The sequence below is a fragment of the Lissotriton helveticus genome, chromosome 6 (assembly GCF_964261635.1).
Source record: "Lissotriton helveticus chromosome 6, aLisHel1.1, whole genome shotgun sequence".
Classification (NCBI taxonomy): Eukaryota; Metazoa; Chordata; class Amphibia; order Caudata; family Salamandridae; genus Lissotriton; species Lissotriton helveticus.
In genome coordinates, this window is record NC_136067.1 from 2,112,274,997 (window position 1) to 2,112,563,354 (window position 288,358).

At 46.5% G+C, this 288,358-nt stretch overlaps 1 protein-coding gene across 1 annotated transcript; it reads left to right on the forward strand.

Annotated features, from left to right (window-relative positions):
* The first annotated feature begins 42,712 nt into the window (after nucleotides 1-42,712).
* LOC144763072 (uncharacterized) lies at nucleotides 42,713-203,438 on the forward strand. Its single transcript, XM_078648374.1, is given in 10 exon segments — nucleotides 42,713-43,162; nucleotides 59,706-59,761; nucleotides 59,763-59,826; nucleotides 64,679-64,805; nucleotides 86,629-86,742; nucleotides 91,684-91,797; nucleotides 97,753-97,869; nucleotides 105,982-106,095; nucleotides 195,563-195,676; nucleotides 199,860-203,438. Coding segments are annotated over 10 exon segments (2,220 nt in total). The 3' UTR covers nucleotides 200,810-203,438.
* The last annotated feature ends 84,920 nt before the right edge of the window (nucleotides 203,439-288,358 follow it).

Sequence of the window (288,358 nt, forward strand, 5' to 3'; positions counted from 1 at the left end):
GTCACCTGAGGACACACGGAGCAGAGTGGAGGGTCACCTGAGGGCACACAGGAGCAGAGAGGAGGGTCACCCGAGAGCACACGGGAGCAGAGAGGAGGGTCACCTGAGAGTACACGGGAGCAGAGAGGAGGGTCACCCGAGGGCACATGGGAGCAGAGAGGAGGGTCACCTGAGAGTACACGGGAGCAGAGAGGAGGGTCACCTGAGAGCACATGGGGGCAGAGAGGAGAGTCACCCGAGAGCACATGGGGGCAGAGTGGAGGGTCACCTGAGGGAACACGGGAGCAGAGTAGAGGGTCACCTGAGGGCACACGGGAGCATAGAGGAGGGTCACCTGAGGGCACATGGGAGCTGAGTGGAGGGTCACCTGAGAGCTCGTGGTAGCAGAGTGGAGGGTCACCTGAGGACACACGGGAGCAGAGTCGAGGGTCACCTGAGGACACACGGGAGCAGAGAGGAGGGTCACCCGAGAGCACAGGGGAGCAGAGCGGAGGGTCACCTGCGAGCACACAGGAGCAGAGAGGAGGGTCACCTGAGGGCACACAGGAGCAGAGTGGAGGGTCACCTGAGGACACACGGGAGCAGAGAGGAGGGTCACCTGAGGACACACGGGAGCAGAGTGGAGGGTCACCTGAGGACACATGGGAAGCAGAGTGGAGGGTCACCTGAGAGGACATGGGAGCAGAGAGGAGGGTCAACTGAGAGCACACAGGAGCAGAGTGGAGTCACCTGAGGGCACACGCGAACATTGAGGAGGGTCACCTGAGGGCACACGGGAGCAAAGTGGAGGGTCACCTGAGAGCACATGGGAGCAGGGTCACCTGAGGACACACGGGAGCAGAGAGGAGTGTCACCTAAGAGCACACGGGAGCAGAGAGGAGGGTCACCTGAAAGCACACAGGAGCAGAGAGGAGGGTCACCTGAGGGCACACGGGAGCAGAGAGGAGGGTCACCTGAGAGTACACGGGAGCAGAGAGGAGGGTCATTTGAGAGCACACAGGAGCAGAGAGGAGAGTCACCCGAGAGCACATGGGGGCAGAGTGGAGGGTCACCTGAGGGCACACGGGAGCAGAGTGGAGGGTCACCTGAGGGCACGCGGGAGCATAGAGGAGGGTCACCTAAGGGCACATGGGAGCTGAGTGGAGGGTCAACTGAGGGCTCGTGGGAGCAGAGTGGAGGGTCACCTGAGAGCAAACTGGGGCAGAGTGGAGGGTCACCTGAGGGCTCGAGAGAGCAGAGTGGAGGATCACCCGAGGGCACACAGGAGCAGAGTGGAGGGTCACCTGAGAGCACACGGGAGCAGGGAGGAGGGTCACCTGAGAGCACACGTGAGCAGAGTGGATGGTCACCTGAGGGCACATGGGAGCAGAGGGAGGATGGTCACCTGAGAGCACACGGAAGCAGAGAGGAGGGTCCCTGGATAGCACAGAGGAACAGAGAGGAGTTTCACCTGGGAGCACACGGGAGCAGAGAGGAGGGTCACTGGAGAGCACACGGGAACAGAGAGGAGGGTCACCCGAGGACACAAGGGAAGCAGAGCGGAGGGTCACCTGAGCACACGGGAGCAGGGAGGAGGGACACCTGAGAGCACACGGGAGCAGAGTGGAGGGTCACCTGAGGGCTCGCGGGAGCAGAGTGGAGGGTCGCCCGAGGACACAAGGGAAGCAGAGCGGAGGGTCACCTGAGCACACGGGAGCAGGGAGGAGGGACACCTGAGAGCACACAGGAGCAGAGTGGAGGGTCACCTGAGGGCTTGCGGGAGCAGAGTGGAGGGTCGCCCGAGGACACATGGGAAGCAGAGTGGAGGGTCACCTGAGGGCACACTGGAGCAGAGAGGAGGGTCACCTGAGAGCACACGGGAGCCGAGAGGAGGGTCACCTGAGGGCTCACGGGAGCAGAGAGGAGGCTCACCTGAGAGCACACGGGAGCAGAGAGGAAGGTTGTTAGAATTGGGGGTCTCTGGTTGGCGCAGGTATGTACTTGCGACAAGCAGGGACCCTCTCCTTTAAGTCAGGGCGAAGGATTACCCTCTAAAAATAACCCCTGCTTACCCTCTAGGTCGTGTGGCGCAAGCAGTCAAGGCTAATCTCCAGAGTACATAAGGTTAAACATTTGCAGTATCACACACAATAACCATCAACCCTCCACACAATGACACCAGACTGTATTCTTGTAAAAATATATCTCTTTATATAGATTCAAAGCAGGCTTGTAAATATGGTCTTTGTACAGTTCAAAATGGTTCCAGTTACTTATTCAGGTTGTACATATACTTTTCAAGTAGTGCCTTGTAAATACAGTTTTTCATATTGCAAGAAGCGGTTCCAGTTACTCTTTAAATATGCTTTGTAGATTTTCAAGTGGCCACAGTTCTTTAAAATGTGTTCTTAGGGGCCTTCTGCCCAGTTTCCACCCAGTGCAGGGCTCCATAGGGCTTTTGTGTGCTTCCCAGCGCCTCTGTGCACCTCCTGCGAGAAAATCGGGCCCGGCCTGCCAAAGCTCGCGCTTCTCGCGTGAGCGGCGAAGGGCACGACCGGGTCTGGCTCTCAGTATGAGTCACACTGCTGTGTGGGACTCGAGGTGGAGGGGCGCCGGCCACGGGGAGTGTTAGGAGGGGCCTCGGGGGGGCCAGGAGCGGTGCGAGCCTCTCTGGAGAGGGGGGCTCGTACCGAGGTGCAGACTGCAGCTGCGAGGCTCCCGGGGCACAGGAGGTCACACAGGGCGGTGCGAGCTTGGAAGGCAGGACTCTCGCACCGCGGGGGCACAACAGTACCTGTGGAGACTTGGCGAGGGTCGAGGCGGCAAGGTCAAGGTCGGCTCAGTGTCCCGCGTCGCGGTGTCTTAATCCCTGGGCTGGAGAGAGCAGCGGCTCGGCTCAGGCTTGAAGGTTGGCGTTGCGGCGCGGGCCGGGTCAGGGACACAAAGCGCCTCGGGGTCCTTCAAGAGGGGACACACGCTGGGGGCAGCGAACCTGCAGGGCACGTCAAGGGGGTCCAGACGGGCTTCTCTGCACAACGCGCCGCATCCCCTCACAGACAGCGGCAGGCGCTTTCCCGGGCACAGGTCAAAAAGGGCAAGCAGGCGCAGGGCGAGGACTCTCCTCACGATGCGAGCTACGGCCCGGTTGGGCGACAGTCACGGTGCTTGGGCCAGCGAGGCTGGTCTTTGCAGTGCTTCTGGGGCCTCAGCAGGCGGCAGTCACGGTGCTTGGAGGGAGGGTAGTGCCCTGGGCCTCTCAGGGGGCACGGTGGATGATCACGACGCGCTCCGCTGTTCCCAAGTAGCAGTGCAGGGGAAGGCAGCACTCACAGCAGTTCCTCTTTCAGGGGGTAGCGCCCAATGTTCCTGGGGCGCTGTTCAGGGGGCAAGTTCCACCACAAACCCTTGGAGATCTTTGTAGGAGTTTGGCACAAGTTCAAAATGAAGCAAAGTCTTTCAGTCTTTCTTCTCCTGCTCTCCTTCAGCAGCAAGGCACCCACCACAGGCCAGTCTCTTGGAGTCAGAGTCAGTGCTTCTCCATGCAGCTTCCAGGGTCCTTCTCTTCAGGCAGAGCTTCTTCTTTGCGCAAACAGGATCTAATTTACAAGGAGCAGGGCTCCTACTTTTATACACCAGTTTCTTTGTCTTTTCAGGCCAGGGGGGCCTCTGCATAATTCCTTTCAGTCTCTGAGCACTTGTTGGGTGTACTCTGGCTGTTGCTTTCAGTGTGAGGGCAGGCACATCAGACGCTCCACAGGGAAGCGGAGCCAGCATTGTGGGGATAGGGGCAGCCAGGAGTACCTTGTTGATGGTGCTTCACCCTTCCTGGGCCAGTTGCAGGCTGAGTCATCAGTCGCCCCCCAGGGGGGCGGAGCCAGCATTGTGGTGGCAGAGCACAGCCTGATTCAGAGTCCAGGGGCACTCCTACCTCCCACTAAGGTGTAATCCTTGCATTCACCACCTGTCATCCCCCAGCCCTGTCACTCACACATCCCAGACAGTCAGATACACATCCAAGCAGAGGCGGGCTGAAATGGTTAGGCAAGCAAATGCTAACTTTCTAAAAGTAGCATTTGCAAACACAGGATATTAAAATAAACTTTACTAAAAGAAGTATTTTATTATTCTGAGTTCAGGCGTACTTATTTTCTACCATGTTCCCTGAGCCTGCTGGGATTATAGAGTGTAATAATTCCAGCAGCCCATCTGGCCTAAAGAGAACAGGTAGCCTTACAATAGTGAAAAACGATTTTGGCTGTAATTCACTATTAGGACATGCCACACACATCAGAGCATGTCCTACCTTACACTTACAATGCACCCTGCCCTTGGGCCTATCAGAGGGGTGACTAATATGAAGTTAAGGGAAGGTTTAGGGGCTGGCAAGTGTGTGCACTTGCCCAGCCAGTATGACAGTACCAGACTGCACGCAGGTTCTGCAATGGCAGACCTAGACACATTTTACAAGGCTGCTTCTGTGGGTGGCGCAACCAGCGCTGCAGGCCCACTAGTAGTATTGGCATTCACAAGCCCTGGCACTCCTGGTGCACTTTACTGGGGACTGACAGTAAATCCAATGAACCAATCAGGACACCAATCAATGTAACAATTGACAACAGGGAGAGCATATGCACTTTAGCACGGGTCAGCAGTGGTAAAGTGCCCAGAGTCATTAAACCAACAAAAACAGGTCAGAGGAAATCTAGGAGGAAAAAAGCAAAATGTTTAGGGATGACCCAGCAGGAAGGGCCAAGTCCAACAGAGGTCATCTGAGAGCACATGGGAGCAGAGAGGAGGGTCACCTGAGAGCACACGGGGGCAGAGTGGAGGGTCACCTGAGGGCTCACGAGAGCAGAGTGGAGGGTCACCTGAGGGCACACAGGAGCGGAGTGGAGGGTCACCTTAGAGCACACGGGAGCAGGGGGAGGGTCACCTGAGAGCACACAGGAGCAGAGTGGATGGTCACCTGAGAGCACACGGGAACAGAGAGGAGGGTCAACTTAGGGCACACAGGAGCAGAGACAGGGTCAGCTGAGGGCACATGGGAGCAGAGAGAGGAGGGTCACCTGAGAGCACACGGAAGCAGAGAGGAGGGTCACTGGATAGCACAGAGGAACAGAGAGGAGGGTCACATGGGAGCACACAGGAGCAGAGAGAAGGGTCACCGTAGAGCACAGAGGAACAGAGAGGAGGGTCACCTGAGGGCACAGGGAAACAGAGAGGAGGGTCACCTGAGGGCACAGGAAAACAGAGAGGAGGGTCACCTGAGGGCACACAGGAGCAGAGTGGAGGGTCACCTGAGCACACAGGAGCAGGGAGGAGGGACACCTGAGAGCACACGGGAGCAGAGTGGAGGGTCACCTGAGAGCACACAGGAGCAGAGAGAGGAGGGTCACCTGAGAGCACACGAGAGCAGAGTGGAGGGTCACTTGAGAGCGCACAGGAGCAGACAGAGGAGGGTCACCTGAGAGCACACGGGAGCAGAGAGGAGGATCACCTGAGAGCACACGGGAGCAGAGAGGAGGGTCACCGTAGAGCACAGAGGAACAGAGAGGAGGGTCACCTGAGGGCACAGGGAAACAGAGAGGAGGGTCACCTGAGGGCACACAGGAGCAGAGTGGAGGGTCACCTGAGCACACGGGAGCAGGGAGGAGGGACACCTGAGAGCACATGGGAGCAGAGTGGAGGGTCACCTGAGAGCACACAGGAGCAGAGAGGAGTATCACCTGAGAGCACACAGGAGCAGAGAGAGGAGGGTCACCTGAGAGCACACGAGAGCAGAGTGGAGGGTCACTTGAGAGCGCACAGGAGCAGAGAGGAGAGTCACCCGAGAGCTCATGGGTGCAGAGTGGAAGGTCACCTGAGGGCACACGGTAGCAGAGTGGAAGGTCACCTGAGGCACACAGGAGCAGAGAGGAGGGTCACCCCAGAGCTCATGGGTGCAGAGTGGAAGGTCACCTGAGGGCACACGGTAGCAGAGTGGAAGGTCACCTGAGGACACACTGGAGCAGAGAGGAGGGTCACCTGAGGGCACATGGGAGCAGAGTGCAGGGTCACCTGAGGGCACACAGGAGCATAGAGGAGGGTCACCTGAGGCACATGGGAACTGAGTGGAGGGTCAACTGAGGGCTCGTGGGAGCAGAGTAGAGGGTCACCTGAGGACACACGGGAGCAGAGTGGAGGGTCACCTGACGGCACACTGGAGCAAAGAGGGTCACCTGAGGACACACGGGGCAGAGAGGAAGTTCACCTAAGGGCACACGGGCGCATAGAGGAGGGTCACCTGAGGGCACACTGGTGTAAAGAGGAGGGTCACCTGAGGGCACAAGGGGCAGAGAAGAAGTTCACCTAAGGGCACACGGGAGCAGAGTGGAGGGTCACCTGAGGGCCCACGGGAGCAGAGAGGAGGGTCACCTGAGGGCACACCGGAGCAGAGAGGAGGGTCACCTAAGATCACACGGGAACAGAGAGGAGGGTCACCCGAGAGTACACAGGAGCTGAGAGGAGGGTCACTCGAGAGCACATGGGGGCAGAGTGGAAGGTCACCTAAGGGCACACGGGAGCAGAGTCGAGGGTCACCTAAGGGCACACTGGAGCAGAGAGGAGGGTCACCTGAGGGCACACCAGAGCTGAGTGGAGGGTCACATGAGGGCTCGCGGGAGCAGAGTGGAGGGTTGCCCGAGGACACAAGGGAGCAGAGTGGAGGGTCACCTGAGATCACACAGGAACAGAGAGGAGGGTCACCCGAGAGTACACAGGAGCAGAGAGGAGGGTCACTCGAGAGCACATGGGGGCAGAGTGGAAGGTCACCTAAGGGCACACGGGAGCAGAGTCGAGGGTCACCTAAGGGCACACTGGAGCAGAGAGGAGGGTCACCTGAGGGCACACCAGAGCTGAGTGGAGGGTCACATGAGGGCTCGCGGGAGCAGAGTGGAGGGTTGCCCGAGGACACAAGAGAGCAGAGAGGAGGGTCACCCGAGAGCACATGGGGGCAGAGTGGAGGGTCACCTGAGGGCACACGGGAGCAGAGTCGAGGGTCACCTAAGGGCACACTGGAGCAGAGTGCAGGGTCACCTGAGGGCACACAGGAGCATAGAGGAGGGTCACCTGAGGGCACATGGGAACTGAGTGGAGGGTCAACTGAGGGCTCGTGGGAGCAGAGTAGAGGGTCACCTGAGGACACACGGGAGCAGAGTGGAGGGTCACCTGAGAGCACCCGGAGCAGAGTGGAGGGTCACCTGAAAGCACACAGGGGCAGAGAGGAGGGTCACCTGAGGGCACACCGGAGCAGAGAGGAGGGTCACCTGAGATCACACAGGAACAGAGAGGAGGGTCACCCGAGAGTACACAGGAGCAGAGAGGAGGGTCACTCGAGAGCGCATGGGAGCAGAGTCGAGGGTCACCTAAGGGCACACTGGAGCAGAGAGGAGGGTCACCTGAGGGCACACCAGAGCTGAGTGGAGGGTCACCTTAGGGTTCGCGGGAGCAGAGTGGAGGGTTGCCCGAGGACACAAGGGAGCAGAGTGAAGGGTCGCCCGAGGACACAAGGGAGCAGAGTGGAGGGTCACCTGAGGGCACACGGGAGCAGAGAGAAGGGTCACCTGAAGGCAGACGGGAGCAGAGTGAAGTGCCGTGTCTGCTCCTTTGTGTGATTAGGGAGGGTGACCCAGGTAGGGCAGTACCTTGTCTGCTCCTGTATTTTATCCGGTATGGTGAATCCAACCTCTGATTTCCAATACACAGGGACTGGCCTTTTGCTCATCCCCTTCACCCATTGGCTTGTCTGGGTTGCCTCCTCTCAACTGTTACTTTGAGAGAGTGTCAATCACATCTTGGATCAGTCCAGGGGAGTCCGTCTCCCCATCTTGCTGTTAGATGTTTGGTGAATTGTTGCTCATCCTGGGGGTTCTTCCATTGCAGTGCATGAGGTTCATTGTTATGAGGGTGGTTCGAAAGTACTTGGTAAACACAGAAGTCATCCTGAAAATTACGAATTCTCCTTTAAAAGTAGCACATGACCAAAATACTCACTTGAAGTATTATGTAAATACGTGCGTAAATGCTTTACAATGTTTGTCAGGTCTTAGTTGTAGAGATTTCTTTTGTGTGCAAAAAAGCATTTTTTTTAAAGTCTTTAAATAGAACACCTGATAAATATTATAAAGGTATTGCTGCCTTTCCTGCTCCACGTGATCACCTTAAAAGGGTTAGGATTGGCTGCCCAAGGACAGAGGCGCCTCCTACCTTTCCTTGGGTAAGTCCTGGGGCGTTAGTGTAAAGGTGCGCATCAAATGGGAATAGCCTTCTTTACACTGCCTCCTAGAAAGGCGCGAGCAAGACTTTGAAGTGGAAGCAGATATTTGTGCACAGAAGGATGCTGGAAATCTATTAAGAGAGGGCATTACCTCCTCGTTAGTCTTCCTCTCCACATGACTTACATAGTGAGCTTCAGCTCCACACCAGAACCCTCCAAAGCAAAAAGTTAGCCTCCAATGCCTCTCATCCCTTCCCAAGATGGCTGACCCATTACCACCTGACCTCTATAAGAGGCGGGCCGGCCCAACCCATCAGCCTGTTTTTTTCGTTCTGCGCGCCATTACTCTCCAGAGTTGTCTTCATGTAAGTGGTTCCTGCTGTTGCGGGAACATGGGTCCTTGGTTGGTGGTCCTGCGCTAGCGGACTCTGGGGCTTTTGGACCTCTTCCCTTCCTTCCCCCGGTCTCTTTGGGGCTGGTTAGGCTCTGCCTTAGTGGGCCAAGGGTCAATAGGGGGGGCGGGGGTGTTGGTCTCGGGCTCTGCTGTTTCTGAGCCCTTCTGGCCCCTCGCGCTGCCTGTAACTGATTGTTACTGCCGGCACCCGTATCTGCAGGGGACCCGTGTTTGTCCTCCTGGTTGTGGGTTCTATTCCCGGGTCCCCTTCCTTCCCATGTATCGGGCACATTTTTATGCACGGTATTTCCCCGCTTGGTTCGGGTGCGGCGGTATTTCTCCGTTTGTCCCTGCCATTTGGGGGGGGGGTTTGGGGGGCGGCCCGTTCCACGCTCATTGTGGCCGCTCCGCCTGATTCCTGCTTTGCTGCACTCCAGTAGAAGGTGGTGTAACGGTCTGTGGGGGCCTGGGTCGATTCACGGGGTCGACTCGACTTCCTGTGATTCTGTGCATGTCTATTATTCTCCCTGTGCCTGCCGACTGTGTCCTTGTATTTCATGACTGGTGCTCTTGTAAGCGCTCCAATGTCTTCCGGTCGAATTCGCTGCTTGCAGCGGGCAGCCTGCATCACTGTCGAACTCACCTTTGCCGTCCGGGCGGGTGCGGTCCTTGGACGGTCCTCTCTTCCGTGGCTGTGTTCGGTCCGGTCGGGGTCCTTTCTTCCCGCGTTTTCCAGCCTGGGTGGCTGTGGCGTTCTGCTCCTCCCCCGGGGCTCCGATTGTGGGCGGGTCCGGTTCCCTGGCTTCGCTCACGTGGTGCGGCAGGCGAGACGGGGTAGCTCAGTTCGGGGAGCGTTGGACTGCGGTTCTAGTGGTCCCTGGTTCAATCCCTGGTTTGGCATACAAATAATTTTAGATTGCGATGGAATTAGTATTCACATTTTTTTTTTTTTATTCGGCTTTTCTGACCACTGGTTCGGTGGCTTTGCCTGTGTACCATGGGCCCTGCTGATGCATGTTTGGGATGTCGCTCTCGGGTCTCAACCAAGGGGCTGTAGCTCGATGGTGTGTCTTGTGCCTTTGGTGGGGACAGCCCTCACGGACCAGGGTTCAAATCCTGCCGATGCTGGGGAAGTTTCCCTGGGTGGGATATTTTCATACAGTAATTGTTTTTTTAAAGTACGGGGGCTGTGGCTCGTTGGGCCGTGCCCCCCGGTGCTTGCTTTTCGGAGTTCGTGTATTTCATTTTTCATTCGCTGTGTGGCTGTTTTCCATTCCCGGTTCATGCGCTCATTTTCTGTGGCGGTGCCTCGCTCTTGGTTGAGGCTTTGGCTCTGCAGGTGGTTTACTTTTGTTGACGCCTGCTCTTGCAGGCCAGGGTTGGAGTCCTGCCTTGCTGGGGCCGTATCCTCGGGTGGTTCCTTGTCGTACGTTGTATTTCTTCTTGTTTTACGCGTATTGGTTGTCACTGGGTGGCTAGTTTTCCACGTTCCATGTCTCTGTGCTCTGTCATGCCCTCGGGTGTCGGGGTCAGTTCCGGCCGTTTGGGGTCTTTGTGCTCCTCTTATCGTCTGTTTTCAGTCGTTGGGCAAGGTCGGGGCTAGTGCCTGGGTGGGTCTCCTCCTGAGTTTGCCTGGTGCTGTCGACATGGTGGTTCTCAGTTCCTCTTGTGGGGCTGTGTTTTTTTTTGGGGGTCTTTTCTGTGCCCTCCGCAGTTGTTCCTGGTCCTGCTTGGTGTGGCCTTTGGGGTTTCCGGGGGCTGTTGCTCCTGTTCTTCTTCTCGGACTGACTCTGTGGTCTCCGGGTTGGCTTTTGGTTCGGACTTTTCCTCCGTGGACCTTGGCGGTGGTTTCTCCTCCTCCTGCTCCAGTGTTCCCTTGCACATGCTCTGCGGGTGCTCATGGGGCGTGTTCGCTTCGGTTGCCTCCTGCGGGCTCTGGGGTTGCCGGTTTGCCGGTGGTTGTCTCGCTTATTCATGAGGCGTTCCTTTGTCGCCTCTGCGTCTCCCAATGGGTTGCTCTCTCTGCTTTTTTCGCAGGGTTCCTTGCTTTGGCTTGAGTCCGTGGTGCTGTGGCTCACAGGTAAGTCTTGTCCCTTTGGTGGTGCCCACCAGTGTCAGGCCGGGGTTCTTTTCCGGCCGTTGTAATTGTATCCGTGTGTGGTGTATTTTGGGTTGATTGTTATACGGCGCCTGTGGCGTTGGGTTGTGGGGCCTCTGCTTCGTGATTCGCTGTGTTACCTTCCGGGCTTTGGGCCTGTGGTCCTTTTGTCCTGTGGGCTCCTATTCCCGCTGTTTTTGTGTGGGGTCGGTCCCGGTTGGTTCCTTGTTGGCCGTACTCCGGGGTTCCCGGGGGCTGTGGGCTACGGCTTGTCTGGGGTGGTCTTCCTGCTTTTGGGGTCTGTCTGTCCGTCTCTGGGCTGCGTGAGTATTTTCTTGCTGGCTGTTTCTGCTCCTGGAGGGCTCTCCTGGTCTTGTCGGGACTCGGCGGGCGGCTCTTGCTCCCCCTTTTTTTTCCTGTCGGCTTTCTGCTGTCACCGTGCTTCTCCTTGCCCCCTGGGGGTCAGGTCTTTGTTGCGATCCTTCTCTTCCGGGCCTACGTTGCCCTTGGGGCTATGGCCCTTTGGTGGCTCTGCTTCCTTTGGGTGGTGCCTGCCTGGTCGGGCGTGGAATTTAACGCCTGCCCCTGTTGGGGTGTGCGTTCTTCTTTTTTTTGTGCGGGGTCGCTTTTGACAGTTTCGCTGATCCTTTCTCTCCGGGTCCTGTTCGTGGGTTTTCCGGTTGGGGTTGTCTACCTTGGTGGGGCCTTCCTCTGGTCGTGGTTTGGAACTGGCGGTGTTTTCTCGCCCCTGTCTGTCCTTTGCGGATCCTCCCCTTCCTGTTGGTCTCGGTGCCTCTGGCCCTTTCCTTGGTTCTTTTTCCCCCGACTCTTCCCGCTCTGTCTCCTGGGTGAGCTGGGTTCCTCCTGCCCGTATGTTGGTGGTGCCTTCCTCTGGCCATGCTTGGGTTCCCGGTCTGTGCTGGGTCGGTGGATTCCCTGTGGTCGTTTTTCCCGTCTGGCTTCTGTTTTGCCGTTCCTTGGCTTCTCTGGGGTTTTCCCCTGCCTTGCTGGGGCTTGTTGGTCCCTGTGGTGAGTTTGTCCCCTGCCTCGTGCTCCGGGGTGTGTGCGGGGTTCACCCCTTTTTTTGTCTTTGGCGCATTGGTGCTGTCCTTGCCTGGGTCATTTTTGGCTGCGGCGGCCTTTCTGGCCCTGGGTGCTCATGTTCTCATCGCCTCTCCTTCGGTGGTTTGTGGGTCGGGCCTCTTTTGTGCCTGGTTCGGGAGTCTCCTGGGTCCGTCTGGCCCTGTCTGCTTCCTTTGATTCTCCGTTTTTTTTGGCTCTTCGGCCTTCTCGTTTGGGCTCCCGGCTTTGCGCTTCCTGGGGTCCCTTTGCCTGCTGGCTGTTTTTGTTTCCGGCGGTGCTATGGGATTTCCTGGCGGGGCCCTGCGCTTCCGGTGTGGGTGTGTCCTCGTTTCTTTCCCCTGGTTTTGGGGTCCCGGGTCCTGGTGGCTCCCTGGATATGTTGTCATGGCTCGGGCTCGTCTTCACCCTGCCCTTCTGTTCTTCACGCCTTTGGTGTGTTGCTGCCGCACTCCTATGCCTGTCGGTTCTTCTTTGTCTCGCTGGGCTGGGCCTGGTTGTGGGCTGGCTGTCTGTTTGCCCGCCTGGGTGCTCTCTTCGGAGGCTCGCTCCCTTCTTGTGTTTCTTCCTGGGCCGGTTGCTTGGTCCTTGTGCGGGTTTTCCTGTGCCTGGCCGTTTGGCTTCTTTCTGCCTCTTCTTCTTCCTTCTGGCCATGGGCGGGCCTGTGGGTTTTCAGTTTGTTCGCCTTTGCCTGGTTGGTTCTCCTCCGGGTCCCTTCGGTGTAGTTTCCGGCTCCTTTCCTGGGTTCATTTTCCCTGGTGCCTGCCTGGGTTCTCTCCTTGGAGTCGTGGTCCCTTCCGGGGGTCCTTTGTTTGACGGGGTTTGTCCCCCTTCTGTTTCTTTTCGGCTCCCTTTTCCATTTTTCCGGCTCTTGCCTGTCTGTTGGATGGCTCTGGTGCCGCTTCCCAGTTTTTCTGGTTCGGCTCCCTCGTGGGTTGTGGTCGCCCTTGCGGTGTTGCTGTGTTGGGCGGACTGGTTGTCTCTTTCCACTGGTGATTTTTTTATTTTTTGTTGTTAGGTCGCTGTGGTGGGGATGTCCTCTGTTCGTTCGGTTTCTCTCTTTGGATTTTTGCTCCCCTCTCGCTTTGTGCTGCCTGTTGGGCTGCCCTGGTGTGTTGTTCGGGCCTGCTCATTTCTGTTCTGGCCCTGGTTACTGTTGCCTTTTTGGCTCTGTGCGGTACGGTCCCATGCCTTTCTCTGCCTTCCTTCGGTTGGGGCGGTTTTCCTGGCGACTCTTGGTGTCTCTGGGGTCCGGTTTGTTTTTCGGCCTTCCCGGTGTCTTTGGTCCCGGGTTGGTTCTCCTACTCGTGGTTGCCTCTCTCCTGGGTGGTCCTTCCACTCGTACTGGTCTGTTGTGTTTGGCCTCCTTCGTGGTCATCTCCTGGTCTGTTGGTTTCTTGTGAGTTTCCATGAAGCCGCTTGGCTTTGGTATGTGCTCACTATGTAAGTCATGTGGCGAGGAAGACTAACGGGGAGGTAATGCCCCGGTTACTTACCGGTAATCTTCATTACTCCGAGTATAGTCTTCCTCGCCACATGAGTTCCCATCCCTCCCTCCCTGTCTGGCTATCGGCTTCATGTTTGTGCTTGGTGGTTTCAGGCTGATGGGTTGGGCCGGCCCGCCTCTTATAGAGGTCAGGTGGTAATGGGTCAGCCATCTTGGGAAGGGATGGGAGGCATGGGAGGCTAACTTTTTGCTTTGGAGTGTTCTGGTGTGGAGCTGAAGCTCACTATGTAAGTCATGTGGGGAGGAAGACTATACTCGTAGTAATGAAGATTACCGGTAAGTAACCGGGGCAATACTTAAGTGAACGTTTCCTTCCCGATATACAATTAAGGGAGTGTTCTCCTGGAAGCATCTCTGGGCTCCTTCATTTAAAACACTTGTGTCTGTGCTACAATAAAAGGCGCCAACAACCAGGGACCGGACATCATCCTTCTTTAACAGCATTCTGCAGAGTAAAAAGAAATGAGAGCTTCAATGAAAACATTTTTGTGCACCTGGTATTGTAATAATAAGAGCCACGCCCGTCATATTTACAGCTTCCACACACGAAGCAGCAAAGGGCCGCGACACTAATGCAGGTATTCTGTGGCAATCCTGTGTACTCTGCAGCCTTTGACACCGTGAACCATGAACTATTAGCCAGCAGGTTATTTGAGTTGGGAATCAGAGGTACCGCCCTTAAGCTGTTGTCATTATTCCTCTCCGATAGAGTCCAATCAGTAGAGTCCGGAGCGTTCTCGTCCGAGCAATTTATATTACCCTGTGGGGTCCCACAGGGCACGTCCCTGAGCCCCATGCTCTTCAATCTATATGTTACTCTGCTGGCTACAATCATCAGACAGTTTGGCGTCCCAGTGGTCTCATACGCTGATGACAACCAGTTAGTGGTGTCAGTTTCAAGCAATGTTGAAGAGAAAGCAGATCGATCTAATAGCTGCATGGCGCAGGTAAACCTGTGGATGAGCTCTAATTGCCTAAAATTGAACGGTGGAAAGAGGGATGTTCTTCTGTTAGGTACTGACACCTCCTCTGGTCACCCAGATGGTGTCACCCCCAGTTTTGCAGACTTTCCAGTTCGAGTGCAGAAGGTGAAAAACTTAGGTTTCATTTTTTATGGCAAACTGGCATTAAAAAATCAGATCAGTACCCTCACTTCGATTCTCTTTTTAATCTTAAAACCAACCAGGAAAGTTCGCCCTTTCATCCCGCCAGACTCCCTAAAAACTCTTGTAACAGCATTAGCTCGGTCCAGTATGGACTATGGTAATGCTTTGTACATAGGTATCCAATCACCGTATCTACAGAGGCTACAGCGTCTCCAAAATGTGGCATCTAGACAACTGCTGGATATCTGTAGGTCCCAGCCAATCTCCCACTGTGTAAGAACCCTGCACTGGCTCCCAGTGGACAACAGGATCAAATTTAAATCCCAATGCCTAGCTTTTAAGGCATTGCACAATGCCGGTCCTCAATTCCTGAAGAAACATCTGAACTGGTACATGCCTTCCAGAAATCCAAGATCAGCACATCGTAAACTCCTACAAACTCCCAGGTTCAAAAAAGCCAGATGGGGCGGAAGAAGCTTTGTTAGGGACGGTCAAAACATGGAACTCGCTCACGGCCTGCATAAAGAAGAGCCCTATGCTGCTATCTTTTAGGAAATTGCTAAAAACCTGGCTCTTTGCCAACTAACATGCTCACCTACAGCCTTATTGGTGACCTTACTGGACTCTCTGGCATCAGCGCCTAGACACCCCATGGCATTCGTGCACTATATAAATGCACAAATCAAATCAATACTATCCATGCAGTCCTGGGAACTCTGTGCCTTGGCACAGAAGAACAGCTGTGTCATTGCAGTCTTGTATACTCTGCACAGGGGCACACAAGAAAAGTTCTATCCGTGCAATATTTTGTACTCTACATTAGGGCACAGTAGAACAGTTATGTCCGGCAATCCTGTGTACTCGGCACCAAGGCACAGAACACTTATGTCCGTGCAATCCTGTGTACTTGGCACTGAGGCACCGAAGAACAGTTATGTCCGTGCAATCCTGAGTACTCAGCACTGGTACACAAGACAACAGTTATGTTCTCGCAGATGTGCCTTTGATGTGGGGGAAATTTCAAAGAGTGGTTTTGAAGTGCACCAATACACCTTTCATACCAGTCGTATCAGCCAGGCTGTCTGTGGGGGTCATCCGCCTTTTGTGTTGGGTCAGGCCATTACTCTTTGATGTGCCAGTGTAAGCCCCGTTCTCTCGTTTGCCCAGGCCGGGCCATCAGAATGCAGATGGATACAAATGAGTGCTCAGCTTCACCTGGCCATCCTGTGCTTGTGGCTGGTTGGTGGGATTGCACAAAAGGAAAGTATCACCCAGCCCAGATGTGTATTGGAGGCAGGCTGCTGGCCCACAGAGCAAAGTTAAGAGCAAAGAAATGTCCACTCTATAAAAGGGGCATTTCTACCATAGTAGTGTTAAATCTACCCAGATCAGCAAGACGGATTCATGACTACTATTCCAACCATACCAAACATGAAAAAGCTACTCCTCTGGGATCAGGAATTACCACCTCACAGCATATTGGGTGATTCCCAATGCTGGTCTATGAGAGCAGCAGGCCTTGCAGCAGTGAACAACAAAATAGGCCATTTGTCACTACCAGGACATGCAAAACAAGCAAGTGCATGTCCCACTGTTTATTTACACAGCACCTGCCCTTAGGATTCCCTTGGGCCTTCCTTTGCGGTGACCTGTATGTATTGAAGGGGAGTTTAAGGCTTGGCTAGTAGTTTTAATGGTAAGCCGAGGTGGCAGTAAACTGCACGCACAGGACCTGAAATGGCAGGCTTGAGACATGGTTAAAGGGCTACTCATGTGGGTGGCAAAAGTCTGTTCTGCAGGCCCTCTAGTAGCATTAAATTTACAGTGCACTTTCGTACGGACTTTTCAGTACATTAAATATGCCAATTTGGTTATGAGCCAATGTTGCCATGGTTTATAGGAGAGAGCACAAGCATGTTGGCACTAATAAGCAGTGGTAAAGACCACAGAGTTCTAAAACCAGCAAAAACAAGTGCAGAAAAATGAAGCGAGGCTGGCAAAAAGTTGTGGAGAAACCACACTACAGCTGTCAGGTCTAACATCATTCTAGTTCTTTTTGCTGCTTTCTCATTCTTAATGCTGCTCATCTCTTTTTCCTGTTGCCATCTCCTGTTTGTTATTGTTGGCCTATATTTCTTATTGCTGTCATTTGTTTTGTTTCTTATTGCTGCTCTTGCTTTCGGAGAAGTGTGGCTCAGGGGTTAGAGGCGGCAGACCCGGAAGCTGAGATCGGTCCTGGACCAGGGTTCAATTCCCCGCCTCGGCGGGTCTTGGGCTAAAAAATTCCAAGGACTTGATAATTCTCGTTCCGGTGCCTACTCGACTCACGGGTTCACACTCTGCGACTCTGGGCAATAGCTTGCTTAATCTCCACTATTGCCCCTCGCGGCGGGATGCCTGGCTTTCACCTTGTGGATACCCTGCTGGGGTTATCTCACAGGGGAATACCAGGACGGGTTCCCAAGGCAAGCGCCTTGATGCCTTCGGGTGATACGTGCGCTATATAAATCGCAATACATTTACATTTACATTCGTATTGCTTTTTTTTGTCTCTTAACAATTCTCTCTTTTCTTGTTGCCACTCTTTTTGTTCTCACTGCCCAGTGTTTTCGATTGATGCTGTCACCTTTATATTGCAGTCTCTTTGTTCTTGAGGCCCTGTGTTTCCGATTGCTGCTATCACCTTTATATTGCAGTCTCTTATTTCATACTGCCTTGTGCTTCCGATTGCTGCTGTCACTTTTTTATTGCAGTCTCTTTGTTTTTGCGGCCCTGTGTTTCCGATTGCTGCTATCACCTTTATATTGCAGTCTAATTGTTCTTACTTCCCTGTGTTTTCTGATTGCTGCAGTCACCTTTATATTGCTGTCTCTTTCTTCTCGCTGCCCAGTGATTACGATTGCTGCTATCGTCGTTATATTGCAGTCACTGTTCTCGCTGCCCAGCGTTTCCGATTGTTGCTATCACCTTTATATTGCAGTCCCTTTGTGCTCTCTGTCCAGTGTTCCCAAATATTGCGGTCACCTATATATTGCTGTCTCTTTCTTCTCTCTGCCCAGTGTTTCCGATTACTGCTATCGCCTTTATATTGCAGTCTTTGTTCTCGCTGCCGAGTGTGTCCGATTGCTGCTGTCACCTTTATATTACAGTCACTTTTTTCTCCCTGCCCTGTATTTTCTGATTGCTGATATCACCTTTTTATAGCAGTCTCTTTGGTCTTGCTGTCCTGTGTTTCCGATTGCTGCTGTCATCTTTTAAATTGCAGTCTCTTTGTTATCCCTTCTCAGTGTTTCCAAGTGCTGCGGTCACCTTTATATTGCAGTCTCTTTGCTCTCGCAGCCCAGTGTTTCTGATTTCTGCTATTGCCTTTATATTGCAGTCTTTTTGTTCTCGCTGCCCGGTGTTTATGATTGCTCTGTTCACCTTTATATAGCAGACTCTTTTTCCCCCCTTCCCAGCGTTTCCAATTGCTGCGGTCACCTTTCTATTGCAGTCTTTGTTCTCGCTGCCCAGCATTTCAGATTGTTGCTATCGCCTTTATATTGCAGTCTCTTTGTTCTCTCTGCCCAGTGTTCCCAATTATTGCGGTCACCTATATATTGCTGTCTCTTTGTCCTCGCTTCCCAGTGTTTCCGATTGCTGCTATCGCCTTTATATTGCAGTCGTTGTTTTCGCTGCCCAGTGTTTTCGATTGTTGCTATCACCTTTATATTGCTGTTATTTTGTTCTTGCTGCCCTGTGTTTCCGATTGTTGCTATCGCCTCATATTGCAGTGTCTTTGTTCTCGCTGCCCTGTGTTTCCGATTGCTGCTATCACCTTTATATTGCAGTCTCTTTGTTCTTGCGTCCCTGTGTTTTTGATTGCTGCAGTCACTTTTATATTGCTGTCTCTTTCTTCTCGCTGCCCAGTGTTTACGATTGCTGCCATCACCGTTATATTGCGGTCACTTTGTTCTCGCTGCCCAGTGTTTCCGATTGCTGCTGATCACCTTTAGACTGCAGTCTCTCTGTTCTCGCTGCTCAGTGATTATGATTGCTGCTATCGCCGTTATATTGCAGTCTTTGTTCTCGCTGCCTAGCGTTTCCGATTGTTGCTATCACCTTTATATTGCAGTCCCTTTGTGCTCTCTGTCCAGTGTTCCCAATTATTGCAGTCACCTATATATTGCTGTCTCTTTCTTCTCTCTGCCCAGTGTTTCCGATTACTGCTATCGCCTTTATATTGCAGTCTTTGTTCTCGCTGCTCAGCGTTTCTGATTGCTGCTGTCACCTTTATATTGCAATCTCCTTGTTCTCGGTGCCCAGGGTTTCCGATTGCTGCTATCACCTATATATTGCAGTCTTTGTTCTCCCTGCCCATCGTTTCTGATTGTTGCTATCTCCTCATATTGCAGTGTCTTTGTTCTCGCTGCCCAGTGTTTCCGATTGCTGCAATCACCTTTAAATCGCAGTCTTTGTTTTTGCTGCCGAGTGTTTCCGATTGCTGCTGTCACCTTTATATAGCAGTCTCTTTGTTTTCACTGCCCAGTGTTTCCGATTGCTGCTGTTACCTTTATATTGCAGTCACTTTGTTCTCTTTCTCTCTCCAGTAATTCTGATTGCTGCTGTCACCTTTACCCTCCAGTTTTTAGGTCTTGTAGAGAGACCTATAGTGGTGAAACCACAAAGTTAAACCATCCGGATTGCAATTCGGTTTTTTAACAGTTCACGTGAAATCACGTGACCACAAGCACAAGCATTTCCCCACCTCAAACCCATCAGCCTCCCTCCCACAGCTTGCCCCATCTCCCTTCTCCTCCCTCCTAATTGCTTTTTTTTTCACAGTCACCAGGCCGTGAGCTGCTTCAAAGCGATCCGCTCCGCCCCCTGCTGCACCCATCGCTGGCCTCACTTCTCCCCCCTAATTGCTTACCAGCCATGTCACACACCACCATTTGCTGTGCCTCGCATCGGAGCATCAGAACTTCTCTTTCCCCTCATTAACAGGCTTATCTCGCCTGCTTTCCTGCTGTCATTTCCGAAAACGCTATTGGGATTCCAAGAGGGCAGAAAGCATTTTTATTGGATTTACTGTGTGCTTGCATGGGTTCCTATGTTTTCCTACACTTATCTGTGAGACACCCCTTTCTTTGATGTCTGCCGCAAGTTCTTACAGGCTCCCCTGCGCCCCTTCTTTTAATGTCCCTCCCCCTTCCCCAGCACAGAGCGTGCATCGCTTGTTCCCAAAGCACTTATACCCCTCCTCTGGGTTACATCTCACTCTACTCTTCCCTCTCCTTCCCCCGTGCGCCGCCCCTCCCCAACACTCTCAGTTCACGCCCGTTTCCTTCTCTTCCATGTTAATGCCTTGTTTTTTTGGTTCTCCACGGTTTGTCGTCACACATCATGTAAAACATTGAAGTTGAATGATGGTTTTGAGTTTATATTTTCTTTGAAACAATTAGGTGTAATCAGAAGCATTCCAAGGGCGTCTCTTCCGTTCTGTGCACTATTCCCCCCCCCCCCCAACCCCTACTTGTATTTTTTGCTGCCTGCTGAAGGACACAGCTGTGCGGCCCTAAATGGTGTAATGGGACAGTCATGTTTGTGAAGACGCTGAAAGGCTCCAGATGAGGAAGGCCAAGCACCGATTGACTGCGATCTTTTTATTAGATTGAGTAGGCAGAAAATGACACAACTACTGTTTGGGTGAGCTATAAAAGGCAAGCGATGCGCCCCAGAGCTGTGTGCATTTTATACTAAGCATTTGATACCGAATAGAATTACATTCTGATATGATGCTTTGAGTATCAATGTATGTAGTCATACATTACATTCTGATGCATGCGTTTGACAGTGGAATAACTGCACAGCCATTGTGTGGGCATTTTGTTATACATTTTTATTTTGATGATTGTGGGCAGCATCTCAATGCTTTGCAGCCCACCAAAGGCAATTGGCAAAGCTAATACGTTCCAACGACCTGACATATTTGCTCTACCAATGCTTTTTTCCAGTTTACCCTTCTAGGGATTTTTATAATACGGATGCACAGACTCAGTCCGATTGTAGTGATCGGCTAGAAAATGTCTTAAAGACATTGTTTCTAGAAGTGTATATGTTCTTAATCTATTTATGTCACGGATTACGTTCTATGCCCTCACACCCCCTCACCCTCTCACACACCCTCACCCCTCTCACCCTCACCCCCTCACCCTCTCACCCTCACCCCCCTCACACCCCCTCAGCCTCACCCCCTCACACCCCCTCACCCCTCACCCTCACACCCCCTCACCCTCATACCCCCTCACCCCCCTCACCCTCACACCCCCTCACCCTCACCCTCACACCCCCTCACCCACCCTCACCCACCCTCACACCCCTCACCTTCACAACACTCTCACCCTCACACATCCTCTCACCCCCACACCCTCACCCACCCTCACACCCCCACACCAACCCTCACCCCCTCACCCTCACCCCCTCACCCTCACCCCCCTCACCCTCACACACCCTCACTCAACCTCACACCCTCACCCTCTCACACCCTTACCCTCACACCCTCACCCCCACAACCCCTCACCCACACCCACCCTCCCAACCCTCTCACCCTCCCAACCCTCTCACCCTCCCAACCCTCTCACCCACCATCACACCCTCACCCTCACTCACCCTCACTCACCCTCACTCACCCTCACTCACCCTCACTCACCCTCACTCACCCTCACTCACCCTCACTCACCCTCACTCACCCTCACTCACCCTCACTCACCCACTCACCCTCACTACCCTCACCAGCATAGCATAACAAACATAGTATAGCATAACAAAACATAGCATAGCATAACAAAAAAAAGCATAGGATACACACCCTCTCACCCTCACCCCCTCACTCACCCTCACCAGCATAGCATAACAAAACAAAACATAGCATAGCATAGCATAACAAAACAAAACATAGCGTAGCATAACAAAACAAAACATAGCATAACAAAACAAAACATAGGATAGGCAAACATAGCATAGCTTAACCTCTTAAGCGCTGCCGACGGCCAACGGTCGTCACGAGCGCTACCTCCCCAGTGCTGCGCACGACCATTGGACGTCCATTCAGCACTAGTTCCAATGGACAGCGCAGCACTGGGGAGGGCTATTTGCGAAGCAGCTAAGGTGATAACAAAACAAAACAAAACAAAACAAAATATAGGATAGGAAAACAAAGCATAGCAAAACAAAGCATAGCATAACTAAGCATAGCATAACAAAGCATAGCATAACAAAGCATAGCATAACAAAACATAGCAAAACACAAACCATAGCATAACAAACCATAGCATAACAAACCATAGCATAACAAACCATTGCATGACAAAACATAGCATACATAACAAAACATAGCATAGCATAGCAAAACATAGCATAGCATAACAAAACAAAGTTTAGCATAGCATAACAAAACATAGCATAACAAAGCATAGCATAATAAAGCATAGCATAATAAAGCATAGCATAATAAAACATAGCATAAAAAACAAAGCATAAAAAAGCAAAGCATAAAAAACAAAGCATAAAAAACAAAGCATAAAAAACAAAGCATAAAAAAACAAAGCATAAAAAACAAAGCATAAAAAAACAAAGCATATCATAATAAAACATAACAAAACATAGCATAACAAAACATAGCATACCATAACAAAGCATAGCAGATCAAAACCTAGCATAGCATAACAAAACATAGCATAGCATAACAAAGCATAGCATAGCAAAACATAGCATAGCATAACAAAACATAGCATAACAAAACATAGCATAGCATAACAAACCATTGCATAACAAAACACAACAAAACATAGCATAGCATAACTAAACAAAGCATAGCATAACAAAACAAAGCATAGGATAACATAACAAAACATAGCATAACAACACAACATAGCATAACAAAACAAAACATAGGATAGGAAAACATAGCATAGCATAACAAAACAAAACAAAATATAGGATAGGAAAACGAAGCATAGCAAACCAAAATAAAGCATAGCAAAACAAAACAAAACAAAGCATAGCAAAACAAAACAAAGCATAGCATAACAAAGCATAGCATAACAAAGCATAGCATAACAAAGCATAGCATAACAAAACATAGCAAAACACACACCATAGCAAAACACACACCATAGCAAAACACACCATAGCATAACAAACCATAGCATAACAAACCATAGCATAACAAACCATAGCATAAAAAACCATAGCATAACAAACCATAGCATAACAAAACACACCAAAACATAGCATACATAACAAAACCTAGCATAGCATAGCAAAACATAGCATAGCATAACAAAACACAACATAGCATAGCATAACAAAACACAACATAGCATAGCATAACAAAACAAAGTTTAGCATAGCATAACAAAACATAGCATAACAAAGCATAGCATAACAAAACATAGCATAAAAACAAAGCATAAAAAAACAAAGCATAGCATATTAAAACATAGCATAAAAAAACAAAGCATAAAAAACAAAGCATAGCATAGTAAAACATAGCATAAAAAAACAAAGCATAGCATAATAAAACATAACAAAACATAGCATAACAAAACATAGCATACCATAACAATGCATAGCAGATCAAAACCTAGCATAGCAGAACAAAACATAGCATAGCATAACAAAGCATAGCATAACAAAACATCGCATAACAAAACATAGCAAAACACAACAAACCATTGCATAACAAAACACAACAAAACATAGCATAGCATAACAAAACAAAGCATAGGATAACATAACAAAACATAGCAGAACAACACAACATAGCATAACAAAACACAACAACACATAGCATAACAAAACACAACAAAACAGCATAACTTAACAAAACACAACAAAACATAGCATAGCATAACAAAACATAGCATAGCATAACATAGCATAGCAAAACATAGCATAGCAAAACATAGCATAGCAAAACATAGCATAGCATAGCAAAACATTGCATAACAAAACATAGCAAAACACAACAAACCATTGCATAACAAAACACAACAAAACATAGCATAGCATAACTAAACAAAGCATAGGATAACATGACAAAACATAGCATAACAACACAACATAGCATAACAAAACACAACAACACATAGCATAACAAAACACAACAAAACAGCATAGCTTAACAAAACGCAACAAAACATAGCATAGCATAACAAAACATAGCATAGCATAACAAAACATAGCATAGCATAACATAGCATAGCAAAACATAGCATAGCAAAACATAGCATAGCAAAACATAGCATAGCAAAACATAGCATAGCAAAACATAGCATAGCACAACATAGCATAGCAAAACATAGCATAGCATAGCAAAGCATAGCATAGCAAAACATCACATAACAAAACATAGCAAAACACAACAAACCATTGCATAACAAAACATAGCATAGCATAACAAAACACAACATAGCATAGCATAACAAAACACAACATAGCATAGCATAACAAAACAAAGTTTAGCATAGCATAACAAAACATAGCATAACAAAGCATAGCATAACAAAACATAGCATAAAAAACAAAGCATAAAAAAAACAAAGCATAGCATAATAAAACATAGCATAAAAAACAAAGCATAGTATACTAAAACATAGCATAAAAAAACAAAGCATAGCATAATAAAACATAACAAAACATAGCATAACAAAACATAGCATACCATAACAAAGCATAGCAGATCAAAACCTAGCATAACAGAACAAAACATAGCATAACAAAGCATAGCATAACAAAACATCGCATAAGAAAACATAGCAAAACACAACAAACCATTGCATAACAAAACACAACAAAACATAGCATAGCATAACAAAACAAAGCATAGGATAGCATAACAAAACATAGCAGAACAACACAACATAGCATAACAAAACACAACAACACATAGCATAACAAAACACAACAAAACAGCATAGCTTAACAAAACACAACAAAACATAGCATAGCATAACAAAACATAGCATAGCATAACATAGCATAGCATAACATAGCATAGCAAAACATAGCATAGCAAAACATAGCATAGCATAGCAAAACATAGCATAGCATAGCAAAACATTGCATAAAAAAAATAGCAAAACACAACAAACCATTGCATAACAAAACACAACAAAACAGCATAGCTTAACAAAACACCACAAAACATAGCATAGCATAACAAAACATAGCATAGCATAACATAGCATAGCAAAACATAGCATAGCATAACATAGCATAGCAAAACATAGCATAGCAAAACATAGCATAGCAAAACATAGCATAGCAAAACATAGCATAGCATAGCAAAGCATAGCATAGCAAAACATCGCATAACAACATAGCAAAACACAACAAACGATTGCATAACAAAACATAGCATAGCATAACAAAACACAACAACACATAGCATAACAAAACACAACAAAACAGCATATCTTAACAAAACACAACAAAACATAGCATAGCATAACAAAACATAGCATAGCATAGCATAACATAGCATAGCAAAACATAGCATAGCAAAACATAGCATAGCATAACATAGCATAGCAAAACATAGCATAACAAAACAAAGCATAGCAAAACATAGCATAGCATAGCAAAACATAGCATAGCATAGCAAAACACAGCATAGCAAAACATAGCATAGCATAGCAAAACATAGAATAGCACAGCAAAACATAGCATAGCATAACAAAACAGCATAGCATAACAAATCAAAGCATAGGACAGCATAGCATAGCATAACAAAACAAAATATAGGATAGCAAAACAAAACATAGCATAGCATAGCATAGCATACAGCATCACTCAGCACCACCACAGCATCACTCAGTGGCACCACAACATCACTGAGCTCCACCACAGCATCAATCTGTGCAACCATTCAACAACAACTGGTTCAAATATGTTCTCTCAATGTTTCAAGCTTTATTACAAATGTAACAAAAAGATGTTAATATTTCACTTCTGTTCTTGAATTTTCGTCACAATAAAATACACTGAACATAATCTTCACAAATGTTATTTACAAAAGTTTAAGCTATTGCCATTATAAAGTACAATAACTTTTATTTAAGTATTAATTATTTAAAAAAAAAATAAAAACCATTGTTATTTGTAATATCAATACATGTAAGTCACGTAAATACAACACATATTGCATTACAAATGCTATAGATGTCACATTTGCGAAAGTTATAACTATTGGCATTGTAAATGGCAAAGCTATTAATTTAGCTATTTTCAAAAACAAAACATAAATAAAAAATGTGTCATTTACAATACCAATAGCTCAAACTTTCCTAATACGAGACCCATTGGCAACGCCAGTGCTTGTTGTTCTTGCTGCCCAGTGTTTCCTATTGCTGCGGTTACCTTTCTATTGCAGTCTTTGTCCTCGCTGCCCAGCATTTCAGATTGTTGCTATCACCTGTGGTAAATAAAATTACCGGACTATTTTTCTATACATTAAATGATAATAAGGATAGCTCAATCAAATGAGAGGCAGAGTCCGTGGTATCTGAGTCATACGGGCTTTAATTAAGTATCTTGAGATACTGGACATCGGGTTCCATCACCACTAAGGTTCAGGAAGGGATATTAAACATTTTATTAACATCACACATTATATATAGTAAAACCATATAATTGAAATGAATACAGTAGGCGTAACAAGTGAAAAGAGAGAGATAAGAACACATGTGCGTAACAGGAGGCGTGTAAGAAGGCGTACACGTAGGCGTGTACTTGACGAGTCAGAGAAACGTCACAAGTGGGTGGATGCTTAGAGAAAGTTTGCAGGGTCAGCAGAAACCTTTGCCACGTATGCGCGCGCAACTGAGCATGACGTGGTGTAGACGTGTAACTGGGGAGAGCTGGGGGCTTGACTTTAGCACTAGTAGAGGAGACTAATGTCTGGGATGTCAGAACGACCTGCACCTATAGCATATCTGGTATCTTGTGTTTAGAGGATGTATTATCTGAAGTAAAAGGTCTCTCGGGCAGAGGCCGTCCATCACTGAATGCTAGTGCGGGCATATGGTTCTTCATGCAATGTACGGGGGCCATGGGCCTACCATGGTAACGAGTGCAGTAAATTACTTGCATGGAGACAGGAAGGCAGGGCCCTTTGCTCTGCAGCCGGGAATATGTTTACCTATTTCACTAGACTGGAATGTGTTTTTGCGGAGGCTGAGCAGATAACTGTAGGCAAAATACCGTTTTGGCAGGCAGGCCAGGCCGAGCCGGGCACCGCTCGTCTGGGCAGGATGTAAGGTAGAGGTCAGGGATGCATACCTAAACTGCAGCTTTCAGAGACAGAAGAGACTCGGAGCCTCAATTAAGGGCCTGGCTCGGCTGAGCCAGAAAAACAAGGAGAACGTGTGCTTTATTCAAAAGTGCACCATGTAAAGACGTTGGCACCATAGGCCTAAAAGCCAAATTAACGTAGTTTTTGGGGAGGACTGAATAACTGACATGTTAACGTTGGACGCAAATGCATATGCGTCTTCCTGGCAGGCACGGAAAAGGAATTACAGGACATACATGGGGCACGTGTGCATGGATGGGGTGCGAGTGGGGGACACATTGACTACCTAAAAATTTCTATTTCCTCATTCCCTCCTTGGCCCCTACTTCACCCTTTAGGATATATCTATTCTCATGAGACCATCTATCTGTTCATATAACATCATTTGCTCATCTTTTTTCATTCGGGAACGGGAACGGGAACTTGGACGGGGAATACAAGCTGTGGCGCACAAGCCGCAAATCGCTGGCCCACATTGCAGACAGAGACAACAACTGAATAGAATAAGCAGTATTATTCCTAGGAATGATAACACTTTCCATCCCCAGGCAGATATCACACTCCAGAGCCAACCGGACCAAGTCCAGGTGCCAGGATTCTGGTGTATCAGGTGAGCAATTTCATGGAGCCTGGTTATGGCTTTATACACGGATGGCGCGTTATTAGGAATAAACACGCAGCAACTGGATCCGATCACTCTACAAGCCCCGCCCCTATCGGCCAGGATGACGTCAAGAACAAGGCGATTTTGAAGAACAACAAGTCTCATAGCAGACTGTTCTTCGGTCAGGTTACCTAAAGCAAAAGTAGTCTCATTCACTACTGCTTCCAAAGTTCTGGTTAACTTTCGTATCAGTTTACTGTTTTGGACAGGACCTACAAAGAAAAAGAATCCTTTATTGAAATCTGTATATTGTTCCCACGTTGTCTCAGTCTGATCGACAATTGGGGACTTGATCTGCCTTCTATGTCTTACATGCACAAGGCGTGAATTTCGATGATAATCAGGTGGGGCTAGAAAAACAGGTGGTAATAGGAACGCGATATAACACGTCCCATCCCAATCAAGAGGCAGGTGTACATAAGCTGTCTGACCACAAATAAAATAGGAATGGCGAGAGGCTTTGAAAGTAGACTTTCCTTTATCGCTGAATTCGACCACAGTATTACAATCACTGTGTCCTAGATGTACTGAACCATTCTTTCTAACGCATAATTCGCCTTTCACTGGTAAAACTGTTATAAACGGCGAGTCCGAATTAGTCTCGGACTGGACGTTCAGAATCATGAGATTGAGGGAAAAATTACCTAATTCATACACTTCATTTTCTAGATCGGTCCCTATCCTTTGGGGAAGACCGTCTGCGTCTGGGAAACATGCTTTATTCATGACTGTATTCAGATTCCCCCATATCCAATTGCCTGGGGAAACTTTGGACTTACTGTCTAAGGAGGACATTAAAGCAAACCATGCTCCGCACGAACCATTATGTGTAAACGGGTAGGGAAAGAGGGGCAGAGCTCCCTTGCATTTCTGATAAGGCGGGAGTCGGCCACATACCCAGCAATTCGTGGCATTGCTGGTCTGGTGAGTATGGTGTAACATACGAATGAAAGTGTTGTTGCGCATTGCTAGTCGATAGGACAGCTCGTGAGGGGGCAGGTCGCTGAAAGAGTGCTCTACGGTGTCATTAGAGAAAGTATGTACATGTGAACCAAGAGGAGGAAAGAAAACATGTAGCATTAAGCTTATGCATATAATCGAGATACTCAGAATAAACATAAAAATTAACGTAATGACGCATCTGCTGTGCAGGTTTTTGCAATATTTTTCTCTCTTTTCGATTCGCCTATCTTTCTGACTACTTGGGTCTATCTTATACATGTCAGAAACCTGTCTAACCGCTTCACCCGAGGGGGACTTAAACAATTAAACGCTGTCTGACTTACTAGACCTTAGCTTAGTTCTGTACTCCTTCTGCGGAGTTTTTTCTAACAGGGGGAGTTTAGAGTCAGTATCGGGGCAGTCCTTGGAAATAGTCTCTGGACACAGTCCATGAAAGCGTTTAATGTGGCTGGACTGGAGCCACCCTTTTCTTCCCTCCACCTTCACCGCGGTCCTCGTGGTCATCAACACCAGTTTCGGTTGCTTCCACCTGGGCTCCAGAGGGCTTGTGCGATCAAAATTGCGGACGTACACCAGGTCTCCTGGAACGATTTCATGCGGTTTCACTTGGGTGTTGTCCGGGAAGGCAGCCGCGACCTGTGAACGACAAGATAGTAGTGCAGACATCAAGGAAGCCAGGTAATCTGTCAGCATGTTACTATCGACATCAGTTATCTTACGAGGCATAGGCGTACCCCACATGTTTGGAGGTCTGCCGAAGACTACCTCATAGGGAGATAGTCCGGTTCTGGAATGAGCTACCATACGCATGTAAAAGAGGGCAACTGGCAGGGCTACTATCCAATCTACACCTTTTTCTGCACAGACCTTCGCTAATCGTGTTTTCAGAGTCTGATTATGTCTCTCGACCAGGCCAGCTGTTTCGGGGTGTCGTACACAGTGAAATTTCCACTGGTATCCTAACAGGAGTGATACCTGTTTCATGAGTTCAGACGAGAATGGCTGTCCATTATCTGAGTACACGACACGGGGCAAGCCGTATCGCGGGAAAAATTCACGGACCAACTGTTTGGCAGTGGTCACAGCAGTGTAATCTGGGACTGGATACGCTTCTGTCCATCTGGAAAGGGCACATACAACTACAAGGACATATTTGAATCCTCGACACCGGTCCATCTGGATATAATCCATCTGCAGGACTTCGAAAGGGTGGTCGGGAGGATGGAATCCACCTTGTTCCACGGGAATGCCTTTGCCTGGATTGAACTGACAACAGATCATGCAGGTACGCACTTTCTGTTTTGCTGCTGCACGTAAATGCTTGTTGGACCAAAGATTCTGTATGCTGTCTAACATGGCTTTTTCTCCTAAGTGTGCTGGACTATGTGCTGTATTTATGATAACTTGAACCATAGAGTCGGGGAGAAACCATGTAGCTCTTCCCTTCGTCATCCATCCCTGATCTGTCTGGATCCCTCCTTGTTCAGTCCATTTCTTGATTTCGTCTGGAGTGGCATGTGTCTGTATGTCGAGTACATCTAGAGTGGGATCCTTAACTGTCATACAATGTGTCTGTGATGATACTTCAGTCTTTGTCGGATCAGTCGGTATGTCTGTTTGAGTCTGAGCTGTGAGTTTAGCTGTTCGATCTGCCAGGTCGTTACCCTGGGAAATGATGTCAGTAACTTTCGTATGTGCTTTGCACTTCATGATAGCAATGGATGCAGGTAGATGTATGGCATCTAACAGAGCTTGAATGAGGGGACCATGCTGTATCTTGGCGCCGTGAGAAGTTAAAAAACCTCTTTCTTGCCAGAGAATACTGAAGTCGTGAACGACTCCGAATGCGTACTGTGAATCTGTGTAGATGTTTACTTTCAGGTTCTTGGCTCGTATGCAGGCTTGGGTCAGAGCAATGAGCTCTGCTGCTTGGGCAGACAATGTGTCAATACGATGTGTTTCTATGACTTCAGTTTCAGTGGTCACTGCATATGCGGCCACTAACTCTCCTGTGCTTGTTCTCATACATGAACCATCCACGTAAAGTGTCAGGTCTGAGTCGGGCAATGCAATGTCTGTCAAGTCTTGTCTGGGTTTTGTTACAGTATTAATGACTTCCACGCAGTCATGTGGTGTAGGGTCAATTGTACTCGAGGGTAACAATGTGGCAGGGTTTAAAGTGTTGCAACGTCTAATCTCTATGTGTGGCTGAAACAATGTCAATTCATATCCTGTCAGTCTTGCTATGGTCAGGTGCTGTGTCTGGGTTCGGTTCAGAAGAACTTCCACGGAGTGTGGAACTTGCACTGTCAGGGGATGTCCTAACACTATTGAGTCGCTTTGTCTGATTGCTAAAGCTGTTGCTGCAACTGATTTGAGGCACGCAGGCAAAGCCTGGGCCACTGGATCCAATGTACTAGAAAAATAAGCACAAGGCTTGTGTTTTCCTGCTTGATCTTGTGTAAGAACAGATAATGCTGTGCCATCGCGTTCAGTGACAAAAAGCGTAAAAGGTTTGCTGTAACATGGTGTCGCTAAAACAGGTGCTTGACATAAGGCTTTCTTCAATTCGTCAAAAGCTTGTATATGTTCCTGAGTCCAAGGGAGGACAGTCGAAGCCGCTGCCTCCTGTGTTGTCAACTGTATGAGTGGTTTGGCTAGGTATGCATACTGAGGAATCCATTGTCTGCAGTACGAAGTGAGGCCAATGAAGGCCCGTACTTCCTTTTGTGTCTTGGGTTGTGGCAGATGTGCAATTAACTGGATGCGGTCTGGTGTCAACTGTCTACCCCACTTGGACAGCAAGTGTCCAAGGTATACCACTTGCTGGGCACAGAATTGTAGCTTCGAAGGGGACACTTTATGCCCCTTTTCGGCCAAGAAATACAAGACCGTCAGTGACGCACGCTCGCAGTCACGTTCGGTCCGTGCTGTAATTAACAAATCATCAACATATTGGAGTAGGGCAGTGTCAGTAGGCATGTGAATACTGTCTAGTTGTCGTTTCAGGGCTTGGCTGTAAATACTAGGACTTTCCGTGAACCCTTGAGGAGCACGTGCAAATTTGAAGCTTCGGCCATTTAAACAGAATCCGAAGAGATACTGGCTTTCCGGATGAATGGGGACACTAAAGAAGGCGTTCTTGAGATCGATAACAGTGAAGAACGCTGCTTCGGAATCAATGGCAGTCAATAAGGAAGAAATGTCTGGGACCACTGGGTACTGGGGAATGATGCATTTATTTAATTCGCGAAGGTCAATCACCAATCTGTAGACCGGTGGTGCATTTGGGTCAGTTCGTTTAAGAATCGGAATGATTGGAGAATTACATACATTGGAGTCGGTTTCTACAACCACTCCTTGGGCAATCAGTTTGTCGATAATTTTCAGTAAGGCTGCTACAGCCTCAGGTGGCAAGGTGTATTGTCGGATTCGGGGTAGTACAACTCCTTGTTTTAGAGTAACACGATATGGTGTAATGTGCATACAACCTACATCAGTTGGACCTTGTGCCCATAAATGCTGTGGTACATTCTGCAATCTTGGATCAAAATCTCTCAACACATAATGTCCTTTAAAATCACGTAAAAACAATCTCACTCCTTCCGGAGAACAACATATTACTGCTCCTAGTGCTTTCAACGTTTTAATACCAAGCAGATTTTCTGGACATGCTTTCGTAAGTAACAAGTCTGTAGTACGGGACAATGGACCAACTTCTAGGGAAACTGGCTTTGACACTTCGTTAACAATAGGCTTTCCTGAAAAACCCAGGGAAACATTCTGTGAGCCTGAGAGGGGTGCCCCTGGAACCTCGTCATGACTGATGGTAGTTCTGCTCGCCCCTGTGTCAATCAAAATTTTTCTGTCTTTCCCTAATACCTGACTATGTACATAGGGACCCTCTTGATCTACAGGTACCTCAATAAGGGGCAAGCCAACCTCCCTCTCTAGGCTGTTTCATGAGTACTGCTGATAATCGGGGTAATCTGACTGTGCATACTGATACATTTGTTGCGTGACATGTTGTGTGGCAGCAATGGGTTGGGGTTGGGGTACAGCTACTGTCTGTTGTGCATTCGGTGGAGGTTGCGTGTTCTGTGGAATATGCTGTGGAACATGTTCTTGTCTAGGTGGACGCGGTCTTTCTTTCGTCCTGCCTGTAGCAATATTGTATTTTAGAACGGTACATTCGTTTATATAGTGACCTGGCTGCTTACAGTAATTGCAATTCCCTTTAACGGGAGCTGCGGAATGACCTGGCAGTGCCATACCCTTTTTCTGACCGTCTGCTGGGACAGACTGAGCAACTAGTACTTTCATTTTCGTGTCTTTAATACGTCTCTGTTCATGATCGTGTTCCTCTCTAATTCGGTTCTGGTGGTACTGCAACATTTGTAACATTTGAGAAGGACTATTTGCTTGCCATGTACTCTCGACTTTCAGTACTCTATTTTTAACTTGTGGTAAGGAATTCTCTACTAATTTGGTAACAAAAAGATGTGGGTATGATTCACTACTTGTTTTCAGGCCGCTATTAATAATGAAACATTTCTCGAATCTGGAATAAAAATCACCAGTGTCTTCGTCTTGTTTCTGTTTGCAGGCTGAGATTGCATCCCAGTCTTCCTTTTTCGTAGTTAGTAATCTTGGCAAAACCTGTATTAACAACTCGGGTAATGCTTTGGCTTTCTCCCCGAGACCAGTACCTGGGATTCGTGTATTGTCTTCGTGTTCTAATTCTGCCCAATCAATCTTTTTCTCTCCCACCTCCCACTCTTTTTCTTTCAGTTTTTCGTAAATGCCGGCTGGTAACAGTACTTTTTTTTTTTTTTTACATTTTTATTTTTGGTGCAAAACAAAGATAGCAATTACATCATCATCCGTCACATATTCATACACATTTGCAGGGTGTTTTAAGTCGCATAGTATACATAATATGATAAAAGGTGAACATCCCTCTTTGTCCCGGTGAGCATCCGGCCTTCTTGGTGACATGATGAAAAGGAACATACATGTGTCGCTAAAATACAGTTTGCAATTTTGTTTTTTGTTGTCTATTCATTTGTCCGAGTTTTGCCTTTTTTTTTAAGAAACCTTAAACAATAAAAAGAGCACACTTAGTTCGGCACGTATTTGAAGTAGTGTCATCCGCAACTCGCAGCACAGTCCATCTGTAAAGGGAGCAAACAGTTGCATCGAGGCCCCCTGTCCTTAACACCCCCCCCATACCACCTTCTTAAATTAGGTCCCGCCCGTATCCGTATATCACACCCAACATTCATTCACACACCCAATCAAGGTTCTTCGTCACTCTCAGATCCCTCGAGGTCATCCTCTTCTAGCGGTTCACATATATCCCCCCTATAGGAGTTCCAGGGTTTCCACACCCCATTCCATTTACGTGGATTATCTCTCAGTTTGTACACCGCCCTTTCAGTCAACATAAGCATGTCCATGTTGCGGATCCATTGGGCTAGTGTGGGGAGATCAGCCGACCCCCACTTCTGGGCTATGTCCCGCTTCGCTGTCACCATCCCCACTGTAACCCAGGTTCTTGCATAAAAGGTGAGGTCGGTCGGCTCCCAGATGTTCAGCAGGCATAATCGTGCGTCTAGAGTGAGGGAGGTGTGTAGTGCCTGAGCCATTGTGCGTACTACCCGTTGCCAGTAACTTACAATCAGTGGACATTCCCAAACCGTGTGTATGAAAGATCCTTCTGCTCCGCAGCCTCTAAGGCAGTATGGATGTTCAGCCCTGTGCAGTTTGTGAAGCATCGTGCGGGTGTAGTAAATCCTGTGTAGGATTTTTAGCTGCACTAGGCGAAATTTGGAAGATATGCCTGCTTCACGTGGGGACGCCATGGCTGCGTTCCAATCGGTTTCGTCTAGATCACCCACCTCCAGCATCCATTTGTCCTTCAGTTTCCCCAGTGGATCAGGCATATTGTTAACCAATTTACGGTATGTTAGTGATGTCGCCCCTTCCTGCAAGTAGTCAGTAAGTAGACGGTCCTCCAGAGGGGAGGATTCTGGTGGGGATGTGTCGGGCGGGATCGCCGCTTGTAGCGCGTGTCTGACCTGAATGTATCTGTACAGCTCTGTGTCCCCCAACTCATATTGTTCTTGCAGAGTTGTAAAGGAGATTACTCCATCCCTCGTCCACATGTCCCCCACCGTGGAGATGCCGATGTTGTCCCACTGTGTGAAGCCCTTGGAGCGCCGCAAATGGCCCAACGCCTTCGCGTCCCACAGAGGTGTTAGTTTCGTGACGATTCCATCCCATTTCAACTTTGCCTGTGCCTTGTACCATAATCGCACTGTGTGTTTCGTAGGCCCAGTGAGTTTTGCCGCCACTCCACGGTGGTACAGTGGGGCCAGTAGACTGTTAGTACCCAGTTGTGCCCTGTCTGCCTTGAACGCTGGGTCATCTTGTGGGGCATGTATCCACTGGTTAAGGATTTTGAGCTGAGCCGCCCAGTAGTACAGCTGTATATTGGGGAGCGCAATGCCCCCGTCATACCACCCCCTGTTTAATTTGGCGTGGGAGATTTGGGCTGGTTGATTGCCCCATAACAGGCCTGAGATCTGTGCTGTTATTTTCTGGAGGAAGCTATCCGGCACCAAGTATGGAGCGTTTTCCAGTACATATAAGAAGCGTGGCAGAGCCATCATTTTAAAAAGCGCTGCCCGTCCTAGTAGCGTTAGGGGGAGTTCCTTCCAGTGGCGTACATCCCCACGGAGTCGGACCAAGGGGGGCTGTAAGTTCAGTCGTGTGAACTCTGCCTCGTCCCGGGAGATATGAATCCCCAGATACTTGAAGGACGTACGTGCTAACTCTAATGGACAGGAGTCCGGGAGTGGCGGAAGTGGTCCCCGCAGTTCAAAGATGACGGACTTGGCCCAGTTAATGGTGTAGCCCGAGATTCGCCCATGTGCCGTACAGAGAGCCAGGAGGTTAGGGAGACTCTCTCCTAGGTCCGTAAGATAAATCAGCATATCGTCCGCGTACAGGGATACTCTGTCTTCCCATAGCGGGGTCCATTGTATTCCTTTCAGGAGTTGGGTGGTGCGTATCGTAACCGCCAGTGGTTCTAAAACTAAAGCGAAAAGAAGGGGTGAGAGCGGGCATCCCTGTCGCGTACCTCGGCCTAAGGGAATGGTTCTTGAAATGTGGCCATTGGCCGTCACTTTGGCTACTGGGTCTCTGTACAGCATGCGTATCCATGAAATGAACACCGGGCCAAAACCCATACGTGCGAGCACTGCAAAAAGATAGTTCCATTCCACCATGTCGAACGCCATCTTGGCGTCCAAGGAAAGGATAGCAGCCGGTTCCTGCAGTAGTGGAACTCGTGCCATCACTCCATGCACCCTGCGGAGATTTAAAGCAGTGCTGCGATGTGGCATGAAGCCAGATTGGTCCGGGTGGATCAAGTGAGATAAAGACGGTATGAGCCTGCTCGCCAACACCTTGGCAATAATTTTGGCCTCCGGGTTCAAAAGGGAAATTGGTCTATAGGACGAGCATTCGCTGGGGGGCTTACCAGGTTTCGGTATTGCTACGATAGTTGCCATCCGTTGATCCGGCGGCAGCGTACCCATCACTCTAGATTCCTCATACATGTTAAGTAGGGGTGTGCTCAGGGATTCCGTCATGATTTTCAGCCATTCAATGGGGATCCCGTTGGGGCCCATAGCCTTGCCTGGATGGAGGGCGCCGATAGCCAGCTGAATCTCCTCCACCGTAAGGGGTGCATCTATATCCTTTGACACCTCTGCTGTCAGCTCCGGTAGGGGAACGTGTGCGAGAGCAGTCCGGACCTCACCTTCTCCCACCACTGTCTCTGGGTTATATACTTCGGTAAAATAATCGGCGAGGACTTTCACTATCTCGTCGGGGCGGGTGTGATTGTTGCCACGTGAGTCTGTGAGTTTGTAAGATATTCTTCCCTCCCCCCTGCCTCCTGTCCAACCATGCCAACAATTTACTGGCCTTGTCCCCAATGTCATATACCCTATGTTGCGTTGCCGCAATGTCCGACACCGTGATTCTACGCATGTGATCAGTAAGACGGCGCTGATGGACTTGGAGATCATGGAGAGTGTCATCCGAGGGATTAGCCATATGGGCTGTGTTGGCCCTCTCGAGGCCTAGCTCTATATCCAGGGCCTCTTGTCTGTGCGCCTTTTTATGATTCGCGATCACGGCTATGGCCTGACCCCTGAACACTGTCTTGTACGCTTCCCATAACGTAGAGGGGGAGTCCACCGAGGACCGGTTTTCCTCGAAGTAGAGCCGCGTTGCCCTCTTCAGGTCTTTATTGATCTGAGGCACTTTAAGATAGCCAGGGAAGATCGGGAATAACCTGTGTCGTTTCGTGGCCGTGGTAGTAATTGTCAAAGTGAGTGGTGAGTGATCTGAGACCCCCCCGTGGCTGTATACTCGTCTCTGCTACAGTAAGATGACCATTGATCAAAGCGAAAAAATAATCTATTCTAGAAAGGCTGTTGTGTGTGGCCGAGTAATACGTGTACTGCTGCTGGTTAGGGTGTAGAGTGCGCCATATGTCCACCAACCCCTGTGCATTCAGAAATGTCTGGAGCCTGTTGGGCCCTTCTATGTGTGTGCGTGGGGGGAAACGGTCTACAGTGGTCGTGAGTGCCATGTTAAAATCCCCACCTATGAGCAGGTCTCCATCAGGGAGGGTCAGCAGGAATTTGCCCAGATCCGGCAAGGCCTCGGAGTGTAGGGCTGGTGGTATGTAAACAGAAACTACGTTTAACAGCCTCCCCTCCCACTGGCCATGAACTGCCGCAAATCTGCCATGAGCATCAGTTGCAGTAGATTTGACAATAAATTTGGATGATTTCTTCTGCAGGATGCCCGTGCCACGGGACCCCGAAGTGAACTCAGCATGCACTATCATGTGATAGCCTCTCCTATCTAGGGCCTTCGTGGCCGCTCCCGTCAAATGTGTCTCCTGTAGGAGAATGAGAGCCGGTCCCCGTCTCCTTATCCCCTGTAGCACCCGCCCTCGCTTAATCTTATCCCCTAGACCCCTGACGTTCCAGGACATGACAAGCAGCGGGTTCGTTGTGGTCTGTCTATCCGTTGCAGCCATATAGAAACCAGTGATTCGCCATGAGGCCCCCTCGCCGCAGGCGATGTGGCACGTTGTGCCAGGCGTAGGGCAAGCGTGGTTGTGACTCACAGTCCGACCCCCCTATGCCCGAGTTGACCAGATGTTCTCAGTTACGTAAAACATGCCTAGATACATAAGTGTGCTTAGAACATGAACCTGTAGGACCAAAAAGTCCCATAGTGCAAACTTACCCAACTCCCCCCCCCCTCCCTGCCCCCCTGCTGCACGGACTCAAAACTGCCCGCCCCCCCAACTGAGCAGAGTGCATACCCCATCCCCCAAACAGTGTACTTGCGCGTTGGGGTGAGGGACTCTCCGCAGCTGGCAGTCTCTCATTCACACCCTCGGAGGCCCTTCACCCAGTGTCCAATGGCGGGAAGCGCTTTGCAGCATTAAAGTCTCATCACAAAAGTAGATATGGACGTTGTCCAAATGGTCATTGTTCCTCGAACTCTTCCCGGCCGCCTTCTGCTCCCAAGGAGTCACTGTTGTCCGGTCCCCCTCCTGAAGCCTGGGAGTCCCGGCGTTGGCCTCCAGTCCGATCGTTCTTGGAGCGATGTGTCCGTCTGTGGTTCTGACCCGGTCTCCACCCCTCGAGCCACTCCTGTACGTTTTCCGGGTTGTCAAAGAACCAGGTTTTGTTCTCCGCCACCACCCGTAATCTCGCAGGGAATAGCATTGAATATGGCAGTTCTCTGAACCTCAGTTCTTTTTTCACCTCAAAAAATGTTCGCCGCCGACGGGCGACTTCCGCTGTGTAGTCGGGGAAAATGGCAACGGTGGCGTTCTGGATCTTGAGAGGAGGGGAGGATCTGGCCACCTGCAAGATTGCGTCCCGGTCACGGAAGTTAAACAAGCGTGCCACTATGGGTCGCGGGGCAGCCCCCGGTTTCGGTTGGCCACCCGGGACTCGATGGGCCCTTTCCACCGAAAAGAAGTTGGACAGTCCCTTCGGCTTTAGTTCATTCGTTATCAGGCTCTCTACGAAGAGATCCATAGCTTTCACGCCTTCCGATTCCGGCACCCCTATAATGCGGATGTTGTTGCGCCTAGAACGCCCCTCCTGCTCATCCAGCTTCTCCCGGAGCATTCTATTGTCCTGCTCCATCTTTCCCATTTCACTTTGAAGTTCTGCAACGTCCTCTACCAGAGATTTTGTGACCACCTCCATGTTCTTCACGTTCTCCGACATTTTGTGGTGGTCCGCTCTAAGTAGGGTGACATCTGTGGAGATTCCGCCAACGGTCGTTTGCAGCTGGGCCAGTGCGAGCATGACGTCGTCTAGTGTGGCCTTTTTTCCCCCTGGGGAGTCGGCCGCCTTGCCACCCTGCTCCTTCCCTGCCGGGGACCCGGTGGGTTTGTCGGAGGTGAATCGGTCTATACGGGTCTGTGTGACGCCGCCCTTAGGGCCTTTCCCCGCCATGCCGCCGAGTGTCGTGCTCCTCGTGCCCCTACGCTCCAGGATGTGAGGATCGGTGTGGACCCCCTGTCCAGTCCGGTTCAGCAAAGATCAGTTCTTAGCGACTTTCTCCAGGGGGCGAAATGCGTCGATTGTCACCAAATGCGCAGCGACTGTTCCGATCAAAAAGATGGCGGGCGCCCACTTCGTTTTCGTCACCCGGACTCTCGGTGCTGCTGGTGACGACCTCAGACACGGTCTGGACTCCAGGAACTACTCCGTCAATCACCACTGCCTCGATCCGCGCGGACCGCCGCCTCCGACTCTCCAAGATGTACTCGGTCTAGCGACTCCTCCGCCACACGGGCACTTCCGGTCTAAGTTCTCCGGTCAGAAAGCACTTCCTGCTGGGTTAACAGCTAGGGGAGGTCCCGGCTCAGGAGGATTGAGCAGGCCGGTTCGAGGCTTCGACGTATCTCTGGCAGCGTACGTCGGATCTTGTCGCTGCTTACTCCGCCCGGTCCTGGGATCCGGTACCTGCCTGTGGGGCTTGCAAATGTGACGGATTTTGTATCGGATCGACGAAGAGGCCGCTTCAGCCGCGGAGCTCGTCCCTTATGCTGCCGCCATGATCGGCGGCTAGCCACGCCCCTCTGGTAACAGTACTTTTAACATTTTAATAATATCGGGATACGTATACTCCCCCATGCGGAGCATGTCTTTTAATTCACGGTGAAACCCTGCTGGATCTTTATCGTGACAGGGCACTAATTTTTTTCATTTCCAATAGCTCTATTTTCGATAAAGGGGTGTAAACAAATACTCGTTCAAGCTCACCGTCTGTCTTCCGGACGGGATGAACTTCTCGTAAGGGATTCTGTCTGTCTATGTAAAAGGTTTTCCGTACTGGGGGTGGAACGGGAACAAAATGTGGAGTCAGGAAAGTTCTGTATTTGTGTCGTTGTTCTAGAATGGTATTAATCAAATCGGTACCTAGGCCTCTCCATCTACCTAGGAGTAACTCGTTCAATATATTATATAGGGGACCTGGATCAGAATGCTGACTCTCATATAGTGTAATGAGATGCTGGATCATGTACATACCAGCTAATCGCTGTTCGTCTGGGGAAAGATTCAAAAATGTTTGCGCTACTGAATCATCTTTATATACGCTAGTATTTCCAGCCCATTGAACTGCTGACCGTGCTAGTTCCTGTTCACGCATGGTACTAAGTTCACTGTAACCTATTCGTTGTTTCAGTACTTTATCAGTGGCTTGAAATAGATGCTCAAGAGAACATTGTTCTGGTATGGGAGTGTTAGACCTGGCACCTTGGCGTGAGTCTCCCTTCCACTTTTTGCTGATGTGCCTCCGATGTTTTGCTGGTTTTCCGATACTCAGGGCACTGCGCCACGGCTGATCCGTGCCGCAGTGCAAGTGCTCCCTACTGTAAATTGTACATACGATTGGTATCCATGATTGGTGCATTGGATTTACTGTTAGTCCCTAGTAACGTGCACGAGAGAGTGCCGGGGCTTGTAGATGCCAATACTGCTGGTGGGCCTGCAGCGCTGGTTGCGCCACCCACCGAAGCAGCCGTAAAGATGTGTCTGGGACTTGCGACCGCAGAACCCGCGTGCGGTCTCGTACTGTCACGCTAGCTGGGCAGGTGTCCCCACTTGCCAGCACCGACCCTTCCCTTGACTACATATTAGTCACCCCTATGGTAGGCCTGCGGGCAGGGTGCGTTGTAGGTGCAAGGTAGGACAAGCCTGATGAGCGTGGCATGTCCTAGTAGTGACTTACAACGAAGAGCGTATTTCACTATTGAAGGCTACCTGTTCCATTAGGCCAGACTGAGCTGCGAGGATTATTACACCCTATAATCCCCGCAGACTCAAGGAGCATGGTAGCGAGTCATGTTTAGTATGCCTGAACTCAGGATGATAAGATATTTCTTGTAGTCAAGTTTATTTTAATATCCTGGGTTTGCAAATGCTACTTTTAGAAAGGTAGCCTTTGCTTGCTTAACCATTTCAGCCGCCTCTGCTGGTATGTGTATCTGACTGTCTGGGATGTGTGAGTGACAGGGCTGGAGGGATGACAGGTGGTGAATGCGCAGATTACACCTTAGTGGGAGGTAGGAGTGCCTCTTGACTCGAACTGTCACTGTGCTCGGCCACCACAATGCTGGCTCCACCCTCCTGGGGAGCGGCGGATGACTCTGCCGGCACCTGGCCCAGGAAGGGCGAAGCCCCCATCAACAAGGTACTCTGGCCACCCCTGCCCAGACAATGCTGGCTCCACCTCCTGTGGGGCGTCTGATGCGCCTGCCCCTCACACTGAAAGCAGAAGCCGGAGTACACCCGCCGGGGTACTCCAGACCTGAGAGTGGCTATGCAAAGGCCCCCCTGGCCTGCGAGAACAAAAGAATTGGCCTATTAAAGAAGGAGCCCTGCTCCTTGAAAATTAGATCCGGTTTGGGCCACAGAAGGACTCTGCCCGACGAGAAGGACCGTGAGAGACAAGGAAGGGTGCTGACTCTTGCCTGTGTCTGGTGCCTTGCTGCTGAAGGAGAGGAAGACAAAAAGACTACGAAAAGACTTTTGCTCTACTTGTGCCAAACTCTGCTAAAGAGATCTCCAAGGGCTTGCAACTGAACTTGCCCCCTGACCAGCGTCCCAGGACCAGTGGACGCTACCCCCTTGGAAGAAAGCGACTGCGGGTGCTGACCATCGCCGCAGCACCGACGGAGGAATCTCCCCCAAGACAACGACCTCCCGACCACCGTGACCGGGGCCCAAAGCAACAGCGAAAGCAAAGTAAGGACCAGCCGCCGCTGGCCCGAACACCGTGACCACAACTGCACCGGGAGCCCGAGAGCAAAGCAAAGGAGGACCCGTCCGGTCCGAGCTCCCGAGGTGACTGCATAACGAGCAGCCACTCACCTGCAAAGACGGACAGTTGCCCTACGAGAATCCGCAAGGTCGGTAGTCTGCCCGACAGCCCGGCTGTGAGCCCACAGCTGCACCGGCATTTGGCTGGGTACGTCCTGCACTTGGGGACCGTACTGCCACTTGTCACCACCGCACAGCCGCCACCTCTAGGGTCGGAGCGGACGACGAGGAGAGGACCCTGCCGCCACAGAACACCGCTGCCCCGGATGACCCGTGACCTGCTCGGCTGAAGAGCCGCAACGATCAGCGACCCCGGGAAGGCAACGCGACGTGGGACAGATCCCCTGGAAGCCGCCGGCTCCACAAGAACTTTGAGTAACACCGGCCTACGGGCCTCAAGAGAACGGCATAAGAACTGTGGTAACCCGAATTGAGTAATCTGCAACCGTTTTCATAAAGTATTGACTGTATTCGCAAGCCTGCTTAAAATCTATATAAAGATATATATTTTTACAGAATACAGTCTGGTCTCGTTGTGTGGTGGGTTGGTTGTAAAGGTGTACTGTTGCAAGTGTTTAACCCTATGTGCCCCAAAGATTAGCCTACGACTGCTTAAGCCACACTACCTAGAGGGTAAGCAGAGGTTGTCTGGAAGGTAACCCTCAGCCCTGACGAGGAAGAGAGAGTCCCTGCTTGTCGCTAGTGTTGCACTGCGCCAACTAGAGCCTCCCCCTTCCTACGTTGGACGCAGCGGTGAGGATTTTCGAATTTACACTTGCGATAGCTATACCTGAGCTTCTGACCACTACACAAGGATTACGGTCCAGTCACTAGCCACAGACTTTGATTTGTGAATTTTGCTGAAAGAAGATTCCGAGTGCAGAAGCCATGCCGGGCACAAAGAGCCTGGATGGAGCAGAGTCCACGACCTCCGAGGTGTTGGAGGTGGAGTGGGACCCCGCCAAAGTGGATAAATATTCCAAAGACGAACTGAAGTTCTTTTGCAAAAAACTCAAAGTCCCGCACGCTGGCTGCAAAAACAAGACGCAGCTCTCCAAGGCCCTGAAAGCCTGGATAGAGTCCCGAAAGACCCCGGAGGAGCAAGACGTCCTCGCCGAGCAGAATGCAACGGAGGAGCAGAATGCGCTTGGGGATCTGATCGATCTCGAGAGGCAAGACAGCGAGCACAGCTTTGGAAAAGGCCTGTCGCCAGAGGAGCTGGCGGACAGGAAGGAAACCCGGAATCACGAAAGAAAGTTGGCAGAATTGAAAATCCAGCTGGAGCTTGAAATGAAAAGAATGGCGCTGGAAGAGCGAAAGCACCAGATGGATTATGAGGTGAAAATGAGGGAGATAAGTCTCAAGGAAAGAGACTTGGATCGGCCTCCCTCTGGTGGCAGCACATCGCCAGTGCAGGTAGAGTCAAGAGTGCACATCCCAAAGGACGTAGTTAAGGAGTTCTTTAAGGGGGATGACATAGGACAGTGGTTTAGGGCATACGAGGTAGCCATGTCCTCCCACCGGGTCCCTGACAAGGATTGGGGAGCGGGGTTGTGGGGAAGGTTCCTTAGCGAAGGGAGAGATACCTTGCTAGATTTGCCCGTTGAGAATCAGAGATCCTATGCCCACATGAAAGAAGCTTTATTAAACAGGTACGGGCTTACCCCTGAAATGTATAGACAGAAGTTTAGGGGATGTACTAAGCGGCCTGGGAATACGTATGTGGAGTATGTGACTTACTTTTGCAGAGCACTGGATGGTTGGGTGAAAGGTAACAAAGTTAATGATTTTCAAGGTCTCTTTGATTTAATCGCATGGGAGCACTTGTCTGATCACTGTTTTCCTGAGTTACGCCAGCACCTGATCGATAGCAAGCTGTCCAACCCGAGGAAGCTTGCTGAGGAGGCGGACCGCTGGCTCAGCACCAGGGTCCACAAGGGTCCCGTGGGAGACTCCGCCAAGAGTGGGCAGGGTCCCCAGCAGAAGAGTGGGGGGGACAAGGGAGGAAAACAGAAAGGGTTCCAAAAAGGCCCCCAAAGTAGTTCCCAAGGGAATCCGCAGCAGGGTTCTCAGCCTCCCCCACCCCCGAAGCAGAATGGGGCCCCGACAGGTAAACCTGTTCCAAAGGGGCCCTTCAATTGTTTCAAATGTGGCGAGCCTGGGCACATATCCAGTGACCCCAAGTGTCGCCTATTTGGAAAACCTGCACCCACTGGTGCTCCGCCCCGACAAGTGACTAGCGTTCACCTGGGAGAAGAAATGATGGTCCCGGGGGGTGGAGATCCCGTTCACATGACCCTGGTCTCGTTAGGAGATAGCGAGATGATCCCTACGAACTACCTGCCCTCTAACACTAAAAAATATGGGCAGGTGGTGATCATCAATGGTAAGGAAGCCGAGGCTCTTAGAGACACAGGAGCCAGTGTGACTGCAGTGAGGCAGCACCTGGTGTCTCAAGAGCAGGTTGTACCCCATGCCTACTGTAGGGTTATCAACGCTGATAATTCTGAGAGTCAGTGTCCGATGGCTCAAGTTCCCTTCGAGTGGGGGGGGTATCTGGTACTCTGCAGGTCTGTGTGAGAAAAACCATGCCTGTTGACTGTTTGCTAGGGAACGACTTGGAGCACTCCCCTTGGGAAAAGGTGGAGAAAACGACTCACCTGCGGATGGTGGGTCTGCCTGACTGGGCGTGCGTGACCACCCGGTCAATGGCAGCCAGTAGGGGTGATCGAGAGGTCCTGGGGCCTGAAGGAGAGGCCCAGGCACCGGCCTTAGGGAGAAGGCGCAGGGGGCGCGGGAAACCGGCCCCTGACGTTCCTACGGTCCAGGAGGAGGCAGACCTTGAGGGGGATGCCCTGGAGCCTACAGGGGAACAGATCGCCGAACTGGGGGACCTGCCTGAGCTGACCCATTGGCAGCAAGAAGGAGGACCCTCCAGGGAGGAATTCTGCAGGGAGCAGAAAGAATGCCCTTCTCTCATGGGTATGCGGCAGCAGGCTGCAGACCAGGCCAATGGTGTTCAGGCCAAAACACATTACGTGTACTGGGAGAACGACCTCCTGTATTCGGAGCCTAAGGCTGCTGAACCTGGGTCAGCCCGTGTGCTGGTGGTACCCCAGAAGTTCAGAGCCTTCCTACTGGGTCTGGCTCATGATGTGCCTTTAGCAGGACATTTGGGGATGGACAAGACCTATGACAGGCTTGTCACCCACTTCTACTGGCCCCAAATGCATAAAAGCTCAGACGCTTATTGCAGAACCTGTCCGACTTGCCAGGCAAGTGGGAAGACGGGAGGGAAGAACAAGGCTCCCCTCCAACCCTTCCCTGTGGTCGGTACGCCATTCCAGCGAGTGGGTATTGACATCGTTGGGCCTCTGGACCCCAAGACAGCCATGGGCAACAGGTTCATCCTGGTCTTGGTGGACCATGCCACCCGGTACCCTGAAGCCATCCCTCTGAGGACAGTGACGGCTCCCGTGGTGGGGCGTGCACTGATGGGAATTTTCTCACGAGTAGGATTCCCTCTAGAGGTGGTGAGCGACCGGGGGACCAATTTCATATCGAAATATATGAAGTCCCTTTGGCAGGAGTGTGGCGTAACGTACAAGTTCACCACACCCTACCATCCCCAAGGTAACGGGTTGGTTGAAAGATTCAACCGAACCCTCAAAGGCATGATCATGGGCCTAGAAGGTCCGATGAGGCGTAAGTGGGACGTCCTCTTGCCATGCCTGCTTTTTGCATATCGCGAGGTACCACAGAAGTCCCTAGGGTTCAGCCCCTTTGAACTGCTGTACGGCCACCCCGTGAGAGGACCACTGAGTTTGGTAAAGGAAGGCTGGGAGCAATCTCCCAGGAAACCTCCCCAGAATGTATATAGCTACATGCTGGCCTTCAGAAACCAAACCAGGCGCTTCAGACAACTTGCCGAGGCAAATCTGGAAGCGAGCCAGGAGGAAATGAAGCGGTGGTACGATCAGAATGCCACTCTGGTCGAGCTTCAGCCTGGACAGGAGGTGTATGTCTTGGCCCCAGTGGAGCCCTGTGCCCTTCAGGATAAGTGGACAGGACCATTTGAGGTTGTGGAGCGCAAGAGCCCCGTGACATACTTGGTGGACATGAAGACGCCCAGGAACCCTTTGCGGGTCCTACATGTCAACCGCCTCAAGCCCCACTTGCGAAGGTCCGAAGTGGGCATGCTGTTGGCAACCGATGACGGAATGGAGGAGGAGTCGGAGCCTCTTCCTGACCTCTTGGTGGCCTGTGAGAAGGACGGGTCAGTGGATGGAGTTAACCTCTCACCCACCCTGACTGCCGAACAACAGGAGGACTGCCGCCAGTTGCTGGGGCAGTTTCCAGACCTATTCTCCCTGGTTCCGAGTGTCACAGATTGGTGCGTCCATGATGTGGACACTGGAGACAGCTTACCGGTGAAGCATAAGGCTTACAGGGTAACTGACAGGGTACGGGCCTGCATCAAGGAGGAGGTCTCCAAGATGCTTGCCCTCGGGGTGGTTGAGTCTTCCAGCAGTCCTTGGTCCAGCCCCGTGGTCTTGGTTCCGAAGGCTGCTGCGCCGGGAGCCACACCCGAACTCCGGTTCTGTGTGGACTACAGAGGACTCAATTCAGTCACGAAGACTGACGCGCACCCCATCCCCAGAGCTGACGAGCTCATTGATCGGCTAGGGGCCGCCCGGTTTCTCAGCACGTTTGATTTAACGTCTGGGTACTGGCAGATCGCCTTGACCGATGGGGCAAAGGAGAGGTCGGCATTCTCAACACCAGATGGGCATTTCCAGTTCCGGGTTATGCCATTTGGAGTGAAGAATGCCCCTGCCACCTTTCAGAGATTGGTCAACCAGGTGTTGGCTGGACTGGACGAGTTCAGTGCCGCCTACCTGGATGACATCGCGGTGTTCAGCGGCACCTGGCCCGAACACCTGCGACACCTCTGGGAAGTGTTGATGGCCCTGCGCAGAGCAGGCCTCACAATCAAGGCAAGCAAGTGCCAGATTGGGCAGGGTTCAGTGGTGTACTTGAGACACCAAGTTGGGAGTGGCAAGGTAGCCCCCTTGCAGCCCAAAATCGAAACCATCCTGGCTTGGGAACCCCCCCAGACCCAGACTGCAGTGAGAGCCTTCCTGGGGCTCACTGGGTATTACAGGAGGTTTGTCAAGGGCTATGGCACGATCGTGACCCCCTTGACAGAGCTGACTTCGAAAAAGCAGCCCAGGAATGTGATTTGGACTGACACCTGTCAGAAGGCTTTCGACACCCTGAAGACTGCCATGTGCACGGCGCCCGTGCTCCTGGCCCCCGATTTCTCCAAGGAGTTCATTGTGCAAACAGACGCTTCAGAGCATGGTGTAGGGGCTGTTCTTTCACAGATGACTGAGGAGGGCTTTGACCAACCCGTAGCCTTCATAAGTCGGAGGTTACTTCCACGGGAAAGTAGGTGGAGTGCAATAGAGCGTGAAGCATTTGCTGTGGTCTGGGCGCTGAAGAAGCTAAGACCCTACTTGTTTGGGTCTCACTTCCGAGTTCAGACGGACCACAGGCCCCTCAGATGGTTGATGCAAATGAGGGGTGAGAACCCGAAACTGTTGAGGTGGTCCATTTCTCTACAGAGTATGGACTTTACGGTGGAACACCGCCCTGGCACCGATCACGCCAACGCTGACGGTCTGTCCAGATTTTTCCGCCTTAGTGATGTGGAACTCCCTGGGGAAGGGTAGTTCCCCCCACATTTCAGCTGGAGGGGACACATGTTAGACCTGGCACCTTGGCGTGAGTCTCCCTTCCACTTTTTGCTGATGTGCCTCCGATGTTTTGCTGGTTTTCCGATACTCAGGGCACTGCGCCACGGCTGATCCGTGCCGCAGTGCAAGTGCTCCCTACTGTAAATTGTACATACGATTGGTATCCATGATTGGTGCATTGGATTTACTGTTAGTCCCTAGTAACGTGCACGAGAGAGTGCCGGGGCTTGTAGATGCCAATACTGCTGGTGGGCCTGCAGCGCTGGTTGCGCCACCCACCGAAGCAGCCGTAAAGATGTGTCTGGGACTTGCGACCGCAGAACCCGCGTGCGGTCTCGTACTGTCACGCTAGCTGGGCAGGTGTCCCCACTTGCCAGCACCGACCCTTCCCTTGACTACATATTAGTCACCCCTATGGTAGGCCTGCGGGCAGGGTGCGTTGTAGGTGCAAGGTAGGACAAGCCTGATGAGCGTGGCATGTCTTAGTAGTGACTTACAACGAAGACCGTATTTCACTATTGAAGGCTACCTGTTCCATTAGGCCAGACTGAGCTGCGAGGATTATTACACCCTATAATCCCCGCAGGCTCAAGGAGCATGGTAGCGAGTCATGTTTAGTATGCCTGAACTCAGGATGATAAGATATTTCTTGTAGTCAAGTTTATTTTAATATCCTGGGTTTGCAAATGCTACTTTTAGAAAGGTAGCCTTTGCTTGCTTAACCATTTCAGCCGCCTCTGCTGGTATGTGTATCTGACTGTCTGGGATGTGTGAGTGACAGGGCTGGAGGGATGACAGGTGGTGAATGCGCAGATTACACCTTAGTGGGAGGTAGGAGTGCCTCTTGACTCGAACTGTCACTGTGCTCGGCCACCACAATGCTGGCTCCACCCTCCTGGGGAGCGGCGGATGACTCTGCCGGCACCTGGCCCAGGAAGGGCGAAGCCCCCATCAACAAGGTACTCTGGCCACCCCTGCCCAGACAATGCTGGCTCCACCTCCTGTGGGGCGTCTGATGCGCCTGCCCCTCACACTGAAAGCAGAAGCCGGAGTACACCCGCCGGGGTACTCCAGACCTGAGAGTGGCTATGCAAAGGCCCCCCTGGCCTGCGAGAACAAAAGAATTGGCCTATAAAAGAAGGAGCCCTGCTCCTTGAAAATTAGATCCGGTTTGGGCCACAGAAGGACTCTGCCCGACGAGAAGGACCGTGAGAGACAAGGAAGGGTGCTGACTCTTGCCTGTGTCTGGTGCCTTGCTGCTGAAGGAGAGGAAGACAAAAAGACTACGAAAAGACTTTTGCTCTACTTGTGCCAAACTCTGCTAAAGAGATCTCCAAGGGCTTGCAACTGAACTTGCCCCCTGACCAGCGTCCCAGGACCAGTGGACGCTACCCCCTTGGAAGAAAGCGACTGCGGGTGCTGACCATCGCCGCAGCACCGACGGAGGAATCTCCCCCAAGACAACGACCTCCCGACCACCGTGACCGGGGCCCAAAGCAACAGCGAAAGCAAAGTAAGGACCAGCCGCCGCTGGCCCGAACACCGTGACCGCAACTGCACCGGGAGCCCGAGAGCAAAGCAAAGGAGGACCCGTCCGGTCCGAGCTCCCGAGGTGACTGCATAACGAGCAGCCACTCACCTGCAAAGACGGACAGTTGCCCTACGAGAATCCGCAAGGTCGGTAGTCTGCCCGACAGCCCGGCTGTGAGCCCACAGCTGCACCGGCATTTGGCTGGGTACGTCCTGCACTTGGGGACCGTACTGCCACTTGTCACCACCGCACAGCTGCCACCTCCAGGGTCGGAGCGGACGACGAGGAGAGGACCCTGCCGCCACAGAACACCGCTGCCCCGGATGACCCGTGACCTGCTCGGCTGAAGAGCCGCAACGATCAGCGACCCCGGGAAGGCAACGCGACGTGGGACAGATCCCCTGGAAGCCGCCGGCTCCACAAGAACTTTGAGTAACACCGGCCTACGGGCCTCAAGAGAACGGCATAAGAACTGTGGTAACCCGAATTGAGTAATCTGCAACCGTTTTCATAAAGTATTGACTGTATTCGCAAGCCTGCTTAAAATCTATATAAAGATATATATTTTTACAGAATACAGTCTGGTCTCGTTGTGTGGTGGGTTGGTTGTAAAGGTGTACTGTTGCAAGTGTTTAACCCTATGTGCCCCAAAGATTAGCCTACGACTGCTTAAGCCACACTACCTAGAGGGTAAGCAGAGGTTGTCTGGAAGGTAACCCTCAGCCCTGACGAGGAAGAGAGAGTCCCTGCTTGTCGCTAGTGTTGCACTGCGCCAACTAGAGCCTCCCCCTTCCTACAGGGAGAAAGAAAACGTTTCTTGCATTCTGGGCGTATGGGTCTGTCAAACGGTCTTGCTCTACCTACGTACGCTATTCTATCTGGGTTTTCTGTATCTTCTATATCTTCGTCCTCTGAGATTTCTTCCTCCGCTTTCTCGGCTTCCCTAGCTGCTTTTTCCCTTGCGTGTATGTCTAGAATTTCTTTACGGATCTTTCTATACATGGATTCTATGCAACTTTGTTTACTATGTTTACCATCAGCTATGTTGTCACTCCATTTTATCAGGACTTGCATCTCTTCTTTGCTTTTACCTGGCCGATCTTGTGCCTTATCAAACAATTTATCAAAAACTGTAGGATCATATTTTGCGTCTCCACCTTGTTGTGTGCCATGGCCTCGTGAATACTTTCTGGTCTCTCCCCCGTTCTAATAAAGTGATATATGTTATCTAAATGTTCTCTCATATTTGGTAAAATAGTCAAATAGTTTGTAACCCGTCTTAAACGTATTGAATATAGTATCATCTGGTCTTCGCCTGGTACTGGATCATATCTGCAATCAGTTAGGTACTGTCTAAGGGCTGCGTATGTAGTTACTTTTGGTGTGCGTTGTAATGCTGCTTCTCTAAGTGTTATTCGTTTTACTTGAGGCGGGGTGATAGGGGGACCTCCTACTGCACCTCCTGAAGCGTGACCGTCAACTATTACTGGCTGTGCTGTCGCTGGTGGTGTCATAGCTGGTAGAGTAGGTGTAGGTAATGTAGGCAGACTCTGGGTTGCAGGTGGAGTGAAAGGATTGCCAGGACCAGTGGCAGGAGAGACGGTGGGGGAAGTGACAATGGGGGGAATCGTGTCTTGAACAGGGGGCTGAGCATTATTATTAGTAGGTGGTACGCGTGCATTGGCATACTCTGGGGCAACATCATCTAAATAGGAAGAAAGGAAAATGTCCGCTGCGGTCTGTTTATGACGGAGTTTAGTGGGGACCAATGGTGGCGGCAAGTTACGGGGTACTTCCGGGGTCGCCTTAGGCAGGCCCTCGGCGAGAACAGGATACAGACCTGTAATAAGGGCATTTCTTTGTCTGTCTAATTGTTCTATTCTGACTCGTTCACCTTCTTCTAGTAGCTCTCTTTCTTTAGCTTTTTCGGATTCTTCTCTACTTCTCTCTGCTTTCCTGATTTCTTTCTCTGTTCTTCTATGCGCTTCTTTACGCCATAATTCTATGGCATCTTTCTGAGATTGTCTGGCTTTCTTTTTCCATAATGCTTCTTCTACTCTCATGATGCATTCAGCATCCCATGTCCCTGAGACAGGCCATCTATACTTCTCATCCAGATCCTTGGTGTAGTCAACCCATAAGTCTAAATACAGTATGGCATCTAAGCCATGTTTCTGATACATAAAATGTCCGGGAGTGTCCCTAGGCGGGACGGGAACTGCCTCTTCGAGTATCCCTTTCCTGGTTCCTATCTGACGTAATTTCGAGAACAGTGGCATATTTGAACTGACTTGAACGAGAACACAATAAACACAGTAATGAATTGCAAACAATCATTCATACTACGACATTAAAACACATTAAAACATTTTCGGACAGATGCTACCTAGCACATAGAAACACAATTCTGAAAATCCCGAGATACAACACTAGAATACTGAATTACTAGATGCACTGCTAGAACAGTACAGACATACCGGTCCCATAAAGAGACACGTCATACCGTATCCACCTAGGTGAACACGTCTGGACCAGGTCTGTGTACCCAGACCCGTCTTGACCGGGCACAAATCAATGAACCCGTCTAGATGCGTTCCCAACAACGGTACTCACCGGGAAGCAGAAACTGAAGTCCTCGGAAACTCGATACTGGACTGGACTGGACTGCGTCGGGCTGCTACTACTCATGCGCTTCGGAACAGGTGGGCCTCCGGATACCTCGGACCTTGCTCTCTCGGCTTGGGGCTCTGGTCGGGATCCTCCGCATTCCTCACCGCCTCGTCTGGATGCCGGGTCGCAGTCTCCGTCTCCTCCGTGGGCCTGAGGGAGATAGCAGGAAAACCTGCAGGTGTGCACGGAATCCGTCACGGCTGTAGAAGGGGTCAGGGGCCTGCGTTACATCGCCGGCGAGTGGGGAAGGGGAGGGGTCCCTATTAGGGCGCCAGATTTATGTGGTAAATAAAATTACCGGACTATTTTTCTATACATTAAATGATAATAAGGATAGCTCAATCAAATGAGAGGCAGAGTCCGTGGTATCTGAGTCATACGGGCTTTAATTAAGTATCTCGAGATACTGGACATCGGGTTCCATCACCACTAAGGTTCAGGAAGGGATATTCAACATTTTATTAACATCACACATTATATATAGTAAAACCATATAATTGAAATGAATACAGTAGGCGTAACAAGTGAAAAGAGAGAGATAAGAACACATGTGCGTAACAGGAGGCGTGTAAGAAGGCGTACACGTAGGCGTGTACTTGACGAGTCAGAGAAACGTCACAAGTGGGTGGATGCTTAGAGAAAGTTTGCAGGGTCAGCAGAAACCTTTGCCACGTATGCGCGCGCAACTGAGCATGACGTGGTGTAGACGTGTAACTGGGGAGAGCTGGGGGCTTGACTTTAGCACTAGTAGAGGAGACTAATGTCTGGGATGTCAGAACGACCTGCACCTATAGCATATCTGGTATCTTGTGTTTAGAGGATGTATTATCTGAAGTAAAAGGTCTCTCGAGCAGAGGCCGTCCATCACTGAATGCTAGTGCGGGCATATGGTTCTTCATGCAATGTACGGGGGCCATGGGCCTACCATGGTAACGAGTGCAGTAAATTACTTGCATGGAGACAGGAAGGCAGGGCCCATTGCTCTGCAGCCGGGAATATGTTTACCTATTTCACTAGACTGGAATGTGTTTTTGCGGAGGCTGAGCAGATAACTGTAGGCAAAATACCGTTTTGGCAGGCAGGCCAGGCCGAGCCGGGCACCGCTCGTCTGGGCAGGATGTAAGGTAGAGGTCAGGGATGCATACCTAAACTGCAGCTTTCAGAGACAGAAGAGACTCGGAGCCTCAATTAAGGGCCTGGCTCTGCTGAGCCAGAAAAACATGGAGAACGTGTGCTTTATTCAAAAGTGCACCATGTAAAGACGTTGGCACCATAGGCCTAAAAGCCAAATTAACGTAGTTTTCGGGGAGGACTGAATAACTGACATGTTAACGTTGGACGCAAATGCATATGCGTCTTCCTGGCAGGCACGGAAAAGGAATTACAGGACATACATGAAGCACGTGTGCATGGATGGGGTGCGAGTGGGGGACACATTGACTACCTAAAAATTTCTATTTCCTCATTCCCTCCTTGGCCCCTACTTCACCCTTTAGGATATATCTATTCTCATGAGACCATCTATCTGTTCATATAACATCATTTGCTCATCTTTTTTCATTCGGGAACGGGAACGTGAACTTGGACGGGGAATACAAGCTGTGGCGCACAAGCCGCAAATCGCTGGCCCACATTGCAGACAGAGACAACAACTGAATAGAATAAGCAGTATTATTCCTAGGAATGATAACACTTTCCATTCCCAGGCAGATATCACACTCCAGAGCCAACCGCTTCCCAGTGTTTCCGATTGCTGCTATCGCCTTTATATTGCAGTCGTTGTTTTCGCTGCCCAGTGTTTTCGATTGTTGCTATCACCTTTATATTGCTGTTATTTTGTTCTTGCTGCCCTGTGTTTCCGATTGCTGCTATCACCTTTATATTGCAGTCTCTTTGTTCTTGCGTCCCTGTGTTTCCGATTGCTGCAGTCACTTTTATATTGCTGTCTCTTTCTTCTCGCTGCCCAGTGTTTACGATTGCTGCCATCACCGTTATATTGCGGTCACTTTGTTCTCGCTGCCCAGTGTTTCCGATTGCTGCTGATCACCTTTAGACTGCAGTCTCTCTGTTCTCGCTGCTCAGTGATTATGATTGCTGCTATCGCCGTTATATTGCAGTCTTTGTTCTCGCTGCCTAGCGTTTCCGATTGTTGCTATCACCTTTATATTGCAGTCCCTTTGTGCTCTCTGTCCAGTGTTCCCAATTATTGCAGTCACCTATATATTGCTGTCTCTTTCTTCTCTCTGCCCAGTGTTTCCGGTTGCTGCTATCGCCTTTATATTGCAGTCTTTGTTCTCGCTGCCTAGCGTTTCCGATTGTTGCTATCACCTTTATATTGCAGTCCCTTTGTGCTCTCTGTCCAGTGTTCCCAATTATTGCAGTCGCCTATATATTGCTGTCTCTTTCTTCTCGCTGCTCAGTGATTATGATTGCTGCTATCGCCTATATATTGCAGTCTTTGTTCTCGCTGCCCAACGTTTCTGATTGCTGCTGTCACCTTTATGTTGCAATCTCCTTGTTCTCGGTGCCCAGGGTTTCCGATTGCTGCTATCACCTATATATTGCAGTCTTTGTTCTACCTGCCCATAGTTTCTGATTGTTGCTATCTCCTCATATTGCAGTGTTTTTGTTCTCGCTGCCCAGTGTTTCCGATTGCTGCAATCACCTTTAAATCGCAGTCTTTGTTTTTGCTGCCCAGTGTTTCCGATTGCTGCTGTCACCTTTATATAGCAGTCTCTTTGTTTTCACTGCCCAGTGTTTCCGATTGCTGCTGTTACCTTTATATTGCAGTCACTTTGTTCTCCCTGCCCTGTATTTTCTGATTGCTGATATTACCTTTTTATAGCAGTCTCTTTGTTTTTGCTGCCCAGTGTTTCCGATTGCTGCTGTCACTTTTAAATTGCAGTCTCTTTGTCCTCGCTGCCCAGTGTTTCTGATTTTTGCGATCACCTTTATATAGTAGACTGTTACCCACTTGTGGGACACCCCCGCGCCGCACGGCCACCAGCTGCTGCGTGTGCCCCATCGCCTTGCCCTCTGCCTCGCTGCCTGCCTCGCTGCCGGTTCTCCCGGCTGTTGCTTGTTTTGGATTTGTTTTTCTTGTTTTGTTCGACACTTGTGCCTGTTTTTCCTGTCAGTTTCGGCCCGTGTTAACGCTGTTTATTTTCCCTTCTGTGCCTGGTTTTTAATCTTTTTTTCTTGCCCGTGATAGTGTTTTCCTTCCTGCTTGCCCGCCTACCTCGCCGCCCTCCACCTTCCCTCCCCGCTCCTCGCTCCCGCCACCACCGCTGACCCCGCCCCTTTTTTCTTTCTGTTCCCTCCCCGCTCCCGCCTCCCAGCTGCTCCGCCCACCCGCGCACTTCGCCTTAAATGGCGACCGTGCGAACGCGCAGCGGTCACGCACAGCGGGCGCGCCGATTGTGCGCCGAAGGCGCGCCAAAGGTAAGCCCGTCTACGCCCGTCCGCGCCTGGACCGCGCCCAGTCCAGGACCCCTGGCCCACGAGGACCCCGACCAACCCACCTGACGTACACCGCCACCACCCTCACCGCACTCAACACCGGCCGACTCCCAGAATGCCATCAAGCCACTCCACGACGCACCCACGGACCTTTCAGCTGCCACGCCTGCAAATTCACCTGCATCCGGACCTGCCTCGCACCAGCACCCGCCAAGTCGAACACCAGCAGCACCCACCTCAAGTGCATCCTGCTCAACACCCGCTCCGTCCACAGACACGCCATCGAACTCTGGAACCTTCTAGACGCCACAGCCCCTGACGTTGCCTTCCTCACGGAGACCTGGATGAACGCCTCTTCAGCTCCCGACATCGCCATCGCTATCCCAGAGGGCTACAAGATCGTCCGGAGGGACCGCAACGCCAACCAGATGGGAGGAGGCATCGCCATCATCCACAGGAACACCATCCGTCTCACGACCAGCACCGACAACACCCTGACCACCGCCGAACACCTGCATTTCCAGATCCACACCAGCCCGAACACCACCCTCAGAGGCACCCTTATCTACCGACCCCCTGGACCACGCACACAATTCAGCGAGGACATCGCCGACTTCGTCAGCCCGCATGCCCTCCCCTCCGCTGACTACATCCTCCTGGGGGACCTCAACTTCCATCTGGAGAACAACAACGACCGCAACACCAGCACCCTGCTCGACAACCTCGCCAATCTTGGACTCAAGCAACTGGTGTCCACCCCCACCCACCTCGCCGGACACACACTGGACGCAGTCTTCTCCTCCAGCCCAGACATCGACTTCAGCCACGCCACAGAGCTTCAATGGACGGACCACAGCTGCGTCCACTTCACCTTCAAGAGAACGACGACCCACCACCACCAGCAACAGGCCGCCCGCAGAAGCTGGAACAAGATCACAGCAGACCAGCTCGCCACCTCCCTGAGCCAGCACCCTCCTGCCAGCTCAGCGAACCCCAGCCAGGCCGCCGACAACCTCACGAAGTAGATCAGCAACTGCGCGGACGAGCTCGCCCCGCTGAGGACCCCGCCCAGCAGACCCGGCAGCAAGAAAGCCCCGTGGTTCACCGACGAACTCAAGAGCTCCAAGAAGAATTGCCGAGCCCTCGAGAAAGTCTGGAGAAGGGAACCTACACCGGACAACAGGACCTCCCTCAAGCTTGCCACCCGGAAGCACCACCAGCTGATCCGCGCCGCCAAGAAAACAGCATTCAAGGACCGGCTGGACAACAACGCACACAACTGCAAAGAGCTCTTCAACATCGTGAAAGAGCTCTCCAACCCCAGCGCAGGAAACAACGACATCACCCCATCGCAAGACCTCTGCAACTCCCTCGCTTCATACTTCCACAACAAGATCGCGGACATACACAACAGCTTCAACAACCAACCAACGCACACCATGACCGAACAACCACCCCCCACCACCACCCTCCACGCCTGGACCCCGATCAGCACCGAAGACACCATCCGCACAATGAACTCCATCCACTCCGGATCACCGACCGACCCCTGCCCTCACCACGTCTTCAACAAGGCCGACGCTGTCATCGCACCCCACCTGCGGGACATCATCAACACCTCCTTCGACACCGCCACCTTCCCTGAGAGCTGGAAACACGCCGAACTCAGCGCTCTCCTCAAGAAACCAACAGTGGACCCCACCGAACTCAAGAACTACCGCCCCATCTCGCTCCTCCCGTTTCCAGCCAAAGTCATCGAGAAGACCGTCAACAAGCAGATGGCCGCCTTCCTCGAGACGAACGGATCCCTCGACCCCTTACAGTCCGGCTTCCGAGCCAATCACAGCACCGAGACCGCCCTCATCGCCGCCACCGATGACATCCGAGCCCTGATGGACAATGGAGAAACAGCGGCCCTCATCCTCCTAGACCTCTCCGCGGCATTCGACACTGTCTGCCACCGCACCCTAGTACAGCGCCTCAGCAACGTTGGAATCCAGGACAAGGCGCTGGAATGGATCATCTCCTTCCTCGACGGAAGAACACAGAGAGTCCGCCTACCACCGTACAAGTCAGAGGCCTCCGAAGTCATCTGCGGCGTCCCTCAAGGGTCATCTCTGAGCCCCACCCTCTTCAACGTCTACATGAGCCCCCTCGCGGCCATCGTACGCAAACACAACCTCAGCATAATCTCCTACGCCGACGACACCCAGCTGATCCTCTCCCTGACCAACGACCCCGCCTCCGCCAGAGCCAACCTGCACGATGGGATGAAAGAGGTAGCCGAGTGGATGACGACCAGCCGCCTGAAACTGAACTCTGACAAGACGGAGGTCCTCATCCTAGGCTCTTCACCCTCCGCCTGGGACGACTCCTGGTGGCCCCCCGCCCTGGGCACCGCACCCAAACCGACAGACCATGCACGCAACCTGGGCTTCATCCTGGACTCCTCCCTCTCCATGACCAGGCAAGTCAACAACGTCTCCTCGGCGTGCTTCAACATCCTACGCATGCTACGGAAGATCTTCTGGTGGATCCCCACCGAGACCAGGAAGACCGTCACCCAGGCCCTCGTCACCAGCCGACTGGACTACGGCAACGCCCTCTACGCCGGTACCACCGCCAAGCTCCAGAAGAGACTCCAGCGGATCCAGAACGCCTCAGCCAGACTCATCCTCGACATCCCACGAACCAGCCACATCACCGGACATCTGCGAGACCTTCACTGGCTCCCTGTCAACAAAAGAATCACCTTCCGCCTCCTCACCCACGCACACAAAGCCCTAAATGACCAGGGCCCGAGCTACCTCAACAGCCGAATCAACTTCTACGCTCCCAAACGCCACCTCCGATCAGCCAACCACGCCCTCGCCGCCGTCCCCCGCATCCGAAGAGCGACTACGGGAGGAAGGTCCTTCTCCTACCTGGCCGCCAAGACCTGGAACTCCCTCCCACCCGACCTGCGCCTGACCCAAGACCACCTCTCCTTCAGGAAGAAGCTGAAGACCTGGCTGTTCGAGCAGTAGCGGCACCCCCCCCCCCCAGCGCCTTGAGACCCTACGGGTAGGTAGCGCGCTATATAAGTGTCAATGATTGATTGATTGATTGATTGACTGTTTATTCTCCTTTCCCAGCGTTTCCGATTGCTGCGGTCACCTTTTTATAGCAGTCTCTTTGTTTTTGCTGCCCTGTGTTTCCGATTGCTGCTGTCACCTTCATATTGCAGTATCTTTGTTCTCGCTGCCCAGCGTTTCCGATTGCTGCTGTCACTTTTAAATTGCAGGCTCTCTGTTCTCGCTGCCCAGTGTTTCCGATTGCTACTGATCATCTTTAAATTGCAGTCTCTTTGTCCTCTCTGCCCAGTGTTTCCGATTGCTGCTATCGCCTTTATATTGCAGTCGTTGTCCTCGCTGCCCAGTGTTTCCGATTGTTGCTATCACCTTTATATTGCGTTTATTTTTTTCTTGCTGACCTGTGTTTCCGATTGTTGCTATGTCCTCATATTGCAGTCTCTTTGTTCTCGCTGCCCAGTGTTTTCGATTGCTGCGATCACCTTTAGACTGCAGTTTTTGTTCTCGCTGCCCAGTGTTTCCGATTGTTGCTATGTCCTCATATTGCAGTCTCTTTGTTCTCGCTGCCCAGTGTTTCCGATTGTTGCTATGTCCTCATATTGCAGTCTTTGTTCTCACTGCCCAGTGTTTTCGATTGCTGCTGTCACCTTTACACTGCAGTCTTTGTTCTCGCTACCTAGTGTTTCCAATTGCTGTGATCACCTTTATAATTCTGTCACGTTGTTCTCGCTGCCCAGTGTTTCCGATTATTGGGATCTCCTCATATTGGAGTCTCTGGTCTCATTGCCCTGTGTATCCAATTGCTGCCATCGCCTCATATTTCCAATCTCTCTTTGTTATTGCTATTCTAGGTTTCTTGTTGCAGCTTTCGGTTTCATACAACTCCTTAATGTGGCTGCTCCCTTTTTTTTTCGTCTCAAATCTCTTTTACTTATTGCTAATATTTCTCATCCTTTTTGCTTTTTTTTAACATTATCTTTTTCATCTTCCCTGAACACGGTTTTGTTATTGCTGCCATTTTGTTCCTGCTGCTTTTGAGATTTTACAGGTCTTTGGAGTGTGGAGCTTTTGAAGAGGACGGGAAAAGTTTAGTCTTTGGGCCTGGTTTATTGCTCCAATTAGTGCTTTGATTATTCTTGTTGGTGTTTTTAGTCATGCGGCATATCCTCCATGCCTCCATTTCTGAGGTGAGCTAGTGCAGGTTTCTCTAACAAGCACGGTTCAAGGTGAGATCTCATGGTGGGGTTGGATACTGACCGGCATCTGATGTGCACTGAGCATGTTGGGTCCCAGCTCTTTGAACTGTGCATGAACATTCTGTCTGCAGAAAGAGATGAAAGATGATGCACTGCCTCAGTGGCTGTTGTCTAAAGTATTTGCTTCTTCACCAGCACCTGCACCTAGGAGGGATCCCGCATTCACTTCGAACTGGAAACGAGCCGGGCCCCACTGACCGACTACATGAGAGGAAGACCCCAAGAGAAGATGTCGAAACCAGCTTCCGTTGCATGGGTAGGATACATGTCTGTCCTGTGCCCTGTACTGTTTCCAGTACTTCCTTTGTGTTATAAGGTCAATATAAAACCAAACTATTGAAGGATTGCACTTGTGATGCCTCACTCTGGCTAATCTCTGTTGTTATGAAATCTCAAGCATTAGCAGTGGCGCGTCCTCTGCCTCGGTCTATGGCAGGTTGAGGTGCAGTACGAGTGGCCCCTCCCATTTGGAGCCTGCTTTCTAGCACCCACTTAACGCTGATATTCCATATCCCGCCACACACACAATGTCCTGGTTGAAACTCATGTACCCATAGAGTAAAGACCATAAGACAAAGATAAGACCACACACACATTGCCCTGGTTGGAATGCACAATCCTATGGAGTAAACGCCATACAATGAAAGACAAGGCCACACGCACACAATGTCCTGGTTGAAACTCATGTACCAGTAGAGTACAGACCATAAGACAAAGACAAGACCACACACACATTGCCCTGGTTGAACTTCATGTACCCATAGAGTAAAGACCATAAGACAAAGATAAGACCACACGCACATTGTCCTGGTTGGAATGCACAATCCTATGGAGTAAACGCCATACAATGAAAGACAAGGCCACACACACAATGTCCTGGTTGAAACTCATGTACCAGTAGAGTACAGACCATAAGACAAAGACAAGACCACACACACATTGTCCTGGTTGAAATGCACAATCCTAGCCATAGAGTAAAGACCATAAGACAAAGATAAGACCACACGCACATTGTCCTGGTTGGAATGCACAATCCTATGGAGTAAACACCATACAATGAAAGACAAGGCCACACACACAATGTCCTGGTTGAAACTCATGTGCCCATAGAGTAAAGACCATGAGACGAAAGACAAGACCACACACACATTGCCCTGGTTGCAAGGCATGTACCCATAGAGTAAATGTCTTAAGAGCAAGACCACACCAGTTTGTGTTTGTGAGAACTCTGCTGCAGATTTATTTTTCATATGTAGGGAAGGCAAACTAAGGGGTTAAATTACAGTCAATCCAAGCGTGGCCAATGAAGGTGCAACCTTTGCTGATCACCCACCCGATTAGCTAACGAGCTCCTGCACAACACACCATCAGGCGCTATACCTTTAGGGTTTCTCAAACTCTGAACCCCTAACTCTAGTGATCAGAATTTGTGCACAGGGGCAGAACGTTACAAGCCATGCCCCCCGTTATTCAGGTTTGTAACTGGCCATGGGACGAACGAGGTGTTGTCGCTTTCAGCCCAGTGTTCTGCCATAGAGACTCCATGGGATTTGGCTGGAGCACCTCCTTTGCATTACAAGCCAAGCCCCCCGTTGGTCAGTGTGAGGGGACGGGGTGCATTATATGGTGTGGTTGTGTGACCTCACCATGTAATACACTCACAATCCCACCTTGGGCCAGTCAGGCTCAGGTGTTACATTTTAGCTCAACCCTGGGTGGCTCTGTCTCTGAGGAGTCGGGTTTAAACAAAGGTCCAGGTGTGAAGCATTTAGAAGTACCAAAACAGGGAAATAAGAAAATCACACAACTTGAAAGAATCCGACACCAATTCATAAAAATAGATCTTATTTTTATGAATTGCTAGACACCAAAACTAACAAAATTGACTGCAGGGATTTTTAAGTAAAATGTGAATCGCAGCTTTTTACTCATAATACAAAATACATTGGTGAACTACTGCGGTTAGCAGAACCTTTAGAACCTCTGTAAAACTTTTGAAGAGTTGTGTTCGGGTACTGCAACCCGCTTTGGGCAACTGGTGAGTGTTAATAGTTCTAGGTAATATCGGGGGTAGATGGGGTTCAATATTATCCTTGGGGGAGCACCATGAGTGAAATTTATGGTTTTTGAGAATCAGGGGAGGGAGGGCGAGACATCCTGTAGGCATCGTCGGTCAGACATAGGTCCTTTGGACCTATTTGCCTGTAGGGGGGGTGGGTATCTGTGGGAGGGTTGTTCGGGGTGGGGGAGGGAGGGAGCAGGGGCAGGGCACTTGGGCATTGGAATTTGTCATGAACATGAAGAAGTTGATCTAGAATGGAAACATGAGTATGGGTATCGAGTTGAATGGATTGAGAGTACCAAAATGGGAGTCTTTGAAATAGAAGTACTGAAGAACAAGCCTGGAAGATTGGTAATTAGTAGTGAGCAGTCAGTCGGTGGCCCCTTAAAAACTAGATATGTCTCTTAGATTCGTAACGTGGAACGTTTGTGGGTTAAACGATGTCCAAAAAAGACAAAAGATAGCAGTTCGATTGCGGCAGATGAATGTAGACTACGTATTTCTGCAAGAAACACATATAATGAGTACCCAGGAGTTCTGTCTTAAGCAGTTGGGGTTCCATTTAATAGCAAGGTCTAAGCAAGGGACGAAAAACAGAGACTTATTTTGATTACTGTATTGTGGAGTCTTGTTGTTTGGTCTTGTGTGAAGTCTAGTACAGATTACTTATTTTTCTAAACTGGTGTGGTGTGGTCCATTTGCAGTGTTTTCACTGTATTACTGTATGTGTTCTCAAATGCTTTACACACTGTAAATGTAAATGTAAATGTATTGCGACTTATATAGCGCACGTATCACCCGAAGGCATCACCCGAAGGCATCAAGGCGCTTGCCTTGGGAACCCGTCCTGGCTTTTTCCCTGTGAGATAACCCCTACTGGGCATCCCCAAGGTGAAAGCCAGGCATCCCACTGCGGGTGGGCCGCCGTAGTGGAGATTAAGCAAGCTATTGCCCAGAGTTGCAGCGTGGGACCCCGTGATTAGAATAGGCACAGAGGCGAGAATTATCGAGTCCGTGGACATTTGGGCTCAGGACCCTGCCGCGTCAGGAATTGAACCCTGGTCCCGGGCCAGACCTCTGCATCAGGGTCTGCCGCTCTAATCAGTGAGCCACACTCCTCCACCTTACACATTGCATCTGAGATATGCCTGTCTGCTCGTGCCAAGCTACCAAGGGGGTGAGCAGGGGTTATTCAGGAGTGTATCCCCCTTTCCCTGACTAGAAGCAAGGGTCAAAGGTACCTACCTCTGCCAACTAGAGACCCCCATTTCTAATATCAACTAAAAATGTAAAATATCTCTCACACAAGGGGTCAAAAGGAAGTATATGCTACGAAATACAGTGATCTATCCTATACTAGTTCCAGGCAAATTTTAGTCACACGAGATATAGGGTAGCAGGGTGCAACTAAGGTAAGGCTTTGGCAGGAGGGGCACAACCGGTATTTGGATGACAACCCTCACTCACCCGAGGTTAACATGCTTAATCATTGGGTTCCTCAACACACTGGGACCGCAAGGTGCCAAGTGTGGGCTAAAATTTCCCCTCGGGGAAGGAGCAGGAGTGTTTTATATAGAGCACGTCAGATTTCAATACCTCAAGGGTGAAAGTGAGGGCAGAGTGCAACAAAAAAGTGTGTGTGTTTAAAACTATCTCAGTAGGGACAACAACTTTATTATTATGTCCTACGGAATAGGGGATAAAAGCATTGTGAGACAGGGTTATGGATGTGTACTTTGTAGTATGGTCAAAATATTTCTGCCCTATATGACAAATAAGTTCAAGGCATTCTGCAGGACCAAGATCTTCAGCACCCCTCCTGGAAAAAACGTGCAGAAGTAAAATATACTCCGACCTCTACTCTTGACCAACCCCTCGTAGCAGTATCAATCAGTGGGGTTGGTCTGATGGCCCTATGAACAACGTGTACAGTCCGACTCTACCAGCTACAGAGTTTCTCACCACGTAGTTCCTCTTGCGTATCACGGTGGTGCTCCATCATAGCCTCTGGAGGGTCGTGAGGAAGGCTATCTGTCCCAGGTATACCTGTCAAAGTAAAAGTGTTTTGAATATTGTACAGTGGACTGATAGAGCTGCTTGTCTCACTCAGTCTGCCATACAAACTCTCCAACAGTCTCTATCAAGTGCTTTTCCCTTAAAAGGATGGGACTAGAACAGCAACGAGTCCTACAAATGGCCGAAGTGAGGTTTGCTAGATTTAGGGATATAATACAGGTTATAAGTTTTGTTGGGAGACATGTATGATCAATATGTTGACCGTCAATTTTTTTGTGCCTTTGCCTTTTAGTTTGTTTTCTCATAGAACTGCCATTGAAACCTGAAGCAAGACGTCGCAGTTTTGAAATAGACAGAAGATGATGCTCAACTTGGCACCCCTAATAGTGCTCAGTCTTTGCACTTTAAGCTGGCTTCACAGCTCACTTTAGTAAATTATGTTTATCGGAGTATGACAACTAGTTGAGTAGGCGGTTTGCTATTCAGTTTCCTGGTTGTTTATCTCTATAAAAAGGTGCATTCTACAGTTCTCGTGGTAGTTATTTATGCTGAGCCTGCATGTAAAGTATGGGTTCTGAAAGAAGATGCCTTCTAATTAGGCCTGGGCGATAAATTCCGTTCCACTTGCAGAATGTGGGTAATTTCGCGTTCCGCTGACAACGCAGAATTGCCAAAAATTCCCCGACCGCGCCTCCGCAGAATTTTGTGCTTGTTCGCACTTCAAACTGCATGTTCGCAAGATATTTCGCCCCGAGCACACAAGCAGCGTTCGCGAACAGGAAAAAAGTATCGCGAATGGGCGGAACAAGCAATTCCGCATGTTCGTGGATATTTTTTCCCGTAGCGCGACTACGCAAATTCCGCCTATCCCTACTTCTTATCCTGTTTTTATTGACTTTATCACTTACATTTCCACTTGTCCTGGAAGTATCCCTTTGACATACTACCTACTTTGAGCTCAATTCCAAAATGTATCCCAGTCTAACCCTAGAATGAGGGCAATGCTGAACTCTGCCTCTTGCTTTTGCAGGAACCTGTAACCTTCCAAGATGTTGCCATGTGCTTCTTGGAGGAGGACTGGAGGCGGATGAGCGATCAGCAGATGGAGGTCTGCAGAAACGTGATGGAGGAGATCCACACCGCCCTTCTGTCTCTGGGTAAAACCATCTATCCCAGTTCTTCATAGTGCTCTATGCAGCGACACTGGATCTGTGCTGAATGAAGGATGAGGCTGGTAGAAAAACTACTTAAAACTTAAAATTAACAGTAATGTACCGCTGTAATGAATCTTTAATGGTGAATTCTGTTACAGAGAGCTTTCCTTTCACTCGTCTTCCCTCAGGTGAAGCTTAATTCTGTCCCCATCCCTAACATTATTCCCAACACTAACTCTGCTTAACCTGGATTATATTCATATCCCAGCTCTGACCCAATTCATTCACAAATCCTGTTCCTCATCCTGTTACCTCAGTCCGACCGCTTCACTTCCAAAGCAAAATCCATAAATGTCATTTTGCCCTTCTCTCTGCCCTAACGCTAAATCTAACCCTCCTTATACCTTAAATTTACCCTGGCCTTAATCATAATTAATTCATTATCACTGTAGGAAGTTGGCTCTTTATGTAGTGCACCAACATGAGGTACACTATGTATAAAATCCAGACGACCCTTATTGGCTTACAGGGTTTAAATTAATAATCCCAAATGCTCTCTTTTGTGGTAGTGTGGGTGGGCAGTTAGGTGTATCAGAGGACAATATTAAGCATTTGTTGTACCCACAGAGTCAATAAATTAGAGATACGCTTGAGAAGAAACTCCAGGCCAATTCAGAAAAATAACATGTATTTTTATAGAATTTTTAACAGCAACTTTTTAACCGTTGTAGTAAGCTGGCTATACGATACCAAAGTGAGGTATAGTGTGCACAGAGTCCAGGGAAACCCCAAAGGTAAGCTGAGGTAAAAATAGATAGCACCTCACTCTCTATTTGTGGTAATGTGTGTTGAGCAGTAATGCTTCATCAGAGGGTAGTGTTAAGCATTTGTTGTACACACTCAGTCACCAAATGAGATCACACACTTAAAGTCTGAACTTCAGACCAATTGGTTTTTGTATAAAAATATCCTTGTAGTTATTTTATTTCCTAGAATCAAGCAAGTCTGGCACAGATAAGTGATAAGTACTTTGCAGTAAATATGCAGTTGTAAATGTACTTTGGAATGGTTACAGTTTGAATTACTGGTAATGCAACACTGTGGAATACTGTTCATATACTTTGTATTGACTTTTTAATAAAATTACAGGTAAGTTACTTTTGAGATTACTTTACTTACACACTGCAGTGCCAACCTGTAGTGCTGATTGAACCCCCTCTATAACCCCTGAGGAAACAGGAGAAACCATTCCATGCGTACTTTCATTCCTGCCAATTGGTGTAGTGGAAATAAAAGTTATATTTGCCTCTTGAGAAGTTTAAAAATAAACCCTTTAACCTCAAGGATACCAAAAATGATCAAAGCACGGCCGCCTTAATTTCTTTACCCAGTATCTAGGATAGAGCCATACCCTCTTCTTGCCAGAACAGCTGAATTCATGGGCACTGCATGAACGTGCAAGTCACCTGCCCTCTCAAGGCTGCGTTTGCAACAGCTCTTCTCAGGTTGATTACCCAGCCTCAATAGCCTTTGAAGGGTCCCATAAGCTCTATGTCATGTAAACAAATGGTTCTTTTTTATAGATTCGATTTCACTGATTCGTACAATAAACATTGAGTCTTGTCAGACGTTTGAGATCTCCAGCATTGGCGGGCCTCTCCTACAGATCTCCTCTGGCGAGAAGAGATCAGCTTCATTCCTTCCACTATCATCCAGTGCCATTTTACCACCTCCTTCGTTATAGGGAAGCTATGTTGTAGTCAGAATCCAGATTAGAGTCAAGTACAAGCAGTGGTTTGATATAGGTTATTTGGCGCCACTTAGAGAGTCTCACATTTGATCAAGTCCAAACGTTATATCTGACGGTGCTATAAGGTAGAAGGAACCACTTAATCCTTCCAAACGTGAGCATACTCCCCAAACAAACTGTAACACTCCTTAGCACACGTATATCATAGTACTGTTATATATAGGTGTTGCCACCCTTTGAAACAATCACAATACGTAGTTGTTATTAGTACATCAATATGTATTTATTCTTGGTCACTGGAAGTTTTCCACACAGCCGACACGTGTTTCGTCGTAACTGGGAGTGTAACCCATGACTTTTTCAAGGCTGCAGAATTTCAAACAAAGAAAACAAAAATATGTTGCCATCTGTATGTATACTTTTGGTCATAGTTTCTAATAATAAACATACGTCACATGATCATTATGTTTGTAGATGTGGCCCTCATCGGGATAAGTTATAGTAGTGTGTCCACTCAGTGGGTTTCGAGAAACATATTATACAACATTTCTTCTCATTTAGAAGATGCAACCCACACCTTGATAAGCTGTCATAGTACATAGTTGATATTGCGCATTTTTCCCAGTATAAAATCACAATGTGTTCAGATACACTTCTATTGTTGTATAACACAGAATGCACCTCTGTTACTTACAGAGGTCTATGAACCTGTATGGAATGGAGAGATCCAGTACTCGGATAGTCTTATTAAGGCATGATTTGATACCGTGTCTCATTGTGATCATCGTGCATATTTTTTCTTGAAAAACCCTGAACCAGCACCATGTGTCAAGATTTTATGAAAATATAGTGATCTTATAGTGCTCGTATTTATTTTCAAGTGCAGGCGATTTATACATCGCTGGTATGACATTATGTGAATGGTGCATATTCATAAATACCTATTTCCAGATCTGTTCTCTTTTAGCTGTAGGAGTAATAAGTACAGCTTTTTTATAGTTTAAGTATTATTTTATATTTATCATTTATCACAAAAAAGTGTTTTTGTACTTATTTACAGTTGCTGACTTACTCAGTATGCGGTGATAATTCCAACTCGCGTGGGGGTTCTACGGGGGTCTTCTGTTGTTTGATATTCAGCTTATGATGTCCAAAATGGCTCCAAATCACAGTTTGTATTGGAAGGCTGGAAGGAACATTGCTGTTAGAGCTCTTATTAATTCGTAAATAATCATTAGTAGTGCATAGATTGACTGGTATTTTATATATGGAGAAGTGTGGCTCAGGGGTTAGAGGCGGCAGACCCGGAATTTGAGATTGGCCCTGGACCAGGGTTCAATTCCCCGCCTCGGCGGGTCTTGGGCTCAAAATTCCACGGACTCGATAATTCTCGCTCCGGTGCCTTCTCGACTCACGGGTTCACACTCTGTGACTCTGGGCAATAGCTTGCTTAATCTCCACAACGGCCCCTCGCGGCGGGATGCCTGGCTTTCACCTTGTGGATACCCTGCCGGGGTTATCTCACAGGGGAATACCAGGACGGGTTCCCTAAGCAAGCGCCGGGAAACCCACTGCGGGTAGCTGTGCGCTATATAAGCTCAACTACATTTACATTTACATTTACATTTACATATTTTAAGGTTGTAGTGTCACTAAGGGTGATTTTAAAATATCTCCAGATGAATCCTCATACTATCTATTTTGTTACCAATCTTTGCTCATGTTAATTATAGATACCATTGTATTTGATAGAGCAAGTTTGTCTATTTTATCTGAATGTCTATATTGTTATTAATAAAGGATTTCATTACAGCAAGTAGCTCATCTTAACTTCCTTCTCATCATTGGTTTTCTTACACTGTACGGTCCGGCATGCCTATACTTTTAAGTACATCTTTAAAGCTTGTAAAGAGTCCCACTCATTATACCTTGTTGATCCCCGGGTTTATACTATTGATTTGAAAATTATCGTTAACATTAAAATTCAAGTGCTAAGTAATGTATCCTCAATTATCGGGTTCGTGTTCCTCTTACCTTTCCCCTGTGTCCTCTAGTTCGCAAAGGCTCCCCGTTAACAATCAGCGTGTCCGCTCGATTATCGTCTTTCCAACCCGCCGCATATTTATTACAAACACTTCCGTGTTCTAGGCGCATTCGTGATAGGTCATCGAGAACCTCGTGACCTACGCATCATTGGTGCTATGCCGATTGGGGTAGAAAGGGCACGTGAGCCTCCCCGGTTTAGGTGTTCTAGGTGTTGTTAATACAGAAACGCAGTCGCCATCTTATAGCATTCACTCTAAAATTGATTTGAGTCTATTTTTGTATATTTATGGTCCATTTACTCAGAAATGTTAAATTATCATGGCGCATAAATTAATTATTCGGGTTATCGTTTGATACCACCTTATAAAATATTTATATGTAGTGTTTTTATTATTAATCCAATTATATACACGATCTATTTAAACATAATGATATCTGTCTTGCATCATTGTTTCTTTTGATATTGTTCATAAGGAAGAGCCGTTGCTAATATTCTTAGTTAGTTCTATGTCACCCTTTTTAGTGTACGATTACAATGAGTTGTAGTTTTTATAATTTATGCAATGGCCAATGTGGACTAATTTTCTTAGAGAGAATATTTCAGGGTCGAACTTATTCTAACAGTAGCTCAGTCAATCGTTATATCAGTAATTATGGGGATCCTTGTTTCTGACCCCAGATTTGATATACATTTATCAATATTATGCTGATTTTACTACATATATTAAAATTCAGATATATCTCTCATTATATCATTAACCTTCACGTGTCATGTAGAAGTTGGTGCGTCTTTTAAGCTGTCTCTATCGTCTGAGCCGCGATTGCCACTATTCTGATGTGACATATAGTGATGTTATGTATTTTATTGTGATATAATTAGTGATTGGGTAATGAATTTTCAAATCAATTGCCAACAATACGTTTAATAAATTTTCTTTTTGTATCTGTTACGTATGAACCGTGAGTACCAAATAATGCAACAGGACTTAGAGTGACTTTGTGTGTCCCTTTATAGTGAATTCAGTGAGTGGTCATTCACTATTGGTGTTCTATAATAGTTGTTAATGATAGACTAGTAGGTTGTGTATATAAAAGTGCACGTGTGCGTCAGAGAATATATTTCTCAGGTGGTTGGTGATCTAATGGTCTCTCCATCATGTAGGGTCAGTACATAGTCATGGTACTTACATTAATAAACAAGTATATTATCATAGAACATTTTATGAGCTCCATCATGGGATACATTATTCATACATTCATATGCGAACCTCATTTCAGACTTATATTACAGTTCGGTGTGTCCACATGTGAGCGTGTTGTGTATAGAATATGTATTTAGTCAACTACCTCCCTAGGAAGTAATGTAGCTCATGGTCAATATTTAAGCCCTGTTCTACGCTTCGCATCTTCATAATCCACAGGGCTTCTCTCTGTCTTAACCACATCAGTGCTAAGGGAATTCCCCTGCAGTGCTGTTACTCCAGCATTCCCATTGTTCATGACGAGCTCAGCTCGTCATGAGCACACGACCAGTGTACTGCATGACGAGCTGAGCTCGTCATGAGCAGCGAAGGGGTTAAGGTTAGCTCTCTATTACCTCCCCTAGGATGTCTAGGTGTGTGTTCTATTCCAAAGAATTCAAACATTCGATGTGTTGTTTGCGCGGGACAGATTGACATGTGGGCAGCAACTGGGTATCGCATATCACCCTGTTTGACTGCCCTAATGTGTTCATGGATTCTTTCCCTAAGTGTCCGTATTGTACTGCCAATGTATTTTTTACCACATTTGCAGACTAGGGCATAGGTTACAAATTTCGTCATACAATTGATGTTGGTGTAGATGCGGTATTTTCTCCCAAATGGACCTTCAAATTCCGTCACTTTTTTGTAGGCCCATTTACATGCACTGCAGTTGTTACAGCTATAGAAGCCCTTTGTATGCTTGTCTAACCAAGTTTCTTGGGTCTTCTCACTTGGATAACTTTGGCTCAGTAGGTTTCTGATTGTTTTTCTCTTTCTGTATGTAAGTGTAGGTTTCTCAGATATGTGTCTCTTCAATAAGCTATCTGTCTTTAGGAGATGCTAATGTTTAGTTAGACTTTTCATTAGTATCCCAGACCAATTGTTGTAGCTAGTGACTAATCTTATTTTGTCATCTTTTTCCTTATTTTTTGATTGTTCTCTCAAAGTGTCTGCCCGTTTGACCTTGTCTATTCTAAGTTTTGCTTTCTTTAGGATACTTTTACTATATCCACTGTTTTTAAACCTATCAGAACTCCCTTTTTATTCTGTTCAAACTCCTCATCTCTGCTGCAGTTGCGTCGTGTCCGTATGAGTTCACCATATGGGATTGCTCTTATTTGGTGTGCAGGGTGAGCGCTGGATGCGTGCAAAAGTGAGTTGCATGCTGTTGGTTTTATATATAGGTTGCTGTGGGTTTTGTCATTATCAGCAAATATTCTACATCTAAAAATGGTATTTTTGTTTTGCTAAATTCCATAGTGAACTTGATGTTAAACTCATTATTTTTCAAATATGTGTAGAAATTTAGTAGTTTTTCAGAAGTACCTGCGCAAATCATGATACAGTCGTCTATGTACCTGCCCCAGAAAAGGATTGAGTCATTCCATTCTGTGCCCGATGGGCCCCAGATCCTCAACTCCTCGAACCAACCCATCACTAGATTTGCGTACGAGGGTGAGAATCTGGAGCCCATGGCCACATCCTTTTTTTGTCTATACCAATGGTCCTTATATAAGAACACATTGTTGTCCAGTATAAGTTCTACCATTTCCACAATTATTTCGGTGTGTAACCATGAGCTGGCGGTCCTTTTACTAAGCATTTTTTTGATTGCAGTTAAACCTATTTCCCTTTTGATGCATGTGTATAATGATACCACATCTAAGGTAACTAGTAACATGGTATCATCCCAGGCCAAGTTAGCCATAATGCCCAAAATATGTTTTGTATCCCTGATGTGGGATGGGAGATTTACAACCAGTGGTTTTAGAAAAATGTCCAGATATTCAGATATCCTCTCCGTAGGTCCACCAATGCACGATATAATCGGTCTACTTGGGGGGAATTTGTCAGTCTTGTGTACTTTTGGAAGAGTATATATGCATGGATATCTTGGACGATCCACTCTGAGATAAGTGAGTTCATTGTCGTCCAGGAGACCTGAACCATGCCATTTCTTAAGGTGTAAGTTAATGTAGTCCGTGAGCTTCCATATAGGGTTGCATTGTAATTGTTCATAGCATTCGGGGTTAGCTAGTTGTGACAGTATTTCTGTTTCATAATCACTAGTCCTCATAATTACCATGTTGCCCCCCTTGTCAGCTTCCCTGATTGTTAGTTCCTTATTGTCACTCAATTCTTTAAGTACTGTTCTTTCCCTGTGTGTCAGATTGTCTTTCTGCAAATGAGATGCTGTTTCTCTGAAATCATGCTTGTCTAGGTCAGCAGATACGAGTTTGTGGAATACGTCAATGCTATTGCCCGTAGTCAGTGTTGGTGTCCACTTTGATTTATCTTTAAGGTTGCTAGATATATTGTAATCTGTGTGTATATCTAGATCTCGCATTATCATGTCTATTGTGACAGCCTCATCTTCACAATCAGTAATGGACATCAATAATCTAGTGTTCTGAATATCCTCAATCGACTGTTCATTACATATGAATACACCAAGATTTGGTTGCAGATCTTTATTTATAGTCTTGTTCAAATCAAAATGTTTTTTTAGTTTAAGACGTCGAATACATTTGAAAAGATCTATTTTCGTGGTTCACAAATCTCCAACATTATTGAGACAAAAACTCATACCTTTCTGTAACACAGAAATCATATCTTTAGTCAAAACAGCATCACTTAAAATCATTACAGCAACATTATCTACTTTCTCTGATTCGCATTCCATGACCTGGTTCTCATTCCTGGTCGACCTGTATTTCCTCCCCCCTCTCCTGCCTCTCCTTGTTTTCCTGGCGTAGCCTGACTGCGATTCTCTCTGTTCCCAGTCTTAATTCTTTTTATTTCCAATAAAAAATTATTGGTGTCATTATTGGTGTTACTAGCACCACCTAAGTCCTCCTGTTCACTTCCACTGGTGTGTGTTGTATTCAGTGATGTCATACTGGAGCTAGCAGATCTATTTGCTCCTAAATTCTGAGGGACAGTTTTATTGATTAGATGGTCGTACTTCTTTGCGAAGGTGAATATTCGACCGCTGGTGTAATCTTTCTCATCCCTTTTTAATTTCCTACTCTTACGTTCCTTAAGGTCAGCAACATGACGTTGTAAGATATCTTTTAAAATTGCATAGTTTTTCTCGGTTGCCTCGGGTAGGTTTAAGTCTTTAATCTCTAACTCTAGCTTCTCTATTTCTTTCTGGAGAAGGGTGACTTTTCTCTCACAGTTTATTATTAATATGTTCATTAGTTTGTTAGAATTATCGGTGAGCTCCTCCCAATCTAGAAGTAGGTCAGGCTCTAAATCCTCATAAGTGGGTATGATTTGTGATCTCAGGCCCCTGGGGATGCGCTTGTTGGACTTTGGCCCTTAGGGCAGGTTCACCCCGAGACTTTTTGCTTGAAATGGTGACCTGGAGATGGTGATTTATATTGTGTGCTATTTTGTGCTATATTCTATGTACTAAGTGCTATTTCTGAAAGTGCTACTTCTGATTCCTGACAGTGGTCCAGGTGGCCCTGTCTTGTACATATCCCCTGTAAATTCTGCCCGTGCCTATGGCACATTGTAAAGTGTGTGTTTTATCTAATGTGTTTTGGTGTAATACAAAGGCTATTTTTTATATAACCTTGTGTGGAGTTTCCTTTGTGGTGGGCCTTTGGTTGTTGTTGCTGGGGTGCGTGCACAAATACTTAGCCTACATCGCCTCCAAGTTTAGCCTTGCTGCTCGCGCCACGTTACCTAGAGGGTGAGTAGGGGTTATCTTGGCGTGTAACTCCCTTGCCCTGACTTGGGAGTGGTGGTCTCTGACTGACTTTGGCGAAAGCCCTGGCCAGCCGGGGATCCCATTTCCAACATTGGTGGCAGCGGTGGGATAAGGATTTGTGTTTGCCTTGTACCTTAGTAGCGGCTGGCTGCACCACAAAGCTCTGCATTTTTAGATGACCACATTTTAAGGGGATTGTTTTTTTTGGAAGTTTCATATTTTCTTCTCCTGAAGGTATCATTGTGCAATTGTGTCCAGTGCATTTGTTCCCCTGCCCCGCGCCCAGAGTCTGGTACCTGTGTCACTTGTGGTCAGGTTGAGAAGTCAGGGGTGGTAGAAACTGCCTTACTAGTCCGAGGGGGGGGTTGTGTGTGGATGAATGGTGTTTGGCACTAGGCAAGTGAGTGGAGTTCTCTGGGATAGAGAGCTTGCTGATACCTTGTGAATTGTGTACTCCTGTGTTAGCTCAGACCCCTAGGTTCCCTGTGTGATCTCTTCTCTAGAACGTCTGCCAGAATGGAGCCTGCTTTTGATGTCTGTGATCTGTTTAGATACAGTATGGGAGAGTTGGTAAGGTTCTGTGAAGAGAGAGACATAGGGGTGGATGAGTTAGACACTCAGTCCGAACTTAGGAGCAGCCTGATCCTATGGCAAAAGTGTCAGTGGGACCTTGAGCGCAGTGAGGAAAGGGCCCGGGCTTCACACCAGGAGGGTGGTGGGTCTGTGGGGAGCCCTGAAGATTCAGAAGAGGAGGAAGAAAATGATAGCACAGGGACGCCAGCAGATAGTGAGGACCCCATAGATAGGGAGTCCCTTGCTGGGTCCAGCATAGGAGGCAGCGCCTCATCCCTTTCCCTGTCCCCAGAGGAGCTGGAAGATAGGAGGAGAGAAAGGGAGCACCAGCTGGCTTTAGAAAAGCTCAGGTTGGAGCATGCCCAGGCTATGGCACAGCTGGGCATTAGAAAGCAACAGCTGGAGACCGAGAGGGTCTTAGCGCAGGAAAGGATAGAGGAGGCTGAGAGGGCCGCCACCAGAGGCAAAGTAGCTCTGGAGGGTAGACTATCCCCTGCGCGCAGTGTTGAGTTTCTGGATCCCCCAGGGAGGGTTGGGTCCAGTGGTGGCAGCTATTTAAATCTCAGTCTAGAAAGTCCCAGTTCCCAGAGTATGGTTCCTGTTTCCCCAGAGGAGGAGAATAGGTTGAGGTTTAGGAACCTTAGGAAACCGTCTCATCAGTCTTGGGAAGACTTTGAGGATGACTGTTGTGAAGCCCTGTGTGATTGGGTACGGGAGCCCACGAAATGTGATTGGGACCTATTGTTCGATATGCTTCTCAGAGAGCAGTTGCTCAGTTGTTGTTCACCAGGGTTGCGCCAACACCTGTTAGGGTGTGGATTGTCTGAACCATGTGAGCTGGCAGAGGAAGCAGACCGCTGGGAAGGGACCAGAGGTTCTGTAGAGTCATTGGTGAGTGACTCCAAAAGTAGTGGGTCAGGGATCTTCCAGCCCAGCGTGGTGGAAGAGGCTCAGTGTAGCCCAGCTAGGTCCCTGGTTAGTGAGAAGGGTGTAGGGGCTGACTGCCTGGCTCAGTGGAGCAGGAGTCAGTGGGTGGCTGAGAGCCCCCAGAGGCCCGAAGCCCTGTCTCAGAACCTGGGTGGTTTCTTGAGGGAACACCAGGTTGGGGACCTAGGCTGTCCTGTTAGTCCACTTGAGGAGGATCTCCTAGTGAGTAGAGGACCTGGAGTGTCTGTAACCAGAGCTCCTGTGGTTCTAGAGTCTGGCAGTACCGCTCCGGTAGGGAGGGTACAGGAGTCCAGAGTGAGGAGTGATTGGGGGAGTTCCCCAGTGGAAGGACCAGTGGGTCAGGGACTACCCAGTTGGGCTAGGTTCCCGTGTAGTGACCATGGTGACACCACTTCTGGTCTGGGGGATCGTCACGCACTGTCAGGTGGACAGAGGGCGGGAGATCTGCGCCAGACAGACAGTCACGCAACCGATGTGACATTTGTTAGCCTCAGGGGGATTGCGTGTGAATCCCCAGAAGTCCTGGAGTGCCAGGCAATTGTTCCACCGAAGGTTTTAGACCAGAGGTTGGAAGGCCAGGTTCAGGATCAGCCTGACCTGAAGGGTAGGACGACTGTAACCAGTGTCCTGACCGGTTCTTCTTCCAGAGGAACTTCTCCAGGTGGGAGAGGGCAGACCTCTGGAAGGGGGTGCAGAGGGTGGGAGAGCCCACCTCTGACCCCGGTGCAACCTGAGTGGATAAGTCCTGGGTTGGAATGGCGTTCTAGGGGTACCCCTTGCAGAGGGAGGAGGAACCCTAGAAGAAGAGGTAAGGGGAGGAGAGCCTTCCCTGAGACTCCTGGTCCGCCTGAGGTTGTAGGCCTTAGGCTGGAGAACCAGTGGCAGTCTAGTCCTGTCTTGCAGACAGGAAGAGTGGAGAATGGCTCCTATGTGCCAGGGGTTACTACCCCCCGCTCTGCGAATTGGCATGGACCAGTGGCACCTGGGTGGCCCAGGGCCTGGTCCTGGCCGCGGACAACTTGGGAGTACCAGTGGGGTAGCCCAGTTGGTCCAGACAGTGTGTTTAGAAGGAATCCCCTGGGTTCACCATGGCGTAGAACAGGAGGGTGTCCCTGCAGTTGTGGGCCCGCGTCCGTGTTCTATCGCCCCAAGCAGGGAAGTCCATCACGGTGGTGATTGGTCTCCCCTGCGTTTTGGCTGGAAGGGGGTTATGTTGGACTTTGGCCCTTAGGGCAGGTTCACCCCGAGACTTTTTGCTTGAAATGGTGACCTGGAGATGGTGATTTTTGGATTCTGCGCACTTTCACTGTGTCCCAGTGGAAAGTGCGTGCGCACTCTGAGTGCATGTGCTGAGCTAGGCCTGCCCGCCCATAGGAATGCATGGGGAATGTATGTGTCCCTGGTAGTTCCTGATGCGTGGGGTGTACAGGCTTGAGTCTGGTATGTGTGAACTCGTGAGAGTGAATGCTGCGAGATGGTGTATGCAGCATGTATGTGTCTAGTAGCGAAGCGCCATTTCTAGACATGGCTGTACGGGTGCTGTGAGGGTGCTGGCGTGTGATTGGCTGGAGCTGGCTGGCATGCCAGGCTCCAGGAAGTCTGGATGGGTCTGCCCGGTGGTGAGTGGGAGATCTGCATGAGTAATGTGTGGGAGGAGTGTACCTGTGTCCTGGATGGGCTGGGTTTTCCCCACACAATGCTGGCTCCGCCCCCCTGTGGTGTGTCTAATGACCCAAGCCCTGCCAGTGAATAGAGAGGGTGGTTGAGGTAAACAGAGTACTCAAGAACCAGCTGCGACTGGTTCCGCCCCCACTCTACACCCTTGAACAAAGGAATGCACTGTATAAAAATAGGACTGTGTCCCCACTGAAGTTGTTCTTTTCCAGGATCCTGAGGGGGCTGTTGCTGCTGTCGCTGGGCCAGAGGACCGCCACTTGGGGTGTCTCCCTGCCTGGAGACCCAGTGTGCTGGCTCTGGGCCCAGCCTTGTCCCCCCTGCCTGCCCAAGGACTGCTGGGACTCTGCCCTGCTTGCTGAGGGCACCTGGGAGCGCTTTATTTTACTTATAGCGCTTTATTTGAATTGTAGCGCTTGGGAGCGCTGTGATTGCCTTTTGGCGCTTGAGAGCGCTTTGTTTTGCTTCAGCGCTTAAGAGCGCTTTATTTTACTTGCAGTGCCCGGGGAGCGCTCTGTCTGCCTAGAGCGCCTGGGAGCGCTTTGTTTTCCTGGCGCGGCTGCCCACGCCGTGTTCTGCCGGGTGCCAGCCTCGTACCTTTGCTGAGGAGCACCGTGCCGCCATTCCAGATCACGTCCCGGAGTCAGGGGGCCTGTCCCCAGGACCGCGCTGCCATTGGCGGCCCCAGGGAAGAATAGCCGCGCTGTGATTGGTCCCCGGCGCAGGGATTCCCTTGCATCATTCTTGGGTCGCGCTGGGATTGGCCAAGCCCTGAGGGCTTCCCCGCGCTCACCCAGGAAACCGGCCGGCCCCGCAGAGAGTGAGGGAGGCGTGCGCAGAGCCCCGCGGCCCCGGAGAAGAGCTGCAGACCCGAGGAGCCTCACCGGGGGCAAAGAGGAGTGCTGCGGAGAGAGCCCCGAGGAGCGGGAGCTCTCGTGTAGCCCCCGCCAGCCAAGCCCGGTGAGTGTTGCCAGGTGGGGGGGGGGAGAGAGCTCCGGACCTTGCCACAGTATCACCGAGCGGCCCCCCCTGGTCAGCAGGGCCGCTCCAAAGAAGGGGGCATTGTTTGTCTTGAGCCCGTTTAGGCTCCACCAGTGGCCGCATTCTGACAGAGAGCCTAGCGAGGCTCAGAGGGGCCAGTGTGTATCCGAGCCACGAGGGCTCCAGGCGGCATTCCTCTGTTTTGTGAGCCTGAAAGGCTCGTGGGGGCATCAGTTGTTTTGAAGAGCCCAGAGAGGCTCTTGAGTCCCACATTGTTGTATTAAGGAGCCCAGAGAGGCTCAGGGGCAGCCCATTTGTTCTTAGAGCCCATTGAGGCTCTGGAGGGCCACATTTATTTCTTAGGGCCCGGAGAGAGGCTCCAGGCGCCAAAGTGGTTGTGAAGGGCCCAGAGAGGCTCTTGAGCCCCCACTGTTGTTCTTGAGCCCTGGCAGGCTCAAACATTGTTGCACCAGTTGCCCAGCACTTTGTGGGCAACTGCTACGTTTAGGACCCTGACACTTTGGACACAGGGCGTCCTAGCCCCAACAAGGCCAGAGGGCCTAGGGACAGTCACAGAGGGTGACTTACGTGAGTTTGGCGCAATTGTACTTTTCTATGCACCTCTGAATGTATTGTTTATGCGTTATGTGCCTTTACACCTCTGAATGAATGTTATGCATTGCATCATGTGTTTTCCTCTTACACCCCTACAGGTATTGTAATACATAGGTGGTTGTTTTCTCCCTAGTACAGGTGGTGCTAGTGAGATCCTGGTTACCAGTAATTACTGGTTGTGCGCTCTATTGTTATATTGTGTGCTATTTTGTGCTATATTCTATGTACTAAGTGCTATTTCTGAAAGTGCTACTTCTGATTCCTGACAGTGGTCCAGGTGGCCCTGTCTTGTACATATCCCCTGTAAATTCTGCCCGTGCCTATGGCACATTGTAAAGTGTGTGTTTTATCTAATGTGTTTTGGTGTAATACAAAGGCTATTTTTTATATAACCTTGTGTGGAGTTTCCTTTGTGGTGGGCCTTTGGTTGTTGTTGCTGGGGTGCGTGCGCAAATACTTAGCCTACATCGCCTCCAAGTTTAGCCTTGCTGCTCGCGCCACGTTACCTAGAGGGTGAGTAGGGGTTATCTTGGCGTGTAACTCCCTTGCCCTGACTTGGGAGTGGTGGTCTCTGACTGACTTTGGCGAAAGCCCTGGCCAGCCGGGGATCCCATTTCCAACAGCGCTTAACTTTGAAATATTGTTTTAAGGTAGCAGCATCCCACCACCTTGATAGCTCATTCATTCTAAGTCTTTCCAGTCTGATAAATTTCTGTTTTAAGCCTTCATTTCTTGATGATTGGCCTCCCTGCGCTGATGTGCTAGGGCCACGATTGTCTATATTATTGAAAAGATCCTCAGCTTCTTTATCTCTCTGATTTTTGTCATTACTAAAGGTATCCATCGTGATTCTAGGGCTGCCACCTATAGATACAGAGTCAAGTACAAGCAGTGGTTTGATATAGGTTATTTGGCGCCACTTAGAGAGTCTCACATTTGATCAAGTCCAAACGTTATATCTGACGGTGCTATAAGGGAGAAGGAACCACTTAATCCTTCCAAACGTGAGCATACGCCCCAAACAAACTGTAACACTCCTTAGCACACGTATATCATAGTACTGTTATATATAGGTGTTGCCACCCTTTGAAACAATCACAATACGTAGTTGTTATTAGTACATCAATATGTATTTATTCTTGATCACTGGAAGTTTTCCACACAGCCTTCCACACAGCCGACACGTGTTTTGTCTGAATTTTAATGTTAACGATAATTTTCAAATCAATAGTATAAACCCGGGGATCAACAAGGTATAATGAGTGGGACTCTTTACAAGCTTTAAAGATGTACTTAAAAGTATAGGCATGCCGGACCGTACAGTGTAAGAAAACCAATGATGAGAAGGAAGTTAAGATGAGCTACTTGCTGTAATGAAATCCTTTATTAATAACAATATAGACATTCAGATAAAATAGACAAACTTGCTCTATCAAATACGATGGTATCTATAATTAACATGAGCAAAGATTGGTAACAAAATAGATAGTATGAGGATTCATCTGGGGATATTTTAAAATCACCCTTAGTGACACTACAACCTTAAAATATATAAAATACCAGTCAATCTATGCACTACTAAGGATTATTTACGAATTAATAAGAGCTCTAACGGCAATGTTCCTTCCAGCCTTCCAATACAAACTGTGATTTGGAGCCATTTTGGACATCATAAGCTGAATATCAAACAACAGAAGACCCCCGTAGAACCCCCATGCGGGTTGGAATTATCACCGCATACTGAGTAAGTCAGCAACTGTAAATAAAAAACAAAACACGTTTTTGTGATAAATGATAAATATAAAATAATACTTAAACTATAAAAAAGCTGTACTTATTACTCCTACAGCTAAAAGAGAACAGATCTGGAAATAGATATTTATGAATATGCACCATTCACATAATGTCATACCAGCGATGTATAAATCGCCTGCACTTGAAAATAAATATGAGCACTATAAGATCACTATATTTTCATAAAATCTTGACACATGGTGCTGGTTCAGGGTTTTTCAAGAAAAAATATGCACGATGATCACAATGAGACACGGTATCAAATCACGCCTTAATAAGACTATCCGAGTACTGGATCTCTCCATTCCATACAGGTTCATAGACCTCTGTAAGTAGCAGAGGTGCATTCTGTGTTATACAACAATAGAAGTGTATCTGAACACATTGTGATTTTATACTGGGAAAAATGCGCAATATCAACTATGTACTATGACAGCTTATCAAGGTGTGGGTTGCATCTTCTAAATGAGAAGAAATGTTGTATAATATGTTTCTCGAAACCCACTGAGTGGACACACTACTATAACTTATCCCGATGAGGGCCACATCTACAAACATAATGATCATGTGACGTATGTTTATTATTAGAAACTATGACCAAAAGTATACATACAGATGGCAACATATTTTTGTTTTCTTTGTTTGAAATTCTGCAGCCTTGAAAAAGTCGTGGGTTACACTCCCAGTTACGACGAAACACGTGTCGGCTGTGTGGAAGGCTGTGTGTACAACTTCCAGTGATCAAGAATAAATACATATTGATGTACTAATAACAACTACGTATTGTGATTGTTTCAAAGGGTGGCAACACTTATATATAACAGTACTATGATATACGTGTGCTAAGGAGTGTTACAGAATCCAGATTAGCCTCACCCCTACTATCCTGAATTGTTTTGTGTGCCCAGCTAGCTAACTGTTACTATGTGAACCTGGACAGGCCAATCCCTTAAGCAGTGACATATCTTCCGCAGATCACAAGCACCCTCCCAGGATGAGCTGCCCCCATCCTTTTATCCCAGTGTCTCTCAAAGGCCTTGCTAAACTATCCTGTAGACACTATATTGGTTCCAGGCGAATTCCAAATAGGGACAAAATCACTGTGATGTTTAGTAGAGGTGGCAGGATGGATGTCTCACCACTGCCTCAAACTAATTGAGAGTAAAACGGAGGTAATGATTGTGGGCAAGTCACCAACCATCTGGTCATCGGCATGGTGACCGGAATCTTTAGGTCAATTACCCACCCCAAAAGCAGAAGTAAAAAACCTTGGAATATTGTTGATGACAAGCTGACTTTCGACATCCAGACCCGGAAAGTGGCCGGTAAATGCTATGGGCCCATGAAAATACTTAGAAAGATCCTTTATCTGCTCCCTGCTACAGCAAGGAATACAATAGTACACGCAGTAATAACCTTCCAATTGGACTGTGGGAATTTCATGTGTTATACCTTGGAGCTACACAGAAAGGGTTGGCCAAACTACAAAGAGTACAAAACGCGGCAGCGCGGTTGGTACTTAATCTACCAAAAAGAACAAACACAAATAAAGCATTGGTAGGACTACACTGGCTGCCAATAGAAAAAAGAGTTATGTTTAAGGCAATGTGCAACTGCCATCGCGTTCTTACACAGAACGGCCCAAGGTACCTTCAACCACTGCTAACCCAATATATCCCAGGATGAAATCTAAGATCCCTGGGGAAAGCCCTAGTGACGGTACCAAGGATGCACAGAGCAAGAATGGGGGCCCGCTCCTTCAGATACCTGGCAGGAAAGACATGGAATATCCTACTGATGGCCCTAAGAATAGAGCCACGTGAAAGCAGATTCCGCAAGCAATTGAAAACCTGGCTATTCGCCTAAACAGACTAACAGCAATTCCCAGGTAGAACAATTATTCCTGCTAGGTTAGCAAGCGACGACATAACTTCTCATAACACGATCCGATGTCTCAGCATGGGGACACACCGTTGGTGTAACCAAGCGCTTTACAAATGGAATAAATAAATATGGAATCCCTAATGCTCGTCTGATTTGCACCAAAAGCCTGATCGCTGCGCTCGAAGACCTCCGTCTAACCTTTTTTAAAAATGTGGGATTTCCAAACTGATATGAAAAATACATTATCTCTCTGTTGCAAATTTTCGAACTTTGCTTTAAGCATGAGAACTATCTGTGAGTTATCAATGTCATTAACAGACTTCTAAGATTCTTCAGCTGACAGGCCTATCAGTAAATTTGCAAGTCCACGTAACAATGCTTCCCTTAATCGTTCTCCTGTAAAGTGTTTACCAAGCAATCCTAACCCTCCCTCGAGGCCCCAATAAAACAAAACTCACTTCTCCATGCAATTTCCTAAACCTCTGTTTTCAAATATAAAGGAACCGCATTAAAAAGGAAAGTAAACTTGGGTAGTGCCGACTTCTTTATATTGTTAGATCTCCCTATAATAGTGACTGGAAGACTCATCCACCACTGCAACAGTCTTTTAGTGTCCGTCATGATTTTGTTAAAGTCAACTTGTTCCTTTTTGCCCACATCTTGCACTAGTTGTACACCAAGGTACCTTATTTCCTTCGTCGACAGGCGGTTATTGCCCTGGGTATTCCAAGCCATCAATTCAGTCTTTAGTGTGTTCACCAAATACCCCGAGACCTCTCAGAATTCCTCCATTAACTGCTGTATAATGGGATAGGAGTCTGCCAGATTGGAAGTGTGTACCATCAGGTCATCTGCGTATAACGCAACCTTCCTCTCCCATCCATTCCATTGAAAGGTTCTCCCGCATTCTTTTTGCTAATGGCTCTATATAGAGGTTAAACAGCAGGGGCGATAAGGGCATCCCTGTCGGGTCCCTGTCCTTATTTTAACCGGTGTGGTCAATCTCCCATTCAAAGCAATCCTTGCCGTTGGCTCTCAGGTCGTTGTTCTTAAGGATTGAGCTCACTCAAAGGCCTTAGCGGCGTCAAATGTTAAACTCGGCAATGGTATTTTCCATTCAGTTGCCCTATCCACTGCTCCCGCCAACCCATGTGCCGGCCCATGTAACTGTCGACCTCTAATAAAGCCCTGCTAGTCCACATGCACCAAACCATCAATCGCATCATCCCATCTCCTTGCCAAGATACATGAATCGCTCCTGTAGTCCCAGTTTAGCAAGGTGATATATCTCAAGGATTCACTGCGGTTTGGGTCCTTATTAGGTTTTAAAATCACATTAATTATGGCTTCGTCTCATGAGCACGGTAGAGTGGTCCCTCGCGAAAAGATGTCAATCGTCAGTCTAACGAGGGCTGACAATATCTTATCCCCCAAGACAATATACAGCTCATTTGAGAGGCCATCAGGGCTGATGCCTTCCCCATTTTTAATTCACTCATTACCACCATCACCTCTTTCTGAGTAACCTCCTGATTCAAGTCAGTATTCAAGTCAGGCCAAAGCTTAGGGAGCGAGGCCTCCCTTATCAAATTTTCTATTTGATCAACCAACAAATTTTCAGGGCAATATGGCAGCTGGGTGAAGGAGCCAGCTGGGAGCTCTCCTCAAGGCCCTCCAGCACAGATGTGTAGTACTTGGGATTGAAGCTAGGTGAAGGAGCCAGCTGGGAGCTCTCCTCGAGGCCCTCGAGCACAGATGTGTAGTACTTGGGATTGAAGCTAGGTGAAGGAGCCAGCTGGGAGCTCTCCTTGAGGCCCTCTAGCACAGATGTGTAGTACTTGGGAGTGAAGCTAGGTGAGGGAGCCAGCTGGGAGCTCTCCTCGAGGCCCTCAAGCACAGATGGGTAGTACTTGGGAGTGAAGCTAGGTGAGGGAGCCAGCTGGGAGCTCTCCTCAAGGCCCTTGAGCGCAGATGTGTAGTACTTGGGAGTGAAGCTAGGTGAAGGAGCCAGCTGGGAGCTCTCCTCGAGGACCTCTAGCACAGATGTGTAGTACTTGGGAGTGAAGCTAGGTGAGGGAGCCAGCTGGGAGCTCTCCTCGAGGCCCTTGAGCACAAATGTGTAGTATTTGGTAGTGAAGCTAGGTTAAGGAGCCTGCTGGGAGCTCTCCTCGAGGCCCTCTAGCACAGATGGGTAGTACTTGGGGAGCGATGTAAAGAATTTCCTCCACATGACGGAGGACCATCCAGAGGAGCAAGACAAGCAAGGGTCCCGCCCAGAGGACTACCGCCTGAACTGCTAACAGATCAATGGAGGCGAGCCTAGATCCACAAAGGGGCAAACAACGACCCACCCAGAGGACTAACTCCCAGAACTGCTAATAGATCAATGGAGGTGAGCCTAGATCCACAAAGGGGCAAACAATGACCCACCCAGAGGACTGACTTCCAGAACTGCTAACAGATCAATGGAGGCGAGCCTAGATCCACAAAGGGGCAAATAATGACCCACCCAGAGGACTGACTTCCAGAACTGCTAACAGATCAATGGAGGCGAGCCTAGATCCGCAAAGGGGTAACAGATACATGGCAGTGATCGCAACCGGACGGACTGCGTGCCTAGTGATCAGCTACATTCCCTTCGCAGGGGTTGACCATTTGGCTGCCCTTCATGCTGTGATAATTCCCACCTGTTCGATCCATTCTCAATCCCTCCCCTGTCTTGATAAAGACCCGCCGCGACCACCAACTGGGGCGCCTTAGGGTCGAAACGTCGACGCTCAATGTTGGCCAAGATCACTCAAGGCACCTGCAAAGCCACCTCTTGTCTCCTTGGAGTATCAACTCAACACTCTGGCTTTTTTAACAATTCCCCTGTATAAATTGTATATATGTGTCACTGAATTCAATGCACTGATCACTGTGTTCACCAACAGTCACGTTTATCACATGTTTCTGTAACGGTCCCTCACGTATTGAAACTTGTGTCACCATGGAATGAAGGAATTCTTGTGTATGGTGATTTTTTTACTTTTCACTGAGATAAAAAAACTTGAACTTCAGTTGTTTTCAGAGAGTTTTATTAAATTCAGCATGTACTGAGCTAACACAGCCAATTTTAAAGCAATTGTTTGTTACCCAACAGAACCACTTTGTTCTTAACCACGCTCACCCAGGTTCTGAGGGACACAGGGTTACCCCATTTATGTTTAACAACAGATACATGGAGGCGAGCCTAGATCCACAAAGAGGCAAACAACGACCCGCCCAGAGGACTGACTCCCAGAACTTTTAACAGATGCATGGAGGCGCTCCTGGATGCATAAAGGGGCAAACTACTGGACTTAGCAGACATCGACCAGGAAATGAAGGCAGTGATGAATCAGTTTGACAAAGCTGACTGTACCGACATCAGACTTGCCTCTAAACAACAGAAATCCTCAGATGACACAAACCAATAAGGAAGCATGTATGTGCTGAAGCATAGTTGTTTGAGGTGACATGTTGGGGGGATGGAATCATAAGGGAGGGGGGTGAGGTTGTGGAACACCATTGCCACTGAAATCCAGCAAAAAGAACAAATGATGGACGGAATCCTGAACAATGCAAACATTCACCCCCTGTCACAAAGATCTGTGTTTAATCCATCGTTCTTTTGCTCACCACATCACCCCAGTTTGGACCCAGCCATAGGCAAATCAGCCTTGACCCTGTTCCTCATGGGAACAGTCCAGCTAGAACTGCCAAGCCAGGTTCTCCCTGGACCAGAAAGGAACAACTAATGGATGGAAAGCTGAACCATGCAAACATTCACCCCCAGTCACTGGGGTGGTGTGAGCAAAAGAATGATGGATTAAACCCAGATCTTTGTGACTGTGGCTGAATGTTTGCATTGTCCAGCACTCCGTCCATCAATTGTTTCTTTTATCGAAATCCACCAAGCATCCTTCCTCTCGCCCTTCTGAACAGAGCTTAAGAATTATTCCTTAAACCAAGACCTTGGTCAGAGTGGACATCCTGATCAGCGGACAGTCAGAAGAGTATCACCCTTGGACCCATTCGTTCCTTGGATCTAGTTCTCCCCCTCATGCAGCCAGTACCCTCTCACTCATCACAGCATCTCGCTGTGGACCCTGCCACCTCCCCCACCCCTTGGCCATCGTCCTTTGCCAGCTATGTGCCCACATTGCCAAGTGACATGACCGCCCAGCTGCTCATTCTTCACCCTACACGCTTTCCAATGCTCAGTGGAGTGGTGCATTCAACACAGGAATCTGTGTTTGACCCCCATGGTCCCAGCGTTGAATCCTGGTGGAGCCACCAAGCCTTGTTCCTGACCAGGGTCCATAAAATGAGTACGACTGGAAATAGTACCAAGTACTGCAGAAAACGGTCTAGAAGCGCCTCGTCAACAGGTCTTGTCATAATGAGTAGATGGCTGACTCCGCGTCAGTCGAGGAAGTAGCCAGACTTTGTGAATGTTTTTGATTGACTCCCTCTGGAATGTGCAATGTATAGCTCTTCACAATAACCATAAAACTGGGATGTTTTATTTAGTGTGATTTTAGAATATAATGTGTTGCTGTCCTCTCCCCCAAGGTTATGGAATTGTTAATTCTGAAATCCTCATCAGGACTGAGAAAGGGGGGGATCTCTACATCACTGATCACCGATTTCAAGGAAAAGACGACGGCAACTTGAGGCCGAAGACAAGTAAGTAGGGGACATGTCCGAGTTTGAGTGCTTTCTTCACATACAAGAAAAATCAACAAAATCTGCTTGTCCTGAATAGAACTAAGAGCAAAATAACTTTACTAGGGGTGGCACCAAAATGTATCTTCTTCTTGATGGGCATGCTGCCTTAGGGGCACCATCCTCGTGCTCCCCACAGTGGCAATTGCAGTAAAATATCTAGTACTCTGGAAATTTGGTGATTGATGGATAGATCTAGATTTTTCCAAAGTTCCAGGTATATCGTGTTAAGATAATTCCGCTCGTCATCATAGTGCCAATCTTCTCTTCAGCTCCTCCCACAGCTGACAAGCGAGTGACATTATTTGGTTGGATTTGAGCGTGGCTTTCGATACGGTGTCTCATTCCATTCTGTCAGACCGCCTCGAAGCCTCTGGTATCATAGGTCTGGCTCTGAGGTAGTTGATCTCCTTTTTAATGGACCATACCTTTCAGGTCTTTTTGAACAAAGTGAGATCAAACATTTTAGCTTTAACCTCTGGTGTTCCTCGGGGCTCTATTTTGAGCCAGCTACTTTTTAATATATATGTTCGCCCTTTGGCCGACATTGCTGAGAAGTCAGTTTGACTATTTCTTCCTATGCCGACGATACTCAGATTGGTTTCTCCCCCTTTGTTGCTGCCCAGCACCAAGAACCTTCTCTGCTGCAGCTTGGTTTGAGGAATGTTTCTTTGTGGCTGATCAGTAACGCTCTGGAGCTAAATAGCACAGAAACCAAGGTGCTTATTCTGGGTATTAACCTGGAGTTTTGGGGAATTAAACATTGGCCTGATATTCTGGGCCCTGTGCCTGCCTCTGTCCTTAAAGTAAAAAACCTGGGATTTATTACTGACAAAAAGCGTCCCCTTAAGCCTCAGGTCACCAGGGTAGCGGCATCTTTCTTTGCTGCCCTTAGAAGGATCAAAAAAATCCTCTGGCTTATCCCACTCCCAGCTCAGAGAACGGTTCTGCAGGCTTTGGTGATATCCAGGCTAGGCTACAGCAATGGGCTGTACCTGGGCACTGATGAAGCCTCAATACTTCGCTTACAGGTCATTCAAAATGCTGCTGCTCGTCTTCCTCGACATCTGCCCAGATATTCTTCTGCATCCCCGCTGCTCCACAAAATCCACAGGCTTGGTGTTAACAAGCGTATTGAGTTCAAGATCCTGTGCCAGATGTTTCGTGCCAAATGTGGCCTTGCCCCTTCTTGCATTCAAAATTTGGTTACACCTTATGTTCCAGCTCGACAGGTGAGATCCTCCAGCCTCTCACTGTTTTCAGTTCCCAGATTTCAACTTGTCCGTATGAGGGGTCGTTCCTTTGCCTGACTTAGCCCCAGGCTTTGGAATTCTCTTCCAATTGCCCTTAGAGACTGTCATTTCCTGCTATCTTTCCGTAAAAGCTTAAAGACGCTTCTGTTTGGTGACTCGGCTTGATCTGTGTTCCCTTTTTGCCTGCTGTTTAATTTGGTCCTGCTTCCACATGCTTCAGCGCCGGGAGACCTTGTTTGGTAGCTGCGCGCTTTACAACTGCATAAATAAATAAATACTTGGTTACAGCCACACTTGAGCAGTTTTATAATGTATGGGCTGAAACTTAGAACATAATCCTATCATGATATAGCCCAACACCAACCTATCCCTGTGGGAGAAAGAATAACATTTAAGAACAAGCGGTAAACCCTAACTTAACAGCTTTTGAGAGCATCTATGCTAGGATCCATAGAACCGTTACGCAACAAAGAACGATCCTAGCAGTCTGATCGGTTACAAGAAACTTGTACTGATCACAGTATGTACCCTCTCGAGCTATGTACTTGTACGTAGTCTTCTAACATGTACTGTACCTGTACGTAACCTACTAACATGTACTGTACCTGTGCGTTACCTTCTTACATGTACTGTACCTGTGAATAACCTTCTAGCCTGTCCTTTACCTGTACGTAACCTTCTAACATGTACTGTACCTGTGCGTAACCTTCTAACATGTACTGTACCTGTGCCTAACCTTCTAACATGTTCTGCACCTGTGCATAACCTTCTAACATGTACTGCACCTGTGCGTAACCTTCTAACATGTCCTATACCTGTACATAACCTTCTAACATGTCCTATACCTGTACATAACCTTCTAACATGTCCTTTACCTGTACGTAACCTTCTAACATGTCCTTTACCTGTACGTAACTTTCTGACATGTCCTTTACCTGCATGTAACCTTCTAACATGTACTGCACCTGTACGTGACCTTCTAACATGTCCTTCACCTGTACGTGACCTTCTAACATGTCCTTTACCTGTACGCAACTTTCTAACATGTCCTTTACCTGTACGTAACTTTCTAACATGTACTGTACCTGTATGTAACCTTCTAACATGTCATTTACCTGTACGTAACCTTCTAACATGTCCTCTACCTGTACGTAACCTTCTAACATATCCTTTATCTGTACGTAACCTTCTAACATGTCCTTTACCTGTATGTAACCTTCTAACATCTACTGCACCTGTACGTGACCTTCTAACATGTCCTTTACCTGTATGTGACCTTCTAACATGTCCTTTACCTGTACACAACTTTCTAACATGTCCTTTACCTGTACATAACCTTCTAACATGTCCTTTACCTGTACCTAACCTTCTGACATGTACTGTACCTGTACGTAACCTTCTAACATGTCATTTACCTGTACGAAACCTTCTAACATGTACTGTACCTGTACGTAACCTTCTAACATGTGCTTTACCTCTACGTAACCTTCTAACATGTCCTCTACCTGTACGTAACCTTCTAACATTTCCTTTATCTGTACGTAACCTTGTAACATGTCCTTTATCTGTACGTAACCTTCTAGCATGTCCTCTACCTGTACGTAACCTTCTAACATGTACTGACTACTATATATATCCTCACGGTCTATGCAACGTACATTCCGTGGTAGTACTAATTGTGGATTATGTAAAGTCTTCAGATACCCACCGGTCATGTTCGCGCTATATAAGTCTCTCAAAATAAAATGAAAGAATACATAAAATAAGATCCTTTTGGCGACCTGTAAAGGAAACTAGGATGAAGGAGCCACGTATTTCAGTGAACCTTTCTGCAACGTTTATTGTCCAGCACGTAGATTGCCCCCCCTCCAGAGGAAGGACCCACACCTCTGAGGTCTGGTAAGAGTTCACAACAGATTCAGAGGGGCTCAGTTTGTGGGGTTAGGGCCACACATACTGCTTCTCTTTATGAATGTAGAACCTCAGCGTGAAATAATGACACCATGCATATTCATATGTGTATTGTAACACAAGTGTCCTGTGAAAGCCAGGCTTCTGTAAGGACTCTGCTATGTGACTAAATATGTGGAAGAGGATGTCTAGCTGATTGTACTGCCTGAATGAAGCGATGTGCATACTGTGCTGCACCGAGAACTGGTCCAACTCCTCGTGCTGTCTGATGTGATCTGGGAAGGCCAGGATACCTATGTGGGGTGCCTCCTTTAGGGGTGCGGCTTGAGTGGGGATGTGCGGTAGATGTTGTTGTGAGCTTCCATGCCAAGATTTGTAGGGACCATTTTTTCAGTGTAAATGTCGGGGAGGCAGCAGTGTTTAATTTGAGCTGGTGGTTGCCGGTGGGGCCACCAGCACTCAGTTTTGGGGACCTGCCCTTATTTGTTCCTCATCAGATACTGACTCAGAGCAAGAGAGGGAAAAACAAACACAGGGGAAAGAAGGAGGAATAGAAGGTAGAAAAACTGTCCCAAAGGAGGAAGCAGGAAACTGCACGACAGAGGTAAAGGGGCAGAGAGTGTGGTAGGAATGAAAGAGGCATGAGGTGGACTCAAGGCGACGGATTCAGCGTGTCGATATATTTACAAACACCGGCCACAGGCTTCTGAACAGCGCTTTGGGCTCCAGCACTTGTTCTTTCACAAACGAAGCACTGGGAGGAAGAGAGTTAACAGGTGATCTGGACCCTGTGGGGCAGTGCAGTTGTGTCCATGGGTAGAGCAGGGGACGGATGTCCTGGCTGGTGGAGGGTAAGTCAGCCTAGTCAAGAGCAGAGCTGCTCTCCTCTGAAGATGGAGGGTTGTGCAGCAGGAGTGGGTGGATACAGTGGGTTGGTAGTCCTGGATTAGGTTTCTTGCCTGTCTGGTGCAGGGAAGAAGCTTCTGGCACAAAGTTCAAATATTAATTAGCTGATTTGTTACATATCCCTAGGTGGGTACCAAGCATGCACCTGGACTCAATTCCTCAGTGAGGAACTAGAGCAGCTAAGACGATCCGAGGAGCAGGAAGCCGGTTCGGATGGCACAAAGGGTGCGAAGGGCCAGTGTTAGTGCCAAAGACTCCCATGTCTGCTATTCTGGCTTGTGAGCCCATCCCGTCCACCGGGCTGGTCGAAAGGCACATTCCACCTTGTACAAATAATTCCTACGGTCACTCACCTTACCTAAGTCTGTCTTTCCTCTACTCTCTCATGAGAGATTACTTGAGTTAAGGCTCCCATCTCCTAGCCCACAGATGCCAAAAATCTCCTGCACACACCTGCAAAGGACAGTTCACCTGATGTCTTACTGAAGACTTCATGAGCATCTGATTTTCCTTTTTCTGTGTATGTTTAACTGGTTTTCAGGAAGAGCTTGAAAGCAAAAGTCATTCCTCAGAGAAACTTTATCAGCTGGAACTGAGCTCAATCCGTTCAGCATTAAGTGGAAAAGTACAGTATTATTATAGTTATTATCGTTATTGTTACCTTTATTGTTATCATAACTGCCATTATTGTTATTATCTCTGTTGGTATTATTAGCTTGTAAATTGATTTTAAGATCCATGCCAGAGACTTTCAAGTACATCTCTGGGCCCATTTTCAAATGCTAGAGAGTTCTTTCCCACTTAAACTAATGTGAAGTGATTGCAATTGCAGCAAATTCCGTGTCCAACCCAGACCTTTTATTTTGGTTGAAGAAAGAATCCCAATCCCCCATCAGGAGCCCCTTGGACCGCACGGGAAGAGAGGACGGGGACAGTGTGGATGCCGGTAAGACTAACTTTCCTAGAAACATCAACCTTCAGTAAGCGATTGGTGTGTGATTGGCAATGTGGTGGGCTGTTTGATGAGTGAGTGAAGTGGTTGGAAGGTTGGTGCGTGAGCTGGTTGGAAGGTTAGTGAGTGAGCTGGTTGGAAGGTTAGTGAGTGAGCTGGTTGGAAGGTTAGTGAGTGAGCTGGTTGGAAGGTTAGTGAGTGAGCTGGTTGGAAGGTTAGTGAGTGAGCTGGTTGGAATGTTAGTGAGTTGGTTTGAAGGTTAGTGAGTGAGGTGATTGGAAGGTTAGTGAGTGAAGTGGTTGGAAGGTTGGTGAGTGAGGTGATTGGAAGATTAGTGAGTGAGGTGGTTGGAAGGTTAGTGAGTGAGCTGGTTGGAAGGTTAGTGAGTGATCTGGTTGGAATGTTAGTGAGTTGGTTGGAAGGTACGTGAGTGAGGTGATTGAAAGGTTAGTGAGTGAGGTGGTTGGAAGGTTAGTGAGTGAGCTGGTTGGAAGGTTAGTGAGTGAGCTGGTTGGAATGTTAGTGAGTTGGTTGGAAGGTAAGTGAGTGAGGTGATTGGAAGGTTAGTGAGTGAGGTGATTGGAAGATTAGTGAGTGAGGTGGTTGGATGGTTAGTGAGTGAGCTGGTCGGAAGGTTAGTGAGTTGGTTGGAAGGTTAGTGAGTGAGGTGGTTGGAAGGTTAGTGAGTCAGCTGGTTGGAAGGTTAGTGTGTGAGCTGGCTGGAAGATTAGTGAGTGAGCTGGTTGGAAGGTTAGTGAGTGAGGTGGTTGTAATGTTAGTGAGTTGGTTGGAAGGTTAGTGAGTGAGCTGGTTGGAAGGTTAGTGAGTTGGTTGGAAGGTTAGTGAGTGAGGTGATTGGAAGGTTAGTGAGTGAGGTGTTTGGAAGGTTAGTGAGTGAGGTGGTTGGAAGGTTAGTGAGTGAGGTGATTGGAAGATTAGTGAGTGAGCCGGTTGGAAGGTTAGTGAGTGAGCTGGTTGGAAGGTTAGTGAGTAAGGTGATTGGAAGGTTAGTGAGTGAGGTGGTTGCACGGGTAGTGAGTGAGGAGCTTTGCAGGTTAGTGAATGGGGTAGATGGAAGGTTATTTTTTTCTTTTTCATTTCATTTAAAACCATTAAAGCATTCCAGCACATATCATAAAACAAAGTCAGTATTAACAGTAGATGCATGATCAAACCAACTATACCCACCTAGATATTTTCATTCTTTTAGAAATGTTTTTATGCATGCTGTTAGCTTTGTTATTAACCTTGTTATTTTTTTTGGGTGTCCCTTTTATGGTAATATGCCGAAACAAAGAGTATGAAACATAACCTAGCTATTTAATGGTCATCTTGCACTGCTCAGAAATATCAGCTTGTACAATCCTAGTACATATAAAAAGCAGGTCATTAGTTAAAGCGATAAAAGCCATAAAACACTTTAAAACATTTCACAGTTCCATGCCAACTTACATGTTTATTTTTATGTCAGATAAAGTATGCTTATCATAATTTTATGTTGATAAAACATAAAAGTAGGACTAGACCACAATTGGATAATGAACAGTTAACCTACACTCGAAGCGCACAGTAACCAATATACAAGATTAGGAGCATCAAAGCACACGTCTACGGTTGGCTGAGATGTGTGAGTTTCTGCTGTTTATTCCGTATTAGTAGGAGCAATAACTTGCTAAAATTAAAAAAAACTTGAGTGCGCATATCAGTATGCGTGGGAAACAGCCATCACATTGCATGCGTTACAACGCATGTGTTTACAACGCAGTCGTTGCAACGACTGCGATGTTACATTGTCAAGTCATAAGTCAAGTCATAAAATTTATATAGCGCACTACATACCCAGAGGGTTTCAAGGCGCTTAGGAAGGGGAGGAGGATTATTTGTCAAATATCCACGTTTTAAGCTGCTTTCTGAACGCTAGGTGATTCTGGGTGAGGCGAAGGTAAGCGGGGAGTGAGTTCCATGTTTTGGCAGCCAGGTATGAGAAGGATCTGCCTCCCATGGTGGTCTTGTTGATGCGAGGTACAGTGGCGAAGGCTAGGCTGGAAGAGCGAAGTTGGCGGGAGGGGGTGTAGAAGGACAGTCGAGAGTTGAGGCAATCTGGTCCGATGTCGTAGAGTGATTTGTGTGCGTGGGTAAGCAGACGGAAAGTAATCCTCTTATTGACGGGTAGCCAGTGGAGGTCTTTAAGGTGACCAGAGATGTGTTCGTTGCGTGGGATGTCTAATATGAGCCTGGCTGAGGCGTTTTGGATTCGTTGTAGTTTCTTCTGGAGTTTGGCGGTGGTACCTGCGTAGAGGGTGTTTCCGTAGTCCAGTCGGCTCGTGACTAGAGCGTGGGTGACTGTTTTCCTTGTTTCGGAGGGGATCCAGCGAAATGTTTTTCTGAGCATGCGAAGAATGTTAAAGCAGGAAGAGGATACGGCGCTGACTTGTCTGTTCATTGAGAGTGAAGAATCCAGGATGACGCCAAGGTTCCGTGCGTGGTCTGTCGGGATGGGTGCATTTCCGAGGGCTTCCGGCCACCAGGAGTCGTCCCATGCAGAGGGGGATTTACCTAAGATGAGGACTTCTGTTTTGTCTGAGTTCAGTTTCAGACGGCTTTGTTTCATCCATTCGGCGACTTCTTTCATTCCTTCGTGTAGGTTAATTTTGGCGGTGCTGGGGTCCTTGGTGAGAGATAGGATCAGTTGGGTGTCATCCGCGTAAGAGATGATGTTGAGGTTGTGTTGGCGGGCGATGGCCGCGAGGGGGCTCATGTATACGTTGAAGAGGGTGGGACTGAGTGAGGATCCTTGTGGTACGCCGCAGATGATTTCAGAGGCCTCGGACTTGAATGGTGGGAGGCGGACTCTCTGGGTCCTTCCGGTGAGGAACGAGGTGATCCATTCCAGTGCCTTTCCTTGGATTCCGATGTTTCTGAGGCGTTGTAAAAGGGTGCTGTGGCAGACTGTGTCGAAGGCTGCAGAGAGGTCGAGGAGGATGAGGGCGACTGTGTCTCCATTGTCCAGTAGAGTTCGAATGTCGTCTGTTGCTGCGATGAGGGCGGTCTCAGTGCTGTGTTTGGCTCGGAAGCCAGATTGTGAGGGGTCGAGTGATTTGTTGGCTTCGAGGAAGGCGGCGAGCTGGTTGTTGACAGCTTTCTCGATGACATTGCAGTACCATTATAAAGCAAGTCGGTACAACGACTTGCTGTAGGGGGTGCTCTAAACTAAGGAATAGTGTAATTTATTATTCCAACACCTTCCCTACTGTTACATACACTGGAGTTGGAATTGGAAACTATCCTATTCCTAAATTCAGCACACCTCCTACAGCAAGTCGTTGTAATGACTTGTGTTGTAATGATACTGCGATGGAACAATGCGATTGTTGTAACGACCGCATTGTAATTGTGATGTAAACACCTATATTTGTTATGCGCAAGTGATAAGCTCTTTGCAATGTTCAATGGGCATGGATTCCAATTTTTGGGGTGGGCCTTTGACCTCGATATCCACATCCAGCCGAAGAACTTAGCAATTGCAACAGCAATTATTAAACGGGGATCAGTTCTAAAATTTCTGAGTGCATTAGCGCTACTTCTAGTCCCCAAATTTTTAAAGAGGGGTTTAAGCTTTTTCTGCGGGGGAGACACGTAGCTGGGGCGAACAAAAAGGACATGGGCAACTGTTTCTCAGTAAGATTTGCAACCAGGACACATTGCGCCCCTATCAGCAGCCCCAGACAGCAGCCCAAGAACTTGTAAAAGCTCTGAGGGGCAATTTTCCAACTCTGAATTGGAAATACACCTGTCTGGTGGTACCATGATGGTATCCCACTATGGTTCCAGGAGTCTGCAGCATTTAGAATCTGTGAACCTGTCCGTCAAAGACATACTCTGGACCGCATGTGCCTCACTTCGAAAGATCCATGACAATAGTTTGACTTAATTACATCAGGGAATGACAGGGGTTTAAAGGTTGGATTGTCCCTGAGCCCCCTCAGGTCTATGTCGATAAGCAGTGCTTTCATCTGTTGTAACCATGTTATCTTGTGAAACTGGTCTACCACTAAGCCATTTTTCAAAGCCCTTACATAGTGGACCACAGCCTTCTCCAATGTAAAAGTGGGCACAATCTTTCTTGAAGAGCAACTTCCTTGCGTGGTGTAGCTCAATGGTTAGAGGCGGCAGACCCGGAAGCAGAGGACGGCCCGGGACCAGGGTTCAATTCCCGGACGCGGCAAGGTTGTGGACCAGGGTCAAAAATTTGCTGTGTGTAACAGTGCTGAGAATTATCCTGTCTGACCCGCAGACTTATGCTGATTGATTGGGCAAACGCTGGGCCATAATTAAATGCTCCCTATGGACTTCTTGTCGTACTGAAGATACACTCGCATGCAAGCTTATTTATCAGTCCTCGAATTGCGTCATGTGGACTTGTGACTTATTTAACAAATTTTAACATACTGCACCTGCCGTTCAAAACTTGAATGGTCTGCTTTTAATATTGTTACTGAAAACGTTCAAACCACTGTTTGTCCTGATGATGACAGCATAGTCACCCAGCGGTTGAAACGCCGTCGACGCATTCTGTGGCCACAAACTGTGAAAAACACATTATATTTGTTTTTGTTGTCTCTCTTATATATGTAATGTTTGTATGTTAGCCATGTGTTTGGTAATATGAATTAGGTTGTCTTAGTTTTGCCAACACTTTTTTATGAGCGTTCATTTGATTTGTAATGTGTTTTATTCGAAATGATCTGTTTAATAAACTATGAGTATTTTTTGTAATGGGTTTTGAAACATAGGCTTCTTTCTTCCTTCTTTTCTTTCACTTGAACGAAATTTTTGTATGAATTTGTAGTTTGCTATTGAAACTGTGTACCTGAACCTTTTGTTAGGTTTTACTATTATCTGTCCCTGGTTCAGGGGTTTTGGACAGCCTCTGTCGTTGTTAATGATCACTGGTTAGAGGCGGCAGACCCGGAAGCAGAGGACGGCCCGGGACCAGGGTTCAATTCCCGGACGTGGCAAGGTTGTGGACCAGGGTCAGCGGACTCAATAATTCTCGCCTCGGTGCCTACTCTAAACAGGGTTCACACTCGGCAACTCTGGGCATTAGCTTGCCTCATCTCCACAACGGCCCCCCACATACGCCGGGGATGCCTGGTTTCACCCTGGAGATACCCAGTAGGGTCCATCTCACAGGGAAAGCCAGGACGGGTTCCCCAGCGGTCTACAGGACGGAGATACCCCATGTGGGGTGATTCATTCGCTTTACAAGACAAGACATGATCATAATTTTTCCGCTCAAATCTAGCATTAAAGGTTTCGGCTCTGCACTAACAGGGAGCCGAGTTAGATTTCTGAGAAACTTATTCTCAGCAGTAGTTAATGCAATCCCCATAATTCTGAACCATACAGGGCAGTGCCCGAAGTCTTCGCATCATACATTTGTAGGGCTGGGCCTGTTGGTTTGGTGTGTGAACATCTGTGTTCCTTCAAAATGACCCCACTAATCTGCCTAAATTTCAAGGAACTTGTGTCCACTTGAGATTTCCAAGCCATATCAGACATCAAAGTAACGCCTAGAAGGAGACGCTGCTGGAAATCCCTTATTTATTCCAGAGGTGGTTACACTATCCCAACTTGTTTCTGATTATTCTTTGGTTAAACAAAAAAGATCTCCACCTGATTTCCCAGGTTGCACATGTGCTTTCTGAGTATCATGAAATAAAAGATTTGATCAAGAAATTTCTGTTAATTGTAAAAGAGTCATGTTCATTCAGCTTTCTTTGGCTGTAACAATGGTTACTTTTTTATTATATTTTGGTGACCATCCATTTGTTCATTAGAGTAAAGTAGAGGTTTTACAACATTTTATTAAGATTTGTTTCTTTTGTAATTGAGATTGATGATAACCTTAGTTTGCATTCCAGCAAAGTGTTGTCCTTATAGTTACAGCTTATCCTATCGCCCGCCGTGACTCCGCATATCGTCAGAAGAAAGAAAAGGATTCACCCCTCGTGAACCACTGGGATTCTAAAGAAACAGAGGATAGGAGGAGTGATCAGAACTCTGGTGAGTACATCTTAGAAACATCATCATATTATTTTAGCTTGTCGCATAGTGATTTGACCAGGTAAGGTATAGATTGGCTGGTTACTTAGTTGATTGCTTTATTACTGAGGGGGTTGGCTATTAGTAAGTGGATTGTAGTGTGGGTGAATGGATTATTGATTGGGACAGCTGATCGATCGATGGGATGGCAGGGTAGTTAGTAGATGAGACTGATAGTGAGTGGGATGGACTATTTGTGAATGGTGGATTGATGAGGAGATTGGGTTGACTTCGAGTTGGATGCTGATCCGTTGATGGGATGGGAAGTTAGTTTAAGAGTTGGACTGTTGATGATGGGAGTTGGATTGTTGGTCAGTTTCTTCTTTGTAAGTGGATTGGGTTATTGGTGAGGCAGTTGGGTAATAGGTTGGTTGTGTGGCTAGTTAGAGTGGTGACTTTATGAGTGGGTTAGATTGCTGATGACAGTGTTAGACTATTGGTGAGTGGGATAGTTGATAAGTTAGTGGCAAACTATTGGAGTGGGTCTTATGGTTGATGAATATTGTTGTGACTGAGAAGACTGATAGGTTAACAGGATGGCAGGTTAGGTAGTGGATTGAACTGTTGGTGAATTGGTTGGATTTTTAGTGATTTCTGTTGGTTTTGTAAGCTTGAATATTAAAAGGTTACAACCTTGTTTGTGCTACACTTTGTATCTGTTATAAATTGATTATGACGCAACCTAAACAATGCTGCATTTATAGAATTTATAATAACTCCCATTCACTATAGCTGAAACTCCTTTGGTGGTGTGGTTAATACACAGTGTGATTTCTCTGAACTGAAGAGGAAAAACAAAATTGTAAAGCGATCAACAAAACTCTTAGGGTTATCCACTTCTCCAGGACCCGCAGTAGGTGTTTTCACGTCTCTGCTTGAAGTGTTCCTGACGAGGGGCTCAGGGTGCACACCGTATTGTGGCCTGTAGTAGCCCACGGCTCACTGGGAATAGAGTTTTTTGGGACCACTTTACAATTTATTTTTTACTCTTCAGTACTGATTGTCATTACCACAGTGATTAGTAGAAGTGATTGAATATAGGTCCTGATGAATGCCCCCACATCTTAGATAAGGCTATTTTAAAGGCAGAAACATGTTGACCAAATAAAAAAGCATTGTCCGGTCGGATAAACTCCCTGAGCACTCGCTTTTGCGTAGTTTTAATCTTAACCCCAACAGACATCAATAAAGACTAACGTTGAGGGAGGAGCTTCGCGCGCAACCAAGATGGCCGCGTGAGCACAGGGCTCCTGAGACCCTCGCTACCTCCCACACCTATACTGTAATATATCCTGATTTTCATCTACAAATTCGTATAGACAAACCACGCAGGAGGCGAAACTGCAGTCAGAATTGGAATCGGACGCCGGAAACCAAAGATACAACATCCTGAAGATCGTGGCCTACACCTTAGTGGTGCCCGGGGCTCGAGTTGGCATGATGCCCGTGCAGTAATTGATCAACATCGGCCTGAGGAGGGACGGACTGGCGGTCCGATTGACTTTCACTTTCGTTTTTGGTGATCTCGCTAGACGCTGTCCCCCTGGGCTGGAGGCTACAGTCCTCCGTGGCACGTCAGATCGTTTATCTTACTGCAATATAGGACAGAAGCCTGACCTGTCCCCTCTGGTTGCCACTGCTCCTTTATCTCAGAGACTTGGTGCCGCCATATCTCCTTGAGGTTTGAGTCATTCGCGATGACAAGCAGAACTGATGGAGACAAGACAAAGGCTAAGACTACGCGGCGAGGTGGATATACCCAGTTCAATAACATGGATCGGTATGCCCAAACGAAGGGATCCCCCAGGGGATCGGGCAAAAAGATGGAAGACACAGGGGGCGCTCCTGCCTCATCAACGGAACTAACTTTGCAAGACGTGTTGGCCGCCATTGATGGGAATAAAGCCTCCCTTGGACAGCAAATGGAGACCCTCGCTCACAATTTGGACACAGTAGCTGTAGATGTCAATCTGATTCGAACTGATTTGTCCAAAACGAACGAGAAGGTCAAATCTTTGGACATCAAGACTACTAGCTTGATGGGGGATGGCACCGATTTACAGACCGAGGTCCGCATTTACGAACCTCCAACAAACTCTTTGCCCACCGTCCGGAGGATTTTGAGGGAAGAGCTAGGCGTAATATCGTCCGCATTATCGGGGTCCCGGAAAAAGCGGAGGATCCTGCGGCGGATCTCTTTGTTGAAAATCTTGAGGTTTCCCATCTTGCACCTAAAGGACTTAGCAAGTTTTTTACTGTCGAGCGGGCCCACAGAGTTCCGGGTGGTAAACCAAAGATGGGAGCTCCACCGCGGCCTATTATTGCCAGGATCTTTAACTTCAGAGATCGAGATGCAATTCTGTAGGCCTCCCGGGTTGGTGGGCCCACGAAATTTGAAAATACCACCGTGAGTTTCTACCCGGACTTCACGCAGGCGGTCCAGAAGCAGAGACTAAGTTTCATGGGCGTCAAAAGGAGGCTGAGAGACTTGGGCCTAAAATATGCAATGCTCTTCCCAGCCAAACTGAGAATCGAATTTGAGGAGCGGACATACTTTTTTGATCGTCCTGATGTTGGATACTATGCCCAATCAGCGTGGACACGATGAACAGTCCAGAGGAGCGGAAGGCGGATCGGAGGAACAGGAGTAGGCGCTCGGCCTTTGATTCTCGATTGTGCTGGCCTCCGACAGTGGTTCGCTATATTAGCTGCTTGAACTACAGTGACAATGTGACAATTTGGGGGGTGGCGGGGTTAATGGTGGGTCCTCTCCTCCTCTGTTTTACTTTTTGTAGTTTAGTTTGATGCTAGGGCGACAGGCACACTGCAAGTTGGGGTGGCTTTTTAGGATTATGCAGGGGTGCAGGGTGGGGGGGTTCCTAACGGGTTATGGTTGGGGGGGGGGTCTAGTTTGTGTGTTTGGGCTTTTTACAAGGCAACGTACTGTTTTATCGATTGATTGAAATGCCGAGTTCTGGAGAGGGATGGATCTGTCTACATTATTGGGATGGGGGTAGGGGATTGAAACTACTTAGTTGGAATGTGAATGGGTTGGAGGATAGGATAAAACGTGGTGTTGTGTTGCAAATGTTGAAACGTCTATACCCTGATGTTATACTCCTCCAAGAGACACACCTGATAGGTAACACTTGTCGGGCCATGAATAGGAGGGGTTATCGTTTGGTCGCCCACGCAGGCTTTACCTCTGGATCTAGAGGGGTGGGCATTCTAATGAAGAGCTCCCTCCCGTTTGAAATCAACGCAACGGTTCTGGACGATAGAGGGAGCTATGTTGCTATCTCTGGTAGGTGGGAGGGTCGCACCCACTCCTTGGTTTATGTTCCGGGCCTGCAATCAACCACCTTTGCTGATCTTGGTCTAGTCATCCTTTCGCTCCCGGAGGGGACTTTGGTATTGGGTGGTGACTTTAATGCGGTGGTCTCCGGTAGAGAGGATCGACATCCGCCTAGAAGACCTCACGAGTGCTCAGACATGGCTCCGTGGCTTTATAGACACACTGGGCTTGGTAGACTGCTGGCGGCTATTACATCCCTCCCAGCGACAATACACCTTTCATTCAGGAACACATGGTAGCCTTTCCAGGATCGACTATGTACTGATGCCCGCGGCTCAGGCCCTAGCAGTTACCGAGGTTAGACATCTGACACGGGGTATATGTGACCACTCCCCAGTATGGATCCAGATGGAGTTGCATGCGGGTGTTGAGGGAAGGGTAGCCCCTATCAACCCCTGGTATTTTCGTGATCCTAAGACCTGTGCTGCCCTTGTAAAGTCTCTTGACCTGTATTTCACGGAAAACGAGGGGTCTGTGTCTTCTGCAGTGTCCCTTTGGGAGGCTTTTAAAACAGTCATTAGAGGCCAGGCTTTGTCTTTAATCGCGGGCGTGAAGAAACTAAGAAATGAGGAAGTCGTAAAGATTGAGTCTGAGATTGTGGATTTGGAGAGTGACCTCGAGCAGGGGATCACCCGTGAAAAGCTGCATGTCTTGCGCCTTAAGCAATTGGAATACAAGGCGTTGCTCAAGGATGCGGCAAAAACCATGAATAGGGAGCAGCAGGGTCGTTTGTATGATGTTGGTGACAAGGCGGGTTAACTAATAGCGTGGCTGGACAAGAGAGACAGGGTGAGTCGTGTTGTCCCAGAGATTGAGAGAATGAGTGGTGAGCGGGTGACTGACCCTGGTGAGATCGCCCAGTGTTTTGCGGAGTACTTCCAAGCAGTCTATTCCCCTGTGTCAGAGCGGCCTGAAGAGGATTCGCATTTGTTATTACGTGATATCGGGTTGCCGTGCCTCTCTGATGCAGATAAGGAACAAATGGAATCGGAGATAACAATAGATGAAGTGGCTCTCGCTATTCGCTCTTTGCGATCGGGTAAGGCTATGGGTCCCAACGGTCTCCCAATTAAACTTGATAAATTGCGTCCCGACAAGGTGGCTCCCTATATACGGGATATGTTTGTTGAATCGCGTGAGAGAGGCTCCCTCCCCTGTGATCAGCGTCTGGCTTCCTTCGTAGTGATCCACAAGGAAGGGAAACCGAGAGATAAGTGTGCTTCCTTTCGGCCGATATCTCTTTTGAATGCGGAACCTAAGATTCTCGCGAAATTATTGGCCAATCGATTAATTACTGTGATTACTGATTTGACCCATCCGGATCAATCGGGTTTCATTCCGCATAGAAACACAGCCCTGAATCTCAGGCGGTTGCATGGTGTTCATGCGAGGGCGGCGACGTTGCGTGAGCCAGCCATCTTGGCCTCTCTAGATGCCACGATGGTGTTCGATACCGTGGAATGGCCGTATTTGTGGGCTGCCCTTACTAAGTTCGGATTTGGTCCAGGCTTTATTGGCTGGGTGCAACTCCTGGCACAGATCGTGGTTAACGGACGGGTTTCTAAGCCGTTCTGTCTGGGGAGGGGTACGAGGCAGGGTTGTCCCTTGTCACCGCTACTGTTCGTCCTGGCCCTCGAGCCCCTCGCGGCATGGATACGGTGGGAGCCCTCGATGAAGAGTATTCGGTGGTCCCCTGACTTCGAGGATCGTATTTCGCTTTACGCCGATGATATCCTGCTTTATTTAACATCTCCCCGGAAATCGCTGATAGTTCTATTTGACGTCCTGACCTCCTTTGGTAAGAATTCTGGTCTGGTTATTAATTGGACCAAGTCTTGTCTTTACGTACTGTGGGGTGAGGTCCCTCCTCTCCCACGTGACTGTCCCATCCAGGTGACATCTTCGGGGTTCAGGTATCTCGGTATTTCTATGTCATTGGACCCGGTGGCTCGTTATGAGCAGAATTTGATCCCCCCGTTGAATAGGTTGAAATTGAACGTGGCGGGCTGGCGTAAGCTCACGCTTTCGCCGCTCGGCCGGGCTTCACTCTTCAAAATGATGTCTCTGCCACGGTTCCTCTATGCTCTCCAAAATACCCTTGACATAGTTCCGGCTAGTTATTTTCGTGTTGTGGAGGGCCTCCAGAGGAAGTTGATTTGGGATGGTAGACCCCGTATTGCACTCGCGAATCTAACTCTCCCTTGGTATGATGGGGTTATTGCTCTCCCTGATATCAAGCGGTATTATTGGGCGTCTCAACTGAGTGCTATCAATCATGGCATGTATGGCCCGTCTAACCCTGCGTTCGCTATGGATGGGTGGTTGTTGCCTGGGGGTGATTATAATAGAGCACTGTATTCAAGGTCAGCTTGTAGGGATCTGTCGGGCCCTACGAGGACCGCTGTGCGTTTGTGGTATGACGCAAATAATGCGATGGGATGGAAAGACCGCATGACTTTGGCTACCCCACTGTTCGCTTCTGAGAGACTAGGCAACCTGTGGAAGACTATGGGGTTTGAGAAGTGGGACCTAATAGGTATCAGTAAGGTGGGCGACCTCTGGGTAAAGGACCGTATCAAATCATTTCAGGCACTGAAGACAGAGTTCCAATTAAATGATCGGGAATACTTTCGATATCTTCAGATACGCCATGGCTTGAAGTCTCAGTTTTGAGGATGAGAAGACCCCGGAGTCGTCCCCGCTCAAGGACAGGGTGCTAGAAGGTCATGTGCCAGACAGCACTATCTCCTTGATATATAAAAAACTTATAAACAATAGGGCTGACCTACTGGTTCAGATCCGTGACTCATGGACCCGGGATGGCTTAGAATTAGACGACGAGGACTGGCAATCGGCGATGTCCTCTCCTAAGGAGGTTGCGATTCCGGCCTGTCTCAGGTTAGTGCAGCTCAAGATACTCCACAGGATCTTCGTTACAGGCCCCCGTCTGGTCAGAATGGGATTTTCTGAAGATGGTTTGTGTAAACGGGGATGCGGGCTGGTTGGGACATTTCCCCACATTCTCTGGGAGTGCCGTGAGGTAACTGCCTTCTGGTATGAGGTGCATAAAATGATGGAGGAGGCCACGGGTATTGCTCTTTTGCCCGAAGCCAGGCGCTGTCTGTTGAATGTGTGGGAGCCAACAGATCACAATGCTGCACAGACCCAGTGGGTGACCCTTGGAAATATGATAGCTAAAAGGGACATAGCGCAGCTACGGGGGTCCCAGAGGCCGCCTACCGTTGAAGCATGGAGGGAGAATATGGATTGGGCGATGTTCAGGGAGAAAACTGTTTATGTGGCCCGGGGGCGACCCCGGAAGTGGAACAAGATATGGGGTCCCTGGAACAGTTACTGTGGGGGTATCTGCACTCCCCCCGTGTCAACCAACACTGATGCTTCTTTCTCCCCTTTACCCCACGTTCCTACCGAAGTATCATCTTAATGACGCACTGATTTGTTTCACCCCTTCTTTCCCCCCCACCCCATTGCCGATTGCATATGATTCTGTATTGTCTTGTTCCTCCCTCGTTTGAACTGGTATTCTGTAAAAGTTCTTTATTGCCTTGTTTGTTTATAATTTTCAATAAAAAAAACAAAAAAAATAAATAAAGACTAACGTCTGTTGTGGAGTTTTTTTTTCAATTCACTTATTGTTCACTCCATTACACTTTAGCACTTTTACACTCTGCATCACTCCCCCAGACTACTGGCTCACATCAGACTTCATGAAAATATCCAAAGAGCTCCTCCCAATGAGTTTGAGGGTTGTAGACCACACCATGACTTTTTGCTGCAGTGTGAGGAGAAACCCTATGATGAGGCATGCCACCGTTAGTGGGAGGGTTTCGTCTGAATAATAATAAGGGATAATAGTCCCTTTACATCTTAGGTGTCATATAAATCCTTTAGCTTATTCAGATCTGGGCATTTTGCTGTGCTTTGTATTTGTGGTTTGGGAGCAAATACTTGATGGCCTTTAAATCTACCCTGGCTCTTTTTTGTGTTTGAGGGGTACAACACTTCCCCAGTCCCAAGACCTTTTGTACCTGTCCTGGGAGCAAGTTCACACCCTATTTGCATGTTTTGAAATGCTTTTTTCTGACTGGCAGAAGCTGGAGAGAAAAATGCAGATTTAGCTTCCAGGGACTTCAGGCAAGGCAAAGGTAACTTTTTCAAAGTTACTGTTCCGTAAAAGTTACTTTTCTGTAATATCTAGAAAGCAATCTGACTTCACCAGGGCTTGACTTTCCTTGGTTGAGCCTGATATTGAGAAGGTATTTTCTGGACCCATCAACTACAATGAATTGTAGTTGCTACGTTTGGTTTCTTGGAGGCAGGCGCGTGTTCACTTTAAGGAATCATGGGATCAAGCACTTTCCAGAAATATTCCCACTTCTGACCCATATTTTGTCTCAGGCAGACCTGCAGCAACATACAAAACTCAGCTGAGAATGTGCAGAAATCTAAGGCCTCTTTGATTTGCCTATAGATCGTGTGCAGAATATATACATTTCTGTTGCATATTTAGAATATTTTCATTGACATTGACATTTTATACGGTTCATTTACAACAAATGTTTTATTGAAATGTGCTTACAAGTTGGGTACAGTTAGTAACAAAACGTTATTTTAGAAATCTGTTTAAATATTTGTCGGAGCGGCCATAGTTACAAGAGTTTGATGACCAACGGCGTGATCTCACTTTATCTTTACAGAGTGTTCATGTGACAGTCTTGGGCTGCATATAGTTGTCAAGCAAGAAAAGCAGCCTTGCCCGATCGACCCCTCGGAGGCTGAAGATGACCAAACCACAGACCACCCCTTCCGAGGTGAGGACACCTGTTTAACCTCTTAATGGTGATGGGTAGGTTGGGTGGTTGGTAAGGTGAGGACACCGATTTAACCTCTTTAATGGTGACAGGTAGGTTGGCTGGTTGGTAAGGTGAGGACACCTATTTAACCTCTTTAATGGTGACAGGTAGGTTGGGTGGTTGGTAAGGTGAGGACAACTGTTTAATCTCTTTAATGGTGACGGGTAGGTTGGGTGGTTGGTAAGGTGAGGACAACTATTTAACCTCTTTAATGGTGACGGGTAGGTTGGCTGGTTGGTAAGGTGAGGACACCGATTTAACCTCTTTAGTGGTGACGGGTAGTTTGGGTGGTTGGTAAGGTGAGGACCCTTTTGAACCTCTTTAATGGTGACGGGTAGGTTGGCTGGTTGGTATGGTGAGGACACCTATTTAACCTCTTTAATGGTGACGGGTAGGTTGGCTGGTTGGTTGGTAAGGTGAGGACACCTATTTAACCTCTTTAATGGTGACGGGTAGGGTGGCTGGTTGGTAAGGTGAGGACACCTATTTAACCTCTTTAATGGTGACGGGTAGGTTGGCTGTTTGGTAGGGGCGCCTTACCTAAGACTAGGCGACGCTGCTAGTGATGGCTTTTCATGGAGTCACCTGAAGCCCTCATGTTGCTGCTAGGATGACACAAGGGGTATCATTGAAATAAGAGCAGTTCTCAGATACAAACTGTGCATCATCTGTGAGCTGCAGGTTTGTCTGAGCCTCTCCCAGCTGTAGCTGAGACAATGGTCAAAGCTGCTCCCAGGAGGCGAGCACTTTACGCACCTCTGAGCTTCTGTTAGACGGGAAGAGCTACTACATTCTAAGGCCACATTGGTTTGGGAAGTCACATTTCTGACCTTCCAGTTGAATTAAACTAGATAGGGGTTACATAAAGTGTAGAAACCTCCCAGCATCCCAGACTTTGGGCCAAATCATCAAGTTAAACTCCCCATTCTTGACATTGCAGCAAATAAAAAAGTATGCATATCAACATATGGAGCTGTTCTTAACTGCTGTCGGCTCTACTTTTTCTACAATTCACCAAAACTCTTGTCTGGTTGATTGAGATTACTTTTGCTGATTGGTCATTAGGACATTGGGACTTGACGAACAATTATTATTTTCTGTCATTTCTTTCTCACTTTATTATGCCACATCTTCACTGTTTGTAGCTGTTTTAGGTCTTGCCTTTCTGGTAGCTAGTTGAAAGTCGCAAAATCCTTCATAAAGCAGTACATTTCAAAGGCGAGCATAGTCAACATATCTTAATTGTTTTGATTTCCTTAGGGTAGGATTTACATTTCTCCATCATGTCCTAATTCTCTCTGAACCAGAGTTGGAGGCCCTGTTCTGCCTCACACTGCTGACCCACAGGCCCTGACACACCCTTGGCACAGTGTACTCTTGGGACCAGCCCTCACCCCTCCTATAGATCCATGGCTCATGCAACGCACTACACTACAGCACGTGTGTGATTTCCTGCCACAGTGCTACACATGGGAATACATAGTTTTGTGACTGTTAATTATTTAATTATGTTTTTGACATTGTACCTGCATGTCGCGCCTGTTTCAATTCTCTGAACCAGGACAGCTTGAAGCATCCCGTCGAGCATGCACCGCCCTCCCTGCCTTTCGCTTCTCATAAGATGGCGATTCTCTTCTGATCCATTGATTTGTGTCCTGCTCTTCCGCCTGTATGTCATGTTTTGATGTACTTCACTCGAGGCACCACCTGTATTGACATGGCGACTGTCGTAATTTGTTAAATGGATGTATCCTGAAAACTCAATAAAAACATGTGAAGAAAAACTGCTGAACCACCTCAAAACTGTCCTGAGTTTGATTCCGAAAGGAGCTCCCTTACAATTGAAACTCAGGATCAGGCATTCCATAGAAAGCTGCAGAATGAAAACCCCACTTCTCTACCCCAGAGTGAGTTCCATTTTGTAGGAGTAACATTTCAATCTTCTATATCTAAAGAATAAACCACAGGCTTCTATATATTTTACAAGTAATAGCATTAAGAAAGATGACATACTTTCTTCCATCTTCCACATACTGTGCTGCAGTGTTACTCCTCAAGCTCCCCGCTCAGCGCAGTCTTAGACTTTTTTCAAGTGTTAGGGATGAAAAGCACTGGAGCAACCAAGTCCAAGGTGAACTCTCCTGCGGTTCCATGTTATAATCTGGAGCTGAAATCTGTACATCAAAAAGAGCCAGCCTGAACAAGGGGAATTAAAGTCATATTTAGTGGAAATACTAACCTCCAAAGCTTCATATTGGGGAGAATTGTTTTTCAATAAATAACTGGAAAGAGCTTTTCAGAACAATTCAGGTGCCTCTCCTCCTTAGAGGGGTTATATCACCTGTGACAAAATGTTTAACTTTAACAAAACATTTTTGAGAGAGATAATCAGAAATAACCTAACTGGAATTGTGGCTGGATTTGAGCAAAACAAATTGTGTGCTTTGAGTTTACTTTAATAGGTTGGAAATTGGCATTTACGCCCCCTGGTGAGCTGTCATTCATCTGCCATCCTTCCTGAATTCTGAGCTAGCCATCCAGGCTAACACATGCCTCATCAGTCACCAACAGGTGCGTTGTAAGCCAGGTAGAAATCCAAGAAGGCAATGACGCCGAGAGGATACTGGTGTCATGTTTATTGAGGAGCCAGGTACAAGTGCAAACAAGCCCATGAAATGGAAATAGTGAGGAGCCCTAGGAGACACTGCTGTCCAGCAAGAAATCCATCCAGACTCACTTGACAACAGAAAGCTGTGGCAAAATAATGAGTAACTTACTTACCTTTGGTAACACCTTATCTGGTAGAGACATGATCTAGCTGCAGATTTCTGGATGTTGAATTATATCCAGGCGCCAGACTGGAACCGGAAAGTTTTGTACCGTGGTACCTCTGCGCTTCGGTGGAGGGCATTGAGCGACTCCGTAGCGACGTCCTCTGAATGTGATGTCATCAGAGTCCATATAAGCCCTCCCCTGACGCACTGACATCTGTTTCTTTTTGTACTTTTTTTTTTTTAGTCCTCAACACGCAAAGGTTCGAGAAATAGTGTTGCAGCAAAAGTAGCCACTTAAAGAGAGCTTTTCTTGTTGGTCTGTACTTTCCATGGCCCTTCCCCTGCACTTGGATCATTTTATATCCTACGTGGGGGTATCCTCACGGCTTATTAAGCATCTCTTCCGCAGCTTGCCCACTCATTTCATAGGTGGAAACTCTGTAACCGATACCCAAAACTAATATTGCGCTTAATCATTGGACTTCAAAGGGTCGCCGAATCATGTTTTGTTACAATCTCTCTGCCCAGTACTGTTCCCAGTTATTCCAAAACTCCAATCTTTTGCTACGAGGCCCAGCTCTATCCGTTAGATTTATACTAATAATTGTATTCAACCACTCTTCTACTGTAGGGGGGAGGGAATTAACCCACTTTATACAGATCTCACATCTGGCAGCTAAAACCAGCAGAAATACCAGATTACGTTGTCTTTTGTTAAGACTTGGTCCCCCACTATCGTCTAATTTCACCCCATATACTATCAATTGGGCGCTTATCTGTATTTCTTGATGGAGGACATCAGAAAGGATCTTACCTACATTCTCCCAGTGGGTCTGGATGTGCGGGCACTGCCAAAAAACGTGGATGTCATCAACTCTCTCTTCTCCGCATTTAGAGCAGCTCCTTACTCTCCCTTTGTTCATTTTCGACACCCTCTTGGGTGTCCAGTATGCTCTGTGCAGAGTAAGTAAGAAGTTCTTTTTCACTGGTGCCGATTTGAAAACATCCCCACATGCAGCCGCAGATACTTGCCATGGCGTTGATGCATCTGCGACGGCAACACCTTCCCCCATATCGCATTAGGTAATGTGAATTCCTCTCGTCCTTCATCGATAAGCGCCCAGTACCAATAGGCTACTTCTTTCTTCTCAAAGTCCCTAGGAGCTTTGCCTCTAGTACTGTATTTCCCGTCCCGTCTTTTCCTAGGGACCTAGCCCAGCTTATTAACTGATAGTACTTGAATTTAGACAAACCCTTGTTTGTTAGGTCTACTAGTCGATCCCAGTCAGTGTTATTAGGTCCAATTTATATTTGTCCCCATTCCACTATTCCGTTTTCTCTCAGCGGGACTGATAGTGCATCCTTTAAACATTCAGGCTTACCAGGCGAATCCCAGATGGGGGCGTTGTGACAATAGTAGGGAATCTTTCACAGACGTCTTATCTGAACCCACAATCTAATGGCTGCTCCCAAAATTTTTAATTTAATCTTCTTGAAGAATTTCCTGTGGCCAAATTTATATAAAAAGTGGTCTCCTTCCGGACCTGTCATTGCTTGCATAAAGATTGGAAAAAAAGTTGAATTTTTTTGAAGAGTATGCTAATGTTCTTAAAATAGAACGCCCTATAGTACTGTATCCCTCCATGTTCCTGTTTTCCTTCTTAGCTTCGTCCATGAGATTTTAGCTCCCTTGGAGGCCCAAATAAAGCTGTTGATTTCACCCTGCATTTTAGCAATCCCATCTTTTTTAAACTCTAATGGTATCGAGTTAAACAAGTATGTGAATTTGGGCAAGATTATCATCTTGACCAGGTTAGAGCGACCCATAAATGATAGAGGGAGACATCTCCATGCATTAAGCAGTTTTTTGGCCTCTGATTGAATTTTATTAAAGTTATTTGAGTAGTAATCTTAATCTCACGCACAATTAGGATCCCTAAGTATCGTATGTGGTGTTTCTCCAAGGGGTCATTACACTCTGTCTTCCAGCACATTATCTCAGTCTTTTGTTGATTGATTTGATAACCTGATAGACTTCCAAACTGCTGCAGTGTTGCTGTTATTTCAGGGAGGGAACCTATCAAGTTATTCTTATATATCATTAAATTGTCCGCACAGAGCACAACTTTTTTTCCCCAATTCCTACAACTAAAAGGAAGTATAGATGGATTTGATCTTAAAGCACAGGCCAGGGGCTCTATGTAAATGTTAAACAATATAGGAGATAACAGGCATCCTTGTCTGGTACCTCTTTGTATGTGTACTCTCTCTGTCAGGGGCCCATTAATCAACACACATGAGGTTGAGGAGCTATATATAGCTCTTACTGCTCTTGGGAAATTGCTGCCTAAATTATAAGCCTCCAATGTACTATGTAAAAAAACTCCAATTAACCCTATCAAAAGGCTTGGCGGTATCAAAAGTAACAACCGATAGGGGAAGATTTTCCTCATTTGCTAAATTTATAGCTCCTATTAATTCATGCGTGAGTTCCTGAATCTGTCTATCTTTTATAAATCCTTTCTGGTTTGTGTGAATTAGTTGTCCTGTCCACTTTCCCAATCTCTATGCTAACAACTGCATAAAGATCTTGTAGTCGCAATTTAACATAGAGATAGGCCTGTAGGATTCGCAGTGTTTAGGATCTTTCCCTGGTTTTAATATGACACAGATAGTGGCCTCATTCCATGATTTAGGAGGTGCTTGTCCTCTTATAAATATATCATTAAACAATTTAGTGAGTCCTGTTACCAGCTCCCCTCTCAGTACCCTATACGTTTCATTAAGCAAGGCATCGGGCCAAGCAGCCTTAGCGTTTTTTAGACCTTTAACTACCTCGTTGACTACAAATTTAGAAAATTCTGCATTTATTTCTTCTTTTTGCTCTTCTAACAGAGTTTGCTTAACCCATTGGCTGGGATATTCTTGGGTTAAGCCCTCGCTGTTATTTGTGTCATCTTTATATAGCTCTGAGAAGAAATCAAAAAAGGATTTTTTAATATCTGCTTCTTCTGTAAGAGGTTGACTACTATTCACCTCTTGGATGCTTGAAATCTTGTTCCTATTTAGGTCAATCTTTGTTTTCCAAGCTAAAAGCTTGCCGCACCCCTCCCTATATTGATAATGAGCCAGTTTGCTGGCCTCCCATTTCTTCTTGATTCGGGTATCTATTTTTTTGCCATAATTAGTTCCCTCCTAAATTTTTTCGCCTTTTCAGCTGATGTTTCCTCACTAACATTCTTCTCCAACTTGTGGATTTCACCCTCTAAACTCTCTAATTCCTCCTTGTTTAGTTTGTTTGTATAGGCCGTTAAGCTGATCAGCTTTCCCCTTAGTACCGCCTTATAGGCCGCCCATCTAACCTGACTGGAGGTCTGTTCCAAATTTAAGTGGAAATACAATGTAGTTTCCTCCCTAAGAGCTTCTATTATTTTATCGTCTAGAAGTAATGCCTTATCTAGGGTCCACCTTGACTGAATATGGTGGTTATGAAACTCAATCTCCAATAATACTGCAGAGTGATCTGATAGGTGTTCGGGTAGATGTCTGACCTTTTTTACTTCCCCTAATATTGAATTGTCAATTAAAAAAGAGTCGATTCTAGAGGAATGTCCACATTTTTCATGTTTAAACATAAACAAATGTTTTTTTCACCCTTACCAAACATCTATTAAACCTAGGTCTTCTAGGTAAGTCTTAAGCCATCTCCTCATTTTAAGTATCAAGAAACAGTGGTTCATGTGGAAACATTGGTTGGGTACATGGATTATTTCAAGCCAGGCACAATGGCAATATGTTTGGGTCAGGAGGATGTCAGACAAAGAGGCAGCCAAGGACACCGTTATTATTTTTCAATATTTATATCAATTATTTGGAATAAACAATTCTTTATATACAAAATGATAGGTGTGAAGTGTCCCCAGTGTAGAGTTGGAACCAAAAAAGGAAAATGTAGTGACATTTGTGACAATTACAGCGTGGTTTCCATTATTTTTGACAAACGATCATTAAACAATTTCTTTCAGCACTATAAACAATAATTTAGTGCTAGTGTAATTATTCGTTCTCTTCAGTGTCGACGGCGTTTCGACCCTTCAAAACAATATAGGGTCTCTTCAGGACCTAGTAATATAGGGACATCTGTAAAATCAAAAAGGGAGAGTGGTGTAAGCTCTAGTATGATGGGAGCATTGGGCTAGGGTCAATAACGAGAAAGGCCGTCAAGGTATCTGTACCTGGAGTAAAAACAATACGTGCGCACAGCTATGTGAATTCTGTGAGAACATCGGTCAAGTGAAATACTCGTACTTTCGAGTGAAACATGCCAATATACAATTGAATTCGTCGATGTATGGCAAAACCACGGGCCATCTGTGGTGAACTACATCGAACCCAGGGGCCCCTTTACATAAGTATTCAGCGCGTGATGTCCCTGGGAAGCGGCGTGATGAGACAAAATGTTAGTACAGTGCACCACGGATTGTTGTTACATGATCGAGTCTCCTTCGTTCACCACGTTAACATTAAGTGCCAAAACTGTCGAGAGAGTCGGGGAAAGGTAACGTTTACTGGGCCATAGTCGGGGCGCTCACCTTTGGATTGAAGCTAAACGCGTGCAGCCGCTACGCGTCTTCCTGCAGTTGCTGCCGGGTGCGGTGACAGCGAATGATGGACGGCGGTGTGATTAAATAGTTTGAGCTGGCGCGAACAGGATTTCGTGATGCAGAATGGCGTTCGTCATAATGACAAGGCAGACAGAGGAAAGGGTAGAAAGACCGGGTTCATCAGAAGTGCTTAGAGTTAAGCATGTTGTGTGTTATCCAAAATGTATACATTAGGAGATGTATTTAAAAATATATACATACAGTAAACAAATGGAGTTTGGAAAAATGATATACCCACTTCTAATGGCAGCAATTGGTAAATGGTGATTTACACGTATTTCTTTGTTCACAGACCATTTACGAACATGGGCTTGGCGTACAAAGAAGCAAGGTCTGAATAATCAATTGCATGGTATTTACAAATAGGATGTCTTATACATTGTTGTACACAGCAGATTATTTACAAGCGTAGGTGTGGTCTAGAGAGTTGCACCGTCTTACAATTCATCCTATATGGTAGCATACAGTATATCTCAGTACACAGTATAATTCACATTTTAGAGGAACAGACCTGGTATGAAATATGACTTCTTTAGCCTATTGGGAGACACGTTTTTCATCTCATTGGATATTATGCATTTCTACCCAGATAAATGTTTTGTTCAGTGCAATAGAGCGGTGGCTGCACCGCAAGGGAGCTATTTTCCTTAAGGAATTTTCCCCACACCCTATGTGACTAGTGTTTGCATTTTCTTTCCTTGGGTTAGGATGTTAGGCAATGAGGCACCCCTATACACCGACGAATATATAGCGAAAATCACGAGTGGCCCATCATTGTTTTCTATCCAGCCTAATATTGTAACTAATCCTAGACAACAACTATTGGATAAATTAGAGAAGGCCAAGAAAAAACAAGTGCGCACAGAGCTTCATGCACGCATGTTAACAGAATATTAAAAAGCAGGAATTAAGGACTGCAAGTCAGAAACGTCCCTGATATTTTTCGTGAGGACCCTAAATTTAAGGGCAAATTCTCCAACATCTCCTCAACGTGTTCTAAACACTGGATGGTGTTAGGGGTTGAAACCGCAATTAAACACGCCAAATGTGAGCTAAAAGGTATGAGGAGTTAGAAAAAGCACTATTAGGAGGCGACGGAGTCACTGAGGTGAAGACACTGTTAAACAAACTAAACAAAACTGGAGACGACATCAACTCATTTGAGATTAAGAAAAAGTCTGACAAAGTCACAAAAGACATTAAGAATTTCTCAAAGGAGAGAGCATACCCCTATCTTAGGGAAGATTACTATACCAGGGTGGCACCCCAGAACAGACAAAACACCTGGGGAAGATTTAAACGTAACCAACTGTTGAAAATTAGTACGTTTTGGTGAACATTATCTGCGCCATCTTGCCTCTTCCCCTGATGCCACACTTTTGTCGTGCGCGCCCGCCATTTTTAAGATGCCCCGATCAGAACGAACCCTTTTGCATGCCGCTGGCCCCTGGCATAGCCCTTCGCCTTCACTAAGCCTGCACGCTGACCACCCCCTGCTTGCACCTGCCTTGAGTCATAAACCCCTCTTCGGCGCTGCTCTGCCCCAGGCCCTCATCCTGTTCCCAGCGCGACACCTCCCTGCTTCCCTTTCATGATCTCCGGCCCTTAGACGCAAACCCCCTTTTTCCCTGTGTGCCCGTTTTGTCTTCCCCGTTCCCAGGCCGACACCCAGCTCTGCCGATACCATTCCTTGCCCCTCCCCGTACAATAGAAAGCTTCCCCCATCAAAGGATCCCCGGGTTGATCAAAGCCCCCACTCCATGAGATCCGATCAAACCCCCCACATTCCGTGAATCGGCGGAATATCCAGCTGCGTGATACTCATCACCTGTTATGACTAGGGTGGGGACTTCGACTGTAAATGTGTGTGGGTACGGGCCCAAAGGGGATTTCCGGGAATGTCTTTTCCATACATCAAAGCTTTAACATGAATGTGTAATCTACAATAAAGTCATAAAACAGTGTATAAGAGGCCAGGCCTCAGAAATGTATCTAGAGCACCTCAGAACGATACCTTCTGCCGGTTTTGTTGTGTTCTCCTCCGGAGAGAATAAAAACCTTGTTTCCTGCTTTCCAGTCTCCAGCGCCTGCCTCTTCATTGATTAAATAACTAGAGGGTCACAGAGGCAATACCGCCGGGCAAATATCGATTGTCCCCGACCCGACTCAGTTTTCAACAATTGGCGTCCCAAACGTGGGGCCCATCAGCGACTCGTGGATCCAGTGGGAGAGGTCCCGACGACAGAGTGAACGACTGCAACGATCGGGAGAGCTCTTGCCCAATAGACCCTCGTCTGGCAGCCGATCATCCGAACTTCACTAGTTCCGAACAGACCTCTCTCGAGTGATCTACGGTCCTGACTGGGGACCATCAGGAGTGCCGTGAGAAATACGAGAAAAAGAGGACGATCGGGCGCTGGATTCGGAAGACAAGAAACTGTCCACATGGTCCGGGTAAGGTCGTGTAATCACGACAAGTTGCGAAATGATTGCTTGATTGTTTGATTGTTTAAAAATACTAGTATTGCTCTTTATTTATTTGGAGATTCACTGTCTACAAACGGAGAAACAACGGGCTCTCTCTTTGCAAGCAGTGGAGGATAGGTAGGGCAGCAGCCGTGCTTATTTTTTCTCCCCCACTCAATAATTACTTGAAACTGAACTGTTGTTCGCAAAACTATTGTTTCCTGGAGATTCCCTGTCTGCAAACAGGGAAGAGACCACCCTTTTTGCAGATAGTGAAAAGGGTAGGTAACGCAGATCTTTGCGGACCTACTCATTCTCCCCATTGTTATTTATTGGTCTTTTTGTTATTTTTTGATCCATGAGGTATTCACTGCCTGCAAACAACGTTGAATAGAAATATTCTGTCCAGTCTTTGCACCTAGTGATAAGATAGGCAGTGCTGACTTTTTAGTCCCTCGTTACGAGCCGTCATGTCTGTCTTCTCCCCACTGATTAATAGCCTGTTTAGCCCGGACCGTGTATTAGAGGTGGACCATATAGCCCCACTAGAAGGCACCCCTAATAAGGACATGTTCATAAACTATGGATTAGTCACCATAGCCTATAATAAATTGTGGCACAGGTATACCGAAGAGAGTCAAGACAAACAGTGGCCACTGGCAGGATCCTTTGACCTTGGTAAAATAGAAACGTTAGAAATAGCCCTTCGAAATAATAAGACAACGCCAATTATGCTCGACAGTCTCGGTATGTGGCGCAGAGAGGCTATGCAACGACAGAGAAAAGACGAGGACAAACCAAGTAGAGAAATATACCGACAGGACAACCCCAGGACACCGCTACCCACAACTTATTCCCCGACACTATGCAAAAGACGACCAGACTTAGGGCCAGACCAATGCGCTTTTTGTAGGTATGTCGGACACTGGAAAGCCCAATGCCCGACTCTACTGAGCTTGAGTAAAGGCAAAGGGCCGACAGGAACGACAGACCGGCAGTACGAGAAAAAGCGCGAGACAAAGAAGAACCCGACTTACACAGACAGACCAGACAGAACCACCACGTTTGATTATGCCCGATGGCACAGATTTCGCCAGGACAATTTCAGCGGCATGCTCAAGTTCTCCTAGGTCGGGCAACGTCAAGACGGGAACCCAGCCTCGTTTCAAATTCACAGACGGAAAGAGATAATTATGACCAATAACTGTTTTATATTCGTCTTGGGTCTTTGTATGTCGTACTTGTACTGTCCCCCGTCTGAGTTTGTGTGTATGTAATGTACAAATCTGCGTCATCCCTCTACACGTGTTTCCGTGTTACTCAACCTCTGTTAGCAGAAACTTAGCATAAAAGCAACCTGGAAAGAAAGAAATGGTAAAACAAAATCTGTAGACCATTAATGAACTTGAACTTTTAATTTAGCACAACAAACAAGGAATAATAACGGTAAACTGTAGAAAATGAAAGTCAAACAGAACATTCGCCCCCCCCCCATTCTGGAACCTTCCAAAGTAGGGCAGGGTTACGGCTACGCCCAACCAACGGCAACCCATATAAGGCGGGCCCGGCCGCCAACTCTTGGTCAGGAAATCTTAACGTATGGGGGAGCCGGAGGAGAGGCAGGAGCCAGCAGCCTGGGCAGTTGTAGGTAGTCCCGCCACATGTCTCCTCAGCCAGCCGCAACGGGCCTGGATAGACTTAAGTAGTCCCGCCACATGTCCAGAGAAGAACGAGGCACCTTTTCCTTTTCCCTTCCGTAACAGCCGCAGCAGCTCTGGACGGCGGGATGTCCTGCACGTACCTCCACAACAATTTGTCCAAGTTGGGCTGGGAGGGAGAGGCGACGCGGACGAGCCTCTCCCACCTCCACCGATAGGAGGTCTCCCAGCCCCCGGCCCGACGCCGAACACCCCCAGTCAGGCGATGGTGCCAATACTTCCACAGCACCGAACACACCATGGTGGCACCCCAGTACTTGCGCAGCACCGAACGTGCAATGGTGGCCATACTTTCGGAACACCGAACCTGCAATGACTGCACTGATACTCGTGCCGCGCCGAATGCGCGCCACAGGTGGCCATACTCCCACAGCACTGAGCACAGGACCTGGGGAACACCGGATGTGGAGAGACCTTCATGCGGGGCGATGAAAAGGAGCGGCATGGAGTGCACCGGGAGAAGGAGACGATGCGAACGAGTCTCCCTCGCCCCCCCCCCCCCCGGGTGGGGGCATCACAGCTGCACCCCAGCTGAACGTCCCGCTTTCACACAACAGGGACCTCTTCCGTTCACTCCGAAGGATCTCTCCCACTCTTGCAAACTCGACGAGAGTGGCCCCTGTAGGGCCTCAAAATGGCGTCCGGGTCCGCTGGAAGGCGGGCCCCGGCCACTAGAGTAACTTTGACCAGCAATATAACTCGAACATTTGCCCCCTGGAGCACGAGCCCCCATCTCCGACAGCATCTCCGCAGCCTTGAAGATCCTACAAAGGTCCCCGGCGGAACCTTCGGCCTTTGCAGGCTTCCGGTAAGGGACGGCTGCCTTGATCGCCAACGAAACAAACATGACATTGCCACTCCTTCTGTTAGCATGAATTCTAGAACTGCCGAAAGGGACTCTGGTCCAAACTGCCAGTAATGGGAAACATTTCCCCCTGATGCTGCTTCCGGACTGAGCCGGCCCCGCCCAAAATGGCGCTGGTATCAATCGGAACTTACGAACACCTCGTGGTGTTCCTTCGCACTAAAATAAACTTGATGTTCTGAGATTTTATATGATCCTTTGTACACTTGGCTAGAAAAGACAAGGAGAACTCACTCGACGAACAGTATGAAAGGATCCCCGTTACAAATGTTGATTACAAATGTACAATGTATTATATTTTTATAACTGATGTAAACCTCATTTACGACGCACGCGTACGGTATGCATATAGGAAATCTGATTACAACTATTATGATTATGCTTCTAAATTATGAAAATAAATGCCCCCGAACCCCCAGCCAATTAATAGACGTTTTAGTTTCTTACAAATGAATGAGTAAAACTTTCCGATGTTTTTATTGCTGCAAACGACACCCCCCCCACTGTACGCACTTTAGCCATTACCACGACCGGCCAAATACGACCGCACCCTCATAATCCACATGCTGAAATGATTTTGCAAAATAAAGTTTTTTTGAAACTATGGACGGGTATTGCATGCCTTATTTTAAAAATGTGGGATCGGTGGGAAAGTTCTTTTCTGTGCACCCTACTCTGCTCTCTCTTTAAGGTTAAAGGAAGATGGTTGCCCAGCCCTGGAGGACGGATCGGATCGACAACACGACACTCCGCCTTCAACGTACGCGACTGACCCATGAACTCTCGCGTAGAGGAAGACCTTGACTTCCAAGGATGGGTAAAACGAACGGTGTAAATGAGGGAATGTAAAAGGAGGGTGAAATGAAATAATGTAAATGTTATAAAGTACAACGTTCCAAAGTATCAGGGAACGGAGCTGACCCAAGAACCGAAGAACCTTAGAACGCCACAGCGTTGAAAGAGGTTTAAGGATCCCGATAGTGAGATACATCCTTTGACTAGATACCTCGCACTAAGCACCTCTGGTTTCCTTTTTACGTTTCCCCGCACACGACCTATATGGACACACTACCCCCCTCGACTCCAGAAACCATATCCCCGGGGACCCTGCCCCGAGGAGGAAAGACGAGTAAGAGGTAAGTAAAGGACTTATGAATCCATGTATTTGAATATGCGCGAATGCTGTCTCCCCCACCCCCCTTTTTTTCCTCCCTCTGCAGGTTACATCAGAGATTACAGCCGAGGTGTGGCGAAGATCTGAAGTCTTGCCATGTCTAAATACACGAAGCGGACTAGCGCCGCAAGGTGGTGTCTAAGCGCACCTGCAAACTACTCACGTATCGAACAAACCCGAAAAATTAGCACAACCTGATAAAAAGTGATCACCCTTAAACCAGACCGGACGAATGAACCCATGTCACGTATGATGCGAAACTATGAGGGAATGTGTGTGTGTGACTGAGGCGTCGACCCAACTGGTCGAAGGACCGAGAATGCGAGAAGTGCGACAAAATGGTACCTCCTTTCTTCTTTCCTTTTTCTCAAGGCACGTCCCCTCTACCCTGTCTAATGCTCAAACTGCATGATTACAAGATTCTAACGCAGACCCGTGAATGCCCTTTACTGTGTAATGCACTAAATAGCCTTTCTTGAATACCCTGCCACCCTCCCTGTTGCACGTGTACTATCTAGCCTGCCGTTGCGCTCTCTCTCTCTCTCTCTCTCTCTCTCTCTCTCTCTCTCTCTCTCTCTCTCTCTCTCTCTCTCTCTCTCTCTCCCTCTATTTTTTTTGCACTCCCACTCTTCCGAGTGATTAGCCCCGAAATTGGCAGACTGCCACCCCTAGCACACCACCTAATTGGCTTCAAATACCGTCAGTATTTGCACAAAAACTTGTCTTTAATACAATCACCCTGGGGCCGCGTCATTACCTCTCCTTTTCCGCTAGAAGTCAATGAACCGAGGTTGGGCCGCAAGGGAAAGGACAGGCAAGACGACAGAGGTTCCCTAATCTGGCCCGAAATAAGGGAACTACATGTCAACGGCTCCTATGGTATAAAACAAGGACCTCAGAATACGCGACCCTCCCCGCCCCGAATTGTCACAATACCCAAACCGGAAAAATGATCACCCCTGTTACCTCCCCTGTATCAGCCGCCCAAAAACTGGAATTATGAAACTACCCCTCATTTCCGGTTGTGAGAGATGGGTCGATTTATGCCCTTACCACAAGTTTCCTATGTCCCTGGTTGTTTCCCATAAAACCCCTGTCCTTCCTAATTAAGTAATCGGGCTGTAAAAGGTTACGTAGGATCCAGAATGATGTTTTACAAGGTTAACAGACTAGTCCAAGGTAAAGAAATCATCGAAATGAACCCCGTAGTAGTTGAAAAGCAGGATGCATCGATAGAAAGGAAATGTTTAGCCATGTTCGTCTCTCAGCAAAATACCTGTGTAGTACCATGTTGACGACTCACAGTACCCTTTGTAAATGTAAAACTCTAGAGAACGGCATATCTTTGCCAGGTTCGTCTCACGAAGGTGGGTCACCATCAGATGAACTGTCGTGACTGTAATAAATAATTGTAAAGGAAAGTCATAGTAAATCCAACAGGCCCGTCACCGGTCATTCATATGCCAGTTGTGAACACTAATATAACGGGCATTTTTCATTCTTTGCCTGGAGCTGGGAGAGAAATAGACTTTTTGATTATCTTCATCTGCAAATTCTCTAAAGACTGTCTTTTCAAACTTGTTTAAGGGTACTGCTGTTGGAGGAGAGAAGGACCGGATGTGGGAGCACGAGGCCTGACTACAGACTAAGGAACACCTGCGACATTAGCCAAGGCGAGACCACGACAGAAAAGAGCTGCAGGACGAGGCACTGTTTTCGACAACATGAGAAGAAAGGGTCGACCTGATGCCCCTGCTCGATGTCCAGTGTTTGTCGACAAGTCCCCGCTCTCTGGATTCGGTCACACGCCCGCCTATTTGAAGTCTCTCGTTCCCCTAGTTTGTTCCTAATTTGGCCTTGCTCCATCCCCCTTTTCCTCTGACCTACCCTATGGACTGTTTTGTGCGCTCTTCTTCCATCTGAACTTTCTGACAATCACCTCAAAGGACACAGGGCGAAAAAGGACCTTTCCGACCAGAAACGCGAGGAAAGGGTCGTGCCCTGCAACGCAGAACTTAGAACAGAGCTGGACTTGTAGCTCCACCGCCGGTGCTCAACAGCGCCAACGAAAGGCAACAAAGAATGATGAGAACTCGTTAAACTTCGAACATTTGACATCCCCAATCGCCGTTCCTGCTAGACCTCATTTCTCTCCCAGCCGCCATTGTATTGATCATGCTCCAATCCGAACCTGATATATATGTAATCACCTGCCAGTATGAAATATACTTGCTGCTCTCGCTACAGAATCGTTTTTGTATTGCATTCCTATGACTTTCCTGCTAAACAAATTGATCAAAGTTTATCAAATAGGTCTACCTCCTAAAAACTAGAAATGTTAAAATGTATTGTTTACAACTCTTTTCATCTAGGGTTCCTACCGTTTTCTTTCTCATGCCCACCACAATAGAGAAAATGAACCAGCAAGATGTCTTGAATATGTTAAAGGGAGGACTGTTGAAAATTAGTACGTTTTGGTGAACATTATCTGCGCCATCTTGCCTCTTCCCCTGATGCCACACTTTTGTCGTGCGCGCCCGCCATTTTTAAGATGCCCCGATCAGAACGAACCCTTTTGCATGCCGCTGGCCCCTGGCATAGCCCTTCGCCTTCACTAAGCCTGCACGCTGACCACCCCCTGCTTGCACCTGCCTTGAGTCATAAACCCCTCTTCGGCGCTGCTCTGCCCCAGGCCCTCATCCTGTTCCCAGCGCGACACCTCCCTGCTTCCCTTTCATGATCTCCGGCCCTTAGACGCAAACCCCTTTTTTCCCTGTGTGCCCGTTTTGTCTTCCCCGTTCCCAGGCCGACACCCAGCTCTGCCGATACCATTCCTTGCCCCTCCCCGTACAATAGAAAGCTTCCCCCATCAAAGGATCCCCGGGTTGATCAAAGCCCCCACTCCATGAGATCCGATCAAACCCCCCACATTCCGTGAATCGGCGGAATATCCAGCTGCGTGATACTCATCACCTGTTATGACTAGGGTGGGGACTTCGACTGTAAATGTGTGTGGGTACGGGCCCAAAGGGGATTTCCGGGAATGTCTTTTCCATACATCAAAGCTTTAACATGAATGTGTAATCTACAATAAAGTCATAAAACAGTGTATAAGAGGCCAGGCCTCAGAAATGTATCTAGAGCACCTCAGAACGATACCTTCTGCCGGTTTTGTTGTGTTCTCCTCCGGAGAGAATAAAAACCTTGTTTCCTGCTTTCCAGTCTCCAGCGCCTGCCTCTTCATTGATTAAATAACTAGAGGGTCACAGAGGCAATACCGCCGGGCAAATATCGATTGTCCCCGACCCGACTCAGTTTTCAACACAACCGGTTACTTTTTCAGAATCATCAGGTGGCTCAGAAGACTCAGATCCACAACCAAGCACAAGTCGTCAAGACAATCGCCAAGCACAACCTTTTTTAGAGAGAGGTGGGAAAGCGAGAGGGAGACCATGGCATCAGCATGCAAGAGAACGACAGACCAGACGCAAACATTACCAATTGGGCCCCCAACCCTATTAGGGAATAATCCCACTGCATCACACACCATTCCCATCTTTATTTCATGTCTAACGGTGCTTACTATCAACAATGTTCAGGGACCAGCATGGGGGCAATGTTTGCCCCAGATCTGGCTAATATCTTTATGGATAACCTGGAACATAAATATGTCCTGAACAATACCAACAGATATCGATCCAGCATCTCTTGCTGGAAACGATATATTGACAACATCTTCCTTATTTGGTCAGGAACAGAACTGGATTTTAACGAGTTTGTCACATATCTTAACAATGTACAGACACATCTCACCTTCACCTCCACTATCAAAAAATCATCAATCCCTTTCCTAGACCTGAACATAGAACATGAAGAGGGTTCACTGTTTACATCACTACACCGCAAGCCCAAAGAGAGGAACACCCTCCTTGCATACAAAAGCTCTCATCCCAGAGCACTCAGAGACGGGCTCCCATACGGACAATTTCTCCGTCTCCGTAGAAATTGTACACACAAACAAGACTACATGGCAGAAGCAGAAATACTAAAAGAAAAACAACTTGCAAGAGGATATCCTACCAAAATGTTCAGACGCGCATTGAAAAGAGCCTGTTCTGCCCCAGGGAGGAGCTTTTGAAACCAAAAGAAAAAAGACACAAGACAAATTGATCTGTGTGTTCCCATTTGGTGTACACACCAACAAAATACGGGCCTTGATCCTTAAACATTGGCATTTAATAAAAAGCATAGACAAGAACTTACAAACTCCTATGTTCGCATTCAAGAGAGGCAAAAATATCAAAGATCACTTAGTGCACCCGTCTTCGGAAATGGCCAAATCCAGCAATGCCACCATACCCTCCGTTTGGAATCTACCAGAGGTTAAGGGACATCACAGATGTGGGAACTGTGTAGCGTGTGCCTCTACCTCTAACACGAAAGTGTTCGAACACTTGGATATCAAACAAACCCTTCCGTTTTTTTCAAATTGTAACACACGAAATGTGGTCTACTGCATTTGGTGCCCCTGTGGGTACCATATATGCTAAACCCAGCAACAAATCAAAGCCAGAATTTGGCAGCACAAGAGCCGCATTCGGCGTTCAGTAACCAATCAATCAATCAAGAATTTGTATAGTGCGCTACTCACCCGGAGGGTCTCAAGGCGCTTGGGGGAGGGGGGTCTGCTACTGCTCAAACAGCCAGGTCTTGAGTTGCTTCCTGAAGGAGAGGTGGTCTTGGGTCTGATGGAGGTGGATGGGGAGGGAGTTCCACGTCTTGGCTGCCAGGTAGGAGAAGGATCTTCCTCCCATGGTGGCTCTTCGGATGCGTGGAACGGCGGCGAGGGTGTGGCTGGTCGATCGTAGCTGGCGGGCGGGAGTGTAGAAGGTTAGGCGGTCGTTGAGGTACCTGGGGCCCAAGTCGTGGAGAGCCTTGTGTGCGTGGGTGAGGAGTCGGAACGTGATTCTCTTGTTGACGGAGAGCCAGTGCAGGTCTCTTAGGTGTCCGGAGATGTGGCTGTGACGGGGGATGTCCAGGATGAGTCAAGCGGAGGCTTTCTGGATGCGTTGGAGTCTTTTCTGTAGTCTGGCTGTGGTTCCGGTGTAGAGGGTGTTTCCGTAGTCCAGTCGGCTGGTGACGAGTGCCTGGGTGACCGTCTTCCTGGTTTCGGTGGGGATCCATCGGAAGATCTTTCGGAGCACCAACACTGGTGCTCCGGTCTACCAACGCTCCGTTGGTAGACTATTTTACAGAGAAGAATCACACAGTAGATGACATAAGATGGCAAGTCATCGACAAGGCCACCATACCGATGAGGGGAGGTGACATGACACCGACCCTACAATGGCTAGAGTGCTGTTGGATCGAGAAAACTAACTCGATAATCAAGGGCCTCAATTCAGCAGAGGAGTGGAGAGGATTTATCACCTTACTGGCACTGTGATAACATTTGAATATCCATCATGTACCACCGCCCCATTACACAATCCATAAGTTCACTAGTATACGGATGTCTATATTGCAGTGTGGCCATGTAAGGATATATGCCCCACAGGCCATTGCTCTGAACAAAACATTTATCTGGGTACAAATGCATAATACCCAATAAGATGAAAAGTGTGTCTCCCAATAGGCTAAAGAATACACCAGGCTGTCATATTTCATACCAGGCTTGTTCCTTTAAAATGTGAATTATGCTGTGTACTGAGATACACTGTATGCTACCATATAGGATGAATTGTAAGACGGTGCAACTCTCTAGACCAAATCTACGCTTGTAAATAATCTGCTGTGTACAACAATGTATAAGACATCCTATTTGTAAATACTATGTGTTAGAAATGGGATTTCTGGTTGGCTAAGACTTGCGCCAAAGTCAGGCAGAAGCCACCATTCTTCGTCAGGGCAAAGAAGTCACCCGCCAAGATAACCCCTGCTCACCCCCTTGGTAGCTTGGCACGAACAGTCAGGCTTAGCCCGGAGGCAAGGCGTAAAGCGTTTGCGCGCGCACCCAGCAACAACCCCCAAGGCCCACCACAAAGGAAACTCCACACAAGGTTATATATAAAAATAGCCTTTGTATTATACCAAACACATTAGATAATGAACACACACTTTACAATGTGCCAGAGGCACGGGCAGAATTTTCAGGGGATATATGTACAGGACATGGCCACATTGACCACTGTCAGGAATAATCACTTTTAGAACTAGCACTTGGTAGAATTATCACTTTTAGAACATAATACACATAATAACTGTAGCACCAAATAACAAATGTAGCACACAACCAGTAACCACTGGCAAAAGGTAAGTACCACCTACGCAATCCTAAACACCTTAGGAAAATATCTCGCAGGGAACCATGAACTCACTAGTATAACTATACTAGGAAAAACAACCACCTAAGCATCAAAATACATTTAGGGGTATAGTCAAGAAGCTTGGCACATGATGCATGAAAACACATTCAGAGGTGTAGGTAAGAAGGCATTACACATTAGGCAGGTAATCACAAATTGCGCAAGGATCACATAGGGCACAAACATGTACCCTACGCTAGGGCACAACACCAGAACTGTCCCCTAGGCCAACTGGCCTCTCAGGGGCTGAAACGCCCTGTGTCCACAATGTCAGGGCAGGCTGCGCAGGCAGCCAAAGAAGATGCGCAAGGGGCCTAAACGTAGCAGCTGTCCACTAAGTGCTGGGCAGCTGGGGATCTCCTCTGTGCTCTGAAGGAATACTGGGGCCTCAGGAGCCTTGTGGCTCTAAGAACAAATGCCACCTCACTGGGGGGAGCGGCCCGCTGCCAACGGGGGCCGCTCTACCCTCCAAAATGCCCCTAATAATGCGGGTGTGGGAGCCTCTTGGTCACTGAATACAATAAGACCCCCGACGTTGGAGTCCCGCTCGGGGGATTCAAAGTACAACTTTGTGTAAACAATGGGCTCCAAGCTGCAGCAGCACCACTGCAGGGGGCGGGCACCGGCAATATGCCCAGGCTTCCCCCTCCTCACAACAAGAACACCATGGGCCCCCACTCACCGGTCGGGTTGCTGGGGCTCTCCTCTCTCCACGGGGAGCCCCCTCCTGACGGCAAGACTGCTGGCGGTTTCCTGGGCATACGCAGGAGTTCGGGGTAGGCTCCTGCTGCTTCCTGCTTCTTCTCCGGGGCCTTCTCCTCGTCCCGCGGCTGCGGGGCTTCCGGATCTCCTCGGGCCAGCAGCCAATCACAGCGTGGCCCGGGGAATGACGTCACGGGGGTGTCCCCGGCCGGCGGCGGGGAAGTCTTCGGGGTAAACGAGGGGTAGGCACCCTCTTTAGATAAATAAAACTTAAGATCAGGCACAAGAGGGATAGGCTCCCTCGGATTAACCTTAAAGCGGGGTGGCAACCGCTAGAAGTCACTAAAAATCGGCAAAATATGCGGCGTGGGCAGCCGCTAAGACGGCTCCCAAGGCGGACAAAATGCAGGGTGGGCACCTGCTTTCACCTAAAATAACATGGGGCAAGTGGCCATTAAAGCAGCGCTCCTGACAAATGGAAAGAAAGCGCTCCCAAGCACTAGGGGGACAAAGAAGTAGAGCCAAGCGCTTCCCAGCGCTAGTGTCCCCCAAAGTCCAGTAAAAGTGCTTCAGGAGGTGGGCGGGGGCAAAGGCTGGGCCCAAGGGCCAGCTCACAGGGCCCTCCAGGCAGGGAGGCAGTCCCAGTGGCGGTCCTCCTGGCGTCCAGCAGCAGCAGACCCCCTCCAAGATAGGATCAGGTAGAGAACACTGGTATGGGGTCACAGCCCCTTCTTATACCCAGAAATTCTTTGTCTGAGGCTGCAGGGTGGGGGGAAAACCAGTCACAGTTGGTTTTGGAGCACTCTGATGTGCTCAGCCCCTCTTCCCATTCACTGGCTAGGCTAGGGTCATCAGTCGCACCACAGGGGGCGGAGCCAGCATTGTGTGGGGAAAGCCCAGCCCTATTCAGGTCCCAGGTGCACCCCTCCCTCACATTAACATGCATATCTCCCATTCTCTATCGGGGCAGACCCATCCTGACTCATGGGGCCAGGCACACCAGCCAGTCTCAGCCAATCACAAGCCAGACAGCCAATTTACCTTTTATACACAGAAAGGCCAACTTCTAGAAGTGGCACTTCCACACTAGACACAATAACGCCGCACACATCATCGCACAGCATTCACTCTCACGAGTTTGCCCATACCAAACTCGAGCTTGTACACCCCACGCATCAGGAACTACCAGGGACACATACATTTCCCATGCATTCTTATGGGAGGGCAGCCCAACCTCACTACACGCACGCACTTTACCCTGGGACACAGTGGTAAAGTGCGCAGAAGCCAAAAATCACTAACACCATGTCACAAGTAAAAGCAAAAAGTTTAGGGGTGAACCTGCCAGAAGGGCCAAGTCCAACACCATGCAATTGATTATTCAGACCTTGCTTCTTTGTAAGCCAAGCCCATGTTCGTAAATGGTCTGTGTACAAAGAAATACGTGTAAATCACCATTTTCCAATTGCTGCCATTAGAAGTGGGTATATTATTTTTCCAAACTCCATTTGTTTACTGTATGTATATATTTTTAAATACATCTCCTAATGTATACATTTTGGATAACACACAACATGCTTAACTCTGAGCACTTCTGATGAACCCGATCTTTCTACCCTTTCCTCTGTCTGCCTTGTCATTATGGCAAACGGCATTCTGCATCCCGAAATCCTTTTTGCGCCAGCTCAAACTATTTAATCACACTGCCGTCCATCATTCGCTGTCACCGCACCCGGCAGCAACTGCAGGAAGACGCGTAGCTGCTGCACGCGTTTTACTTCAATCCAAAGGTGAGCGCCCCGACGATGGCCCAGTAAACGTTACCTTTCCCCGACTCTCTCGACAGTTATGGCACTTAATGTTAACGCGGTGAACGAAGGAGACTCGATCGTGTAGCAACAATCCGTGATGCACTGTGCTAACATTTTGTCTCATCACGCCGCTTCCCAGGGACATCACGCGCTGAATACTTATGTAAAGGGGCCCCTGGGTTCGATGTAGTTCATCACAGATGGCCCGTGGTTTTGCCATACATCGACAAATTAAATTATATATTGGCATGTTTCACTCGAAAGTACGAGTATATAGGAGCGCCATTTCCGCTCTGTCTCTCCGACTAGAAAGCGGAAATTAATGCAAGAAAAGCCCTTCATCAAGGGATTAAACATCTTTTACTGCCTATAATAGAATAACAATAAAGAGTCCTTCACGCAGGTTATGCACTGCGAATTGAGGTGTGCTAATAATGAATAGTACAGCTTGTGACAGGAAGCGGGAATGAAGCGTTTATTTTTCTGAATACCACCATACTTTGCTAGGACACAACCAGCCAGGACGTATCCAGTTCCTGCACACATATACCACGTATCAGCTCCTTCGCCATTCACTGCAGTGATTTCCTTCAGGTAAGGCCTTCCACCTACTTACCATGGCAGATCACACATTGCTCCAACACAGCCATACTAATAGGTTCCTCTTGTCTACAGCGAATCACTTCCTGTAGCGTCATCGGCCATCACGCCTGCTGCTTATCATTCGTGGCGCCAGCACCTACCCCGCCCTCCTGCTTCCCTCACACTGAGGTAAGCATTCCCAAGGATTATTGCACACGCCATCATTAACCATCTGTAATATCAGGATTTCACTAACCCCATTTTCCTCTCACTTCTGTAGTACCTGGCTGGGTCCAGTGTGAGTATCTTTTTCTTCTCTTTCACTTGACCGGTGTTCTCACAGAATTCACATAGCTGTGCGCACGTATTGTTTTTACTCCAGGTACAGATACCTTGACGGCCTTTCTCGTTATTGACCCTAGCCCAACGCTCCCATCATACTAGAGCTTACACCACTCTCCCTTTTTGATTTTACAGATGTCCCTATAACACTAGGTCCTAAAGAGACCCTATATTGTTTTGAAGGGTCGAAACGCCATCGACACTGAAGAGAACAAATCATTACACTAGCACTAAATTATTGTTCATAGTGCTGAAAGAAATTGTTGAAAGCTTTAATGATCGTTTGTCAAAAATAATGGGAACCACGTTGTAATTGTCACAAATGTCACTACATTTTCCTTTTTTGGTTCCAACTCTACACTGGGGACACTTCGCACCTATCATTTTGTATATAAAGAATTGTTTATTCCAAATTATTGATATAAATATTGAAAAATAATAACGGTGTCCTTGGCTGCCTCTTTGTCTGACATCCTCCTGACCCAAACATATTGCCATTGTGCCTTGCTTGAAATAATCCATGTACCCAACCAAAGTTTCCACATGAACCACTGTTTCTTGATACTTAATACATGCCCTGGTTCTCTGTGTGTGGCATTTCCCTTGTACTTGTTGAACATCTCCTCATTTTAGGCAGAGTGGGTATCTTTTTCGGAGGACTCCTGTCTAGTGCGGGGTCAAGCAATATGTTAAAATCACCACCAAGTATGATGGGCCCTGGCGTTTCTCGAAGGTGTGCATCGAGTGCCTGTAGAGCCGAGAGTCGTCAACATTAGGTCCATAATACCCTGCAATCACTAGTGATCTACCACCTAAGCGGATGTTTCCAGCAGCCCATCTCCATTTCATATCAGTTTTGTAAGAATCTATAGTTGCTTTCGCTGATTTTTTAAATAGAATGATTACCCCCTTTACACAGCACGTTTCTTCGGTACAAATATAAAGGTCTACCCAGTGTTGGGTTTTCATTACATCCTCCCATTCGGATTTCATGAGATGGGTTTCTTGAAGGATTATTATGTCCCAGTCTTTATGTTTAAGGTAATCTAGAATCCTTTGCCTTTTTGCTCTGACTCTCAAGCTATTCACATTCCATGAGAGAATTTTAATTCCCATAGTTTAAAATAATGTGTTCACTTTTTCCTTTAACTTGCATGATTTGGACCAGGTTTTTTGGGTCCCCCCCCCCATAATGCTCCCACACCATATATGCAATATTTTACACAAAACCCGTGCCACCTCCCCCCATCCCTAGACTCACCCCTCCCGAAGAGAACCCTCCCTTTATTCATTGGCAGGTCTATCCTGCCTATTCGAGAACCCTACTCTATGGGAATTTTAATTTCAAACTTTATGTGCCTTTATTGTGCCTAACAGTTCCTCTACCTCCTGTGGTTCCTTCAAATTATACATATGGTTGTCTCACATGATCCTCAGCATTGCTGGGAATTTCATTTGAACATTTGCACCCAAGGACTTTGGTTCCTGCATGTATTGGCCTAACTGCCATTGGCGGTCTTGTGTCGTCTTGGTCTGATCTTATTCGGAATGACCATTCATCCTTTTTACGTGATCCCGCACTTATCGCCTCTTTTCGAATTCTTTCTTTCAATGCGTAAGTCTTGAAATCAACTAAAATCTTCCTGGGGTGTGCCCTATTTTTGTTTTTCGCATAAGGATCTCTATGAACCCTTTGTATGTCCTTTCAAAAGGTGTATCACAAAATTCTTTGTCCCCTGTCTCTTGACCTTCTGGAATGTTCAGTAGTCTCAGATATTCCGTCTAGCCTGATTTTCTAAAGACTCAATTTTTCCTCTTAATTCCTTTTCGCTAGATTGCAGGGCCCCTGTGGTTTTTCCATTGAAGGTATGCCTTTTATCCAGCTCTTCCATGTTGGTCTCCAAAGTAGTGACCCTTTCCATTGTTGAATCCATCTTAGTCTCCAGTGTCTCGCAGACCCCTTGAATTCTAAGTTGTTTTTTTCAGATCTGGCAAAGCTCGATCTCATCTCCGTTTTCAATCAATCAATCAATCATGGCATTTATATCGCGCACTACTCACCCGGAAGGGTCTCAAGGCGCGTGGGGAGGGGGGTCTGCTACTGCTCGAACAGCCAGGTCTTGAGCTGTTTCCTGAAGGCGAGGTGATCCTGGGTCAGCCGCAGGTGGACGGGCAGGGAGTTCCATGTCTTAGCCGCTAGGTAGGAGAAGGATCTTCCTCCGGCGGTGGCTCTCTGGATGCGAGGCACGACGGCGAGGGCGAGGTTCGCCGATCGCAGCTGGCGGGTGGGCGTGTAGAAGGTCAGGCGGTCGTTGAGGTACCTAGGGCCCAGGTCGTGGAGGGATTTGTGTGCGTGGGTGAGGAGTCTGAACGTGATCCTCTTGTTGACAGGGAGCCAGTGTAGGTCTCTCAGGTGGCTCGAGATGTGGCTGCGTCGGGGGACGCCCAGGATGAGTCGGGCGGAGGCGTTCTGGATGCGCTGGAGTCTCTTCTGAAGCTTGGCTGTTGTTCCGGCGTAGAGGGTGTTTCCATAGTCCAGTCTGCTGGTGATGAGGGCCTGGGTGACCGTCTTCCTTGTCTCGGTGGGAATCCATTGGAAGATCTTGTGGAGCATGCGAAGTGTGTGGAAGCAAGATGAGGAGACGGCGTTGACTTGCCTGGTCATCGATAGGGAGGAGTCCAGGATGATGCCCAAGTTGCCTGCGTGGTCTGTTGGCTTGGGTGCGGTGCCTAGGGCTGGGGGCCACCAGGAGTCGTCCCATGCGTAGGGGGATGTTCCCAGGATGAGGACTTCTGTCTTGTCCGTGTTCAACTTTAGGCGGCTGTTGTTCATCCATTCGGCGACGTCTTTCATCCCTTCGTGAAGGTTCGCTTTGGCGGTGTCGGGGTCTTTGGTGAGGGAGAGGATCAGCTGGGTGTCATCGGCGTAGGAAATGATGTTCAGGTTGTGGTTGCGAGCGATGACAGCTAGTGGTTTCATGTAGATGTTAAAGAGAGTGGGGCTGAGCGATGATCCTTGCGGGACGCCGCAGATAACTTCGGTGGCCTCCGAGCGGAACGGCGGGAGCCGTACTCTCTGTGTTCTCCCGGAGAGGAATGAGGTGATCCAGTCCAGGGCCTTCCCCTGGATGCCGGTGTCGTTGAGTCGTTGGACTAGGGTGCGGTGGCAAACAGTATCGAATGCAGCGGAGAGGTCAAGGAGGATGAGTGCCGCTGTTTCACCGTTGTCGAGCAGGGCTCGGATGTCGTCAGTGGCTGCGATGAGGGCGGTCTCTGTGCTGTGATTGGCTCTGAATCCGGACTGCGATGGGTCGAGGGATCCGTTCGTCTCGAGGAAGGCGGCCAGTTGCTTGTTGACGACCTTTTCGATGACTTTGGCCGCGAAGGGAAGGAGCGAGATGGGGCGGAAGTTCTTGAGGTCGGTCGGGTCCGCTGTTGGTTTCTTCAGTAGTGCGCTGAGCTCGGCGTGCTTCCAGCTCTCAGGGAAGGTGGTTGTGTTGAAGGAGGTGTTGATGATGTCTCGGAGATGGGGTGCGATGGTGGGGGCCGCTTTGTTGAAGATGTGGTGGGGGCACGGGTCGGTCGGCGATCCGGAGTGGATGGTGTTCATCATGCTTGTCGTGTCTTCGGGGGTCACCTCGGTCCATGTCTGGAGGATGGCGGCTGGGTGTGTAGGTTCGACCGGTGGGTGCGGGGGTTGAGCGCTGAAACTGTTGTGGATGTCGGAGATCTTGCGGTGGAAGTACGAGGCGAGGGAGTCGCAGAGGTCCTGTGAGGGGGTGATGTCGTTGTTGCCGGTGCTGGGGTTGGAGAATTCCTTGACGATGTTGAAGAGCTCCTTGCTGTCATCGGCGTTCTTGTCCAGTCGTTCCTTCAGAGATTTCTTCTTTGTGGTGCGGATGAGCTGGTGATGTCTGCGGGTGGCGAGTTTGAGGGCGGTCATGTTGTCGGTGGTCTTGTTGAGGAGCCAGGTCTTCTTAAGGGTGCGGCAGGCCTTCTTGGAGTCCTTGAGTTCGTCGGTGAACCAGGGAGCCTTCTTGCTTCTGGGTCTGGTGAGTGGGTCCTTCAGTGGGGCGAGGTCGTCAGCACTTGTGGTCAGCCACTGTGTGAGGTTGCAGGCTGCTGTGTTAGGGTCCGTTGTTCTGACGGGTGGGTTCTGGCTGAGGGAGTTGGCGAGCTGGTCGGCGGTGATCTTGCTCCAGTTCCTGTGTGGAACCTGCTTCGGGTGGTGGTGGACCGTGTTCTTCGCGAAGCTGAAATGGACGCAGCTGTGGTCTGTCCAGTTGAGTACGGTGGAGTGACTGAAGGAGACATGCTTGCTGGAGGAGAAGATAGGATCGACCGTGTGGCCGGCGTAGTGGGTGGGGGTGTTGACCAGCTGCTTGAGTCCGAGGTTGGCGAGGTTGTCCAGCAGGGTGGTGGTGTTGCGGTCGTTGTTGTTCTCCAGGTGGAAGTTGAGGTCCCCGAGGAGGATGTAATCGGTGGAGGGGAGGGCGTGTGGGCTGATGAAGTCCGTGATGTCATCGCAGAACTCTGAACGCGGTCCCGGGGGTCTGTAGATGAGGGTGCCTCTGAGGGTCGTCTTGGGGTCGGTGTGGATCTGGAAGTGGAGGTATTCGGCGGCGCTGAATGTGATGCTGGAGTCAGTCGAGATGCGAATGGTGCTCTTGTGTACGATGGCGATGCCTCCTCCGGTCTGGTTGATGCGGTCCCTCCTGATGATCTTGTAGCCGTCCGGGATGGCTATGGCGATGTCGGGGGCTGAGGAGGCGTTCATCCAGGTTTCCGTGAGGAAGGCGACGTCTGGGGATGCGGTGTCGAGGAGGTTCCAGAATTCCACGGCGTGGTGGTGGATGGAGCGGGTTTTGAGCATGATGCACTTGAGGTGGTTGTTGCTTCCAGTCTTGGCAGGTGCGGTGCAGGTTCGGTGGCAGGAGAAGTTGCAGGAACGGCAGACGAAGGGTCCATGGGTGTGTCGCGGGGATGCTTGGTAGCATCCGGGGGCTCGGGCGGTGTTGAGTGCGATGAGTGTGGCGAAGTTGTAGGTCCTGCGGGGGGGCTGGCGGGCGCGGGGGCCAGGGGGTCTGGCAGCTGGGCGCAGTCCGCGCGGACGGGCGCAGACGGGCTTACCTTTGGCGCACCTTCGGCGCTCAAACGGCGCTCCCGCTGCGCGGTCGCTGAGGGGGCATCATAAATAAGGAGCCGGGAGGGAGGGTCAGCTGGGAGGCGGGGTGTCCAATGGGCAGGGAGGGGAGGCGGGACTGGAGGCGGAGGCGGGAGCAGGAAGGAGGAGACTGGGGCGGCGGCGGGAGAACGGGGGTGAAGTGACCGGGTCAGCGGCGGCGGTCAGCGGGTGAGGAAGGGGCAGCAGCGGCAAGCAGAGAGCGGCAGGCGGAACCTACGAGGCAGGCAGGCTGCAGGCAGAAGGCATTTCCATTAACTGACCTGCAGTTTTAACCCCCTCTGTTCGTTTTATGCTCATATCATTTACAACTAAAGTCTCGGGGCTGTACATTCATCTTGCTCTCCTTCCTTATCTTGTTCTAGTGTTGCCAGCTCATTGAAGCTATTAGGGCTATGCGGGATACCTGCAGTTAGATTCTTCTCAGCCATTATAAGTCGTGATGGGCTTCCCTCTGGGTGAGTAATCGTGCTCTCCTCCTCTGGGCTCAGCTCTTTTAAATCTTTGGGGAGGGTATGTTTTACCTTAAAATATGTACGAATGGAGGGGGTGATTTTAACCTTTTTTGTCGCAGCCCTGGGCCGTATTGGGACTATGTTAGACTCCAGGATTTGTGGTCGAGACGCTACCTTAATTTTTTCTTTGATTTTTTCTTTTCCCCTTTATAGTGTTGCAGTATTTAATGGGTTTTCTGAGAACTTCCTGCTTCTTAGGCAAAATCTTATCCCTCTCCAAAGCGAATTATCTGTGCGATCAATATCTACAGTATCTACAATATCAATAGCTGTGCTTTTACCCCCCTCCAAACCTTCATTCAAAGTCAATTGAGTCAATTCCTGAGCTGTTCCTGTATTACCATCCAATTTTTTTATAGCCAATTTTCCACTTACTTGGGTATTCAAAGACTTGCTCTGATCCTTTTTTGAAAAATTAACAGCCCTGCTGCCTTTTGTTTGTTCTCCTTTACCTGCCAGTTATTTCTCCTCTCCAACGGCCCCCTTGCTGCAGGGGCTGAGGCTGATAGCAACCTTTGCCTGAATGGAAACTCTTGCAGTAGCTTTCCTGCTTTGCCGGAATACCGCCTGCCTTTGTCCACAATGAGTCTAGGGACACAAGCAGGGCTCCCCTCCAGCCGCCGCTCCGTCGCTGAGGGAAAGCAGGACACTGAAAATTCCGGAGACGCCAAAGGCATCCCCGCAATTCCGCAATGAATCACGAACGAGAGGCTGAATCGGCCAAAATGGGAGCACGAGCAGCGAGACAACGAGACCATGTGGGACACATCAAGGTCGCAAGAGCCTCAGAGGTAACATTTTCTAAACTTTACTGACGCTAACACTTATCTTTCTGCTAATAGCCTGCCCATATGTAGTGAGCTCCCAACCGGCGTTCCTATCCGGCCGCGACTTTCTCCATCCAAGAACAGTAGATGTTTCAGCCCCTGTGACTATTTTTCATGCCAACTACGTGGAGCCACATAGAAACTCCCTATGGAAACAGTGTGCCAAAAAAGAGGCATCTTTGTGGTAAATAATTACAGAGTCCTAGAGAAGGGCATCGGAATACCAGGGCAGGGATCTTGTAGGTAACAGGACTTACAGTTCACAGAACGAGGAGGATGGGTGGGTCGTTAAGGAATCTGCGGCTAGATCCTGTCTCTACCAGATAATGCGTTACCGAAGGTAAGTAACTTATTTTTCTGATAGAGACATCTAGCCTCAGATCCCTTATATTAGAATTTGATACCCAAGCAACACCATCCTTGGACGCAGGTCTGCGAACTGAACTGGGAAAAAGATACCTGAATAGGATTAGCCAGTCCATAATGAGATAAAGCAAGCAGGCTCATTAAAGAATTATTGGTGAAGCCAAGAAAATGCTCCACTAAGACTGTGGGAAGCCCGTATTAGAAAAATGTGGACCACATTACCCAGAGCAGAGGGATAAGGAAGTGTTTGAAGAATACACTTCATAGAAACAATAATACTGTGTAGCCGTGTTAAAGATAATCCACCCTTGACCTGACAAGACTAATGGACCAAGGATACCAGCCCATAGCACTGAATTAGAGCTCCATATCTTTGTCGTGGAAACAAGAACGTAATTTAACCCCACCCTGTGACACAGAGAAAAGGGACTCTCAGAGCACATCCACAATAGAGAGAAAGAGAGGAAGAGAGACATCCCTGCAATGCTGAACAAAAGCATTGCAAGAGGAACAGCAATGTTTGGCAGAGACCCCTCTCGGAAACAAAAAACCCTCCTAGAGAGAAGTCAAACCCCCGGGATAAAGACATATCGAAGCCCAGAGGAGAAAGGTAAAAGTGAAATGAATTTGCAACAGATGCCCAATTCGAGGTTGAGCTAGTTTCAAGAGAAGTGCAGTGACAAAAGCAGATACGTGCGCCTTATAGAAGTAGTTCTGTCTGACCACCTCTCTCTCTCTCTCTCTCTCTCTCTCTATATATATATATATATATATATATATATATATATATATATATATATATATATATATATATATATATATATATATATTCACTGAAAAAACCATAGGTTATAGGCCATATATAGTTAGGAATTTGCATTTACAAAACCTTGAAAATTCACTGAAAAAACCATTGGTTATAGACCATATATAGTTAGGGATTAGCCTTTTCAAAACCTTATTTTACTCACACAAAACCATTGAAATTTCATATATAGTTAGTTCCACTAACTATATATCGCGCACCCGCAATCCACTGCTGATGATGTCACATATTACATCATTCATGACATGGTTAGTGACATCACTGATGACATCACTGATGACATCTCAAATGACATCACTGATGACAACATCCAGTGACTGTATGTTTCTGTAAAGTTAAAATATGTCTTACATATTGAAGAATGAGTGGATGTATAAGTGTCTGGATGAAGGATTTAGTAGGTGCATGACTGACTGTATGAGTGAGTGATTAAATGTGTCTCACTGAGTGCATGGGTTAGTGACTAAACTGTTTTAATTTGTGCATCATTATATCTGTTGTTCTACAAACTGCTGCATATGTTGATCAGTAGCTATATGAGTAACTGTATGGGTTATTCATTGGTTGTCCAAGTATTTGTATGGGAAACTGAGTGTGTGTGTATGGGTGGCTGGGAGGTGTGTGACTCTGTACATAGATGTGTGAGTAGTTGATTCACTATATGTATGGGTTCAAAAGTGCATGTGGAAACAGCTGTATGGGCGGTTGACTGTGCATGAGTGTATTAGTGAGTGAATGGATATCTCAGTGCTACATGTCAAAGTAAGTACATATGTAAAACACAGTACATGTGAGAGTTGACATATATAAATAACTGTGCATAAGAGCCAGTGAATGTGTGAGTAGCTGTATGGATCATTGTGAACATGTATCAGGGATTGTATAAGAGAGTAAAGTAAATATGTGTTAGTATATGTTTGAATAAGTAAGGTGTGTAAAACTGTATAGTTGAGAAAATGGAGGTGTGATTGATTTTTTGCATAACTGACTAGGTGTGTGAGTAACTCCATGGATGAGTGACAGTCTGTGACTGTCTGTTTACACTGATTGTATCTAAGGTTATATTAGAGTCTGAAGAGGTTCATGGTATTATCACATGAATGATATCATCAGTGATGTGATCAGTCATGCCAAATGAGATGTTATCAGTGATTTTATCAGTGATGTCATTTGAGATGTCATCAGTGATGTCATTTGAGATGTCATCAGTGATGTCATTTGAGATGTCATCAGTGATGTCATCAGTGATGTCACTAACCATGTCATGAATGATGTAATATGTGACATCATCAGCAGTGGATTGCGGGTGCGCGATATATAGTTAGTGGAACTAACTATATATGAAATTTCAATGGTTTTGTGTGAGTAAAATAAGGTTTTGAAAAGGCTAACCCCTAACTATATATGGTCTATAACCAATGGTTTTTTCAGTGAATTTTCAAGGTTTTGTAAATGCAAATTCCTAACTATATATGGCCTATAACCTCTGTTTTTTTCAGTGAATTTCATTGGTTTTTTAATAGCAAATATCAAAAGCTGTAAAATGTCAAGTACGTGATAGGTAAAAACTTTTTCGTGTTTATGCACGCTGATGTGCTTTGAACGCTGCCCCCCTCCCCTCTTTTCTCTTAGTAGTACTCTCTCTTTGCAGATAGTGAAGAGTAGTTAACGCAGGCCTTTACCCCCGTTGTAATCCGTCGTGCCTGCTTGTCTCTCCATTTGATTGATTGTTATCCAAGCATTTACTGTTTTACAATTGATTCTCTTTGGTTCATTCTCTATTTACAAACAAGCACAAAGTCGCAATACTCTCTTTAGTCTTTGCAGATAGTGAAAAATCGTGAAAAATCGTGTAAAAAAATAAAAGTAATCGAGCAAAATCAGTAGGCCACTAATTGGATCTCTTTTTGACCTCGCTAAAATAGAAACATTAGGAACAACCCTTCATGAGAAATACGAAAATAGTGAGATGAACTGAGCTCCACACCATGAGGGCTGCAAGACAGCTCGGCTCCGTCACCCACCCCGCCCAAAATAACGACAAACCCTATGCAAATATTAAAAATATAGACAACACACCAGCAAAGTAACAGGGTAAAACATTTTATTAAATAACTATTTACATTACGTTGGTTTATGAGATGATGTCAGTAGTGGACCGATGTGTGAATAGGTCGGAAGCAGCACAAGGCGCCAAGATCCGGATGGCAAGTCCTGGATGTTGGGTGCCATAGTTCAGAGTTCTGAGTTTGAGCCTTTTTCAATGCCTGTTTTTTGTTGTTTCCCCTCCATCAAAAACAAAAAAAACATATAAAACTGTGCAAAAATACAAAAAATCAAAAAATGTTTAGAAAAGCAGTGCTTGTAAGACTGTCTGAAGCTTATTTCCACCTACTGCAGCTTCACTATTCTCAAAGTAAGTGAGGGTCGTTTGTGGACCTGACTGCATTTGAAAACAATGTTATATGGTACCTCCCTAAACCGCTTGACGGAGGCCCCCGAGGGGCGGTGTGATGGCACGGACTCGGAGAAGACGCTTGGCTCCGACCCCCTCCCCAAGTCTTATAGCACTGGTGTAGCCTGAGATCGCCCCCGACATAGGCGGCCGGCTCCCGGGGTCCGGCGGAACTTTTTGCCTTTTGATGACTCTTCTATTCTGGACTTTGTCCCACAATCAGTTTGACCTGAAGACACGCTGTAGTGGGGCGCCCCTTTACCGTTTTAGTTGCCATTCCGCCCGCTTTTGCTACACTGTGCCTCTTCCGCCGTTCAGCTGTTTACCGCCCGCTCTTGCGACTACAGCGTCTCGCTCACCATGTAGTTGAGTTGCTCCCGCTCTTGCGGTGCAGCGATAGGCGACTGCCACAGGACTCTCAAAATTGCGGCCGGCTCTTCAGATTTGGGCGTGGTCCACTGAAATGGCCCTGGGACACCTTGGAACTCGGACGCTTCCCTGATAGGGCTTGGGTCCCATTCTCGAAAGCGTCCCCTCAGCCGTGAAGATTCTACAAAAGTCTTGGGGGCCCCCGACTCCCGCAGGCTTCTGGTGGGGAGCGGCTGCCATGTTTGCTCGTGGAATGGCCACGACGGAGCTACGAGATGGTAGTGCTCTCATGCTGACGCCAGCTTTAGTCTGAAACATCCAGAAACACTGTAGACTACCAATTCGATCAGTTCCGGTAGCGCCCCAACATGACCCGGTAGAGAAGAACTTGCCCTCCCCTCTTTGACTGATGGTTCTTGTTGCCTGTCCCCTCTGTTGTCATTTAACAGAACTTTTTGGACTGCTGAAAGGGGTTGTGTTCCGAATGCTGGTTGGTGGACACATTTTGACTATATTCTTGACCTACGTTGTCGCGTAATGCGTTATATGACACGCCGCGTTAGCGCACCCGGAAGTGATCCGGGGCGCGGCGCGCAGCGCGTAACGTAAGCATAACAGGTCATGTGACTTGTTAATAAAACTTTTCATTGGTTCATTTTACTTTTGTTATTTTAATGATGAAAAGCTTGGTCATATGACCTAAAAATTACGCTTTTTATTGGTTTCGAACATTATTTTTTTTTAAACATATATGTTATAATATTCCAGGCTAATGTACTTTCCCGGAAAATTTACAACTGTCCTGCAAGTAAAATATATTCCTTTTTCGAGAAAAAGGGCGTTTCTTCGTTCCATGACGGAGCCGTTGAGTAAAAGAGACTCGGCCTGCTGTCTTAGTCGCCGATACGCCTGATTATCAGATTCTTATCGATCACTTTATGTTGCAGGAGTGGAAAACACAACTGCCCTTGACCATTTATCTTTACTGCGTTCCTACATATTATACCTTTTATCCGTCATGTAATTGGACTGCTTTATTTCACTTGCCTTTTACTGATTCGAAAACAGTGACTAAAAGTAAAAACTTTACCAATGTAAATACTACTACCATGTTTTGTTTTAAAAACCTTTATTGTGAAAATGTCAGTATACAAATACGGGCCTATAACCACGTGGGCCGGCCACGGAGCAAACTGAAATCGTATATGATGAGGAGACATTTACATTATAGAGGAACGTAACGAGCGAGCCATTAGGTTGCAAGAACTAAGGTGTCTAACAGTTGCGGAATCGGTGGACGTACATTTTGTAATTAAAATACGACAGGGCCACTTACAAAAAAGTTATCTAGATATACATTTGCGTGCAAGTACCATGGGTGACCTTAATTCGAACTTTCAATAGTACAGTAATCAATAACACATCAGAACTTAATATCAATAGGGATGTCGAAATATTCAATCAATTCTCGTCCCCGCCCGCCATGAGCATCAAAACTGCATTCATATCTCGTGATATCAAGGTTGTTCAACCAGTACACAACAAGGAGTTACGAGTCCCATTTATACCGGCGCCATTTTGGGCGAGGCCGGGCAGGTCCAAGATATAGTCAAAATGTCTCCACCAACCATCGGCCAGACCAGAACCCCTTTCGGCCCTTTATGCTACAAGATGGTGTCTTCCATTCAGAAAATATTGTTGGCAGCATTTTGAAAGGAAAGATAAACAGCCGTTCTCCTAGTGAGTCTCACATTGTTACATTTAGGAAGAATGTTGAAGAGTAGTATGTGGAAAATCTGAAGCCATTTTTCTACAAACTCTCAATCAGCCTTGGATGGAAAAAAAATCCTGAAGAATGTACAAACTGAAAACCAATTTTTGTCTGTATAGCATCAACAGCAACGCTTGAGTCAGCTTTGTGTCAAGCCGCCATTTTGATTCAATCAATAACGTCCCCCTGCACACATTCAGGGACCTGGTCGTGTCTTCAGGTGAAACGGATTGTGGGACAAGAAGCAGAAAGGAAAAGGAAAAAAGTTCCGCCGGACCTCGGGAGCCGGCCGCCTATGTCATGGGCGATCTTTGGCCACACCAGGGCAATAGTGAAGCTGCAGCAGGTGCAAATAAGCTTCAGACAGTCTTACAAGCACTGCTTTTCTAAACATTTTTTGATTTTTTTGTATTTTTGCACAGTTTTATATTTTTTTTGTTGTTTTTGATGGAGGGGAAACAACAAAAAACAGGCATTGAAAAAGGCTCAACAGTGCAGGGCGCCTTGTGCTGGTTCCGACCTATTCACACATCGGTCCACTACTGACATCACCTCATAAGCCAACGGGGCACCCCACGCCGACTTTCGGCGCAGCATTGTAGGATGGCCACACCAGTGCGGCAATTTGCTGGACACCACCTCGGTGCCATCCGGATCTCTGCGCGTTCGACTCACTGTACCGCAAGAGTGACCGCAACTCAGCTGGACACGCCGTCTTTCGGCGCAGCATTGTAGGATGACCACACCAGTGCGGCAATTTGCTGGACACCACCTCGGTGCCATCCGGATCTCGGCGCGTTGTGCTGCCTTCGGCCTACTGTAGCTGCAAGTGCGGACGCAACTCAGTTGGACGGCGAGTGAACAGATAAGGGGCGCCCCACTGCAGCCGAGGAGCCTCCATCTTGGGGGAGACGCACAGCCCCCACTGACTGACGCGACCTCACAGGCCAATGGGGCGCCCCACGCCGATTTTCGGCGCGGCATTGTAGGATAGCCACACCAGTGCAGCAACTTGCTGGACACTAACTCGGTGCCATCCGGATCTCGGCGCGTTGTGCTGCCTTCGGCCTATTCGCACATCGGTCCGCTACTGACGCCGCCTCACGTGCCAACGGATTTTCTACACTTTTTGTAGCCCTATGCCGCATAACAGGTCATGTGACTTGTTTATAAAACTTTTCATTGGTTCATTTTACTTTTGGTTTCCTAAAGATGGAAGGCTTGGTTATATGACCTAAAAATAACACTTTTCATTGGTTTAGAACATTTTTTTTCCCAAACGATGAAAGCCCCACCTTGTTTCTGGATGTTTCAGACTGAAGCTGGCGTCAGCATGAGAGCACCACCATCTCGTGGCTCCGTCGTGGTCATTCCGCGAGCAATCATGGCAGCCGCTCCCCACCGGAAGCCTGCAGGAGTCGAGGGCCCCCAAGACTTTTGTAGAATCTACACGGCTGAGGGGACGCTTTCGAGAATGGAGCCATACCCTAGCAGGCAAGCGTCCGAGTTCCAAGGTGTCCCAGGGCCATTTTAGTGGACCAGGCCCAAAACCGAAGTGCCGGCCGCCATTTTGAGAGTCCAGTGGCAGCCGCCTATCGCTGCACCGCAAGAGTGGGCAGAAGTCAACTACATGGTGAGCGAGACGCTGTAGCCGCAAGAGCGGGCGCAACTCAGCTGGATGTCTGCCACCTGGGGAGGCCCGTTCACGCCGCCTCCCCCACGCCCCCCCCCGGGCCGCCCCACGCCAATTTTCGGAGCAGCATTGTAGGATACCAAAACCAGTGCGGCAGTTTACTGGACATCACCTGGGTGCCATCCACATCTCAGCGCGTTCTGCTGCCTTGGGACTATTCGCACAACAGACCGCTACTGACGAGGCCTCCCCCCGCACCACCCGGGACGCCCCACGCTGTTTTTCTGAGCTGCATTGTAGGATCCCAAAAACCAGTGCGGCACCCAGGTGACATCACCTGGGTGCCGTCCAGAACTCAGCACGTTGTGCTGCCTTGGGACTATTCGCACAAAAGACAGCTTCTGACCATTGTTGCTTTTTTTTGTCAAAAATGTTTAAATGTTTTTACAGTTTTTGTTCCGTTCGTTATATTTAAAAGTTAATAAAGTTTTATAATCCTACTTTGTTGGAGTGCTATATATTTTTTAAAAATCGGGTGAATGGGGCCTTGAATCGGGTTATTGTCATGTGTGGGCTTTGGAAGTGTACTGCTACAGGATCGGACATTTCAAACTCAAATGCACGTTCTTTTTCTTACCTTTCCGAAGCATGGAGCGCAATAGCAGGCAGAGAAAGGGTGATGCAAGTGTTGAACACTGCCTGGCCTGGCAAGTTGCTGGCAGTGCCCCCCACCCCCCCCCCCGCCCGCTCCTGAAAGAGGACACACACACACGGCCGCCCCGAGTACTTCACAGATCTTTAAAAGACCATGCGCTTGTTCATGAGGCTTAAATGGTTTATCACCCCTTCTAGAACCCCTGCATCGACCCTCTGACGTTTCCTGGAAGAATTACCACGTAACACAATACCAAGCCTTGTCAGCTGAAACCCCCGAGGAATCGTTGGGCAAATTATCAAGGGGGTTTATCTCCGCTTTTTTGGCTTTAAAAGCCAAGAAAGCGGAGATAAAATTATCTCCCTATTACCAAGCTGTCGCTAACACCAGTTAGTGACAGCTAAAAGGAGATAGCGACCATCTTGGGCCCCGCTTTGCATGTCAGTGATATTTATCACTAATGACATGCAAAGTGGGCGTGCCAAGATGTTAGCGACTGGAAACAGTCCCTAACATCGCTATCTCCTATTACCAACTTTTGGAGATATTCGCGCTAAGCGCGAATATCTCCAAAAGCTAACGCCTGCCCTGAGCAGTTCTTAGCCATGTTATCCAATGGGAGGTGGATAACATGGCTAAGAGCATTTGCTCGATAATGCATGAATATCGCTGACTTTACAGCGCTATTCAGGCATTGCGGTCGTTTTTTATCGCATTTGCGATAAGCCTTGCTAATAGCAAGGTTTATCTGCGATAAAAATCGCCGATGTGCGGCGATAATTTTTGTCTCTAAACAAGTTAGAGACAAAAATTATCGCTAGTTGTTGTTAATATGCCCCCGGGTTTTTGCTTGCAGAAATCGGGAGGCGGGAGACTAGCACTGAAATCAGTAGTCTCACGCCTGAATCGGGAGGGTTGGCATGTCTGGATTCTCTACAGCTGGGGCCATAAACTACATCCGCAGGGCTAGGTGATAGCCTGGGACCGGCCTGGCATCTAAAATGGCTGCCGTGCACGACAAAATTGTGGCATTGGAAAAAAGGCAAGATGGCGCAGACAATGTTTATCAATAAGGATTCATTTATAACAAAATATTTTATCGCAGTGACAAATTGGCGGTCAACACTTCCTGATTTCCATCGAATCGAACGTTAACAGACGTCACGCAGCAAAAAAAAAAAAAAAACACGCACTGCCGCTGAAATACATGTATCAACATATATGAGCCTCCTCAGCCACCCTCAGAAAACATAAGGGATCAGGATACGTCTCCCGCACCCCCTTATACCTAGTAATTTAATTAAAACGAAACACAAAATGGCAAATTCCCGTTTCGCTACCAGTTTGCGGCCCAGTTCGCGGCCCGAGAAGCGCTTCTACCGTGAAAAATCTTTTTTTTTTTATTTTCCCCACGGGACCCTTTAATAACCCCAACATCATTCCTAGGGGGTCAAGAGGGGTCTACCTTGCCCCCTTTCATTAAATTCCCCCTTCGTTTTTCACCTCTTCTTCTCTCTCGATCCTACCGAGAGATAAGATGGCGGCCGCTCCGGACTGTTTAGAATGTTGACAGACACCGGAGAGCCAATCCGCTTCGCATCGCAAAGTTCCGTTTCGCGAAAAGTAAGCGGACCGGAGCGCAGCCCGGAGCGCTGTTACAGATATATATCTTGTTTTGAACGTTAATTTCTCAAAATCCACGGGAGCACATATATTGAGACCTAGCAAAGGCACATTGGGCTAACAGTCCCTACAATTTTGCCAAGTTTCGTGCAAATCCATTCAGCCGTTCGAGCTAAAAGTGAGGCCAACCGCCCTATGGAAATTAACATGGGGAAAACGCGTTTTGGGACCCCCCTTTTTTCTCTGCCCCCCCTTGACGAAACCCCCCCAAATTTTCAAGAGCTGCTCAGAAACAAAATGTGCAATTTTCCTGAAAATGTCAGCCGATTCCGTCCACAAACGCCAAAGTTATTAGACATAGAATTTTCAAAAGTTCCATAGACAAAAAATCCTAACTATATATACCTACTGGCGACCGCCAGTAGGTAATATATGTATATATATATATATATATATATATATATATATATATTGCATGTGGTTCTTTTCCGTGGAGAAGAAGACAAAGACCAAGAGGGGAGTTCAGAAAAACAACAGCTTTATTTCTAGGGTCCCAGCGCAGGCGGATGCATTTCGGCGAGTAAGCCTTCTTCGGCGCCCCATGCTGTTAGGATGCCGTCCATAATTTACTCCTCCTGAAAAGGTCTTTACTCGCACCTGAGTCTCCTCCCCCTAGCAATTGGCTGACCAATCCGAGTTCGTGTAGAATATGTCGAACTCCAAGTCCCAACATGCAATGTAGTTGCGTAGGTGAGATGGTCATACATGGGAGAGTCAGTAAGCATGGGCTTGGTGCAAGTATATATATATATATATTACAGCTCCAAAGTACCCAACGTACAAAGGAGCACCCGGACCTCAGCTGCCCACAAGGAGCCTTGAATGGTAAGAACGCCTTCAGCACAGCGATATCCTTTAACTGTTCAAACTGCCCTGGATGCCTGACGCGTTTCGAAGTGTCCCCACTTCTCTTCAGAGGCTTCGGCAGTTATGAAGGAGCGCTTGAGGCACCACACCCCTTCTTGCTTCGATGCACGCCCAGGATGGGACTTATGGGACTTGTAGTGCCTCACGTCGCGCTAATGTTCAGTCAGTAACATTTCAAGCCCACAGATGGGCCTCGCTGTGTGGAATTCGTGCAAGATCCATGCGCTGCTGTCCCATGTTCTCGGCCCGTAGTCAAGACCGCATGGCCCCCGGTTCTTTCAGGGTGGTGCTCCTTCCGCGGCCTGGGTCGCCGCGTAAATATTACAGCTCCAAAGTACCCAACGTACAAAGGAGCACCCGGACCTCAGCTGCCCACAAGGAGCCTTGAATGGTAAGAACGCCTTCAGCACAGCGATATCCTTTAACTGTTCCAACTGCCCTGGATGCCTGACGCGTTTCGAAGTGTCCCCACTTCTGTTCAGAGGCTTCGGCAGTTATGAAGGAGCGCTTGAGGCACCACACCCCTTCTTGCTTCGATGCACGCCCAGGATGGGACTTATGGGACTTGTAGTGCCTCACGTCGCGCTAATGTTCAGTCGGTAACATTTCAAGCCCACAGATGGGCCTCGCTGTGTGGAATTCGTGCAAGATCCATGCGCTGCTGTCCCATGTTCTCGGCCCGTAGTCAAGACCGCATGGCCCCCGGTTCTTTCAGGGTGGTGCTCCTTCCGCGGCCTGGGTCGCCGCGTAAATATTACAGCTCCAAAGTACCCAACGTACAAAGGAGCACCCGGACATCAGCTGCCCACAAGGAGCCTTGAATGGTAAGAACGCCTTCAGCACAGCGATATCCTTTAACTGTTCAAACTGCCCTGGATGCCTGACGCGTTTCGAAGTGTCCCGACTTCTCTTCAGAGGCTTCAGCAGTTATGAAGGAGCGCTTGAGGCACCACACCCCTTTTTGCTTCGATGCACGCCCAGGATGGGACTTATGGGACTTGTAGTGCCTCACGTCGCGCTAATGTTCAGTCGGTAACATTTCAAGCCCACAGATGGGCCTCGCTGTGTGGAATTCGTGCAAGATCCATGCGCTGCTGTCCCATGTTCTCGGCCCGTAGTCAAGACCGCATGGCCCCCGGTTCTTTCAGGGTGGTGCTCCTTCCGCGGCCTGGGTCGCCGCGTAAATATTACAGCTCCAAAGTACCCAACGTACAAAGGAGCACCCGGACATCAGCTGCCCACAAGGAGCCTTGAATGGTAAGAACGCCTAGAGCACAGCGATATCCTTTAACTGTTCAAACTGCCCTGGATGCCTGACGCGTTTCGAAGTGTCCCCACTTCTCTTCAGAGGCTTCGGCAGTTATGAAGGAGCGCTTGAGGCACCACACCCCTTCTTGCTTCGATGCACGCCCAGGATGGGACTTATGGGACTTGTAGTGCCTCACGTCGCGCTAATGTTCAGTCGGTAACATTTCAAGCCCACAGATGGGCCTCGCTGTGTGGAATTCGTGCAAGATCCATGCGCTGCTGTCCCATGTTCTCGGCCCGTAGTCAAGACCGCATGGCCCCCGGTTCTTTCAGGGTGGTGCTCCTTCCGCGGCCTGGGTCGCCGCGTAAATATTACAGCTCCAAAGTACCCAACGTACAAAGGAGCACCCGGACCTCAGCTGCCCACAAGGAGCCTTGAATGGTAAGAACGCCTTCAGCACAGTGATATCCTTTAACTGTTCAAACTGCCCTGGATGCCTGACGCGTTTCGAAGTGTCCCCACTTCTCTTCAGAGGCTTCGGCAGTTATGAAGGAGCGCTTGAGGCACCACACCCCTTCTTGCTTCGATGCACGCCCATGATGGGACTTATGGGACTTGTAGTGCCTCACGTCGCGCTAATGTTCAGTCGGTAACATTTCAAGCCCACAGATGGGCCTCGCTGTGTGGAATTCGTGCAATATCCATGCGCTGCTGTCCCATGTTCTCGGCCCGTAGTCAAGACCGCATGGCCCCCGGTTCTTTCAGGGTGGTGCTCCTTCCGCGGCCTGGGTCGCCGCGTAAATATTACAGCTCCAAAGTACCCAACGTACAAAGGAGCACCCGGACCTCAGCTGCCCACAAGAAGCCTTGAATGGTAAGAACGCCTTCAGCACAGCGATATCCTTTAACTGTTCAAACTGCCCTGGATGCCTGACGCGTATCGAAGTGTCCCCACTTCTCTTCAGAGGCTTCGGCAGTTATGAAGGAGCGCTTGAGGCACCACACCCCTTCTTGCTTCGATGCACGCCCAGGATGGGACTTATGGGACTTGTAGTGCCTCACGTCGCGCTAATGTTCAGTCGGTAACATTTCAAGCCCACAGATGGGCCTCGCTGTGTGGAATTCGTGCAAGATCCATGCGCTGCTGTCCCATGTTCTCGGCCCGTAGTCAAGACCGCATGGCCCCCGGTTCTTTCAGGGTGGTGCTCCTTCCGCGGCCTATCTATAATCCTAACTATATATACCTACTGGCGACCGCCAGTAGGTAATATATATATATTTTTCAAAAATTTTCAAAAATCCCATAGAGAAAAAATCCTAACTATATATACCTACTGGCGACCGCCAGTAGGTAATATATATATATATATATATATATATATATATATATATATATATATATATATATATATATATATATATATATATATATATATATATATATATATATATATATTACCTACTGGCGGTCGCCAGTAGGTATATATAGTTAGGATTTTTTCTCTATGGGATTTTTGAAAATTCTATGTCTAATAACTTTGGCGTTTGTGGACGGAATTGGCTGAAATTTTCAGGAAAATGGAACATTTTGTTTCTGAGCAGCCCTTGAAAATTTGGGGGGTGTTCGTCAAGGGGGGGCTGAGAAAAAAGGGGGGTCCCAAAACGTGTTTTTAACATTGAGTTTTCCATAGGGCGGTTGGCCTCACTTTTAGCCCGAACGGCTGAATGGATTTGCATGAAACTTGGCAAAATTGTAGGGACTGGTAGCCCGATGTGCCTTTTGTAGGTCTCAATATATGTGCTACAGTGGATTTTGAGAAATTAACGTTTAAAAAAAGATATATATCTGTAACAGCGGACCGGGCAGCGCTCTGGTTCGCGGACTTTTCGCGCAACGGAGCTTTGTGAAGCGAAGCTGATTGGTTCTCCGGCGTCTGTCAACATTCCAAACAGTCCGTAGCGGCCGCCATCTTGTCTCTCGGTAGGATCGAGAGACAAGAGGAGGCCAAAGCGAAGGGGCAAATGACCATAAGGGGGAATAGTAGATCCTCGCTGACCCCCTACGTTTGATGTGGAGGTTTTAAAAGGGCTCCGCGGGGCAAAAAAAAATAATAATAATAATAATCGAACGGCTGAATGGATTTGCATGAAACTTGGCAAAATATTAGGGACTGGTAGCCCGATGTGCCTTTGCTAGGTCTCAATATATGTGCTCCAGTGGATTTTGAGAAATTAACGTTCAAAAAAAGATATATATCTGTAACAGCGCTCCGCTTCGCGTACTTTTCGCGTTACGGAGCTTTGCGAAGCTGATTGGTTCTCCGGCGTCTGTCAACATTCCAAACAGTCCGTAGCGGCCGCCATCTTGTCTCTCGGTAGGATTGAGAGACAAGAGGAGGCCAAAGCGAAGGGGGAAATGACCATAAGGGGGCATAGTAGATCCTTCCTGACCTCTTAGGTTTGATGTACCATTTTGTCAAGTTTGGTGTAATTCCGTTCAGCCATTCAGGCTGTAGACGTATGTAAATGTCCTATGGAAAATTGCATGGGGAAAACACATTTGAAAGTGTTGAAATTTAGAACCAATTAAAATGTTACTTTGGTTTTGTATTTGTGTGTGATGAAAGTTAATTGGTTATGTATATATGTCAAATGAGAGGAAACCACAGCCATTTTGTGATACTACTGTCTGAGGTACATTTGTGAGGAATTTTTGGTGGTGAATTTCTGGTGTTTGATTTACACAGTACTAACACTTCTGCTACTTTTAAAAAGGTGAGTTGTTAATTTGTAAGGGGAACTATGTTGTACACTTGAAGATAATTTGAAAAATGTTTTCTGTTATTTATTTGCAGTCCTTCTGTTATACTAAATACTTGATGAAGTTAGTTTTATATTATGTATTACTAAAAACGATAAATGAAAGTGATTATTTTTTTCTGCAATTTACAGCAAGCAATTTCAAAATAAAATGGCTCACAATGAAGAGACCGTGGCAATTTCTTTTGAATTGTCCACTACATTGATTGAAATTGAGAGCACCAATAATGAAATATTGTCACAAGGAGGACATGACTTGTATGATTCCATTAGATTGATTGAAATGGACAGCACCAAGAATGAAATATTGTCACAAGGAGATGACTTGAATGATTCCACTACATTGATTGAAATTGAGAGCACCAATAATGAAATATTGTCACAAGGAGGAGATGACTTGTATGATTCCATTAGATTGATTGAAATGGACAGCACCAATAATGAAATATTGTCACAAGGAGGAGATGACTTGAATGATTCCACTACATTGATTGAAATTGAGAGCACCAATAATGAAATATTGTCACGAGAAGATGACTTGAATGATTCCACTACATTGATTGAAATTGACAGCACCAATAATGAAATATTGTCACAAGGAGGAGATGACTTGAATGATTTTTTTGATCAATCTCTTGATGGCGAATTTATCGAGTGTTTGGAGACCATAGAGTTACAAGAATCATCATTGGAGACTTTTAATGAGGACATTGCTGATGAGGACATGTTACTAGTTCTTTCAAATTTAGAAAATTCTGAAGAATAAATTTATATTTAGAAATCAAAAATTGTTTGAGACATTATTCATTTTTATTTTTAATTTATGAGGTTGTAGCGAAGTGATTGTAGTATAAAATGAGACTTATAGTATAGAGTGCAACATTTTTATGTTACATGGTAAGTTTACTCATATTTACTTGCCTTCTGCCACTATATTATCTCCAATGTGTATTTGACATCTCTTCTTCATCTCCGGCCTCCTTTCTCTCACTGTGTGTCTCCGATGCATCTTATCGCTGTTATTTTGTGTAATTACAGAAGAGAGTAAAATAAAATAGTTCGGAACGTGAAAAGGGGGCAAAGTAGAGTACTCCTCACCCCCTAGGCCTTTTTAGGCGGTCCCAAAAGGATCAGTTTCTGCTTTCCTGAGAGATTATGGTATGAGTTCCATATACCACAATAACTTGCATTACAACATGCAAGATATCTATCTCCTATTACCAACTTTTGGAGATATTCGCGCTAAGCGCGAATATCTCCAAAAAGTAACACCTGCCCTGAGCAGTTCTTAGCCATGTTATCCAATGGGAGGTGGATAACATGGCTAAGAGCATTAGCTCGGTAATGCATGAATATCGCTGAGTTTTTAGCGATATTCATGCATTGCGGCCGTTTATTATCGCATTTGCGATAAACCTTGATAATAGCAAGGTTTATCTTCGATAATTTCTGACGATGCTTAGTGGTAAAAAATTGGTTGGTAAGCATCGTTAGCGATAAATATCGCTTAACTTTGGTAATATGCCCCAACGTCTGTTAACGTTCAATTCGAAGGAAATGAGGAAGTGTTGAAAAACATTGTCTGCGCCATCTTGCCTTTTTTGAAATGCCACACTTTTGTCGTGCACGGCAGCCATTTTAGATGTCTTGACCAGACCCACTCTCTGCACGCTGTCGATTCGTAGCATGGCTCCTCACCCACGCAAGCATCTTCCCTAGGCACTGGTCACCACCGCTCTCTGTCTTATGCATGGGCAATAAACCTCCCCCCATCTGCGCTGCTCTTCCCTGAGAATCACACTCTGTGCCCGCCCGACACCTCCCTTTCGCCCTATTCACTACCGCACCCTCTGACACTCCTCTTTCTCTGTGTCCGATTGTCCAGGCTATCAGCTAGCCCTGCAGATGTAGTTTATGGCCCCAGCTGTAAAGAATCACCCCTCTTCAAAGGAGTTATAGTAGATCAAGGCCCACACCCGATGAGATCCGTCACACCACACGTGTTCCTACTATCTGAAAACCATCCTGTATTGTGATTGGGGAGGGGACCGAGCCTGAAGCGGAAGATTCCAGGAATGACTCTTTGTACATCAAAGTTTTTACAATTATGTGTCACATTAAAAATATATAGCACTCCAACAAAGTAGTAGGAATATAAAACTTTAATAACATATAAATATATACAAGAAAACAAAAACAGTAAAAACATTTAAACAACGAAGAGACCGTGGCAATTTCTTTTGAATTATCCAATAGATTTATTGAAATTGACAGCACCAATAATGAAATATTCTTGTCAGTAGCGGTCTGTTGTGCGAATAGTTCCAAGGCAGCAGAACGCGCTGAAATCTAGATGGCACGAAAGTGATGTCTAGTAAGTTGCCGCCCAGCAAAAAACGGCGTGGGGCGCCGCGGGGGTGAGTGAGTCCAGTAGGCACCACAGCTATTCTTACCGGCATTGCAGAATTACTGCTGGGGACAATGCCTGTGCTGTAGCAGGGTCACAGCAGAAACAAAAAGGATTCTGTTGAAGATGTTGTTGGTTTTCAATTTGAAAACAGTTCTGGTGTCAACTGCTATGCTAATGTAGTGGTTAATGTTTTGTTTTCTCTAGAAAATGTAAAAGAGGGGGAGGCAGTCCAAAGTTCCGTTAAAAGGGCAAAGGAAAGGATCGGTGGTTTGAACTATCAGTCAAAAAGGGGAGGGGGTGCAATAATTTTTCCTACCGGGTCACACTGTGCTTTCACCGGAAGTGAGGTCTGCAGGATTCTAGTAATTCAAAGTGAGGCTGGCGCCAGCATGGGAGCGCCGACGTCCCGCGGATACAGTTTCGTCACTCCACGGGCGATCATGGCAGTCATTCCCCATCGGGGGTCGGAGACTCCCGCGGCTCCTCTAGAATTTTCAAGGTCGTGGAGGACTACGGTGGTGGAGTCAACCAGTGACCGGGCCATTTCTTTATGCTGGGCCCGCTCTTGCCAGGTCGACCGCCATTTTGAGAGTTCGGCAGCTACCGGCGATCGCGGGGTCACATGAGCGGACGGGCTCCACCCTGCCGGGCGATACGTTGCAGCATGGCCACAGTGGAAGAACCCTTTTCCGGGCGCCTGGAGCGCTGAGGGTGCAGCTGGGAAGCCTCCACCTGGGGAGGCAGGAGAGGCCTGTTCGCACCGTCTCTCCCTCCCAGTGCACCCCACGGCGTCTCGCTTGAGATTTGTTATGGCCGGACCAGGCGATGAGGACGAGGGGGGGGGGGGGGGTCGGAGGCATGTGCAAGACATCCCCCCCCAGTGTTGTCGCAGCCATTATAAAAGAAAGAAGTGTCCCGTCCGTCTTCGGGCCGGGCTTCCGGTGGATGTCGGCCGGACGCCCCTGGCTCTGGCCCCATGAACGGGTTTCTTGGTTTATCGGCTGCAGCCGGATCCCGTCGGCCTCGGCCCCCCGACCGTTGGTGGCCGGACCGGAAGAGCATGTGGCGGGACTACCTGCAACTCTCAAGGGCCACCGCGGCCGGACTGGGAGAGAGAGGGGAGGGTCGAGGAGACATTCCCCCCCCCTGCAACTGTTCAGCGTTGTAAAGGCAATCCCCTGGCCGGGTCCCGCTGGCCTCGGCCTCTCCTCCGGCTACACCCTACGTTAGGATCTCCTGGCCGAGGCGTGGCAGCAGGACCTGCCTTATATGGGCTGCTCCCGGCTGGGCGTAGCCGGAACCCTGCCCCACCTTGGAAGTTTCCAGAGTGGGGGCGGATGTTCTACTGACTTGCATTTTCCCTAGTCTATCGATTTTTTTGGCGTGGCAGGCGGTGGGACAGCGAGGGGTGATTTGGTTTCTCTTACTGTTTTTCTGGTCTCTCACCACTGGCATATTTTAACGTTTTCTTGTTTCTAGGACATTAATAGGTTTTATCATTACGTTATGTTATCGTTTCTTTGTTCGTTGTTTAATAAAAGTTCATGTTCATCAGTGGCCTACTGATTTTCGTTTTCCTATTTTTTTCTTTCCAGGTTGTTTCATGGTAAAGTTTCTGTTAACAGGATACAGTGATCACTTCGTTATTATTGCATATGTCCTTTTCACTAGGGGTGCTCTCTGGTCGGGCCAGATGACGTATCTCTAGTAAATGGTCCGGGTGAAAAAGGTGCATCAATCAGTGGGGAGTAGATAGGCATGACAGATTACAACGGGGGAGAAAGGTCCGCATTACGTACCCTTTCACTACTTGCAAAGATTTTCCTACGTTTATTTGCAAACAGGGAATACCTCCAAAAAGAACTAATTCCCAAACAGTCAATGTTCGGACAATCAATCAATCAATGAGGAATGAAATAGGTACGACGTGTTAAAGGCTTGCGTTACCTACCCTTCACTATCTGCAAAGGGAGAGAGAATATTCCTATTCTTCCTCGTTTGCAGGTAGAGAAGATCCTTAAGAGAATTAACTTCGAACAATTCAATGCTCGATTGAAACAATCAACAAGGGGTACTGTGAACACAAATGAACGCCGCTTATGTACATACGCATTGCTATTTTCAACAGGTTGTTCCTAATGTTTCTATTTTAGCGAGGTCAAAAAGAGATCCCATTAGTGGCCTAATGATTTTGCTCGATTCCTTTTGTTTTTTTACACGATTTTTCGCTATCTGCAAAGACTAAACAGAGTATTGCGACTCTGTGCTTGTTTGTAAATAGAGAATGAACCAAAGAGAACAATCAATCAAATGGAGAGAGAAGCAGGCACGACGGATTACAAAGGGGGCAAAGGGCTGCGTTAACTACCCTTCACTATCTGCAAAGAGAGAGTACTCCTAATAGAAATGAGGGGTGGGGGGCAGCATTCAAAGCAGATCAGTGTGCATAAACACGAAAATGTTTTTACTTACCACGTACTTGACATTCGACAGCTTATGATATTTGCTATTAAAAAACCATTGAAATTCACTGAAAAAACCATAGGTTATAGACCATATATAGTTAGGAATTAGCATTTACAAAACCTTGAAAATTCACTGAAAAAACCATAGGTTATAGACCATATATAGTTAGGAATTAGCATTTAAAAAACCTTATTTTACTCACACAAAACCATTGAAATTCCATATATAGTTAGTTGCACTAACTATATATCGCGCACCCGCAATCCACTGCTGATCATGTCACATATTACATCATTCATGACATGGTCAGTGACATCACTGATGACATCACTGATGACATCTCAAATGACATCACTGATGACATCACTGATGACATCTCATTTGACATCATTCTTGTGCTAATACGATAAACCTCTTCAGACTCTAATATAACCTTAGATACACTCAGTGTATACAGACACTCACACACTGCCACTCATCCATGGAGTTACTCACACACCCAGTCAGTCATGCAAAGAAACAATCTCACCTCCATTTCTTCAACTATACAGTTAAACACACCTTACTTATTGAAACATATACTAACACATATTTACTCTCTTATACAATCCCTGATACAAGTTCACAATGATCGATACAACCACTCACTCATTCAGTGGCTCTCATGCACAGTTATTTATATATGCCAACTCTCACATGTACTGTGTTTTACATATGTACTTACTATGACATGTAGCATTGAGATATCCATTCACTCATCAATACACTCATGCACACAGTCAACTGCCCATGTAGCTGTTTCCACATGCACTCTTGAACTCATACACCTAGTGAATAAACTGCTCACACATCTATGCATAGAGTCTCACACCTTCCAGCCACCCCCACACAAACTCAATCTCCCATAGAAATACTTGGGCAACCAATTAATAACACATATAGCCTCTCGTATAGCTAATGATCAACACATGCAGCAGTTTACAGAACAACAGACATAATGATGCACAAATTAAGACAGTTTAGTCACTAACCCATGCATTCAGTGAGACACATTTAATCACTCACTCATACAGTCAGTCATGCACCTACTAAATCCTTCATCCAGACACTTATACATCCACTCAAGACATATTTTAACTTTACAGAAAAATACAGTCACTGGATGTTGTCATCAGTGATGTCATCAGTGATGTCATTTGAGATGTCATCAGTGATGTCATCAGTGATGTCACTGACCATGTCATGAATGATGTAATATGTGACATGATCAGCAGTGGATTGCGGGTGCGCGATATATAGTTAGTGCAACTAACTATATGTGGAATTTCAATGGTTTTGTGTGAGTAAAATAAGGTTTTTTAAATGCTAATTCCTAACTATATATGGTCTATAACCTATGGTTTTTTCAGTGAATTTTCAAGGTTTTGTAAATGCTAATTCCTAACTATATATGGTCTATAACCTATGGTTTTTTCAGTGAATATATATATATATATATATATATTCACTGAAAAAACCATAGGTTATAGACCATATATAGTTAGGAATTAGCATTTAAAAAACCTTATTTTACTCACACAAAACCATTGAAATTCCATATATAGTTAGTTGCACTAACTATATATCGCGCACCCGCAATCCACTGCTGATGATGTCACATATTACATCATTCATGACATGGTCAGTGACATCACTGATGACATCACTGATGACATCTCAAATGACATCACGGATGACATCACTGATGACATCTCATTTGACATCAATGACCACATCACTGATGATATCATTCATGTGACAATACAATGCATCTCCTCACATTTTAATATAACCTCTGTTACACTCAGTGTTAAATACAGAGTATTTTGAAACCATTGACACACCAATACTAGTTACTACATACGCACTCACTGATTCCTACGTCTACACACACATTCACTCATTCACCCATACAATCATTCATACATACAATCAATCATCTTTACAACACTATCATATGCACTCATACACCTATACAGACACTCACACTCTGCCACTCATCCATGGAGTTACTCACACACCTAGTCAGTCCTGTAAAGAATCAATCACACTTCCATTTTCTAATCTATACAGTTAAACATAGAGCACCTTACGTTTTCAACCATATACTAACACATACTTACTCTCTTATACAATCATTGATACAAGTACACATTGATCTGCACAGAGTCACACACCTCCCAGCCAGCCACACACACACTCAGTCTCCCATGCAAATACTTGGGCAATCAATCAATAACCCATATAGTTACTCATATAGCTACTGATCAATACATGCTGCAGTTTACAGAACAACAGACATAATGATGCACAAATTAAGACAGTTTAGTCACTAACCCATGCACTCAGTGAGACACATTTAATCACTCACTCATACATTCAGTCATGCACCTACTAAATCCTTCGTCCAGACACTTATACTTCCACTCATTCTTCAATATGTAAGACATATTTTAACTTTACAGAAACACACAGTCACTGGATGTTGTCATCAGTGATGTCATCCGTGATGTCATTTGAGATGTCATCAGTGATGTCACTGACCATGTCATGAATGATGTAATATGTGACATCATCAGCAGTGGATTGCGGGTGCGCGATATATAGTTAGTGCAACTAACTATATATGGAATTTCAATGGTTTTGTGTGAGTAAAATAAGGTTTTTTAAATGCTAATTCCTAACTATATATGGTCTATAACCTATGGTTTTTTCAGTGAATTTTCAAGGTTTTGTAAATGCTAATTCCTAACTATATATGGTCTATAACCTATGGTTTTTCAGTGAATTTCAATGGTTTTTTAATAGCAAATATCATAAGCTGTCGAATGTCAAGTACGTGGTAAGTGAAAACATTTTCGTGTTTATGCACACTGATCTGCTTTGAATGGTGCCCCCCCCCCTCATTTATATTAGGAGTACTCTCTCTTTGCAGATAGTGAAAGGTAGTTAACGCAGGCCTTTGCCCCCGTTGTAATCCGTCGTGCCTGCTTCTCTCTCCATTTGATTGATTGTTATCCAAGTATTTACTGTTTTAGAATTAGTTCTCTTTGGTTCATTCTCTATTTACAAACAAACACAGAGTCGCAATACTCTGTTTAGTCTTTGCAGATAACGAAAAATCGTGTAAAAAAAAAGAAAAGGAATCGAGCAAAATCAGTAGGCCACTAATGGGATCTCTTTTTGACCTCGCTAAAATAGAAACATTAGGAACAACCCCTCATGACAAATACAAAACTAGTGAGATGAACTGAACTCCACACAATGATGGCTGCAAAACAGCTCGGCTCCGCCACCCACCCCGCCCAAAATAACGATAAAGAGCGGCTGCGATGATTGGTTGCGGAATGGCCACAACGGAGCTACGAAATGGTGCTGCTCTCATGCTAACCCCAGCTTCGGTCTGAAACATCCAGAAACACTGTAGACTACCAATTCGATCAGTTCCGGTAGCGCCCCAATGTAACCCGGTAGAGAAGAACTAGCCCTCCCCTCTTTGACTGATGGTTCTTGTTGCCTGTCCTTTCTGTTGTCATTTAACAGAACTATTTAGCCTGCTGAAAGGGGTTGTGTTTCGACCGCTGGTTGGTGGAGACATTTTGACTATATTCTGGACCTGCGTTGTCGCGTAATGCGTCATATGACGCGCCGCGTTAGCGCATCCGGAAGTCATCCGGGGCGCGCAGCGCGTAACGTAAGCATAACAAGTCATGTGACTTGTTAATAAAACTTTTCATTGGTTCATTTTACTTTTCTTATTCTAATGATGAAAGCCTTGGTCATATCACCTAAAAATTACGCTTTTAATTACTTCCGAACATTATTTTCTCTTAAATATATGTTATAATGTTCCAGGCTAATGTACTTTCCCGGAAATTTTACAACTGTCCTGCAAGTAAAATATATTCTTTTTTCGAGAAAAAGAGCGTTTCTTCGTCCCATGACGGAGCCGTTGAGCAAAAGAGGGTCGACCTGCTGTCTTAGTCGCCGATACGCCTGAATATGAGATTCTTATCGATCACTTTATGTTGCAGGAATAGAAAACACAACAGCCCTTGACCATTTATCTTTACTGCGTTCCTTCGTATTATACCTTTTACCCTTCATGTAATTGGTCTGCTTTATTTCACTTGCCTTTTAATGATTCTAAAACAGTGACTATTATTAAAAACTTTACCAATATATACACTACTACCATGTTTTCTTTTAAAAACCTTTATTGTGAAAATTTCATTATACAAATACGAGCCTATAACCACGTGGGCCTGCCACGGAGCAAACTGTAATCGTATATGATGAATAGACATTTACACTGTAGAGGAACGTAACGGGCGGGCCATTAGGTTGCAAAAACTAAGGTGTCTAACAGTTACGGAATCGGTGGACGTACATTTTATAATTAAAATACGACAGGGCCAGTTACAATAAAATTATCTAGATATACATTTGCGGGCAAGTACCATGGGTGACGTTAATTCGAATTTTCAACAGTACAGTAATCAATAACACATCAGAACTTAATATCAATAGGGATGTCGAAATATTCAATCAATTCTCGTCCCCGCCCGCCATGTGCTTCAAAACTGCATACGTATCTCGTGATTTCAAGGTTCTGCAACCAGTACACAACAAGGAGTTACGAGTCCCATTTATTCCGGCGCCATTTTGGGCGAGGACGGGCAGGTCCAGGATATAGTCAAAATGTCTCTACCAACCATCGACTATGATGATGTTCATATGCTGTATTTATTAGAGTAACACTCATCTGCCCACATGAAATTAATTTACCACAATCTAAACATGTCATTTTAATCTTTCCAAAGTTCTTCTAAATATTTGGGACCGTTTCCCTTGCCTCTGAAGCTCTCAGTGCCACTTCTTTGATGAATGTACTAGCAGGTCAGGGGTTCTCCTCCAAATCTCTCTTTTATGCAGCACTATAATTAATTGGTGCCACCTCTCCATATGACGATGCATGGTATAGTTACCACAACTATATATTTTTTCGGTTCCTCTGGAGAGTTCATCGTGGCAGATGAAGCGTGTAACATACCGGGCATTTACCTTTTTTTGCATGTACAGGAAAGGAAAAAAAAATCGAGCGTTCGAGTTCTTAGGTGTCCCAGGGCCATTTTAGTGGACCAGGCCCAAATCCAAAGAACAGCTATCTCACAGGCTAATGGGGCGACCCACGCCGAGTTTCAGCATTGTAGGATGACCACACAAGTACAGCAACTTGCTAGACATCACCTCGGTGCCATCCGGATCTCGGCGCCCCACTGCAGATGAAGTGCCTCTCAACTATGAAACCACCACGGTGACATCCGGATCTTGGCGCGTTGTGCTGCCTTCGGCCTATTCGCACATCGGTCCGCTACTGACGCCATCTCACAGGCTAATGGGGTGACCCACGCCGAGTTTCAGCATTGTAGGATGACCACACCAACTTGCTAGACATCACCTCGGTGCCATCCGAATCTTGGCATCTCAACGCCTAGTGGTATCTTCCATACAGAAAATATTGTTACGCTGCCTTTGGCCCCATTCGCACATCAGTCCGCAACTTAGACATCACCTCGATGCCATCCGGATCTTGGCATCTCAGCGCCTTGTGGTGTCAGTCAGAAAATATTGTTGCGCTGCCTTTGGCCCCATTCGCACATCAGTCCGCTACTGACACCATCTCACAGGCCAATAGGGCGCCCCACGCCGACTTTTACCATTGTACGATGGCCACACCAGTGGCACAACTTCCTAGACATCACCTCGGTGCCATCCGAATCTTGGCATCTCAACGCCTAGTGGTATCTTCCATACAGAAAATCTTGTTACGCTACCTTTGGCCCCATTCGCACATCGGTCCGCAACTTAGACATCACCTCGGTGCCATCCGGATCTTGGCATCTCAGCGCCTTGTGGTGTATTCTCTTCAGAAAATATTGTTGAGCTGCCTTTGGCCCCATTCGCACATCCGTCCGCAACTTACACATCACCTCGGTGCCATCCGGATCTTGGCATCTCAGCGCCTTGTGGTGTCTTCTACTCCGAAAATATAGTAGAAAATATTGTTGCGCTGCCTTTGGCCCCATTCACACATCAGTCCGCTACTGACACCATCTCACAGGCCAACAGGGCGCCCCACGCCGACTTTTACCATTGTACGATGGCCACACCAGTGCCACAACTTGCTAGACACCACCTCGGTGCCATCCGGATCTTGGCATCTCAGCGCCTTGTGGTGTCTTCAAATCAGAAAATATTGTTGCGCTGCCTTTGGCCCCATTCGCACATCGGTCCGCTACTGACGCCATCTCACAGGCCAACGGGGCGCCCCACGCCGACTTTCAACATTGTAGGATGGCCACAGAAGTGCGACAACTTACTAGACACCACCTCGGTGCCATCCGGATCTTGGCGCGTTGTGCTGCCTTCGACCTATTCGCACATCGGTCCGCTACTGACGCAAACTCACAGGCCAACGGGGCGCCCCACGCCGACTTTCAGCATTGTAGGATGGCCACACCAGTGCGGCAACTTACTAGACACCACCTCGGTGCCATCCGGATCTTGGCGCGTTGTGCTGCCTTCGGCCTATTCGCACATCGGTCCGCTACTGACGCAAACTCACAGGCCAACGGGGCGCCCCACGCCGACTTTCAGCATTGTTGGATGGCCACACCAGTGCGACAACTTACTAGACACCACCTCGGTGCCATCCGGATCTTGGCGCGTTGTGCTGCCTTCGGCCTATTCGCACATCGGTCCGCTACTGACGGAAACTCACAGGCCAACGGGGCGCCCCACGCCGACTTTCAGCATTGTAGGATGGCCACACCAGTGCTGCAACTTGCTGGACACCACCTCGGTGCCATCCAGATCTTGGCGCGTTGTGTTGCCTTCGGCCTATTCGCACATCGGTCCGCTACTGACGCCGCCTCACGTGCCAACGTATTTTCTCCTAATTTTACACCCTATGCCGCATAACAGGTCATGTGACTTGTTTATAAAACTTTTCATTGGTTCATTTTACTTTTGGTTTCCTAATGATGGAAGGCTTGATCATGTGACCTAAAAACAACACTTTTCATAGGATGAAAACTTTTTTTTTCCCCCAAACGATGAAAGCCCCACCTTGTTTCTGGATGTTTCAGACTGAAGCTGGCGTCAGCATGAAAGCACCACCATCTCGTAGCTCAGTCGTGGTCATTCCGCGAGCAATCATGGCAGCCGCTCCCCACCAGAAGCCTGCAGGAGTCGGAGCCCCCAAAACTTTTGATGAATTCTCAAGGCGGAGGGGACGCTTTCGAGAATGAGGTCCAAGACCTAGCAGACAAGCGTCCGATTTCCAAGGTGTCCCAGGGCCATTTCAGTGGACCAGGCCCAAAAAGGAAACAGCCTGCCGCCATTTTGAGAGTCCTGTGACAGCCGCCTATCGCTGCACCGCAAGAGTGGGCGCAACTCAGCTGAATTGCGGCTTTTGACACAGTGGACCAAAAACGGACGGAATGGCAACTGAAACGGTAAAGGGGCGCCCCACTACAACAGATGACACTCCACCTGGAGAGGCCCGTTCACGCCGCCTCCCCCGGGGCGCTCCACGCCGTTATTCGGAGCAGCATTGTAGGATACCAAAACCAGTGCGGCAACTTACTGGACATCACCTTGGTGCCATCGTTCTGCTGCCTTGGAACTATTCGCGCAACAGTTTGCTACTGATGACCCACCCCCCGCGACGCCCCATGCCGTTATTTGCTGGGTGGCAACTTACTAGACATCACTTTCGTGTCATCTAGATTTCAACGCGTTCTGCTGCCTTGGAACTATTCGCACAACAGTTTGCTACTGATGACCCACCCCCCGCGACACCCCACGCCGGAAATCTGGACGTTGTGCTGCGTTGGGACTATTCGCACAGCCGACCGCTACTTCGTTGTTTTTCCCTAAAAATGTTTATATGTTATTACTATTTTTGTTTTCTTGTATATATTTATAAATTATTAAAGTTTTATAATCTTACTACTTTGTCGGAGTGCTATATATTTTTAATGTGACACATAATTGTAAAAACTTTGATGTACAAACAGTCATCCCTGGAATCTTCCGCTTCAGGCTCGGTCCCCTCCCCAATCACAATACAGGATGGTTTTCAGATAATAGCAACGCTTCTGCTGTGACGAATCTCATCGAGTGTGGGCCTTGATCTACTATAACTCCTTTGAAGAGGGGTGATTCTTTACAGCTGTGGCCATAAACTACATCTGCAGGGCTAGCTGATACCCTAGGACCAGCCTGGACAATCGGACACAGAGGAAAAGGAGTGTCAGAGGGTGCGGTAGTGAATAGGGCGAAAGGGAGGTGTCGGGCGGGCACAGGGTGTGATTCTCAGGGAACAGCAGCGCAGATGGGGGAGGTTTATTACCCATGCATAAGACAGAGAGCGGGGGTGACCACTGCCTGGGGGAGATGTTTGCGAGGGTGGGGAGCCATGCTAAGGATCGACAGCGTGCACAGAGTGGGTCTGGTCAAGGCATCTAAAATGGCTGCCGTGCACGACAAAAGTGTGGCATTTGAAAAAAGACAAGATGGCGCAGACAATGTTTTTCAACACTTCCTGATTTCCTTCGAATCGAACGTTAACAGACGTTGGGGCATATTACCAAAGTTAAGCGATATTTATCCCTAACGATGCTTAGCAACGATTTTTTTACCGTCAGAAATTATCGCAGATAAACCTTGCTATTATCAAGGTTTATCGGAAATACGATAAAAAACGACCGCAATGCATTAATATCGCTGAAAACTCAGCGATATTCATGCATTACCGAGCTAATGCTCTTAGCCATGTTATCCACCTCCCATTGGATAACATGGCTAAGAACTGCTCAGGGCAGGTGGTAGCTTTTAGAGATATTCGCCCTTATCTCGAATATTTCCAAAAGTTGATAATAGGAGATAGCGATGTTAGCGACTGTTTCCAGTCGCTAACATCTTGGCATGCCCACTTTGCATGTCATTAGTGATAAATATCACTCACATGCAAAGTGGGGCCCAAGATGGTCGCTATCTTCTACTAGCCGTCGCTAACTGGTGTTAGCAACAGCTAGGTAATACACATATAATTTTATCTCCGCGAAGCGGAGCGCTTTTACAGATATATATCTTGTTTCTGAACGTTAATTTCTCAAAATGCACTGAAGCACATATATTGAGACCTAGCAAAGGCACATCGGGCTACCAGTCCCTACAATTTTGCCAAGTTTCGTGCAAATCCATTCAGCTGTTCGATCCTACCGAGAGACAAGATGGCGGCCGCTACGGACTGTTTGGAATGTTTACAGACACCGGAGAGCCAATCAGCTTCGCTTCGCAAAGCTCCGTAACGCGAAAAGTACGCGAAGCGGTGCGCTGTTACAGATATATACCTTTTTTTGAACGTTAATTTCTCAAAATCCACTGGAGCACATATATTGAGATCTAGCAAAGGCACATCGGGCTACCAGTCCCTACAATTTTGCCAAGTTTCGTGCAAATCCATTTAGCTGTTCGATTATTATTATTTTTATTTTTTTTTGCCCCGCGGGGCCCTTTTAAAACCTCCACATCAAACCTAGGGGGTGAGCGACAATGTACTATGCCCCCTTATGGTCATTTGCCCCTTCGCTTCGGCCTCCTCTTGTCTCTCGATCCTACCGAGAGACAAGATGGCGGCCGCTACGGACTGTTTGGAATGTTGACAGACGCCGGAGAACCAATCAGCTTCGCTTCACAAAGCTCCGTTGCGCGAAAAGTCCGCGAACCAGAGCGCTGCCCGGTCCGCTGTTACAGATATATATCTTTTTTTAAACGTTAATTTCTCAAAATCCACTGGAGCACATATATTGAGACCTACAAAAGGCACATCGGGCTACCAGTCCCTACAATTTTGCCAAGTTTCATGCAAATCCATTCAGCCGTTCGGGCTAAAAGTGAGGCCAACCGCCCTATGGAAAACTCAATGTTAAAAACACGTTTTGGGACCCCCCTTTTTTCTCGGCCCCCACTGGACGAACCCCCCCCCACATTTTCAAGGGCTGCTCAGAAACAAAATGTGCCATTTTCCTGAAAATTTCAGCCAATTCCGTCCACAAACGCCAAAGTTATTAGACATAGAATTTTCAAAAAACCCATAGAGAAAAAATCCTAACTATATATACCTACTGGCGACCGCCAGTAGGTAATTTATATATATATATATATATATATATATATATATATATATATATATATATATATATATATATATATATATATATATATTTATATATATATTATATATATATATATATATATATATATTACCTACTGGCGGTCGCCAGTAGGTATATATAGTTAGGATTTTTTCTCTATGGGATTTTTGAAAATTCTATGTCTAATAACTTTGGCGTTTGTGAACGGAATTGGCTGAAATTTTCAGGAAAATGGAACATTTTGTTTCTGAGCAGCCCCTGACAATTTGGGGGGGTTTCATCAAGGGGGGGCCGAGAAAAAAGGGGGGTCCCAAAACACGTTTTTCCCATGTTCATTTCCATAGGGCGGTTGGCCTCACTTTTAGCTCGAACGGCTGAATGGATTTGCACGAAACTTGGCAAAATTGTAGGGACTGTTAGCCCGATGTGCCTTTGCTAGGTCTCAATATATGTGCTCCAGTGGATTTTGAGTAATTTAGGTTCAAAAAAAGATATATATCTGGGCGGAGCCTAACCACACATCTGATCTGATTGGCTGTCAGCACTTCATCCAAGAAGTGTTGGCAGCCATCTTGGGACCAATATACATGATAGCACCTCATTAAAAAGCATTGTAGTTAATAGAGGGTTTTAGGACTTTAGTTACATTATAAATCATTTGTTGATGGTACCATACTCGTTTTAGGAATTGTGGTGGGGTTTTAGGACTTTAGTTACATTATAAATCATTTGTTGATGGTACCATACTCGTTTTAGGAATTGTGGTGGGTTCTAAGGTGATTTTACCATGTGAAAAAACCTTCTGCTGTGATATCATGAATATTGTTTGAAAGAAAACTAATATCTCATGATTTTCCCACAGTGGTTTGGAAGGGGATCTATAAGCTAAACTGAAAGCATATTTTCTGTAAATTCACATCATCTTTCTCAGTCATGTGAAAATGAAGTCTGACATTCTCAGTAAAACATGTACATCCAACAAGGACAGAGACTGTCGGTTGATTCCTTTGTGTTCTACTGCAGCCTCCTAGAGTGTTCTAAAGAACAACTAGAGCGCTAACAGTCCTACTTATTACAAAGGTATGGCACACCTGAAGCCATCTTGATTGGAATAAAGTGGTAACTCTTAAAACATTTAATTTAAAAAGAAACAACATGAGGGGGTATATTTTGCCATAGAAAGTATGATTAGTGCTGCAGAATGAAAAATTAGGGCACATTTTGAGTGACTTCTCAAATCCTTTTCTATTTCATTAAAACATTCTGACATGCAGTCTCCCAAAATGGCCACCAGAGACAAAAGAGCCCAAATGTAGCCCAAATATCACCCAGATGTAGCCCAACTATAGCCCAATGACAGAATGTCCCAGAGTGTTCTAAAGAACAACTAGAGCGCTAACAGTCCTACTTATTACAAAGGTATAGCACACCTGGAGCCATCGTGTTGGGAATAAAGTGGTAACTCTTAAAACATTTAATTTAAAAAGGAACAAAATGATGGGGGTATATTATGCAATAGAAGGTATTATTAGTGCTGCAGAAAGAAAAATTAGGGCACATTTTGAGTGACTTTTCAAATCCTCTTCTATTTCATTAAAAAATTCTGACATGCAGTCTCCCAAAATGGCCACCAGAGACAAAAGAGCCCAAATGTAGCCCAAATATCACCCAGATGTAGCCCAAGTATAGCCCAATGACAGAATGTCCCAGAGTGTTCTAAAGAACAACTAGAGCGCTAACAGTCCTACTTATTACAAAGGTATGGCACACCTGAAGCCATCTTGATTGGAATAAAGTGGTAACTCTTAAAACATTTAATTTAAAAAGGAACAAAATGAGGGGGTATATTTTACCATATGAATTATGATTAGTGCTGCAGAAAGAAAAATTAGGGCACATTTTGATTGACTTCTCAAACCCTCTTCAATTCATTAAAAAATTCTGACATACAGTCTCCCAAGATGGCCACCAGAGACAAAAGAGCCTAAATGTTGCCCAAATATCACCCAGATGTACCCCAAGTATAGCCCAATGACAGAATGTCCCAGAGTGTTCTAAAGAACAACTAGAGCGCTAACAGTCTTACTTATGACAAAAGTATGGCACACCAGAAGCCATCTTGATTGGAATGAAGTGGTAAGTCTGAAAACACTCAATTTAAAAAGGAACAACATGAGGGGGTTAATTTTGCCATAGAAAGTATGATTAGTGCTTCAGAAAGAAAAATTAGGGATAATTTTGAGTGACTTCTCAAATCCTCTTCTATTTCATTAAAAAAATTCTGACATGCAGACTGAAACATGCACTTTGAATACCAGCAGCAGACGTCCCTGGTGAGCAGTAGCTTTACTACAGTGATCTAATGTGCAACTAGAGTGCTAACATTCAGAATTTATGGCAAATGTGTGACACATCTGAATGCCTTCTTGATGGAACCAAAGTAAACAAGCATTGAAAATGCAATAGATCTCGCCCTCGTTTAAGTTAAAGCCATTCTGTTTGTAATGAGGTGGCTTTTTAGCTTTGCTTTTATTAGTGTTTTTTCAACTTTCATGTAAATAACATGCATCTGTATGCATATAAGTATATGTATGCATGCATTTATGTTTGTATTTATATAGATATACAGATGATATATGTTTATATATGTATGTATATATATATATTCACTGAAAAAACCATAGGTTATAGACCATATACAGTTAGGAATTAGCATTTACAAAACCTTGAAAATTCACTGAAAAAACCATAGGTTATAGACCATATATAGTTAGGAATTAGCATTTACAAAACCTTGAAAATTCACTGAAAAAACCATAGGTTATAGACCATATATAGTTAGGAATTCGCATTTACAAAACCTTATTTTACTCACACAAAACCATTGAAATTCCATATATAGTTAGTTGCACTAACTATATATCGCGCACCCGCAATCCACTGCTGATGATGTCACATATTACATCATTCATGACATGGTCAGTGACATCACTGATGACATCACTGATGACATCACTGATGACATCTCAAATGACATCACTGATGACATCACTGATGACAACATCCAGTGACTGTATGTTTCTGTAAAGTTAAAATATGTCTTACATATTGAAGAATGAGTGGATGTATAAGTGTCTGGATGAAGGATTTAGTAGGTGCATGACTGACTGTATGAGTGAGTGATTAAATGTGTCTCACTGAGTGCATGGGTTAGTGACTAAACTGTCTTAATTTGTGCATCATTATGTCTGTTGTTCTGTAAACTGTTGCATGTGTTGATAAGTAGCTATATGAGTAACTATATGGGTTATTGATTGGTTGCCCAAGTATTTGTATGGGAGACTGAGTGTGTGTGTGGGTGGCTGGGAGGTGTATGACTCTGTGCATAGATGTGTGAGCAGTTGATTCACTAGATGTATGGTTTCAAAAGTGCATGTGGAAACAGCTGTATGGGCGGTTGACTGTGTGCATGAGTGTATTGGTGAGTGAATGGATATCTCAGTGCTACATGTCAAAGTAAGTACATATGTAAAACACAGTACATGTGAGAGTTGACATATATAAATAACTGTGCATAAGAGCCAGTGAATGTGTGAGTGGCTGTATGGATCATTGTGAACTTGTATCAGGGATTGTATAAGAGAGTAAATATGTGTTAGTATATGTTTGAATAAGTAAAGTTTGTATAACTGTATAGTTGAGGAAATGGAGGTGTGATTGATTCTTTGCATGACTGACTAGGTGTGTGAGTAACTCCATGGATGAGTGACAGTCTGTGAGTGTCTGTTTACACTGATTGTATCTAAGGTTATATTAGAGTCTGAAGAGGTTCATCGTATTATCACGTGAATGATATTATCAGTGATGTGATCAGTAATGTCAAATGAGATGTCATCAGTGTTGTCATTTGAGATGTCATCAGTGATGTCATTTGAGATGTCATCAGTGATGTCATTTGAGATGTCATCAGTGATGTCATCAGTGATGTCACTGACCATGTCATGAATGATGTAATATGTGACATCATCAGCAGTGGATTGCGGGTGCGCGATATATAGTTAGTGCAACTAACTATATATGGAATTTCAATGGTTTTGTGTGAGTAAAATAAGGTTTTGTAAATGCGAATTCCTAGCTATATATGGTCTATAACCTATGGTTTTTTCAGTGAATATATATATATATATATATATATATATTCACTAAAAAAAAACATAGGTTTCACACACGTTCTAGTTAGGAATTAGCATTTAAAAAACTTTGCAAATTCATTTAAAAAACCATAGGTTTCATATCAGTTATAGTTAGCCGGACAATTTACTCATACAAAACCATTGAAATTCCCACGTTATAGTTAGTTGTACTCCCTATATTTGGTGCGCCCGCAATGGGCTGCTAATGACATCACATATTACATCACTCATGACATAGTCAGTGACATCACTCATGACATCACTGATGACGTCTCAAATGACATCACTGATGACATCATCCAGTGAATGTGTGTCTTTCTGAGAAAAAATATGTTTTATATATGTGTACCTAAACGTCGATGGAAGAACAAACGGTTAAATAAGTGTCTAAATGGATGGGTTTTTTTTATTGCTTGTATAACTGACTTACTAAGTGTATCTTACTAAATACATGTATTAGAAATTATTGTTTAAATTTGTGAATATCTGTATCACTGTCTCACTTTATCTATAGATGGCTGCTTGGGTTGGTGAGTACCTACATGAGTGTCTATATGGGTTATTAGTTTGGTTTTTGAGTATTAGTATGAGTGTCTGTATGGTTTGATGGGGGTATTACTTTGTGCATAGATGAATGAATGAGTGGCTTACTGTTTGTATATGTTTTGAAGACAGCATGTGTGCAGGACTTTATGGGTGGATGAGTGTGTGTATGGGTGTGTTAGTGAGTGAATGACTGTCTCAATCATATCTTTATGAGTAACTACATATGTTTTAAATTAGTATATGTGAGAATTGATGCATATAGGTAAGTATGTGTGAGAGTGAGAGATTGTAAGAGTTCCTGAATAAATAGGTTTTTGTTCCTATAAGTGATTGTTTTAGAAAAAAAGTATGTGTAAGTTTTTGTAGAAGTAAGAGTAGTGGTGTATGTATAGCTGTATAAGCAAGTGAATGGTTGTTTTATAATTTATTTGCATGTGTGAGTATGTGTGAGAGTAACTCTAAGGATGAGTGTTGGTGTGTAACAAAATATATAGGTGAATGAGTACATATAATGATTGAGTATGTGTATGAGTAACTATATAGAAATGTTGGTGAATGAGTAAATGTGTATGTATATTTTTCAATTTCTGAATAGGTTGTAACTGGAATTAGTTTCTCCATTGGTTTAAAAAATGTTGATTCTATTTTTCAATGTGTGTTTTCAAACTTATATTACACTGAGAGAGGGTCTGCCACTCTTTCACAAGGAGGATGTCATCAGTGATGTCGTCAGTGATGTCATTTGAGATGTCATCAGTGATGTCATGAGTGATGTCACTGACTATGTCATGAGTAATGTAATATGTGACGTCATTAGCTGTGCATTGCGGGCGCGCCAGTTATAGTGAGTACAACTAACTATAACGTGGGAATTTCAATGGTTTTGTATGAGTAAATTGTCCGGCTAACTATAACTGAAATGAAACCTATGGTTTTTTAAATGAATTTGCAAAGTTTTTTAAATGCTAATTCCTAACTATAACGTGTGTGAAACCTATGGTTTTTTCAGTGAATCTGCAAGGTTTTTTAAATGCTAACCCCTAAATAAAATATGTGTGAAAATCTATGTTTTTTATTATGAATATAAATACATCAAAGCACTCAAACTACTTTTTTTTTCCGTGCGCGCAACGTGCGCGCACCCAGTTTGAAAAAAACACTAAATGGCGGCTGAAGGGTGCGTCGGGGGTGCTTGCACTGTGCGCGCACCTCACGAGTTTTTTTTTTTTTTAATGGGTTTTTGGGCCGTCGGGGTCTTTAAGAGACCCCCTGAGGAAAATATTTGAGTAATACGTCATTTTTGTGCGCCGTGCGCGCACGTCAAAACATGTGACTCAAAAACAACACTTTTCATTGGTTAATACTAGTTTCTATTCTGGAATCTTCAAAAACCCCACCCACTTCCCTCACTATTTGCTTTATTCTCCTGGAAGAAGGACCCTTTTTGGAGCTGGAAGCAGAAAAATCAACAGGATGGCAGAAAGACAGGAAACAACATCTTCTTCTTCTGACTTCCACCTAGAATATCGCCAGCGAGCCAAGAAGGGAAAATCTTCTTTTATTTGGAAGTTTTTTACTTTTCCTAAGGGACTAAAAAAGGTAAATGCCCCTAAAGTAACGTGTACCCTTTGTGGTACTGTTCTTTCATGGGGAAACCCTCTAAAAAAAAATATGCCTTTTCAAACCATACCATGATCAGACATGTAAAAAATGTGCACCCTGTGCAATATGCCCAAGCAGCCACAAGAGCTCTGGCCCAGCAGATTCCACCAGCTGTGGCCAGCACATCTACAGCTGCATCTGCATCGCCAGCAACAGCAGAAATGGACCGTAGGCCATATTTGGCGAATGTGCATATGCGGTGCAACAAATGCTTTGATATTATTGTTTATGGAGAACAGAGCCTGAATATAATTGAACGCAGCATTCAGAACCATAAATGCTCTGAAAGGAGATTATTTTTGTTCTTGTTGAACAGTTTCTATGTTGCAGTTTCTGAATTTTCTTCAAAAAAACAAAAAAAATATATAAAACTTTAAAAAAAGGAAAAAAAATATAAAACAACAACAAAAGAAAGAAAAAAGTTCTTTTCAGAACTCATTCATTTCTCTAAAAAGAGTTGTATTCCTAACACACTGTGTCGTTCATTTTTTTGAATGAAAGCGTAGTGAATAAATGAATGATTGAAATGACTGAGTGAAGGGGGGGAAGGGACTGAGGGAAAGAGTGAGAAAAGGGGAGTATGGTGATTGAGAAAAGGGGAGTCGAAGAGTGACTGAAAGAAGGGGACTAAGGGTAGGGGAGTGAGTTAAGGGGAGTGAAAAACTAAGGGAAGGGCAGTAAAGAAAGGAGACTGAGGGAGGGGGAGTGAGAGAAGTGGAGCAGGGGCAGAGACAGAAGGGGACGAAGAGACTGAGGGAATGAGTGAGGAAAGGCGAGTATGGTGAGTGAAGAAAGGGTAGTCAAAGAGTGACTGAAAGAAGGGTACTAAAGGTAGGGGAGTGAGGTAAGTGAAGAGAAACAGTAAGGGAAGGGCAGTAAGGAAAGGAGAGTGAGGGAGGTGTGGTAAATAAATAAATAATACCTCTGTTTTTGAATGGATAAATGAATAACAGATAGCTCAATAAATAAGAGTCAAGATTCGAGGTAGTAGGAGTTTTGCAGGTTTAATACAGCATAAGGACAGGAACAGGACAACCTGCACAGGAATAGGATGGCAACGCTGCCGGGGGCAGAATCGGGACAAGAAGCAAGGAAGGATAACTTTTTAATAACAGTACATGAGCATATATACATAACGCAAACACATAGCATTACATTGCAATAGGCGTAGCAGTGGGTGGAGCAATAGGCGTGACGCGTAGCAGTCGCGAAAGATAAGGATGAAAGTGGGTGTAACAGGGCGTATACATAGACATGTGATGCAAACGTAACAGAATATGTCATGAATGGGGCGGAAACCATGGAGGGGGCTACCTAAGGAGCCGGGACCTCTAACCTGATGGTGCGCGCAAACTGGCAATGACGTGTTATTAGGAGAAGCTGGGGGCTATGAACTCTGTGCTAGGAGCAGAGACTGAAGTCTGGAGAGTCAGGGCGACATGTACCTAAACCCTATCTAGTATCTGATGTTTAGAGAACATGTTGATATAAACTAGAAGTCAGGAGGGGAAAGGCTAACAGACTCTAAGACTGGAGCATGCATTATTCTACTTGTAGTGCGTGATGAGGAATATTAAATGACCATTAATACAGTATTTCTCTTACATGGAGACGTAAAAGGCTAGACTATGACGGTAACTATTGATGCGATTCAGTAGCTTTAGGAATGCAGAGAAGGAGGGCTGGACTGATAACTGGAACCATAACATACTCTTGGCAGACTCAGAGACAGAGCCAGGCTGAACCGGGCACTGTGAGGCAGGAAGTAAGTGAAGGGTCGAGGATACAGGTGGGGGCTGTATCGCTCCTTAACGAGGGCTTCAGGAGACAGGAGCTGAATCTGGTGTCCAGGCCCTTTTGAGGCCTAGAAACGGGAACTTTACAATGAAATAACGTGCACACTGAGAAACGTGGCAACGTAACTTTGCATAGGCCTGATATTCGTAGTATTCACGAGAATTGGAAACTGGCATACTAGAGGTGGACACAACTATAATTGCGTCTTTAATCGAACATGGGGAATACATATGCATATTAATCATGCACACATAACATATGATGGATGACACGTAGGGACACAGAACATGGCAAAATTTACTTTTCCACATTCCCTCCTTGTCACTACGTTTCCATCAGGAAACATCAATATTCATGATACCATCTATCATTTCATACAGTATCATTTGCTCGTCTCGAATTTTCTTGGAACGAGATTTAGAACGGGACTTGGGACTAGGAATTATACTAGGAATACAGGATGTAGCACAAATGCCGCAAATCGCAGGGCCACATTGTATACAGAGGCAGCAACTGAATATGATCGCTACTGCAATACCTAGAAATGACAAGACTTTCCATCCCCAGGCGGAAATTATATTCCAGAACCAACCGGACCATGTCCAGGTGCCTGGATTTTGGTGTAACAGATGGGCAATTTTATGAAGTCTGGTTATAGCTGAATAAACAGACGGCGCGTTATTTGGAATGAAAATGCAGCAACTGGATCCGATGACTCTACAGGCCCCGCCCCTATCGGCCAGTATGACGTCAAGGACGAGACGATTTTGCAAAACTACAAATCTCATAGCAGATTGCTCTTCGGTTAAGTTACCTAGGGCAGAGGCAGTCTCATTCACTACTGCTTCAAGGGTTCTGGTTAATCTACGGATTAGCTTACTATTCTGGATAGGTCCTATAAAGAAGAAGAAACCTCTATTGAAATCTGTATACTGTTCTAGAGCAGTTTCAGTATAATCGACAATTGGGGACTCGATCTCCCTTCTATGTCTAATGTGTACTAGATGTGTGTTTCTATGATAATCGGATGGGGCTAAGAAAACTGGTGGCAGTAGGAAGGCAATGTAACAGGTTCCCTCCCAATCGAGGGGCAGACGAACATATGCGGTTTGGCCACAAATAAAATATGAATGACGTGAAGCTTTGAAAATAGACTTCCCACTGTCACTATACTTGACAATAGTAGTACAATCGCTATGTCCTACATGTACGGAACCATTATTTCAGACACATAATTCACCTTTGACTGGTAGTACTGAAATTGCAGGTAAGTCTGGAGTAGTATCAGACTGAACATTCAGGACCATGAAATTCGAAGAATAATTACCTAAATTGTAAACTTCATTTTCTAGATCTAACCCGGTTCTGTGGGGAAGACCTTCTTGTCTGGAAAACATGTACTGTTAAGAAAAGACATATCTGTTGAGGATGACGTTAACGTGGACCAGGCTCCACACGAACCATTATGTGAAAAAGGATAAGGAAAGAGTGGCAGAACTCCCTTCGGTGTCCGGAAAGGGGGGAGTCGACCACATACCCAACAATTAGTGGCATTGCTGGTCTGGTGTGAATAATGTAACATGCGGTTAAAAGAATTATTACGCATAGCAAGGCGGTAAGAGAGTTCATGAGGAGGCAGATCACTAAACGTGTGCTCTGCTGTAACATTAGAAGACTTATTTACATGAGAAACTGGAAAATACAGGTAAAATGCATAACTGGTGCAGGAAATCATAATGCTGAGAAATAAAACGAAACTTAGAAAAACGATACATCGGATTGAGTTTTGACTAACTCTCTCACTATGGGGGTCTATTTTATACATGTCAGAAACAGTCTAACCGTTTCACCTAGGGGAGGACTTAGACAATCAAACTGGCTGACTTATTTTACTAGACCGGAGTTTCAACTTATACTCCTGCTGCGGAGTTTTCTCTAACAGGGAGGGTGCAGTATCATTGTTCTTTGCGGGACAGTCCTTAAGAATAGTACTTTGGCAGTCCTTTAAATCCTCGGAAATGTTCTTTGAAACGGGCTTCAATCCATAAAATTTCTTTATATGCGAAAGATGCACCCAGCCTTTGCGTCCCTCCAACTTCACGGCTGTACGGGTGGCGAGGAGGACCTGTCGGGGCTCCTTCCAGCGAGGCTCCAGCGGACTTGAGCGATCGAAATTTCTCACTAAGACCATGGATCCGGGAACGATTTCATGCGGTGCCACCTCGGTATTGTCTGGAAATGCGGCGGCAACCTGTGAACGACAAGAGTTGAGGGCAGACATCAAGGAAGCTAGGTAATCTGTCAGCATATTACTTGAAACATCGGTAATACTTCGGGGTCTAGGTGTACCCCACATGTTAGGGGGGCGGCCGAATACGACCTCGTACGGGGACAGACCTGATCTGGAATGTGCGACCATGCGCATATAGAACAGGGCAACTGGCAGAGCTACTAGCCAGTCCACACCTTTCTCTTTACATACTTTGGCGATGCGAATTTTCAGGGTTTGGTTATGTCTCTCTACGAGACCTGCTGCTTCAGGATGGCGTACACAATGGAACTTCCACTGGTACCCTAACAAAAGGGAAACGTGTTTCATCAACTCAGATGAGAATGGCTGGCCGTTATCAGAATATACGACTCTAGGGAGTCCATAACGAGGGAAGAACTCACGAACCAACTGCTTGGCAGTGGTCGCGGCTGTGTAATCTGGGACTGGATATGCTTCTGTCCACCTGGACAAAGCGCATACAACTACAAGAACATACTTGAAACCTCGACATCGCTCCATCTGAATGTAATCCATTTGGAGGACTTCAAAAGGGTGGTCAGGAGGCTGGAATCCCCCTTGTTCCACCGGGACACTTTTACCTGGATTAAACTGACAACATATCATACAGGTACGGACTTTCTGCTTGGCTGCAGCTCGTAAATGCTTGTTGAACCAAATGTTCTGGATACTGTCTAACATAGCTTTTTCTCCTAAATGTGCTGGACTATGTGCGGTATTGATAATGACTTGAACCATAGAGTCGGGGAGAAACCATGTGGCTCTACCCTTCGTTAACCATCCCTGATCTGTCTGGACCCCTCCTTGTTCGGACCATTTCTTGATTTCTTCGGGAGTAGCATGTAACTGGATATCTATGACATCTTGTGTAGGGTCCTTAACTGTCATACATGTAGTCGGATCTGGAGTGTGTGTCATGTTAACTGAAATGTCTGGAGTCTGAGCTGTAAGCTTGGCTGTGCGATCTGCTAGATCGTTACCTTGAGAAATAATGTCAGTGACTTTCGTATGTGCTTTGCATTTCATGATATCAATGGATGTCGGTAAGTGTATGGCATCTAACAGAGCTTGAATAAGGAGACCATGCTGAATCTTGGTTCCATGAGAAGTCATGAAACCTCTCTCCTGCCAGAGCACTCCAAAGTCGTGTACAACTCCGAATGCGTAGCGTGAATCTGTGTAAACATTAACTTTCAGGTTCTTGGCGTGTATGCAGGCTTGAGTCAGAGCAACTAGCTCTGCTGCTTGAGCAGACAGGGTATCAATACGGTGTGTCTCTATAACTTCAGTGTCAGTGGTCACTGCATACGCGGCTACTAGATCTCCTGTACTAGTTCTCATGCATGAACCATCCACATAAAGTGTCAGGTCGGGATCTGGTAATGGAATATCTGTCAGATCTTGTCTTGGCTTTGTCGTGATGTTAACTACTTCCACACAATCATGTGCGGCAGGATTTGAATTAGCTGATGGTAACAATGTAGCAGGGTTCAGGACGTTGCAGCGTCTGATTTCTATGTGTGGCTGGAATAGTGTCAATTCATAACCTGTTAAACGTGCAATTGTCAAGTGCTGAGTTTGTGTTCGGTTTAAAAGAACTTCCACGGAGTGTGGAACTTGTACTGTCAAGGAGTGTCCTAATACTATGGAATCACTTTGTCTGATAGCTAGTGCTGTGGCTGCAACTGACTTGAGGCACGCAGGCAGAGCCTGGGCTACAGGATCTAATGTGCTCGAAAAATAAGCACATGGCTTGTATTGTCCTGCTTGATCTTGTGTGAGAACAGATAATGCTGTACCTTCACGTTCTGTAACGAAAAGAGTAAAAGGCTTACTGTAGTTCGGTGTAGCTAGAACTGGAGCTTGGCATAAAGCTTTCTTTAACTCATTGAAACTAAGTGTATGTTCAGATGTCCAAGGGAGAACAGTCGGTACGGCTGCCTCCTGTGTCGTTAACTGTATCAGTGGTTTAGCTAGAAATGCATACTGAGGAATCCATTGTCTACAATAAGAAGTGAGGCCGATAAAAGCACGTACCTCCTTCTGGGTCTTGGGCTGAGGAAGACTCGCTATTAACTGGATACGATCTGGTGTCAACTGCCTACCCCTCTTGGACAGTAAGTGTCCTAAGTAGACCACTTGCTGGACACAGAATTGAAGCTTCGAAGGGGACACCTTGTGCCCCATCTCGGCTAGGAAATACAGAACCGTCAGTGATGCTCGCTCGCAGTCACGTTCAGAACGGGCTGTGATCAGTAGATCATCGACATACTGGAGCAGGGCAGTGTCAGTTGGCATGTGAACATTATCAAGTTGTCTCTTAAGTGCTTGACTGTAAATACTAGGACTTTCTGTGAAACCTTGAGGAGCTCGTGTGAACTGGTAGCTCTTTCCATTTAAACAGAATCCGAAAAGAAACTGGCTGTCTGGATGAATTGGAACACTGAAAAATGCGTTCTTGAGGTCGATTACAGTAAAGAACGTGGCTTCGGAATCAATGGCTGTCAATAGTGACGAAATGTCTGGGACAACTGGGTACTGGGGAATAATACATTTATTAAGTTCTCGTAAGTCAATCACTAATCGATATACTGGGGGTGCATTCGGATCAGTACGTTTCATGACTGGAATGATCGGAGAATTGCATACATTGGAGTCAGTTTCTACAACTACTCCTTGAGCGATGAGTTCGTCAATAATTTTGGATAAGGCTGCTACAGCCTCAGGTGGCAATCTGTACTGTCTGATTCGTGGTAACACTACACCTGGCTTGAGAGTCACACGATGGGGTGTGATTTGCATATAACCAACATCAGTTTGACCTTGCGCCCATAGATGCTGCGGAACATTGGACAATCTGGGATCAAAATCTCGTAATACATAGTGACCCTTGAAGTCACGTAGGAACAATCGTATTCCCTCTGGGGAACAGCAAATAACTGCACCTAACTCTTTCAGTGTTTTAATGCCTAATAGATTTTCTGGACATGACTTAGTAAGTAACAGATCAGTAGTGCGGGACAATGGACCTACTTCTAGAGTAACTGGCTTTGAAATTTCATTTACGATAGGTTTTCCTGAAAATCCAAGGGAAACATTTCTAGAGCCTGAGAGCGGAGCCCCTGGAACTTCGGCGTGACTAATTGTGGTCCTACTTGCCCCTGTATCAATCAAAAACTTTCTGTCTCTCCCTAATACTTGACTGTGAACATAGGGACCTTCTTGATCTACAGGTATCTCGATGAGAGGCAAGCCTACCTCCCTCTCTAGGCTGTTTCATGAATACTGCTGGTACTCTGGGTACTCAGACTGTGCATACTGGTACATCTGCTGTGTAACATGCTGTGTTGCAGCAATAGGCTGCGGTACTGTAACTGTCTGTGGTGCATTCTGTGGCTGAGGAGTCTGTGAAACTTGGTCTTGTCTAGGCGGACGTGGTCTTTCTTTAGTCTTACCGGTAGCTATGTTGTGTTTCAGAACTGCACACTCGTTTATAAAATGACCTGGCTGTTTACAATAATTGCAGTTCCCTTTAACGGGAGCTGCAGGATGACTGGCTTGATTCGGACCCCTCTTCTGGCTGTCTTGTGGAACAGATTGTGCAACTAGTACTTTCATTTTCGTGTCTTTCATACGCTTTCTCTCGTGTTCTTGCTCTTCTCTGATTCTATTCTGGTGGTATTGGAGCATCTGTAACATCTGGGACGGGGTATTAGCTTGCCAGGTACTTTCGACTTTCAAAACTCGATTTTTAACTTGGGGACTTGAATTCTCGACTAATTTAGTAACAAAAAGGTGAGGGTATGACTCACTACTGGTCTTGAGGCCACTGTTGATGCTAAAGCATTTCTCAAATCTAGAATAAAAATCACTAATGTCTTCGTCTTGTTTCTGTTTACAGGCTGAGATTGCATCCCAGTCTTCCTTTTTCGTTGTTAACAGTCTGGGTAAAACTTGAATCAATAATTCTGGTAATTCTTTACATTTATCTCCAAGACCGGTACCTGGTACTCGTGTCTTATCTTCAGCTTCTAGAACTGCCCAATCGATCTTTTTCTCTCCCACCTCCCATTCTTTTTCTTTAAGCTTTTCATACACCCCTGCGGGCAACAGAACTTTTAACATTTTAATTATATCTGGATACGTATATTCTCCCATACGGAGCATGTCTTTTAATTCTCGGTGGAACCCTGCTGGATCTTTATCATGACAGGGAATTAATTTTTTCATCTCTAGGAGTTCCATCTTTGTAATCGGAGTGTAAACAAACACTCGTTGCATTTCACCAGCTGTTGTCCTGACCGGATGTACTTCTCGTAACGGATTCTGTCTGTCTATATAAAAGGGTTTACTTTCTGGGGGTGAGACATGAACAAAATGCGGGTTCAGAAACGTTCTATATTTGTGGCGCTGTTCTAGAATGACACTAATTAAATCGGTACCAAGACCTTTCCATCTATACTGGAGTAACTCGTTCAGGATATCATGTAACGGACCTGGATCAGAGTGCTGACCCTCATACAATGTAATGAGGTGCTGGATCATATACATACCCACCAGTCGCTGCTCGGCTGGGGGCAGTTTCAGAAACATTTGTGCCACTATTTCGTCTGGAAAAGTGGTAGAATCAGTAATCCATCGGACTGCTGATCGGGCTAGTTCTTGTTCATGCATGGTACTTAACTCACTGTAACCGATTCGTGATTTCAGAATGTGATCGGTAGCTTGAAATACTTGTTCTAGAGAACCTTGTTCTGGTGCTGGATGATGGAAAGTAGACTTGTGTTCTAGGCGTAAATGGCGATCTGGAAATCTAGATTTTCCTACATACGCTATTCTGGCGGGATTCTCGTCGTCTACCTCTTCAGTATCAGAGTTACTTTCTTTCTCGCTTACTTGTGCTGCTTTACGTTGTTCGTGTAACCTTATTATTTCTTTACGGATTTTCTTGTACATACTCTCCATACCACTGATGGTCTTGTGCTTACCCTCGGCTATATTATCACTCCATTTTGTCAGGATTCTCATTTCGGCCGGATCTTTAGACGGGTAATCTTGTTCTCTTATTAGACAGTTAATCAGGAACTTTAATATCATGAGCTGGATCTCAGCTTTCCTTTGAGACATGGCTTCGCCAATGCTTTCTGGATCATCCCCTGTACGGATGAAACGATATATTCTGTCTAGATCTTGTTTCATGTTCGGTAGGGTGACTAGATACTCGGTCACCTTCCTTACGCGTAATGAATATAAAACCATATTATCCTCGCCTGGGACTGGATCATAGCCGCATTCGGTAAGGGCTTTCCTTATTTCTGCAACAGACTGATATCTGGGCGTACGCTGTGACGCTTGAGCATGTAATTCGACTGACGTTAAACGCTTGTGTGGCGGCGGGGTTCCTGGAGGACCTCCCCCCGCGGCTCCTAAACTAGAATCGTCGACTGATACTCTTCGTACTAGTGTGGCGGGAAATTGAAATGCGGGCTGAACTTGTATGGCGGGCTGAACCTGGGGGACCGTAGCAGGTACTGCAAGGGGTGCCCCGGTGTCTGGAGGAGCAGGAAGTGCCTGATTTACAGGGACTGGCGGAACAGGATTCGCATATTCTGGAACTGTGTCGTCCAAATAGGACGAGATAAAAATATCAGCTGCGGTCGGTTTGTGACGTAGCTTGGTCGGAACTAATGGTGGCGGGAAATTACTGGATGCCTCCGGGGTCGCCTTTGGCAAGCCCTCGGCAAGAAGAGGGTACATACCCTTAACAAGGGCATTCCTCTGTCTGTCTGACTGTTCGGCTTTAACTCGTTCACCTATCTCGATTAGTTCTTTTTCCTGGGCTCGTTCTAAGGATTCTCTACTTAATTCTGACTTTCTGATTTCCTTTTCGGTTCTTTTATGAGATTCTTTGCGCCATAACTCGATGGCATCTTTCTGTGACTGTCTGGCTTTCTTTTTCCATAATGCCTCTTCTACTCTCATGATGCACTCGGCATCCCACGTACCTGATACGGGCCATCTATACTTTTCCTCTAACTCTTTGGTATACTCTACCCATAAATCTAGATATAATATGGCGCTTATGCCATGCTTCTGATACATAAAATGACCTGGACTGTCCCTAGGTGGGACAGGAACTGCTGCTTCCAGCAGACCCTTTCTAGTTTTTAACTGACGTAACTTAGAAAATAAGGGCATGACTGAACTGTAACTGAGACACAATACGTAATTGCACAATAAACACGATAATTACACCACTCATTCATACCACGACATTAAAATACATGAAGAACATTTACAATAACAGTTCGAACAGAATACTACCTGGAATACGGAACACAGAATACATGAATTTTCTCGAGAACAGAACTGACTAGAACAGAAACTAGATGCACTGCTGAAACAGTACGAAACTCACCGGTCTCATAAAGAGACACGTCAGGACCCGCATCCACCGAAGTGGACACTTCGTTTGTGGGTCTGTGTACCACCAACCCACGGACCAGAGTCAATTAGATTGACCCTGTCTAGATACTACCCCAGTAACGGTACTCACCAGGCAGCAAGAACGGAAGGCCTCAGACTGGACGGGACTGCTACGACGACGGACGACGAACTTCGGACTTCAGTTACGGGTGGACCTCCGGATACCTCGGACCTTGGACTCTCGGCTTGGGCTCTGGTCGGGACTCGCCGCGTTCCTCCACCGTCTCGTCTGGATGCTGGACCGCCTCCTCCGTCTCCTCCGTGGGCCTGAGGGATACTTGAAGCAGAAATATCTGCCGGTGCGCAGAAGAGTTCCGTCACGACTGCAGAGGGTCAGGGGGTCGGCGTGGCTTCACCGACGCGTGGGGAAAGGGCAAGTCCCTGTTCGGGCGCCATTATGTGGTAAATAAATAAATAATACCTCTCTTTTTGAATGGATAAATGAATAACAGATAGCTCAATAAATAAGAGTCAAGATTCGAGGTAGTAGGAGTTTTGCAGGTTTAATACAGCATAAGGACAGGAACAGGACAACCTGCACAGGAATAGGATGGCAACGCTGCCGGGGGCAGAATCGGGACAAGAAGCAAGGAAGGATAACTTTTTAATAACAGTACATGAGCATATATACATAACGCAAACACATAGCATTACATTGCAATAGGCGTAGCAGTGGGTGGAGCAATAGGCGTGACGCGTAGCAGTCGCGAAAGATAAGGGTGAAAGTGGGTGTAACAGGGCGTATACATAGACATGTGATGCAAACGTAACAGAATATGTCATGAATGGGGCGGAAACCATGGAGGGGGCTACCTAAGGAGCCGGGACCTCTAACCTGATGGTGCGCGCAAACTGGCAATGACGTGTTATTAGGAGAAGCTGGGGGCTATGAACTCTGTGCTAGGAGCAGAGACTGAAGTCTGGAGAGTCAGGGCGACATGTACCTAAACCCTATCTAGTATCTGATGTTTAGAGAACATGTTGATATAAACTAGAAGTCAGGAGGGGAAAGGCTAACAGACTCTAAGACTGGAGCATGCATTATTCTACATGTAGTGCGTGATGAGGAATATTAAATGACCATTAATACAGTATTTCTCTTACATGGAGACGTAAAAGGCTAGACTATGACGGTAACTATTGATGCGATTCAGTAGCTTTAGGAATGCAGAGAAGGAGGGCTGGACTGATAACTGGAACCATAACATACTCTTGGCAGACTCAGAGACAGAGCCAGGCTGAACCGGGCATTGTGAGGCAGGAAGTAAGTGAAGGGTCAAGGATACAGGTGGGGGCTGTATCGCTCCTTAACGAGGGCTTCAGGAGACAGGAGCTGAATCTGGTGTCCAGGCCCTTTTGAGGCCTAGAAACGGGAACTTTACAATGAAATAACGTGCACACTGAGAAACGTGGCAACGTAACTTTGCATAGGCCTGATATTCGTAGTATTCACGAGAACTGGAAACTGGCATACTAGAGGTGGACACAACTATAATTGCGTCTTTAATCGAACATGGGGAATACATATGCATATTAATCATGCACACATAACATATGATGGATGACACGTAGGGACACAGAACATGGCAAAATTTACTTTTCCACAGAGGAGACGTGAGATAACTGGAGCTGAGGCAGAGATAGGAAAAAGGAGGAAGGGACTGATGGAATGAGTGAGGAAAGGGGAAGGAATCATTTATCATTATATTTGTTATTGGTTTATTAACTGAGTATTTGTATTGGTAAATGAATGTCTATGTGGTCTGGTGGGGTGTATGATTGCCCAAAAATGTGTGAATATGTCATTCACTAGGTATATGGGGTTAAGACTACATGTTATAACAGTTTTTTCAGTGAGTGTATATGTTTATGGGTGTGGTGGTGATGAAATATTTCTCTCAATGGTACATGTTCATTAAACTTAAAAACAAAAGGCAGTGTATGTGACAGTTATATCTAATTAAGTGTGCCTAAGACTTAGTGATTGAATGAGTCAGTATCTTGATAACTGTATACTTGTAATAGTGATTTTATAACACACTAAGTGTGAGTTACTATCTATATAAATAGATAAAGTGGTGTTTGAATAAGTGTGTAGATGAGTAAATGTAAGTATAATCAATTGTTTGCATAAGTCAGAAGGATGTCTTTATAAGTGAATACAATGTGTGTTGGTGTGTAATGTTGAAATAGACATATAAGTATATTTGATAGTGTTCTGGTGATTATTCACTGAATAAAACACTGAATCTATAGGTAAGTGATTAGATGTGTGTATAGCTCTATGAATAACTGAGTGGGTGTTTTGAAATTTCTATTGTTGTGTCAATGGTTTCAAATATGGCACTTACTATTTTACATTGAGTGATGAAAGATTATACTAGTGCATGATGAGGTGTATTTGATTGTCACATTGATGATGTCATCAGTGATGTCATCAGTGATGTCATTTGAGATGTCATCAGTGATGTCACTGACCATGTCATGAATGATGTAGTATGTGACATCATCAGCAGTGGATTACGGGCGCGCGAGTTATAATGAGTTCAACTAACTATAACGGGGGAATTTCAATGGTTTTGTATGACTAAAATGTACAGCTAACTATAACTGGTGTGAAACCTATGGTTTTTTCAGTGAATTTCAAAGGTTTTTTGAATGCTAATTTCTAACTATAACGTGTTTCAAACCTGTGGTTTTTTCACTGAATTTCAAAGGTTTTGTAAATACTAATTCCTAACTATAACGTGTTTTAAACCTATTTTATTCAGTAAATTTGCAAGGTTTTTTAATTCTAATTTCTAACTATGACATGCGCGATACGAAAGTATGGAGCACATTTTATAAAAAATGATAATAAAAATTTAAATATATTGAGGTGTTTTCTTAGATAATAATGAAATATTAATATTATTAATATATATATTTTTTTAGACGTGCGCACCCCGCGCACCTCACAATATTTTTTTTTTTAAAAAGGGTTTTTTTTTGCAAGTCGGGGTTCTTTTGGGACCCCCTGAGAAGCTTTAGGGGGTCAGGGAGTGTCTACCTTGCCTCTTTTTCACGTTTTGAAACTTTTATGTAAATGGGGTAAAACGCCATTTTGAAGTGAGGCGCGCGACCGGGTGCGCGCACCTCGCGATTTTTTTATTTTTAAAAAAGGGGTTTTTTTGCCCGTCGGGGTTCTTTTGGGACCCCCTGAGAAAACCTAGGGGGTCAGGGAGTCTCTACCTTGCCCCCTTTCCACGATCTCCACTATAGTTTCTCACACTCTTGTACATCGAGGTGCGCGACCGGGTGCGCGCACCTCGCGATTTTGTAAAAAAAAAATATATATATTTCTTTTGGGCTTGGGGGTCCTTAATGGACCCCCTGAGAAAACCTATGGGGGCAGGGAGTCTCCACCATGCCCCCTTTCCACGTTCTGCCCCTTTGTTCTCTACAATATGTTGACTCGCACTGACAAAATGGCAGTCAACACTTCCTGATTTCCTCCGAATCGAATGTTGAGAGCCGTCAAACAGCAAATCAAAATTCCGCTCGCGCACCCGTGCGCGCTTATGGATATATAATTGATTTCAACTTTAATTTTCTCAGCAACTACTGGAGGGATTTACACCATTTAAAGAAAAGCGTCATCTGCGAACCAGACTCTACCTTTTGGCCAAATCTCTTATAATTCCATTCAACCGTTCGGGCTGTAGCCGTGTCTAATCGTCCTATGGTAAATAACATGGGGAAAACATGTTTTGGGACCGCCCTTTTATCTCAGCCCCCACTTGATGAATCCCCCCCAAACTTTCAGGGAAGGAGCGGAGCGGAGCGGGCCATCTTCTTTGAGAGATTCGCAAAGATTCATCCAACGGCGCCAAAGTTACTCCAAATAGAATGTTGCAGATTTTCTATGGAAACTAGGTCCTAACTATAACTACCTACTGGCGACCGCCAGTAGGTAATATTTTAGTGTTCCTCCGCCAGCCGTCTGTATTGCTTTGCCCACTTGCGTAAACTGAACTTACGCACACCAGTTACTCACATAGAAACTCCAACACTCCACTGGAGGTAAAAATTAGCTTTATTAATATGTAAGCAAAGGCAGTAAGTCACTGTAACTAATAAATTCTTAGGCACTGAGTGAAAGGCAATAAACAATGAATACACCACACTATACATCTATAAATATGAAACTGTGAATACAGGTATATAAACTGTTAATGTACAAAGCACCTCACCAGATGCGTCCGCACCGGAGAATCCAACATCCCTGGCCAAGCACTGAACACCAATTCGGGAACCCTGTAGAGACCGGGGGCTCTGGAAGTAATCTCTCAGGGCACCAAAGTTGTCCCGCGAGTGCATCTACTCCAAGACTGAGTTCCTGAGCTCCACCCCACAGACATCGCTTTTTAAAGTTTAAATCAACATGTTCGAGAAGCCTCTAGCAGGCGCTCTCGCCCATCTATTCACAGGTGCTGGCCCCATCTCTGCATCAGCCCCACCCAGACAGACCTGGCCAGATTCTGTTTGGGCTGTGCCGAGGCAAAAGACATTCCTTTCCCTATCTCCGGCCTTGGAGCTTTGCACGGCCATCCTCCCTCTGTCCTATAGATAAGCATAGAATGCACGAAAACACGCTGAAGGTACAACGTAACCTCACGAGGCATCCTCACGAGATGCCTCGCACCAGCTTGTACTGGTTTACGTGAAAAACATGTTTGTTACTGCTGAAGTGTAACTACAGGGCAAAGCAGCACAAAATGGAAGTGCGATGCAACAAAATGGAAGATCAGAGCATTGCATGGAATCGAGGTCGACATGTAATTTAGCGCGTGTAAAATGGCAAATGCAGTACACCGTCCCTGACTTGGCAGAATAGTATGAGGAAAAGAAAGGAAGAGAATAGCCCTCCTGGACGATCTGCAAGACCCACTTTTTTGGTCTTATGGATCTCCAGCGGGGGAGATGATGACAAATTCTCCCACCCACTGGAGTAGTGTGGTCCTGCAGAATCAGCCTAGGAGTGCTTGGAGGCTACGGATACTGGGGGCAGTGTGGCTGACGATATCTGACTTCCATTCCAAGGACAGAATGTACAGCGTCCACGTCCACGCACGGCTTGGGAAGTCTGTGCGGGACGGTGGCTAGAATAGGGCTGACGCAGCTGGAACTCCCTTCCGTTTCCACGAAAGGGTCGAAAGGAAGACTGGCCACGAGGATTGGAGGAGAGGCCCAAGGATCTCGCCATGGCTCGAGAGTCGTTGAACCTGACCATGGTCGAGTCAGCCTTTTCCCCAAAAAGGTGGATTCCATCAAAGGGCATGTCCATCAAATTGGCTTGGACATCCCCGAGAGGCCAGATGTACAAAGCCAGGCGTGGCGCCTCAAGACCACTGTCAATGAAATAGACCTGCCCAGCGATTTGGTCATATCCAAACCCCACGAATGGTGAAGTTTGATGCATTTCTTCCGTCCTTGACAGCTTGGGAGAGCACAGCCCAGGCCTCCTCCGGGACTTGTGGTAGCACTTGCACAACCGTCTCCCAAAGAGAGTGGGAGAAAGGGCACAATAAGCATGCAGTATTCTCCGACCACAATGCCAGACTGGAGGAAGAAAACATCTTCTTCCCCAAAGAGTCCAGTCTCGTGGACTCCCTATCCGGAGGGGCAGAAGGGAATGCGCCCTGGGTAGTAGAGGCTTGCACCACCAAACTTTCTGAGATGGGGTGTTGGCTGAGGAACTTTTGGTCGCACGGCGCTGGACGATGGAGGTGTGCACTAATCCTGTTCACAGGAGCCCCTGTGCTAGGTTTGCGCCAGGTTCCTAGTAGGACATCCGTAAGTGCCTCATTAAAGTGCAAAAAGGGTTCAGAGGTGGAAGCCCCAGGTTGGAGCACTTCGGTCAGGATATTAGTCCTGATTTGTACTGAGGGCAGCTCCAGTTCAAGGACCTCAGCTGCCCTCTTACCCACCATAGCATAGGACACCACCTCCTCCATAACCACTGTAGGTGGAGAGAGCATGCCAGCGTCTGGGGAAGTATCCAGACCACTGGCTTCCCCAAGTTTCCCATACCAGTCCATAGTTTCCTCAAAGACATACTGGTTCTCTAAGGGGTCTCCAGACTCCTCCCATTCCTATCTTGAGCCTAGCACGTCCACAAAGTACTCAGGCGACAACATAGAACCCCTGGGTTCTGTCGACGTCTGAGTCGGCGTCGCTCTACACCATTCTGACTCTGTGTCATTGGGGATGAGGATGGGGTTTGCACCACCGACATTTGACAGTGACGCCGCTGGCACCGACTTTGGGTTCGAGTTCAGAGAAAGTCACGTTTGTACGACCGGCGTCGAACCAGATCCGAGATCGAACCCATGAGGCACCACCGGGCCGTGGCCAAAGCCGACGACGTCGGACCCAATGGGGCCCCATCAGACCCCGTGGGGACAGAGAGCTCACCAACGGGGTCGTTCCGCTCAAATACACAGCGCATGGCCTAGTAAAAATCCTTACTTTGTGCGGGAGTCGATCTGGCTCCCGGACATGGAGGGAGGCGCGAAGGCGACTCTGGCTCCACAGAACCGTGCCTAGAGCGTCGGTGCTCCTTACCTCTCTCGACAACAGACGTTAGTTGAGGTGCAGTCGAAGTCTGCTTGGACTTCTTCTTCTTGTGCCTCTTACCCTAGTGTCCAGATGACCTCGAATGGGAGGAAGAGGACCTCCTCTTTGAACAGGATTGTGACCTCCTCGGAGTCTCGCTCAACTGTGCCAACTGCCGGGCCGCAACCATCTTCAATGCCCGCTCCCTCAAGGTCTTTGGAGCCATTGCCCGACAGTCTGAAAACGACTTCGAGGCGTGGTCGCGTTCAAGACACCACTGACATACGCAGTGGGGATCGGTAACCGTCATAGTGCATGAACAAGTCTTGCACGGTTTAAAACCTCTCTTCCTACCCGAGATCTGTCGCACAGGAAGTCGTCAAAAATTTCAACAACAGTTGAGAAAAAAGCCTGCCAAAAAGCGACAGAGGAGTAGCTGTTCCCGGATCGGTGTCTAACTGGCACGGAAAGAAAAGAACTGACGTCCGCACGCCTAAGTGGCACCTATGCAGGCAACGCAACATCATAACTGACGCTACCTTGTCATTGACAATATGCAGAGCCGAATAGAGCCACCAGACGTCGCGCTCAAGGGGTATTGCTCAGCAAAAGTTTCCTGATCCAGCCTGACGCCTTCGAAATTCAAAGGTAAGGAATTTGCAGCTAGAAGTCTATATCAGATAGTCATCTTATTATGGAGGTCCAGATATAAAAAATTGCCTCTGCATTCTTTGAGCTTTACTGAAAATATTGAGTTGGCTTCCCCCTACCATTCGATGAACTGTCATCCAAGGCCTCATCTTGTCCCACCTCGACTATGGCAACTTAGTCTTTCTGGGAAGCCGTCAGTATGCAGTCAAGGGCTTACAGATTATTCAGAAAGCTGCAGCGCACGTTCTGTTGATATTTCTAGCGCACCACTTCATCTCTTCTTCACTTTCCTCTCTGCACTGGTTGCCCGTATGTAAAATAATTAAATTCAAGGCCCTTTTTCTGGCTCACTAAATGATGTACAATAAAAGCTTCCCTTTAATTCAGAGATTGCTAATCCCTTACATTCCTAAAAGGACCCTGCGTTGCACAGATATGAGACTCTTTTCTGACCCTCGAATCAACAAAGTGAGGAGTGGTGGACACTCTCTTGTGTTCCGTGCAGCTAAAGTCTGGAACTCTCTGCCTTCTTCCTTAAACTGACTAGTGAGCAATTTCAATTTAGGGAGCTTCTGAAAACTACTCTCTTTAAGTGATTTACCTACTGGGCTAGCTATAGGAAGGACATGACTTCAGCGCTGGGAGGCCCGTCGGGTAGCCATGCTTTTTATAAATGCATTACAAAAGGGGGTGGTGATGGACGGAGCATCTGAATCAATCAAACACTCACACCCAGTCAAAAGATCTGGGTTTAATCCATCACCGTTCTTTAGCCCACTCTGCCACCCCAGTTCAGACATGGCTATATGCAAATCAGTCTGACCCTGTGCCTCATGGGAACAGTCCAGCCCGAACTGCCAAGCCATGTCTTCCCTGGACCGGAAACAAGCTTCCGAGGACCGGTTTCTGGCATTCCAGCCGTCTTCAGCCCAGCTTGCTTGAATCCAGTGGCAAAGTGAGCAAGAGACTCACGTCTGAGCATACCCTGCCACACGTATGGCGGCCAAAAGCAGTACAAAAGGGGGTGGTGATGGACGGAGCATCTGAATCAATCAAACACTCACACCCAGTCAAAAGATCTGGGTTTAATCCATCACCGTTCTTTAGCCCACTCTGCCACCCCAGTTCAGACATGGCTATATGCAAATCAGTCTGACCCTGTGCCTCATGGGAACAGTCCAGCCCGAACGGCCAAGGCATGTCTTCCCTGGACCGGAAACAAGCTTCCGAGGACCGGTTTCTGGCATTCCAGCCGTCTTCAGCTCGGCTTGCTTGAATCCAGTGGCACTCACGTCTGAGCATACCCTGCCACACTTATGGCGGCCAAAAGCGGTACAAAAGGGGTGGTGATGGATGGAGCATCTGAATCAATCAAACACTCACACCCAGTCAAAAGATCTGGGTTTAATCCATCACCGTTCTTTAGCCCACTCTGCCACCCCAGTTCAGACATGGCTATATGCAAATCAGTCTGACCCTGTGCCTCATGGGAACAGTCCAGCCCGAACTGCCAAGCCATGTCTTCCCTGGACCGGACTAAACTACATACAATACGGGGGACCCAAGGGCAATTTTAACGACCAGCTCTGAATACACGCCCAACAGACATATATCACAGAAAAGTATCAGAGGGTCAAGAGTTCAACAGGCAACTATTCGGGACAGAGAGGGTGAAAGTGAAATGCTACCTCTGGCCATATGACTGAAAAGAAAGTGAAAAAGTCAGGTCAAGTTGGTGTCTGGTCTCTGGCACCCATCAGTCACCACTCGGAACCGCCCTTCATCATTTGGGGCTCCGAGGACCAACACTGTACATGATCTTGTTCTCTAGCAGAAAGAGAAAGGCCTTCCTGTTAGTCAGTGTATGTTGGTATTAGAGTGTTGGTGATGTAGCCAATGGGGTAAAAAACCGTGCAGTGCAAGGGAAAACCAAGGAAGTGGAAAGAGGGAATAAAATTGGTTTAGGGAGCAAAATAATTTTTAATAGGGTTAAACTCCCAGCACCAATGTTAAAAATAGCCAAGACAGGGAAACTTTATAAACTGTCTAGTGGTGGAACGTGGTCGACATGTTTCAGCAAATAGGGCCAATAGCCTTGCTTTCTTCAGGACCTATGGATTTCGCTACTGCAAACAGAAAAAACCCCCAAAAAAGTGATAGAAGTGTCCCCAGACGGCACAGATGCCGCGCTGAAGTACCGACGGTCAGAGCGGTGCTTCACCAATATCCTGAGCCGCAGCCAGGTGGGGTGAGGTCTCTACTTCTCAAAAACCAGTCCACTGCAGACTGTGTGAGAAGACTTGGAACAAGCACACCTAGGATGTCCAGGTGACATTTACACATTGATGTAGTTCCAGTACTCTTTTTCTCCTAATCTATGACACTTCTATCACTTTTTGGTTTTTTTTTTCTGTTTGCAGTAGCGAAATACATAGGTCCTGAAGAAAGCAAGGCTATTGGCCCTATTTGCTGAAACATGTCGACCACGTTCCACCACTAGACAGTTTATAAAGTTTCCCTGTCTTGGCTATTTTTAACATTGGTGCTGGGAGTTTAACCCTATTAAAAAATGTTTTGCTCCCTAAACCAATTTTATTCACTCTTTTCCTTGGTTTTCCCTTGCACTGCACGGTTTTTTACCCCATTGGCTACATCACCAACACTCTAATACCAACATACACTGACTAACAGGAAGGCCTTTCTCTTTCTGCTAGAGAACAAGATCATGTACAGTGTTGGTCCTCGGAGCCCCAAATGATGAAGGGCGGTTCCGAGTGGTGACTGATGGGTGCCAGAGACCAGACACCAACTTGACCTGGCTTTTTCACTTTCTTTTCAGTCATATGGCCAGAGGTAGCATTTCACTTTCACCCTCTCTGTCCCGAATAGTTGCCTGTTGAACTCTTGACCCTCTGATACTTTTCTGTGATATTTCTCTGGACCGGAAACAAGCTTCCGAGGACCGGTTTCTGGCATTCCAGCCGTCTTCAGCCCGGCTTGCTTGAATCGCTTAAAATTGCTTAAAGAACGGTGATGGATTAAACCCAGATCTTTTGACTGGGTGTGAGTGTTTGATTGATTCAGATGCTCCGTCCATCACCACCCCCTTTTGTGCCGCTTTTGGCTGCCATAAGTGTGGCAGGGTATGCTCAGACGTGAGTCCCTTGCTCACTTTGCCACTGGATTCAAGCAAGCCGGGCTGAAGACGGCTGGAATGCCAGAAACCGGTCCTCGGAAGCTTGTTTCCGGTCCAGGGAAGACATGGCTTGGCAGTTCGGGCTGGACTGTTACCATGAGGCACAGGGTCAGACTGATTTACATATAGCCATGTCTGAACTGGGGTGGCAGAGTGGGCTAAAGAATGGTGATGGATTAAACCCAGATCTTTTGACTGGGTGTGAGTGTTGGATTGATTCAGATGCTCCGTCCATCACCACCCCCTTTTGTGCCATTTTATAAATGCATAGCATAGCATAAGTGAAGGAAAAGAGGATAACGTACTGTACAACATCTGCTAAAGCCTTCTGCCCATGTTGGCCCCTGACCTCATTCGAGTGTAATGGTTCAAGTCTTTACAGCGTGCTGCTCCACTTCATTTCCCACCAGCCCCTGCGCTATCTTTCCAGAAAGCATAGGATGTAGAGGAACGCTCACAATTTGAACCAATTGTGTACATTTGTGGGCCCTGCTGTTTGTCAGTGCACCTATAGCAGTATAAACACTAGCTGTGACCAAGTAGTAGTTGTACTTTGTCTGGATTTCTGAAATCGAATCTGCACACCGGCCCAAGCAGAGACCAAACCCCGTTGGTTGGTGTTTTCGGAAACAGCCTAGGACTGCGCAGGAGCCATGCTGCTGTGACCTGCGATGGAAGAAGTGCTGAGCTCATTACATGACAAGGGAGAGAAATAGGCCCCCTACCAGGGGACGGGAAAGCAAAGCTTACCTCACTGAAATGTGTGGCAAGGTCACCTCAAGATAAGCACAGGCATGAGCCGAAGGCCTTAGCAGGCGAGCTGACAAAATGAAACAACGATGCAGTCTCATAACCAAAGGAATGACGGCTACAGAGATACATTTGGAGTTTGTAAGTGTTGTGAAACTGCACAGTTCCATCTTTGATCTTGTCAGCATTGTGTACATGCCTCTTTCCAGCCCCAGAGATGCACACAGATGCTTGCTGGATACCCTAGGATGTAGCATAGTGTCCTGGCCTGACTTTAGCAAGAAACTCTGATTTCAGCAACATTTCAATGAACTCACTGGCGCTTGTGGTTCAAGAAATCTTTGAACTTGTAGTTGGACCCTAACCCTTGATTCCAGTTGTTGGATCCCTCCTTGTGCATGTGTGGGTCACATGAGTGCTCCCCAGTAAAACTGAAAACCTTTATTGCAACTGGAAAGTTTAGAGAGGGGTGCCTTTGACGGTCCCGTCCACCAGAATGTTTTATTCTGGATGCTTTTCATCTGCGCCACAGTCCATTCATATTAAACTGTGATTAAGCACAGGGTATGAAAATGAAGAGCACTGTGGAGAGAGAGGGGGGACAGAGGGCAGGAAAGGAAGATTTGTGGAAGCAGAGGAAGTTTGAGAGCAAGTCTACAAACTTAAGACGGATGGTGGTAAGGGCAATGTAAAACACAGTAGGGTTCATAGATGAGCCCCCCTACAAAGTCGCTGAGGCACGGTGCTGGTGCTGTTGGCTGTGCATTGATAGAATTTTGTTTGTAGTTCCAATCGAAGAAAACAAAACACGTTGCAGGTCCACATTGAGGCCTGTGCACTGGCAATCTATTGCATGGCGACGCCGTACATACTACTGATCAGGCAGTGGTACTTGCATGCGACTCCGTACATCCTACTGATCAGGCAGTGGTATGTGCTTGCGACTCCGTACATACTACTGATCCGGCAGTGGTATGTGCATGCGACTTCGTACATCCTACTGATCAGGAAGTGGTATGTGCATGCAACTCCGTACATACTACTGATCAGGCAGTGGCACGTGCATGGTACTCCGTACATACTACTGATCAGGCAGTGGCACGTGCATGGTACTCCGTACATACTACTGATCAGGCAGTGGCACGTGCATGGTACTCCGTACATCCTGCTGATCAGGCAGTGGTATGTGCTTGCGACTCCGTACATACTACTGATCCGGCAGTGGTATGTGCATGCGACTCCGTACATACGACTGATCAGGCAGTGGTATGTGTATGCTAATGGCGGGTGCTGGACGCACTGTGGGAATAGAAATATTTCTGCAGGTAATGATTGTACAAGAGACAATCTTGGTGTATTCTGCATTAGTCTTCAGATGGTGGTGGTGCCTCTAATCTGATAACCTTACCTCTTCTTTTTGACTGTCCTCTTCCAGGTTGTGAAGCAGCCAGCTCTGACGTGATGGCGAGAGATGACCGGAGATGGACCTCCCCGGTCACGCAACCCCAAGATAGAGAGCAGGAAGAGCCCGCTGCAGTGCTCTTCGAAGGTGAGGCGCGAGAGCCTGCATCTGTTCAAAGACCGTGAGAGACACATGAAGCTCCATGTATGCTGAGGCCTTGCTCTGTCTAACGGCCTCTGAGAGACACATGAACCTTCCTACCTTATAAAGGCGCTATCTGATAGAAGCTTCTAGCCGCAGATTCCTTACTTCAGAATATTACCCAGACGTCAGACTTGGATCCAACAGATCTGGAGCAGTACCGCTGCGTGGCGGTAGTTGGCGCTAATCAGCTCCGCATCTGCATCATAGGCCTGCTCTATTATTATATTATATTATATGTGCTTGGTGCCTATTTTGACACCACCCCCAGTGCGCTGGCATGAGTACTTTTCCTTCCGTGACATCAGCGCAGATCCAGAAGAGCTACCTCTGTCACTTTTTGACTGCTTTTTTCGACTTTTATTCACTTCCATTATGCCTGAAGGATGTCTCTTAAAAACTTGTGGGTTTTAGACCCTGTAGATCCTGCCACAGGCAGATGTCCGTGACAAACCCCCACCTGATTTGCTTATGGTGCCTGGAGTTGGGCCACGACTCCAAGATCTGCCCTGACTCCTGTGCCAAAGCAGTTCAGGAGCGTGCATTGAAGCTCCTGGTCGCTTAGCAACGGATGACTCTGCACCGCTCCAGGTTGCTTTGAAGGTCCTAGACCCTACCTCAGAGTTGTCCCTGTTGTTCGTCTTCAAGGTAAAAATCTTCATCGGGTAAGTCCAACAGAAGACGACCAATAAGTTGAAGCATTCTTTCAGCTTCTCCATGCCAGTCTTAAGTCATCGAAGGAGATACAAGAACGACGCAACAAGTCTAGGCCCTGTTCCCACACTTGTCTTACACTGCTTGAAACAGGTTCCGCTCCACACCTACCAGAATGTACTGGAGCTAGAGAGACCCTTGCCCTAATTAATGGAATTCTATTAGGCTAGGCACCTTCAGGCCCCATTGGTTCAGAAGGTGCCCAGACAGGATTTCCTCTGGTGGGTTCGCCCTTGGTGTCCGTCAAGCCCTTTGAATCCGTTCCTGTATCCAGACCAGCTCTGGTCGTGAATCCATGACCTTCACCAACGTCCGAATCCAGTGAAACCGTTCCTGGCACAGCCAACCTCCATTGTTATTGCTGACTCCGATATGGAGCCGGATCTTCATCGTCCAACATACACTTTGGCAGCTACCTGGTCGGAGGAAGTGCCTCCATTATCCGACAGGACCGGTGAGGAATATGATTGAAGTGGATCTGAGCATCCTTATGGTATCCTGACTACCTTTTGGAACACTTGGCCAAGAATAACTTGCACTAGGACCTAGCTGATTCCAGTGGTTTGGACACCTCACCAAGCCCTGCATAGGTGCTCCTGTGCACCTGATGATCACCCGCTGCCTCTGCCCTGCTCCTGGGAATCCAGATTTCCTCGCCCAGCACCCCAGCCCAAGAGGGTGGTTAAGCAGGCCAAAATGTACAAGGTTAATCCTGGTGTACTCCTTAATATGCCACTGTATAGGGAATCCAAGTGGCTGAACACCTTTGGTAAGAGGATTTTCTCTCCCACCAGCCTCGCTCCTGTACGCCTTCATACCAATACTCCTGCTAAAGTTCTGAAGAAGATTAGGACAGACTGGGCTGAAGTCATCCTTGTGGCTTGTGGGCACGGAGAGTCTGGTATCTCGAGCTCCTGAGCATGAGCATCGGTCCTCTGATCAGCCTGCCCCTTTGGGAGAATCTGTCGAAGCAACAAGGCAGGGTTCTGCACACAAATCTGCTCACGCTCTGCCTTCTTGCGTGGAGATTGAACAGCAGCAGTTGAATCTTAGATCTCTCTCCCAAAGTGAGTGAGGTCATCTTGGCCAGCAGGCATCCATCCACAAAGAACATATGTGTGTGCTGTTGAGACAAGTTTGTGCTTGGGGCACTGAAAAACATGTTGCTGTTTTTTTTGTCTTTCGTCCGGCAAGGCTTTCGGCACAGTTAAGGGGTATAGTTCAGTCATTTCAGCTTTCATGCGGTTTCCAGACCAACCCTCCCTTGTCAAGTCATCTGACACGTTTCCACCCAAACCTTTTATATGTCCCAATGGGATATTAATTAAGGTTTAATCTATTTGATGTTTTCCCCCTTTCAAGCCATGCATATTTCTCCTCAAACCACTTCTGATCATCAAGACAGTCTTCTTGGTGGCCATCACATCTGTCAAGAGGGGCAGTGATCTGCTGGCGATTTCTGTTCACCCTCCATACACCAGGTTCTTTCCAAACTGGTTCTCCACACCCATGCTTCCCTTTTGCCAAAGGTGGTGACAACTTTCCACATCGGAAGAGCATCGCACTGCCGACCTTCTTTTTCTCTGACTCATCCCTCCAAGTTGGAGAGACTCCATGGCCTGGACCCGCTAAGAGTATTGTTGTTGTACATCAATTGCACCAAAGAACACAGAGTGAATGGGAAGCTCTTTGTTGGGTTCACTGGGGTGAAGGAGAGCAAAGCAGTGCGGAATCGGACGATCTCCAGATGGATTGTACCATGCATTGAGATCTGCTACACACTGGCCAATAAGCAATCCCCTGTGGGCTTCCAAACTTATTCAACCAGAGCTAAAGCTACAACCACAGTGTTGGCTCCCTGGGTTCCTGTCCTGGACATCTGTTCGGCTGCGACATAGGCATCCCTGCACACGCTTACCATACACTACTGCCTTGACAGACTTATCCCTCTTGACGGTACTTTGCCTGTTCTGTCCTCCAGGACATTTTGGTCTAAGCCAGTTCGCAGACCCACGTCTGGGGATGGCATTGCTATGGTATCTATGCTAAGGTAAGAAATCTGCGGCTAGAAGTCTCTATAAGATGAACAGGTTGCTTACCTTCGGTAACGCCTTATGTGGGAGAGACTCTATCTTGCTGCAGATTCCTTACCGACCCTCCCAGCCTCTGCTTTTATGCAAACTGGTCTTTGTACCTAAAAAGTTCTCTGTAAACCCTTAATTTCTGCACAGTGGTAAATCAGCCTCCTGGCAAGGCATCTGTGCTTCTGGCATGGAAAGAGTCTCATAAAGAAACTGATGTCAGCGTGCTGGGGTGACACTACTAGATAGATCCCTACCTGATAGGGCGTTACCGAAGGTAAATAACTTGTTCTTCTGTCCAAACGCCCCTGAGAGGCACATGAAGCTTCATGTATGCTGAGGGCTCTCTCGAACCAAAGGACGTGAGAGGCACATGAAGCTTCATGTATGGTGAAGGCTCTCTCTAGCCAAAGGACATGAGAGGCACATGAGGCTTCATGCATGCTGAAGGCTCTCTCTAGCCAAAGGACATGAGAGGCACATGAGAGGCACATGAAGCCTCATGCATGCTGAAGGCTGCCTTTGTTGAACGGCCCCTGAGAGGCACATGAAGGTCATACATGCAACGGGTTAGTTCTCTTAGTAACCATTGGAGAAGCACATGAAACTCTATACGGAGTATCTCCGGGGTGGGCGCACTGTGCCTGCCCCCAAGAGAACCCAGGAAGCTTTGCGCTTGCCTTCGTCCAGACCTTCATGTTGCCTTTTCGATTCATGAGGTGGAAAGGCAAATGGCAGACACCACATTGAGCTTAGGTAATCGAATATGTAATATTGCAACACAATAATCTCCAATCTTCAAATCAAATGAAAAAAGTAAGTAAACCCTTAATAGACAAAACCCTTCAAACAATGTAAATCACAACAAATAGGAACAATGTATCAGCTTCAACATGAAAGGAAATCAGCCTGTAAGAACTGTACCCCAATTCAAATGTAAGAATTACTGAGAATCCACAACTGGCTGAAACATTGCAAGAAACCAGGCATGGAGTTTTAAAGCTCTTGGTGCAGCGAGTTGTTAACCTTTTAGCCAATCCTGGGCAGATATTCTGTATCAGCCAATCGCTAAATAATGGTGGGAATGTTTTTGACTGAACTTCAAATGCAATATTCCTAAACCAGCATGGGATAGAAATTGTTAACTTTTGAGTTATTTATCATTTTTTTATGCTAAAAAATAACCTTTATTTGTTGTTATACGGACATTAAAATACTAAAATATTCACATCTTTCTTACCCTTTAACTGTGACGAGATCCATTATCTTACTGTTCAGGCCATATATTCACATTGATCCCCCAAAATTCTGACTGGGTCTTGTTTCTTCCACAGAAAATGAGGAGCTTACCAAGACGATGAGCCTAGACTCCAACTTCACCAGATGGGAGGCCCCCGAGGGAAAAGAGAATTACAAAAAAACACAGAAGAAAGAAGAAAGTACCTTGATGTGGACGACGTTTTGGAAGAGTTTTAGGGATCCATCCCAGCTGCACCACCACCAAAGCTGCAACAGTGAAGCAGGAGCACACAAGTGCATGCATTGTGAGTTGAGCTTTATTCAGCATTCCCAACTTACGGCACATCTTCAGATGCACATGAAGGAAAATCTGTTCTCCTGCAGTGACTGTGGGAATTTGTTTAACACCAAGATCCAACTCATTAGACACCAGAGAACCCACACAAAGGAACGGCCCTTCAAATGTAGCAGGTGTCAGAGAAGCTTCCAAACAAACTCTGATCTGAGTAAGCACGAGAGAATCCACACTGGAGAGAAGCCCTACAAATGTACAGTGTGTGGTAAAAGCTTTAACCAGAGCTCATACCTCAGCACGCATCTCAGGATCCACACTGGAAAACTGCCCTTTGCCTGTGCCCACTGTGGGAAACGCTTCAATTCTAGGCCCAATGTTGTAAGACACGAGAGAACCCACACGGGTGAGAGGCCCTACAAGTGCACCGACTGTGGGAAGAGTTTCACACAGAACTCAGACTTAAGCAAGCATCAGAGGATCCACACAGGGGAAAAGCCGTACACCTGCCTGGAGTGTGGCGGGCACTTCCGTCAGGCGTCCATCCTAATGCAGCATCAGAGCATTCACACCGGGCAGAAACGCTACAAGTGCTCAGAGTGTGGAAAGCAATTTCACCGAATCTCCACACTGGTGCAGCATACGAAGATTCATACTGGGGACAATGAAACCCAGCTAGGAGGCACTAGTCCTGGGACTAGCCATAGGCGTGCCTGGAATGTGGTGAGCGCTTCAGTGAGCTATCCATCCTAGTGCACAGAGATTGTTCACGCCGGGCAGAAACACTACAAGTGCTCAGGGCCTGGGAAACCATTACATCCAGAGTCCACCCTGATGCGGCATCAGAAGTTTCATAATGGGGAAAATGAAACTGATCTTGGAGGGAATAACCCAGGGACTAGCCGTAGATGTGCCTAGAATGTGGGGAGTCACCCATCCACCCAGTGAGATAATTAAGTCTGGAGAGGAGTGCTCTATGTCTAAAAAGCTGTTTCATCTGAAGTCCACCCTAGTATGGTACCCCTTGATGTGGTGGCAGAAGCTCATAACCAAGCCCATCTAGTCATTTGTGAGGTGCAGACCCACCAAGAATCTCAGAGACAGCCCAGTTTTATAACGCAAGTGCACAAAAAGGAATGGGAGGTATGCTTGTAAATAGCCTAACCACTGGCAATTGCCATGGTAGCATTCCAACACGATTGTTTGTTTGTCCACCATGCCACCTCAGATAAGACCCAGGCGTATGCCGATCCCCCTGGCCCTGCTCCAGTAAGGACACAAAGCAGCCAGGCCAGGCCCCCTCTGAATGGGAACACAAGCAACCCAAGACGATGGACTGGAGTGCAGCTCAAGTGATTCCCAGTAGCTGAGATTAATTCAAACATTCCACCCCTCACTTTCTTGTTTACTTCAGTTCGACACCCTAAATCCAGCGGGTATGCCCAGACGTGGGTCTCTTGCTCACTCTGCCTCTGGAACCAGCTTGCACCCAACTAAAGAGCTCCAGCTAGGACGGATCCGGCGTTGGATTGTTTGTGTTCCGGTTCAGAGAGGACCTGGCTCGGCAGTTTGGGCTGGAATATCCCTATTGGAGCAGGACCAGAACTGATTTGCATGTGGCTGGTGCTAATTTGGGGTGGCATGTGGAAATAAAATTATGGACTGGAATGCGGCCCGAGTAATTACGAGTGGCTTAGATTAATTCAAGAATTCCATCCATCAATTTCTGTTAACTTCACTGTTTTATAATGTGCCTTCCCATTGTTAGCAGAGGTACCACGGTGTACTAAATGGTATGGTCTGTTCGCGTAGCTACCTCGTATTGGGTTTGAAAAGCAAACCCAGTGGGATACTGAGAAACGGGCCACGGAAAGTAAACTCTTTGAAGCACTTCCCTAACCGCAGGCTTCTGTTGGAACGAAAACCAGTTCCTGTATGATCCAAAGACTCTAAGACTATGGGTGAGGGACACAGACTACATGATCCAGAGTGTGTGTAAAACTGTGGGTGAGGCACAGAGACTGCATGATCCAGAGAGTGTGTAAAACTGTGGGTGAGGTACAGAGCCTGCATGATCCAGAGACTCTGTAAAACAATGTGTGAGGTACAGAGCCTGCATGATCCAGAGAGTGTTTTAAAACTATGGGAGAGGTACAGAGACTGTATGATCTATAGAGTGTGTAAAACAATACGTGAGGTACAGAGACTGCATGATCCAGAGAGTGTTTTAAAACTATGGGTAATGTACAGACTGCATGATCCAGAGAGTGTGTAAAACTGTGGGTGAGGTACAGAGACTGCATGATCGAGAGAGTGTGAAAAACTATGGGTGATGCACAGAGATTGCATGATCCAGAGTGTGTGTAAAGGTATGGGTTAGGTAATGAGACTATGATCCGGAGAGTGTGTAAAGGTATGGGTGAGATACAAAGACTGTATAATTTGGAGAGTGTGTAAAACTGTGGGAGAGGTACAGGGACTGTGTCATCCAAAGAGTGTGTATAACTGTGGGGGAGGTACAGACATTGCATGATCCAGAAACTCTGTAAAGCTATGGGTGAGGCACAGAGACGGTATGATCTGGAGAGTGCGTAAACACAGAGACTACAATGAAATCCCTTTTTTATATTGTTAAACTGAAAAAAACGTTCTTTTCAATGTTTCACTAGCTGCTACCAAGAACTGCGGGAATCTTGTTCATTTACTGTATGTGAATAAAATACTACAAGGTCCCTAGAGTGGTGTTTGTAATTAACAAATGTTAGAAATGTTTTCTGGCCAGCAGACTGCCAAGCTCCTGAAACCTGCATTACTAAGATCCTGAATCACTTGAAGGGGGCCACAATGATTGAAGTGCCAAAAAAGAATCCTAGAATCTCTCGCCATGTGTATAGCCACATCACGCTCACCCTCACTGACCGCTAATGTGAACTCCTTCACTCACACCTGCAGCTGTACTCTGCATCTCAGACACATCAGTGCATCCTCGGCTCGTCCAGCACACTAGAAGATAGCCAGGCTCTGTCCACCTGCAGCCATATATTCCTACCATCAGCCATCTGTCCATACCCTCTGTCATCCCAGGTGTGTTGCCTGTCACGTAATCACCGACTCTGTGCTCGACGTTATCCACTGCACTCCCACAATGCACACCAAATCAGCACGGATCAACCATGCATTCACATCCTCAACTACACTTTAATCTGCAGTGCTTTCTAATACACGCACTTCCCAAGCTCTGCTGTGCTCCACAGACCCTCAGCCACGTGCACACCCACAGCTCACCTGTGCACAGTAATACTCTACAGACCCTCAACCAAACATGCAAGCCCTCAGTTCAACCTGTGCACAGTCATTTTCTACAGACCCTCAGCCACACGCACACCCTCAGCTGAAGCTGTGCAGTCATACTCTACAGACCCTCAGCCACAAGCGCACACTCACAGCTCAACCTGTGCACAGACATACTCGACAGACCCTCAGCTGAACGTGCACACCCACAGCTCAAGCTGTGCAAGATATACTCTACAGATCCTCAACACTGCTCTGCTCTTCCTCAGTCATACTATGAGCCCCACCAACACACCGCACACTAATCCCCTAAGTGCTCCCCAGCCATGCCCTGCATCCCCTCCCTATGTTCTGCTCTGCACTCCCTCAGTTGTCTACTGCTGATGTTCTGCAGTGCTCTGAGCCCTTCCAGCCAAACTCATCCCAGAGTCATGCTCTACACCACCCATCGGCCAGTACTGCACATACTCAAGCCAGAGACACAACCGCATGTGTCGAGATGTTCTCGACTTACATAGTGTTAGGCTGTAGACTCCATGCTGTCTGCCATACTGCATGCACCCCACAGACAATATTTACAGAGAGGGGTCTGTGTTGAACCCTCACCCAGGCCACTGCCTCATTTACGTCTTGGAACAGCGGTTCGGGGATAGGGCATGTTCCCTGTTTGTTATAATTTGGGAGTGTGTATGTTAGCCAGAGTTCCTGCATGGGTAGGAGAGGGAGCTGCAGCCAGACCATAGAGAAGCAGTTATCCCTGTGCCCCCCCTCCTCACAGAGATGCCTCTACGATGCGGTGAAGCAGACTTTATTTTGTACATTGTTTGTGTAGATCACCAAAATTGATGTACATGCCCAGTATGGCAGTTGCGGAACCCAGACCCAAGTGATCCGTGTTTGTAGTTCACCATTCACCGCACTGAGCTTTGATATGCATAAATATGTGAACCACATGACTCTCGTGCGGTAACTTCAGAGTGTTGGTGTGTGACGAGAGGAGGCACCCTTGCTGCAGCCACCTTTCAGGTCTGCGCAAACAGGCTACTTGACCGAACCCCACAGGAGACCTAACAAGGCCCGGTGCCTGGCTTGGCTGTCCAGCCCTCAGGTTGGTACTTTTGTAACCCAGGGAGCAAGGCTTCTTTGCTCCGTCCATCTAGACCAGTGGTCCCCAATCTATGGTTCAGGAACTGCTGAAAGTCTGCGGAGCCTCCTCAGGGGGTCCGCAACTACATTGAAAATGAAATATTATTAACAGATTAATAAAGTGTGTATAAATAAAGAGGTTAAATGTATCATTGAAAATTTTTTAACGTCCTGTATATGTGAAGGTATTTGAAATTGGAGACTAAAAATTTGATTGGTATCCTCAGATTGATTCTTCAGAGCAGTGCAGGTGCATCAGACATAATATAGTATGGACGATGAGTGGCCTCAACTGAATTTAGAAAAGCTCCAATCTTCATATTAAAACAAACAAAAAAAAAGTTTATTTGTGTTTGGAATTTAAATAAAATGTGTCCTCATTTGTGTATTTGTTTTGTTCTGTATTTCTTGAGTGTATTGTTTTGTGGTTCAAATAATAGACAATGCTAAGGCCGGGACCCCGGCTAGGTGTCATGACTCATAAGGGGGTGTCCCAGCATATCGGGGTTTCTCCAACGAACGCAGCAGCCTCCCAGCATGTGGCCATACATACATATTGGATGGTTACGAGACGTCTCTCTCACTGCAAGCACACTCCAGAAGTGTGGAAGCCACGAGGACAGATAATGCTGTGAAGTGCAACGCATAACCTTCAGAACCTCACACTTCACCGAATCTCTTCACCAAGTGTATTGTTCATTAGTGCTGGCGTTCTAGTTAGTCAGGAAGTTAGTGCAGTTGGTAAAAGCGTATAGAGGAACGTTTAAGTTAGTCAGGTGCAATATAAAAGTTAGAGAGTTTAGAGTACCAATAGATCGTTTATAGAAAATTCAATTGAAGATACGAGATGAACTACTGCAAAAAATAATGGAACTACAATTTCTCACCGTTATTCCTTGTGCTCGTTAGCAAGAGCCCAATACAGTTTTCTGATGACTTCAAAACCACAAGTATACTACCTAGGAAAGAAAATAAAACTATAGAATGAAGATTACATTCTAAATAATATTGCACATTGTGAGAAGTGGGATTTCCGGTAGGCTAGGGTAAGGGCCGAAGCCAGGCAAAAATGTCCACTCTAGTCAGGATAAGGGAGTTACACTCCTAACATAACACCTGCTTACCCCCTTGGTAGCTTGGCACGAGCAGTCGGGCTTATCTTAGAGGCAGTGTTAAAGCATTTCCAAATAACCCACAGTAATACAGTGTACGCACTACAAAAGGGCACCACACCAGTTTAGAAAAATATCCCAATTTTTTATATAATTAAAACAAGACCAAAAAAGACAAACATCCACAATACTATATGTAAAAAAAAGTCTGTGGTTATCAAAATAAGTTTAAAACCAAGTTCCTCGATGTCGGTAGCTCCGTCCGGGGCTACCACGGCATCGTGAACACCAAATCCAACAGTTCTGGCTGGTCGCGGGCCAACTACGGTGTCGGGAAGACCCGCAAACAGTACCTGGGAGAAATGCAGGGTGAAGAGGCCCTTGAAGTCACTCGAGTTGCAGGTCGAGCTCCTCTCTGATTGAATCAGGAGCGCTGGCATCGGAAGGCGTTGGATGCCACGGTGCGAAGTGCAACGGTGCAGTGCCCCCAGGTCGCGTGCCAGCAACGGCTCGGTAGTGGCATCCAATGGCGCTGTCAGTGAGACCAGGGTCGCGGTGCGAGATGAAGGTGGTGCTCGTCATGGTGCTAGCAGGTCCGACGTCATCGTTTCTGAAGCGCTGTCGTCGGCTGACAAGCGGGAGTCGATGGTTCCGGCATCGGTGGGCCAAGGCTGCGTGTGGGATGAAAGCGGTGCTTTGTGTGACTTACAAGCTGTGCCCTCGAACCACGGTGCAAGCAGCAGCGTTGATTTTGGTGTGGAGTGGCGGCATCGGGAAGGCCAAGGCGCCCTCGTGAAGCAAGAAGGTGTGGAGTGCAGTGCCCACAGGTCGCATGTGCAAGCAGCAGCTTTTTGGCAGCATCGGTAAGACCAAGGTTGCGGTGCAGCAGTGCTCTCTGCAGTGCCAAGGCTTCAGCGTGAAGCGAGGCGGAGTGCAGTGCCCACAGGTCACGGTGCAAGCAGCGGCTCATTGGCGGCGTCATCAGGTGCCGTCGGTGAGACCAAGGTTGCAGTGCGCTATTGCGGCGTTGCCGTCTTCGGTGCCTTCAGGACACGGAGTCGGCAGTGGCGTCATAGACGTTGAATTGCTTTTCCTCTGATACAGCACAAAACACACAGTCCCCAGTGCTGCAGGCAGAAGAACTTGAAGTCTTTGCTGTTCCTAAGACTTCGTGAACAGGGAGCAAGCTCTACCTCAAGCCCTTAGAGAGACTCACAAATTAGGTTGCATAAAGTCCAGTCCAGGCCTTTCAGTGCCCAAGACAGAAGCAGCCACTGCAGGTCAGCCCAGCAGAGCACACAGCAAAGTGGTTGTTCCTCCTCACAGCTTCTCCAGCTCTTCTTCTTGGCAGTCTTCTTGATCCACATGAGTTCTAAAGTTCAGGAATCTAGGCCCCAGTATTTGTACACAAAAATCCTTTGATCTAGCAGGCAGAGGGTGCCTGTGCCCGGCCAGAACCAGTTTGGACTTCTCTGGTGTGATTTCCTCGCAGGAGGTGGAGAAGGCATTGTCAGAGGCAGACCAGGCCCTTTAAGGTGCAAGAAAATCTCCTCCCCCTTCCCCCATCACAGCCCAGGTCTATTTAGCCCTTTCCTGAACTACCTAGACTATCTGGAGCCCCTCTGTCTTTCCAGCCTTCTGTCATTCAAAACCCAGACATGGGATCCACATTCCAACAGAGGCACACGGGATGACTGAGCAAGAAAATACCTACTTTCTAAAAGTGGTATCTTCAAGCACAGAATGTAAATATCACCTTCACTAAAAGATACATCTTTAGATTCTGAGTTCAGGCATACTATACTTCATTTTCCTACCTAATTTCCTGGGCAAGGTATGTTTATAAACAGGTAGGGCCTCGGCTTTTTCAGTGCCCAGACCACACCATAAGCTTCCCTTTCTATGGCACTCCACCTCTGTTCCTTGGGGAGTAGTCTCCGGCTAAGGAAGACTACAGGCTGAGTTAGGCCCTCTTCGTTCAGTTGTGAGAGCACTCCTCCCACTTCCATGCTCTGATGCATTAGTCTGCACAACAAATTCCTTTGAGAAGTTGGGGGCCTTGAGCACGGGGGCCGTGCACATGGCGGCCTTCAGGGCATTAAATGCTGTCTGGCAGGACTTAGTCCAGATCACCTTTTCTGGCTGCTTCTTGGAAGTCAGCTCAGTTAAGGGGACAACAATGGTGCCATATCCTGTAACAATCCTCCTGTAGTACCCGGTGAGTCCTAAAAAGGCCCTCACCTCTGATAGAGCACGGGCTCACCTGCTCGTTTTAACATACTTACCTGGGCCCATACAAACATACACACTTTGAACAGGTAAACCTACGCTAATCAGAAACTATAACTAACCATTTTGGACCTGTACCATTGACTTACCAATCCTTGTCACCGGTACCTAGAGTCCTAAGGGATCAAGTGTGTTAGAATAATAGGCAGTAAAATAACATTTCATTTAATAAAATAACCACAGACTCGGGAAAGGTTTAATCACTTTATCTATGTAAATTCTTAAATGTCAGAGTCCATACCAATTTAATTAAAGCACGTTCAATCAGAAAGAATATGATCAAAGCAAGATGATGTGAAAATATTATGAGACTTTCTTTAAGCATTGAAACATAGGAAGGGTAAGAAAAGGGAAACAATACAATGACATACCCACATTGATTTATAATTACCTAGAATGGTGTGAAGACCGACCCTGGCCACGGGCTGGGATAAAGTACAGGACCCCCGATGGTTCAGGTGCCAACAAGATAGAACAGGTGCGGACAGGAATCAGGACAAGTACGGACCAAATTGGATCAGTCAGACCCCGATTGGGTTATCGAATTCCTTCCCAGAACCCTGATTGGGTTATTGATTCTTCTGAAAGAGTGCAACCCAGCACTTCTGCGCTCGATCGCCTATTGAGTGCGTTGGGTCAGCGACAGGTCTGCTATTCGGACAAGTCAACAATCTAACTAGCTAAGCCTACCTTAGATATACCATTTTCCAGGGCAGTGTACCACCCCCCAATGTTGCAAGTTTGTGTATTCCCTCAATTTGATTAGTCAAAAGCGAGGAGAGGTCATCACACCATACCAGTTATGAGGTTACTTCATTCATATATCCAAATTAATGTTCCCTCCCATGATTTTATTTCCCCATGCACTTTTATCCACCCAACAGTGGATGTTTCAATATCAAATACAATGTATAACTTTAGGTACATCCGAGCTTCCTTTTGAGAGGTCGAAGGGTGAGATTCCCACGAGTTTCTCAGGCCACTCTGTTGCTGGCACTGATTCAATGCCATAGCTTGTGGACTCTGGGATTTCAGCACATGCGCAATCGCGCAACCCAAGATGGAGCAACATTGTACTTGATTGGTCCAAACACGAGCTAATAACAAAGTAAAAAAAGAACTGTTTTATAACAATGAATAAATGAATGCACTGTATACCGCTTATCTCTACTCTATTCCCATTACTTTATTTTAGCTACAGCATTAGGAATTAAGCAGAACGAACAATTTAGTAAAGCAGCAATGCAAGTGTTTAGCATGTGAAAACATAGAGCAGCCATCTTAAGTTCTAGTGCGCAGAAGAAAAGTTTTCCCACCAAAGCAGAGAGTACGTCATGTCACGTGAGTGTGACAGACGCATGCGGAAAAAAGTTCCCACATTGCGACGGCCATTTTAGGGCACTCTAGTTACGGTTAGTTAAAAGCACATTGACAAGCTTCCCCTTGATGCTAGAAATATCGTGTGGTGCATTATTAGTAATACAAAACATGTTTATTAGTGCATTATGTTTTATTTCGAGAGGATTGAATCCGAGCAAGTCTCTTTATGAGTGAAACCTTGATCTATCAATCCACTCTTTGATGATATTTTATATCATCACAAATTACAGAAACAGATGCCAACTTTTAACATGTACTCTGTTCAATCTCCTCAAACATTTTATTTGGAATTTTTTCATTATTCATTTGGAGATTTTTCATCTTTTTATAGAGATTCCCATTTAACTCTTCTAAATCAATTTCGTCAATATTTCTTTTCTTCCCTTTCTTATTTACTGTATATGTCTTTTTATGCTTACAACAAATTGTTATCCCTAAAATCAGTAGGGCTACTCCCACCATTGGCATCAGTATTTTACCTACAAAACTTTTTCCTACGTTAGAAACCCGACTACCTATTGAAGAGAGCCCACTAATTAGTCTCTTCCATACACTTTCGTCTGGAATGTAAGTGCAACAATGTTGCGTCTTCAGCATTCTACAGACTCTGCCCTCTTTTGCCAATATATCATGAGCAATTCAATTTTGTGAAACCATTGATCTTACTGCAACTAATCCGCAACTTATTCGGTATTAATCATCAAAAATCAACTAGCAGTGTCAGCCGATAAGCGATCCATCACTGTTGATAATTTGTAAATTCTTTGAGTGTTCAGAACCACTCCCACTGAAGGTAATATTGCACTAAATATATCACCTACAATTTCAGCAAACGTTGATCTTTTTCTACGTGTTAGTCCATTAGTTTCTTCCTTACTTCCAGTGATTTTCTTTACATGGTATACTTTTGGGAAAACTATTCCAAAATAGCAACTCCCATACCAATGATCAGGCAATTTAAAATAGGCCTTGTTCCCACAAATGTAAAAAATTCCAGGATAAACTGGTTCAGTTCCATCTTTGAAACCCCAACCCCCTATAACTTTAATATTATGTTCACATTCACTGGAACCAATGAATATATTTTTATAATAATCTTTTTTCTCTCTATGGAGACAGAGTTTCCCTTTCTTTTCTAAATCCAGTAACATAGCAGCTTGAGTCTTGGCATTTGGGGAAAACTCTTTATTTTCAGCCCATTTAGGAATCTTTCGTTTATGATCAGTGGCTTTTCTATGGAAATCCTGTCTCCTTTTCTCTACTAAATTTAGAAAAATCTTTTCTTTCTCCTGTAATATACATGTTATATTGTTTCTGTGTGCTTCAGCTATGTCTATTGATCCTACTGTTATAAAATAATCACCCATGAAGTGTGTAGAGTCTCCAGTACTAGAAATATGATTCAAATTTCTACGTAAAGGAACTTCAGAGAATACTACATCAAAATTGGAATAATACTATTGCAATTCTACAGTTTTATAAAACAGACTAGCTAACATGCTACATGAAATACCATATGTCAGGGGTAAGTGATGGTATGTGACCTCTTCAGCTACTGATGTGGGCAACTTCATGCACACATGACAATCACTGATGTCCATGGCTTCTACATAATGTACTAGCACATTTGTAAATACATTCAAATTAGTTCTACTTTTAGCTCTTCTATAATGTGAATCTCCCTCATCTGGTGCTTCTAAACTTACTCCAGGTTGCTTAAGACTAACTGCTTTCTCATGTGTATTTGTATCTATTTTCTTAGATGAATCTACTTGTTCAGGTACATTAGTGTTATTCTGCATCTCTTTACTCACTAAGTAAAGTATAGCTAATGTCAATCCAAACAATACTATAACTACTATTAATATACTACATGTGCATATTTTACGACATGTCTTTAGACAATTTCTTTTCGGTCTTCCATTAACATTATAATCAGCCTCTTTGTAACTTTTCCACAGACTTTAACCAGTGAATCTTCTCTCAAGTTGGTCTCACTTCTTCGTCAGTCTGATCAACAATAAGTTTATCATCACTTAGTTCCAGATTTTCGAAATCTTCAAGTATGACGTAGGTCCACTCAGGTCCTTTGAACTAGTTATTTAGTCTTCTCAAACGTTGACTTCTCCTTCTTGGTTGCTCTGTGGATGGTCCAGCTTGACTTGATATTTCATTTACTTGCTCTGGTTCCTCATTTATTGTTTTAAGGCGAAATTTCAGTCTTTTGACAAAACCAGGCCACTTATCTCCTTTTCTCAGTATTTTAGCTGGCACTGTGCTTTCATTTCCTTCAGATAATCTTTTATTTTCATTCAGTTGTGGCACATCTGGTTCAATGTCGTCCTCTGTATCACTCTTTATCTGACTTGGTCCAGGTCTTATTTTTGTTTCTTCTGTCTGGATACTAAACTGGCCTTGTTCAGGAGTGTGCTGAATTTGAGTTTGATTTTGACTTTGAGTATGATTTTGCACGCCTTCTTCCTGAACACATTTTTCTACACCTATTGGGTCCTGCTCAGGTCTTTGGATTTCTTGATTGTCTTCTGCCTGAGCTATCCCCCTAATATCTATCTGTCCCTCCTCAGACTCAAGAGTTTTGGCTAGAGTTTCAAATGTCTGAGTGCATTGATCTCTCCTTATCTGGTCCTCCTCAGAATTACTATTGGCTTGGACTTCTGAAATCTGAGTACATTCTTATATTCCTGACTCATCCTCACTATCACTCTGTCTATTCAGATAAGTTTGACTTCTGGTTCTCACAAACTCTGCAGGTATGTCGACTGCTGGAATCCATTCATCCTGACTGGTGCTCGGTTGTTCCTCATCAACTACTTCGGGATCAACTTCTTGAGACCCCTCAGCTGCACAACCTTCAGCTCCTACTTCATCGGGTTCTGTCACCCTCTTGGTATGACTGGCATGGATCCAATTCGACATTCCCCTGCACTTTACAGCTGTGGTGGTAATCAATATCACTTGATGTGGCTCTCCCCACCTTGGTGTTAGGCAAGATTCTCGAGTATGTTCTTTTATCACTACTTATTCAACTGCATTCAGGTCATGTGCTGGAGTTGATTGTCTGGCAACATAGTCTTCCCCAACCTGGTGAGACATAAAACGCTCTTGGTCAGCCAGTTCTTTGCAGTACTCGAGCACTAAATCATCAGATATATTTATCAGCTTGTGTCCTGGTACCCATGCTTGCCTCATTGCCCTTCCCATGAGTATCTCATGGGGACTTAAGCCTGTGTTTCTGTCGGGGATGCTTCTGAGTCCCATAAGAACAAGAGGTAAAACATCAGGCCACTCCAATCAGGTAGATTGATACATCTTTCCCAATCGTGACTTGATTGTGCCATTCAGTTGTTATACCACTCCAGAAGCCTCTGGGTGGTATGCGCAATGCAGCCTTTGCTCAATTTGGAAAGCTTCACAGATCAGAGGAATTATTTCATTATTAAAATGAGACCCTCGGTCTGATTCAATTGTTACTGTAAAACCGAAACGTGGTATGAGGTCCCTCAGTAGTACTTTAGCTACAGTGATGCTATCATTTCTGCAGGTAGGGTAGGCTTCCACCCATTTTGAAAACAGGCAGACAATGACAAGGATGTACTTCAGTCCTCGGCAAGGGGCAACGGGATGAAATCATTTTGTAGTCGTACGAAGGGACCCTCTGCATTTCCAATCTTTCCTGGCAGCACTACAGTTCTTTTACCAGGATTCATTAGTTGACAGGTTATGCACCTCTGGCAAAGACTCTCTGCTACATTCCTGAACCTCGCATTGAACCAACTCTGTCTAAACAGTCTAATCATAGCGTCCCTACCTATGTGTGAACTTCCATGATACATCCTAGCCATAGGAGCAAGCATACAATCTGGTAACACAGGTCTCCCATCAAGGTAAACAATAACACCATCCGCAACCCTTGTCCGACATCCGATTTTCTCCCACTCTTCCTTTTCATTTCATTCTGCCTCATTTTGCAAATCTCTCACTTCTTCCCATGCTTTCAATCTTTCTAGCAACATAATTTGGCAGCTGTTTCCACATGCATCGATTTTCTTATTAATTGCCATCTTATGTTTGGTGCAATGCTGGGCTAATTGGTCAGAATATTGGTTACCTGCTGTTACTTTGTCATTTTCAGATTGGTGAGCAGCACACTTGACCACGGCCACTTCTTTTGGTAATTGAATTGCTTCCAGTAAGTCTTTTACATAATGTCCATTTTTAATAGGAGTACCCGAAGAAGTCAGAAACTTCCTTGGCATCCACAGTTGCCCAAAATCATGCACAACTCAGTAACCATACTGACTGTCAGTGTATATGGTCACTTTCCAATTTTTCCCAAATTTGCAAGCTCTTGTCAATGGTATTAATTCAGCTGTTTGTGCAGGCTTGACTCCAGGTAAATAGGATTCTTCAACTTGTCCCTACAAAGCACACACAGCATAAGCAGCACTTAATCCTCCTTCCTCGTGTCTCATAAATGAGCCATCCACAAATAGTTCATATTCTGTATTGTACTGTATTCTGTGAGGTTGGTGCAATCATGCCCGACTTCCCCTTTCACCTCTTCAAAATGTGAATCAGGCAACAGTGTGACTGGATTTAAGGCAGTGCATCTGGCAATGTTCACATTCCCTGCACCTAGAAGAATTCGCTCATACTTAGTCGGTCGAATAGGAGTCAAATACTGAGTACGTGTTCTGGTTAACACAATCACCACTGAGTGTGGGACATACACAGATACAGGGTGTCCCATAATGATGGATTCACTTTGTTCAAGACTCATGCAGCTACTGCTTTCAGACATCCTGGCAATGCAGATGCCACTGGATCTAGTGTGGATGAAAAATATGCCACAGGACGTCTCATTAAACCATGAGTTTGAGTTAGGACAGACAATGCACAATTGTTGCGTGCATCACAGAACAATGCAAACTCCGTTGAATAATCAGGCATCCCTAAGGCTGGAGCTGAGCACAAACTGTCACGCAGCTTCAAGAAGGCAGTCATGATTTCGTCATCCCGCTCTACTGGGTCTTTTGCTCTCTTTGTTGTCATTTGTATCAGAGGTTTGGCTAAGGCTGCAAATCCAACAATCAATTGCCTACAGTAACCTAAAACTCCAAGAAACATTCTGATTTCTTTCTGTGTTTGAGGTAGATTCATGTTTCTGATTATTTTGATTCTTTCAGAGGTAACCCTTCTGACACCTCTCTCTATCTGGTGCCCCAGATACTTTACTGATGTGGTGCAGAATTGTAATTTTTCAGGTGACACTTTATGCCCTCCTTCAGCCAAATGATTTAGCAATGCAATGGTATCAACATTACAGTCATTTCGAGTCTTAGACACCACCAACAGGGCGTCTATATACTGCACCAAGACAGACTGTCCAGGCAAGACCAGAGATTCAAGAAATCTTTTCAATATCTGATCGAAGATCAATGGACTTTCTGTGTACCTCTGAGGGACACGATTTCAGACGTAAACATGGTCATCGAATTTGAACGAGCTAAGAAATTTGCTATCTGGATGTAATGGTATGGACAAAAATGCATGGAACAAATCAAATAACGTGAAGCATCCGGCTCCCCACGGTATCTGATACAGAATCATCTGCAGAATTTGGCACAACTGGACAACAATTTTATTGACTTTGCAGAGGTCTTGTATGACCCTATATTTCCTGCTCGTTTTCTTTATGCCAATTATAGGTGAATTAAATGGACTGCTCATTATTTCTTGCAAAATACCTTGCTTAACCAAACGCTTTATTTCTGTTGCAACACCTGCTTTTATTTCTGGGCTCATCTTGTATTGCCCAATATTTGGGTAAACTGCACCTTCTTTCACTGTCACTTTTACCGGGTCAACATTTGCCATTAATCCTTCATCTTTCCCAGTGAAATCCCACACTTCAGGATTCACCGTATGCTTTAATTCTTTTGGGAGATCTTCCCCTAGTATCTTTTTTTCCGTTTCTTGTTTGGCTAACATTAATTTATAAACTCCATCTTCATCTGGGGTTTGAATTTCAACAGGACTTGGAGTACAAAAGATTGTGCAATTCATTTTACACAGTAAATCCTTGGCTAATAGGTTTGCTGGACTGGGGTCGCATACTACAAATGTGTGCTTTTCTTTAAAATTAAATATTCTGATTTCCATAGGTTCTGTAACAGGGGTACTAATTTGTTTATTAGAAACGCCCACTACTTGGATCGCTTCTCTCGAGAGAGGTAGGTTTGGAACATCTGCTGTTCTCACAGTAGAAGGGTAGCGCCATGTTGAACTGCATTTTAAAAATAACCTTTATGATTCCATTTTGTGTTGCCATGCTCTCGGCAACTTGTCTGAAAACTGTCCTCCACATCCCCATTGAATCTTGCACAACCCCCTGCTCCTTGTGGTCAAACCAATTCCAAGAAGCCTGCCTGTGTGCCTTCCCCCCAGTTGTGCCAGAGACTCAGCTACATCCTGTCCATTGTTGGTAACTCAGCCTGTCACACCAGCTGCCCTGTGACCACCCCAACTGAAAGAGGAAGCAAGAGGTTATGCCCTGAAACCACACCAACTGATAGAGGAAGCACAAAGCTGTACACTGTGACCACACCAACTGATAGAGGAAGCGCAAGGCTGTGTCCCATGACCACAACACTTGAGCAAGGAAGAAGGGGGCTGCGTACATTGTGCAATCAGAGACAGATGTCCCCCGGCCACGATTGCACCACACAAGACTGACGAAGAGCTTGTCAGATGAGGAACTTATCTGAATAGGGAAGTTGTACTGTGCAAATGGGTGTGGCTAGCGCTATAAATATGTATCATGCTGTGAAGTAAGCAGCAGTCTCCGTAGAATTATTTTTGTACCATTCTGGGACCTCTGTCCTTAGCTCGAGCTAATAAATAACGTTCTCCCCTCCATGGCTGGTGTCCTGGTCTATTTGCTAAAGTATGACTTGAACAAGTGGAACCCTGTAGATTTAAGGTGAGCCCTGCACCACTGGCTTTGACTCTCTAGTGGGGGTGGGGGGGGGGGTCTCCAAAAAGCTTGTTCTACAGCCAGTATCCAATAAAAAGGTAACATAATTTCCCTCAACTTTCCCCTTAATATATGGACCTGACTGATCTACCGGCAAGGATGCGCCTAGTACGCATTCCTCGTCCTCCCCTCTCAGGCACCGTCAGTAACTATCTTCCTCGAAAAATGCTTCACTCAAACGAAATTGTGATGTAACTGCGTCTATCCTTCCACTTCCCGCCCAATTTGTGGTATCCACACTGTATTTTGCTTGGCTCCCAGAATCTGGCATATGTGCAAATGGTAACTGGTTCTATATTACCTGTTGCTGTTGCTTCCTTGACACCTCATTCTGTGGATTCAAATTGTCATTTTGCACATTATTACTCAATACAGCCTTACACTCGTTCCTCCAATGCCCCATTTTCCTGCACCCATGACAAGGAAACTTTTTTTAGCCTCATCTCTGTTCATTCTTCCTCTCGGTTTACCCCCATTTCCATCTCCTTGATTCTGATTATTTTTCAATTGATTCAACTGGAGTTCCTGTTGCTCTGCTAATTTTACTTGTGCTCACATTACCTTCTCTTCTAAATTCTTTCGTTTATTGTCAATTTCATCCCCACAATATTTTGCATATTTCAGAATTTCGTCAACAGGCTTGGCCTGCAGCAGATTTTATGATCTTTAATCATTTGCAAAATTTCTGGCTTTAACCCTGACACAAACCGATAAATAAAATGTGTCATGTCTTTCGTATGAATGTTTTCCAATCCACTGTATTGTTTGAGTACCTGTAAAAGGCGCTCATAATATGCACAACGTATATTGCTCTGATGCTCACATATACGCTGTTTAACACGCCTTATTTCGGATCGCAAGGACAAATGAATAAATAAACAACATTGCTGGAGTTGCAGTTTGTGTGACTCCGCTGTTGCCAAAGCTTCTCAGATTCCAAATTAAGACACTTCGTACTTGTAGTTAGGTAACAAACACTACACCCCCCACATGGGTAATGACACACAACAGGGGGAAGACCCCATGTGTTCAGTACTGTACGGGTATCTTCTATTGCTTGAATTCTTGGACGTGTATGCACAAGGGAGTCCTTAAGACCTCACCCTTTTATAAGAAAAAAGGGGTTTCTCCCATTCATGTTGAGTGCTGGTCAAAATCTTCCAGTGTTTGTTGATACATTTACTAACAAGATTGGAAATTGGGTTGTACGTGGTGACACACGTTAATGGTACATTGCCTGGCGGTTCTTTGACGTATTCTTCCAAAAGGGCCTCCCTATTTTGTTTTTTAGCTCTTTTATTACTATTCTGTAGAAGATGTTTTGGATAACCCCTATGGTATAATTTATTCGTCAGTTCTCTGGCTTGGTCTTTGTAGTCGATCAATTCACTACAATTACGTCGAGGTACAGTTTGGCCATCACTGCTTCCCCAACACTAGCCAAGCACCACACTGTGACATTGAAGTGAAACTAGCGGCCCCTGTTCCACTGCATACTGGTCTGTGGCAAAAGGTCCGGCATCCATGTGGTGAAGTCCATCTGGTAAGATGCACCTGCTGGGCATGGAATAAGCTGGCTAAACTGGTGTGGATAAAAAAAACAAAGGGAGGAGTGAAAAGGTAGCGCTCCAAGAGCATAAGAGGTGGGTACATCCTCCTCCTGCTAAGTTTAGGGAAAGCACACAGCTTTGTTAAAATACCCTTATAAACTTGGGAAAAAATGAAAAAGTGTCCCTCTAGAATTTGTGTATCTCCTAATGTCAGGGAAAGCACACAGCCTTGTTAAGATTTTAACAAGGCTGTGTGCTTTCCCTGAACTTAGGAGACACACAAACTCTGGAGGGACACTTTTTTCCATTTTTTCCAAGTTTATAAGGGTGGATCCCTTTGTTTAACATAAACTGGTGTGGACACACAGGCTGTACTTGAAAAACCTACCTCTGCTTCATAATTCGAGAGGAGATTTAACTAACCCTGGAGTAAGTAGACAGCTGCGTAGCAGAAAATCTGGTAATATTGGGGAACACCTTCAATAATAACACTTTTATTGTGCTATCTAAATGCTTACAACGTGCTGCCTTCACAGCTATAGATATTCCAACATACCACCAACTTCGTAGATATATGGTATATTTGGAGTGGGAAGAATGGTGCACCCTAGGGTAGCCAGATAACACACTTTCCAGAAAGTGGTCATCAGGTGGGAAGGAGCCTGGTAGCCCACAGGCTACCAACAACATCCTACCATGAGGTCATTTTCCGAAGATAAACAAGGCACCCCTAGCACACCGAACTCTGATCTCGACTGAACTGGAAGAAGTATTACTGCACCAAGTGTTTGGCGAAGAGAGACTGCACCGATGCCAACTTCATCTGTTGAACTTAGTGGCTAGCAAAGGGGAAAGGACTGTGCCTGCTTTGTCCTGCTTGAGGAGAAGTTATTTTCCGAGCCCAGCCAGAGCAAGAGACTCCAAGAGCCAGCTGACACAACAGCTAAAGTGTGAGAGGTAGCCCGGACACCCGGATCGCTGCTCCTCATCACTGTGCAGAACCGAGGACCAGAACCCCACTGTCAGAAGTTGCTCCAGAGTCTGCTGGACCCGGTGGGTTGTCGGAGTGCAGCTTGGTTGCCTAGAAGTTCAGGTACAGCTCCGCTAAGGATTTGGCTGTGACTGTGTCACTGGAGAACTTTCAGTTCAGTGCAACTGGAGTTCAGCCCGACATGAGAAGACCTCGAGGGACGTAGACCGCTGTGGCCAGGATCACCTCACTAAGCTCGTAGACTGGGGGGCAGAGGAGCATCTGCAGGAAGAGCTCCTTCAACCATACTGAATCCACACCACCTTTGAGCATCTTTAGCATCCTGTATCCTCAGACACAGGACATAGGAATCCATTGCAACAAGGATAAAGTCCCTGGAACATTCGGAAGACTGTTTCTTCTGTGGAGGTAACTGTTTCTGATTCGCTCACTGCCAGAGTTGTGAAGAAAATAGAAACCTTCTCAGGGGTCTCACTGATACCTGGTCCTTTTAAACCAACAAAGAAGAAATTGGCACAGAAGCTGAAATATAAAATACATATTTATTTACCTCAGATGAGGGAGACTATGTCACACAGTGCCCTCAGAAACTGTATGAGGCAGTCTAAGGAGTACAGAAAACAGGGGCCTTATAAACCCTTAGGGTTACATAGTCAGCATAAAACCAAGGGGAGGTCCTGGCTCATTTAAGCATGCAAAATGACTAATATGGGTATGCAAGATCTGCTTGCTCAACAAAGTGGGAGGAGAGTTACTTCTCCATACATCAGTAAAAATAGCCTGACAGTTGGATAAGAGGAGCAGGTGCATTCTACTAGCTAGGCCCTTCTGAGCATGTGCAATGCTTTGAAGAGGGAAACAGCACATGACGAGCACATGGCTAACTAAAATGGCTGCCAAGTACAAAAATGGCTTTCAGATCATGCTAAAAAATCCCTGCAATCTTTAACAGTTAGTTGCCCAAAGTAACTCTAACTGACTGCATTACAACTAGTTAAGCTTTCTGGTGAAAAAGCTTCTAAGTGCCAAACTTGTTAGAGTTGCCTATGCTTCTTTGAAATTAAGAGATGTCTGCAAACCTCCGGTGGAGCTTTTCATTGTGGTTTCTAGAAATACATAAAATCTCCTTTATTTTTATAAATTGATGCCAGATTTGTTGAGTCTCTCAGTTATTTCTTCTTCAGTTGTTCTGGTGCTTTATTACATGCTTGACTCTGGTTCCTTTGTGTAAGCCTTGCTGCTCAGAGCCGCAGCTACCCAGGGTTAAGCTGGCGTTTAAGAAACAAAACCTATGGATCCTGAAAGGGTTTGTAAGTGTATTACATGGTGAGGTTGAACAACCACCCCATATAATACACGCCATTTCCTCACATTTCTTCACAGCCACACACCAACATACTATTACATACTTCACTCTCAGCATTCCAGACACCGGCTCAGACATACAGGGTACGACACAACTCTCTTCATTTCAAGCAAAACAAATAACAGCTACTCCACTGCATATGAAGAACTGGAATGATCATTCACATCTACTACATGTCTCGCTTACACATTCACCCAACATCAACCTCTTAAACTCTCTCTGACAACAAATAGCATTTACAGAAACTTTGTGTCAGGTAAAGGCATGAGTCTCAACACACCTCATACCAAACAAAGAAAAGAGACAACAACCAGATTGTTTGTGACTACCAGGTAGGTCCAGTTAGGGCTCCATTCTCCCTCCAACTGTGCCTATCTCCCAGCTACCACTGCAGATAACACACCAACATTTGACTACATTATTCATTCTCATTATTCCAGTATTAGCTTTCCAGACTCCAGCTCAGGCACACAGGGAAAGGCAGCACACAGGATACTACAGTCTCCTGACTCCAGATACAGAAATGTGAGCAATACACTTCTACTGTCTGGGAACAAAGACCTCACAATTCCATCTTGTGCAAGGCAGGAGCATTCAAGAAGAATACCACTGGCCTCCATTTCTCTGGTTCACTTACGCAGAGCATTCATGTGCTACACTTGGTTCACATGCAAACACATAACACATACACAGGATGATAACATGAAGGACTGGGTAAGCACACTGAGGAGGACCTTCACAAAAGTGGGCCAGTAAGTAGGGCTTTAAAGGCATTCCGCCTTTTCGGCATGATCACTCTGGACTTTTCACCTTTTGGCAGACCCTATATCTTTGCTGGCTTTAGAACCCTTTGCACAATACCACTGCTGACCAGTGTGCTCCCCCTTTAATCCTGGTTAAATGGGCTTATTCCTGATTGGGACATTCAACTTGCCTGGCATATGTAGACTGCAGCACCCATTGTACTATTTACTCAAGCGGTAGCAAACATGGCTATATGTCTACACTGTGTGCCCTGAATGCTGCTGTGTAAACCTGCAGTACGACCTGTTGTCTTGATAGCACAGTGTAAAATCCTGCTTAGCAGGTCTGTTGTGCCGCGTGTAACAGGAGTGCCATTCAAACTGAAAGAACTGAATGCGAAGACGATTTTGGTAGATACCCTGCTTGGCTGCTGAAGAATCCTGCTCCTGTCCTCATAGACTTTATCTAGGTTTTTTGTGAGTACCGTACCTGCTTCAAACTGGATTTTAGAGTTAGATGCATCCCCAGCCTCAGGGCCCAGATTTAGGCTGAAGACGTTTGGCATCTCAAAAATGATGACACACGGCATGCTGGGGCCTGTCTACAGTGAGGGAAACATGAACTACTGAAACAAGCATTTGCAATGCAATAGGTCTCGCAGTTGTTAGAGTTTGAGCCATTGGCATTGTAAATGGCACTGCTTTTTATTTATGTGTTGGTTTTTAATAGGTAAATAGAAGGCATTGCCATTTACAATGCCAATGTTTTTTTGCGGCTTTATAGGGAGTGAACTTAGCGCAAGAGCGAGAGAACTAAGCATGGGCGAATTTTGCGAATCTCGCGTTCGCGAATTTTGCGGATTTGCGAACTCGCAATCCGCAAAATCCGCGAATTCTTGCGAATTTGCGGATTTTTTTTTTTTTTTGTGTTCGCAAGGATTTCTGCCAGTTCGCGAGGGTTTCGTACCAGTTCGCAATTGCGAACTTACATTTCGTCGCGCAACGGTCGCGAATTATGTTGTTTCTACGTCTGGTTCATCATCACAGGTTCCCAGCACCCTCTGTTTCACCACTGCAACCCTCTGTTACATCAATGCCACCCTCTGGTTCATCATTACTGTAGATTATGGGGGGGAAAAGCAAGCACACCAGCCCTGCTTCAACTGAGATGAATTAATTTGGGGTTAGTTTATTAATGTGTCACTGTTTTAAAATTCCAGTCTGGCACCTGCTTCCTTATCTGTAATTTTGCTTTCTGTTGCAGTGCATTTTTTTTCCCCAGGACCTTCTTTGTGGCCTACTTGTAGCTATTGTATGAGCCTGCTGTGAGGGTCAGAGCAGGGTCATACAATTGTTGCAACTAGCAACTGAATTCTGGAGGGGCCCCAGTCAGGAAGCACTACCGGGAATTGTTACTAATGATGAGTTTGAACTCTTGCCCCTGCCGAGTGCTTTCAGTTTTGAAAAACTCATTTTTCTGCAATTTCGCGGGGTTCGCGGGGTGCGAACACGCGCGAGATCGGATTCGGAAGCCGCAAATTCGTACGAATATGCAATTTGTTTTTTTTGCGGCGTGTTAGTTGGCAAGGTTTTGTGCGTTTTTGCGAGCCGCTCGTAGCGCAAGACGCAAAGTTACCCTCGCGGTCGTTCAAGGGCGCAGCCATCTTGTTTGCCTGACGTATTTCCGTTTCCGGGCGCGAAGTGTAATCTCGCAAAGTCCGCGGCTTGCCAGTACAGTCTCGCGCGTGTTCGCAAGGAAAATCTCGCGCGAACTTACCCGCGCGGTCGTGAACGGGCGCGGCCATCTTGTTTCTCATTCATTGCTATGGTTCTGGGCATGGTCTTTGTATCCTCTGTCAATCTCTGCCATCCTTTGCTTGTTTGAAGTTTATTTTGATCTATTTTACTTATTATCTATCCCTCTATTTTTCTAGCCCTATATTTTTGTGTTTACTGCTACTTTTGGTTAATTTTAAACTACTTTTGTAAACTCTTTTCTTTTCTTCTCTTCCCTATTCTATTTTCTTTATTCCTTTCCGCCCAGACCATGGTGAAGGGAGCCGGGAAGCATCCCGAGAAGGGGAAGGGTCCCGCACCCCGTGTCCGGCTCCCGTGCGGGCGTTTGAGGGGGGAGCTAGTGATGCCACGGGAGATCTTTACCCCGGAGGAGGTGGCCCAACTCATTTTTTATGTTCAGCGCCGCCTCCCCAGGACCATCATGGGAGGCGGCAAGATCAGTGCCGGGTACGGGGCCCGGGAGCGCCGGAAGCGGTGGGAGAAGGTGTGCCAGGCCATTTACCACCACTCTCGGGTCTGGCGCACCTACAACCAGGCCACCCACCGCTGGACGGATGTCCTGACCCGTGAGCGAGATCTGCTCGACCTCCTTGGCCTTGAGATCCCCGGGCTTGGTGAGTAGTAGTAGCTATGTCTTTACTACTATGTTTTCTCCTGCTGTGTTATTATATTGCAAATTTTTGTTTTTTACCAAGAGCAATAATGCTGCTCATTACATTGTAGGTAAATTTTATTTCAAAATCTTCTGTGCATTTCAGGTACACTGCTCTCCTTCTTCTCAGTAGTGTTGCTACTATGCTTATTTGTTTTAGATTTTGTGTTCATTTCATTGGCCTGTGAAATTATGTATGAGTGTAGTTGAAAGAACTGCGTAATGCTACACACTAAGGTTCAGATTTTTAATTACCGGCGCATCCCTGCAAAGTTGCAGGGATGCGCCAGTAATTGTGCGTCACGCCACCATCACCCATGGTGCGCCGTATTTACAATGCGGCGCGCCAAGGGCCCAAAACGTCACCAAAGCGTTACGCATCTGTGCCGTAAAGGCGGCGCATTGCTGGAGTTGCGTCGCAACGATGGTGCAGCTCCATCAATGCTCTGGGGTGCCCTATCTCCCCAATGCTGCGTCAAGCCGTACGTCTGCTTCAAGCAGGCGCAGGGTTTGAGTCACGCATCATTGTCCTCAAAGTGACTGATTGAAATCTTGTAGATTTCCCTCAGCCAGTTTTAGGATGCGTTCCTGCGCAGGAACGCCCTCCCTTGCGCCGGAACACCCCTATTGGCGCAGGGCTTTACAACGTGATGCATCTCCCAGATGCGTCACGTTGTTAATATACGCCGCACCATTGCGCCTCTTTTGTGCTGTCGCTGCGTCACAAAAGTCACGCAACAATGGAGCAAAAGAGCCGGAAGGGCCTTCTAAATCAGCCCCTACAGACTCAAGTCCAGTCCTTCCTTTGTACACATGGCGATAAGAAGAAATAGTGGTGGTGGATTAATAGTTTGAGTATTTTAATGACTGGTGAATGTAGTAGGAAACTTTAGTGTTGTCGCTGATCTTCAATCACGATGGACTTTGGCTGTCACTTTGCGTGCTGCGGACTGCTGCCTGCCAATCCTAGGCAAACCTTTTTAGTACTTTGTTTAGTGAGTTACATAGGGTAGTTTCCAATTCGACGGTCCTCAAATCAAGCAATACTAAAGTAATGACGTAGTCGACCACATGAGATTGGTCAATAATATATCCCGTGGAGTCGTTCCCTATTTGCTATTTCGCAAAAATATTTTGTTACTTTGTTAGTTCTTTTTTAAATGTTTGATTTGGTTGAGAAATATCATCCATGTTTTCTGTTTTTCTTTCTTTCATGTTGTACATCAGCTTCCCCCAGGGGCAAGAGGAGGACACAGGAGGAGGAGGAGGAGGGTGCTGTTGTCGATGCAGGCCAGGACCGGGCAGTCGAGGGCTCCTTTGCTGGCCCCAGTAAGTTTTAATTTTAATATAGAGTACTTATTTTTTCCTAGCGTTCCTCATTCGATTTTTTCTAAATCGTCTTTGATCTTCTTGTAGACAGGATCTAAATTCTTATCCTGCCTCGACTATGACTCCGTGTGGTATTACTAGATTATTCTTATTAGTCTGTCTGTGTAGCTAACTAAGATTGCACATTTGGCATTTCCATTGGACTCCCATTCTAGTCAGCAATAGCTCTATGCACTGAGTGTAGTCCTCTGGGATTGTCCATAATGTCTTTTCAAGTATTCTAAATGTTTATGCTTTGACCATTGCCAACAATAAAAAGGTGAATGACCACCACCAAGAAATAATAAGATACTACTTTACTTTTGGTTTCGATAGGAGGACAATCCATTCTACTACTGTTGCAGGGACAAATCTGCACAAACAGAACTATGGACACTAAATAATGCATCGCTTAGCTTATCAATTATAATAGGTGCTGTAACTGTTAGACTTTCCACATACCTCAGTGATAACAGACTTTGTAGTTGAACCCCCAATCTCCTTACTGACTAGATAGTGTGGCAGAGTCATTTAGCTCCCAAAGTCACCGATGGCAGAGGCACGGACTCATGCTTGCAAAAATTCGAAAACCTTTAGCTCATCCACTCTAGTCTGGAGGACCAAAAACCACAGAGTCTATTTAAGTTTAAAAGCTTTATTAAAAGTAAACACATTTATTAAATTCAAGTTTGTCATAAAAGTGAACGTGTAACTGAAAATGGAAAAGTGCTTAGTGCTGACGATTAATTGGACACATTTCTTGTGGTCGAGCCGAGCTCTCACCTGGTTTGAACTTGATCCTGCTCGTGTTCTTAGAAGTCAAGGTTCTGTCTGTTAGGAGAAAAAGTGGTGCGTGTTAAAAAGTAAAAAGCAAACATTCATCAGTTGTGCCAAAAAGTGCAGCAAGACAACAGCCTTCCCTGGAAAAAGGGACATTTTTACTCTAGAGTACACAGTCAAAAATTATTAAATTGTACACTTTTTTTCACATTTCTTTCTTCCTCCTAGACCAAATATTATATAGTAGTGAGTGGTGTATTCTAACATTATTAAATGTACTTTGTAGGTGGAACATCTGGAGACGGGGCCAGCGCGGAGGTGGTGGTGGCATTGGACGAGGAGGACAACTCTGGGGAGGAGGCGGTGCAAGTGCCGGACAAGGACATGCCTGTGAGGGTTCACACGGTGGTGGCGGGCAGAGGTAAGCTATACATTCCTTAGTCATTGGGATTGAAGACTGCAGAGTGTGCTTTCTGCACGGGTGTATTATAAAAAAAGCAGGTAGTAGCCTCCTCTAAATGTACTTCGACTTAGCTGTGAAGTTTTTGGCGAGAAGAATCCCAATCAGATCTGAGGTGAACTTGATGGATGGGATGAACGAAAAGCGAAAGAAGGGTGTAAGTGTGGAAGCACGAGAAATGTAATGATGACTGGCAAAGAAGAATGATATGTGTTTGCTTGGTCCCCGAGGTGGCTGGGAAGGTAAGAAAATGGTATGGTGCATGGCTGGGTGAATGATGAAGCAAGGATGGGTGGAAGGAGAACAGCCTGGGTGGGTGAGACAGAAACTGTATGTGTGCAATATACTTTGAATGGATGGATGCCTGGATCATTCATGGTACTATCTGACTCTTAGATAGCATATGTGAATCTAGAGAGAGTAGACGGTCACTGGATGAACTAAGTGTTACTTTGAAGAGCATGTAACACCGCACCCGCACGTCCGTTCCAGTGTAGGAAAGGGAAGGAAAAGAAGTTGTAACGTTGTCCAAAGACTACCATGAATAGTAGCAGTAGTTTGTATTGCAACTGCAAGCACAGCATATATCCAGTTATTACGGTGGACACTCCCTACCTCCCTTAATAACTTTAGTTTAGTAGTAGTACGTCATTCATGTGTGGGGGTATCACTGTTCACTCAATAATAAGCAAAGCACCTAAAGTCATCCCATATGTCATCAAATACATCCCATGTGAAGTGATAGATAATCAGATAATTTAGCTTCTTCATTTTCCTTTTCTAATACTCATTTGCACTGTAGGGTGAAAGCTAAATTAATTAAGCAGTAGCCCTTTTAACAGAGTATTCTCAGTGCCACCCGTAATAGAAAAGTAAGAGCTTCACCACCTGCATGTACTGGACCGGTACAGTAACGCAAGTCTGTCTCACTCACCATGGTGTGCGTCTGTTTTTCTCGGGTGCAAGTTCACTGCGCTGGCATAATGCCGGCTTGCATAAGATAACGTACCAATTTTCCTAAACAAGAGAGAAGAAGAAGAATAAGAGTGGTGTACTGTCATAGTCGACTGTAATAGAAGTCCATAGTGCTCGTAGAATTTGTTCCTTAAACTCCCACTAATGTTAGAGCAAGGATGAAGAAGTCGGAGGTTACATAGATACTGTCCTCAATAGTTATGCACTGTGCTTTCAATTTGCTACTTGTACTGTGACAACTTTCTGCTCAATCATTTTGTGTTAATCTTAAGGAGCATTGGTTACAGACTATGTCTTTCTTTTTTCATGTAGTTGCTCCTTCCAAATCCAAGACACCATCAAGGAGGAAGGAGCTGGCTCGAATGGCCCGGCAACGGAGGCTGGATGCCACTGTTGCTGAATATCGGCGGCTGGTGGCCCTGGAGGAGGAGGAGACGCAGTCTGGTACAACAACAACGTCCACTGGGACAGCTGCATCCTCCTCCGTGCGTGCTGCCAGCCAGCGCAGTGCTCCAGCGGTACGGAGCCGGGCTACCAAAGCCAAACGCCACCGCCCAGCAGCAAAGAAAGCAGCTGCCCCTCACAGGATTTGCAAGGCACACCGGCGCCGCTTATCCCTCAGACTGTCCTACCTGGAGCAGGAGGTCCATAATTATAAGAACGTGGTGGAGGGCCTCCGCTTCGAACTTGCCACCCTCCGCAAGGAGCATGATGCCCTGGCTGCTAATTCCAACAGCACCCTGCCATAGTGTCCCTTGCCCCTTTTTTAGAGACTTTTGGGGGGTGGGAATTGGGAGTTGTGATTTTTGGGGACTTTTGAAGGACAATCGTTGGGGTTAGGGAGGGTCTTGCGGGAGATTCTTTTGTTAGGGCTATAAAAATATACTTTTTGAAACTTTATCTGACCATACCTGTTTTTTACTGCTTTTGAGTCTGGTGGGTGGGGGTTTAACATAACAGTAAGTTTGTTTTCCTGAATAGTCCTAGGACTTTAGTAGTACTACCGTCAATCAAATCTCTCGTCTCTCCTAATACTCCATTATACTACCTCCAACCAAACGCCTATCTTACCTGTAATTTCTGTTTGCAAGTAGGGCTAGGCCCAGGGCTGGCTCCACGGGAAACAGCAAATAAGGTTGGCAATCCTGGGCGGATAAAATTTCCTCATAGCGGTGGTACTAGTGGTGTGACACAGTGGCAGTTGCTTGCCTATGAAAAAAAAGAAAATGAAATCTGGTTTGTCCTCCTGAGCAATACAAAGGTACAATACAGAATATAGCAGGTGACAGAAGTACACTAGAACAGTGCCACATTGTAGCCTAACAAATGTTAAAGTATAACTAATTCGGTTGAAGTTCTTTGACATTAGCCATGGGTCTTTGTCAAGCAGAGTAAGAATATATCCTCGGATTTCTTCACCAGCCTGTTGCTATCACCTTATCCTCCCCAGCAAGTGTGTGGATTTATTGCTGTAATTTAGTCACACATCAATCAAAACCACACAGCCCGGGGGAAGAGGGTTAGGGTTTGAAAAATGGATGGGTACGGGGGTTTTTGGGAAAGGTTTTGGGAGACAAGAAAAAGTAGCACAGCATGGACAAACAAATGTGAACATAAACAAATCTTTGGGTACAAACCTATCCATCAATCTTTGAAAGTGCATAAACTACTGCATGCATGTCAGTTAAAAGTAAGTAGTACTTTCGACAACTGTGGAAGAAAGAATGCGACAGTACAGGGCGTGGGTGGAAATATTGATAACTATATTCAACATAAGGTCTCTGTAGCCAGATACCTGAGAGCCTTGCTGGTCACTATAAATCCATTCACAACAACACTCAATGGGGTTGGTCTGGAAGGTATAGTAGATAGAAAAGGAGAAATTGCTTTTTTTCTAGGTGTCCCCTCACTCACCAGGGTTGCCCCTTGGTGACATGCTTCATCATTGGGGCCATCCCAGTCCTCTACGGGCTGGGGCGTGCTGCGACTTGCGAATTACGTAGGAGCACTTACAAATGACTATGTGTGGTGCAGATGTGATAGTGGAGTGGACTAAGTGATGTGTTAAGGGATCAATTTAGAAGCAGAGAGAGATCCAAGAAATGCAGTCACAGTCAGAGAAAAAGGCAAGGGATACTGTATCTATGTGGTTGTAGTGGTCCTGTTGGAAGTGGTAAGTAAGTTGCCTGCAGAAAAAAAATCCTCCTTTTAGCGGCACTCCTCCATTGCAGCCGCCGCTTCGTCCATCGATGTTGGTCACCAGAAGACACCCTGTAAAAAAAAGCACAGCATAGACAAACAATGGAACATAAACAATTCTTTGGGTACAAACCTATCCATCAATCTTTGAAAGTGCATGCACTACTGCATGCATGTCAGTGAAAAGTAAGTAGTACATTCGACAACTGTGGAAGAAAGAATGCGACAGTACAGGGCCTGTGTGGAATTATTGATAACGATATTCAACATAAGGTCTCTGTACTTAGCCAGATACCCGAATGCCTTGCTGGTCACTATAAATCCATTCACAACAACACTCAGTGGGGTTGGTCTGGAAGGTATAGTAGATAGAAAAGGAGAAATTGCTTGTTTTCTAGGTGTCCCCTCACTCACCAGGGTTGCCCCTTGGTGACATGCTTCATCATTGGGGCCATCCCAGTCCTCTACGGCCTGGGGCGTGCTGCGACTTGCGAATTACGTAGGAGCACTTACAAATGACTATGTGTGGTGCAGATGTGATAGTGGAGTGGACTAAGTGATGTGTTAAGGGATCAATTTAGAAGCAGAGAGAGATCCAAGAAATGCAGTCACAGTCAGAGAAAAAGGCAAGGGATACTGTATCTATGTGGTTGTAGTGGTCCTGTTGGAAGTGGTAAGTAAGTTGCCTGCAGAAAAAAAATCCTCCTTTTAGCGGCACTCCTCCATTGCAGCCGCCGCTTCGTCCATCGATGTTGGTCACCAGAAGACACCCTGTAAAAAAAAGCACAGCATAGACAAACAATGGAACATAAACAATTCTTTGGGTACAAACCTATCCATCAATCTTTGAAAGTGCATGCACTACTGCATGCATGTCAGTGAAAAGTAAGTAGTACATTCGACAACTGTGGAAGAAAGAATGCGACAGTACAGGGCCTGTGTGGAATTATTGATAACGATATTCAACATAAGGTCTCTGTACTTAGCCAGATACCCGAGAGCCTTGCTGGTCACTATAAATCCATTCACAACAACACTCAGTGGGGTTGGTCTGGAAGGTATAGTAGATAGAAAAGGAGAAATTGCTTGTTTTCTAGGTGTCCCCTCACTCACCAGGGTTGCCCCTTGGTGACATGCTTCATCATTGGGGCCATCCCAGTCCTCTACGGCCTGGGGTGTGCTGCGACTTGCGAATTGCATAGGAGCACTTACAAATGACTATGTGTGGTGCAGATGTGATAGTGGAGTGGACTAAGTGATGTGTTAAGGGATCAATTTAGAAGCAGAGAGAGATCCAAGAAATGCAGTCACAGTCAGAGAAAAAGGCAAGGGATACTGTATCTATGTGGTTGTAGTGGTCCTGTTGGAAGTGGTAAGTAAGTTGCCTGCAGAAAAAAAATCCTCCTATTAGCGGCACTCCTCCATTGCAGCCGACGCTTCGTCCATCGATGTTGGTCACCAGAAGACACCCTGTCCACTGCCTGCCTGATGCTGAATTGTGGCTCGCTACTGTGAAGCCTGACTCCATCCTTTTTTCCCCATTGCAGAGACTGAAACCCGGCCTGTAATTATTCAACGAAAAACAGGAAGTGATATAATATTACAACACCACTGATAAATAAATATAAGGTATGTAGGCTGTGGAGTGCAAAAAGTCACAATTTGATTTTCCTAGTAGACAGTACAATATTTTTGAAAGTGCGTACTCTGAGTCACCTTTTGAAGGATAAATAAGTATGGGCAAATTAATGTAGCGGATCTTGCCCCTCAAGCTAGGTGTACTGTAAACTGTGTTTTAGAACAAAATTAGATCTTCCTAGCAGTGCTCCCACCCAGACCCTTACTAAAGCCAGTCGCAAAAATGTAGAAGACCCCCAATCAAATCTCAAAAAACGAGGCCTAGCAGAAAACTGGTGACAAAACTTACTTTGAAAGTAAAAGTAGGCCGAAGTACCCCCTTCCTAATTACCCATTACCCACCGTGGATTGCATTCAAACCACTTGCAAGCAACCAAGCAAAAGTAGCCATAGCCAGCATCGCTCCAAGACTCGAAATCCCCCCCACTCAAACACATGCAATAGAAATACTGCTAACCCTAACGAACCCTAAGTTAAGAATAGTGGCAAAGGCTTTCTTTAACTATGCCAAATCCCCCCTTTCCCACCATGGATTTTCTTCAAATGACTTGCAACCAAAATTACACATTCTCACGAGTGCTCTAAGACCCCAGAACTCAGTTGGAAAAATCTAGAACACCCCGAAACACATGCAATCCTGCTGCTAGGGCTAACCCTAACGAACCCTAAGTTACAAAAAGTGCCAAAAGGCTTTTCCGCGAGGATTTTGTCCCAACCACTTCTACCCGGTATTAGACCTTCCCAGGAATGCCCCAAGACCCGCCAACCCACCCGCCAAGAAGCATAACACCCCCAAACAGGCCAAAAGCAAAATCTCATACTTGCAATATTTCTGGGCCTTCGGTCCAAACGCACTGCGTAGCTAGGCCATAAGTCGGGGTTGCCACGACGGATTTCCTGAAAAGCAAATGCAATCAAGATTAGAGTGTCCCAGCAGTGCTCCCAGACCACGAAACTCACCCACAAACAGACGGAACCCCCCCTAAGAGCACCTCAAAGGCAAGCAAGTCATCAAAAACTCAAAAAAAATTCCGCCTGGGATTTGGTCCAAAACACTTTTATCCGGTATTAGAGCTTCCCAGCAATGGCCCCAGAGCCGTCAACCCAGGAGAAAACGAGTAGAAGACCCCCAAACAGCCAAAGAGCAAAAGTACAAAAATGGGGACTTAGTCAATTTTTCACAAATTTCCCAAATCACTCCGCGCGCGCTCTGCAGCTAGGCCCTAACTCCCCTCTGCCACCATGGATTTGCTTGAAACCTCTTGCAAAGTAAAGTATATATAGCCAGCAGTGCTCCCAGACCACGAAACTCACCCACAAACACCAGGAAGCCCCCCAAACAGGCCCCCGAAAACGCTACATAGAGCAAAATGTCAGAAATAGCCAAAAAAAAATCGGCCTGGATTTTGTCCCAACCACTTCTACCCGGTATTAGACCTTCCCAGGAATGCCCCAAGACCCGCCAAACCACCCGCCAAGAAGCATAACACCCCCAAACAGGCCAAAAGCAAAATCTCATACTTGCAATATTTCTGGGCCTTCGGTCCAAACGCGCTGCGTAGCTAGGCCATAAGTCGGGGTTGCCACGACGGATTTCCTGAAAAGCAAATGCAATCAAGATTAGAGTGTCCCAGCAGTGCTCCCAGACCACGAAACTCACCCACAAACACCAGGAAGCCCCCCAAACAGGCCCCCGAAAACGCTACATAGAGCAAAATGTCAGAAATAGCCAAAAAAAAATCGGCCTGGATTTTGTCCCAACCACTTCTACCCGGTATTAGACCTTCCCAGGAATGCCCCAAGACCCGCCAAACCACCCGCCAAGAAGCATAACACCCCCAAACAGGCCAAAAGCAAAATCTCATACTTGCAATATTTCTCGGCCTTTGGTCCAAACGCGCTGCGTAGCTAGGCCATAAGTCGGGGTTGCCACGACGGATTTCCTGAAAAGCAAATGCAATCAAGATTAGAGTGTCCCAGCAGTGCTCCCAGACCACGAAACTCACCCACAAACACCAGGAAGCCCCCCAAACAGGCCCCCGAAAACGCTACATAGAGCAAAATGTCAGAAATAGCCAAAAAAAAATCGGCCTGGATTTTGTCCCAACCACTTCTACCCGGTATTAGACCTTCCCAGGAATGCCCCAAGACCCGCCAAACCACCCGCCAAGAAGCATAACACCCCCAAACAGGCCAAAAGCAAAATCTCATACTTGCAATATTTCTGGGCCTTCGGTCCAAACGCGCTGCGTAGCTAGGCCATAAGTCGGGGTTGCCACGACGGATTTCCTGAAAAGCAAATGCAATCAAGATTAGAGTGTCCCAGCAGTGCTCCCAGACCACGAAACTCACCCACAAACACCAGGAAGCCCCCCAAACAGGCCCCCGAAAACGCTACATAGAGCAAAATGTCAGAAATAGCCAAAAAAAATCGGCCTGGATTTTGTCCCAACCACTTCTACCCGGTATTAGACCTTCCCAGGAATGCCCCAAGACCCGCCAAACCACCCGCCAAGAAGCATAACACCCCCAAACAGGCCAAAAGCAAAATCTCATACTTGCAATATTTCTGGGCCTTCGGTCCAAACGCGCTGCGTAGCTAGGCCATAAGTCGGGGTTGCCACGACGGATTTCCTGAAAAGCAAATGCAATCAAGATTAGAGTGTCCCAGCAGTACTCCCAGACCACGAAACTCACCCACAAACACCAGGAAGCCCCCCAAACAGGCCCCCGAAAACGCTACATAGAGCAAAATGTCAGAAATAGCCAAAAAAAAATCGGCCTGGATTTTGTCCCAACCACTTCTACCCGGTATTAGACCTTCCCAGGAATGCCCCAAGACCCGCCAAACCACCCGCCAAGAAGCATAACACCCCCAAACAGGCCAAAAGCAAAATCTCATACTTGCAATATTTCTCGGCCTTCGGTCCAAACGCGCTGCGTAGCTAGGCCATAAGTCGGGGTTGGCACGACGGATTTCCTGAAAAGCAAATGCAATCAAGATTAGAGTGTCCCAGCAATGCTCCCAGACCACGAAACTCACCCACAAACAGACGGAACCTTCCCTAAGAGCACCTAAAAGGCAAGCAAGTCATCAAAAACAAAAAAAAAATTCTTCCTGGGATTTGGTCCAAACCACTTTTATCCGGTATTAGAGCTTCCCAACAATGGTCCCAGAGCCGTCAACTCACCTGCAAAGAGGTACAAAAACACCCCCACAAGTGCTGAGTCTTTCTTCATTGGGCGTAAACCAGCCCTCTGGTTTGATGGAAATAGGAGTCTGGAGGAGGAGGATAGAGGAGCATGTTCTTCTGAACTTGTGAACCTGAGGAATGCAGACTGCGGCAACTTCAAATCAATTAGCAAACCAGCGAAGACAGTTCTGCTGATGGGCTTGATTTTGTGATTATCTGATTAAAGTTTGAAATATATTAACTGTGCACAACAAAGAAAGACAGACACACAGGAATAAAAGTGAATAGGGACGAAAAAGAAAGTTATTGATTCGTTGTCTCATTTTCAGGGCTCGGTATCACGGTCCAGGAATGAGAATAAGGCTTCGTCATCATACTCTGCGAATTCAGGCAGGGTGAGCTCAGTGTCACCTGACAGAGTAGAAATTCCCTCATCTATGTTGCTGGCCACCTCCTCTTCATCCGGCACGCTCTCTCGTACTCTGAAATCTGGTGGTATGAGGTGCTGATTCATCTTGATCATTGTTAACCTCTCCACATTTTTGGGCGAGAGGCGGCTCCGTTTGGGAGTTACAATCCCACCAGCCGCACTGAAAACCCGTTCAGAAGACACGCTTGCGAGTGGGCAAGACAAGTAGTTTAAAGCCAGGTTGGTGAGCTGTGGCCACAATTCTTTTTTCCCATGCCAATACGCCAATGGGTCAGAATTAACATAGACCTCTGTTGAGTCATTCAGATAGTCCTTCACCATCGACTCAAGGTCCTCATCCAAGGTTCCTCCACTTTGCTTAGCTCTTGCTGTGCCTCTGACCTTTTGAGAACCAAACCCACGCAGAGCTAGCCAATCCTCTTCAGCCTCCAATGTTTCTGTTGTGTTTCGTGCAGATGATCCGGTTGCCGGTGTCTTTAACGGCTGAGAGGTCACTTGTGCCACAGCCACAGGTGCAGAAGTGGATTGTTTTGACTGGGGATGGCCTGCTGATGTACTGCCATTTCCTTCAATTTCCAGCCGTTCTGTTTCAAACCTCTTGGCTGACAAGGCTAGCCAACGTTTGTACTTTGGAACATGTTCATCATCAAAAGGAAAGAATGCTTGGCCTGCCAGCGCCTTTTTGTAGCGTGGATCCAGAATAGTAGCACAAATGTAATGCTGTTCTGAGTGGATCTTTTTAAGACGTTCATCACCTTGTAGGAGCTCTAATAATTGCTCAGCCAGAAGCAAAGAGTCTTGGTTTTTGTCATCTTTTCCAAACACAGAACACACCTCCTTCAGTTGGTCCTCCAGCATGTACAACAATGGGATAGCTTTTCCCAAATTAGAGTCCTCCTTGCTGACTGCACGCGTGAAGAACTCAAAAGGACGAAGCATGCGTGTCAGGCTTTCAACTATGTTCCATTGCGGCCCACCCATCCTCAGCTCCTCTGTACCCTCTTTAAGGAAATATTGATCGAGTTCCGTATACTGCTCATACAGACGCTCAAGCATGTAGAAGGTTGAGTTCCAACGTGTTACCACCTCCTGGATGAGTGCTTTCACTGGCATTTGACGTTGATATAGCAGGCTCCTCAGCTGCTTCCGGGCCTTAAAAGAATGGCTGAAATGCTTGCACATTTTTCGGCAGGCCTCCAATACACTGTACGCTGCACTGCCTTTATTACCCAAGAATTTTTGGACAACCAGGTTTATACAGTGCGCCAAACACGGCACTCTGAAATAGTAACCGTCCCTCATGGCCTTAACTATATTGGCGCCATTGTCCGTGGAAACATAACCAACCTTGCGTTTTAGTGGGGACAGCCAGTTAAGGACCTTTGTGTTAAAGACATCCAAAATGTTTTCTGCTGTGTGACGTTTCTCCAAACCAAACATGGCTAGTGTTGCATGTTTCCGAGCAGCTTTAAAAACAATGTTCGTGTCAACACCTGTGTTTAGCTTTGCTTTAGCCCCTGAAAAAGAGACCCAGTGTGCAGTGATGCACATGTAATCAGCGCCTGCGCCACTGGTCCACATGTCTGTTGTCAGATGTATAGTGTGAACAGCACTCTTCTGCAAAGCTGCCCCAATCACCTTCAGAACATCTTCATGTAGTGCTGGAACCGCAACTCGGGCAAAATAGAACCGGCTAGGAACCTTCCATTTAGGGCAGAGCGCTGCCACTAATTCTAGAAAACCAACCCCTTCTACAAAAGAAAAAGGGAGAAGGTCCAGAGCTAGCATTTTAGCCAGCTTAGTGTTATACAGACGGGTCATTGGGTGGTTGCGTTCATATTGCGCTTCTGTAAACAACATCTTTTTAATGTTGCCCTGGACCAAGGATTTACGGGATGATGATGATCTCTTCGACCCAGTTACGCTCGCTGATGAACTTTTCCGCATTGATGTCTCACTCTCTCCCACACTCTTAGTGTGGCTCCCATGGGGTGTGCTGCTGACAGGGGAACTGGGTGTAAGTGAAGTGTTTGAATCGTCTTCTTCCTCCTCGTCATCATCAGATGAAAAATCAACGTTTTCATTGCGTGCAATTCGGGCTTCCTTGATCGTGTGTAGGTGCGCAAACCATTGGACATCGTGCGTTCTCCTAAGATGACCTCTCTGGCCTCCGGTACCATAGTTGGTACCAAACTTACCACGACTAACTCGAAGCTTACAAATGCTACAAATGGCTACGTTTTCCTTTTTTGGGCAAACACTAAAGAAGTCCCAAACTGGAGACTTGAAATGTCTTTGGGGGCCGGAGGAGGCGGCGATACTGGTGGTGGTGGTCCTGCTTCTAATGCCAGATGAAGTGGAGGATGTGGATTGCCGAACTTCAGTACGTTTTGCACTTTCACCACCACGAATTGAGGTCGAGGACGAGGTGGGTACCTTCTTGCGAGGAAGAAATATGGAAGCGGTAGGTTTTGGTGTACTACTTAACTCCAAATCTAATGATTCCATTTCCATTGCCTCCTCGCCGACATCATCATCACGCTCAGCAGCTTCTCGGGATAGGGTCAAAATGTCTCTCTGCTGCATGCCCGGTGGGGCTGCAGTGACCTTTGTGATGACTGGCTCGTCGTCATCGTGAGAGGCTTCATCACCAGCAGTATCTGTCACTTCTTGTTGAGCCTCATCACACTCCATAGGTTTGAGTTTTTGGACGACCTTCCTTTTACGCTTAGGTACCGGTGTCAGATCATGGTGTGCCTCACTGTCAGCCCGCAGTTGTGGTTCCCAAGACAGATCACTTGCATCAGAACGAGGTGGGCTTGAAGAAGATGTAGACACCCCCCTTGATCTTTTCCTTGCTAGGGATGTGGAAGACAATGAATGATCATCAGGAGGAGTGGCTTCCAATGATACCTCGGCTTCATTGTCGATTTCCTGATGTGCCCCTACTTCGGGAGGAACAACTATTGTGGGCACTTGTGAACCTCCATGCACCTTTGCTTGCGCATCTCCTTTTGCTGCCTCTCCTTCCACATGTACTTGGGCGTGTACTTGCACATGGTGTTGTTGTTGCGGCTGTGGTTGTTCAACACTTGTCAGATGAGTTACAACAACCTGTGTTGATTCAGGGACATTGCTGCTACTTTCTTGCGATGAGCCAACATCACTGGTCGATGGTGATTGGAGAAGTACACTGACTGCCTCTGAAGCACTCAAGGGCTTTGACTTAAGTTGGCGTGGTGGTGGAGGCACTGAACCCAATGGAGCAGGGGTGCTGCTCCCAGCTTGGTCCCCAGCAGATCCTGCTGCTGCAGGCGTACTTTTTTTTTTTCTCCCAAAAAACGTGGCGGGTGGCACACCAGCCTCCTTGGTAACTTGCTTCTTCTGCTCCTTACTAGCAACTTTCTTGCTAGAGGAGCTACGGAGAACTTTCTTTGGGGCCATCTTCTTCAGAGCAGGTCAGACAGCAGGCCGCAGTTGCACGAATTGTAGAGTTGTCTGAGGCCAGACGTGACGTCGCGTGACGTTATGCTGCACACACACACCGCTGCAGGACTTCTTCCTGGCACTGGTGGTTCTCTTGAGTCTTGTGCACCTAAAAAAAATGGAAGACAGAGGAACATCAGTTCAGTTATAGAGCACAAAAAAATCGAAAAACACTGCAAAATCAGCACAATCCCAATCCATCCATGCCCTCCATAATGTTTAAATTCAAGACAACCCACAGAAAGACTAGGCCCATGCAAGACTCACTACCCCTGGGCATAAATAAAGGTTGAAAAGTAGGCAAAATGGTTGGAGGCCTAACAACAAAGCCTGCATTCAAAATGGCCACTTGCCTCCTAGCACATGGCCAGGGCCTGCCTGTACCAGCACTCAAAATGGCCCCCACCCACATGGCCTGTCCCCATGAACAATCCAAAAAATCGAAAAACACAGAAAAATCAGCACAATCCCCATGCCATCCATGCCCTCCATGATGTTTAAATTCAAGACACCCGACAGAAAGACTAGGCCCATGCACCACTCACTACCCCTGGTCGAAAGGCCCCAACAACAGGTCAAAAATCGAAAAACACAGAAAAATCAGCACAATCCCATTCCATCCATGCCCTCCATGATGTTTAAGTTCAAGACAGCCCACAGAAAGACTAGGCCCATGCTAGACTCAAATACCCCTGGTGAAAAGGCCACAAGTACAGGCCCAAAAAACGAAAATCACTGAAAAATCTGCACAATCCCATTCCATCCATGGCCTCCATGATGTTTAAATTCAAGACAACCCACAGAAAGACTAGGCCCATGCAAGACTCACTACCCCTGGGCATAAATAAAGGTTGACAAGTAGGCAAAATGGTTGGAGGCCTAACAACAAAGCCTGCATTCAAAATGGCCACTTGCCTCCTAGCACATGGCCAGGGCCTGCCTGTACCAGCACTCAAAATGGCCCCCACCCACATGGCCTGTCCCCATGAGCAATCCAAAAAATCGAAAAACACAGAAAAATCAGCACAATCCCCATGCCATCCATGCCCTCCATGATGTTTAAATTCAAGACACCCCACAGAAAGACCAGGCCCATGCACCACTCACTACCCCTGGTCAAAACTCAAAAGGCCCCAACAACAGGTCAAAAATCGAAAAACACAGAAAAATCAGCACAATCCCATTCCATCCATGCCCTCCATGATGTTTAAGTTCAAGACAGCCCACAGAAAGACTAGGCCCATGCTAGACTCAAATACCCCTGGTGAAAAGGCCACAAGTACAGCCCCAAAAAACGAAAATCACTGAAAAATCAGCACAATCCCAATTCATCCATGGCCTCCATAATGTTTAAGTTCAAGACAACCCACAGAAAGACTCAGTCCACCCACCACTGAGTACCCCTGGGCAAAAGGCCCCAAAACAGCCCAAAAATCGAAAATTCCAAAATTTTAATTGCAGCAACTGTAATGCCCCAAACAAACTTACTTGTAAAATTTCTAATCCAACAGTGATCCAAAGAAAGTCAAAAAGGCCTCAAATCCAAATATCCAGCAGCATCCACAAAAAGTAATCCTTCCAGCTCCAGACCCAAATGAAAAGTGACCAGGAGATGGACAAAGCACTGGGAGGAGCCTGCTGAACAGGAACAGGAAGTTGAAGACTGTGGGGCACTTCCTTCCTCCCACCCCCCTGCCCCACTCCCCAAAATGGACTCCTCGCTAAAAAAGTGCAGGCAAATGTCAAACTAAGGAGTTATTCAGATAAAAATCATCATTTCTAGAAGGTTTATGGTGCTTGCTGGTGGATTTCTTGTGCAGAATTGCAAATTTATATTTTCGCTCGCCGCATCTCAAATCTCGCAATTGCGAAGTACCGCGAGACGTGATCTCGCCGTACTCGCGTTGACAAACTCTCGCTGTGCAAGTTGGCAAGCCGCGATGACGTAATCGCGCTCGCCAAATTCCCGCGGGATCACACAGCAAGATCCAAAATGGCGCAGCACTCGCAAAATATCGAGAAAAACAACTCGGCAAACGATGATAAACGCCGCGCGCCGCAAAAATTGTATCACCAACGCCGCGCGCCGCCAAAAAAATCCGCTGCGTGCGAATTTGCGGATTTTGCGGGAAATTCGCAAATCTCGCGGATTGCGAATTTCCCAAAAATCCGCAAAATCCGCGAGCGTAACGGATTTTCCGCCCATGCTTAGAGAGAACACTTTAAAAGAGAAGAAGAAGTAGAACATAGATAACAACATAAATATTAAGACCATAGAAACCCCCTAGACTCGCTGCATTGAGCGAGCGGGTGAGCTGGGTGTTGTTTTTTTCAACAGTGAAATTGTTCATTCACGTTGTTCTTTATGCAGTTTCTATGCACATTTGCAGTTCTTTAGACGATAAAGGGTTAATGATTAGAAGTTCTGCCAGTTCTTGGAGAAGATATTTAAACATAACCCCATTGGGCGTCTCTCACACTTAAGGGCGATGCTACCAGTGGAAATAGGGTCGGTGGGAGGACTTGAAAACTCCCTAACATGCTTATAGTATTTCTAAACGCAAGCAGACATTTTAAATGAATATGCTATGTAGCTGATCACTATTTTTCCTAGGACTTGTGCATTGGGCAAAGTGGCCACCTGCCCAGGCCCCCACCTCCCAAGGGGCCCCTGGAAAACTGAACTTTCACTCTGGCAAACTGTATGTCTAATCTATTTCACCTTTTAACCTCTCCCCCTTCTCTGCCTCCATCTACCCCTGACTCTGTCGTTCTACTCTTTGTCATCTTAAGTATTTGTGTAGCAAGACATATTTCAACTGTTTCTTTTTATGCAGTTAAAGTTTAAAATATAATTCAGTAATGTTTGGCTTTATGCCAGCTTGAATTTGCAAAACATGGGTAAAGAAATTCAGATTTATGTCATATGGGGACCCCCAAAATAGGTCTTGCCCAGGGCCCCCAAAATCCTCAAGATTACGCTGCATTCTCCTGCAATGGCCTCTTTACAGTCCAGCGGGGCTAAGGACTTGAGCCGCTATCAGACGTAAAGGTTTGAATTTTTGGGGATGAGATTAGAAGAAATCCAGTCTTTATTGGGTTAAGTTTTGGATGGTGGTTTACTATCCACTGCTGACAGCGTTGGAAAGCAGACCAATGTCAATTGGGCAGGAAATCCTTCACTAGTTCTGGGTATCACCTGCATATTGGTGCTAGAGAATTCCAGAGTCACTCCAAGTGGGTTCGATATATAGATTAAACAATCCTGGGGATACGATTATTTTTTGTTGTTGCAGTTTTATATAGAGCGAACTCGACCAAAAAGTATCAGAGCGCTTTACATGAGTTACATTACACAAGGATACATTCATTTTTTGGTAGGCACAGGGAGATGAAGTGATTTGCCCAGACTCACAGGATGTTGAGGGGACGCCGAGACTCGAACCCAGTTCCCCAACTCCGAAGTCGCCCGCTCTGGCTGTTACGCCGCATCCTCTCCTTTTGAGTCCTGTGGCTTAAAAGACGTCACATGACTCAGTACCCAAATACAATACAGGGCAGTGCCTTGACCACAGGTTATTATGGGCATAAAAGCTGCTGTGCTACGCAGACACAGGGACAGGCGCTGAACATGGACCTATTGTTCACAGCCCCGGAATCCCAAGATCACACAGTGACAGTGTTATTAATTCTGCTGCGCCCGCCCAGTGTGGCCCTTGGCCTCTTCTCCTTGGTGGCCGGTGGCTTCCAGAGAGGGATTCATCTCGCGGTGGCGACAGGCCTGTGCTTTGTGAGGCCGATGGATTCCTCGCACGGGAGGTGAGAGCGGTGACAAATGACGGACAAGGGTGAGGCATGGAGGGGAGTGACGGGCCAGTGGCAGGGGAGGGCCCGCCTCGGTGCCGGAGACAATGGCCGGCTGTGCCGGACTGGGAGCTCGCCAGCGCCTGTCGCCTCGTCCCGCCGCCCCCTTGACCCCAGCTCAGCCCGCTTCCCTTTCAGGAGGAAACAGAGCATCGCGGATCACACCCTCGGAGCGGCAAGTTATTGTTTCCGCTCCTGTTTCTTAGTGACACGCAATTATTAACTCTCCCCCCCCCCCACTCGGGAGCCTTGCAAGTCCGCAAGAAAAATAACAAAATATGCATGAAATAGAGGCCCCTCCGTCCCCCCACCTTCCCAGTGCTGTCATCAGTTTAGCTGTAATTTCATTCTACTTGTAGACGTCAAGTGGACGTGGCCTAACAGCCAGAGCAAGAAAATAGCAAAATATGCACGAGAGAGAGGCCACCCCGTCCCCCCACCTTCCCAGTGCTGTCATCAGCTTAGCTGTAATTTCATTCTATTTGTAGACGTCGAGTGGACGTGGCCTAACAGCCCGAGCAAAGCAGCCGACCTTGAAACAGGGCCACCAGGTTGGAGTCGAGTCCCGCCCTGTGATCCTGGGCAAATCACACCATATCCACGTGCCTTTGAAAAGGACAAAATTATTTACAACAAGGGGTGGTGATGGACAGAGTCTCTGAATTAAGCAGAGTACTCTCACCCAGTCAAGAGATCAGGGCTAGATCAAGCCCTGATCTTTGGACTGGGTAAGAGTGGTCTGCTTAATTCAGACACTCTGTTCATCACCACCCCCTTTTCTGAATCGTTTGAAAAGGACAAGTCATCTGGTGCTCATGTAAAGAAAGCTTTTTAATATTCTATGGTCAAGTTCGCAAAATAAAACAAGCACTGTGGGGGAGAGGTCGGCGGCAGTGAAGGTGCCTGGGAGAGGCTCATGTGGCGTCGCAAAAGTGAAAGCAGGAGCGCGAGAACAGACGCTGCTGACGCCGCCGTACACGCTCACAGCTCATGCCAGCAGCAAACGCGCACTCACGAGGCCAAATCCGAGAAGAAAAATGCGCGCATCCGACTCGTGTCCACATATTCAAGCATATAGGTATACTAAAGTATACAAGAGGTCCATCGCTACGCTCGACCTAAAAATGGGTTGGGTTGGCCTGGGAATGATTTCAAGACAAATAAAAATAACAGATTTTAGTTTTCTTGTTCTTGGTTTGTTGTGAATCTCAAACAACCCCTCAAAGTGGAAAGTGGACTATATTTCACTGCAATACAGCAAACATGGCATGCAAGTGTAGCACACATTACAAGTAATCGGGTATTCTTGCTATGACAAGTGGCGCTTCACTGTACTTTTACTCTTGCGAAAGCTAAGTAATAAAAATGGTATTTATAGATCTCAATTGGATACGGTAATACATTAGCCATCTTTCAAGGTCAAGCCTGCAGCATGCTGTTGCTTGGCGGTGAGCTATTGTATCTAAAAAGAAAATGTAAATAAAGTTTTTTAAAAGGGTCTTCAAGCCTACCCATTACTCACCATTCATTGGCTTCTTTATCACTCTTTACTTCCTTCTAATCCGGCAGCACTTGCAGGTGTCAGTTACTGCATGACTTCCTTGTGTTTCTATGAAGCATGGACGAAGTACAGACTGATTTCACTTCTGTCGGTCCACTGTTTCCGCTTCCAATTGCATACTCTTTTTTGTTGCGTTTTTATAAAGGGTGATCTGACCAGAACGTGCTGGGCGCTTCCCATCAGCAACAGTTACATGACACAAGTTCACTGTCTTTTTTTATGCCAGAAGATTGTGATTTGCTCAGAATCACAGGATGTAGAGGCAACACCGCTTGTTTTTTCATCCGAAGCCCTCGAATGTTGCAGTTGTTGAGCCATTAATGCACCACTGTGGGTGGGCTTCAGGCGGGGCTGTTTTGAGTCCGTAGCAGGAAACACTCAACCATGTGATTTCACTCTTCTCCTTCCCAGGCTGCGACTGAGACAAAATAGGCAAAGCCACAAAAATAAAAGTAGCCCACATTAATGATCCAGGCAGCTAAAATAATGTCCCAAATTTGCAATTTAGGCCTTTTTTGAACTTGTAAAGACACCCTGTGTGGATGTCTTGCAAGGTATACGAGATTGAATGCATTTGTTTGTTTCAGGCAATGCTTGTGATAATTTCAGTGCAGTCAACAGTAAAACCGCCCTACCTAACCATAAACAGGCCCGCAATTAGTCAAAAGGTGCCCCTCATACTTACTTTTTAGTCCAGCCCATCGGGTACTGCCTGATTGCTTTATAGGCAAGTCTGACTCTGCCCATTATAAATCTCATCTTGGAGACGGCATTGAACTGGCTGAACAACAAAGGGTTGCTGAAAGGCAATCTGTTATATGACCAGCTATATGACCTGGTCATTTCATGTGGTCAAAACTATTAACAAGAATGCCGCCCGTTTGCATGTTTAACAGTGAACGCTGCTGCTTTGTAATTTACACAACTCCAATCTACCCCATTTCCCTACAATCTACCCCACTCCAATCTACCCTATTCTACCACATTCTACCCGCTTCACTTTACCCAATATACCCCACCCCAATCTACCCCACTCCAACATACCCCAATCTACCCGACTCCAATCCAATCTACCCCACTCCACTCAACCCCCACTTCACTCTATACCACTCTAATCTACTACAATCTCAACTCTAGCCCAATCTATCTCACTTTAATCTACCCCACCCCAATCTGCCAGTCTACCCAACTCCACTCTACCCCAATCCAACCTAACCTACTCCATTCTACCCCAATGCATTCATTCAAATCTATCTGACTCTACCCCGCACATCCTACCCCAATCAACCTATTCCAATTTATCCCACTCCACTTTACTGTTCGAGGGTGGTTTTAGGGAGCTTTTTCCTAGGGGGCAGGGGGGCTCAGGGGCACTTCACTGAGTGATCGAAGGAGTGATTTAGGGACAAAAGGGGTACCTTAATTTGAGACGGGGTATCCGGGAACGCTCGCACTAAACATGAATCAAACAGAAATGCGAGCCATGGAAACTGAGGCTGAAAGGTTAACTGTTTTATTAAGAAGATGCAACTTCAAGAAACGTCAAGACAAAGGCATACAAATACAGAATTAAGAATCCAGTGGCTCTGAATTCACAGATAGTCTCTTGGATCAGATGACATTTCTGTATGAAAGCTTTTGAACAGTTTGAGAGACAGAGACTAAACCTCAAAGACACATTTATAAATGCAACACAAGAAACATGATTTAAACCTAGGAAAATGTTCTCAGAATGCAAAACACATTTGATGTAAAATGCTGAGAATACTCACGTTTGAACCTAAAAGAAATCAGCCTAGCAAATATAATATAAGCATTACATTTTCAATAAGAAAACACCAATTTGGAGTCAAAATAGCATACATAGCAAATACAGCAAATATATTGGCAAGTTAAATTGTATCTTAAAAACAAAAAACAAGAGCTCTTGAGGGCTCCCACACCCGCCTGCCATCTACTAACAGACGGGTGGGGTAGTCCGACGAGAACTGTGTGGGCTCCACTTTTATACTCTCTAAAGTTATGAGAAGCGCCTACAATAATGTCATCTCACGCCACTTCTACCCACGTTACTTACAGCATGGTTTGCACATTTATTAGCACGTAGACTAGGTGAAAGGTTATATTCACAGGCCAAGCGCTCGTCGTAAATTGCATAGGGCAAGCAGAAATATATAAATATATGGATGTCCTGGTTATTAATCACCCCAGCATGACGTGGCTGTGGCGGGAAACTTCCCTAATCTCATGTACTGGCCCAGGATGTGACGATCCATATTTAAACAGAAAAGTGAGACATTGAACTCTGCACCATTGAACTTCGCACACAGGTAGGGTGGAGGCTCTTTAGTTTGGAGCAGGAGGCCTCGCTGAGAGAGGCTGGCTGTGAATTTGTCAGACAAGCCTAGAGTCTGCTATACAGAAAAATGGCAGAACTATGGTCAATTTAATAAAAGGCCTTCAAATTGAACAAAAAGGGCTACATAGGGATTTATGCTGGCTGTGTGTTAAGGATTTTCCTGGGCATTTATTATATGGTAAAACCAGGCCGTCTGGACAATTTAACACGGCCAAATTAGACTGGCAGGGCAAGGATACGGGTCTCATACCTCAGGTGTGGGCAGAGTGAGCCCAAGTTCTGAGTTCGGAGACCTGTCTTGTGTTGTGGCTAAACACAAAAGATTATTAAGTGTAGCCGAAATCAGAAAGAAAAAATATCTTTCTTGAGTCCCCTCACTCACCGGAGTTTTCTCACAGTGACATGCTTCATCATTGGGGCCATCCCAGTTCTCTACGAAAAGGGGTGTGCTACGACTTGCGAACTACGTAGGAGCACTTAGTTGTGAAAGACTATGTGTGGTGCAAAAAAAGTGTAGTGAGGTGGAGTGGGTGAAAAAGTTAATTTAAAATACTGTGCTAGTGGGCCTCAATAGTTTATTCTGCTCCTAGGTAGGTATATTAAAAATGGGGTTATACTGTGATCCGACCTTTTTATGCAGGTAGGTTCAGTATATGGTCAACATGTTTCACGCTACCACTGGCGTTTCTTCAGGACCATACAGGGACCAGCCCTGTATATGCCACTCCTAGAAACCTAAAATGAAGGTTAAGGATTAATTAATGTAAAGAAAGTATTTACAATGGTGGACGCTGCTCAATATAGACACATGCGTGGTTCAAAATACATACGCGATAGCTTACTGACGTATGTATTGCTCGTTGAAGAACCTGTAAAGGAATGAATAAAACAAAGTTTAAAGCACCTTACTCCTTTCTCTAAGATATCGGGGACATGTATGTCCTTCATGCCGCACGTTTCCGGATTTCTATATATATATATATGCACACATTATATATGGTGCAATTTTCCCCATATTGGTGCGTGCAGGCTCTCAGGTCTAGCGTGTGGTGAATGAAGTACACGCAGAGTGATTGTGACGTTAAATACATCCACAAAAACTAATATGTGACTTACTGTGACAAAGACGATAAACAGACACTACATATAACACATAAACCAAAAAGAATCTAAATATTTTACATTTGTGGGTGCTTAATAGCACTTCATGGTCTCTGAGGGGGGGCGGTGTCGCTTCGGTGGAAGCAATGCTGCAGTAGCGGGATTAATAAAACATGGTTAGTTTTAAAAAAAACAACGTTTTTTACGAGCGGGCAGATTATAGAAGCCTTGCTCTCTTGTCTCTGATAAGGAGAAATGGGGTAGTACACTTACTTCCTAATCAGCAACACCGCACGGTATTCCCTAGCTGTTGCCCCATCGGACCGCATCTTGGAGTGCGTCCTGCGGGGATTGCTTATGTTATCTTTCACTTCCGGGTTTGCAACCGGAAAAGACTGGACCGCTCGGTCTCGGGTGCCATCTTGGGAGGATGCGATTTCTCTACTCAATAAAGTTTCAGATCACTCTGAAATACTTTCCTACTGACTGTCGTATTATTATTCAAAAATGAAGAATTTTGTACTCATAGGTAGTTCTTTGGGAAATCTCTCATAAATATCGTAGAGCGCAGATTATCAGGCTAAATTTGCTGAAAAAATGTAACATGATTGTGGAATTGTTTTTTGAAATCGGGACTCTGTAATTGAATGGGTTTTGGTTGGACTATGTTCACATACGGGTAGCTCCAGTTGGACAGTGATATCTTTGCAATACTGGGCTACATTGGTGAATTAGTTATGTAGTCATGTTTTTAAAGAAAGGAGAGGACCTATCTAGATCCACTGTATTCCTATGGGAGTTCAATTCTGTATAGTTGCAGCAATTTTGTAATGGCGCTTGGTGTTTCAGGTTTCTGATCTTAATGGTTAAACGTACCCCAGGGTATGTCATCATTTAGCCCATGTACATCCGTTTGAAGCTTGAACACCCATCGTTGTTCATGTTCATGCAAGGTTCTCTCAAGATTCTCTTTGTTCTTTATGCATTCTAAAACCACCCATCTGAGGTCATTTGGTGTGTGATTTTTTTCGATGAAGTGGTTGGTCATGCGTGTTGTGGCCCTTTTGCTTCTGTGCTCCACAATTCGGGTACTGACTTTTCTCGAGGTCAAGCCTACATAGTGCAAATTGCAGGTGCAGGTAATCAGGTAGATACTCCGCTCGTATTACAATTGGAAAAATGCTTTAGTTGCCATGTCGTATTGTTGTTGAAGGTTACCGACTTCGTAACTGACGTTAGATGGCAAACACTACAATTATTGCATGGGTAGTGACCGTTTGGTAATGGGTGCAGTCTGTTGATGGTTGCGGTGGGCTTTGGGCGGGTATGGACCAAGTAGTTTTTCAGATTCATTCCTCTGCGATGACTGAACATCGGTGTGGGGATGTTTAGATTGCCGCTGTTCTGTATGGGCCAATGTTTTTTAACTATTTTCGTGACCTGGTCAGATACTCTGTCAAAGGTGGTAATGCAAATGGGCCTATCATTTGTTAGAGGGTTCCTGATTTTAGGTTCCAAAAGGGCATCTCTGTTATTGTTACTCGCCCTTTTGTTAGCATACTTTATTACTTTCTTTGGGTAATCACGTTCTTTCAGTTTTTTGCTCAACTCTTCAGCTTGTAATTGATAATCCAATTTGTTTGTACAGTTTCGTCTCAACCGTAGTAACTGCCCAAACGGGAGATTCTGTTTGAAATGTCTTGGGTGGAAGCTGTTGTAAGTTAGAAGGCAGTTTCTTGCAGTCGGTTTGTGGTGGGTTGTCGTTGTTAAGATTCCACCTTTCGCCCATATGTTTAGGTCCAAAAAAAACAAATGAGATCTACTCATGGTATTTGTGAATTTTAGGAATAGGTCTTGCTCATTAAGCCACACACAGAAATTCTGAGCCTCCTCTTCACTACCATCCCAGATCAACAGAATATCGTCAATGTAACGTTTCCACAGTTTTATCTGGTTCATGTATGGGTTATCCAAGTTGAGGATCTTCTTCTTTTCTAGATGATGGACGTACAGCCCGGCTACACTCGGCGCAAATGTACTGCCCATACTGGTCCCGTGTTGTTGACGGTACAGCGTCTCTTCAAAGCGGAAGAAATTCTCCGTAAGGGCCAGGCGGCAACATTCAAGAACTATATGTCTTGGTGTGTGGTATGTCCAATTTTCCTCAAAAAGGACTTCTTCTAGGATTTCCAGTGTCTCTTTGTGCGGTAAACTGATATAAAGTGTGCATATATATATATCCGGAAACGTGCAGCATGAAGGACATACATGTCCCCGATCTCTTAGAGAAAGGGGTAAGGTGCTTTAAACTTTGTTTTATTAATTCCTTTACAGGTTCTTCAACAAGCAATACATACGTCACTAAGCTATCACATATGTATTTTGAACCACGAATGTGTCTATATTGAGCAGCGTCCACCATTGTAAATACTTTCTTTACATTAATTAATCCTTAACCTTCATTTTAGGTTTCTAGGAGTGGCATATACAGGGCTGGTCCCTGTATGGTCCTGAAGAAACGCCAGAGGTAGCGTGAAACATGTTGACCATATACTGAACCTACCTGCATAAAAAGGTCGGATCACAGTATAAACCCCATTTTTAATATACCTACCTAGGAGCAGAATAAATTATTGAGGCCCACTAGCACGGTATTTTTAAATTCACTTTTTCACCCACTCCACCTAACTACACTTTTTTTGCACCACAGATAGTCTTTCACAACTAAGTGCTCCTACGCAGTTCGGAAGTCGTAGCAAGCCCCTTTTCGTAGAGAACTGGGATGGCCCCAATGATGAAGCATGTCACCGTGAGGAAATTCCGGTGAGTGAGGGGACTCAAGAAAGATATTTTTTCTTTCTGATTTCGGCTACACTTAATAATCTTTTGTGTTTAGTCACAACACAAGACAGGTATCTGAACCCAGACCTTCGGCTCACTTTTTTCATATGACGCTTTAGGAGGGCGACCTGTTCTTAAGTACCTCCGTTTCCCTCTGGTTACAACATGGTCCTGGGGTACCCTATGATGAAAAAAGACCCTCTCTCATCCCTCTTCTTGTTCATTTGTGAACAAAATCCTTACAGCATACCTTTCGGGTCTTTCAGGTATATGGTAATGGTAGCAGGCTGCATTCCCTGTTCTATCCTTGCTCTCCCTTTGCAAATTATGCTTTTCTGAGGAGGTGCAACTGTTAGGTACATGGTGTGCTGGCTGACAAGCATATTGTACATTAGAACACAGCCCCCGTATTTAGAGACAGGTATGCCATTGTAACACATGCTGTTCTCTGTGTGGGTAGGCCGGTGTGTGCAAACATAACATCCTGCCCTGTCAACTGTCCCCCTGTCCCATCTTTATCAAGGCTATTTATTCAATTTGGTACAATATCTCTTTTTCATTTAAGCAATTTCTCAGGTATAACACTGTGATCAGAATTCACTATATAGAACATAGTCATTATAATGATCATTTTCTCTAATTGTTCTGAAAGTCTTGAGCAAGTCTTGAGGCATTGTTCCAATCGTTGGTATGTGTGGCTTGTGTGACTAGTTGGAAGAATGTCTTATCTTCTGTTGTACTTGTACTCTTTAAAAAAAAGTCTGCTGAGTAATAATGTAGAGCCTCAGAGAGGATACCTATAAACAGAAAAAGAAACCGTTGGTGCCTGTCTTCAAATAATTTGAGAGGTTTGCAAGCACTTCTTTTACTTAGGCACATTCAATATGAAGAAAACAAAGTGATTAAAAGATAAAGAAGTCTCGTTGTCACAACTTGTAGACTGAGGGGTTTGGGGCGTTAATGTTTCTAGATGTTCTTTAGGTGATGTATCCTTGGAGCCCGCCTACACACTCTCCCTTTCACTGCCGTGTAGTTGTAGCACGTGCAACCCTTCAGGATCAGCTTGGGATACCATTCTCCCTTGGTAGTTTCCGTGGAACACATGTAGTTTCTGTGTGGATCCTTGCCCCTTGAACAACCCCTCAATCACATGTAAGATGAACGCCGGTCCAATGTCAGAATGCAAAATCAAAGGTAGTTAAAAGCGTGGTATGAACTCTTTCAGGAGGCTTTTCGGCAACAGTTTGTGCATTGCTGTTCGTGGTTTGGCATGCCTCAGTCCATTTGCTGAATATGCACACAATAGCCAACACGTACTGGTAGTTTGAGCAGGGGGGTATGTTGATGAAGTCCATTTAATGTGGGGAAATGAAGAGACCTGGGGCAGTGGAAATACAGCATTAGGAAAACCGTCTGATCTTCCCATCACGTCGTACAAGTTTGAACCATGAAAAAGATTGGCCATGGGAGCAAGCACTATCGTTAGTAAATATTTCTCTTCATTTGGGCCTATTCATATCGCTTTCCATTTTGCATACATCCTCCCCTGTTCCCTTCTTCCTCTTCTTCTACCCCTTTCAATAGTATATATCAAGTGGAGTAGATGCAATTTGAACCACTGTGTACTCACAATCAGTTAATGTTATTCCTTTTTATACATCTGCATCAATAAATTCTTTACGAATTCACATTTAGTTCTTGGAGCAGAAGTGTGCAGCACATTCTACAATTGAAAGTTTGGTAGCAACAGGCCTTGAAATAGTTGAGCTATAAAGGTAAGGAGGTAAGGAGGGAGCTCCAAATGAAGGAAATAACCTAAGAGTTATATTGGCATCCCTGTATAAGACTTTACAAAGAAATTTGTTATCTCCAAAAGCAAAAGAAGAATTAAGACAACATTGTACCATAGCTTGACCCAACAGCAAACACAGATGGAAATCTCTGTCATAGTAACACCTGTAGGAATCAAAACATTCATAGTTGTCAAACTGTGCCCAGGGATGTGTAATTCCTATGAGGTCAAGGGCAACAATTTTGAATGTGTATTTTTTCCTTGGGACAAGTAGACCCACGCCCCTACAGTACAAACCCGTTGGCTGCCAATCTACAGTACCACATTATGGAACAGGCATTGTCTGCAATAAAGGTAATATTTGTGTCCATGTGTTAATGCTGTTCAAACTTGTATTTATTGTTCATTAATGCAAAGGCGTTATCATTAGGGTTAGTGCTCTAAGTAAATGCTGTAAGCTCCGACTGCACTACTGGCAGTGATTAGAGTATAAAAATGTGTACACACTTTTTCAATATTTAGGAATGTGAGGCCATGTATACTGCTCTCAGAATGGTCTTCAATTAGATTCTAATCTTGGCAGGAGCTTGAAAGCAAGGCTGATAATTCTTTGCTTTTTGAAATAAAAATGTCCACAAAACAAAATGCAAAAACATTTCGCTAAACTACTGGAATAAGGTAGGTAGGTGCCATTTATTTGCAACATAAATATCAACAAACATTGATAATGTCCATGACATTGTTGGTCAGCCTTTTTGGCTTCTTCAATACACAACTTCTTTTGGCAATATCTTAGTGAAACCTTATTGGTGTGGGAGCTTCTGGACCCTCACCAATATAATCAAACATTCGCAAAAGCAAAAATAGTTTGGGCTCAAAAATCACACATTGCACAGAATGTACTGAATAAAACAACTGTGTGTCCATATGCTCTGTGTGAAAGAACAGAATGAAGTCACTCACAGTGAACCTAGTCAAGAGAGGGAGAGGGCGAGAGAGACAACATTTTATTAAACATAAAAGGTCATTGTTAATGCCAGACCTAATTAGAGGCCAAATTATTACATAAAGTGCACCCATGTCCTTGGATTATGTGCAGATATACAACTTTTGTGAATTCACAAGACTACAGAAGTAGGCCAAGAAATAGTACTCCTAGAAAATATTTGTGAACTGTAGTTAAGCATGAGCAAATATGCAGGTGTAGATTTGTTCAACTGAAAATCGGAGTTATTGCAAGTTACTATTACTCCTATCCTCTGTAGTCCCTGGCGAATGCACTGCATTAAAATGCATTTTAGCACATTCTACCTTGCAGTCGATTTTGTTACAACAATATTCTCTTCAACTCTGAAGAACCTAGGAAAATAAAAACGTTAACATACAAACACATTATTTATTTTAGATACACACATAAAACAGCACTCCTCCTTGTGTCATTTAAATAGTCAAAAACCCTTCAAAAACACAATATACCTAGTGCTATTACCTACTGGTGGTCGCCAGTAGGTAGTTATAGTTAGGACCTATTTTCCATAGGAAATCCTGAACATTCTATTTGTAATAACTTTAGCTCCGGTTGATGCATCTTCGCAAAATTTTCAAAACTAGTGGGGCGTTCCTGACTGCTCCTATCTTGAAAGTCTTGGGGTGATTCTTGAAGCGGGGGCTGAGAAAAAAGGGGGGTTCCAAAACGTGTTTTACCCATGCAATTTTCCATAGGAACCATTCATTGCGGCTACAGCCCGAACTGCTGAACAGAATGACACCAAATTTGGCAAATAGGTAGTCTTCAGTTCATACTTAGTTCAGACTTGTGCCTTTCGCCTAAATGGTGTAAATCCATTCAGTAGTTCCTGAGAAAATCACAATTAAAAGTACATATATATCTATGGCCTAAATGGATCCGCACATCCTGCGCGCACCCTAAGCGCACCGCCTCGATCATGCACTGAATACTAATTGGCTGTCAAGTAGTTGTCAACATTCGAAACCAGGAAGTGTTGGCAGCCATTTTTTGCCTTGGTAGAAGCGAGGAGATAGAAATTAGTGGAACAAGTGTTCAAAACGAATAAAGGGGGCAGGTTAGAAATATCTTGACCCTCTAGACCTGCTTAGGAGGTCCCACAAAGACCCCTAGGGCCCAAAAAAATGTTTTTTTGTTTTTTTTTAAACTGAGAAATGTGCGCTGGGTGCATGGATCCTGTGCTTGATTAAAATGTGCTACTTGGGAGGGCCAAATCCTGGGGGTCTAAAATATTACATATGAAGAGGGTCCAGACGGGCCCTGTAGCCCGGGGACCACCATCCCTCGGTGCTAGAAAGTATACGGGTGGGGGGGCTCAAAGGCTACTGTCTCAGTAAAATACTTGGGTAGGAGGGGCTTTACGGTCTCCTGTCTCCGTAAAATACTTGGGTAGGAGGGGCTTTACGGTCTCCTACAGCCCCCGGGAGTGCTACTCTCCTGGGCTTTCAAAAAAATTGCTGAGAATTGCAATAGAAGTCCAGGTTTACACCAGAACATTTAATGCTGTCCTTGTAAATATGCCCATTGCAGACTCCTAATTTTACTATTAAAAGAAATGATCACCTACTAATTTTTATTCTTCCTCTGGATGCTATCCCATGGCTGTATATACGTTGGGGACCGTGGGTGGAGCCCCAATGTCCCTACGGTCCCATTTAGCTCCCCGCGTCCTTTGGAAGCCCCCATTACTTGCATACGGGGACCTGCTAATATGCAGCTCCCCGTGCATTTGAAATGAGAGAGCAGGTTTTCATGTTTTCTCTTACAAAATGCAAACCAAGTTTGCTATGGCCTGGTGGGAGCCTTGGCTCCCACCCTGCCATAGCAAACAGCAGTGTAGAAAAAATATTCCGGTAAGACAAATTACGGTATGGCGCTTTATGATACCTTATGATACCGTATGATACCTTATGATAGACACCTTCTGACATTATGATACCTCATGACTCCTTATGATACATTCTGACACCTCCTGATACCTTATGATACCTCCTGATGCCTTAACTTGTTGTAGCAATGTCCTTTTTCCACCCCTGCATGGGAGCCTTCGATTCGGACTTTGAAAACAGATTTCAACAAGTTGAGCAGGCTCAAAGTGATGTTATTCCAACAGGAGGTGGCTCTCACTTCCGCCCGAGAGACCTTCGAGTTGCAGGTGGCTTGGACATCTAGCGAAATACAGTCACTTTTGAACACTAACCTCCCACTACATTTTAGGGAGCTTATACATCAAATATTTAATGAGTCTGACACTACAGGCCTTGCTCATTTTTTTAAACGTATGGGATCTGGCCTTGTGACTTTGTTTCAGACGATATTTGGTTTAATCCCAGCTTTCATTCATTCTATTTTTTCCAGTGTCATCGGAGGGTTACCCTTAATATTGGCGTTAGGCGCTGGCATCCTGCTTCCCGTTCTTCTGCTCCTTAATGGCTGCTCACTTTGTGGCAATGCAAAGGCCAGACCAGCTGGACCTGTACCGTAATCACCTTTATCAGCCTGTGGATGCTTCCCATTAGCAACGCTTGGCGTCAGTTATAGATTGACCTTTCGCTTTGCCTTGTAGTGTAGTTCCTATATTCCCAATAGGCTCTGCACATTGGAATAATATATACTGTAGTTTAGACGTAGGACTGAGGTCGACTAGGTCTCTACTGAATATATTAGACTTAATAGTGAGTGCCAACTAGCTCAGAGGTCACTAGAAACTTTCTTGAATAAACAAGAAAGGATTAGTTTCTGACAACTGCCTAAACATGACAACTTTATTTCCAATAATTAAGAAAGCAATCTCTAGAGTCGAGGAAACAATAGACAGCTATTTCACTCAGTCATTCGTGCATGCTTCGTTTCATCAGAAAAGCATGATATGGTTTCTAAGCCATAAGTTGCCTAAAATGTATAAAATACATACAGTGATAAAAGGATAACTAAAAGATATTCAACTGGTGCTTCTAAAATACGCCTACCCCGGTGTACCTAACCTAAGTCTAGTACGAGGGAAGAAGTAAGTGAGGAGTAGCTTAAGTTTAGTAGTTCTCTGCCAGGAATCTATTCCAAGAATTCTCTAAGGGTCTAATCAGCTCTGTACCTTGGTTTTAGAATGAAGGAGGTCTTGTATCTCTCTCTCAGGACTCGATCTCCCAGCAACCCGCAAGGGTAGCCTGGAAACACTGGAGCTGGATTTCTCGGCAGGAAAAAGGGCAGCGTCTCTCAGTGCGTCAGCTTGGAGGGTCGGCTTCCTTCGGCACTTGCTGCTGCAGGGCGTCGGGCAAGTAGTTAGTCGATCTGCTCCAAAACCACTGTGTGTTTGATTGGGCAAATGTGGGCATATTTATACCTTGAAGGCGCCGAGTTTGACGCATGATTGGACTTAATAACGTCATTCAAAGACTAAATTCTTTGAAATCTCCAGGATTTCTTGGATAACTCAATATTCAAGCAGGGGGAAGTCCCGAGCTGCGGAGGGCGGGTTTCTCCAAGAAATGTTTGTTGGTTCTTGGAACTCAGTGGAAGTAGCCATGCCGTATTTGGGCTGCAAGGCTAAGGCCAAATATGGTAATGATTTATATGCCTATATAAGGATAGGATAATGTATACCTATATAAGGGCATGAATCGGGAAACTTTACACTAGGGTCGTAGATTCGTTTACAACACCCACTCCACGATGTTAAGTTCAATAATACTAAACATTTTAAGCACTGAACATATCTAAAGCTAGTGTTTACAATCCCACCCCAAAATACATAAAAATGCCGTTGAAATGGTTGTATACAATAAAAAATGAGCATTTCTACAGTACACATTTAAGGAAGTGAAGTCATTCTATGCATAGAGAATGCTATCTAAATTATGAAAACTGACCGAATCTTGAAATTACATTTATGAAAATGGCTCTCATAATACAGAAGGAAAGGTCGAGACCATTCCATAACATCTCATATCAATAGTTATAGTATTGAGGATAAGGCAAAATATTTTTTCTAACCAGTGTTCAAAAGGAAAATAATTTCTTGTTCTCTATGAATAGTTTTACTTTAAGCAGATTATTTTGTGCCAAAAAGTTCAATGGTTTGGAGAGAAAAAAAGTTCAATTAGTTATGGAAAAAAAATAGAGTTCCAAAGTTAGAAGTCTTTGTTTTGAAAAATGAAGGCCGAATTTCATAGTTCAGGGAAAGCTGTGTGCATGAATCAAAAGTTATTCTCGGTGTCAAGAGAAAACATAAGATCGTCTAGGCTGGCAAAGAAATCGTCTACCACAGTAGGTGAAAGTGGAACCACTTGATCCAGCAGGTCAAATAAGCACATATGAGAACCATTGCCGTCAGCGCCAGGCGCCGCATTAGCAGTGTTCAAATCAGATGGTACCTGTGTGCCTGTTGATCCTCGTATCTCACCCTCAGTTAGACTTACTGGTGAGATCTCAATGAATGCTGTCATCAGAATTGGTAGCTGCTGGGGACAACATGATGCATGAGCCGTTACTGGATCTAGCAAGGCGTCGACATCCGATGGCAGGACTGATGGAAGTGTAAGACAAATGTCCAACACGCATTCCTCTCCGCAAAGCAGGCATCGTAGAACAGGTAAGATGCAATCTTGCCAGATTGGTCTGAATGATAAAAAACAGGTAGTGTTCAGATCTCTTAAACGAGCCAAGCCAAGTGTAGGAAGGTACATCCTGACTATGGTTGCCCCCAACTTTTTGCCCTGTGTTTTAGCTGGTTTTTGACATAGTCGACCTGGGGCCCTGCCAATCAGGACCCCAGGCCTACTGCTCTCTCTGTAAAATGGATTCCATGTACCCTAGGTGCATTTCCAATTGGTACTGGGCCACCTTATCAGACCCTGTAACTCAGGGCATAGGTGTACCCAGGGCCTACCAGGGGCTGAAGCATGTATTATGCCACCCCTGGCTGGCCTCCTAAATTTGACACAACTGGCTGCATGAGAGCTGGGGCAAAGTCGTGTAATCACCCTTTGCTGTAGATATAGTATACCTATATCTAACCCTAAAATGGACACACAGATTCCTATCAGTCACTCCTATGGCAGGCCTTAACAATCCTGAAGGCAGAGTGCTTGGAATCGTGTGAGATGGTGCTCTGGCATGAGCTGAGCCTGTCTGCAGCTTGCGGAATCAAGTCCTAATAGCTGTTCCATGATATCGCATACCATATACTCTTAAGTGCATTATAATCCTCGCGGTTAAATGCTATCTTTGGTATTGCTTTATCAAAACATGTCGAGTAAGGTGTCATACGAATTGGAATACTAACCCCTCGCCAATTCTGGCGACGGGGTTAGCATTCCACCCTTCTAGAGGGACACGACATGTATGTAACTGTGAACCCCGGTTAAAGTTAAACGAAGCCTCAGCTCCACAAAATGGATGCTGCCACCACAGACACGAGTCTGACCCCCTGCAGCTGGGAGTCCTTCCAGCGAGGGGAGCCTGGACAAAGGGTTTCCTGTCAGGGGCGGTGCTAGCACCGTCCCAGACATGGTTTTGTGTATCCTGGGTAGGCAGGGCTTTTCAGGAAGGTGACTGCTGAGTGGCTCACTACGCATAGGCCGGTCAGAACCAGTTCCAGGGGCACACCAGCCCCTGGCCTGGGGAAAGTCCGGCATGGCAGAGGGGTGTAACCACCCCCCTCCTAGTCCCACCCATAGGCAGGACCTAGTCACCGGGTCAGCCCCCTTTTTTAGTATAAAGATGGGAGCGGGCCCCCTGTTCAAATTAGATCATCTTTGGAATCAAGACACGACTTTCTGCGAAAGACATCAAGATTTCCTTCTTCAAGATTCTCCCTTGTGGCTAAGGAGTAGTCACCCTGCATCAAGCGGGCACCATCCTAAGAACACTGCGGTCTGCTGCAAGTCCTTCTTCACGAATCCGACGACCCAGCTCGACGAGACCCGGCTTCCCTGGCACCTCTGACCTCTACTCACCTCTACAGCAAAGCTGAGAACTGTGAGTGCGACGAGACCTCGAGGGACCGACGATCGCCAAGACTGCACGACTTCTTTGCAACAAGCCCACCGTGTGCTCCACTGGTGAGTGCTTTGGGGTCCGAGAAGCCCCAACCCTGAGCAGCTCCAGCACCAAAGATCAGCCCTCCAGCATCTCCACGATCTGCGTGGGGCCCTTCTGCTTTTGCCTGCTCACCGCGCTGTGTGGCTACTAGCCGGCTGGCTTGTGGCCTTCTTCACGACGCCCGACAACATCACTACTGCTGGTCTGGTTGCTCCAGACTGGCCCTTGCTTCCTTCTTCAAGAGAGGCACCCCGGACCCTCCTGGTCCACTCCAGACGCCATTTTGAATCCACTGCGTGGGCTTGAATTTGCCAAGGCTTTGTTGCCCAATCCTGGGTCCAGCGACGCCGACAGCTTCATCCATCGTGGGACAGCTCGCTCCTCCATCCTGGTCGCCGACAACGCCTCCTGGTCCGTGAGATCTGCGAGCACAGCGTCACCCACTCACCTAGTCGAGGTGACTACCATCCGGTGCCCTCCTGGTGCCACCTGACTACTGGCTAGTAGTCTCGAACTTGGTCCCCTCTGCTTTCAGGTGTCATCTTCCTTCGATCCAGGCTTGGATCCATCGAACTTTCTTCACTGGTCGCCTGCCAGCAACTTCTTTCTTCCAGGCTCCTGGTCCGTCTACGAGGATTCCCGACGTCTTTTGAGACCTATGCAGCTGCAGCCCCTGGGCTAGGTAACTTCGGCATTTCGGTGCCCCAGCATAGCCTCACTATCCAAGGGTCAGGATCCACTTTCGTTTTCCTCCTACCAGGTCGGGTTCGCCCGAGAACACTAACTTTGTCATTACTAGCTACCATAGACTTTGTCCCGCATCACGCGTGAGAGTGCACACTCTGCACCCGAGTCCCCTAGGCCTCCTAGAAGTAATCTGAAGATTCTATAGTCAAGTCCTAGCGATTCCTAAGCCTATTAGTACTGTACTTACCTGCTAGTAATTTCGCATTCCACTTTCAGAGTATATGGTTTTCCGTGACCCTCGGGCATTTGTATATACTGTGCTAACTTAAGTATTTTCGTAAGAGTTTTGTTTTGTGCTTAGTACCCTGTCCTCATAAAGAGTACAGGGCTGTTGTGATTCTTAATAAATATCTTGTTTATTTTCATAACACTTGTGTGGTGTCCTTTCACTGGGTATTCAAGGGGTATATGTGTGGTAAACAGCTGGCTTAACACGCCCTCTCGAGTCTTTAGCCTTAGACTGCTCGTATCCACGCTACTAGGATAGCTGGTCTATAAGGTTGACTTACAACCAATCATCAATAAGGGTTGCTGGACTGATACATAGTGTTCACTAGAATAGTGAGCACTGCATATCAGGCCACCTTCTCACATTGGTGAGCAGCGGTTGGGATTTGAGCTTGCTGTTGTTTTACCACACGTATCCTAAGAATATCTTGTTGAAAGATCACATAAGTACTGTTAGGTACATATAACTTAGCTTAGAATACTCTGAGTTCTACTGAACCAGCTGTTGCAGCTCCTCAAGGCTTAGCACACCTTGGCTGCAACTCTTAGCAAGGGATCAGTAGGCAAACACATAGTGTAGGTAGGTGCATCACTTACACCACACTAGAAACAGTATGTCAGACAAAGGAGGAAACTCTGAGTCTCCCCTTGTGTCAGTGGACCCTCCACAGGTCCTCCCTTTCAGATATACTGTGCTTAGCTTCCATGAGTTACGACAAGTGTGTACCTCTAGGAAGATAAAGCAGGGGTCTAACCCCACAACTTCCTTTCTGATTGGTCTCTTAGAGACTTATGATGCCAGAAAAGCTGAGAAACTTCTTAGCTCTTCTCATCCAGATGGAAGCATGCCTCCCCTTGAGGGAACCAGAGGAGACCCTGACCTAATCCACCTCTTAGCTGAGACTGAAGAGGGGGAGGAGGAAGAGGAGCCCTCTGGGGATGAGGCAGATGAGGGACAGGTAGAAGTCAGCAGACTAACCAGGTCCAACTTAAGCAGGCAGGAGAATGGTACTAGGAGACCCCTGGGGCCACTCTCAGGCCAGCTTAACATTGGGAATGGACGAGTTAGGTCTCTATCAAGAGGCTCTAACAGATCCCTTCGAACCAATGGCTCTCACAACTCTTCTCACAGAGGGATGACTTCCCCTCAGAGGAGAGTGTATGAAGCTGAAGAAAGGGCAGTCAAACTGAGGATTGAAAGGGAAGAACTTGCCCTGGCCAAAGAGAGACTTGCCTTTGCTAGAGAGCAAGAATTATGTGGGCTAGAGCCCACTGGTGGCAGCAATATACCTAGCAATAGGGAAAGGAGTTTTGATACAAAGCACCTGAATAAGATAGTGCCCCCCTTTAAGCAAGGGGATGACATCCACAAATGGATAACTGCTTTGGAGAGGGCCTGCACTGTGCAGGGTGTTCCCCAAAGTCAGTGGGCAGCTATCTTGTGGCTCTCCTTTGAAGGTAAAGGTAGAGATAAGCTCCTCACTACTAGGGTTGAGGATGCTAACAATTACCAAGTCCTGAAGAATACACTGGTTGATGGGTTTGGTTTAACCACTGAACAATACAGGATGCTGTTCAGAGACACCCAGAAAACTCAGTCTCAGGATTGGACTGACTTTGTTGATTGTGCCACTAAGGCTTTTGAAGGCTGGCTACTGGGAAGTAAGGTTACTGATTTTAAAGGATTGTACAATCTAAGTATGAGGGAGCAAATCTTAAGTAATTGTCAGAACCAGTTATTACACCAGCACCTGGTAGACTCTGATCTGACCTCTCCACAGGAATTGGGTAAGAGGGCAGACAAATGGGTCAGAACCAGGGTCAGGCCTAAAAACCAGGGTGGTGACCAAAAGAAGGAATCAACCAAGCCTCAAGAGAAGGGTGGGGATAAATCCACAGAGAAGAATTCCCAAGGGCCCCAAAACTCCAACAAGGGTGGTGGGTCCCAGAACACTCCTTCAGAACAGAAGTAACCTTATTGCCATACCTGGAAACAGGTGGGCCATTACAAAAGTGATGCCAGTTGCCCTAAAAATGGCAATAAGGGAAATATACCCCCAGGTAATACTCCTAAACCTCCTGTTACCACTAGTGGTAATCCCCCAGGTGGTGGGAGTGCCCCCAAGAATGTGGTGGGCATTACTTTGGGCAATCAGGAGGACTATGGCCTAGCCAGGTCCCCTGACCACACTCTTGTCTGTGAGACTGGCATGGGGTTTGCCAACTTCACTACTGGACCCCACATTTTGGGAAAGTATAGACAAGAGGTCCTAGTGAATGGTCAGAAAGTTGAGGCATTCAGAGACACAGGGGCCAGCATCACCATGGTGATTGACCATCTGGTCCCCTCTGCTCAACTGACCCCTGGTTTTACTTATCAGGTGACAGACATTCATGGAGTGAAAAGAAGGCATCCCATGGCAGTAGTCAAGCTCAGCTGGGGTAATGTCACAGGGCCCATGAGAGTGGCAGTGACAGATAACCTACCTGTAGATTGCTTACTGAGGAATGACCTGGAACTCTCAGCATGGGCTGAGGTGGAGCAAGAAACCCACTCCAGGATGATAGGCCTATCCAGTAGGGTTAGTGGGGCAGTAATAGCTACAGCCCCAGTCCAAGCACCATTCTTCCCTGAAAAGGTTGGAAGAGCAGTGGTAGCCACTGCCCAGGCTCAGACAGACATTCCTGAACAGGACAGGAAGGCTGTGACAGTCACAGCCCAAACCCAGACTGAGTGCCCTCCTGAAAAGGTTGGCAAGGTTGAAATGGTCTCAGCCTCTACTCAGACAGATAACAGTGTTGTGAAGCCTGAAACTATGGATCACTCCACTCAGACAGAGAGTATTGAGGAGGAAGAGAAATCTCCCCCCCCACCAGACTCTAGGAAAGGATCAGCCTCCTCAGGGAACTGATCTGACCCCTTGTGAAGGAACTGCCCCAGAGGTAGTCAGGCCTAGCCTGGCAGAGCCCCTGATGTCAGTGGACCCTTTCCAAGGTGGGACCCAGTCTGGAGCAGGTAACCTGCCCCTCTCTACCCTGCCTCAGTCAGCCCAGGGCTGAAGAGGTCAGGGAGGCCAGTGGTGGACCCCAAGGGACCCCCTATCCAACAGAACTCCTTAATCAGCAGATTAGGATCACTGAAGCTGGTAAACCTAGCCAAGTGAAAATAAAACAAACTCCTGAGGGATCCCCCTTAAAAGTAGTTAGGGACCTCCCACAGCTGGACACTGTTGGGCACAGCCAAACATGGGGCCTAAAAACCCCAGACCTGACCTGTCCCTCCAGTAAGCCAAACAGAGGGACTCAGCCTCCAGCTTTAGGTAGCCAGAGGCTGACCCTGAGAGCTCAGTGCATCTCAGCTAAAGAAAGAAAGGCACACATGATGAATGGTGATTGGAGGAAGTTGAGCCCAAGGGTAGTAGAGCCTCACTTCAGTACTCCATCCCAGCATCAGCCTTCTTCTTTCCCAAGACACACCAGAGACAGAGATTCCCTATGGTGGAGACCCTCAGATACCCTTAGGGTGAGGGGTTGCCTAGTGGACCATGACACAGGGGGAAACCAAGCCAGAGCTGGTCCTTCCTTATATGGCCACTTAGGTAATAGAGGCTTACCTGGACAAGGATAGCCTTATCTCCTTTCGTTTGGGGGGGGGGGGTTGTGTAGGAAGGTACATCCTGACTATGGTTGCCCCCAACTTTTTGCCCTGTGTTTTAGCTGGTTTTTGACATAGTCGACCTGGGGCCCTGCCAATCAGGACCCCAGGCCTACTGCTCTCTCTGTAAAATGGATTCCATGTACCCTAGGTGCATTTCCAATTGGTACTGGGCCACCTTATCAGACCCTGTAACTCAGGGCATAGGTGTACCCAGGGCCTACCAGGGGCTGAAGCATGTATTATGCCACCCCTGGCTGGCCTCCTAAATTTGACACAACTGGCTGCATGACAGCTGGGGCAAAGTCGTGTAATCACCCTTTGCTGTAGATATAGTATACCTATATCTAACCCTAAAATGGACACACAGATTCCTATCAGTCACTCCTATGGCAGGCCTTAACAATCCTGAAGGCAGAGTGCTTGGAATCGTGTGAGATGGTGCTCTGGCATGAGCTGAGCCTGTCTGCAGCTTGCGGAATCAAGTCCTAATAGCTGTTCCATGATATCGCATACCATATACTCTTAAGTGCATTATAATCCTCGCGGTTAAATGCTATCTTTGGTATTGCTTTATCAAAACATGTCGAGTAAGGTGTCATACGAATTGGAATACTAACCCCTCGCCAATTCTGGCGACGGGGTTAGCATTCCACCCTTCTAGAGGGACACGACATGTATGTAACTGTGAACCCCGGTTAAAGTTAAACGAAGCCTCAGCTCCACAAAATGGATGCTGCCACCACAGACACGAGTCTGACCCCCTGCAGCTGGGAGTCCTTCCAGCGAGGGGAGCCTGGACAAAGGGTTTCCTGTCAGGGGCGGTGCTAACACCGTCCCAGACATGGTTTTGTGTATCCTGGGTAGGCAGGGCTTTTCAGGAAGGTGACTGCTGAGTGGCACCCCGGTGCTCACTACGCATAGGCCGGTCAGAACCAGTTCCAGGGGCACACCAGCCCCTGGCCTGGGGAAAGTCTGGCATGGCAGAGGGGTGTAACCACCCCCCTCCTAGTCCCACCCATAGGCAGGACCTAGTCACCGGGTCAGCCCCCTTTTTTAGTATAAAGATGGGAGCGGGCCCCCTGTTCAAATTAGATCATCTTTGGAATCAAGACACGACTTTCTGCGAAAGACATCAAGATTTCCTTCTTCAAGATTCTCCCTTGTGGCTAAGGAGTAGTCACCCTGCATCAAGCGGGCACCATCCTAAGAACACTGCGGTCTGCTGCAAGTCCTTCTTCACGAATCCGACGACCCAGCTCGACGAGACCCGGCTTCCCTGGCACCTCTGACCTCTACTCACCTCTACAGCAAAGCTGAGAACTGTGAGTGCGACGAGACCTCGAGGGACCGACGATCGCCAAGACTGCACGACTTCTTTGCAACAAGCCCACCGTGTGCTCCACTGGTGAGTGCTTTGGGGTCCGAGAAGCCCCAACCCTGAGCAGCTCCAGCACCGAAGATCAGCCCTCCAGCATCTCCACGATCTGCGTGGGGCCCTTCTGCTTTTGCCTGCTCACCGCGCTGTGTGGCTACTAGCCGGCTGGCTTGTGGCCTTCTTCACGACGCCCGACGACATCACTACTGCTGGTCTGGTTGCTCCAGACTGGCCCTTGCTTCCTTCTTCAAGAGAGGCACCCCGGACCCTCCTGGTCCACTCCAGACGCCATTTTGAGTCCACCGCGTGGGCTTGAATTTGCCAAGGCTTTGTTGCCCAATCCTGGGTCCAGTGACGCCGACAGCTTCATCCATCGTGGGACAGCTCGCTCCTCCATCCTGGTCGCCGACAACGCCTCCTGGTCCGTGAGATCTGCGAGCACAGCGTCACCCACTCACCTAGTCGAGGTGACTACCATCCGGTGCCCTCCTGGTGCCACCTGACTACTGGCTAGTAGTCTCGAACTTGGTCCCCTCTGCTTTCAGGTGTCATCTTCCTTCGATCCAGGCTTGGATCCATCGAACTTTCTTCACTGGTCGCCTGCCAGCAACTTCTTTCTTCCAGGCTCCTGGTCCGTCTACGAGGATTCCCGACGTCTTTTGAGACCTATGCAGCTGCAGCCCCTGGGCTAGGTAACTTCGGCATTTCGGTGCCCCAGCATAGCCTCACTATCCAAGGGTCAGGATCCACTTTCGTTTTCCTCCTACCAGGTCGGGTTCGCCCGAGAACACTAACTTTGTCATTACTAGCTACCATAGACTTTGTCCCGCATCACGCGTGAGAGTGCACACTCTGCACCCGAGTCCCCTAGGCCTCCTAGAAGTAATCTGAAGATTCTATAGTCAAGTCCTAGCGATTCCTAAGCCTATTAGTACTGTACTTACCTGCTAGTAATTTCGCATTCCACTTTCAGAGTATATGGTTTTCCGTGCCCCTCGGGCATTTGTATATACTGTGCTAACTTAAGTATTTTCGTAAGAGTTTTGTTTTGTGCTTAGTACCCTGTCCTCATAAAGAGTACAGGGCTGTTGTGATTCTTAATAAATATCTTGTTTATTTTCATAACACTTGTGTGGTGTCCTTTCACTGGGTATTCAAGGGGTATATGTGTGGTAAACAGCTGGCTTAACACGCCCTCTCGAGTCTTTAGCCTTAGACTGCTCGTATCCACGCTACTAGGATAGCTGGTCTATAAGGTTGACTTACAACCAATCATCAATAAGGGTTGCTGGACTGATACATAGTGTTCACTAGAATAGTGAGCACTGCATATCAGGCCACCTTCTCACACCAAGAATCTGTGTAATTCTTTCACGATACCTCATGGCAAGGAGCGTTCCATCCATTGTAGTCTGGGTATCGCTGGTGACCGGACTTGCCATATCGGAGCAGAAGGAATAAAAATAGAATTCCTGCTACGAGTCCCAAGATGAGAGGCAGGCCGCCGAACACAGAGTGCACGAAATTTGGAAAAATGCTTAGGACTGCTTCAAATGGTGCTAACAGTCCCAAAAAAATCGTCTTCAATACATGTGCGATGCCACTGGTATCAGACATGTTTAAGAGTTGATTTAACATTTCTGCAAAATGTACTGGGCAATTTGTTGATAATAATGCATGTATCTGTGCAGATGTCCTCGCAACTTGCAGATCATACGTTTCTTTAGACGAGGTCAGGGGTACAGTTTTTTGCAAAAGAATGGCTTTTAGTCTGCTTAAAGTATAAATTTGTATAGAAGAGATATTCAGTGAAGGTCATAAAGCCGTCTCACTGCCTGTCTTGTGTGGTGGATACAATACTTGCATACAGCAAGTGACCATGGACGACACACTAACGAGATAAAGTTTTCCTGGCAGCATGCCACAGCAGCTGTGATCATTTAGCATAACATAACTTCCATTGGATAGCTGCCTCAAAATGGGTTCTGTCACTGTGGAGGGTGTACGGTGCAGATGGCAAGAAAGGTTATTTGCAGAACCTTCGCAGGCCCCATGTAAATTAATACCTTGGCACAAAAGTGTACCACTTAGTGAGTTCTTACAGTTTTTACCACTAAGAAATACCTCTTTTCCCTTATTCCATCATTTGTGCAGGTAAGGCAAAGTTCAAGTCGAATGAATGTATTCTTTACCCAACCTTTCATACAGGCCCGCTGGTTTATGCTGTAGACAATACTGAAATTGGAAAATCGTCACTGGTATCATGATGGTGCCATGAATTATCCATTCAATGACAGGCTTCTCAGAAATGGTCAATGGTAATCTTTCAATTTTTTCAATGCTCAGCACCGTATAGTCTGCTCCTCTTTGTGCCAAAGAGATTTGTTTATCTGTAAGTTTAAACACAGAAAACAATGATGTTGTGTTGATTAGCCGCCATGGCACATAGCCTGAATGAAGATTTTGTAACGTCCAGCCAAGCTGCATTATAGAACGTAATTGAGACTGGCCATGTTGTAACATTAGCAAGTCCTGTTCCATTATGTCAATTGCAGAGGATACAATGCTGTCCAATGAATATATTCTGGAGGACAGAGTCGTTAACCCATTGTCCACTACAGAGAGAGCTTTCTCTAAATGAATACGATCAATTTCTCGTATTCTTCCTGCAGTTTTCATTTGTGTTATTTTCCAAGCTTCATTGTACGCAGCGTATATACCGGCGTATATGAAACGTTTTTGACGTGGTCTGCGAGGCCCCATTAAGAAATCTAGCAAATCACTTCCTTCTTTAATTAAAGCTAAGTGGTGTTTTATTTGTGGAAGTGTGGATGTCTGTAGCCACTCAAGGCATAGTTTTCCTACACTGTATGTTTTTACTACCCCTGGATGTTGTCTCTGGGAGTATCTTGGGTCTGGCCTGTTCATTTTTAACCCCCGTGTTTTTTTCAGGAATCTATCTTGACAGTTGTTAGTGTCTTTGGGCCAGATTAGCCACTTTTTCCAATCAGGATTAGTTCTGTTTTGTGTTATAATATATTGTACGTCTACCTCCTTTTCTGTTGTATCATTACTCTCACATGTGGGTTTAGGTATAGACAGTTTATTTAAATCTTTTATCTTAGCCAGGCCAAGACAAGAAGTTTGTTGAACAGTGTCATTCAAAAACATTATTTGTTCTGGTATAATGCAGGCTCTGAACAAGGCTTCTAAACCTTGCACCTGCCATTCTTTCGAGCCCCAGACAGTTTTTGTCTCAATGTTGTCTTTCCAAAAGTCAAAACCTAATGTAGACAGCTGAGCTAGAAAGTTTGCAGAATAAATTTGTTTAGTATTGGTCAAACATTGTTTTCATACCTGTCTTATTTACATTTCTGAAATAAAACGTTTCTGGATTTGTAACATTAAACACTGAGAAGTACGGAAACTTTCCCTATAATGTTTTTGGCTGCCTTTTGGGGGCATTGGACAATGTTCCCATTGATTATATGTAAAAACATTCCTAGGGCTTGCAGATTTATGCAAATAATGGTGACCATAATGATTAAAACAATACATTTGTTCATAGTCTGATGACCCTTCTAAATAGTCATGTTCAGTAAATTTTGCAGACATTTCTAAATCTGACAACATATTATTAATAGTCTCAAAGTCCCAATCATCAGAAAATGTGCTGGGTGATACAAAGTCACTTAAAGAAACCTTAAACTGGTGTGGAATCTTCAGCAGTTTCACTGGGCCATAGATGTCATAATCAGTTCTGTCCCATGCTATACCACCAGGTATAGGAACGGCTGTGATGTTCACTGATGACCGGTCGCTTTTTTTCAACATGAGATGAATTGTGAGGTTTTAGGACCAAGTTGATTTTCTGACTTGCTGTGTCCATTGTTCTGTATTTTCCATCAATCATTCTTCCCAAGCTTAAAACCAAAATGAGCCAGAGCAGGAGGAAAAGTACACCTAACATATTCCAAAATTCAATCCATGGTGAAACCAGATATATTTTTTCAAGTTGATGAAAGAGTTCTGTTATTTTTTCTTTGAAAGTTTTATTTGCTGGCTAGTCTTCAGGTTCACTGGGATCCTCAGAAAAATTATCAAAATTGATGAAATAGCCAGAGGCAGTTCTGTTAATTGTTTGAATTGCATCAGGATTCTTTGAAATCACTGGAGCCGATTCTTCCTTTGTCATATTTGTATAGTCAGAAGCTACATCATTGTAGACAGGTGTTTCTTGACGAACTGTTATTTGGGTCTCAAGAAGCACGAGTTCCATGGCATTGTTACATAGTCCTTCTTTTCTTACTGCAGGTTTATCAAAGGTGATAAGTCTTTCAGTTTGAACCTCTTGGATAGTAGCAAGATTCGGTCTTCTGCTACTTCTTGGGAGTCCACTAGGCCTACTGCTTATTATTGGCCACATGTTGTGGTTTGACCAGGTCGATGGATACAACTCTGTTCTCCCTTTTACCAGCAAGGGGCGATAGTACTACTCATCTTGTTCCGTGGATTGCCAAGACAGGTACTGCTTTTCTGTAAGAAGGCCCAAATTCCTTCTTTACCGCAATCTTTTCCCTGACCAGATCCCCAATCTTTGGAATCAAGACAGGTCTTGCTGGGACAGGTGGTTTTTCTTCAGTGGCTGCTGGCTTTTGTGTCGTGTTAATCAGACTTCTTCTTGTTTCATTTAAGTCCTGTAAAACAGCCAAACAATCTTTGACATAAAAGAGTTTTTGTTCTACCACTGAAGTTTGATGATCAAGGTCTTCGATTAACATTCCAGTACCAAATAGTAGTTCATATGGAGTGATTCCACCTAGAGAATTTCTTGACAGATTATTAAGACTACGTTGGATACTTATTAGATGTTTGACCCACCCATCACCCGAACCTAATACCTTAGCTGTTATGGATTGCTTTATGTCACGTTTTTTTCTTTCCACTACCGCATTACCCTCAGGATGGAAGGGACTAGAATACCGCAATGCAACGCCCAAGCTAGCCATGGCCTCTTTGTAAGCTCGAGAGCTAAACGCAGGACCCTGGTCAGAATGTAGCATGCCGATTGCGTATGTGCCGATAAAGACTTGCAGATCCTTTATAACAGTTCTGGCGTCAGCCGAGCGCTGGGGCCATTTCCAAATAAATCTTGTGCATGAATCCACTGCGACCATGATATATTTATAGTTACCGTCCTTTGTTAAGGGACCACAGTGGTCCAGGTAAACACATGCTAGTGGTTTATCCGAAATCAGAAGGGGCGTCTATGCTGGACATTTCACTGTAGAAACTTTCATTTTTTAACAGATTTCACATTCTAGAACATAGTTTCTAGTTTGTTTCCTCATGCGCGGCCACCAGTATCTTTGATTTAATAATGATACTGGGGCGGAAACTCCTGCGTGTGTAGAGGCCAGTCCTTCATGTGCTGCTACAATTAGTCCTAACCTATGTTCCATGTTTGGAATTGCCCTATTCCCCACTCCAAGGATTCGAGCAAAAGGAACATTGTTTGCATCAGTTATATATGAGTACTTTACTGGAAAGCCTTTTGGGAGTGTCTTACCATTGTTTTTGACTGAAGCAGTGACAGCTTGCATTATTTCGCTGTCTACTTTTGTTTTTGACCGGGTGATTGCAGCTACGGAAGACGTTTATACAGCTGCCTTTGCGGCTTCATCAGCCAATGAATTCCCTGCATAGTGAGCACCATCACGCTGATGACTCAGTGTATGGATCACGTGAGTCTTTTGTAGTTCTTTCTGTAAAAGAACTACTTGTTCCCAAAGCATTTTATGCTTAATTGTGCCACCTTTCACGTCTTTCACACCCAGTTCTGCAGATACTCATTGTAAGATTGGATGCTGTAAAACAAATCGCACACTATAAGTATGGGGAATTCGCGATCGGTATTTTCAAGCGCCATCTTAAAAGCCTGTAGTTCAGCTGAGCTGTACAGTCTCCGATGGATTGAGTTTTAGTGACCATAGGTCTAAATTTGCCTTTGCGCCAGCGACCTTTAACAATTGCGCACGCAGCACTATAGGCTTGTTTACCCCCAACTGCGGGCTGTGCTGATCCGTCTGTATATATTATACAGCCGTGATGTTCTAGAGGCAGAATCTCGGTCGGCAGAGGACATTCGTGTTCATATTGGAGAAATTCTTGTGTTTTCAAGCTGGGGTAAAAAAATCCATCTTCTGATGTAAAGCTTTTGCATTTGAAATCCTCGCTTTCGTCAGTGCCTCTAATGCAGGTACAGGTGTAACGATCATTATGCGTCTACCCTGTGCGAGACCTCTCTCTTTTGCTACTGCAGTTTGAACCGCTGTCAGAATTTTCTCAGTAGAAGTGAATTTCATTTCTGCTTGTGTGTACAAGTGTGATTTGTAAGATATTGGTACCGTTTCACCTTCATTATAGGTTAGGTATGTGAGTTCGCATCTTCCTGGGGTGATTCAGATCACAAGGTTGCGCACGTTTTCGCGTGTGTCTAGCTGTGTTTTTAGTAACATGTCTGTTTGAACTGAACGCAAAATTTCTGTGTGTTTTTGTGTCCAATTAATCTGTTTGAAATCAGGTTTGATTAATTCGTAGAGAGGTTTAACCCTTTCTGCGTAATTCAGAACGTAAGTTCTTCCAAAGTTCAGGAAACCTCGAATTGACTGTAAGTTTTTCAGCATTTTTGGAGGTTGGAGCAGCGCACATTTCTCTAGAAAGTTAGCTGCCAGGCTTTTGCCTTCACTTGACATCTCGTAGCCCAAAAATAGGACATTGAGGTGGCCAATTTGTGATTTCTTAAAATTTAATTTATACCCTTCAGATGCGAACCCAAGTATTATGGTGTTTACTCTTTTCAAGTGTACGTCCAAGTCGTCGTCTGTAAGATAGATGTCATCGACATAGGATAATGCCTCATCATCGTACATTTGTAGTAACTCTGTTACTCTGGCTGAAAATAACCCTGGGCTATTCTTGAATCCCTGGGGGAGACGGCAAAATTGTTGCTGGGTCCCCATTATTAAGAAAGTGGTAAAATGTCTGCTTTCTGGTGCAATATTGTGACAGAAAAAACCATTTGAAATATCTAATGTTGTTTTATATTTTTTACGCACTATGTTATTCATTAAGGCTGCACTATGTGCATTTTGTACTGCAAATGTTTTGCAACAAGAGTTTAAGTGTCTGTAATCCAATACTAGACGATATGAATTGTCTTGTTTGGAGACAGGAAACAAAGAATTGTTCATTGGTGAGGTGCATGTTTCAATCACCCCTTGTTTTTTAGCTTCTTGCTTAACTGGATACTGCCTTTGTGCAGTGGGCTTATTTTTTAACTGGATTTTATGGTGAGGAGAGTCCTCATCCCATCGTACATGATTTTTATATAATGCTGGAGCCTGAGCTACTGCCCATTTTCTTGCATATGTGTATTTTTTATGAACTGGAATGGGATTTGAGAAGGCTGGCATAATTATCTCTTCGCCATGTGGGCACTCCCTGTCAAATTCAGGTGGACAGTCTTGTTCAGCTAGAAGAATGTCATAGCCTTCAGAAAGCTTTTCCCAAAAGAGTGCTTTTATTTTTCTAGTTCAATCAATCAATCACAGCATTTGTATAGCGCACTACTCACCCGGAAGGGTCTCAAGGCGCTTGGGGAAAGGGGTCCGCTACTGCTCGAACAGCCAGGTCTTGAGTTGTCTCCTGAAGGCGAGGTGGTCCTGGGTCAGCCGGAGGTGGATGGGGAGGGAGTTCCATGTCTTGGCCGCCAGGTAGGAGAAGGATCTGCCTCCGGCGGTGGCTCTTTGGATGCGTGGTATGGTTGCGAGGGCGAGGCTGGTAGACCGTAGCTGGCGGGTGGGCGTGTAGAAGGTCAGGCGGTCATTGAGGTACTTGGGGCCCAGGTCATGGAGAGACTTGTGTGCGTGGGTGAGGAGCCTGAACGTGATCCTCTTGTCAACGGGGAGCCAGTGCAGGTACCTTAGGTGGCCGGAGATGTGGCTGCGTCGGGGGATGTCCAGAATGAGTCGGGCAGAGGCGTTCTGGATGTGTTGGAGTCTTTTCTGTAGCTTGGCTGTGGTTCCGGCGTAGAGGGTGTTTCCGTAGTCCAGTCAGCTGGTGATGAGGGCCTGGGTGACCGTCTTCCTGGTTTCGGTCGGGATCCATCGGAAGATCTTGCGAAGCATGCGAAGGGTGTGAAAGCATGATGAGGATACGGCGTTGACTTGTCTGGTCATCGAGAGGGAGGAGTCCAGGATGAAGCCCAGGCTGCGTGCGTGGTCTGTTGGCTTGGGGGGGGGGGGCGCCCCGGCTGGGGGCCACCAGGAGTCGTTCCAGGCGGAGGGTGATGGTCCCAGGATGAGGACTTCCGTCTTGTTTGAGTTCAGTTTCAGACGACTGTTCATCCACTCGGCGATGTCTTTCATCCCTTCGTGTAGGCTGGTTCTGGCGGTGTCGGGGTCTCTGGTGAGGGAGAGGATCAGCTGGGTGTCATTGGCGTAGGAGATGATGTTGAGGTTGTGTTGGCATGCAATGGCGGCTGGAGGTCTCATGTAGACGTTCAAGAGGGTGGGGCTGAGTGATGATCCTTGCGGGACTCCACAGATGACTTCGGTGGCCTCGGACTCTCTGTGCTCTTCTGGCGAGGAATGAGATGATCCACTTCAGTGCCTTCTCTTGGATGCCGGTGTTGTCGAGGCGTTGGACTAGTGTGCGGTGGCAGACAGTGTTGAATGCTGCGGAGAGGTCCAGGAGGATGAATGCCGCTGTTTCCCCGTTGTCGAGCAGGCTCGGATGTCGTCGGTGGCTGCGATGAGGGCGGTCTCGGTGCTGTGGTTGGCTCTGAAACTGGACTGCGAGGGGTCGAGGGATCCGTTTGTCTCGAGGAAGGCGGCAAGCTGTTTGTTGACGATCTTCTCGATGACTTTGGCGGGAAAAGGGAGGAGCGAGATGGGTCGGAAGTTTTTGAGGTCGGTGGGGTCCGCTGTTGGTTTCTTCAGTAGGGAGCTGAGCTCGGCATGCTTCCAGCTCTCCGGGAAGGTGGCGGTGTTGAAGGAGGTGTTGATGATGTCCCGGAGTTGGGGTGCGATGGTGGAGTCGGCCTTGTTGAAGATGTGGTGGGGCAGGGGTCGGTTGGAGAGCCAGAGTGGATGGTGTTCATCGTGCGGGCTGTGTCATCGGTGGTCACCGTGGTCCAAGTGCGGAGGGTGGCGGCTGGGTTCGTTGGTTCGGTGGTTGGGTGCGTGGATGGTGCGCCAAAGCTGTTGTGGATGTCGGCAATCTTGCAGTGGAAGAACGAGGCGAGGGAGTCGCAGAGGTCTTGTGATGGGGTGATGTCGTTGTTGCCGGTGCTGGGGTTGGAGAACTCCTTGACGATGCTGAAGAGTTCCTTGCTGTCGTGGGCGTTGTTGTCCAGTCGCTCCTTCAGTGATTTCTTCTTGGTGGTGCGGATGAGCTGGTGGTGCTCGCGGGTGGCGTATTTGAGGGCGGTCATGTTGTCAGTGGTCTGGTCGTGGAGCCAGGCTTTCTCGAGGGTGCGGCAGGTCTTCTTGGACTCCTTGAGTTCGTCGGTGAACCAGGGGGCTTCCTTGCTTCTGGGTCTGCTGGGAGGGTTCTTCAATGGTGCGAGGTCATTGGCGCAGGCGGTCAGCCACTGCGTGAAGTTGCGGGCTGCTTCGTTGGCGTCTGATGTGCTGGCAGGTGGGTTCTGGCTGAGGGAGGTGGTGAGCTGGTCAGCGGTGATCTTGCTCCAGCTCCTGTGAGGAACCTGTTGCGGGTGGTGGTGGGTTGTGGGTTTTTTAATCTGAAGTGGACGCAGCTGTGGCCGGTCCAGTGGAGTTCGGTGGAGTGGCTGAAGCTGATATGCTTGCTGGATGAGAAGACGGGATCAAGCGTGTGGCCGGCGTAGTGGGTGGGGGTGTTGACCAGTTGCTTGAGGCCGAGGTTGGCGAGGTTGTCCAGCAGGGTGGCGGTGTTGCGGTCCTTGTTGTTCTCCAGGTGGAAGTTGAGGTCCCCTAGGAGGATGTAGTCGGCGGAGGGGAGGGCGTGTGGGCTGATGAAGTCCGTGATGTCTTCGCTGAATTGCGTGCATTGTCCCGGGGGTCGGTAGATGAGGGTGCCTCTGAGGGTCGTCTTTGGGTCGGTGTGAATCTGGAAGTGAAGGTGTTCGGCGGTGGCGAGGGTGTCGTTGGAGTCGGTCGTGATGCGGATGGTGTTCTTGTGGACGATGGTGATGCCTCCTCCGGTCTGATTGACGCGGTCCCTCCTGATGATCTTGTATCCATTCGGGATGGCGATGGTGATGTCGGGGGCTGGAACAGTGTCAATTCATAACCTCAGCTGTGCTATGGTCAAGTGCTGAGTCTGGGTACGGTTCAGAAGAACTTCCACGGAATGTGGAACCTGTACTGTCAAGGGATGTCCTAACACTATTGAATCGCTTTGTCTGATAGCTAGAGCTGTTGCTGCAACTGATTTCAAGCATGCAGGCAGAGCCTGGGCTACTGGATCCAATGTACTAGAAAAATAAGCTCAAGGCTTATGGTGTCCTGCTTGATCTTGTGTGAGAACAGATAATGCTGTGCCATCGCGTTCTGTGACAAAAAGTGTAAAAGGTTTACTGTAACATGGTGTCGCTAAAACTGGTGCTTGACATAAAGCTTTCTTCAAGTCATTAAAAGCTTGTGTATGTTCCTGAGTCCAAGGGAGGACAGTCAAAGTCGCACCCACCTGTGTTGTCAATTGTATGAGTGGCTTGGCTAGAAATGCATATTGGGGAATCCATTGTCTGCAGTACGAAGTGAGGCCAATAAAGGCCCGTACTTCCTTTTGTGTCTTGGGTTGTGGCAGATGTGCAATTAACTGGATACGATATGGTGTCAACTGTCTACCCCTCTTGGACAGCAAGTGTCCAAGGTATACCACTTGCTGGGCACAGAATTGGAGCTTCGAAGGGGACACTTTGTGCCCCTTTTCGGCCAGAAAATACAAGACTGTCAGTGACGCGCGCTCGCAGTCACGTTCGGTCCGTGCTGTGATCAAGAGATCGTCAACATATTGTAGTAGAGCAGTGTCAGTAGGCATGTGAATACTGTCTAGTTGTCTTTTCAATGCTTGGCTGTAAATACTAGGACTTTCCGTGAACCCTTGATGTGCACGTGCAAATTTAAAGCTTCGGCCATTTAAACAAAATCCGAAAAGGTATTGGCTATCAGGATGAATGGGGACGCTAAAAAAGGCGTTCTTAAGATCAATTACAGTAAAGAACGCAGCTTCGGAATCAATGGCAGTCAATAGTGACGAAATGTCAGGGACCACTGGGTACTGTGGTACTATGCATTTATTGAGTTCTCGAAGATCGATCACCAGTCGATAGACTGGAGGTGCATTTGGGTCAGTTCGTTTAAGAATCGGAATGATAGGAGAATTACAGACATTGGAGTCAGTTTCTACAACTACTCCTTGGGCAATGAGTTCGTCTATAATTTTCAGTAAGGCTGCTACAGCCTCGGGGGGCAATTTGTATTGTCGGATTCGGGGCAGTACAACACCTTGCTTGAGTGTGACACGATAAGGAGTAATGTGCATACAACCTACATCAGTTGGACCTTGCGCCCATAAATGCTGTGGAACATTTTTCAATCTTGCATCAAAATCTCTCAACACATAATGACCCTTAAAGTCACGTAAGAATAATCTCACTCCTTCTGGAGAACAACATATGACAGCTCCTAGAGCTTTCAGCGTTTTAATACCAAGCAAGTTTTCGGGACATGATTTCGTAAGCAACAAATCTGTAGTACGGGACAATGGACCAACTGCAAGGGGAACTGGCTTTGAAACTTCGTTAACAATAGGCTTTCCTGAAAATCCAAGGGAAACATTCTGTGAGCCTGAGAGGGGTGCCCCTGGAACCTGGTCATGACTAATGGTAGTTCTGCTCGCCCCTGTGTCAATCAAAAATTTTATGTCTTTCCCTAATACCTTACTATGTACATAGGGACCATCTTGATCTACAGGAACCTCGATAAGCGGCAAGCCAACCTCCCTCTCTAGGCTGTTTCATGTGTACTGCTGATAATCGGGGTAATCGGACTGTGCATACTGGTACATTTGCTGTGTGACGTGTTGTGTTGCGGCAATGGGTTGGGGTTGGGGTTGGGGTACAGCTACTGTCTGTTTCTGTGCATTCTGTGGAGGTTGCGGATTCTGTGGAATATTCTGTGGAATGTTCTGTTGAACGTGTTCTGGTCTAGGCGGATGTGGTCTTTCTTTCGTTTTGCCTGTAGCAATATTGTGTCTGAGAACGGCACATTCATTTATAAAGGGACCTGGCTGTTTACAGTAGTTGCAATTCCCTTTAACGGGAGCTGCAGGATGACTAGTCTGTATCGTACCCCTCTTCTGACCATCTGCTGGGACGGACTGAGCAACTAGTACTTTCATTTTCGTATCTTTCATACGTCTCTGCTCATGTTCGTGTTCCTCTCTAATTCGGTTCTGGTGGTACTGTAACATTTGTAACATTTGGGAAGGGGTATTAGCTTGCCATGTACTTTCGACTTTCAGTACTCTGTTTTTAACCTGTGGTAAGGAATTCTCGACTAATTTGGTCACAAAAAGATGTGGATATGATTCACTACTTGTTTTCAAGCCGCTAATAATAATAAAACATTTCTCGAATCTGGAATAAAAATCACTAGTGTCTTCGTCTTGTTTCTGTTTGCAGGCTGAGATTGCATCCCAGTCTTCCTTTTTAACTGCCAATAATCTAGGCAAGACCTGTACTAATAATCCTGGTAATGCTTTAGTTTTGTCCCCAAGACCTAAACCTGGGGTACGTCTATTTTCCTCATCTTCTAATTCAGTCCAGATAATCTTTTTATCTCCCACCTCCCATTCTTTTTCTTTCAGTTTTTCGTAAATCCCTGCTGGCAACAATACTTTTAACATTTTAAGAATGTCGGAATACGTATAATCTCCCATAAGTAACGTCTTTTAATTCACGGTGGAATCCTGCAGGGTCTTTATCGTGACAAGGTACTATTTTCTTCATTTCCAGTAATTCCATTTTGGTCAAAGGAGTGTATACGAATACGCGTTCAAGCGTACCCCCTGTATTCTGGACGGGATGGACTTCTCGTAAGGGATTCTGTCTGTCTAGGTGATATGGCTGTCTTACTGGGGGTGGAACAGAAACAAAATGTGGAGTCAGGAAAGTTCTGTATTTGTGACGTTGTTCTAGAATGGTATTAATTAAATCGGTACCTAGGCCTCTCCATCTTCTCAGGAGTAAGTCTTGCAATATATTATACAATGGACCTGGATCAGATTGCTTATTTTCATATAATGTAATGAGATGTTGGATCATGTATATACCAGCTAGTCGCTGTTCTTCTGGAGTAAGGCTCAAAAATGTTTGCACTACTGAATCATCTTTATATATACTGTCATTTCCAGCCCATTGGACTGCTGACCGGGCTAGCTCCTGATCACGTAAGGTGTTAAGTTCATGATAACCTATTCTTTCTTTCAGTATTTTATCAGTATCTTGAAATACATGTTCAAGAGAACATTGCTCTGGTATGGGGGAAAGGAAACGTTTCTTGTTTTCTAGACGAATGGGTCTGTCAAAAGGTCTATCAAAAGAATACTGTTTAGGGAGTTTCACTCTACCTACGTACGCTATTTTATCCTCATTCTCTACTGGAGTCTCTATTTCTTCCTCCTCCGAGGATTCATTCTTGTCTGACTCGGCTTCCTTTTCAGCCTTCTCTCGGATATGTATTGCTACTATTTCTTTACGGATCTTTCTGGACATGGCATCTATACAATTCTGTTTATCATGTTTACAATCTGCAATATTTTGACTCCATTTCGTCAGTACATCCATCTCTTCTTGAACAACACCTGGCCGATCTTGTTCCCTTATCAAACAATTAATCAAGAATCGTAATATTAACCCTTGTGTCTCAGCTTTCTGATATGCCATGGCCTCACGAATACATTCTGGTCTCTCCCCAGTTCTAATAAAATGATATATTTTGTCTAGATGGTCTGGCATTTCTGGTAATAACATCAAATAATCTGTAACACGTCGTAGACGTAACGAGGCTAACATCATGTCTCCTTTCTTACCAGGTGCTGGATCATATCTACAATCCGTAATATATTGTCTAAGCTTTTCATATGTGATCGCTTTCGGCGTACGTTGCATTGCTAATTCTCTGATTGTCAATCGTTGTACTTGTGGCGGGGTGCGAAGGTGGCCTCCTACGGCACCTCCTGAGGCAGAAGCGAGGGCATGACCTGACGTCATGGCGGGTAGAAGAGGTATATGTAACGGGGGTGGACTCTGAGTTACATCTGTCGCAAAAGGATTGAGAGGACCAATAGTAGGGGGACCAGTAGCAGTAGCAGTAGAGGAAGTGACAACAGGCGCGGGAAGCGAGTCTTGGAGACGTGGAGGGGTCGTGGCTTGAACAGCCGGAACAGGCTGTTGTACATTATTAACGGGTGGTACGGGTACATTGGTATATGCTGGAGCCACGTCATCTAAATAGGAAGAAAGGAAAATGTCTGCTGCGGTCTGTTTGTGACGGAGTTTAGTCGGAACCAATGGTGGTGACAAGTTACGGGGTACTTCCGGGGTCGCCTTGGGCAGGCCCTCGGCAAGAACTGGATACATGCCTGTAATGAGTGCATTTCTTTGGCGGTCTAATTGCTCTAATCTGACTTGTTCTCCTTCTTCTAGTAACTCTTTTTCTCTAGCTTTTTCGGATTCTTCTCTACTTTTCTCTGTTTTTCTGATTGCTTTTTCTGTTCTTCTATGCGATTCTTTACGCCACAATTCTATGGCATCTTTCTGAGATTGTCTGGCTTTCTTTTTCCACAATGCTTCTTCTACTCTCATGATGCATTCAGCATCCCATGTCCCTGAGACAGGCCATCTAAACTTCTCTTCCAGATCTTTGGTGTAATCCACCCATAAGTCTAAATACAGCACGGCATCTAAGCCATGCTTGTGGTACATAAAATATCCTGGAGTGTCTCTAGGCGGGACAGGAATTGCTTCTTCGAGTATCCCTTTCCTAGTACCTATCTGACGTAATTTCGAGAACAGTGGCATGGTTGGAGTGATTCGAACGTGAACACAATAAACACAGTAATAAACAGTAAACAATCATTCACCCCACGACATTAAAAACACATTAAAACATGTCGAACTGAAATTACCTGGAACACAGAAAACACATATTCTGAAAAATCTCGAGATAATACTGAATAACTGGATGCACTGCTAAAACAGTACAGACAATACCGGTCCCATAAAGAGACACGTCGGACCGTATTCACCTAAGCGAACACGTCAGGACCAGATCTGTGTACCCAAACCTGTCTTTACCGGGCACAAATTAATGAACCCGTCTAGATGCGTTCCCAACAACGGTACTCACCGGGAAGCAAGAAACTGAAGGCCTCGGAAACTGGACTGGACTGGACTGCTACGACATCTGACTGCCACGCATCACGCTACCACGCATGCGCATCGGAACAGGTGGGCCTCCGGACACCTCGGACCTTGCTCTCTCGACTAGGGCTCTGGTTGGGATCCTCCGCATTCCTCACCGCCTCGTCTGGACGTCGGACCGCAGTCTCCGTCTCCCCCGTGGGCCCGAGGGAAGATAGCAGGAAAACCCGCAAACGTGCACGGTTTCCGTCGGGGCTGTAGAAGGGGTCAAAGGCCGCGTGACTTCACCGGCGAGTGGGGAAGGGGGGGGTCCCTATTCGGGCGTCAAATTATGTGGTAAATTAATTTTACCTACTCATTTTTCCGTATAATTATCAATACAAGACAGCTCATTCAAATGAGAGGCAGAGTCCGTGGTATCTGAGTCATACGGGCTTTAATGGAATAATGAACCTCGAGGATGGGATATCATGTTCCTTCACCTCTAAGGTTCAGGAAGGGACATTCAACGTTTTATTAGCATTGCACATTATATATAGTAAAATGTTACAATTGAAACCAATACAGTAGGCGTAACAGGTGAAAAGAGAGAGATAAGAACACATGTGCGTAACAGGAGGCGTGTAAAAGGGCGTACACATGGGCGTGCACTGTACATGTCAGAGAAACGTCACAAGATACGTCACATGTGGGTGGATGCATAGAGAAAGTTGCAGGATCAGCAGAAACCCTTGACTTGCATGCGCGCGCAACTAGCATGACGTGGAACTGGGGAGAACTTGGGGCTTTGACTTTAGCACTAGTGGAGGAGACTGGTGTCTGGAATGTCAGGGCAACCTGTACCTATAGCATATCTGGTATCTCATGTTTGGAGGATGTAGTGTCTGAAGTAAAAGGTCTCTCGGGCAGAGGCCGTTCAATACTGAATGCTAGTGCGTGCATACGTGTCTTGGTGCAACGTGCGGAGCCATGGGCCTACCATGGTAACGGATTCAGTAAATCACTTGCAAGGAGGACAGGAAGGCCGGGCCCTTTGCTCTGCAGCCGGGAATATGTTTACCTATTGCACTAGACTGGAATGTGTTTTCGAGGAGACTGAGCAGATAACTGTAGGCAAAACATGAATTTGGCAGGCAGTCCAGGCCGAGCCGGGCACCGCTTCGCTGGCAGGAAGTAAGGCAGGGGTCAGGGATGCGTACAGCTTTCGGAGACAGGAGAGATGAGGCAAAGAGGCCTCGTTTAAGGGCCTAGCTCGACTGGGCCAGGAAACATGGAGAAAACGTGTGCGAAATTCAGAAGTGCACCATGCAAAGACGTTGGCACCATATGCCTAGAAGCCTAATTAACGGGATTTCTTTACATGACTGGATAGCTAACATGTTAAGGATGGACGCAAATGTATTTGCGTCTTTCTAGCATGTACAGAACAGAAGTTACACGACATACAAGGAACATGGGTGCATGGATAGGGTGCGAGTGGGGGACACATTAGCTACCTGAAAATTTCTATTACCTCAGGTTGATGGGTCCCTTAGAGGCGCATGACGAGGCTTGTTCTGTGGATGGCCAAATGACGCGTGCAGCTGCACTTTGAGTTTTGGCTGAATGGGTTGTCTGCCCGGCTGTGCAGACTGTCCTGCAATAAAGTTTCATCGAATATCACGCAAGTTTCCCACTTGTGCTTTTAAACGTGCCTGATTATGAGGAGCATGTTTGTTCCTTCTACTTGCTTAACTGGATGTCATCCCTTTTTTCCACGAACGATAGGGATGACCTGCTGGAGGGTATTGCATTTCTCTGTTCACAAACATTCATGAATTGACTGGTCCCGTCACCTTAGTTCTCTTGCTTTGGAAACGGATCGCGTTCAGCATGCCACAAATGACAATTTTGATGCAATTTTTTAACACCTTTGACCTCTGCTTGACTTTTGAACTCTGTTTTGATCCCTTTTCTATGTTCTACAAATTTACCAGGGGGAGGGTGTTATATGGCCCTTAGGGACCTTCTCGACTCTGCTAGTGCAAGTTACTACATGACTTCGTTATTGCAACACTTTGTCAGTACCTTTTACATGAGGATAGATTTTTTTTCACTTTCTCTGCCTTTCCTGGAGTTTATTCTGTACACGATGTGCATGGTCGATAAATGAATGCAAAAACAACAGTTGATGGACAGAATGCAGAACAATGTCATATATTCACCCCAGTACAGCGATCTGGGCCTAAATCTATTGTTTTTTTGCTCACCACAACACCCCAGTTCAGACATGGCCATATGCAAATCAGCCTTGACCCTGTGCCTCATGGGAACAGTCCAGCCCGAACTGCCAAGCCATGTCTTCCCTGAACCGGAATCAAGCCCCAGGACCGGTTTCTGGCTATCAGCCGTCTTCAGCCAGGATAGCTTGACTCCAGTGGCGTGGAGAGCACAGGACTCAAGTCTGAGCATACCCGTCCCACTCAGGGTGACAAGTGCAAAAACAACAGTCGATGCCCTTTTACAAATAGAGGGAAACACGCCCTGTGTGAACATGGAGTTAAAAATGGCGGTGAGACTAGGACCCAGAATCTCTGGGCCTTGCTTGAACATACTGGGAGGGAGCGGGTTGTGGCTAGAACATGATTTGGCCTGCTGGATAAGAGGTATAACCTTATCATTGGTGACTGGTTTAAATTCAGTGAAGGTCAAAATATTGTTGGAACCGACATTTGCTGAAGCACACACCTCTGAGCGTGATATAAAATTGCTCTAATTTTTTTACAATGCTGTGCTAAAGAGTTGCAAAAAGCTTGTGAATGCTCAGTTGCGTTTGTCTCTGGGGGTACGGACAGTTTGGTGACTACCTGAAAAAGTTCCCTGATGGAGTTTTTTGCCTCCTCAATTTGCTTAGCATAGTAGGAGCACTTCTCCGTAAATGTCTAACTTTTGTATTCAGCCATTGAAGATTTGTAGTTGGAGAGTTCGCTTTTATTATAGTTAGCTCTCCAGCATCTCTCCTGTCGCCTACACTCATGTTTCTTAGCTCTGAGGATTTCCGAGAACCATGGAGCAGTTGGGGATTTCCTCTAACTTGAGTTTTTTTTGTAAGGGGATACCTTATTGGCAACTGATGTGAGCCAGTGATTGAATTGGGATGAGGCTAATTCCAAATTTTCTGATGGTTTATTTTGGCCATGAGAGAATTGGCGGTCGAGCATATTGTTATCAACCTGCTTCCAGTTACGATAGGTCTTAATAGATTGCTTCAGATTATTGGCCTTATCAGTGGAAGGGTTGTTCAGCTCAAAAATAATTGCTGAATGGTCCGACCATGTTAATGGCAAGATCTCTGGGGCCACTGGCAACTTCATTGATACTCTTGTCATTCAGCAAGTCAGTATAACTTGTGCCAAAAAGACAACTCAAGAGGTGGTTCATATGGTAGATGGAAGTGTTTTAACAGGGGGTCCTGTTCGTTTACAGACAATCCAACTACAACTGATGTGTTACAAATGAAGAGCATACAGACAATATACAATTGGATGTCATTAAGGCCCCTGAATATGGTCTGGGGTGGTTACAACAACATAGTCCTCTTATAGATTGGAGGGAAGAACAATTCAGTTCACGTCATCATACTGTCAAATGACATGCATCCGTACCAAAACGGAGTCCTCTGTTATCCTACGCATACCAACATCTGAAGAAAAGAATATCAAGCTTCCTTCTTCATACCTTACATTCGTAGATGTGTTTGATGGAAAGAGAGCAGAAGAACTACCACCTCATAGGCCATATGACTGCCAAATCGACTTAATCCCTGGGGTAACATTACCAAATTGCAGTATTTAAGCCTTATCAGAACGAGAAAATCAGTTTTTAAGAAAATACCTTGACCAAACCTAGCCAACGGATGTATTCGTCCCTCCAAGTCTCCTACAGCTGCACCACTCTTTTTCATCCCTCACACCAATTGAGATCTGAGAACTTGTATTGACTTAAGGACATTAAATAAAATCACCATAAAAACAAATTTCCATTGCCTCTAATCCTAGTTCTACTTGACAATGTGAAATCAGCAGTCGTTTACCCCAAATTAGATCTAAGAGGAGCGTACCATTAGGTTTGTATGCGATGTGGTGACGAGTGGAAATCAGTTTTTAAAACTTGTTATGGCTTATTTGAGTATACAGTGATGTCCTTTGGGCTTTGCAATGCACCAGCTGCATTTCAATTTTTTCTTAACTGATGTGCTCATGGAATATTTAGACACCATCGCAATAGTATTTATCAATGATATACGAATCTATTCAACACGTGAAGCTGAGCATGAACACCATGTAAAACAAATCTTGTTGGCATTAAGAAACACCATCTTTATTGCAAACTTAGCAAGTGCAAATCTCGTGTCACTACTGTGGCGTTCTTACGGAGTAGTGTTATCACCCTCCGGAATGCAAATGGCAGCAGAAAAATCCTAAGTGGCCCCCACCTTCATTGGTCCGGGATGTACAATGTTTTTCTCTTTTTTGCTAACTTTTACTGCAGATTTATCACCCATTTCCCCCATACAGTAGCACCCATCACTCGGTTATTCAGAAAGAATCGTTTGTGTGGTCCCCAGAGCCTGACTCTGCCTTTAAGGTTCTTAAAAAGGCCTTTAACTCAACACCAATTTTAGCACATCCTGATGTCCAACAACCATTCATAGTAGAGGCTGATGCCTCTAATGTAGCAACTGGAGCGGTGCTTTCACAGAGAAACCACGGTATGAGGATTTGTAGAGGGCCTGGCTACCCGAAGGCAATCCCATTATACTGGGCAGCTGTATCCTGGCAGACATGGCTTGGAATCAGGGATGCGTTCAAAGAATGGCGGCATTATCTAAAAGGCGCATATCATATCATATCATCACAGTATATACAGATCATCACAACTTGCAGTTCATGAGTTCAACCCGCCTTCTTATACCCCAACACTTGCGATGGATGTTGTTCGATTGTATAGTAACGTTTTGACTAGGAACAGACAATAGAAAGGCGCACGCCATATCTCTTCGAAACTCGGACTCCGAGTGGTAAGCCGCATGTTTTAAATTATTTTATATGCAGACACATTTCTTAGAGTATTACATTTACAATTGTTTCTTCTCACGCAGCATCTCGAGCTCAAGGGTTTTTTTGTTCATAGATTACGAGTTTCAATATAAAGACTGCTCCAAAGCAAAAGGCGTGATTTATTAAAATACTTTCATTACACCAAGCATTAAGCTCTTAATATTCGCCATAGCAGCAACAATTTTGTGCCAATCGTACATAAGGCATTAAGATTTTATTAATCGCCTCTCTAGCAAACAATATTGTGGAAATCTTAGCATGAGTCAACATGAGTTGTTTTTGACAAATGAGTGTCTTTTTTTGTGTTTTCATTTTTAAATTGAGCCTTATCAAAGGAAAACCTTACGGAAAATAATCATTGTCCTACTTGTAACATTGTACTCTATCAGAGCTGTTCCTAGGGTCAGTAACAGTGCATAGAAGCCTATAAGGTTTTGTTTTGTGTATATATATTTTTTATATTTACAGATCTCCTTCCCCGCGGTTCCCTTCCCAATTCCCTTCCCCCATCTGGCCACTCTGACCCTTGGTACTACAATAGCACACCAATTCAGTGGAGACAGGAGGTGGGCCCTTGAGAGCATTGCACAGATCCTGAGGAAATACAAAGGCCACTTCTGACAAGTTTAAACAAACTGAACGTTTTGACAAGATGGCTGGGGAAGAGTGCACTAATGCAACAGAACTCAAATTCTAATGGTGAAAAATACACTAGAACGTAGTCCTACTTTACACAAAATATGAGGACTTCCTGCTACATCAAACAATTGTGAAATCCATTATGGAAGACTAACAAATCATAATGCCAGGGATGAAAGTTTAAGAGATGTTTGCATTCAAAGCTGAGTTTACTCCTGTGTCTGGGCACTGCAGCTGGGCTGTCTCAGTCCATCAAGCAAGGATCTCACTGCAACATCCCCAAGTCCATTGTCTGCCAAGTTCAGATCCAAGAGAGAATGGTTCATGGAGACCGCAGAGGCGAGATCTTTGCTGCAGGCGCTTGTGAAGGAGCAATGAATTAATCTGCAATAGACAAACAACAACAAGGAACAATACTCACATTTCAAGTGGGTACTCGTTTCAAAGAAACATCACTTCATATTTTTACATTCTTGATTCTTTGTGAAAAGATAAAAGAATATTTTAATCAGCACTGAAGCCTCCTGGAGTCAAACCACAACCCAGACACTGATTATTAATTTCCCAGATATTCAGGAGGGAAGCTACAGTCCTATCAAGTACAAGGGAGGGAGGTTGATGTAGTCTTTCTTTACTGCAAACAATCAGCAACCACAGAAAAGGTATAAAATGAAACCACATTCAGAACACGCAGAACACCAAGCAAACAAACTACAGGACGTCATTTGATGAACACAGGAAATCAACTATGGCTCAATCTTGTTTCTCCATTTCCTCCAGCTCTGTCTTTCCATGAACCAGGCTTAGATTGAAAACTCATATCTGTTCGATGACCGGATTCGGGTCTGTTCTTGTCAATAAAGAACAACTGCTTCAATGAAGACGAGCCGGCGGAACAAACTTCTTCAATACGGGGCATCATCAATGGATACAATGCAACGCATTGTAGTTCATTCAGAGTTTTTCTTTTCTGTGCCCTCAGTTGAAAAGTAGCTTTACTCTACATTAGATAGGAAACTATCTATCCAATCAAGGGCCAGAGGCGAGGATTATGCTGCCTCAAAGCTTAATCAACACTAGGATGCACAGCCGTCAATTGCACAAAATACAACTTCTTAAAAATTGATTCTGTTGATCAGTCTATGGCTTTCATGGTACTGCCAATCTGGTTCCAATTGAAATGCCATGGAAGCCGTGACACCAGTAACAAAATGAGCAATGGATTGAAGATGTGCAACACAACTTCACATAACACTTATTGGATCCAACAAGCAAGTGTGGAGAAGACACGAGGACCGACCAGAGACATTACCTGCTTTTCTTGATTAAATTTGTGTAATGCACTGAAGATCACATGCCCAAAGTGGTGGGTGGGAATCACCTACGTGCCGTAGCTGGAGCTTCAGGACACTGTAAATATTACTTCCCTTCTGAGTAAGCAATTTTCCATCTAAGTTAGGCAGTTGAAGGCCTCAAACCCATCTAAGCAAGATAGAGCACAGCAGAAGAGCCACAAACCCAACGGTGCCTTTCAGAAGCCTGCACACCAAAGGGTGTTCACTGGCTGGTGCATTAGCCACAAGATGGTGCCATCAAGAGAAAAGAAATCTATAAGAGATGGCTGTCCAGGAGGCATTACCCTGTTCAGCTAGGACAAAAAATGAAAACAACATCTGCCACCACCAGATTGAGATCCCTTTTCAAAATTCAACCAAAATATTTCCTCAAAGGTACCCTGTATCTCTTATGTATTCTATCAACCCAGCCTGCTCTATAAAGAACAGATCCTGCTGCTGTAACCCTGAGACTTGCAAACATCCAACAGGCAATTCACTGGTTCAGGGTGATGAATTTTTCCACGTGGGACAACCAATCAAAAGTAAGGGACACAGTTTAGAACATCTCAGAAAAGTTACAGAAGAACTGTAACTAGGGTTTCACCTCATAATATGAGATATAAGAACAACATCCACTCCTCAAACCCTGCCAGTAACACTGCTCTAGGGATCATGGTGACGTTCGGAAAGGCTTAATTGAGATGCAGTATCCAAGTGAAGATTACTACAAGTTAAGTGTTCAGAATCAACACAAACAGATCCCTGGCACACAGGTCCACATGTCCACTATCTCCACAAACATGCAAATGTCCAGTCTACAGTCACTGGCATCCCTCAGGAATAGAGAGTGACAGTCGGCTGCAACAAATATCTGCCCAAGATGATAGTCCACCTTCATCAATATCCTCTGCTGCACACAGAAGGAACAATGGTCCTTGACTATCTCAACTAGTTTTTGGGAAGTCGTGCTCTGAAAAGGTTGACTCAATGCGCCACCAAGACGTTATCTTTTTGCATCACAATACAAAAGAGCTTATCTAGGGAGAGGCCCAGGACTGAACTCTTCTGACCACTTTCATCCGTTGAGCCAGCAAGCACCACAGCCTAACTAATTGGCCTCCTACTTTATTACCACGTACAGGCCAATGTGAAGGTTGTCCTATCATTTCATGCCACAAAATGGCCTCCACTCTGGAGCCCTGGGAAAAGGCATCTCTCCTTTGGGGAGGCCCTCCCTGAGGGGCCTCACCTTTAGCCTT